Raw genomic sequence first — 287,609 nt, 5'->3', positions numbered from 1 at the left:
TTTATTTATTCATGAAAGACACAGAGAGAGAGGCAGAGGCATAGGCAGAGGGAGAAGCAGGCTGCCTGTGGGGATGCCCATGTGTGACCCAATTTCAGGACCCTGGGATCATGACCTGAGCTGAAGACAGACACTCAACCACTGAGCCACCCGGGTGCCCCCAAAATCTTGTCCTCCTAAGTAAACATACCATTGTTGACTGTAAAAAACAAAAACTAGTTATTTTACCCAAAAAAATGAATTTGTTCAAGAATAGCAGAGAAATTGCAGTTGGAGACTTATAAGCTATGGCAAACCACAGGCAACTCCAGAGAACAAAAGAGAAACATTACTTTAGGGAAAAAGGGGAGAAAGTTGGGAGAGGCTGCTCTGAATGAAAAACTATTAGAGAAACCAGGAGTTCAGGGCAGTAATGACTTCTCATTGGCTGAACTGTGGCCAATTGTCTTATTGGCTGGGCTGCTACTGGGTGGAAAGAAAATCTTCCTTCCTCCTACCCAAGTAGTAGAGTGAGCTTTTTCTGCCTGGTAACTTGAAGTAATCTGCCAGGGAAAATTGGTGCATGAGAGCTCCCACTTCAGAGCTTCCCAAATCCATCCTAACTGAGGTTTTCCTTTAGTAAGTTTTATACCATCAGTGTTTTTGTATCACATCTAAATTAATAAATCTATACATATATTTTTTTATTATTTAACAATATTCATTGAAAAACTAGTAGGTGATAGACACTGTGCTAGGTGTTAGGTACAATTTTTTTTTTAAAGATTTTATTTTAAAAAATAAATAAAGATTTTATTTATTTATGAGAGACACACAGAGAGAGGCAGAGACACCGGCACAGGTAGAGAGAGAAGCAGGCTCCATGCGGGGACCCCGTGGAGGGACCCAAATTCAAGTCTCCAGGATCACACCCCAGGCTGAAGGCAATGCTAAACCTCTAAGCCACCCAGGCTGCCCCATCGGTACAATTTTAAATGCACATATGTGTTTAAAAAATAAAACAACCAAAATGTTCATTGAAAATGAGTCAAATTAGTTATGATGGTTGCCTAAAACAGAATATTGACACAGTCATGAAAGTTTTTTCTTGTAGAAGAAAATGTAATGACATGGAAACATTTTAAAGATACATTTTCAAATGGGAGAAGCAAATTACGCAGCAGCATATGCTGAGTGATGCACTTTAGAAATACATACGCAAAGATAAGTACATATGCGTAGAGCAAAGATTGCAAAGACATGCAATGAGTGTTAATAGTTCTAATCTGAGTGACAGATTATTTTTTGTTACCTTAAGTTATTTTTACTTGACAAATTTCATAAAATAAATGTTATTTTTCTAAAAAGTCCAGAAAAATTACTTTTAAAACTTGAATTCAATTGAAAAATCTTTTTTCTAAAGATACTATCTGTGACAATAAAAGTCTCACAGCAGGATGAAAAATGACAAAATCTACTGCTGATCCAAATGGATTTCTCTTTGAATATGGAATTTACAACGCTTTTGTCTCCTGAGGAAACAGACATTTTCAACAATGGAATGTCCAGTCTCCAGGTCTCTTTCTGCAACCTTCACCTTCCCAACTCCTCTCATATTTTTAAAAACTTGATTTCCCATTAGATTTACCCTTGGATCCCTGTGTTCCAAGCATACTGAGTATTGTCCACAATTTTGTCTGACATCCATGCTTGTAAATTGTAACTTTCCAAGAAAATTAAATGTCATGCACCCACACCCTATACCCATAGGCCACAGCTCATTTTCGGAGTTCTCCACCCCAAGGCTCTCTCAGTCCCATGAAGCTATTATTTTTTTTAAGATTTCATTTTTACTTATTCATGAGAGACACAGAAAGAGGCAGAAACAGGCAGAGGGAGAAGCAGGCTCACTGCAGGGAGCACAATGTGAGACTTGATCCCAGGGCCCTGGGATCACACCCTGAGCCAAAGGCGGATGCTTAACCTCTGAGCCACCCAGGCATGCCCAACGAAGCTATTATTAATGTTTCTGAGACTCATGAGAAGTGTTTCCTCTGCCGATTGTCCCTCCCTGGAAACCTCCTGCATTCTCTAGAGCTTTAAAAGCCTTCTCTCCTCTTACTGCAATACCCACATCCATGTAGGATGCCTTTTATCCAGCTGCAGCTATGCTTACCTTGATTTCCCCTAGAATATCATGTCAGTCCCTTAAACTGACATGACAATTTGGATAAAGGACCAACACCATCAAATCAAAACTCTTCGTATCAAAATTCTATGTTTAGAGGTTACCCCACCATAGAACTTAGAGGATTAACCAGTACTGAATCCCAAATCCTATGATGATCTATTCAGACTCACAATTATGCTTGCACGTTGAGGTTTTGGAGTGAGCCTGTTTTTGGTCTCATTTTCACTTTCTCATTTAATAAATGTTTATTGAGCACTTACTGTGGCTATATACTATGCTAGGCACTGGCCCTACATTGCTAAAGAACAATAAATAACAAAAAGTAGATGACGTCTCTGTTTTGCAGAATACATAATCTATTAAAGGAGATATGATGAATAAATTATCAAAATTGTTTTATCTATAATGCTAGTATAGCTAGTTGAATAATAAAACAAAATAGAAAAGGAATCTATTTAGATAGAGAAATAGAGGATGCTTATCTCTAAAGAGGTAGCGTTTGAGCCAAGACCTGAAATACAGAAAAGAATATTCTGTGACCAGGAGCTGTGCTGATGTTGGCCAGTGCACACATGGTCACCTGACATGCATTCTAATTGTCTGCACTCCATGCCAGATTGGAAGGCCTCTGCCCTTTTAAATGTAAAGATGTCATTTAATATCAATTCTGGACACAAGCATGGATGTCAGACAAAATTGCAGATAATACTCATTAAGCTTCAAGCATGAGCAAAAATCCTATAGCAAAAAACTAGTCAACATATTTGAGAAATTGAAAAGTAGCCATTAGGATGGATAAATCACGAGTGAGTGGGGGAATAAAGCTGAGGTAAGAAAATTTGCAGGGACAAGACCATGACAAAGAATAAAATTTTCTTCTGTGTTCAATAGGAAGCTATTAAAGAGTTTAAACTCAAGAAGATGGCACAGTATGATTTAAGGTTTGCAAAAGGTGCCTGTGGCTACCATATGAAGAATAAATTGGAGGTAGACCAGAAAACCATCAATTGATTGCAGTGTGTCTAATAGTTTGGCTGGGAATGCAGGAGAGAAGAGGTTGGCAGTGGAGGCGAGGACAAGTGAACATCTGGGATACAAACTATAGAACTTGCTCGTCTACATGCAGAAGACATGAGAGGAATCCTTTTTTCATCCACATTTCTGGCTTGAGGCACTCATGGAAGATGTTTCTTTTTACACACTAATTTGAAGGAGCCTGAAGACGGCTGCAAAGTTAGGAAGATGGGGCGAGAATGCAGTGTTTGATCTGTAATAAGTTAAATTTGAGGTGACCATGACATACATTCAAGAGCAGATAAAAAGCCAAGGTGAACTGTGACCCCTGGAGTCTCTACTTAACATTCTGTATATTCAATGGGGTCTGTCCTGTCTGTCTCAAGGGAGCATGAAGGATACCCAGCTCCGCATGAGCTCTAGATGGCACTCTCTACCATCATTCTTTTTGATTGATTGATTGATTTATAATTTAAATTCGATTAGCCAACATATAGTAAGTACATCATTAGTTTCAGATGCAGGGTTCAGTTATTCATCAGTTGCATATAAACACCATCCTTCTTTCCCCAAAAGTTGTTCTAATCAGGTGGTTTTCGTTTTTTGGAAAACGTCTTCATACATCTTCATTTTCTGGAGGACAGTTTCACTGCATAGAAATCTAGGTTGTGGTTGCATTTTCAGCAGTGAAGTGTTATTTTATTGTCTTCTAACATCCCCCATTCCTATTAGGAAGTTTTCATCAGATTTCCTATGATGTGCCTTCCTATGGTTTTATGTCTCTCCTTACAATTTAATTTTTGAATCAATGCATCAGTCATTTTTTCCACTTGGGAAGATTGTTCAGCCTTGAGCTCTTCCGACATTATTTCCACCTCACCTTTTCTACACCTGTCTTTTAAGATTCAAAATATACATATTAGAACTTTTGCTGCAGCCCTACGTCTCTTATAGCCTCTTACCTATTTTTCATCCTTTTTTCTACCTGCCTAGCTGTTTTTTCCAATTTATCTTCCAGTTTGCTAATTCTTTCTTTACCTGTGTATAATGTGATGTTAAACCATCCATTGAGTTATAGTTATTTATTTATTTATTTATTTATTATTTTTTATTTATTCCTTTTGTACGGTTTTTAGTTCTCAGAAAATTCAAAGCTGTTTTTCATAAAACTCCTTGTATAAAATTAAGATGGTTATTTAACTTTCTGTGCCTGGTAACTAAATTATCTGGAGCCATATGATCTGTTTCTGTTGTCTGTTGTGTCTTTTAATCTTGGCTTATCATATTGTCTTGTGTCCTTGTAAGCCTACCTATTCTTTTATTGTTTACCAGACATTTGAACCCTTGTATGTCAGTATATTCCTTGGGATATTATTTACCATTACTTCTTGCAAGCAACTAGGGACACCAGCAATTCTGGATTATTTGAAGACAATTTCACAGATGGAATTATTTGAAGCTGAAGTTGGGCTTCAGTGAATGCAAATTTATTTTGATTTATCAACACTTCTAAGATGCTTGAAGTCTCAATCCAAAGGATTTTGGGACCTCTGCATTTAATACATAATAAGTTCTAATTTTTATTCCCCTAGGTACCAGAGGCTATGAATGGCTCTATTCAGTTTCTCAAACACAGCACCACCTCTTCTGAAATTCACAGATTCCACTAAAAGAAGAAAATCCACCGATGTTCATCTCTGTAGACTTTCTCCTTTTCCCAGATTTTGGCTTTATTGTTTCTCACTGCTTTCATAATAGTGTTGTTCTGCCTTCTATACCATTTCTGATTTTCTATCCACTTGTTCTATCAGTTTTGAGTGGGGATCTATACACACATTCAACATATCTAAAATGTTTATTAGCATCCCCGAAGAAGGAAGCCTACACATATCTTTATATTAGGCTGCTTGAGGTTGTTGCACAATTTACTAGTAATCTGTTGTATTCCTTTTAAGTTTTTTGTCTTTTGTGTGTTTTATCTGGATAGTGTTATTGCTATGACTTCTAGTTCTCTAATCCCTTTTTTTTTTTTGCAGTGTTTAATTCCTCCAGTGAATTTTTCATCATAGAAATTCTATCTTTTGGGGCGCCTGGGTGGCTCAGCAGTTTAGCACCTGCCTTCAGCCCAGGGTGTGATCCTGGAGTCCCAGGATCGAGTCCCGCATCAGGCTCCCTGTATGGAGCCTTGATTCTTCCTCTGCTTGTGTCTCTGCCTCTCTTTCTGGGTCTCTCATGAATAAATAGAAAAATCTTTAAAAAAAAACAAAAACGAAATTCTATCTTTCATCTTAGACATTGTATTTCATTTCTATATGTTTGATTTCTGTCTTTTTTATATTCTTCATATCTCTACTTAATGTGATCATTTTTCTCTACCTTTTTGAACATATGGAATATGATTTAATAACTTTTGTTATCTTTATCTACTAATTCTATCATCTCTGTCATTCCTCTGTCTTTCTATGGATGGTCTTTTCTCCTTTCACTTTTTTATATACTTAGTAATTTTTTATTAGATGTTAATGATTGTGAATTTTATCTTGTTGCATGCTGGATGTTTTTGTATTCCTGTAAGTATTCTTGACCTTTATTTTGGGGTACAGTGAGGTTACTTGGAAATAGTTTGATTCTTTCAAGACTTGATATTCAGCTTTGTTATGTGAAATCAAAGCAATTCCTTGTCTAGGGCTAATTTTGTCTCACTATTGAAATAATATTTTCCCGGGTATTTGAAGGATACCAAATGAATTGTGAGGGTTTCCACTCTGGCTGGTGAGAACATCAACTATTCTTTAGGCCCCTTGGGCGGTCCAGAGAATATTCTGTGTATTCCTTTGGATTGAATATTTTCCCAGTGTTGGGTAAATACACAGATCAACAGTCAACTTAATATCTAAAAGGAACCTCTAAAGTGCTCCCAATTTCTCCCTATACATATCCCTCCCCTCTAGTATTCTAGACATAGCTGACTAGGTATATTCATCTCCCTAACTCTTTCATGAATCTAGAGAGACCTCTGGGCTCTGATTGAGTTTCTCTCCTCTGCATTGCAGCCTAGAAACTCTCCTCAGTCCAGAAAAATTGTCAGGCTCATCTCTCTTTCCCTCTACCCCCTTAGGGACCACTGTCTTGTGCTGCCTGGTTTCCAAAATCTGAAAACTATGTTTTCGTATATTTTGTCCAATTTCTTAGTTCTTTTAAGGCAGAAGGATAAATCTGATCTGTATTACTCCATCTTGACCAAAAGTGGAAGTCTTCACTATTTAGCTCTCCAATGAGCTCTCCAATGTATTTATGGATATGTTTTTAAGGAACTATTCTTTTTTTTTTAAACAATTTTTTTAATTTGTTTTTTATTTTTATTTTATGATAGTCACACACAGAGAGAGAGAGAGAGAGGCTGAGACACAGGCATAGGGAGAAGCAGGCTCCATGCACCGAGAGCCCGACATGGGATTCGATCCCCGGTCTCCAGGATCGCGCCCTGGGCCAAAGGCAGGCGCTAAACTGCTGAGCCACCCAGGGATCCCTTAAGGAACTATTCTAATTGTTTCCAGTGGGAAGGTTCACCCTGGCTCTAAAGTCCCCAGTTTCACTCACCATGAAACTGATCTTCCCTTGCTCTTCTTAAGTGTAACTCCCTGGTTTCTGCCATGGCTTAAACACGTTAATTCTCCTAAATTTACTTTTATCTATGTATTTCTTTCTGAGTTCTATAGTTAAGAATTTTATCAATCTCTTGGTCTTTCTCTCTCTGATAGCTCTCTTAGCTCATAGTATCTCTGAAAATGGCAACCTCATTTATCCTCTTAAACTCCCAACTTCTGATTTTTCCATAGTCTCACTTTTCCTTATACTATCAAACTAACTTTTAAACGTGTGGGATTTTTTTAGGGGGAGAGGAGAAGATGAAGAGGAGGAGAGAGAATCTTAAGCAGTCTCCATGCCCAGCATGGAGCCCAATACAGGGCTCAATCTCATAACCCTGAGGTCATAACCTGAGCCAAAATCAAGAGTCAAGCACTTAACTAAGCCACGCGGGCACCCCTGAACATATTTTATTAAAAGAATTTGTTACATCAATAATTTAACTTCTTTAGGTGACATACCTGATTTTTATCTACTTTTCCCTTTCATCCACTTCTATACCTCTATTATTATAAGTATTATCAACGCTGTAACCTGAATTACCATCAGAAAATCTAGGAAATCCCCTCATTCCCAATTCCATGACACCATACCCACAAATGGAGATCATCTGAATGAGAGAATAAAATTAACATTTTCCCGCTAATACCAGATAACAGTTTGAGAGCATCCCTTAATGCATAAATCAAGATTCCTCATTTGAGACTTCATATGATTTACAGTTATTGTCAAAGGTTTAGTTACCTATGTGATTCTTCTTCCCAATTACCAGTCCCATACTGCTTTGATAGCAGTCCCCTCAGTCTGCTAAATTCTTTCCTCAAATAATGGTTCTTGTATAATGCAAAAGAGAACCGTGAATTCAGTTCTGAACTAGCATTCTTCATAAATGCACATATCTACTAGCACAGTAAGACATGTATATTTATATCTGTGAGGATACTTAAAAAAAAAAGGTACACTGTAATCCATGTTGGAATTTTGGCTACTTATATTTCTATATCTTACTATATCCACTATATCTATATCCACTTTTTATATTTCTATATATTACTGGGTTAATCAAGACCACATTAGGGAAGTTTTTGTTTTGTTTTGTTTTGTTTTTACCTAATTACTAGACCTAAATAGTGTACCTCGACTCCTTTCCTGTGGGCACCACCTTGGTTGCTATTTTGCTTTATGAGAGATAGAGGGGGCCATCGGGTATTATCTTCTTGAAAGTGGAAGGAGATACCAAGTCATCTTACATTAGCCAAATTAGAGAAGAATTACAAAGAAAAACAATCCAAAGAGGGGAAATGGACTCAAGAAAAACAAGGGAGCAATCCCAAGTAGGAGGAATTTTTAACATCTTGATTTTCCCCCTCTGAAAGCATCAAGTCCTAACTCAAAGGCTCAGATGTGTCCCAAGCTCCTGTTGAGGCTTTCAGCTTTCAGTAAGAGAAGAAGGATAGATAGCCAATATACAGAAGTAACCATAAGTATAGATGAATGGGTATGTATGGAAAGTATGTTGCACACACACAGAAATAATATGTCGCCATAAAAAGGGATAAGATCTTCCCACATGCAACAACATAGATGAACCTAGAGGGTATTATGCAGAGTGAAATAAGTCTGACTTAGAAAGACAAATACCATATGGTTTCACTCATATGTGGAATCTAAATAATAATAAATGAAAAAACAAACAAAAAGCAGAATCAGACTTAGAAATACAGAGAACTGATGGTTGCCAGAAGGAAGGGAGTGGGAGGGATGAGCAAAATGGGTGAAAGGAAGTGAGAGATACAGGCTTTCAGTTATGGAATGGATTTAATTCACAGGAATAAAATCCACAGAATAGGGAATATAGTTGATGAAATTGTATGGTAGCCACACTGTAGTGAGCGTAGCATAATGTATGGAGGAGTCAAATCACTATGTTGTACACCCAAACCTAATGTCACATTGTATATCAACTATACTCAAATTAAACAAAAAAATTAAGAGAGAGAGGGAAGGTAGGACAGAGGAGAAAGCCTTGAGCTCCCCCTAATGCTACTAAGGGCAATAATTTTACCTGACTCTTCCCAATACTTAGGAAATCTTTCTGAGCCTTATTCCTTTTTCTCTCTTCTCTTCTTCTAAGACATGGAAGAGAGACAAGTAAGGTATAGTTTTCAGAAATATTCAAGAGACTCATTTATAGTCAAAGGGAAGAAAAGGAAAAAAGAAGAAAGAAAAGAATGGAAGGGAAAGAAAATAGAAATGGAAAGGAGAGGAAGAAAATAAATGGAAGAAAGAAGAAAAAAGGATAGAAGGATGGAAGAAAACTAACATCCCAGGAATACCAATAATGTCTCCCAAAGTGCAGTGGGGCTTTGCATACATTATGTGATTAATGCTCACTATAATCCTGTAAAGGAAGATTCTTTATCATTTCCACATCATAAAAGAGGGAATTGTGTCCTAGACAAAGAAAGTAATAATGATTTTGTTGATGCCTACTTTATGTTTTCCAAAGCCAGGCGGTGGCAGGAAGGTGGTGTAGGGTTCAGTGACTCCCAAAAAGGCATCTGGCCATTCAGGAACAGTGGTTGGATGGTAGGCCCTCAGAGGGAAAGCACAGAAGACCAGAAAAAGTTGGAGGCCCTGGGACAACTAAGAGAGAGGAGTGGAGAAATTGCAACTATAGCAAATGCGTGGACACTTTGTGTGCAGGGGCCAAAGATGTGCTCTGAGTCAGTAGGCAGATCCAGGGTATGACTGGGTGAGAGATTAAGTCAGAGGAACAAACTAAGTCTAGAGACACCTTTCCTTTCCCAGGGACCAACAGAACTAGAAGATCTCCAGGCTTAGACTAGAAATGGGAACTTGTAACAAATAGTTACATGAATGTAACAGATGAATGGATTGATTCATTCCATTAATATTTAGTGCAGCTATAGCAACATGGACTGGGCATTCCTATATAAAATGAGCTCTGGGAGTAATCTACCTAATTGGGAAATGAAATGAAGAAGGGCCTAAAATTCACTTTAATAAAACTTTAAGGCAAGTCAGAATTGTATAACATGAATCTGTATAAATCAAATTTCTTTATAATCTTTATCCCCAAATTCTTTCAGACTTGCAGTAAATTTGTTTCTGAATTTGCAGCAAACTAACTGAATTTCATCTCAGACATCTTTCTCCCTGACTCTTGATGGGAATTATTTGTATAAAATTTGAAATAATATCTAAAAGATTATTCCTTATAAAACTAAAAATTAAGGACTTTAGGGAAAAAGCCCATCCATTATACAATTAATTCTCCCTGTAGTCAAAAAAACTGCTAGAGTAGCTGAATGTGGGTCACTGATTCATATTTAAACTGATAATTAAAACCGTTAAGCTGATCCACTATGTATAAAAGAGTGCTGTGTTGATCATCAGTGAAATCTCAGAAAAACGTTCATATGTAATTGAAACATCCCAAGTAGAAGCCAGTCATCAACTTTCAGATTAAAAAAAAAAAAAAAAACCAACTTGGAGGTTTGTTTGAAACAAATCTGTAAAGTTAGAATGAACCTTTAAAAAAACAAAACAAAACAAAACAAAACTACTGATAGATAAATACTAGTCAAAAAGCTATCAGACAAAAAGCCAGCAAGGCAAGATGGTGACTCAGTGAATGGATATAAAGGAATTGGAGACCAGAGCTAGCATGGAAGACAAGTGAATGTGGAAATTAATCACCTAGCAAGAATTGGCTAGTGAGCATGAACCACAATATACAATTAAGGATGTTTCTATTTTTTTTATGAAATAAGCCCCGAAAAAGAAAGAAGGAAAGAAAGAAAGAGAAAGAAGAAAGAAAGAAAGAAAGAAAGAAAGAAAGAAAGAAAGAAAGAAAGAAAGAAAGAAAGAAAAGAAAGAAGGAAGGAAGGAAGGAAGGAAGGAAGGAAGGAAGGAAGGAAGGAAGGAAGGAAGAAAGAAAAAAGAAAGAAAGAAAGAAGAAGAAGAAAGAAAGAAAGAAAGAAAGAAAGAAAGAAAGAAAGAAAGAAAGAAAGAAAGAAAGAAAGAAAGAAAGAAATATCCCACCTATGTCCCTAGGGGCATTGCCAGCTGACTCCCCCTCCTATATCTAGATAGTTTTGTGAACTTAAGATAACAACACTTGTAGGTGCTGGAAACAAAGGATGCAAAGCAGGCTGAAGCAGATGGCAGCTTGTCAGCTCTAAAGATTCATCAAATGGAGTTTGAAAGAGTTGAGATTGAAAAGTAAAGTGTTTAGGTCTAGCTCCAGATGTGGGTATCTGTCTTACTGTTTGGGCTGCTACCACAAAATACCAGAGACTGGTGGCTTATACACATCAGAAATCTGTTTTTTATAGTTTTGGAGGTTGGAAGTCGCAGATCAGGGCACCCATGTGTTCTGGTTCTGGCAAAGGCTCTCTTCCAGATTGTGAACTTCTCACTGTGTCCTCACATGGTGGAAGACACAAGCTAGTTCTCCGGGGTATCTTTTATAGAAAGAACTACTTCCTTCATTGGTTTTCTTTTTTGTTTGTTTGCTTTCTCTTTTTTTCTTTTTTTTAGTTTCATCCAAGTTTTTATTTAAATTCCAGTTAGTTAACATATAGTATAATACTAGTTTCAGGTGTAGAATTTAGTGATAGGTCACTTATACACAACACCCACTGCTCATCACAAGTGACCTCCTTAATATCCATGGCCTGTTGAACACATCCTCCTACCCACCTCCCCTCCAGCAACCCTCAGTTTTTTCTCTATAGCTAAGAGTCTCTTATGGCTTGTCTCTCTCTCTTTTTATCCTCATGTCCATCTGTTTCGTTTCTTAAATTTCATGTATGAGTGAAATCATATGATATCTTTCGTTCTCTAACTGGCTTATTTCAACATATGAGTTCTGGAGAGACACAGATATTTAGACCATAGCGTCCCACCCCTAGACCCCCAAAACTCAAGTCCTTCTTACATATCATCAACTTAAAAGTCTAAATCCACAACCTAAATCAGATAGGGCTGAGATTCTAGCTATGAACCTGGAAAAATTATACAAGTTATGGGCTTCCAAAATACAATGTTGGGACAGGCATAGGATAAACATTCCCCTTCCAAAAGAGAAATAGAAAAGAAAAAATAAGTAACAGGTCCTAAGCAAGTTCAAACCTGAGGCTCACTGGGGTGGGGCTCAGGGCCCAGAGGCTTCCCTGGGCCCATTCCCATGGCTTTGCTGAGTGCAGCCCAGGCCATGGCTCGCACAAAATGGGATTACTTGGCTTTATTGGTCTAGGGTGACAGGGATGCTCTGTCCCCATGGCTCTACCAGCCATTGCCCTAGGGGTGGCTTTCTACAATAACTCCACTCCTGGGATGTCTCTCTGCTTGGATCATGAACTTGTGACTCCCAGAATCTTTATCCTTTGAAATGTAGAAGGAGGGAGCCAAAATGTCGCCCATTCAGCACCAGGCCCACCAGAAGTGTGCAAGGAGCATGGCATACTGAAATTTGGGGAGCAAAGCCCGAGATGTGGGGGCTGGGCAGCATAGCCGTCTCCTTAAAAGCATTCCAGGGGGCACCTGGATGGCTCAGCGGTTGAGCATCTGCCTTTGGCTCAGGTTGTGATCCCAGGTTCCTGGGATCGAGTCCTGCATCAGGCTTCCTGCAAGGAGCCTGCTTCTCCCTCTGCCTGTGTCTCTGCCTTTCTCTCTGTGTGTCTCTCATGAATAAATAAATAAATAATCTTAAAAAAAAAAAAAAAAAGGCATTCCATTCTCCAGGGCCCTTCATTCTAGGCCTGTGATGGAAGAGGCAACCCCTCCAAACTTCCCATGATCTCCAAAATGCCTGCATCAGGGTTACTGTTCCATGGTCTTGGACAGCATGTCCAGGCTGCCATTGAGACGGCAGACTCGTCTCCTCGAACACCAGTTTGGCCACATCCTTGTTTCCTTCCAAACACATTTTCTTATTTTTCATTTTTTACTTTTGGATAGGTGGAGGATTTCCTAAATTTTTCAGTTCTGCTTCTCTTCTGATTAACAATTCCACATTTAAGTCATTCCTCCTTTCTCATACTTTAAGCATTCAAAAGGAAAACAGGCTGCTTAGTGGACACTTTGCTTGAAATTCCTCAACCAAATATCCATTTCCATTGCTTGCAAGCTCTGACTTGCACAGAACACTAAGACACAAAACCCAATTCAGTCAGCTCTGTGCTTCATAACAAGGACCACCTTTCTTCAGTTTCCAATAACACATTCCCCATTTCTTGTTTGACACCTCATTAGAACACATTTCTACCAACATTCTGTTCACGATCACTTAGGTATTTCCTCAGAGGATTGAGGCTCTTTCTACAGCTCACCTCTTCCCCTGAGCCCTCAAAAGAGACAACTTTAATAGTCAGTTCTTGGAAATGTAGGCTTTTCTAGCATGCACCTCTCACAGGCCTCTTGCAGCCTCACCCCACTACCCAGTTCCAAAGCCTCGCCCATATTGTTAGGTATTTGTTACAACAGCACCCCACTCTTGGCACCAACTTTCTGTCTTAGTCTACTCAGGCTGATCAAACAAAATACCACAGACTGAGAGGCTTGTAAACAACAGGAATTTATTTCTGTTGTGAAGGCTGGAAGTCCAAGGTCAGGCTGGAAGCATGGTGGGGTTCCGGTGAAAGCCTGCTTCTGCATTGCAGACTCCCAGCTTCTCGCTGTGTCCTTACGTGGTACAGGGAATGAGCTAGCCCTCTGGAGCCTCATTTCTAAAAGCACTAATCCCATTTATGAGGTCTCTGCCTCATGCTCTAATCACCTCATAAAAGTCTGACTTTGTCATACCATCACCTCGGGCATTAGATTTTCAACCTATAAAATGTGGGGGACACAAACATTTAGACCATAGCAGTCTCTTCTGATATTACCCCCACCTCTTACCCTTAGATTTTATCAGCTTTTATCGCCATTGATGCTGGAAGAAACAAAACAATGGGTGGCCCTGTCAGTTAAGCATCTGACTCTTGGTTTCAGTTCAGGTCATGATGTCAGGGTCCTAGGCAGGCTCCTGGCCCAGGGCTTAGCAGCTTAGCACAGAGTCAGCTTGAGATTTTCTCTCTCCCTCTCCCTCTGCCCCACCCCCCATGCATGCACCCATGCATTCTCCCTCTCTCTCTCTAGAATAAATAAATAAATCTGAAAGAAAGAAAAAGAAAGAAGAAAGAAAGAAAGAAAGAAAGAAAGAAAGAAAGAAAGAAAGAAAGAAAGAGAAAGAAAGAAAGAAAGAAAGAAAGAAAGAAGAAAGAAGAAAGAAGAAAGAAAGAGCGAACAAGCAATGGAAAAAAATAAGAAGGTAAAGGGAGAAGTAGCATTTACTGAGGGCCTACCTGTATGACAAACACCCTACTTACTGCTTCATTCCATACCTTATAATGTTTGATTGTCAAAGTAACCCATTTGGTGGGTTCTGTTATCCCCGTTTCACACATAAGAAAATGAAGGCTCAGAGGTTACACACACCCCCAACCTTGCACAACTTACAAGGGGTAGAAAAATATTTTGGAGGCTCGATCTGTTCAAATCCAAAATCTAGCAGAGGCTACGTTATTTACAGAAGAAATCCTCTCAATGGAAATAGCATAAAGTCTCCCAGAGGAAAGGAGTGAGGGGGCCTTCTGTCTGGTGTCCTGATACAGGTTTCAACAAAGAACATCCCTCCTTGTGTACCATGGCTATTGTTCCTTTTATGCTAGTGAGAGTCAGTTTACACATATATGATGTTTCCAGAGAAAGCAAGAGGCACAAGTATATACACACAGTAAAATATCAGTGAGGATGACTCCCTGGAGAGATGAAGCAGGTATGAGCAAATACTCAGTGTTTTCACATTTGTGTGTGTTTTTGGAGCTGTGATTTATGATCAATCACAAATGATTATTCACAAGGGAAATGGTGTCTCTTTGAAAAATCGCTAGCAAGAGATTGATCTTAAAACATTGAGAAAATGCAATGAAATGGAAAATAAATGGTGAATAGAGACAAAACTGCTTTGATCCTTTGCCCTTTCATGAGAACATGGTAATAATTTGATGCTAACTTACAGATGACTTATCACCAACACCGTTTGCTATGTCTTGGTCTTGAATTCATTTTCCCTCTAAAGCTGAGGGCTAAAGATCACTTATAAAGAATAATTGCAAAAAATAAAAAACAAAGAATAATTGCAATCAATATATTCATGGATAGATATCAATTCAAAAACATTTCTTAGGAGCCCATAAACAACAATAAACATTTATTGGGCCTGTGTCACAGAAAAGAACGCAACACCTCATTGGGGAAATCTACTAAACATGATAAATTATAATTGAACCCATTTTTAACTGAATATTCATTAATATCTGAGCAAGAAATAAGAATAGATTCTCCAAGTATTCATCACTATTCCAGTAAGATGGATTCAATTGTCATTTGACTTTTTGGAAATGAAATGAGACTTTGTAGATTTTAATATGCAGGTATATATTGTGAATCTCCAAGAGCTAAACTTGTTAGAACATGAAGTCTTTTCTCACAAAATATTTTTATGAAAAATACTTTGAGAAATGATGGTGATGGAGAGAAAACAAACGTGGAAAAAAAAATTAAAAGTCCAATGTGGAATAAGATAAACATGTTAAAAGAAGTACAATCTGTCACTCTCAACACCCGGGTTATAACCCTCAAATCACAGAGGAACATAAAAAGAATAGCAACCAGTACAGCTTGCACAATCTTAGGGGATTTTCATGACCTTGCTATGCCAGCCATTATTATCCAAAGAAGCAGTGTGATAGCTTATAAAGCATTGGCTTTTACGAAGCCGTAAACATCCCAAGCCATCCCCCCTCATCACCATAGCAACCCTATCTCTAATTACCTAATTGTGTGAGCTCTGGTATAAGCAATCTCTTTTGTCCAAGTCTAGGTTTTGTCAGAACTATTGCTCAAGCACCCAGAACGAAAACAGCAAGGACCAGGAGCACCACCTGGTGGCCAGCACTATCTCCTGCGCACTCCCGGCCCAGCTCTGGGGTGCAATACAGGCTGTGAGAAGGACAAGATGTGCTCACTGCAAGTATCCTCCTGATATACAGGAAGAAATGCAGCATGATCGCCTAGAACGTGTACAGTAATAAGCTTCCATTCTTATTTAAGTGAAAACAAACCCAATGACAAATTCTTTAAACATAATAGGAAGCCAAGTCAGGAAATGGGAACTAGCCGGTGGAAATAGAATCACATTTGGTTTTCTGTGTTAATTTCTAGAAACAGAGGCTCCCCTTTCTGGAAAAGGACTCTTTTCTGAGATCGACTTTATTTTTGTTTTTTCCATTTGAAAGCAGTCATTGATTAACTGACCAGATTACAAAAATAATCATGGTAGATACCTTAGTTCATCCTTTTCATAAGCCTATTGATCTGGTCTTCCCTGTCGCCAGCATCTCCACCTTCTACAAAATGAGTGGTCTTTTTCTTCATTCCACCACGTGGAGAAGATCATTTGAAGGGCCATAAAAAGTTATTCGCTTCTTTGAAACGTTTTCCAATGGTATAGATCTCATGACTCAGATCCTCCATGCAGATGATGCCGTATTTACCAAGAGATCGGGGGATGAATGTGTGACCGGTCAGGGCAATTCGCTTCTTGTTGATCTTGCCATAACCACGCTTGTGGATCAATTCATTCGCTGACTTCAGGTTTGGGACCCCCCCCCCCCCGCCCATGCTATATATGGTTCCACAATCCTTAGCATGTTACCTGGAGCCTGTTGAGCTTAACAAAGGTGCCATTGAAGATCTGGCGAAGGCAAAGAAGCTGCAACACCTTTCAAACCTTTGGGCTCACACCACTGATACCTCTGATCCTGATGACAAATGCCAATTTGGGTTCTGCAGGCACATAGAAGTTGCCACCTTTTCTCGCCATCCTCGCCGTTCGAATCTCAGTCCTGTACATCTGCCTGTATTCCTTGTGGGAAGGCTGAGCTTTTTCATAGATAAGCTTCCTCCTTGCCTTTCGAAGCATCTTTTGTGCAAACTTTTTTCTCAGATGTTTGATCTTCAATTCTGCGAAATTCCTTTGCCTTTTCTTAAGGGTTTCTGGCATAGCAGGAACCTTCTTTTTCTTCTCTTCTGCGCCCTCCATGGTTCCAGCCGGAAAAGAGGACCTGAGATTGACTTTAAATGCATTCAATACTGTCAATGAGCAAAGGAGCAGATAAATACCTCGTTTACAATGAATGTTTTAGCTCAACGTAGTAAGAGAAAAAGCCAATGAAATGGAAAAGTTTTGGAGTTAACAATCGTGGAAGAGCTGTCTTGAGACACGCTAGAAGCTGAAAGCACTCTGAGCCGTCTCAGTCTTGTGAGCCCATAAATTTCCTTTGATGCTTAAACTTGTTAGAGATAAATTTCTATTACCTGTACCCCCAAAAAATGCATATTAACACGTACCACATTTTGTTTACTGTTTGTTCACTTTAAAAATTGTATTTTTCTTTTTCCCTGCATTCCAGGAGAACTTTTCAAGTGTGTATTACACTTAACTTAAATAATCTATTAATGGTGAGTTATTTGTTTTTCTGATACTAATACATGACTCAACTGTGGTATGCATTTTTATTTTTCTTCGAGGCTTCTCAGTATCATATGCATCTCCATAAATCTTTCTTTCTCCTCTTAATCTTTCTCTCATTAATCTTTTGTCTTTGATTTGGTCCATATCTTCTTGAATTTTATTGAAAGACGAAGCAAACACTAGGTAAAATTCACTTATTTCTCTGTGATAATAAATATTTCTCAAACAACTCCAAGCATGCATGTATAATGAATGCTATGAAAGCTGTATTTTGAACTTTTGTCTCTTTTCACAGCCTCAGATTGATTTTTCCCTATTTACACACCTTGAGCAAGGACAATTCTATCTTCTGGAATCACCTTCTCGATGTGCATCTCGTTTATGGCAATGCCTTATCACAGATCATAAGCTGGAAGACCAGCAGACAATAATCTACATGAACACTCAGTGATACAGCAGTCTAAGGTGACAAGACAAAATCCTTGGGGAGCCCCCAAGAAGCAGAATTACCTGTGTGCAGTTTCTTCTCCTTGTTTTGGTGAAATTACGGAGTGAAAGAGCAGCTTTCTCCATTAAATCTTATCTTTGATTTGACCTCACACCACAGTCCCCAGGTAGCTGTTCCTGGGCTTAACCTGGAGCCTCTATGGGTTTGGAAAGCCCCGAGGCCCCTCTGGCTTTCTGCCAGATAGATCACCACAGGGACCCTGGCCCTCCCAGTGCCTCCCCTGCTCTGCGTGTGTCCCAAGAGGCACATGGCTCCTGAGGCTCCTCAGCCGGCCATCACACGTATCCTTTGATCCTTCCAATTAGGGTGTGTCATAGGCAGAATTCTGGTCCATTCAGATGGACCTCAAGATCTCCATATCCTAGAAATGGGTTTCTTCAGCCAAACACTGATGTAAATGCTGCTGCAAAGGCAATTTATAGATGTTAAAATCCCAAATCAGTTGACCTTAAGACAGGAAGCCTGGGTGGCTCAGTGGTTGAGTGTCTGCCTTTGGCTCAGGTCATGATCCCAGGGTCATGGGATCGAGTTCCGTATCGGGCTCCCTGCAGGAGCCTGCTTCTCCCTCTGCCTATGTCTCTGCCTCTCCTGTGTCTTTCATGAATAAATAAATAAAATATTAAAAAAAAGAAAAGGTAGGAAGGCTATCCAGATATGCATAGTCTAACAACAGGAATCCTTTATTTTCTTTAATTTTACTTATTTCTTTATTTAATTTTATTTTTTTTCTTTACTTAATTTTAATTCCAGTATAGTTAACATACAGTGTTGTATTAGTTTCAGGTGTACTATCTGGTGATTCAGCAATTCCTTAGATTACTCAGTGCTCAAGATATGTGTACTCTTAATCTCCTTCACCTCTTTCATCCATCCCCCACCACTTCCCCTCTGGTAACCATCTATTTGTTCCCTCTAATTAAGAGTCTGTTTTTTGGTTTGTCTCTTTTTTTCTTTGTTCACTTGTTTTGCTCCTTAAATTCCACATATGAGTGAAATCATATGATATCTGTCTTTCTCTGAGTGACTTATTTCACTTAGCATTATACTCCCTAGCTCCATCCAAGTTGTTGCAAAAGGCAAGATTTCATTCCTTTTTATGGCTGAATAATATTCCACTGTATATATTATATACAGTGGGATATATACACTGTTTATATTATGTACAGTGGCCATACAGTGAATATATATATATATATATATATATATATATATACACAGTGGAATATATATAATATATAATATATACAGTGGAATATATATATATATATATATATATATATATATATATATACACACACACACACCACATCTTCTTTATTCATTCATCTATTGATGGACATTGGGCTGCTTCCATAATTTGGCTATTATAAATAATGTGTATCTTTTCAAATTAGTATTTCTGTATTCTTTGGGTAAATATTCAGTAGTGCAATTACTAGATCATAGGGTAGTTCTATATCCAGTTTTTTGAGGACCCTCCATACAGTTTTACACAGTGGCTGCACCAGTTTGCATTCCCACCAACAGTGCCCAAGGGTTCCTTTTTCTCCACATCCTCATTAACACCTGTTGTTTCTTGTGTTGTTGATTTTAGCCATTCTAACACGAGTGAGGTGAAAGTTCATGTAGTTTTGATTTGCATTCCCCTGATGAATAGGGATGTTGAACATCTCTTCATTTGTCTGTTAGCCCTCTGGATGCCTTCTTTGGAGAAATTTCTGTTCATGTCTTTTGCCCATTTTTTAGCTGGATTATTTGTTTGGGGGTATTGGTTTGTATCAGCTCTTTATACATTTTGGATACTGTCCTTTATCAGATATGTCATTTACAAATATATTCTCCTATTCAGTAGGTTGCCTTTTAGTTTTGTTGGCTGTTTCCTTTGCTGTGCAGAAACTTTTTATTTTGAGGTAATCCCAGTAGTTTATTTTTGCTTTTATTTTTCTTGCCTCAGGAGATATATCTAGAAAAATGTAGTTGCAGCCAATGTTAGAGATATTACTGTCTGTACATGCTCTGTTCTAGGATTTTTATGGTTTCAGGTCTCACATTTATCTCTTTAATCCAATTAGAGTTTATTTGTGTGTATGGTGAAAGAAAGTGGCCCAGTTTCATTTTTTTGCATGTAGCTGTCCACTTTTCCCAACACCATATGTTGCAGAGACTTTTTCCCGTTGTATATGCATTCCTCCTTTTTCGAAGATTAATTGACTATTAATTGTGGGTTTATTTCTGGGTTTTCTATTTTATTCCATTAATCTATGTGCCTATTTTTATACCAGTACCATACTGTTTTAATTAGTACCATTTTGTAATATAGCTTGAAATCTGGAATTGTGATTCTTCCAGCTTTGTTTTTCTTTATCAAGATTGCTTTGGCTATTTGGGATCTTTTGTGGTTCCTGGCAAATTTCAGGATAGTTTGTTCTAGATCTGCAAAAAATGCTGGTGGTGTTTTGACAGGGATTGCATTATATAGTATAGATATTTTAACAGTATTTGTTCTTCTAATCCATGAGTATGGAATGTCTTTCCATTTCTTTGTGTCATCTTGAATTTCTTTCATCAGTGTTTTATAGTTATCAGAGTACAGGTCTTCCATCTCCTTGGTTAAATTTATTCTTAGGTTTTGTATTATTTTTGGTACAACTATAAATGGGATTATTTTCTTAATTTCACTTTCTGCTACCTAATTATTAGTAAATAGAAATGCAACAGATTTCTGTATATTGGTTGTGTATCTTGCTATTTTACTAAATTCATTTATCAATTCTAGTAGTTTTTTGGTAGTATCTTTAGTGTTTTCTATATAGAGTATCATGTAATCTGCAAATAGTGAAAGATTTACTTCTTTATCAATTTGGATGCCTTTTATTCCTTTTTGTTGTCTGATTGCTGTGGCTAGGACTTCCAGTACTATGCTGAACAAAAGTGATGAGAAAAGACATCTTTTGTTGTTCCTGACCCTAGGAGAAAAGTTCTCAGTTTTTCACCATTGATTATGATGCTAGTTGTATGTATTTCATATATGGCCTTTATTATGTTGACATATGTTCCCTTTAAACCTACTTTGTTGGGATGCCTGGGTGGCTCTGCGGTTGAGCATCTGCCTTTGGCTCAGGGTGTGATCCTGGAGTCCAGGGATCAAGTCCCACATCAGGCTCCCTGCATGGAGCCTGCTTCTCCCTCTGCCTGTGTCTCTGCCTCTCTCTCTCTCTCTCTCTCTCTCTGTCTCTCATAAATAAATAAATAAATAAATAAATAAATAAATAAATAAATAAATAAATAAAATCTTTAAAATAAATAAATACATAGACCTACTTTATTGAGGGTTTTTTTTATCATGAATGGATGCTGTACTTTGTCAAATGCTTTTTGTCCATCTGTTGAAATGATCATTTGATTTTTATCTTGTCTCTTGCTGATGGGATATATCTTACTGATTGATTTGCAAATATTGAATCAATTGTGAATATGGGCCCATTTATTCTTTGCATCCCAGGAATACATCCCACCTGATCATGATGAATGATATTTTTAAATGTATTATTGGATTCACTTTGCTAATATTTTGTTGAAGATATTTGCATCTGTGTTCATCAGAGATATTGGCCTGAGGTTCTCTTTTTTTGTAGTGGCTTCACCTAGTTTGGTATCAGGGTAATACTGGCTTCATAGAGTGAATTTCCTTCCTCTTCTGTTTTTTAGAAGAGTTTGGAAAAAAAATAAGTATTAACTCTTTAAATGTTTGGTAGAATTCACCTGTGAATCTGTCTGGTCCTGTACTTTGATTTGTTGGGAGTTTTTTGTTTACTGGTTCAATTTATTGCTGGTAATTGGTCTCCAAATTTTCTATTTCTTTCTGACTCAGTTTTGGGAAGTTATGTTTCTAGACATTTATTTACTTCTTCTAAGCTGTCCAATTTGTTGGCATGTAATTTTTCATAATATTCTCTTAAAATCCTTTGTATTTCTCTAGTATGAGTTATTTCTACTCTTCATTTTTTATTTTGTCTATTTGAGTGTCCTCTCTCTCTCTCTCTCTCTCTTTTGATGAGTCTGGCTAAAGGTTTATCAATTTTGTTGATCTTGGCAAAGAAGGAGTTCCTGGTTTCACTGATCTGTTCTATTGTTTTTTGGGTTTTTTTTTTCAGTTTCTATTTTGTTTATTTCTGCTCTAATCTTTATTATTTCCACTGACTTTGGGTTTTGTTTGTTGTTCTTTTCTTACTCCTTTAGGTGAAAGATGAGGTTGTTTATTTGAAATTTTCTTGCTTCTTGAGGTAGGCCTGTATTGCTATAAACTCTCATAGAACAGCTTTTGCTGCATCCCAAAGATTTTGGATCATTGTATTTTCATTTTCTTTTGTTTCTATGTATTTTAAATTTTTTCTTTGATTCCTTGGTGGTCCATTTATCACTTAGCAGCATATTGTTTAACCTCCATATATTTGTGTTCTTTCCAGATACTTCCTTGTGGTTGGTTCCTAGATTCATAGTATTGTGGATTGAAAAAGTGTATGATTTTGATCTTTTTGAATTTGTTGAGACTTGTTTTGTGACATAATATGTGATCTATTCTGGAGAATGTATTTGCACTCGAGAAGAATGCGTGTTCTGCTGTTTTAGGATGGAATGTATCATTCAAAGACTTCAAAGACACTGTTTTCTTGGTTGATTTTCTGTTTGGATGGTCTATCCATTGATGGAAGTAGGGTGTTAAAATCCCTACTATTATTATATTACTATCTATTATTTCCTTTGTGTTTTTATTAACTGCTTTTAGCTCCTATGAGGTGTGCAAATATATTTACAATTGCTTTATCTTCTTATTGGAGTGTTCTTTTTATGATTATAAAGTTTTTCTCTCTCTCTATTGCTATAGTCTGTTTTAAAGTCTGTTTTGTACAGTATAAATATTGATACTCTGGCTTTCTTTTCATTTCTGTTTGCATGATAAAAGCTTTTCTATTCCTTCACTTTAGATCTGCAGGTGTCTCTAGGTCTGAAATGAGTCTCTTGTAGGCAACATAAAGATGAGTCTTACTTTTTTTAATTCATTCCTCCCAAAAGGGTGCTGTCTTTTGACTGGAGTATTTAGTCCATTTACATTTAAAGTAATTATTGATAAGTATGTACTTATTGCCACTTTGTTATTTGTTTTATGATTGTTTTTGTAGGTTGTCTCTATTCCTTTTCTCTTTTTCTTTTCTCTAATAGTTTGCTGGCTTTCTGTAGTGATAGACTTGGATTCCCTTCATTTTATTCTTTGCATACATATAACTGGTTTTTGATTTGTGGTTACCATTAGGTTTGTATATAACATCTTCTGCATATAGCAGTTTATATTAAGTTGATGGTCACCTAAGTTTGAACGCATCTTTTACTTCTGTCTCCACCACATTTTAGGTATATGGTGTCATACTTTACATTCTTTTATTTTGTGAATCCCTTGACTTATTTTTACAACTATATTTATTTTTACTGCCTTGTGTTTTCTACTTTTACTACTCCTATTTATGATCTTTCTTTTCTACTCAAAGAGTCCCCTTTAACAGTTGTTATAAGGCTGGCTCAGTGGTGATAATACCTTTAGCTTTTGTTTGTCTGGGAAACTATTTATCCTTTATTCTGAATGATAACCTTTCTGGATAGAGTATTCTTAACTAGAGTGATTTTTTTCTTTCAGCTCTTTGAGTGTTTATGGTACTTCTTTCTAGTCTACAAAATTTCTACTGAAACACCAGCTCTTAGCCTTAAGAGGTTTCCTTTGTATGTAACTGTTTTCTTTTTCTCTTGCTGCTTTTAAGATTTTCTCTTTATCACTACTTTTTGCCATTTTAATTACTATTTGTCTTGGTGTGAATCTCCTTGGGTTGATTTTGCTGGGGATTCTCTGCGGCTCCTACATCTGGATTTCTGCTTCCTTTCCTAGATTCAGGAAGTCTTCAGCTATTATTTTTCCAAATAAGTTTTCTGCCCCCTTTTTTTCTCTCTTCTTCTTCTGGGATCCCTATAATATGAATATTATTATTGGTATTGGTAGTGTCACTGAGTTTCCCTAAGTCTATTTTTATTTTTAATTTTTTTTCTCTCTCTTGTTCAGCTTGATTGCTTCCCATTACTCTGTCCTCCAAGTTACTGATCCATTCTTCTGCTCCCTCTAGTGTACTATTTATTCCATCTAGTGTATTTTTAATTTCAGTCATTGAGTTCTTCATCTTTGATTGGTTCTTTTTTATGTTTTTTATCTCCTTATTCAGGGTCTTACTACAGTCCTCCTCCCTTTTACCAAGTGAAATGAGTAACTTTATAATCACTGCTTTAAATTCCCTTGTATCTATTTCATTTAGGTCTCTTACTATGATTTTGTCCTATTCTTTCATTTGGGACATATTCTTCTGTCTCTTTATTTTGTCTAACTCATGGTGTCTGTTAGGAAAGTCAGCTATGTCTCCCACTATTGAAAGTAGTGGCCTTATGAAGAAGAGGTCCTGGAGGGCCTGCAGTGCACTGTCCCCCGTTCACCAGAATCTGGCACTTTAGGGAGGTCTCCTATTGTGTGTACTCTGCTATTGTGCCTGAGCCACTTTTGCCTTCAGCCCAGTCATCTACAATGGCTGTCTTTGCCTGTTGTGGGCAGGGTTTGGTGCCACTTTGCTGTTAGTGGGTCAGTTTGGAGCCACTTTGGACTTGAGTTTTCCAGGTGTTTGCCAGAGATGCAGTAGCACTAAACTGCAGGATGCTTTCTCTGTGATGTACCCTGAGAAGCTTTCATTGGTGAATGGGGCCTGTAGTCAGACCAGATGCCTGTCCCCAGCCCACTGCTGGGGCCACAGTCGGAATAGTATATGTAGTTATTTTCCCCTCTCCCTGGGGCAGGAGTCACTTTGGAGTGGTGCTTGACCCTCTCAGGGACCTGACACACTGCTAGGTTTCTGGCACTACTTTAAGTGGGCTCCAGCCAAGGGTGAACTGGAGGGGGCAGGTCCACTAGAGAACACAGGGGTAAGGCGTACAATCTTAGCAAGGTTTTCTTGGATCTGTTGTGGGAGGGGACTTGAACTTCAGACATGGCTGTAGAGGGCATGTCTGCAGGAAAACACAGGGGGCAGGCCGAGCTGTTATCAAGTTAAGTGGCAAGTGTAGCTTTGTTCTTGGTGAACAGCTCCTTTGTTCTTGGTGAAGTCTCCCGAAGATCCTTGCCCTTCTAATGAGGGTTCTGTGATTAATAAAATAATTCTGCCTCCTATATTCCTTAGGAGTTTTTCAAATGGCTGCTTCATGCTGTCTCCTCAAGGCTGTTTGTTCCCTTATCTCTCTAAGGGCAAGGACTCAGTGTTCTATCACCCTCCGGACTCTCCCAGAGCCAGGCTCACTGATTCTCAGTGTTCTAAGTGTTAAGCCCAACTGATTGTAGGAACTCAAGAAATTGGGCTCCTCTGGTTTTCAAAGCCAAATGTTCTGGGAATTTGTCTTTCTTTCTTTCTTTCTTTCTTTCTTTCTTTCTTTCATTTCTTTCTTTCTTTCTTTCTTTCGACTTTATTTATTTATTTGAAAGAAAGAGAAAGGAGGGGCAGAGGGGGAGGAAAAATCTGAAGTAGAATCTGTACTGAGTCCTGAGCCTGAAGTGGGCTTGATCCCATGACTGTGAGATCATGACCTGAGGCAAAACCAAGAGTCAGATGCTTAAACCACTGAGCCACCCAGGAACCTGGATTTGTCTTTCTACTGCAGGCTCCCCATACCTGGGATGCCAGTGTGAGGTCTGTTTTTTTTCCTTTCTCTCTGCTATCAGTGTCCTTCCCTCCCAAAAACAGTCCTGTGAGTTCATTTAGCTCCCAAATGCATATCCACCCCTTGATATGGCCTCTTCTCTACATTTAGCTGTAGAGAGTCTGTTCCGCCAGTCTTTGGGTCACTTTCTAGGTTATTTATACTGATGTGGGTGTTGTCTAGCTGTATCTGTGGGATGAGGTAAGCTTTGGATCCTCCTACTCTACCATCTTCCCCAGAAGTCCTCAACATGAACTCTTTAAAATAGAGGGTTTTCAAGCATAAGAAGGATTTTATGTGTCCTTTCCAGCTTGAAGATGGAAGGCACACATGAGAAGAATGTGAGTAGCCTGTAGAAACAGAGAACAGATCCCATATGCAACTAGCAAGGAGATGGAGACCTCAGATTTGCAACTAACAAGGAAATGGGGACTTCAGACCTACAGTCAGGAGGAATTGGATTTTGGCAACTTGAATAAGCTTAAAAGTGAATTCTTTTCCATAATCTTCAGCTAAGAGTCCAGCCTGGCCAACACCTTGATTTTAGCAGTGTGAGACCCTGAGCAGAGAACCCAGCAGAGGCCATTCTGACCCACAGAACTATGAGCTAATAAGTAGAAACTGTTTTAAGCTGCAAACTCCCCAAAGCAATTGAAAATGAACACACAAGTGTGTTAGCAGGTTTCTTCTAGGATCTCCTCTGCCCTCTTCCTGGAGTTCTGCAAATTTCTTATGAAAGGAGCTTCAACCCTCAGCATTGCCTTCAATCTGGTCCTATCAGCACTATAAGTAACAAAATTCCTTGAGATGGTATTTCTACTTTACAGATGAGGAGGAAAGCTCAGAAATACTAATTTGCACAGTATTATACAGCTACTTATTTTTAGAGCTAGGATTTTAATGCAAAGAAAAAGCTTATCTTTTTTCAACATTGCTAAGTTTCAGTGATATGTCTTTGCCTAAACTAGGAAAGTCAAACACATGGTAAGCTTTTCTCTACTTCCTTCTCCTGCACCCATGTCAAATATTTCCCATCTATCATAGTGCTCTTGGTCTCAGTCTAGATGGAGCTTCAGAATCCTTCTTAAAACAGAGGTCCAGAGGGGCATCTGGGTAGCTCAATCAGTTAAGAGTCTGCCTTTAGGTCGAGTCATGATCCTGGAGTTCTGGGATCCAGCCCTGCATCAGGCTCCCTGCTTAGCAAGGAGTCTGCTTCTCCTTCTGCCCCCCATCCTGCTCATGCTCTCTCAAATAAATAATAATAAATAAATAAATATCTTTTTAAAAACCCCAAAAAACAGAGGTCCAGAAACTAGGGTTAGTTCCAGTGATCGAAGTTAGTATAAAAATGAACACATTTTGTTCATGAATTGGAAAAATGTATATTGTTAAAATGTCCATACTATGCAAAGTGATCTATAGAGTCAATGCAACACCTATCAAAATTTTAATGGAATTCCTTACAGAAATGGAGTAAACAGCCCTAAAATTTGCACAGAACCATAAAAGATTCCAAAAAGCCAAAGAAATCTTGAAAAAAGAAGAACAAAACTAGAAGCATCAAACTTTCTGATTTCAAAATATAGTACAATGGCCCAAAATGGGCTGGTACTGGCATAAAAACAGGCATATTGACCAATAGAACAGAATAAAGAGCCCAGAAATAAAACCACACACATACAGCTAACTGATCTTTGATAAGAATGCTAAAAGCACAAAATGTGGAAAAGACAATCTCCTCAATATGTGGTCTTGGGAAAACTAGATAGCCCACAGAGAGAAGAATTAAATTGGAACCTTATTTCACATCATATACAAAAATCAACTCAAAATAAATTAAAAACTTAACTAAAACCAGAAACCATAAACTACTGAAACCATAAAGCTACTAAAAGAAAACACAGGGCGAAAGCTTCCTGATACTGGTCTGGGCGATGTTGTTTTGAACATGGCACCAAAAACACAGGCAACAAAAACAAAGATAGACAAATGGGATTGCATCAAAATAAAAACCTCTGCATAATAAGAAAACAAAGGCAACAAAGAAAATAAAGTTAAAAGGCAATCTACAGAATGGGAGAAAATATTTGAAAATTATACCTGATAAGGGGTTAACATTTAGAATATACAAGTACTCTTACAACTCAACAAAAACAACAAAACAAAAATCTTGATTTAAAAATGGGTAAAGGATTTAAGTACATTTCTCCAAAGATGATATCTAAATAGCCAAAAAAGCTTATGAAGAGATGGTTAACATCACTAATCATTAGCAAAATGAAAGTCAAAAACACAATGAGATATCATCTCACACCATTAGGATAATATAAATAATAATAATAATAATAATAATAATAATAATAATAAATGTTGGCAAGGATGTGGCGAAATTAGAATCCTTGTGCACCATTGATGGAATTATAAAATGGTGTGACCACTGTAAAAAAGAGTACAGTTTTTCAAAAAAGTAAAAACAGAATTACCATATGGTCTGGCAATCTCATTTCTGGGTTTTAACCAAAAGAATAGAAAGTAGGAGGATCCCTGGGTGGCTCAGCTGTTTAGTGCCTGCCTTTGGCCCAGGGCGTGATCCTGGAGTCCCGGGATCAAGTCCCACATCAGGCTCCCTGCATGGAGCCTGCTTCTCCCTCTGTGCCTCTCTCTCTCTCTCTCTCTCTCTCACGAATAAATAAATCAAATCTTAAAAAAAAAAAGGAATTGAAAGTAGGGTCTTAAAGAGGTAGTATCATACCCATGTTCATAGCCACATTATTCACAACAGCCAAGAGGGGCTGTCCAAAGGGCCACTGACATATGAGTGGATAAATAAAATGAGGTATACACACACCATGAAACATTATTCAACCTTAAAAAGAACGGAAATTCTGTCACATGCTATAAGCATAGATGAACCTTAAGAAAATTAAGCTAAATCAAATTAGCCACTCACAAAGGACAAACACTGTCCAATTCCACTTATATAAGTTATGTATAGTTGTCAGATTTATGGAAATAGAAAGTAGAATGGGGGTTACCAGGGGCTGGGAAGTGGAGGAAATGGGTACTTCTTGTCAGTGGGTGTGGAAGTTCCATTTTTCCAAATAAAGAAGTTCCAGAGATCTGTCGCTCAACACTATGAGGATACTTAATAGTACTGAACTGTACAATTAAAAATGGCTGTGATGATAAATTCTAGGTTGTGTGTATTTGCACAGTTAAAGGTTAACATTTTTTTTTAATCAGAGGGGAAAAAAGACACATTAAATATATACAGAAAAGCTGTTATTTAGAAACATAAAATCGTCTAAACACCTCAGCTAAAAGGTGGAAATAGTCAGATTGAGTAGAAAAATAGGACTCTGTTATGTTCTGCCTATGAGAATGCCGGTCCAGCTTTGTTTGGATTATCATTAGCATATGTCTGGTGTTTTGGGGGTTTTTTTACTTTAAACATTTTTGTCTTTATATTTATTTATTTTTATATAAATATATAAATATTTTTATTTATTTAGTCATGAGAGACATAGAGAGAGAGAGGCAGAGAGAGAAGCAGGATCCATGAAGGGAGCCTGACGTGGGACTCGATCCTAGGTCTCCAGGATCATGCCCTGGGCTGAAGGCAGCGCTAAACCACTGAGCCACCCAGGCTGCCCTGTCTTTATATTTAAAGTGTCTTGCTTGCAGGCAGCATACAGGATTAAGAAACAATAAATTGAAACTTTTCTAAAAATAACAAAGAAAATCAAACCACAGACCCAAGTAGCTCAGAGAACCTGAAGCACATAAAAAAATCCTGAAGGCAGCCAGGGACGAAAGATACATTCAGAGAAACAAAGATAAGAATAAAAGCAGACTTCTCATCAGAAAATATGCAAGTGGGAAGATGATGCTAGAGATTTTTCAAGACTGAAATATTTCCTGTCTTAGATGCAGACAGAATAGAAAAAAAAAGAGGCTAAACATGAACTGTGAACCAGTAATTGCAGAACAAGTAATTCCAGGTGTGAGAAAATACAGGAATAAAGAGGAAGCTTATAAGATCTAACGTTTTATTAAGTGCTTATTATATTTCCTGTACCATAATAAAGCCTCGGACACTATATCAGTAATTTCTCATGACTATGTGAAGTGTTATTACCTCCATCTTACAAATGAGGTATAGGTACCAGGATAATTGTCAGTCCTTCAAAAAACCAGAGAAGCTGTGTGTCCTGGTATTTCTGAGACCACATGCACCGTATTCCTGCCCTGTGGGCAAGGCAACAGTAGAAGCATCAAGAATCCTGGGGATCTGATAGGTGGGGATCAGAAGATAATGTTTGGCAAGATGTGAGCAAACAGGAAATTGCAGGAAGTAGGATAGGGAACACCAGAAATGAGAAGGCTGAGAACAGAGCTGGGGCAGGAAGAGATCCCTAAAGGGGCGGAGGTTTTGAGAGTCATGCTGCATTTCCTTTTACCTGCCATGCAGCTGAAAGGGTGCACTTTCTCAGGGGCTGCTCCAGGCTCTCTCAGCTCTCAATGAGCATTTCCTAAGCACCCACTGAGTGGATGACACTCTCAAATAATTTAATCAGAGGCAAACAAATTAAGGTAAAGGATTAAAAATAACATGAAACAGCAGAATTTTAAGTTCCAAAGGAAGAGCAGACTGTAAAAACCACAAAAGCTTTCTGGTAAGGTTGAGATTTGCACTGTTTCATAAAAGAAGAGCAAGACAGAGGCAAATCAGTGAAAAAAAAAAAAGTACATTCCAGGCAGGAGGGAAGGCCCAGAGTTGGAAATTCATATTTCATCATGAACATTATGCTGATAGGCAAAGGGACTTTGCAAAAAAGAAATATCAAAAGTTAAGATTGGAAAGATAAATGCCAGAATTTGTGAACTCTTGACTTTTGGTCTTTAGGGCAATACAAGGTGTTTCATTTTCCAACCATTTCCTATCTCTCCATCAGGGTCCCACAATCTGATGTCAGAGCTTTGACCTCATAATCCCATAATTCTACCGTCACATGCATGACAATGCCATGAAATCACCACGGAGGAAAGGAAGTAAGAAAACTAAAAGCACACTACCATGAGTGTTCAAATACTTTTCTTGAATTTTAGAAGTTGAAAAAAGCCAGATTAATATCCTGTTTGATTTGAGATATTCAAGGTTTATGAAACAAACTGACTAGAAATAGCCCATAACAAGGCATTGCCATGTTCTTAAAGTTTCCCATGTGGTTCAAGAGCCTTATAATCTACACCTTTCAATGAAACATATGGTTTATATGTGAAGAGATTCAATGACTTAAGGTGGTTTAGAATTGCTCAGCTATCCCTTCTGTCTCACTGAGACCAGAGCATTCCAAGTGGCTTTAGAAGATGTTTTTGCAAAAAATTAAAAATAAAAAATAAAAAAGAAGTTGTTTTTGCATAGATTCTAGGGACCCAAATAAAATTGTCAAGAAAAAAATGGTGAGTTCTCTGTTTCCTTCCCATGCGAAACTTAACCTGGAATCCCTAGTGTGCCTCATTTCAAGGTTCACAGAAACATCACCTTTGGGAATTCAGAGCATAACTTAGTTCATCTCATTATGGCTGTACAACAAAGCCCTAGTTCTTTAGCTTGTGAAAGGCAGAGCCGCAATGTTCTTTGGGTTTTAAAAGAATATAGATTCTACAGTGAAGCTGATTAGAATTCAAATCCTGGCTCTGCCACTTGGAAAGAACCTGGCTGTTATTTTCAGTCTCTAAGACCCTTAACTCCTTCTGTAATATGGGTCCAAAATGCCTGCCCTCTTAGTGTTACGTTGATGGATAAACCAAATGAGGTGAGGTAGACTAAGCACTAGCCATAGTGTAGGCCCATGGGATGCACGTCATATCCTCTTTCTCCTCCTGTTCCCAATGCAAAATTTAATTTTAAAATTATAAAATTTCCCTTGGGTATTTATTTAAAAAATAAGCCTGAAATTAAATAAATACCACATGTAACATTTCTAGAAACTGAGTCAAAAAGGCATTTAACATCTATTGCCATTAACCTGCAAAGAAGCCACAAAAATAGACCAAGGAAGAAAGTGTGAAGATCTCATTACAAATAAATTTAGAGACAGCTTTCTCCTTCCCTAAGGCAAAAATGTCTCATGATCTTAATTAAACTTTTCAAAATTCATCTTAACTCTTCCTTCCATTCCTTTGAAGTCTTTTCTGATTCAAGTTGTCTGGCTTTCTTCTCTCTTATCTATTATCTGGAGCATCTATTAAACATGCACAGGTACATATTCTGTGTATGTGTTAGTGTATATATGTGTCCCTCCCTCCCTCTTTTCCTTCCTCCAACTCCTGCTTCTTGCCTGAAAAAAATTATTTGAGCCCCTGGAAAAAAATTGTGATTATATTGCACTTCTATAGGAGTCCCTTCATTATTTTGCTGCCCACCGATTGATGTTCTGAAAATAGAACTGTGGGGTCATTGCCATGGCAGGCTGTGACTAGACTTCTTATCTTTACAGATTTTTAGATGGCTCTTAATTACCTGTAGAATAGGTACAAATTACTTCTTTTGACATTCAGGGTCCTTCCCACGTTCATCTTTTGCCAGTCCCATTGCATATGGCCTTCTGGACATTCTGGATAACACACTGTTCCTTAAACACACTAGCCTTCCAGAGAACACTCCTGTTAGTCGCACATACCCATTGCCTTTGTCCATGCTGTATGATCCTTGAAATGCCCTCTCCCCACACTGCTTCCAAACCTGGTGATTGTCTCCTTACAAGGATGCTTTGGTTCAAATGTCCTTAATTCTCACTTTCCCTGAGCTAATGACTCCGTCTCCTGTGCCTCCAGCAAACAACAATGAGAATTACCACCTGTGGCTTTAGTTGGTGGTGTGCAATTCTTCCCCAACAGAACATAGTTTTTATAGTTTTTTATTCATATCCATCACCCCAGTGCTTTCAGTGCATCATTACAATCTCAGGACATGGGGAGGACAAAAATTTTATGTAAATTTTACTAATGAAAACAGAAATTGTTTTATTTTTATTTTTTAACATTTTAAAAAGTAGGCCCCACACACAACATGGGACTTGAACTCATGACCCTAAGCTCAAGAGTTGTATGTATCTACTGACTGAGCCAGCCAGGCACCCCTGAAAACAGAAATTAAATTCAACATGATTAGATCCAATAGTTACTGATGGAAAAAAACAAACAAACAAAAACAGGATTTATTTCTCTTTTATATGTCTGGAGCAATTGGTGCCCATGATGTCAGGGATTCAGGCTCCTGCCACTCTGTCATGACCCCATGCATACCTTTTTTTCACCCCCCATTTTCGCCTCAGGATCAAATATAGTTGCACCAGCTCCAGCCATCCCACCCACATTCAATCCAGCAGGAGATAGGAAAGGGAAGAAAAAGGGCACACTTCTCCAATTAGAAATACTTCCTGGAGTGCTGTCTGGGTGGCTCAGTTGTTAATTGTCTCTTGGTTTGGGCTCAGGTTATGATCTTGGGGTCACGAAATCAAGCCCCACGTCTCCAGGTCCATGCTCAGTGTGGAGTCAGCTTGAGATTCTCTCTCTCCCTCTCTCTCTCTGCCTTTCCCCTACTGCTTGCACATGCTGCTCATTCTCTGTCTCTCTTTCTCTCAAACAAGAGAGAGAGAAATAAATAAATAAAATCTTTAAAAAACAATTCCTGGAAATCATATTACCATTTCAATTTCTTGGTCAGAAATTAGTAAACTGACACCTAGCAATAAGAGAGTTTGGGAAGTGCAGAATCTAATTATCTCAAGTTTCGTTATGCAAACTACACACATACTTATGAAACTGAATCCCTGCAACCGCAATGACTTATGATAATTTGAAGTTATGCTCAAGGCAAGTTAAAATGTGCAACACATTTAGCATTAATTACTCTACATTCATGCATACATTTGCACGTGTATTTATAGCTAAGACTTAAACTTAACCATGTATTGGGATTACTCCAATCACTGCTTCTGAGATTGCCTCTGTCTCCTTGTGGCAAAATTATTCCCCTAGCTTTGGTTGTTAAACAGGGCACCCCGTTACTCCCTGATGGAGTTAATGAAAAACGGCTCTAAGCATGGTATGTGACTTAATTGTAATCAAGAAATCCATTTAGTTATATTACTTAAAGAAATCGCATCTCAAAATCACCATACCCCAAGCCAAATCCTTCCCTTCCTCCCGTGCTCTCATCTTAATGATGGCACCACCATCTGCCCACCTGCTCAATCCAGAAACATGGAAATCTCTCTATATAGTCACTAAGTTCTGTTGATTCCTCCTGTTTCAAACCCTTCCTCCCTCTACTCCCTTACCACCATGTTCTTAGTGCAGGCTCTCACCCTGCCTGGTTTCCTCCTGTACTTGCTCCTGTACTTCTTCTGTACTGTCCCCATCAGACTCCTGCTTCTAGTCATAGCCCCTTCCTCACTGCTATCAGAATGACCTTCCAAATTACAAGTGTGTTGTTCTCTTGCCTTAAATCCTCCCTAAGAGTCACAGGAGCAAGCCCATACTGGTTAACTCCTACTCCTCCTGGCCACATGAAGAATCCTATCAATCCTTCTGGCTCCAGCTACTGGTAGTTCCCCTTATTACCATAAATCCTTGCTTTGGGGAGCCACTTGCCACTTCCAGAATGCCATGTGACATTCCCACCTTTGCACATGCTATTCTCTTGGTCCAGAAGGCTCTCTACTCCTTTTCGCATCTTTTTCTTCCCATTCTCTGCTGGCCTGACCTTTTCCTCGTTATCCTCCAAAAGCCAGCTCAGACATCATTCCTCTGTGTAACCTCTGCCCATCATCCTGCTCCCACTCCACTGAAGAGTAAGGCCTGCCCTCTGTTCCATTCTCAGGAAACATATGCTTTCATTATAGGACTTATCACAGTTTTTAAAAACTCTATCTCAGCTAGGTTGCAAGACATTTCAGAACAAGAATTTTAATTGTGTTTATACCTGTCCTCAGAATCTTGCACAAGACCTAACCCGTAATAGAATCTTAGTAGAATGGAAGACTAAAACATAAATTAGCATGTATTGTGTTTATGCCTGCATAATTTTGTGTGGTTGAAAATTATCTTTTTTTTTCTACTTAAAACTATATAAGAATGTTTTATTTCATAGGGACTGCTGAATCAAGCTCCCTATAATATTGTAAGTTTTAATAAGCATCTATTATTTAACTGTTCCCTACTTTTTAAAGTATTTCCCTATTCCTAGACATTTGTATTATTCTCATTTTTATATTTCACATTTTGATGAACATTAATGTTCATGAAACTTTGCATTTCAGAATACTTCTTTAGATTTTTAGAAAGAATACAACTAAGTCAATGCATATGGACTCTTTCTGGAGGGTATGGACATATTTAAGGGTCATGTTACATATTGCCAAATGGCTTGCTAAAATGGTTAAACCCATTTGGATTTACAAAAGCAGTATATGCAAGTGAGCATCACATCTTAAGGGCTATAAGCCAACTATAAAGCCCTTATAGCAGAAGGAAATAAATTTGAGGAATTTGGAAACAGCATGTGCAAGTAATTATTGGAGCTTCGCAGAGCTAGGTAAGAAGTAAGGGTAAACAGAAAATAGTTCTTCAAAGAGGGTACTTCTCTGAAAAGAAGTAAGAGTAGACATATTTCCAAATCATGAGGGACAATATTATGAGGAAGAAGAATCAGACTTTCTGTTTCATTTACAGAAAACACCAATAGAGTAGCACTAGCTACTATTTATTGAGCATTAGTTGTGTGCCAGGCACTGTGCTAAGCATTGTAACTATACTAGTTACTGATTCTTCATTTCGCAGGTAGACAAATAAGACTTCCAAAGGTTTAGTCATTACTAAGAGTCACAGAGGTAACTGATAGCAGATCTGGTATTCATAAATCCAGGTTGTACTGATTCTAAGACCATGTTTCTCACCATGACACCAGGACTTTACAAACTTTTCTGTCAAAGTAAGCCTAATGGTAGAGAAAAGTGAAAGCTGATCCCTGAGATATGTAGAATATAGTAGGTAGAGCTAACTCCCTATCATGTCCATATGTTCATATCATCATTCACATTGGCCAAAAGGAAGAAGTAACCCAGATGTCCACCAATGGATAAATGGATAAACAAAATGTGTTGTATTCATGCAATGGAATTCATACAATTCTTTAGAAGAAAGGAAATCCTGCCACATGTTACAATATGTGTCAAAGACATCATCCTACCTGAGATAAGCCAATCACATTGGATAAATTGGATAAATATTATCCAGTTCCACTTACATGCAGTATCTGAAGTAGTCCAACTCATAGCAACAGAATGTAGATGGTAGCTACCAGGGGCTGAGGGGAGGGGGAAGGGGAGCTATTTAATGGGTACAGAGTTTCAGTTTTGCAAGATGAAGAGTTTCTATAAATCTGTTTCACAGCAATGTGAATATACTTAACACTACTAAACTGTACCCTTAAAATGGTTAAAATGGTCAATTTTATATTATGTGCTTTTTACTGCAGTTTAAAAATCTAGGTACATTTTTATATTATATTTCATTTTTATATTTACCATAACAACATTGTCCCCCTAACTTTCCAATAAAAATGATCCTCTAGGAAGATGTGCAATTTAACTGTAGCTTTGCCTATCCCTGCACGTCACATGCCCAGTTTGAGAAGCACTGCTTGGCACTACACTTGCAAGGAATCCCAACTCCCTTTATTTATGCGAGGGTATGGACTATCATTTCTGTATCTTCATCCAGAGGAACAATTGGCTTTCATCTTTCTGGTTTTAATTCTATTGATTTCTTTGTATCTTTATGCTTTCTTTTTGACTACTTGGAGTTTAATTTGTTCTTCTCTTTCTAAATTCTTTTTTTAAGATTTTATTTATTTATTCATGAGAGACAGAGAAAGAGAGAGAGAGAGAGAGAGAGAGAGAATGGGACACAGGCAGAGGGAGAAGCAGGCATGGCCATGCAGGGAGTTCGAAGTGTGGGACTCCATTGGGGTCTCCAGGATCAGGCCCTGGGCTGAAGGCGGAGCTAAACTGCTGAGCCACCCAGGCTGCCCCTCTTTCTAAATTCTTAAGGTGGAATTTAGATCTTCTTTTTCTAACATAGGCATTTGGAGATATAAATTCCTGCCTAAGCATTTTTTATAGCTGCATCCTATAATTTTTAATATATTTTTGTTGTCATTCAGTTCAAAATATTTCAAATTTTCCTCGTGATTTAGGCTTTCATCCATGAGTTATTTTGGGCATGTTATCTAGTTCCTAAATATTTGGGGATTTTCACATATCTCTGTTGTTGTTTTCTACTTTAAATCTATCATCGTCAGAGAACTTATTTTGTATCATTTCCATCCTCTTAAATGTTTTGATACTTGATTTATGGCCTTGAGTATAGTCCTTCTCGATGAATTCCATGTGTACTTGGAAAAGAATGTACTTCTGTTATTGTTGGATATAATGTTTTAGTTGGTCAAGTTGGCCAACTGTTTTTCCTTTCAGTTCTATCAGGTTTTGTGCATTGTGAAGCTCTTGTTATTAAATGAATATATATTTAGAATTATTATTTTCTCTTGATAAACTGACTCCTTTGTTATTATATACTTTCTCCCCTTGTTCCTGGCAATAATCCTTTTTCTGAAATCTACTTTGTCTGATAGGAATGTGGCCACTCCAGCTGTCTTTTGATTGGTGCTTGCATCATATATCTTTATTCATCCTTTCCTTTCTATTTATATTTAAAGTGGGTTACTTGTGTCTGCAAACAGCTGCATCTTGGTTTTTTGTTCAATGTGACAGCCTATGCATTCTAATTGGAGTGTTTAGACCTTTTAAATTTAATGTAATTATCAATATAGTATAATTTGAAAGTTGTTAACGAGAGTAAATTCTGAGTTCTCATCACGAGGTTGATGTATCTATAGGAGATGATGGATGCTACTTAAATTTACTGTAATCATTTCTCAATATATGTAAATCATTATGCTGTACATGTTAACTTTTACAGTGCTGTATATAAATTATATCTCACTAAAAATGAAGACAATAGGTGAAAAAATTATTAGTGCAGTTAGATGTAAATATACCATCTTACTATTTGCTTTAAATTTGCCCCACTTGGTCTTTGTTTCTTTTTTCTTGTTTTGGGTTGGATTTTTTTTTTTTTTAATATTCCATTTTATCTTCAGTCTTGGTTTATTAGCTACGCCTCTCTGTTTTTCTGCTTCTCATCTTTCTTCTTGTTGGCATTTCTGTTTTCATTGTTGCTCTAAGACTTGCAATATACATCCTCAACTTACTTCAGTCTCTCATCAAACATCATACCACCTCACCTACAGCATAAAAACCTTACAACAGTATACCTTCACTTCCCACTTCCAATCTTTTGTGCCATCTTGTAATATATTTCACTTTCATAAAGCCCTCAATACATTGTCATTAATTTTGCTTTAAGCATTTTTAAATGAGAAAAAGTGTGTTTATATCTACCTACCTATTTATGATCCTTGATAACTCTTTAGTGCTTTACATAAATCTGATAGCATTCTTCTACCGCCCAAGGAAAGTTTATCATTTCTTTTAGTTCAGATCTACTGGTAATGAATTTTCTCTGATATTGATGATCTGAAAAAAGTCTTTACTTCACCTTCATTCTTAAAGGATACTTTTCATGCAGATATAATTTTAAATTGCCAGATTTTTTTCCTTTCAGAACTTTAAAGATTTTGCTCCATTATTTTATTAATTTGTTAGGGCTGCCATGCAAACTACCACAGACTGGTGGCTTAAACAACAGACATTTACTTGTTCCTACTTCTAGAGGCTAAAAGTCTAAGATCAAGGTGTTGGCCAGATTGGTTTCTTCTAAGGCTTCTCTCTTTGGCTCCCAGATGGCCACCTTCTTGCCATGTCTTCACATGGTCTTTTCTCTGTACATTTTTGTCCTTACCTCCTCTTCTTGTAAAGATACCAATCATATTGGATTAGGACCCAGCATATGATCTTATTTGATTACCTCTTTAAAGACCTATCTCAAAATAGAGTCACATTCTGAGGTGCTGGGGTTTAGGACTTCAACATAGGCACTTGGGGTGTGCACATTCAGCCTGTAACAATTATTTTTCTGACAAGAGTGTGCTAACACTCTTAGCTTTGATTCTCTGTATATCATGTCTTTTTTTTTTTTTTGCCCTGTTTTTAAGATTTTTCTCTTAATCACTTTTTTTAAAGATTTGTTTATTCATTTGAGGGAGAAAGAAAGAGTACAGAGGGGCACAAGGAGAGAGAGAGAGAGAGAGAAAACGAGAGAGAGAGAGAGAGAAACTCTAGCAGACTCTACACTGAGCACAAAGCCCAAAGGAGGGCTCTATCCCATGACCTGGAAATCATGACTGGAGCTGAAACCAAGAGTCAGAGACTTAACCAACTGCACCACCCAGGCGTCCCTCTCTTTGTCACTTTTTCTTCAACAATTTGGTTGCGATGTGTCTTGGTATGGTTTTTCTATGTTTATCCTTCTTGAAATTTGTTGGGATTTTTAAACCTGATGCTTATACTTTTTATGAAATCTTAGATATGCCAGCCATTATTTCTTGATCTATTTTTCTGTTCCTTTACCATCCCCAACATTCTCCTCTCGTTCTGAGACTCAAATTTTACATATGGTAAAGAATTTTATTTTAGTTCTTAATTTCTTTAGTCCTTATAATTCTATGCTTAGTTTTAGACAGTCTCTATTGCTTTGTCTTTAATTTCAAGTTTTTCTTCAATGTAGCTAACCAGCCATTAATGCTATCCAGTTTAATTTTTTTCCTATACTGTATTTTTAATTCTAGAAGTTGCATTTAGGTCTTTTTTTATATCTTCCATTTCTTCTTTGCTTTCCACTAGTTTCTTGAACATATGGAACATATTTCCAGAGATCTTAAAATCTTGGTTAATTCCATTATAGTTGTCATTTCGTATCTGCATCCATAGAGTTTTCTCCTGAATAAATGTTATATTATCTTACTTCTTTGTATGTCTAATAAGGTTTTGTTGAATGCCAGACATTTTGAATTCTACATTATTGGTCCTGGGTTTTGTTGGATTCCTTTAAATCAATTGGGACTTTGTTCTGGCATGCCTTTAATTTACTTGAAAGCAATATGATTCTTTCATGGCTTGCTTTTTAAAAAGATTTTATTTAATTGTTTGTTTCTTTATTTAGAGAGAGAAGGTGAGAAGGGGGCATTGGGGAGGGGAAGAGGAGGAAGCTCAAGCAGACTCTGTGCTCTGACACAAGGCTCCACCTCATGACCTTGGGATCATAACCTGAATGGAAATCTAGAGTTCAATGCTCAACTGACTGGGCCAGGCCACTCAGGGACTCCTAAAGACTTACTTTTAAGTGTTCTAAGAGTGGGTTCAAATTAGCTTTTGTCTCTGAGAAGGTGCTGAATGGGAAGAAGAATCAAGTCCCACGGCAGAGTGAATGAACAGGAATAGGACTCAGGAGACAGAAAAGAGCAAGAGGAATGAGCTAAATCAGGGAGCCAAGACCAGAGACCAGCAGACCTGAGAAATTGCATTCCTGCAAAAGTCAGCAAATATTTAAATTGGGTAGGGGTGGGAGGAAAGTTGTGTTTACATGTTAAACTGAGCTAGGTTCTGGGCTTAGATGATTATAACAGGTTTCTCATTTATATTCAGAAGTAGAATGCGATGTGGGACATTCTCTTGGTGCAGGCAAGCATCCTTGGTCTCCACCCACTTAAAGGAAATAACCTGCTCCTTTTGCTTACCAAAATTGCTGCTGAACATTTGCAAAATGCCCTCTAGGAGGCATTACTCCCTCCATTGAAAACCACTGTTTTGGGATTTCAGGATTTGAAATATGCTTCTTATTCAGCTCTTTCTTGGCCCCAATTCCTCATCTTGCCACAACACCAGGAGATTCCCAAGAGCCCTTTCCTTTGTATACTCTTCCTGGATGAAGAATTCATTCAGTTCTGTGGCAGCAGCTGCTTCCCAATGCTCGTGATTCCCAACTCAAATTTCCAGCTTTCCCTTCTTCTGTCTGCCTCTTCCTCTCTGTTTAAAGTCTGTTCATCCTTAAAGGCTCAGCTCAAGTGCTGTGCACTCCATGAAGACTTCTCCCTTCCTCTTGCCTTTGGAAATACTGCCTAAGGCTTAGTTCTTAATTGTACAGAATTCCTCAAACTGTAGTCATGATTGGCACCTAAAAATCTGGGAAATGGCTTTTTTTTTTTTTTTAAGTAAATGAGGATTTGAAGGCAACATCCTCAAAAAAATATTTTACTGAGCTTCGTCAATTATTTTCATTTACAAACACCCAATGTTTGTAATATACATTGTAATGTGCATTTTAACAAGCTTTCAGAGGGATTTTGTTATAAACTGAAAATTTAAGATCCGTGGCCTTGGTCATTTCATTTGCATCCCAACTGGTATGTAAACTCTTTGAATGTAGAAATCCTCTTTAATGGTTGGAAGCTAGCTCTATGCTGAGCACATAATTGGAGTTTTCAGTTTCCAATATCGGGCATTAAGGATTAGTGGGACCCAGGTGTCTTGTTGACAGATTTTAGTCTTCTGCATAATCTGGATCAGCCATACTCTTTGATATATGTAACTGATTATGTTTTCTGGGCCTTATATACAGTGCTTCAGTAAAATGCTCTATCAAAGAAGCTTCGGGACAAATAGACTGGCCTTTCTTTTAACCAGTTTGCTGCCCATAATCTCATCCTATGCAGAAATTCTGAAGCAGCCACTGCCTGGGACACAAAGAATAAAACTGGTTCTTGTTTTCAAGGAACTTCAAGTCTAATAGATGAGAGAGATAGGTAAACAAATAATTGCATAATAATCAAAGCATGTAAGAGGTACAGAAATATTGGTGGAGTCAGGAAACTAATATCTGAGTTGAATTTAAAAGAATGAGTAAGAATTAATATTCAACCAGGCAGGAAAGAGCAAGCCAAGCCAAGAGAACTGCCTTCGCAAAGGATAGACAGGTAATTAACAGGGTTTTATCAGAGAATGAATAGTAGGGCAACCCTGGTGGCACAGCGGTTTAGCGCCGCCTGCAGCCCAGGGAGTGATCCTGGAGACCCTGGATCGAGTCCCACATCAGGCCCTCTGCATGGAGCCTGTTTCTCCCTCTGCCTGTGTCTCTGCCTCTCTCTCTCTCTGTGTGTCTCTATGAATAAATAAATAAATAAAATATTTTAAAAAAAAGAGAGAGAATGAATAGTAGGTGCAAGAGTTTGATGAAAGAGAGTAGTGAGAATGAAGCTTCCTCCTGGCCTTGGGTTTTCTCATAGGAGATTCGAAACCCTGGTGGGGTATATTTGTGGGAATAGTCCCTTGAAGCCACTTTTTTTCTCCCTTTACTCAGAAGCAGACAGTTCCAGATGGCATGGCCCCAAGCATCTCACTTTTTCCAGCACAGCTTCCTCTAAAGCCCCTGGGGCTATACCTCTGGTCTCCACATTCACTGGAGAGCAATGACTTTCAAAGAGCTTTGATTGCCACCCCCAGGAAGGAAGAAATACATCTTATGCTGTGACCTAGAACACACATATGCAAATATAAAATTGAAGCACGATTTCTACAAAACAATATTTCCACTGTTGCCTGTGATCACTTTGATATTTTGTTTCCTAGTCTATTCTATTAAAAGAAATTAAGGCTGGGTGGCATCCACTAAGTTGATCTCACAACCCAATGAGCCATAACTGGCACTTTGAGAAACACTACCCTGGAACTCACATTTTAGTTTGGAAGTGTTGAGAAACAGCACAGTATGGTGGCTAAAGACTTAAAACTCTGGGAACAATGGCCCTTTTCACCTACTTATCTGTGTGGTCTTGAGCAAGTTACTTAATCTTTCTATACCTCAGTTTCTTTGTCTGCAAAATGAGATAAGAGTAGCTACTGGGTAGCATTGTTGTGAAGATTAAATTATAGATACAAATAAAGATATAGACATAGATATATACCCAGAAAATTGCCAGCCATCTACTAAGTGCTGATTAAGTGTTAGCCACCAATATCTTCCTCCTCTTCCTGCTCAGCATCATCATCAATGATGCTTCTTGTTATCCTATCCTAAAATGAAGAAGCCAAATGCAGCACCACTGGTGGGTGGGGGTGGGGACAATACCAAAAGTTTTATTTATAAAGCTGTACAAAATAATGCAGTGTGTGGGGGCAGGGTGGAGGCCCTACTCTTGCTGCTGTACCCCTGTTTCCAGGGGAGAAGAGGAGAGAGACTCCTTTTTTCCATTCATGGTTTAATATTCCAAATAAAGTGACTGCTGCGTCTGAAATGATCCCTCTGCTTGCGACTAACAAACATTTTATTTCCTCGCTCACTTTTGTGACCACCTAGAATCCCACACTTCCAATGTGCAGAGAACTTCCTTCTTACCACGCATGTTGGGGACCATTAGAATGTCTATCTTTAGAAGGCAAGATGGAATTTCTTTCCTCACCAATTCAGTGAACTCAATCCAGTAATGGACAACCCAAAGGGGGGGTTAAAAAAAAAAAAAAGAAAAGCAAAAGCAAACTTTTCAATTATGCCAAAGGCTGGCATGTTTCACCCACATCACTCAACACCTCTCAGATGTTCTGATGGTCAAACTAATGAACAAAAGGGGTATCTGCCACCTGATGGGTGGAAACCAAATTCAAGGAAATTCTGTCCATCACTCAAAGGACAAATTCAGGAAATAAAGAACAGGAGGCCAGGAGTAAATATTTCATTGGTCATGATGATCAAAAGATGATGGTTAATACACACACACTCAGACCTCATCCCACCTGTTGCAGGGCAGAAGCAACACCTCCAGGCCCCCCACCCTTTCCCTGGGCTCTCCTGCCACACCCTGCAGCCACTGCCCCACCCAGGACTCCACCCTTCACTTGGTGTGGCTACTGCCCCACGTGCAGCTTCCCTCAACACGGTGCCTGGACGTTCACTGTGAAGAAAAGCCAAGTACTTGACCTGAGTCTGCGGTGGGCAGGGTTGCAGTGTCCATGAGTCTTTCTCTATCTCCTTTCCTAAATTCTCTCCTTCTCTCCCCTCTCCCACCCCATCATTGTTCCCCAGAAACAAATAGGATGGCTTCACTGGTCAATTCTTTACATATACAAACACCAAAAGCAGAGGAAACACCCCTGGCCACCCCCCTCCCCCCAAACCCCAGTGCTGGGAGAGCAGCCGACAGCCGACGAGGCTGCCTCAGGAACTGCGGAGCTGCTGGAGCTGTCCGGCTGTTCTGGAAACTTCTTTGGCCTCTGGGCTTTACCTAGAGGCCTCTTCTTTCAGCTCCTTGTTTTTCCGCACCTCCTCCGCGTGCTTGTCCTGAGAAGGAAGGGAGTGAAAAGGGGAGGTCACATGGGCTTCCCTGGGAATAAAAGAAAGCCGAGGGACAAGAGAACCCAAAGTAAAGAATTGTCGTCACAGGAAGTGAAGAGCAAGGTCTGCAAAGATGTCCTGAGAAGGGGCAGAAGGTGGCAGGTGAGACTGGCAGGAGGCAGGTGAGCGAGCCGGCTGGTGTGGCCCCGGGGGAGCTCATGGACTGGGGCCAACCTCCCTTGGGGGGACCCACCTCACAGTGACCGCAGAGCCCACCAGCGTCTCCCTCCTTCACCTGGCCATCCTGGGCTTGCACTGAGTGCATGGCTTGACTTAATGTAAGGAGCAGCTCAGTGTAGCTACACCCAAGGAGCACAATGGAATGGACAGGCCTCATTACAAATGTCCCCTCCCACACACTTGCCACATGACCGCTGCTTTCAAGTGCAACTTTTTCAGTCCCTTGGTGAAAGATGAGGGCTCTTAAAGTATAAATTGAAGAATTTTTGGAAATGTCCCCCAACTCCAAAAAGTGGACTCTCTCACAAGTGGTGTGTGAGAACCCTCTTCATCTAACAATGTCATCAAGCCAAAAGATGGGATCTGACTTCAAAGACCCATCAGCTCTGTGACTTTGACCAATCACTTCACCAATTAGGCCTCAGCTCCCTGGTTTTTAAAGAGAGGGCTATGAACTGGAAGCTCTTTCTACCTCTAAAATTTTGTGATTTTAGTGTTCGCCTCTAGGGCACGTCATGGTCTGCTTTACATCATTGCTCATTGTGATCTGGCTGGGTCTTCTACTGGATGGTAACTTTCCTATAGGCAGGGAGCATGCCTTTTTCTTCTTGGTATTTTCTAATTCCTTCTACAGCACTTTGCACGCAGCAGGTGCTCAATAAATATTGTCTCTGCCAGACCCTGGCAATCATCCAGATAGCATCATTTCCAAATATCAAAAATCAGCCTGGAGTAAGCCCACAGAGGCAGTCCAGGAGCCCAGGATATACTTGAAACTATGAATCCATCCCTGAAAATGCTCTAGAACTTTCCACGGCCCTGGGAAAAGTGTGAGTCGTGGTGTGTCTAGGATAGTGGTTCTAAACCTTGCTATGTATCAGCATGACCTAGGATATTTGTTAAACTGCTAGGTTCTCAGGCACCATCCCTAGAAAGACAGTGTCAGTAGGCCAGTGGGGTCCAAGTGTCTGTAGTTTTAAACTTTATACCAGGTGAATCTAATGTAGATGGTCAGTGACCCAGGCAGGTACTGACACAGAAAGCACTGACTTGGGGCAGGGCAGAAGCCACACACCTGTCTCTTTTTCACCTCCTGCCTTCATCAGTGGCCAAGAGTGGATAGGGGTTATGATCCCAAAGGAGTGATGCTCACTCAGATTTTGACTCTGACATCTTGCTTCTTTGAGTCTTACCCCACCTCCATAGCTATTACTCCAGAGTGGGGACCTTCTCAATCTCTTCCCCTTGGAATCGACCTCCATTCAGCTGAGCTCTCTGGGAAGAACCCTAGATTTCTGGGCTCCCTTTCTTTGGTCTCCAATGGTCCTCTCTCTGACAAAAGGCCAACAGGATGATTGTGGGTTGGTCCCCCTGAAATAAGGGTTGAATGAGTCCCTTGGACTTATATAGCTAGAGAACTATTCCCAGATGCACTAGTTAGCAGCTTTGTGACCCTGGCCAAGTTATTTGACCTTCTCTGACATGGTTTCCCCATCGATCAAATAAGGATAACACTGTTCTGCTTACTTTATCAATTTGCTGTGAGGATAGGAATATGAAGAAGTAAAAGTGTTTTTCCATTTTTGAAATACCATATTGTGACTCTATCCTCAATTATTCCTTTTGGGTTTGGCCTGAGAGCCCATGTCCTATTTTATGGCAATCACAGATATTTTTTTTCCTTCAAGAGTTTGTTCCTAGCCATCCCTCAATAACTGGGGAAGATCGAAATGAGACCCAGATTACTTCCCTCCCATCTGTATACTTGGTGGAGGCCTTACTGCTCTTAGAAGGGTAGAATGTGAGAGCAGAAGGGCTTGCCACATGCCAGCCAGCTGCAGGGCCTATCCACAGATCTTTCTCCACAGATCCCCTGTGAAGAAGCCAATCTTTCTAGTAGCTCTTGTCAAGGGCCTGAGACTCTGGGTGGATGGGCAGGAAGGAGTGGGGACCACGCTGCTCACCATGGGACGAGGCCACCGATCGGGTCCCGAGAGTCACCGCGCAGCAGGCGGCTCCTGGAAATAAAACACAGAGCTGGAGCTCTCCCAGGAGCTGCAGGAGAAACTGGGGCAGCCTTGAGACTCAGGAAATGAGGCCAACGTGTTCTCAGCAGAACGGGCTGTTATTCTGCTGACACGTGGGACCAATCCTAGTCTCTCACGTTTCTCATATGTAGGTGACACCATTTGGTTTATTGACAAAAGGTAGAATATTGGAAAGACCCGTGACTCACTCAGTCCATATCAAGAGGTTTGGAGAGAATCATGTTTCCTGCTCAATGGTCAACTCAGCTTATCATGCCCTTGGCTTAGATCCAAGAGCCCAAGTCATCATCTTTCATTAAATCAAATCTGTCCATTCAAGGATGAAGCCAGGAATGTACAACTGCTTATTTGTCCTTACTCTCTCGCATTAGGCAGGCTTTCTCTAGAAGATAAGAGGTCTAATCTCCCTAAGACAATGAGAAATTTCAGTTGTGTAGCTGCGTGTAATATCCCCCAAGGAATTCCAAAGCTCAGCTCATGTTTCTTGCCTATGACTTCCTAAAACATCACTTGGGACTTTGTAAGGATCCAGCCTAATGGAAATACCCCCTTTTCTACCTGAGATTGTTTGCTACCTGAAATAATATGTAGGTCCTTTATACTTGCCATGAAAGGAAGAGAGTGTTCCGGGAGTCTCCTCTCTCACCAAGATCACTTACCTTCTCTTGCAGCCGTTCCAACATGGCAGCAAGGTGGGCCTCCCGGTTCTCCTTATTGGATTCCATCTTCTGAGCCAGTTTTTCCTTAGCCATCTTGATGAAGTTGTTGTTCTCCTCAATGGCTTTTTGGATCACTTCCCGCTCGTGTTCTCGTTTCTCTGCCAGGTGCTTCAGAAGCTCAGCTTCCTGGTACTAAGGAAGCACAAAGGGAGAAAGAGGCCCTTGGAAGAAAGCTCTACACCCAGAAGACACATCTCCCTGAACCTGGTCTCTGGCCCATTGGCAGGAGGGAAGGACACTTTCTAGATTCTCCCACTATTTCCTCAGTTGTTGTTTTTTTTTTTCTCATTGCCTTTATTCATTCCCTCTTTCCTTCATTTACAAATATTAAGTGACTATACATGTATCAAGCACTATCCTAGCAATTTGGGAAAGAAAAAAGTCTAGTAGAAGTAACACATATATTCATAACTCTAACCCAGCCTAGCATGTGACAAATGCCTTAAGAAGTAGAGAAGAAATGCTATAGAATTCAAGGGAGAAGAAGATTATTTTCTGCTTCAAAGATGAAAAGCTTACATAAAGATAGCATTGGAGTTGGACCATAAGAATCAATAAGAAACTCAGAGGGTATAGAAAGGGGTGGAAATATATTGTACCATGACCTTCTCCTTCTCCCAGTTAAGGAGCCCTTTCCTTATTTGCCAGGTCTTTCCATGAATCTTTAGTGTTTGTCAGTGTCTTCCTCTTGTTAGTGTGCATATTAGGCTACCTCTTGGACATATGTAATATAATGCCTTATCCCTCTAACCAAACTGTACTCTCCTAGAGACTCACTTCCTTGTTTCCCTCAATGGTGTCTCATTATCTACCCTGTAAATGGGAGGTGCTACCTAAATATTTGTAGGTTGGTGGTGACCTGACCCCAACTCAGGGCCACCTCCTATCTTCTCCAACTCCTTCCTGTAATGCTGAGTTGGAAGAAAGAAAGGGAGAGCACTTACCTTCCTTCGTTCCTCAGCTGCTTCTAGTTTCTTCTGGATCTCTTCCAGAGATGGGTCTCGCCGCCTGGGTAAGGAGGCATTGAACTCAGGAACCCCATCAAAGGAGGGTGGCTTCAGGATGACTTCAAAGGACTGGCCCGAGGTACATTTGTTCAGCTCGATGACTTCCATGTCAGAAATTACACACCAGTTCAGGTCCACTGTGTCTGCTGTGTAGAGAGCAGGAAAGGGGCTGCTCACCCCCTGTAGACTAGATTGGCACCCCAAAAGCATGCACACATGCACATATATATGGGAGATCTGGGGTCCCCAAGGCAAATCAATGACCAGTGTTCTGGGTTGGTCCTGAACCTGGCACCTAAGGTCAATGGGCTCCAATGGGGCTAAAGGGTTGGTAGCCACAGCAAGCACTCAAGCTCCAAGAATAGAGGTCCCAGGATTTGTGGTTTCTAATAATGGCTGTAGCAAATGCTTTTGCTTTTGCTTCTGCCACAAGACTCCTCCCATACTGGAGTTCTTGTTTAAATTGTCCTCATTGGTGGCCAACAGTGGTACATTTGCCCACCACCCACCACCCATCCACTCCTTGTCCCACTACCAATCTGATGGCTCAGCCTGTTGCCACCTCTCCCCTGCTCCCTCCTACCCTGCTCTCTTCTTTCTCTCCAGTCAGCACTGTCTTTCCGCTGGCTTTGATCTTTCCTCCTACACTGTCTCCCACACCAGCCTAGACAGAAAAAACAATCTCAGGTAACCCAAGCACTCCCATCTTTCATTTCCAGAACAAACCTGTCCCTTTCTTTTAATCCCTGGAGAATTAAGAGGTGACCTGTTCCCCATCCCTCCCTGAGCAGAACATGGCCATTCAGTGCTCCCTGCCATTGTCCTGGGACACCATCACAAGTCCCTGTCAGCACGGCCACATTTATTGGGTGGCTGCAGGTGGAAGTCTTCTCTCCACCTCTGGCCTCTCAGAGCATTCACAAAGGAGGCCTGTCAACTTGGAATCTAGTGACTTACACTGCATCTTCTCTTCTATTCTAGGTGTTTCCCAAGGGCAGAATCTGTCTGTTTCACCTCTGCATCCTCCAAAGCATCCATTTGTTAAATGAATGAAGAAAAGCTAAGATCAAGAGTGCTCTGCAGAACATCTGTCGCAGACTTTCAACTGCTATCTAGTCTCCCAGCTACAGTCCCACATCAGCCCTCACAAGCTACTTAGGCCCTTGGAAAAAGTTGTGGTGATTTTACTGGCTATGGGAAAGAAAATGTGACATGGGGAGAAGAGTTTAATGAAATTGGACAGGAGTGTGATACTCATGGATATGAGCCCAAGAAACCTCCCCAAGTTACTTTCCCAACAGTGGCCCTCACTTACCTTCATATTTATAGGATGATTTATTCAGGGGATCAGCTAGAAAACAGGAGCAGAACAAAGACACCAGTGGAAGCTCCTTCATCTTCTCTTTGTAGGCTGTAGAAACACCAGTAGGACAACACAGTGACCCCTTCTAGACTCAGAAGTCAGCCTTCATCTCAGTTTGGGTGCCTAGGCAGCCAGAGATGACCAGGCTCCACAGAGGCACCCAAACCACCCAGACCCACCCCTTGGCTGAGGATCCAGCCCCTTTGCTCTGAGCAGGTTGGTTTAGGTTTCCTGTGTGTGATTAGACCCACTTCTGTCCACCTTATTTAGAACCTGAGCCTTCCAGAGCACCTGCATGACCCCCTCCTCCTCAGCACATTGTTTCCCTGACTTAGGTACTTTTTAGTACCGAATACAAAATGCCTTCAGGTAAAGACCACAAGAAGTAATGGTTTTGCCCCAGCCTGGCACCCTGGACCTAGTTCTCTATTTCTTCACACTTGCCAGGATATTTCATTTACTTTGCTCCAAGATGCAGGAAATCCACACTCCATTTTATTCAAATTACTCAGCAGTGTTTCTCTGAAAGGTAAAGAAGCTCACCACCATCGCTCCAGTCTTGGCCCTCACTGAGTGGCAAGGTCAGGAGTGAGTCTTCTCTGACATTCCCAGCACAGTGGTCAAAGGGAGAAGTGCTGGTGTCCATGAGGGCTAGAGGAGGACCCCCCACACACACACCATCTAGCCTCTTTGTGTCAGAGAAGGATTGAAAGCCATGACATCACAGGTTAGAGCTGATATGGTGAAGTCTGGCCCCCACCTTCCCTGGCCCTGGCATGTGCTCCTGCCTGTACCCCCACCACCCTGGGGCCACTGCGCCTTGTTTTAAGCTCCACTATGCTCAGACTCTCTCTGTTCTCAGCTAAACCCAGCGCACTGCTTAGGCAGTCTCCTCCTCATTTCCTTTTACAAATTGAAAACATAATTAAGTGTAAAATAATACATGTGCATTGTAAAACCTTTTTAAAAACACACACAGATGAGTAAAAGGAAGAAACGCTCAATGGTGATCCCGCCCACTATCAAGTGATAACTTCTTTTAACCCTTGGGTGTACTCCCTGTCAGTCTTTTACCCTTCTCGGTGCCTATGTAAGTACACATATAATACCCTACGCTGTGGTGCCTCATCATATAAAGAGTTTATGTACGTACCAGCGAGGGTCATGTTTTCTGGAATGTGAAGGCTGAATCTGGTTGAAAGTCACAGAGTAGGTCTATCCCCAGCTCAGGATGCTGTCACAAATCTGAAAAAGAAAATATTTTACCACTGATAGGCTATTCACATAAGGAAGCTCTTTAAAGAACTAGAGAGTGAATCCCAGGAGGTTACCGGTCTGCTCCCACCTCCAGGAACTCTACACACCCACTCTCCCTTTTCTAAACACAGACCCCCTCCTCAACATCACCACAATCAAGTTCAGTTTCCATGAGATAATTTTTTTAATATTTTATTTATTTGAGAGAGAGAAAGAGAGAGAGAGAGAGAGAGAGAGAATGAGCAGGGGAAGAGCAAAGGGAGGAGCAGAGGGAGAGGGATAAGCAGATTCCTTACTGAGCAAGCAGCCCAGTGCAGGGCTCTAAGATCTTGACCCAAGCCAAAGGCAGATGTCCAACTGACTGAGCCACCCAGGTGCCTCTCCGTGCACTAATGATAGTTTCATAATTGGCTTTCTAGTCTCAAGCCCCCCTGAGCATCAGACATGGATTTCCCAAAACTGTATATGTCAAGAGGTGTTTAGTTTTCTCTCTGTGCAGCAAAGTGGCTGGTGCAAAGCAAAGGTTAGGATCCTAACTCAGAATCACTTGGGAAATTTTCAAAAATAACTGTGTCCTGAATTTCTCCTTATTCCCACCCCATCTCCCTGTCCAGCCTGTTCTATTATGGGATCAGAGGGAACTGGGCAGAGGATGTCAAAATATTACATTCAGATGGCCCCTCACTCACTACCCACCAAGAACCTCTGTCTTAAGCACTCCTTGACCCCATTTAAGATAACCCTGGACTATGAGAGAGACAAACATTATTATAGAATAATATCATCATAATGTGGTCGGTGCAGAGATGGAAATCAGCATGCAGGATTATTGTAGGAGCACAGAGATGGGGCTTCATACTCAACACAAGGCCCTGGGGAGCCATGGAAGGGGCTTCTGGTGTTAGCAGCACCTGAACTGAGTCTTAAATGATGAGTTGGAATTAAGCAGGGAGGTCACTGTGCTAAAGGAGCAGCACAAGCAAGGGTGGGGGTGGTGAAAAAGCTCTGTGTCTATGGTCGATGCTGGACCAGAGAGTATGAAAGAGGAGGGAAAGACGAAACAGTAGATGACAGGGCTCCACTTAAGGCTGCTAGCCAATGGAGTGAGGAGTAGCCTCACTCAAGTTGTCATCGTGGGGACCACGAGCCTTGGCCACTGTGGTGGTTAATTTTTGTGTCAACTTGACTAGGCTAATGCCCACAAAACTGGTGAACATTATTTCTGGATGTGCCTATAATGGTGCCTCGGGGATAGGTTAGCATTTGAGTGGATAAGCTGAGAAAAGATATCCCTCACCAATGTGGGTGGGCCTCACCCAATCTGTTGAAGGCCTTAATAGAACAAAAGATGGAGAAAGGATGAATCCACTCTATCTGTTTGAGATGGACATCCATCTTCTCTTGCCTTAAAACATGAGAGCTCTGGCTCTCTGGCCTTCAAACTTGGGCTGGAATTATGCCACCAGCTTTCCTGAGTCTCCAGCTTGCTGGTGACCGATTGTGGGATTTCTCAGCCTCCGTAACTGCATGAGCCAATCCATCATAATAAATCTCTTTCTATATGCATCCCGTTGGTTCTATTTTTCTAGAGAATGCTGACGAATACAGCCACCCTCAGTGGTCACTGTGCCAGCAGAGGGTGGCGTGAGCCAACAGCTTCACTGCCTGCATCTCACAAAGCAAAAGACTCTGAAACTGATGTAGAGCCCCTTTCCATCCTTAATAAGGTGTTTTCCTTCTGGCGACTGGGGTCTGTACTGGCTGGGGATGGGCAGGGGAACCAATGGGAGCAGGAGGCTCAGCTTTAGGACCGGACCAATGTGGAGTCAAACACAGACTTGATCTCACTAGTAAGCTGTCACTCACATGTCCAATTTGCTTTCTCCATCTTAATTCTGCACCAAGTTACACAAATTAAATGAGAAAAGCATATGTACAGCATCTAGCAAAAAAAGGAGGTATTTAATAAATGTGAGTTTTCTTTCCTGTATCTTTTCCGTCAGAGTAGCCACCAGCCTCCACACACCTGCTTCAGAGTCACTGTCTCTAGTCCTCACCAGCCCTGCAATTAAGTCTATAATCTCCATTTGCAGATAAGAGAACAGAGGCTCAGAGGGTTTATGTGGCTTACTCGGGGGTCATGAGGTTAGAGAGTTAAAAAAGCAGGGATTTGAAGCCAGGTCAACTGGTCTTACACTGCTATGTTCCCTGCAGAGCCTTCATGTTCTTTGGAGCCAGAAGCCCCTGCCAGGCACCACCCTCTTCACTATGCAGCACAATGGGCTTCTTTCCTTAGAGTCAGGCTGATCCTGACAGTACCAGTGGGTCCTTGGACAGGGTCTGGATGTCCCTGGTCACGAGGCTCCATTCCACACTCAGCTCATAACCAGGCTGATTGATAGGGTAACTGGCAGGGTGAGTGAGCCCTTGCCAGGAGAGGGAAGAGCATCAGATTTCACCTAGGTAAAAGAGGGTCCAAGTAAGGGAAGTGAGGCAGAAAAGGACACTCTTGAGAAAGAAGAGGAATCTTCTATAGGAGTAGGTACCTAGAATGAGGGACTGTGCCCCTCAGCCCGAGCTGGGAATGATAATTAAGGCCCTCTGCTCATGGAGCACAGATTACAACTCCTGTCACTGACATTATCCCAGTTAATCTTCCCGTGAGGCTGAGTTGACAAGACAGGCATCATCAGCTTCACTTTCAGATGAAGGATCTGGGGCTCAGAGAGGTTAAGACTCTTAGCTAAAGTCATACAGCTGCTTAGTAGTAGAGTTGGCTCTGACTTTTAAGCTCTTCCCTTGTGGCTAGGGGAGGGACTGGATGCTAGCTGCAGTCCAAGGTCCTGGGGACTCAGGGCATGTCAGTCTGGCCGGAAGATATGGTTTAACTAAACACATCAATAGGCACTTTCTCACTTCTGTGGAAGATATTGTGCTAGGAGTTGTAGGATGGTGAGGAACCAGGTAGAAAACATAGGTCAGAGAGGCCGAGAAGGAAGACCAGGGCAGGGAGCAGGAGACACTCCAAAGATGAGCAGTGGTATGCATAGCCAAGGGATTTGTAACTGAGAACTCTCTTTTCACAGGGCCAGAGTTCACATAATCAAAAATGTGTATTTATAGATTATCTACTATGTGACAAATGCTTTTATTTTAATTTTCTTAATAGCCTTACAATGTAAGGATTGTTGTCTCCATTTTATAGATGTGGAAATTGAGATTGAATATCAGAGAGGGTAAGTGACATTTCCAGGGCCACTCAGGTTAGTGGGTAGAATGGTGTCCCCCACTAAGATATGTCCTCATCCTAACTCCTATGACTTGGATATGTGACTTTATTTGGAAAGAGTTTCTGCAGATTTAATTAAGTTTAGGCCCTCAGGGTCAGATCATTCTGTATTATCTGGGTGGATTAAATATAATGACAAGACTCCTTAAAAGGAACACACAGTGAGCAGAGGCCATTTGACGAGGGAAGCAGAGATTGGATTCATGTAGACACAAGCCGAGGAGCACCTGGAGCCGCTGGCAGCTGGAAGAGGTATGAATGTTTCCTCCCCCAGTCTTTGGGAGAGTGTGAACCCTACTGATACCTTGATCTTGGATTTGTGAACACCAGAACTGTGAGAGAATTAATTTGTATTGTTTTGAGTCACTAAGTGAGTGGTCATTTGTTACAGCAGCTGCAGGAAACTAATACATGCATAAGTGATTGAGCCAAGGTTTAATCTCATGATTCTTCCACCTTATCTCAGCTACTAATGTTTTATATACAATTGATTTGTTCCTTAAGATAATCTGTATGTTTGTACTTATGGGTACACAGAGCCCTTATAAACCCTCAGCCATAGTCACATCATTTCTATTGCATTCAAGACCCAAAAGATGTTTCTACCCATGGGGCATTCTAAGAAAGAATGGAAGGGGACAGGAGGGATGTCATAGATTCTTCTAGAAGGCCAAGCAGTGAAGAGGGGTCCTAAGCCATTGGGTGGTGGCAGCCACAGCAGGGGCTCTGACTTTGTTCCTCATTAACATGGAGGACCAGAGTTGACTGGAGCCAGTCATTCCTGCCTTCCCAGCATCCAGCCTAGCTACATGAGGACTACAGGTTGTCTGGTGGGTTAGACACAGATTGGATGCACACCGCTTGGAAGATTTAGTTATGCTAATCCATGGCCTAGAGACCCTTCAGAATGGCTCTGAGGCCATCTGTTCTCCCATCTGAGAGCACCAATAGCTCAGGCCATTCTCCTGGGCATGTCCAATCAACCCAAAGGCCCACAAACCAGCCTCAGTCTGTAGGCCTTGTCCCTACAAGCTTCTCACAACACTGTGAAATCCATTAAATGACTTGGTGTCTTGGGTTACCTTGGGTTATGTTGTCAGGCCACAGCAAAATACCTACAATGCAGTGGGGCAACCAGGCCTGTCCTGTGACTACCAGAGAAGAGAGTTAAGGGATGTTTTTGCTCAAAGTCACAGAGGATAAAATGCCAGGAATTAAGGGAGGCAAAATGAAAATTAAGAAATAATAGAGGCCAGAGTAGACATGAGTCAGGCCCACCAGGAGGAATTGTATCTAAAACATCACATATCAGAGCACCATGAGTCAAAACTCTGTGCTGAGGCAACCTCTGGCCCTCCCAGAAACTCTTTGCATGGTTTCTGTTATGGCAGAGGCCAGTCCCAGGTTGCACCTGGGAAGACCAGGACTATATCCAGCCATAACAAAGATCAAAGCAGTCGCCAACTCAAAGTAGATGACTTACACTCATTCAGCCAATAGCCACAGAACCAGAGCCAACAACAGTGGCCTCCTGACTCTTGTCTAGTGCTCACTCCTAAGCACTTTTAATGGGTGGCAGACTGCTGGTCAAGAGGCAGGGCCTCCCTGGGCAGCCCAGGCAGTTATCAATCCAGCATATCAGGTGGTGAGAGGACTCAAGATTCAGATGACAAAGGCCAGAGTGTGCTGGGCTTATTTTGCAATTCACATTCTGGTGTGTAGACTGGATTAATTGGGGGAAGAGAGAGGGCCCACTGGGCTGCATGCAGGACTCACTAGGACCAACTAGTAGGATACCAATAGGAAGATAAGGAATCTCTAGACTAGGGAAAGCATTCGTACTTTATATTCTATTCAGTAGGAAGGCACTGCCATCTTTTGACTAAGAGGGAGAGCGGAAATTGTGATTCTAATGATAATAGCAAAAGGAAAACTACCACATCTTGAACACCTGCTTGGTACCAGAAAATTCAAGCCTTATCTCAATTTGTTCTTCGAGGTTATTTGTAAAGAGGAACTTGAAGCTCAGTAAAGTGAGGTTAATGACACAAAATCTACAGGTAGCAAGTGCAGAGCTGAGATATTCATTCTAAAGTCAATCTCCATCGTTAGCTGCTGCTCAGGCAAAAGATTCTTCTGGCAGCATCAGCATGGGAAAAAGATTAGGAGAGGAAGTTTGGAAGCCAGGACTAGGCACAAAGCAATGAGGACCCGCCTAAAACAAGTAACACTCTGGACTCTTTGCATCCCACCAAGTACTGTTATCCTGTTTGCAAACTGACCTATACATTTACTCCGGTTCCAGCATCTAACAGTCTATGTATAGAAAAACAAGTGATCACACATTTTTGTTGATGGATTGAACAATTAACATAATTAGTAGAAATAATTAATTAGCTATAGTCCAACCAGGAAGAGACCCAGGCCATAAAGAGATAAGATGCAGAATGATTATGTTTTGACTGGTGGTAGGACTGGGTGATAGAGGTCTAGAAATTAAGGCTTTTGACTAAAGGGGAGATCTCGTGTGGCACAGTGGGAGGAAAGATTCTAAAGTGAAGAGATCAGAGCCCCCAGTTTTTCCTAGAACATCAGAATGTCGGCAGTGGAGTGACGTGAACTGGTGATCACTAGCCAGAGGTTCTCAACTAGGGCAGCCTCACTCCCAGGAATATACATGGGACTCTTTGATGGTCACTAGACTAAGGGAGTACCAGGCCTTTAGTGGGCAGTGGCTGGGTAAACTAAACACTGTGAACTGCACATAACCATCCTACACAACCAACAACTGCCCCTTCCAAAGTGCCATTATGCTCCTCCCCGGGGACCCAGAGATCCTGAAGTCACACTGAGTTGATGGCTGAGATGGGACCAAGGTCCAAACCTTTGAATTCCAGTACCAGTACCCTTACCCTTACCCTTCATACTGATCCCTTCCCTCCTCCCACACACTAGAACACAGGGGAAAACCCACATGGGGCCACCTGAGCAGCAATGAAAAGATGGGGGTGTAGACGGACTTTTTACATGACAAGAAGTTGTGACCCATGTTCTTAGGCTTTCTGTAATGCAATTGATGACCAGGAACCCATAGAGAAGAGCACCAAGCTCGTTGATGCCACATGATCCTTTACTAGGTGCACACCTGATCTCCTTTACTAGGGCACATCTGACTGCCCACACTACCCAGGTGAGCTCATGTTTTATTTGTCACTGCAAGGAATGCCCAGATAAGGCTTTCAGGATGTGTCAAATCTCATGTGGACTATTTCTGAAGGATAAGAAGCTAATGCAGATCCAAGTGATTTGAATAGAGTGGTCCCTGGCAAGGATGTCCAGAGATGATAGAGAGACTCTGGCGTAGAATCAGGGCATGGACACAGTGAGTTCTGATCCAAGACTTCTAATCACGGGCAGTACAGAGAAGTGGCTCTTTACATTTGTACCAATTGTTAGTCCTGTTGAAGTTATGTATGTGCCTGAAATAAGCTGTACAAGCTACTTAAATGTTGTTGAAATCATATCTCTGCACAGTAACCCTGATTATTTTGTGCTGATCAGAAGACTTTGACTCAGGATGAACACCTACCATTTACTTTGACATGGATGGAACTGGAGGGTGTTATGCTGAGTGAAATAAGTCAGTCGGAGAAAGACAACCATCATATGGGTTCACTCATATGTGAAATATAAGAAATAGTGAAAGGGACCATAAGGGAAGGGGGGAAACTGAGTGGTGAAAAATTAGAAAGGAAGATCAAGCTATGAGAGACTCCTAATTCTGGGAAACAAACAAAGGTTTGCAGAAGGGGAGGTTGGTGGGGGGATGGGGTAACTGGGTGATGGGTATTAAGGAGGGCACATGACGGGATGAGGACTGGGTGTTATACTATATGCTGGCAAAGAGAATTTATTTTTTATTTATTTATTTATTTATTTTTGCAAATAAAATTTAAATAAAATATTTAAATAAAATTAGATTAAATTAAAATGAAGACATTGACTGAAAGCCATACATCTTATTTGGGTTAAAAAAAAAGAGATAAATTATTTTTTCATGAAGGTGGTTCATCCTTTCCAAAATATTTATTGAATATATAATTCTGTGCCAAGCCCTCAGCTGGGTTCTAAAATAACCGCAGGGGTTTTTGGTGATGAAAATGTGAAATAGGTCCCCAGGGTGAGAATTTGGAGCCTCTGAAAGTTTTGCAGATGCCCTATGGGTCTCTGGCAATTCTCCAGCAGTAAGATGGACCATGTTATAAAGGGAGAAGGAGTAGATATTAGAGCACAGGCCAAACCTGGACCAGTGAGACCCACAGAGGGCAAAGGGGCAAAGCACAAGAGTGTGTGATTAGCTGACTTTGTGGAACTGGCATTTGTCTGATCACCACCCCACTTAGGTTGCTTCTAAACGCTTCAAGAAGAGATGGTGGGAACCGTGGTCAGAAGCAACTTCCAGGTATCTAATGGGCTAAGAAATGCAGCTCCTGTTGTGTTTCTAGGAAATAAAGAAGAGTCACCTGTTGGCAAGCACAGAGCTCTGGAGGCCTAGGTCTAAGGAGCACCTCCTAGTTGTAACAGCTACATTGGGAGGCCAGTCAAAAAAGGAAAATTAAGTCAAGTCTAGAAAAATGGCAGTCCCAAATAATCTACAGTGATGGCACTTTCTGGCATGCTTTGGTTTTCCATTCAATATGTACAAAAGAATTGACATATTAGAAGCAAAATTCCAGGGCACAGACTTCCATTCAGGGTCACTGGATGGAGTGCAAGACATTGTGACCCAGTACGTTGAGAGATCCTGGACTCAGAGTACTTGGAAGCATCAGCATGTAGAACAAACTCTTGTAATCTGAGTCCTAATCACACCAATAGCAATATTTTGGAGTGCTTTATAGTTTACCAGGCGCTTTCAAGTGCATGTATGTGCACATACACCCTTTATATGTAATGTTTTCATTACAGACATATTGATATTCTATTTTGGAACACCTATGTGACAGAGAAAAGAAAGGAAATCCCTGTCATCTTGTTACTTTTTGCAGTTGGCATTTCCTTCTATTTTTTTTTCTTCCTAATGTCTATTATTTCTACCTAGTTGTAAATTGGAAATATATATATTTTATCATTACATTCTCTCCAAATCCTATAAAATAGGTACTATTATACCCATTCTCCTGATGATCAATTCAGGTAAGTGACTTGATTTGCTCAAAGTCATACAAGCAGAAAATGATAAAGATGGGACTTGAGCTAACATCTTCAAAGTTCCATCTTACATGTCCAAGGCCAAGTGTAAATATAAGTTGAATGGATGATTGCCTTCATGTGTATGAAGTGCGCACAAAGCCTTGCTCACCCCACACCTACCTCCAACCATGAGACAAGCAATAGATTTGTAGACATTGCCGGGGTCAAGCTCTCTGCCCATAGGTGGGAGGAGCTGTGATGATCTCTGGCATCTCCATTTCCTACCCTTTTCAGATGAAGAGACAAAGGGCCCAAAAGAGTCAGAGCCTTTCCTAAGTTTAAGTAGGAGGAGCAAAGCCAGGTTTCCAACCCACATTTAACTATGATCAAGGGAGATTCTCATCTTTCACAATATTATTCTTGTTTTCTTTATTCTTTCATTCTTCCCCAGTGCTTTGCAAGTTTTACATCTTATTTTTAATCTTCAAGTTAAAATCATTTATATTTATGTCTTATTACATTAAGAAGAAAACAACACCTAATGGTTTTCTTTGTGAAAGATGAGAGCTTTGTGCATAATTTTATTTCCTTGCACTACAAACCTTCTGATTTTGTCATAGTGATCTACGTTTTCAGTTCTGGATTATTATTATTGATTTCGTTCTTCAATTATTCATTCAACAAATATTTATTGAGAATCTACTATACATACTACTCAAGTTGCTAGGAAGTAATACAATGATAAATGTAATAGACATATTCCTTAGCTTTATGATATTTGACATTTGCATTCAGCTTTAAAATATGTTGATCATCATAATTAGACAAAGACTCGGGGTGCCTGGGTGGCTCAATCCGTTAAGCATCTGACTCTTGATTTCAACTCAGGTCATCTCAGGGTTGTGAGATCAAGACTGGTGTTGGGCTCTGCACTGGGCATGGAGGCTACTGAAGATTCTTCCTCTCCCTCTCCCTCTACCCCTGCCCCCCAACAAAAAAATTACTCTAATTTGTCTAATTAGGGATCCCTGGGTGGCTCAGTGATTTAGCTCCTGCCTTCAGCCCAGGGCATGATCCTGGAGTCCCCGGATCGAGTCCAGCATCAGGCTCCCTGCATGGAGCCTGCTTCTCCCTCCGCCTGTGTCTTTGCCTCTCTCTCTCTGTGTCTCTCATGAAAAAATAAAATCTTAAAATATAATAATAATAATTTGTCTAATTACCAAAAAATAATTAGACAAAGATACTAAATTCTAGTATTTTCTTTCTTTGTAACCACTATCAATACCATATATCTTTTGTCCCTGAGTTCTTTAGTTTGACAAAAACTTTTGGTCAGCTAGACTTCTTGGGGTAATATATTTTTTAAGAAGGATTCATGGGATCCTTACATATTTGTTTGGTGACAGATGCAGAAGACAGACAAAGCCATCCCAGGATCAATAATAGTCAAGTAAGTTATGTTAGTGCAGGCAGCTAACAGAATCTATCCTCCTATTCCCTCGTTGTCTGTTTCAACCTTGCCTTCTACCTGGCTCTCATTTCTGGGCACTGACATCCAAATGATCCACTGGAACTCTTTCACCCTACAGTCTGCACTCCGCTCCTTTCTCTAGATTCACATTCCCGGGTTTGTTCTCTGAACTCCTGAGTTGCTTACACCCTTCCATAAATGAGGCCCATCACTTCCAATCTGATCTGTCCTCTTACCTCCTACCATCTACCTCTGACAGGACTGTAAGGGAATGGACACACAGCGACAATCAGTTTTAGTAGAAAAGACCAGTGATTGCAGGGGACGGGAAGCATAGATGTGTACGGGGAAGCAGGAGTCGTGTACCTCTATCTGTGTATTTTCCTATCTTCCTAGTGGAACTAAAGATGTAAAGACCTGGAAACGCTTTTTAAAATATCAGGAGAGATTTTTTTTTTTTTTTTGTCCATACTGTTCCTCAAAGAAAAACAGAAAAAGCAACCTTTTTCCAGACTATCACATCTCTAAATATAGCAAATTCTAACTTAATTAGCAAATTAAATTATACATGAATAATGTTTATTGGCCAAGCCAAAAAAAAAAAAAAAAAGGAGGGCAGTGTAGAGTTTGGTTCTCTACAGAGCATTTATAAAAATTACATTCTGAATATTTTATAATTTCCCCCCAAATTTCTACCTCACTCCCCAAATAAATGTCTCATTTCTACCTGTCTATGATTTCAAAATCACTGGAATTCTGTGTCTCCAAATGATAGTTTCTGGGTAATTGAGAAATAATATAAAGTTATCAAATGGGGGACACCTGAGTGGTTCAGTGGTTAAGCATCTGCCTTCCACTCAGATCATGAGTCCAGGGTCCTGGGATCGAGCCCCACAACAGGTTCCCTGCTCAGTGGGAGTCAGCTTCTCCCTCTGCCTCTGCCTAATGCTCCCCCTGCTTATGCTCTCTCTCTTTCTCTCTCTCTGTGTACATAAATAAATAAATAAATATTTTTTTAAAAAGATATGTAAGGCATCTGGAGAAAGGCTTTTAAGAGTTCAGTAAAATTAAGCATTTCCCCCTTCTTTCTATATGGTTGGTTTAATTGAAACACTCTGTCCTCTCTTTCCTCCTCTCTTACCTGCCTTCTTTCCTGTCACACCTCACTCTCTGGATCTCAGTTTATCAATCTTTATTGCTCCACTTTAAATCTTATCAGTCAGCATACTCACATCCCAGAGGGCAAATGTGGCTTAAATGGCCTAGTAGGGAGAGGCAAGGCAGCCAACCTTGTTCGGCCCTGGGATTTCTTTTATTGAGCCAAAATGAAATCTAAATATTAAGCAAAAAAATGCAAGACACGCCTACCACCACACCAGCCAATAGAATTTCCATCAAAGCCTCTGCTCAGGAAGGACAATATTAGACCAGGCTTCTCAATTTTTGGTAGGTGCTTTAGAACGCAGTATCTCCCTAAAGAGACACAGTTTTCCATTTAACACAGCAAGTGGACTATGGACATTTATATATGGAACATGGTCATAGGGACCTGTTCGAACAAGACATATCTCCTTGCAGGAATTTTCGCAATGATATGGGTAAATCTTGAGGATATGATGCTAAGTGAAAGAAGCCAGTCATAAAAAGACAAATGCTACATGATTCTATTTATATAAGGTATGTAGAGCAGTCAAATTCATAGACACAGAAAGTAGAATGGGAGTTGCCAGGGGCTAGGGGGAGAGAGGAATAGAGTTAGTGTTCAACAGGGAGAGTTTCAGTTTGGAGAGATAAAAAAAAGTCATGAAGATGGATGGTGGTGATGGTTGCACATCAGTGTGAATGTAGTTAATACCACCGAACTGTACACTTTAAAATGGCTAAAATGGTAAATTTGGTGTTATGTGTATTTTACCACAATTAAAAATTTTAAATTTTTAAAAAGAAGTTCATAGTCTAGTAAGAGTCATCCATAGGCTTACAGTCGTAGAAAAGGTCATAAGGGTCACTCAGCCAATGTTTTTTTCTTACTGGGACTGACAGTAAAGAACTGCCTTTTATATCATGATCCAGTATGTACATGTCATAATACTGGCACACTCACACGCATCTAGTCACTGATCCACCTACATACACACACATAAATGCACATGTAACCAAAATACAAATATATAAATATATGTGTATTTATTTATAAATATAATAACATTTCTAAAATATGTTTAAAAATATAAACAATTTATATTTATAAATATTTACATAACTGAAAATACATAACTAAAAAAAAGTATAGGAAACACTCTACTAAATAAGATGTGTTTTGACTTTTTCCTACTCTATCCCATTTTATTTGAAAACAAAATAGCAATTAACTACCCATGAATTTGATTTCACAATCCACTAGTGGATCTCAATCTGCAGCTTGAAAAACACTAATCTAGACCCAGTCTCCAAAACAATGCAGAAATCTGTATAGCCACCCTGCTTGGTGGTCATCCAACTTCTGCTTGCACGCCTTCAGTGATGGGGAGCTCACTCCCTACAATGTTCTGTGGTGGATCCATCTAGCAATTAAAGATCCTTGTCTACTCCAAACCTGTTCCAGGGGTGGCCTGAGAGGAGCTGGGGGTCCGAAAAGGGCTGGGACCTGCTGACAGGTGCTTTGGTGCTGGTGGTTAAGTGGGTTTCAAGGAAGGTGAATAGCACAGTTCCTATTAGCAAGGTAGCATCTTAGGGTGGCTGAGGAGAGGGTGCTGGCTGGCCCCAGAGGACAGGGTAGGGTCTCTGGAGGCTCTAGCTTTGTTCGGTGGAGCTGCAAAACAGACCTTGCCCCTGTGCCTCCTCACCTCTCACTCCAGCACTATCATTATCTCCTCATCTGATGGATGATCTCATTCCCCCTGGCACCCTGACTCTGCCTGTGGGAGAGGTTTCCTCCCCCTGGAGGGGGGCTCAGCCTCAGTAGAGACAGATTCTCCCACGTTCCCTCTCAACCTACCAACCACCCTGCAGGACTCCAGCGGACCACCGCTGGCCATCCCTTCCCTGGGTGTCTCTCGGTCTTGAGATACAGGGGTACCCCTGCCCAGGCTGTCCGGACCTGGGCTGCCTCAACATTCCTGAGCCCCCCAAAGGGTTCAGGGGACCTGCCTTTTTTTCAGGACAATAGGACTCCTCCACACCTGACTGTGTCTTCCTGGGAGGAATGAGACAAAGACAGCATCGCCACGTGGGGACGGAGCTGGCCACTGGACAGTAAATCCCTGGTCCCCTGGATGAGAAGAGGGCAATGCCTAAACTCCTGGGGAGAGCGGTGGGCTGAGCACGGAGGGGCCACCAGCGGGGACCAGGGCGTGGCAGTGGTGGGTCCCCCGCAGTTCGAAGCCCCGCCAGCCTGCCAGCCCTGCCCAGGTAGGAACAGGTTGACCTCAGGGTGGGGCGGGGCGAGGGGAAGGTGGTGATCTCATTGTATCCTTAGAACCGGGGGCCCAAAGTAACCCAGTGCAGACAGAGGAAAAAGAAAAGGATGATACCCATGGGGAAGCGAGCCAAGAAAAACTGTGGCTGAGAAAGGGAATGTAAAACCCAGAGCAGCTGCTAGCTTGAAATTGGTCTGGGGGGCAGCGGCAGTTGGGGGGGCGCGGGGGGGGGGAGCCAGACTCTGCACAAAACCATTCTCCCTGAGTAACAGAACATTTTTATGCAGAAAGAACTCAGCATGGACATCCGACCCCGAAAGAAACCCTGGCAATTCCTGCCCGCCCTCTCTCTCCCAGAGATCTGGAATAGGACTGCCCGCAGCGCACCCCCCTGCCCTTTGGGGTAGCCCCATTCTTTTCACATCACCCCCATTTCCCCCCAGAATTTGGCAAAGTTTGATTGATTGAGTGAAACCAAAAGGCGACGCAAATGGTGCCAGACCCCTTGCTTCTCCTCTCTGTCGCTGCTAATATATATATATTTTTCCTTTTGCCCGAAAAGCCTCAGATCATTTGCATTCCATCGCCACTTACCTGCAGTCCCGTTTGAGCGTGCTGCTCCCTTCCTCACTCCCTCAATTAGTGGTACCCCGGGCTTCTCTCCCCATCAGCACGGCCGCTCGCTCTCCATGACATCACCTCCGAGGCCCGTGATTGGCCGACAGTGGGTTGCTTGGCAATTGGACAGTCTCCTCCGGCGGAGCAGGGATTGCCTGAGTGAGTAACTCTTCGCAGGCCGGGGAGTGGGAGATGATGTCAGACAATCAGCCTGCTTTCCATGCTGCCTGCCGAGCTGGGGGCCAGAGGGTGAGGGTGGGGATCCAGAAAGAAGGCGGGAGTGGTGCAGGAAGGTGGGGGTGAAGGCGCAGCTTGCCAGCTCAGCTGTCCAGCCAGGGAGAGCACCTTGAGAGGCGCGGGGATGGGGGGTGGGGGTGGGGGGGGGGAAGGATTTCCAGAATCTTGAGCTCTTTCAGATCTGGGGGTGGGAAAATATGGAATCCAGAGGAGAGATCAGAAAGAACAGATGAACCCTAAAAATAGCCTCTGGAGGGCTTGGTGCCTGTTTCCAGCTCTGTCAGAAGGGCTGGTGGGTTTGAGCAGTGACTCAGAAGGCAAGAAGGGGCTGCAGACACCCCAGGCCTTGGAGCTTGTGAGGGCGTGGCGTGCAGGTCCCAGGAGAGCACGGTGTCCCTCCACCTGGCTGTGATGTTGGCCACGCCTCTTCTGTGGCCACTGGACCAGCGCTGGGTCCTGGGGGGGGGGGCACTCCACCACACCCTGGGCCTTCCAGAGGGAAGAAGGCCATGACCCAAGCTGAGGAACACCACTACCCTGGTGACTCCTAAAACACCTGGGACCCTGAGGGGAGGGGATGGGTCATCCCTGTTGGCTTCCCTAGCTCCCTCAGGAAATAGAGGCAGGGAGCCCCTGATGTCACCTTCTTGGCCTGTCGGTCAGCCAGAAGTGGCAGGGCCAGGCAGCCTGTCAATTAAGACCCCCTTCTCTAGAATGCCTCACCCATCAAAGCCTCACTGAGCACTGAGCATGTTCTCCGTCTCCTCATTCCCATGGCAGTGCTCCACCACCCCACCTCACCTCACATTTGGGGGGGTTGGATTTCTTTTATTATGGTAACATACACATAACAGAAAACTTAGCACTTTAACCATCTCTCTGTATGACCTTCGATGGCATTAAGCACATCCACGATGATGCTGTGCAGCCCTCGGGGCCATCCATCTCCACAACCCTTTCATCTTCCCACATTGAAACTCTGTCCCCGTTAAACACTAACTCCCCTCTCTCCCTCCCACATGGCTCCTGGTGACCTCTAATCTATTTTCTATCCCAATGAATTTGCTTATCCTAGCATATTCATTACCTCATGTATTACCTCATGTAACTGGGATCATACAGTATTTGTCCTTTTGTTTCTGGCTTATTTCACTTAGCATCATGTCCTCAAGGCTCATCCATTGTAGCAGGTGTCAGGATGTCCTCCCCTCGCCCGTTTTTATGGAGTTGATGTTCCAACAGTCAATTCACTGACCAGCACCCTCCCTGCTGCTGATCGAGAACAGGCAAAAGTTGCCTTCATTCAGCCCATGCTTTTAAATCGTTTTTGAATCCAAGTGCACCAAAGAGCATTTGCACATCCCAGGTTTTTTTTTTTTTTTAAGATTTTATTTATTTATTCATGAAACACAAAGAGAGGAAGAGACATAGGCAGAGGGAGAAGCAAGCTCCCTGTGGGGAGCCGGATGTGGGGCTCCATCCCGGGACCCAGGAACCACACCCTGAGCCGAAGGCAGGCACTCAACAACTGAGCCATCCAGGCATCCCTGCACATCACAATTTGTGCATGTAGAAGCCATGCTGTGTACCCCCTCTGCAGGCGCGTTGGGGAGGAAGGAAGTAGGTTCTCAGGCCCTGGTAGGGACCTCACAGCTGGGACCCAGTGGTTGGTATCTCACTGCCCAATGCCCTATGCTGTTCTCCAGGGGCCCCATGTGGACTTACACCTCCAAACCCCCACTTCTCATCCGAATAGGAAAGCACCCATGAGGCTGCCCCACTCTGGCCAACCACACAGGGTGGGAGGCAGGGGTGGATGACCAGAATAACGAATGACCCCTGACAGCCTTTGGAGTTCACAGAGCTCGTTCCCACTGGTCCTGCAGTGTAACCTCAGCAGCGCTGCAAAGGAGTGAGAAGAAAACCCTTCTTCTGTAGGAACAACATGCTTATCATGCATGCCACGTGCCATGAACCCAGACCCTCAGGTCCCACGCTGGCCCATTTCAAAGGGAATCAGGAGTGCCTATGGCTATCTAAATGGTTGCCTGAATGTGCAGAGATAATAGAGGCCACATGCATGCCCAGGCTGGTATCAGGAATCCAAGCAAACCCGAACCATGTGGCTGCCTTTGCAGTCAAGGTTGCCTCTAGAGCTCCCCTCCCCCATCTTTTTCCTCCTCCCTCCCAGAGCTGAGAAGTCTGGAACTCCACAATCTGCTGCTCTGGAAAGGGGGGGTGGGGGGGAGGAGACAGTGAGTTGCCATGGTGATGGCAACCAATGAGAGATTCTCTGCTACGAGGGGAGGGGAGCACTCTGTCTGAGTCCCCTTTACTGACTAATAGGAGAGGGGGCTGGGACCAGCAGCATGAGGACAGGACATCACAACCTGAGGGCAGAGACCAAGGTGGGGGTAAAGGGAAATGCAGGAAACTGTCTTATTTCTAGAGTTATTTATCTACTATTTGAGTACTACGCTGTGGTGGACTAGATATATGTGTTTGTGTGGGTGGGCGTGGGTGTGTGATCAGTAAACCTCACTAAATCCCTGTGAGAAAGGGATTCGCCACCCCATTTATACAAGAAACAGAGTCAGAAAGTCAAGGTAACTTGCACACAGACTCCCATAAATCAGTGTGGCCTAGATTTGAATTGTTGGGACTTAATATTGGGAAGAGGGGGCTCCACCCTCCCAGCCTTACCATATGGGAGAGTCTCAGAACTTCCCCAAGATGGCATAAGGCAATCCAATGATGGAACAGAGAAAGAAATACAGTCCCAGTGCCCAGCATGGAGTCCAAAGGATAAAGAGTGAGGAGAGAAGTCCTCTCACAAGGTCAAAGCCAGCAGGTCAAGAGGGTCGGGTCACCATCAGGGAACAGATGGAGGGGAAGGAGGTGGGTGGTGTGTTGCTTACTCCTCAAAGTCCAAAGCTGCCGTGAGCTCCACAGAGGAAGGTGGGTGAGCAGAGGCCAAGCCCGGGCCTGCTGCACCGGCTGTGGGGGAGCCAGCTGCCTATGATCGGTCCATTGAAATGCAGCAGCTGGACATTTGTCCAAGGGATGTGGGGCCTGGAAGGAGCAGATCTATTGAGGAGGTTGCTCTGCTGATTGCCATTTTCCACAGCTCAGAGGACACTGTGGCAATGACACTCGGAGGATCGCATGAGGCCATTCGCTGGACCCACGTGCTGCTGGGCTACACTGCGGAACTCCATTCACTTAGTTCTTCCAAGGGTGGAAGCATGACTAAGGTGTGGGAACGGGGGCTCTGCTTCTTCCTATTGATGTTGAAGTGTAGAAAGGAGTAGCATCGTAGAGGATGGATTATCCAGAAGCCAGGCATGCAAGGGTGGTCCCTGTTCAACGACTTGACTCACCGATAAATCACACGTATGGCCCCTGGGACCCAGAGGACAGTGCCCAGGCCCCAGAAGAGCCCCACCTGTCACAGAGGTAGTTCTATTATAAGGGCCAGCTGCACAGTCACCTTGGGGACCCTCAACAAAGCTCTAGTCATTTCCCAAACTTCAGGAAATACAGTCTTCATCTTGCACAAGAGTTCAGAATATCTGATCACTGCATGTGTAGCCTGCTACACTCATAGCAACGCGATTTTTGAAAACTGTATATTGTAAATGAGCTTTTATTTTCTGTCTTTATTTTAGGGAGAGACTAACGTTAGGGAGCTTTCTTTTATAAAATTTATTGAAGTGAACACTTCCAGCTATTTACTTAAAACAGAAACATGTACTATATAATTTTTAAAACATTTTAAAAATGTGAGCAATGAGGCTCTTATGCTTCGTGCACTCTCGTGATGTCAATGGCTTAGATCTTTTTTTCACCCAACCAAAACACAAAACTTAGGCAATTCAAATTTCGGCAGTGCTGGACTGACGAAGCTGTTTATTTATTAGATTCGTCAACTAAATTGTAACCGTGGTTAACACTTAGAACAACAACATATGATGTTTATAACAACAACATCTATCAATGAGGACTCCAACCTGTAAGTCACTTAGAACAGTGCCTGGTGCAAAGTATGTGCTCAATAAATATTAGCTATTACTGTGGTTGAATTCCAAAGTAGGCAACTCATGAGTTTGCAAGCAACCGAAGCCTGTTTCAAACTTAACCAAACATGAGTATTTATCAAAACTGAACAGGCAATACACACACACACAAACACACCGCAGAGAATAGGCAGGACAAGCATCCTGCCCCCAGAGGAAGGCGCTGTGGTAGGGACTATTGCAGGGGACCCAAGCCAAATAGTCACCTTCAGGATGTGGGCAAAGATCCATGTGAGACAGCTCCCTCGTAGTGGCACAGTCCATCACCAAGGCTCAATTAAAGGGAGCAAGACAGTTCAAAACCTCCCAAAGAAACAATGTGATGCCTTAACTCCCTGGTTTCACCAGGCCCTTAAGGAGATAACAGAGATGAAAATGTGAAGAGAGAAGCTGCTCTTACTTGCCAAGGTCACGTTCACAGTTGGAGGGGACTTGGGCACCACAGTTATCCACAATGTTAAGTGAAGCTTCCAGCAAGGAGGATGCTGCAGGTGATCCTTTGCCAGTATTTGAACATCACCGTCAAGGAAGTGACAGTGACAAACTGACTGGCTTAGCCAGAGGTGGGGACAATGCCTCTGAATTAAAGAGGAATAATGTCACAGCAGTGGGAGTAGCTTTGCTGCAGACTCCTTTTGTGACTGGAGATGAAGCTGTTAATGGGAGTGTAAATGCCACTGAACATGTCATCATTCCCCGGATTGGATGTGCCCTTGCTTGTATCATCACAGAGTTCAATGTGAGAGAGCGAAACTTCTATAGGTTAAAGAAAATACAGAAGAAGAAAAAGATTCTCCAGGAAAAATCTGAGCAGGACGTGGCACAGCAGAAGGTAGCTGGAGAGGGGATGGAGCCCACTAATCTGCTGGCTGGAGAGAAGCGCAAAAATCTGTTCAGATAGTCTTTCCTGCTTTGTCTCATTCAGAAGCCCTTGCGTGGAGCATCTTAAGTCGGAGTCTAAGTTTGGTATGGGTGGCTCTTTATTGTTTGGTCTAGGAATTTCGCAGGTTGTAAAAATGTCCCCAGTGTCCATTTATGGGATTACCTTTGCACAACCATAATTCCACAATTTATCACAAAAGAGATTTGTAGAACCAACCGACCTGCCCAAGAACCTGTAGAATTTATTCTGTGCGAGTATTGCCCCAGTCCGTGTACTTCTGTGTTACAAATGATCTGCTTTCCAGGCACATTGAGGAGATTCCCCTTGAGAAACAGCAGTGGCCTCAGGGTGACACATGTTGGCCAACTATGGCTCACACACCCTGGCACCATTGTCTGAGACTATTGTCTGAGACCTTGTGTGACTGTGGCAGTGGCATCTCTCTCTGAAAGCCTGGGGGGGCATAGTCAGTTAAGCCTCGACTCTTGGTTTTGGCTCAGGTCACGATCTCAGGGTTGTGGGATCCAGTGCCACCACTCAGTAAGTCCACTTCAAGCATGGACTTGGGTGGCTCCTATGTCATCAGCAGGAAGGGCTCCCAGCTCAGCGGGGAGTCTGTTTGAGATGCTTTCCCTCCCCATCTGCCCCTTCCACCACTTGGGTGTACGTTCTCTCTCTCTTTCTCTCTCTTGCTTTCGCTCTCGCTGTCTCTCTAAAAATGAATAAATAAATATTTTTTAAATGAGTTCTTCCTCTTTTTTTTTTTACTTGTTGCTAAGAATAACAGTCACGTGCTTATGCTCAGATCTGCACATGGGATTGTCATCCAAAAAGATCTTTCTCTGCAGACATGAAGAAGTGGATAGCCTTCCTTCCCACCCACACCCTCACACCCCTCTTCATATATCAGTGTTTTACAGATAAGCTTAATGAGATGATTGTTGGAATTTGGGAGTAGTAATAAATACAGGATTGCCAAGGGAAAAAAAAAAAGAAAGAAAATGGGCAAAAGATATAAAGAGACATTTCATCAATGAGAATATACAGACAACAAATATACACCAAAAAAAAAAAGTTTAACATTATTAAGGATAAGGGAGATGCAACGTAAGGTCGCAATGAGATTAGAACAATTAAAATAAAAAATGGCAATATCGAATCTGGTGATGATGAAGAGAATCTGGAACTCTCATACATAGCTGGAGTGACTGTAAAATGGCATAGCCACTCCATAGTTTCTTGGAAAAAAAGAAAACCAACAACACACACACTCAACATACAACCCGTCAATTGCACTCCCCAGCATTCTTCCCAGAAAAATGGAAACATGTTCACACAAAATGGGTAGTACACAAATGCTCATAGCAGCTTTATTTGTAATAATTCCAAACTGTAAACAACCAAAGTGTCTCTGGAGAGGTGACTAGTTAAACGAATATAGTAGACCCATGCCCGGAATACTAGTCTGCAATAGCAGTGGATGGACGATTAATATATATAACAACTTGGGTGCATCCCAAAGAATTACACTAAGTTAAAAAAAAAAAAAAGTCAGCCTCAGGATGACTGGGTATCTCAGTAGTTGAGCGTCTGCCTTGGCTCAGGGCATAATCCCAGGTCGGGGGATCGAGTCCCACATTGGGCTTCCTGTGAGGAACCTGCTTCTCCGTCTTTCTATGTCTCTGCCTCTCTCTGTGTGTCTCTCACGAATAAATAAATCAATAGATCTTTTAAAAAATTCAGCTTCAAAAGGCCACAGATCGTGATTCCACTTGCAGAATATTCTCAAAATGACAAAGTTATAGAGGTGAAAAACAGATTGGTAGCTGCCAGGGATTAGGAACGGTAGGAAGAGGGGTGACTACACAGGGGTGGTAGTAAGAAGATGCTTATAGGATGGACTAGTTCTGTGTCTTGACTGCAGATCTACACATGTGGCAAAATGGCACACGTTATACCAACGTCAATTTCCTGATCTGATATTGTACTATAGTTACGTAAACTATAACCATGGGGGAAACAGTGAGGGGTCCATGGGACTTTTCTGGACTATCCTGGCAACTTTCTCCAGATCTAGAGTTATTTCAGTATTAAAAGATGGTTTGGGGGGTGGGGAGCTTTTTTGGTGTTTGTTTGTTTGTTTGTTTGTTTTAAGGCAGGAGGAGTGTCAGGCATATTTCACCAAACCCAAAGCAAAGAGTGCAACACTTCTCTAAAAAATCAAGAACCAGAGGGATCCCTGGGTGGCTCAGCAGTTTAGCACCTGCCTATGGCCCAGGGAGTAATCCTGGAGTCCCAGGATCAAGTCCCACATCAGGCTCCCTGCATGGAGCCTGCTTCTCCCTCTGCCTGTGTCTCTGCTTCTCTCTCCCTCTCTGTATCTCTCATGAATAAATAAATAAAATCTTCAAAAAAAAAAAAAACAGAAAAGCAATCACTAATCAGTTTCTGTGTCTCCCTGTTTCTCTGTGTCTTTGTCTCTCTCTCTCTCTGTCTCTCTCTGTTCTCTGCAAAGCCACTTCCTTCTTTTTTTTTTTCACTTCCTTCTTTGTAAAGTACTGTCTCCACTGCTTCATGCATGTGGCTGCTTCACAGCCATGAAGGAACCCGTTGCCTTCTGATGGAGCTGCTACCCTTTGCGGGTATCACTGGATACCTGACGAGGCCATGGCCGTTGCATGCTGACTCTTGCGACACTGGTTATCTGGTGGAGCCACTCTATGTCCTGCCCCTTGGGGCCATGGCCTTGTCCGGGGCCCTCCAGAACCACTCCTGGGGCGAGACTGGGAGGAACTGGCTGTGGGGGGTGAAAACCTTCTGAATGAAGCCAGCAGCCTCTGAGCTTGGATCTGGGCTTGCCTTGGGGACTGAGAAGCCCTGCACAGTGGATCTGTGTTGCTCTAAAGATCCTGTGAGGTTTCCCTGGCAGCATGGTGCCTGTAAGACCTCAATGCACAGCCCTGATTTAATTTAGGGAGACTTGATTTGCTCGAAGCCTTTTCTAGACAGCTTGTTAAACTGGACAGGCAGAGACAGGCCACATCTGTGCGGGCTTCATGTTCTTAGAAGGAGCCCTGAGGGCTGTGCCTGGGTTCTTCGTTGAGTGTGTTTCTCCCCAGGATGTGGAGGGCAGTGGAGATGGTCTGCTTTCCCTCATCAGCTGATGGAGCACCCCAGGTGTGCCTCCCGGCACCAGGCATCACCCCCGCTGCCCAGCCAGAGGACACAGCAGATCGACTTGGAAAAAGCCTCAAAGGATCAGGCCTCCCAGACACCCTTGGCGTGTCGCACGTGTCCTCCTTCCCAGTCCCAGGATCGCCCTGTTTCAAAATTGCTGCTCTGCATTGAGTTCTCCATGTGGGTCCCTGTGCGGCGTCAAGTGCTACCGCTCAGTAAGTCTACTTCAAGAGCGGACTTGGCTCCTGTGTCATCAGAGAAAGGGCTCCGGGGAGCGCAGAGGCATAAGTGGCCTGTCGCCCCTTCCGCTGTAAGCGGGAAGCCGCACCCTGGCTCATGTCTCCATGCACCTTACCGGGTCCCAGGAGCCAGGGCAGTCGGACATCCCTCCGTGTGGCCTCTCAAGCCTGCTGAAGCCTCAGCCTCGAGGTGAAAATTGTCCAAGGCCCAGAACACTGACACTAACCTCAGCAGGTCTTTCAGCCCCTGCTCCACTATGTTCCACTGGAATACTCCTCCCTGTCCCAGGACGGGGGATCCAGATGCTTTCCAAGCCCAGAGGGCCCACCTAGGTGCTGGGTGAATCTTTGCGTCCCCGGATGCCAGGCTGCATCTTCCCCCTACCGTCACCCCCCAGTCTTAGGGCTGCAGATTAACAGGAAACTCCTCCAAGTCACCTCAAGCATAAACAGGAAGTTCATTCAAGTTTATAGGAATTTCACATGGAAACCAACACAAAGGGCCAGCTGTGCTGGGACTGGAAACTGGAAGCCAGCAGCATCTGAGCAGCCTTCCCCCCTCCCTCCCTCCCTCCCCATCCCTCTCTATCTCTTTCCCTCCTTCCCTCCCTCCCCCTCCCTCCTCTTCTCTCCCTTCCTGTCCTCTCTCCCTCCCTCCCACCCCCTCCCTCTTCTTCTCTCCCTCCCTCCCTCCCCCTTCCTCCTCTTCTCACCTTCCCTGTCCTCTCTCCTCCCTCCCCCTCCCTCCTCTTCTCCCCCTCTCTGTCTCTCTCCCTCCCTCTCTCCCCCTCCCTCCTCTTCCCTCCCTCCCCCTCCCTCCTCTTCTCTCCCTCTCTGTCTCTCTCCCTCCCTCTCTCCCCCTCCCTCCTCTTCCCTCCCTCCCCCTCCCTCCTCTTCTCTCCCTCCCTGTCTCTCTCCTTTCCTCCCTCCCTCTTCTCTCCCTTTCTCCCTCCCTCTGTGCCTCCCCTCTCTGTATGTGGGTGTGCCTCTTGCCCCTAGCACCCATGCTTACTCTGGTCCACATCTGTCTACAAGGCTATTTCTTCCATCCCCATGACAGACTCTGCTTTCTAAGCACTGGCCATCCCATGTTTCTTAAGGCGAGAGACTGAGCCCCTCTTTCAATCCCAATTTCAAATATCCAGGCCAAAGAATCCATTTGGCCCAGTTTCAATCAGGTGTGTGTGTCTGATGTCAAGGACGGGCCAGGGGCTGGGTTGCATGGTATGAATCTGCATGGGTTCTGTTCTCAGAGGGTGGCATTGTGGAGAGCTGAGACATCCCACACGGGTACCCACCAGGTTGCCGACCAGTTATAAAATAGCAACATTGTGCTCACTGCAAAACTGTCTCTGAACAAAAAGCTAATTGCCAACTGCAGAACACTTACACTGGATTAGGCAAAAAATTTTTAAAAAGCTGGGGACAGGAGAATATTTGCTTTCTGCATATCTTGACCTAGCACTAAAGCTGTTTCTTCCCCCAGTATAAGACTCCCAGGGGCTGAACCCCTCAGAGAGATGCCTTCTGGGTGTCACAGCAAGGAGCTAATAGGTGTACCTCTAGTACAGGCTGTCAGAAGGGCTAGAGTCCGGCAGAGGTGATAGCAGTCAGGCACCCAGTTCTGCCTGTTGCATGCCTGTCTGTACATGGAAGGTGCTGGAATGAGGAGATGGAATCACTTCTGGGGTCATCCTGGCAGATTCCCTCCTGGCCCCACTCAGGAATACAGAGAGATGGAAGCTGGGAGGGTGTGGAGGCAACTAGTACCTCCCCTATGGAATTTAGGTTTAAAGGACGGAAGGGACTTGGAAGACTATAAAAAAGGCAGAAAAGGAAAAAAATACATACAGTCTTGCCACAATGACAAAAAGCCACGGTGAATTTCATTCATGTAGTTTAGAATCTGCTTCATGCTGCTCAATGTCTTCAAAAATATATTAGATCAATGAATAGTCCAAATTCAAGCAAAGTAATCTTGAAGATATATGAGCCCATGAAAAATCAATTTGTATCCAAATCCAAGGAAATTAGAAATGCCCATAAGCAGAATGCCAATAACATTTTTATATTCTAGCAAAATAAATAAGACATCAAAGGAAAATGGAACATAAAATGGAGGAGCAGGGATGGAGGAAGAGGACAGGGATTTTGAGCTAATCAGAAAATACAATCAGGAAGATTATATTTCGATGTGTTTACTTTCCAAAGAGAATAAATATTGGCTTGGAAACAACTCATATTTTACACTGACTTTCTTATTTTCTAGAAAGAAATTGGCTTTTTCTTATGTAGACAGATTTTTCTTGATTAAACTTGAATTGTCGTGTACAATTTCATTTCTATGAAGCTCTAGGAAAGATAAATCTCATCTGGAGGATAGAAAGCAGATCGGGGTTGCCTGGGGCAGGGCAGAGGTGGGGATTATCTGGGGGAAGGACAAGGGAACTTTGGGTGACAGAAATATTCCATACCTTGATTGTGGTAGTGACAGGTGTGGGTTTATGTATTTGTCAAAACCCACTGACCTTAAAATGAGTTTATTTTATTGTTGGTAAATCATACCTCAATAAATCTGATTAAACAACAACAACACTGTGTGGGAATGGCAAAAACAATTATTGTAAAGAACAGTATCTTGACCGAAGGTGGGGCACTGGTGGGTGTGTCCTCCTGCAATCCAGACAGGTGAGCCCCTTCTCTCTCCACAAAGGTAAGGAAGGACAGGGAGGGTCAAGAGAGACTGTCTAAAGGAGAAGGTGATGCGCTCTTGTTTGGATGAGGGACCAGGGTGGAGGGCAGGGGTAGGGAGGGCATTTCAGGTCAAGAGAACAGCATGGGTAGGGCACTGGCTTTCCTGAGTGGTGTATTCAGTGAACTATAATAGTAAAATCAAAACGCAGTTGAACAAACACAACTTGTAACAGGCAACTAATGCTCCTGGATGAAAACACCAGCCAATCTTGTGGCTTTGCTGCAGACTCTCTTCTCAGTTCCTAAAGCAGCCTTAATTCAACAATTAGTATGTCCCAGGGCACCCGGGGGGCTCAGTCAGTTAAATATCTGACTCTTGATCCCAGCTCAGGTCTTGATCTCAGGGTTGTGAGTTTAGGCCCTGCGTTGGGCTCCACGCTAGGTGTGGAACCTACTTTAAAAAAAAAAATTAGTATGTCTCACAAAGATTTCCAATTTTGTTAGAAGTTACCACTTCTGTCTCCCTCCATCCTGGGGGTGTTTGGGGCTGGGGTCAGCTCCTCTTCAGCACCCCGCCTTCCTTTCTTCCCCTCCTGCCAGAATGGGAGTGGGGCATGGGGGGAGAAGGATGTCTCAGTCATGGTGATGAACTGGTCTTCTCTGGGCCTTGCAGGTGTTCAGAGCTGACTTCTTCCTTTGGAGCACTCTGGAGGGCTCTTCAGAGAGCCCCCACCCCATTTCTGGCCTTTCTTGCTTGCAGCTCCCTTATAGTGGGTAGTTGGGTGGGTGCCTCTGTAACTGATTGCTCTAGCAGCTCCTGGGGAGAGGAGGTACACACCAGCTTCTCTGTGTTAGGGCCCTCTCCCCTCAAGGCGGCCCCTTTGGGTGGAATCGGAGACAAACTCCAGGAAGCTCATCACACTGGCCACATCAGGTGCTCAGGAGCTTCTCACATGCACTTTTTTCTGACAAGCCTGTGGGCTCAGGCTATTCCTGATGCAGCAACCTCTCTCCTCTGCCATCAGAGCTATCCACCAAGCGTGGACCCTCACAGTCTGACTTCTCAAGCATTACCAAGATGCCAGCCCACTGTAACCTCTGGCATCCAGTAGGAAGTGCTCCAGGTGTCCCCTAAGAAATTCCTGTCCTTGGTCTTGGGATAAGAGAAAGGCATGTCCTTCATTCTCCATGGTGGAAGCATGGAGCTGGAGGGATTGGGAGAGAGGGCGGAGCCCACAGCATCCCAACAAGGCTCCTCAAAGAAATCCTCCTTCTTTTTTTTTTATAATCAATTTTTTTATTGGAGTTCAATTTGCCAACATATAGCATAACACTCAGTGCTCATCCTGCCAAGTGCCCCACTCAGTGCCCATCAGAAATCCTCATTCTAACCTCAGTCCTACCCTTTGGTTTCTCAACTTCTCTTAAAGGTTAGAAGAAGGTGGTCAGCTGAGGGTGGCAAAACAAGGTATCAGTCCCCTTTATATAACTTGCATCTGGGTCTCACCTCCTCACCTTAACATGAAAGAGTGTTTGGCTCTATTTCCTTGGAATCTCAGCCTGAAACAACACCAGCAACATTGCTACATACCGATTCCTATGTGGCTTGGCTTCTCTGCTAGGTTCTTTTTTTTTTTTTAAGATTTTATTTATTTATTCATGAGAGACACAAAGGGAGAGAGAGGCAGAGACACAGGCAGAGGGAGAAGCAGGCTCCATGCAGGGAGCCCGAGGTGGGACTTGATCCTGGGACTCTAGGATCAGCCCTGGACCGAAGGCAGGCGCTAAACTGCTGAGCCACCCAGGGATTCCTTCTGCTAGGTTCTTGACGTAGATTATCTCATTTAATTTTCGGAATCAACCTATATGGCAGGAATAGCTATTATCATATTACAGATAAAGTAACTGAGTCTCAAGGAGATAACTAGCTTGACCAAGGTCACATCGCTATGTATAGAAGCCAGACGGCAATGAGCCAAGGTTTTCTGGCTCCAAGACTCTGTGCTACACCAAATGTTTTGTTTAGGTTAATATTATGAAAACAAAATCCATAAATCCAAAAGGCTTCAAGTAAGCTACAATCCAGACAGTGTAGGGAGTGACCTCCTTCTTCCTCTGGGCCACCCTCTCCTGCTTATCCTTCCTGTCCCCTCTATAGGACGCCCTCTGCCTCCCCCACCCCCCACTCCTCTCTGGCCTCAGACAGAATGTTGACACCAAAGTTCACAATGTATTTTACTGCCCTGTCTTTCCATTAGACTGTGAGCTTCTTGAGGGCAAGGACTGATGGACTTGTTATTCTCTGTGGATCTCACTGCCTAGGAGTCTCAAAAACTATGGGATTAAGGAATCCATGAATAAACCATGAACAAATGACAAGAAACGAACTGGCCTCAGAAATCCCGATCCTCATACAAGAACTTGGTCATAGCACTTGATGCAAGGGTTTTGTAGTGTTCTCTGGGAGGGAGAAAGGATGTGGGGATTCAAGCCTCCAGCCTGTAAAATGACAGGGTTGAGCCAGGTCACATCTAAGGCCCTTTGGCTATCATTGTGGCTCTTTTTTTAAAAGATTTTATTTGGTTATTTGAGGGGGGGGCGGAGAGGGACAAGCAGACTCCATGTTGATCACAGAGCCCAACACTGGGCTGGATCCCAGGACCCTGAGATCATGACCTGAGCTGAAATCAAGAGTCGGTCCTTTAGCCAACTGAGCCACCCAGGGGCTCCTCACTGTGGCTCTAAAGGAGCTCACAGAGAAGAAAAAGATAGTTCACTGTCTCTGTCTGCTCCCTTCTTTCCTTTGACTAAGTGGTACCTCTCAACAAAACACAGGTACAGGTATTAGGATAATCTGGCAGGATGTAAGCCCAGGATATACCAGAAACGTCCCAGGAAGAAGAAAGCCGAGGATAAATTTGGGGCACAGAGACAGTAGATGGCTTCATTCTAAGGCACCAGAAGCAAATTTGTACTACTTTGTGGGTTATGTGTTCAAGTTCTGAACAACTACCCTCCTGATGAACTGTTAAAATCTGTCATAATTTAAGGTGCCTTCATGGATAATGAGGAAGGCTATAGAAAAGTACACAGGAAAGTCCACCAGGCCAAAGGGAATAGGACCCAACTCAGAGGTCTTCCACAGGTCTTACTTCACCATTTCCCTAACAGAGCTCATCTAGAGATGAGCAGATCGGAAACCACTGTCAACACCATGTTTAATGTTTATAAAACATCACGAGCCACCTCTGGGCATTTACCTCAGCCTGAATTTCAGCTCCCCATTTTGGGCCTTCTTCAGCCTGTGGGCATGCACTCTCCACCTGGAGAGAGGCTTACTAGTAATGGGCACAGTGAATGTTGTCCCTGGGGGGAGGACTCAAGTCACAGAAAGCATGACATCATCCTGGCTGCTGAGACACTGAGGACTCCAATGATGCCCTCAGCTCCCCTGGGATGACTCCAAGGCCCATGAGTGGCTATAATTCTTTAAGTAATGAGCATCATGGCTGTGGAAGTCAAGCCATTATTGTCATTCTGTCCTCATACAGAGAATAACCTCACTGGGCTACGGGCTAGGGGAAAAGAAAAAGGAAAAATCTGTTCCCGATCATACCTTCACCCTCCTTTAAAACCTTCAGTGGCTCCCCAGCACCTACAAGAAAAAGTCCAAACCTCTCTGTGTGTCTCTAAGGCCTTCCATGCACAACACTCTCCCCTCTTGCACCACACACACACACACACACACACACATTGAACTCCTTTCAAGCTGTAACAAAATAGAGTTGGTTCCCCCAAAGATGCCACACCATTTCCAGCTACTCACCTTTGAATACACCAACCTTCCTCATGGGTGGGGTGACTTCCCACCGTCTCTCCGTCTGGCTAGCTCCTATTTATCTTTTTAAATCCCAGTACACTTGTCATCCCTTCTGGGAGGCTTCCTCTGACTCAGGAAATAGTGATTCTCACCCTGTGTTTCCCAAAGCACCTGATAGAGACAACTATTTAGAACAGCTAACATGAGAGCTGAATATGAATCAATACTTTTTTAAAGGGGAACCCAGAGGGAGAGTGGAATTCTTAAATTAGAGGAAGCATGTGGCACAATTTCAGATATGGAAGTATGAACATATTTACTTATTTTATCTTCACATTTGAAAGCATTATTTGCTTTTTACATTTGATTCTACAATCTACCTAATATATTTTTATAAATCATATGGGATTTTGACTGGGAATGTGTTGCATCTTTCGAACAATTGGGGGAGAATTGACATCTTAATATTGATTAAATATTACAATCCATGCACATGGTATATTTGCTATTTATTTAGATCTTCAATTTTCTTAAAATGCTTTTTTTAAATCACAAGGATTTATTTATTTTTTCAAGTTTCAAATGTTTTATACTTTTCTGTGTACAATCTTCAACATATTTTGTTATTTTTATTCCTCAATATTTAATTTTTCAATATGACTGAAATATCTTTTGTTGAAAATGTCTTTTGTGGGATTCCTGGATGGCTCAGTGGTTGAGCATCTGCCTTTGGCTCAAGGTGTGATTCCACAGTCCTAGGATCAAGCTCCACATCAGGCTCCCTGCATGGAGCCTGCTATTCCCTCTGCCTATGTCTCTGCCTCTCTCTGTGTGTCTTTCATGAATAAACAAATAAAATCTTTAAAAAAAGAGGAAAATGTCTTTTGCTTAACTTCATATTTTAGTTTCTTACCAGACTCATTTGTTAATAATTTATGTGTAAAATATTTTGATTTACCTACACAAATAATTGTACCACCTATAGATACTGAGTTGTATTTTTTTTCTTTTCAATCCTTATGCCTCTTATTTCTTTATCTTGCCTGTCCCATTGTCTAGAACCTCCAAAAAGATGCTGAATAGAAGTAGTAATTGTGGTCATCTTTGTCCTATTCCTAACTTCAAGAAAAAGGCTTTTAACATTTCATCATTAAGCATGTGTTTCCTCTAGGTTTTTGCATATACTCAATTATTAGATTAAAATTTTTTGTTTCTGTTCCCAGTTTTCAAAGAATTTTCTAATAAATGTCTGTTGAATTTTATCAGATGATTTTTCTGCCCTTCTGAGATGATCATACATTTTTTTCTCTTGTTAATGGGATGAAATAATTGATTCTGAAACTTTAAAAGCCAGGAATGAAATAAATTCCTGAAATAAACTTATAAATGAAATTGTTCTATAATTATCTTTCTTATAATATCCCTTTTAGGTGTTGATTTGTAATGTCAATTTCATAAAAGGAGTGGGGAGTGTTAGTTATCTTTTCCAGTAAACTAAAGATAGGGGGAAACTGGCTGCCTCAGTCAATGGCATGTGTGACTCTTGATCTTGGGGTTGTGAGTTCAAGCTGCACATTGGGTATAGAGATTACTTAAGTAAATAAAATAAATCTTAAAAAAGAAAACTGAAGACAGCTACTAAAACTACAAGAAGCATAAGTACTTTGCAAATTTCTAGAGGAAAAAAACGCAAAAAAAAATACACTTTATACAGCAAAATATGGGGAGAAAATAAAACAAAGAAATGTAAAACACATAAAGCAGGGTGTCAGTAAAAATAAATTTTAGACTTTTCTATTAAAAACAAATCTGAAAAGTCTCATTTTATTAATTTATTGCAGATATATCTTTTAAAAATGACACAGAAAGTTAAAACTAAAAGGATGAACCAGTATAAAGTGGACAAATGGACACAAAAATAAAATAGAGTAGCAATATTATGTCAGATAAAATATAATTCAACAGAAAGCATGAATAGTGTGCATTAGTTATCTAGTGAAAAATATTACTTCAAAACTTAAAATGACAAACATTTATTATCTGACACAGTCTCTGAGAGTCAGTAACCCAGGAGTGGCTTAGCTGGGTGGTTCTGGCTCTAGGTTTCTTGAGGGGTTGCAGGTAAGGCGTCAGCTGGGGCTGTGATCATCTGAAGGTTTGGCTGTGGCTGGAGGATCTACTTCCATGAATGTCCTGGAGAAACAGCAAAGCAAGTGACCCAAGAGAGGGAGAGGAACCAGGATGGAAGCTTCAGTGCTTTTATATTTTCCAAGGTTGCACAACATCATTTCTGCTTTATTTTATCATTTTAGAATTGAATTGCTGAGTCTGGCACACACTTAGGGGAATTAGATCCTTCCCTTCAAAAGAGGAGCATGAAAGAATTTATGAAACCTTTTTAAAATCCCTACCTAAAGCACAGAATATTTTTAAATGGTTATATATAAAACTACAAAGAAATCATCAACAGTTACAAACTGCAAAAATTATACAGGCCTCATTTTTTTTACTTCAAAGAATAAAAACAGCTTAAGTAATGTTTATAGTCAGATGACCACAAGACCTAAAATAAAAAACTTCCCAATAATGAAAAAGAAACATAAACATTCATACAAACACAGATATATAGTAAAATATAAAAATTACAAAATTTTAAATATCATAAAATATAAAATAATAAAGATTATAAAAATGAAGAAGCAGTAAAAACAGGGTATATCCATTGGAAGAAAGACAGTCTCTTCAATAAACGGTGCTGGGAAAATTGGACATCCACATGCAGAAGAATGAAACTAGACCACTCTCTTGCACCATACACAAAGATAAACTCAAAATGGATGAACGATCTAAATGTGAGACAAGATTCCATCAAAATCCTAGAGAAGAACACAGGCAACACCCTTTTTGAACTCGGCCATAGTAACTTCTTGCAAGATACATCCACGAAGGCAAAAGAAACAAAAGCAAAAATGAACTATTGGGACTTCATCAAGATAAGAAGCTTTTGCACAGCAAAGGATACAGTCAACAAAACTCAAAGACAACCTACAGAATGGGAGAAGATATTTGCAAATGACATATCAGATAAAGGGCTAGTTTCCAAGATCTATAAAGAACTTATTAAACTCAACAGCAAAGAAACAAACAATCCAATCATGAAATGGGCAAAAGACATGAACAGAAATCTCACAGAGGAAGACATAGACATGGCCAATATGCACATGAGAAAATGCTCTGCATCACTTGCCATCAGGGAAATACAAACCAAAACCACAATGAGATACCACCTCACACCAGTGAGAATGGGGAAAATTAACAAGGCAGGAAACAACAAATGTTGGAGAGGATGCGGAGAAAAGGGAACCCTCTTACACTGTTGGTGGGAATGTGAACTGGTGCAGCCACTGTGGAAAACTGTGTGGAGGTTCCTCAAACAGTTAAAAATATACCTGCCCTATGACCCAGCAATTGCACTGTTGGGGATTTACCCCAAAGATACAAATGCAATGAAACGCCGGGACACCTGCACCCCGATGTTTCTAGCAGCAATGGCCACTATAGCCAAACTGTGGAAGGAGCCTTGGTGTCCAACGAAAGATGAATGGATAAAGAAGATGTGGTTTATGTATACAATGGAATATTACTCAGCTATTAGAAATGACAAATACCCACCATTTGCTTCAACGTGGATGGAACTGGAGGGTATTATGCTGAGTGAAGTAAGCCAGTCGGAGAAGGACAAACATTATATGTTCTCATTCATTTGGGGAATATAAATAATAGTGAAAGGGAATATAAGGGAAGGGGGAAGAAATGTGTGGGAAATATCAGAAAGGGAGACAGAACGTAAAGACTGCTAACTCTGGAAAACGAACTAGGGGTGGTAGAAGGGGAGGAGGGCGGGGGGTGGGAGTGAATGGGTGACGGGCACTGGGGGTTATTCTGTATGTTAGTAAATTGAACACCAATAAAAAATAAATTAAAAAAAAACAGGGTATAAATTTAAGCTTGTTATGCCAATTGTTACAAATGGGCTAACCTTGCTTAATAAAAGGAAGCAACTTAAAGATTTGATAGTTATGTGTAAAGATGGTTACTGTCATATCATTTATAATAGAAAATATTAGAAATAACCTTAATTTTTTAAAATGATGTAAATAAATTATAAATTCCATACAATGGCTCTTGAAAAAGTGAGGTAACTCTTATGTGTTTGTTATATAAGATAAAATCTTCAAAATATATTTTTAAAAAGATGAAGATATTTATAGTCTGTGACGATTTTGTGGTTTAAAAAAAAAGATGTGTTTTTGTTATTTTAGTATATCTCTGGAAAGACCCATAATAAACCAGATAATAGTGCTTCTCTATGGAAAGAAGACGTAGATGTTTGGGACTGAGAGAAGAGGAAACCTAACTTGTACTGTCTTCCTTTTGAATTTTGCATTTATACCCAAGTGAATACTACTAATTTTTAAATTTTTGATAAAGAAATTTTAATACAATTTTATTTAAAACTTTAATTGAACTAAAATAATAAAAATTTAATGAAGAACAGATCAATTAAACTGAATTGACTAAGTATTCTATAAGATATTTTTTAAGTAGTCAAGGAATTGTCTCCAATAATGGCTCTGGTTCTGTAAACTTTCCAGGAACATACTACACAAAACTCTTCCACAGCACAGAAAAAAAATAGGAAAGTTGGCCAGATGCACTACAAAAGTACCTGAACACTGAAACAATAGCCTGTCAAAACAGCATAATAATAATACACCCACTATGTCCCTATGAAAAAAGAGTCAAGAAAATACTGTCAAGATGAAATTAGAGATCTTGCAAATGGATTAGAAAAAGACAAACATCCTGATATAAAAAATAGGGAAAGAAGACAGATAATTCAGAAAAGAAATATAAAAGGCCACTGAATACATGAAAACATGATGAAAAAAATAAAAAAAGAAAAACACGATCAACATCACTAATAATGAAGAAAATGAATAAAAAAAGATTCATGAGCTATCATTTTGTACTAGATTATCAAAGATGTAAGAGATTGGAAACATCCAAGTTTGTTTAGGGTATAAAGAACTGCAGTCTCATAGACTATTTACATTTCTGGAGAGCAGTCTGAGAACATGTATTTTAATGTTTGACACGGGAATTTCACTTCTAGGAATTTCTCCTTAAGCAATTCACTGGACAAGTGTCCTATAATACTTGTAGCTGCAGCATTTTCAATAGTGGCCTGGGCACTTTAAAAATAAATTATGATATATCCATACAATACAATTCCTTGCAGCCAGTAAAAATGATGGCATAGATCCATATACTGGTGTAATTAGAGATTTCCATTTAGTTGAAAAGTTTTTTTTAAAGATTTTATTTATTTATTCCTGAGACACACACACACACACACACACAGAGAGAGAGAGAGAGAGAGAGAGAGAGAGAGAGGCAGAGACACAGGCAGAGGGAGAAAACAGGTTCCATGCAGGGAGCCTGATGTGGGACTCGATCCCTGCTCTCCAAGATCATGCCCTGAAAGGCAGGCTCTAAACCACTGAGCCACCCAGGGATCCCCTAGTTGAAAAGTTTTGCAGTTATTAAATACTGTGCATTTGAAGACTATTTAATAACAAAAGTCTCACAGCAGGGGGATTTAAAAAGCCGCAAAGAAAACGTAGCGTGAGTTCATTTCTATAATATCCCACACTATTGAGTTTAAAAGTACAGGAAAGGATTACATCGAAATGTCTAAGAGGTGGTGGAATTTGGGGTCATTGTACAATTTTCTGAATAAACCTACGTACTTCTATACTTTAAAATATTGCATCTGCACCTTTAGCTGGAAAACCTGGCACTATCTGTTCTTTTATTTATTTATTTTTTTAAGATTTTATTTATTTATTTATTTATTTATTTATTTATTTATTTATTCATGAGAGACACAAAGAGACAGAGACAGAGGCAGAGGGAGGAGCAGGCTCATGCAGATTGATCCCAGGACCCAGGGATCAGGATCTGAGCCAAAGGCAGGCGCTCGACCCCTGAGCCGCGCAGGTGCCCCCGGCCCCACTGCTCTAACGGTGTAGCTCTAACTCCACTTCCTCACTCCCCAAGGCTGGCAAAGAGCAGCCCAATAAGAGGCACCGCTGTCTTCTGCGCGCTCCTAGGGTTAGGGAAGCGTTAATTAACTCCTTAAAGAACTCCTCAGGCCCGGAGGCTCAGCTGACTTGCGATTGGCTGATGATGACATCATGCCAGTAGCAGGAGCCAATAGCAGCGTCCTTGCTTGGGAAGTTTCCGAAGCCCCGGATGCCTCGACGAGGCCCTGGGTCCGCGGGGTGGTGGTTTGCGCCCGGCGCCGGCCCCGCCCTGCAGACCCGGACCTCCCTGCTCCGCGGTCGCGGGTGGGCGCGGGGCAGCCCTTTGCGGGGGTCTGACTTCACTTTTGCCTTTTTTCTTCTTTTCCTGGACGCCTCCTGCCTCTTCTTTCTCAGCAGGTGGCCCTGCATCCTGCGGAAAGCCATCCTGGATTCACCAGGAGTCGCTGCGGATGCTGCTGTTTGTCCCCACGTTGTCATCCATCCTCTGTCTGGGGATCGGGTCCAGCCTTTGTGCTCCCTTCTCTCTCGTCTGTTCGGGGTGCGCCCTCCTCCTGGCCTCACAGTCCTGCAAATAAAAAACCCTGCGTCGGGGACCCCAGTCACCACCTGATTGTCGCCTCTAACCGACTCTTTATTTTCTGAATGTCCCCCTTTTCTGATTTTAAGTGTAATGCTTTCTCTTTTTAGAAAAGAAAGGAGGAAGAGGAATGAGGGAGGAGGAGGAAGAAAGCAAAAGTCATATGTAAACACACCATCCACAGACACCCATTGTTCACAATATCAGGTATTTGTGTCAAAAATATGATAGACTTACAAATTTGGAATTGCATTGGTTCTAGTTTGCCTTTTTTTTTTTTTTTACCTTGGCTTTTGTTATGTAGCATTTCCTCATGTCCCAATATTGTGAGAGTGGGGGAGGGGGTACATTACTTGGCTGTTTTGTTTTTTAGTGGCTTCGTGGTATTCCAGCATTTGTATAACTTATTTCTATGCCCCTTCTTCTGTATATTGATTTCCAACTATTCCCTATTTTAAATAATGCTGTGATAAACAGGAGCCTTTCAACATAATTTTTTTGTGCCAATATCTGAATATCTCCTCGAGATGCAATCTTAGGGATATGATCACTTTAAAGATTTCTTTTGCTCCCAAATATTTTGATTAACCTATCTTGTTATTCCAAATTAAATTAAAATCGCGTTGTCTAATTTCAGAACCAAATCACAGGTATTTTTATTTATGATTGCTTCTTCAGTAAAGCTTTCCAGTTCTGTTTTAAAATTTAATTCAAAAAAAATAAATAAAATAAAATTTAATTCAAGAGGTCGTTTTTATATTTTAGTTGATTTCGTGAAATGGAAGATTTTTTTCGATCATATTTCCAAGGTGGGTAGTGCTGGCATGAAAAGGTGTTGGTTTTTATAAGGTAACATCATTTGGATTCACTTTACCACATCTCCTGGTCGTTCTGCTTTTAGTTGATTTTTCTTGGGTCTGTAGGGAATTATTACAAGCAGCAAACTTGCAGTGTACGCCCAACTACTTGTCATAGTTGTCGGTGTTTCTGTCGCTGTGAAATACCCTTTCAAAGCTCACTTTGTCCTTTTCCTCTGAATGTCTGCGTGCAATTATTGGTGCCAGCCTTGTTTTCTTCTTATTTGGATGTGTGGTTAGAAACCAGACTCCTTGCTACTGTGGTTCAATTTCTCAATTTTTATCTGAGAAGCATTTTTAATAAGCAGCTGATTGCAGTTTTAAAAACCTTATTTGCAAATCTTAATAGGAATGTATGTGTTGACTTAGCGACTGTTATATTGAATTTTATGGCTTCTTGTTCCCTTTGTTTTCACTTTTGCTGTGGGCACTATCTTTTTTTTCTTTCCTCTTTGTTCATGCTTTGGAAGGAAAATATGCTGTTTTAAAAGTCTCCTAGTGTTTCAGCAACCTTCCAGTATATACTTAATTCGATATAAAAGTGCAGAATGAAACATTATTTTTTAAACGATTTTATTTATTTGAGAGAGAAAATGAGCGAGAGAGAGAGTGAGAGAGAGAGAGAGAGAATGAGCAGGGTGGAGGGGAGCAGAAGAAGCAGACTCCCCACTGAGTAGGGAGCTGATGCTTGGGCTCTATTCCAGGACCCTGGGATCATGACCCGAGCAGAAGGCAGACACCTAACTGAGTCACCCAGGTGCCCCTGAAACATATTATTTTTTTAAGATTTTATTTATTTATGAGAGAGAGAGAGAGAGGCAGAGACACAGGCAGAGGGAGAAGCAGGCTCCATGCAGGGAGCCCGACGTGGGACTCTATCCTGGGTCTCCAGGATCACGCCCTGGGCTGAAGGCGGCGCTAAACCGCTGCGCCACCCAGGCTGCCCTGAAACATATTATTTTAATTGTGTTCTTTCCAACCCCTTTTCCTCATGCAAGGGTCTTTAAAAAACTTTACTTCTCTTAGCTCCAAATTTTCTGGATTTGGTGAATATAACCTGGAGTTATGTAATCAGATTATTGTTGTTAAATTGCACTTAACATTATATATCATCTCTTCCAGAAATAATTTTTGACATTTGCAACCTAATCCGTCTTCAACACAATTATATAATCAAGCGAGACAGGGTTTAGGGACGGTATATTTTTTGAATCCTTATGTTTTTGAAAATGTCTTTTTTTTTTTTTTTACTTTCACGTAACGTGTGTGGGTATAAAATTCTCAGACAATTCAGAATTTGCTCAAGATTCCATATACATTCCCCCATTGTCTTTTGGTAACACAGGCTGATTTTAATTCCTTTGTACATAACCCGCTGTTTGTTGTTGTTTTCCTTTGGTGTCATGGATATTAGGAGAGTTGATTTTATAGCCTGTAAATCAAGTATTTGCCATGAGTTTGTCCAGAATGTGATACACACTTTCAACCTCCAGTTATGCCAGTCATTTTATCATTTGTTCGGATTTTTTCCCTGTAATTCTTAAGTTGGATATCTATTTTGTCCTCCCTGTCTTTTTCTTCTTTCAAAAAAGAAAAAAGCAAAGTCCATCACCTCTATCTTCTGGCAGCGTTTCCAAGTCCGTCTTCTGCATTCTTTGCTCAGTTATACCCATGTTACAACTCTGATCTTCGCTGTCTCTTCTATTGGCTTCGGGTCTGCAGTTGGCTTCTCCGCTTTCCTGCAGTTCTGCACTCCCTCACTCTGTCCCTCTCCATGGTAGCTTGCTCCCCTCTTACTCCCTCTGCCCCCGTTGACACAGACAAGACTCCTTGTTGAGGATGCTAGAGATTCTTCTGGATGTAGCAGCTGGCCTTTTAAAGGAGTATGTGCTCCCGCAGAGTCAGGCTGATTCTCTTCCTTTGTTCTGTGGTATTTTCTCATGCTCCCTGTTGCTTTTAATCCATAAATTCATCCTCTGGAAGGTGGTATCTAACTAGACACATGGATTTCCTGGGCCCCACACAAGGTCCACTCAGGCGACAGCGTGTACACCACCGAGGGCCATTCTGATGGCCCGGCTCCCAGCACCTCCCAGCTTCCAGCAGGCACCAAAGTGGGGTGGCTCTGGTGTGTGCAGGTGGGATGTTCTGGGCTGACAGCTCTCCTGAGACTATGAAGAAATGGACTAATATGCACAAAAACACGGCGACGACTAAACTATAGACCTGTGTGCTCCCTCGTAGGGCTCCCTCTGCCCTGTCTTGTAGGGACACCTCCCTGGCCGCCGATGCTGCCACCAGTCCCCTGTGCTTTCCACCTTTTCTGGGCTGTGTGGTCACTAAGTGTGTATGGCAGGATGAAGGACAGAAGGACACAATACTTCTGGCAACTGCAAAGAACAGCTTGGGGACTGTAGAGGGCTAGAATATGTAAGGAAGATCCCTCAGTTAAAATAATGTCCTGATCCTGAACTGCAACTGGGAAAGTCATGATTTCCAGGTGAGGGGAATGGCTGGATCTCACAGCTTCAACTTTTGTTTCCCAAATTCACTTTCCCCTTAGGTACTGATTTGTTCCTTTATGCGTTTATTTACTCAACAAATCTTAGTAAGCTCCCCAGTCACTGCTGCGCTGTCACCCATGGCCCCGCAGCATGGTCTTCCTCCTTCAATTCCCACAGCTGAGACCAGCTTCACAAACAGCAAGAGAATAAAGCAAGGAGGAAAAAAAAAAAATTTGAGAATAAAGCAAGAGGGACTCAGAGGCATGACTTTGTAGCACCAACAGGACCACCTGCTTTGAACTCCAAAGTCTAACACCAGAACCTTCACAGTGTCTGGTCCTCGCAGTACAGATGGGGGAGAGATAGATGGAGAGACAAAGTAGCTTCTGAGGTCTCGTGGGTGGGTGTTTCAAGAGACACTCAGGGTGGGTGCTAAAAACCCCACTCCCCTGGCTTTGGAGTTAGGGGGCCTTCCTCCCAACCTCTGCCAACGGGTTGCTGATGATGTGAGTCTTCATCTTTTCTTCTGTCTTTGCTGATGCTGGGAGAAGCTCTGCCAGCTGCGGTGATTAAACTGTGGAGTTGGAGAATCACTTTACGTCTTCATGTAACAGGAGTTTCAGGGTCTTTCCACACTTGCTGGCTTCCTTCTACCTTCCACATGTTTCTTTGCGTCTGTCACACCATCTTCCCCTGGTCCTGCCTCTGGGTCTCTACCCGAGAAACCCGGGCCCCCCTCGGAAGGTGTGAGTGCTCCCTAGGCTGCTGCCCCTGCCCTCTCCTTTCATTCTAGACCCTCTCCATGTGAGAACTCGGGCCCCAGTAGCTTCCACCAGAGGCCTCTGCCCTGACTCTGGACTCCACTCCCGGTCTCCCATCCAGATCCTGAGCCAGAGCGCCCCGATGGCCGTCCCTGTGCTTCCACCCAGAGTCGTGCCGCACCACCCTGAACCTGGTGCTCCCCTGGCCCACTCCTCAACTCCTCTGGGACGACACTTCAGCAAGCCAGAAACTGCTGACCAGCACCCCTGACCCGCCTGACCCCCTGCCTTCCCCCCACCCCAATGCTGCCTGGCCGTCCTGCTCCTCCAGTATTTCTAATGCCCACTCCTCCTGACCCCATGGCTCCCCTTTCACAAACCGAACTGCCTCAGTTATGCCACATTTATTGCCGCACACCCCAGATATTTGGGAACATGGGGATGGCACCAGACCTGGGGTTGAGGTCTGGTTCTGCTACTCACTGGTCACATGCTCTGCGGACTGCCCAGCGTGCCTCCCTGGTGGTCAGGATTACCGGGAGAGGGCCTGTGTGAAATGTTCTGGAAGTAAACAGGTGAGCTTCACACCTGGGTACAGTGCTTGAAGGGCCCCTTCAGACAAGAGCTGAGACAAAGCAGGGAGGGAGCTGGGAAGCCTAATGGCTCAGTGGTTGAGCCTCTGCCTTTGGTTCAGGTCCTGATCCTGGGGTCTTGGGATCAGTTCCCCATTAGCCTCCCTGCAGGGAGCCTGCTTCTCCCTCTCCCTATTTCTGTATGTCTCATGAATAATTAAAGCCTTTTTCTTAAAAAAAAAGGGGGGGGGTGAGCCAAAGAGCAGGGGCGTTTGTTGAACCCACTGCACAGACCTTGCCTGGTGCGCGCACCACCTGCACCACCTCCAACCCCCGGATCCCCAGGGCTCCACGATGCTCCTCTCCCAGCCTGGGGGGTTGGGTCCCAGACAAGGGAGGGCGGAGCGTAGCTTGACTTCCCAGGCCCTCCACCTCAGATCTCCGTGCTGGGTCCGCATTGTTCCCAGACTGATTGTTTTCTGAAATACATTATGCAAATCCCAGCTAGCCCAGTATCCATAGAAACCAGAATCTTCCATCTTCCTCAGTCTGTTCCCTAACAAAACTAACCCACCCAAGTGACACCCACAAACGAGGACAAAGAGCGCCCAGAGCCGGGGAAGCCTCCCTCTGTGCCGGGGCCTCAGGCTTCGGTGATCCCTGAACCCCTCTTGCCCAGTCAGTCCTCCAGTCTTGGCCGGAGGAAGGAGAGGATGGCACAGGCCAATGCGACAGGCTGCATTTTCTGAGCCCCTGAAAGCAGATGTTGCAGTCGCCACCTCAGCTGGTCCTCTTTTGCCGGACCCAAACAGCTCTGCTGTCACTAAGATCACACAGTGGATGTGCATCTGTTGTTGACATCGTCTTTAATCGCGCACATATAAGCACACGAGCCATCTCTGGAACGGGACAATAGTTTTATTGTGCATGACTGATTATTATTTTTAGCAGCGATTTTTTCAAGACCTGCCCCCTCTCTAGAATAACCTTCATTACACTTCAAACATTATGACTCTAGTCTTCTTTCTCCAGACTCAAAACTTAGGCAGAGCTCCTAGTGCCACACCCAGGTCCTTAAATACTTCACTTGCAGCAGCAGATCCTACCACGTGCAGGACACTGGGCTTCTGCTAGTGACACAGATTGTGAATCACAGGACCTTAGAATCGGAAAAGGCCTTGGAAACAATTATGCAAGTGTCCCAGTTTCCCTTTTTATAGAAGACAACTTGAATGGCTTTCTCTAAAGTCTCACAGTTATTTAGTAGCAGAACCAGGTAAAACAACAGTATATGCCAGACCTACGTGTTTTAGACATTTGCTCCTGTAGTCCCGTAACCACCTTATGAGGTGGCTTATCTCCGTTTGTCCTAAGGTATCTTTTGTTTTAGTTTTTTATTTTTTTAAGTGACTGCTACACCCAATGCAGGGCTCAAACTCACAGCCCTGGCATCAAGAGTTGCATGCTCCCCTGACTGAGCCAGAAGGGCGCCCTTAAGGTATTTATTTTATAATCACAGGATAACGATAAGGCACTGAGAAGTCAAGTAACTGTCCCAAGGTCACACAGTAGATGAGTCAGGCTTTGAACCAGGTTGTCCAAACTCACATCCCAACCTTGTAACACTAGGCTATTTAGGTCTCTAGAGAACTTTGTGAGGCTTGAAATTTTAAAAATCTATGTTGCGGTCTCAGGCTTATCTTCTAATGTCAGGAGCAACTAAATTCAATAATGCTCCCTGTTTTATTTATTTATTAAAGATTTTATTCATTCATTCATGAGAGACACAGGCAGAGGGAGAAGTAGACTCCACGCAGAGAGCCCGATGTGGGACTCGATCCCGGGTCTCCGGGATCATGCCCTGGGCCAAAGACAGTGCTAAACCGCTGAGCCACCCGGGCTGCCTGTGTTCCCTGTTTTAAAACCCAGTGTGAAATATGTGAATGAAAAGAATGAAAAGCTAAATCCACTAGCTAAACTAATTGCACAAAAACATCCATGCCATACCTCCCACTTGAGGATAGGAAATTAATAATATCCTTTGAGAATTCTCCTCTTGGTTGGGTTGCTTAGGGATACTGACCTGGAGTATATGCTTTTTTTTTTTTTTTTAAGATTTTATTTATTTGCTCATGAGAGACACACAGAGAGAGGCAGAGACATAAGTAGAGGGAGAGGCTGGCTCTTTGCTGGGAGTCTGATGCAGGACTCAGTCCCAGAACTCCAGGATTACAACCTGAGCCAAAGGCAGATGCTCAACCACTGAGCCACCCAGGCGTCCCTGGAGCATATGCTCTTAAGTGACAGTGCATTGGGGGAACCAGAATATACTTGTGAACAGGATTTGTGCTCTGCATAAAGTTTTTCTGGAAGTATATCTTATTTTAATGATAATATGGATTGTCCACAGGAGGGGAGCTGAGTATGTGGGCATAAGTGGGAGACTGTTCTAAGTACCTTTTGTACCTTTGAAATTTATAGCCATGTAAATGGATTATCTACTCAAATAATACACACAAATTATAGACAAGATCCTATTGGTCTTTGTGTGTGTGTGTTGCATGTCTGTATGTATAACTCTAAACCCTATTTTTCTTGCTCACTACGAGATAACCATTTTCCCATGGTGTTGAAATTTTTCATATGCTTATATCCTCCTGTACATATAGATCCTTGCTAAAAAAAGAAAAAACCCAACTCATATAGATCCTTGCTAAAAAAAACAATTCAAGAAATTTGAACATGCCCAAGATCAAATTCTATTTTTCAATTTTCTTCGGGATTCATTAATGTGCCATCATTACGTTAACATTCAGAATCTCCCACTTCCTGAAGAATTGGCCAATGTGTATTAGGGCTGTACTATGTTTAGAATATACCATGTGTCATTTGAAACAAACAAACAAAAAAATGACTTCATTTGATCTCGACAGTCTGAGGTAGAAACCCTACTGCTCATTTTAGATGAGAGCACCGAGCACCATGGTTCAAAAGGTTCAGAAAGCTCAGAAATCATATGATTGGTACACCTGGATCCAGGAACCCGTCTTGTGGGTGCCAGACCACTTCCTCCTTACCAAAGATACTGCCCATTGTGTAGAGTTTTCCGGAACAGCTTTCCTGAACTCCAGTGTACACACTCAATGATCTTGGTTACGCCAACGTGGGGTGGCAGTCAGAGAAGCTCTGGGCAGGTCTCAGAAGGTAGCACTGAGCTCAGGACAACTAAAGGCAAATAAAGGAAGGCAACAGGCCCTGCAGGCTGAGGGAATGACAGAGAGCAGCCACTAGAGATGCACAAGTCCAATGGGGCTCAGGAAGGCTGAGCAGTCTGGTAGAGGGTGGTGGCAGAGTGGGCAGGAGCAGCCATGGAGGGCTCTCAAGATGTCACTCAAGAGAAGCTGGGAAAAGCCAGGATGGCACAGTTGCTCTGTGCCAGGACCCCTGGCACTGCCACTTTTCAAACCAAAGGGGTTGTGAGAGCCTTTCACTATTTCATCAACAAACAGCCAATCAAATTCTGCTGAGAGAAATTTCATCCTCCACTAGCAGAAGGGAGCAAGGAAAGAGAGGGTGGATGTGAACTTCAGTGTGGCCAAAACATAACTGGTGGCCAACAAGGGAGTGACAGGAAGCCAGGGAGATCAATGAGGAGACCTTCAGTTATCTCCTTTTGGTGTTTCTCAAGCATGCTTTCAGTGGCTGCTGTCATGAAGTGCTCGCTGTGGGACAGTGCTCACAGGCATGCTACATCAGACCTTTAAGAGGTGGGAATTATCCTCATTTTTACAGATGAGGACACAAGCTCAGGAAAGTAAAGAGTGCCCGGGGAGACACAGCATGTACATGGCAGGACCAACATAACCAGAATTGACAGTATAATAGGTGTTAAGGACATTCCAATCAAAACAGCCAGCTGAAAAACAAAAACAAAAAACCCAAAAAAACAAACCAAACCAGACCAAACCAAAAAATTAGCCAGCTGGATGAAGCCAGGCAGCAGGATGAAGATGTCCTAAGAAGCCTGGGCTGGCAGGACCCATGTTTTTGTGTAGCGGAGCAGGAACTGGACAACGGAAGGAGAGCTGGGTAATGACGAGCTCCAAACTCTGCCCTGGAGAAATGTAGGACTGCTAGGAGTGGGGTCATCACGGTGAGGTGTGACAATGAAGGACAGTGCTTCTGGCATCTACACATGGGATGGACTGAAGGTGGGAGAAGCTGGAAAAGGGGAGGCTGCCTTCAGCCTAGATGTAGTAATGAGGAGAAAACTGATGTTGGGATGGAAAAGAGTAGAAGGCAAGGGTAGGAGAGGGTTCCAAAAAAGAGGACACTTGTGCACCTGTCAACAGGTGAACTGCCCCATGCCTGAACCCAAATCCAAAAAACTGATTTATATACCTGGGCTTTTATATGCCTGGGCTTAAGGGCAGTGTCGAAAGGAAGATTCCTAGGATGCACAAGTAATGAGAGAAAAAATAAGACTTGACATCATCTAAGTTAAAAACTTTGGTTTCAAAGGCCGTCATCAAGAAAGTGAAAAGACAACCCACAGAATGGGAGAAAAAATTTGTAGATCACGTATCTGGTAAGGGACTCGTATTTAGAACATATAAAGAACTCTTACAACTCAATGATACAAGACAAGTAACCCAGTCAAAAAATGGGCAAAGGAGCTAAAGACAGTTCTCCTAAAAAGACATAAAAATGGTGAAGAAGCACATGAAAAGCTGCTCGACATCCTAGTCATCAGGGAAATGCAAATCAAAACCATAATGAGGTATCACTTCACCCCCATTAGGATGGCTAAGTTAAAAGACAGACAACAAGTGCTGACAAGGGTATGGAGTGAATGGAACCCTCATGCGCCTCTGAGAAGAGTACAGAATGGCATAGCTCCTTTGAAAAATAGTCGGGCAGTTCCTCCAAAGGTTAATGAGAGTTCATGCATGATCCGCCAAATCCACTCACAGAAATATACCCAAGAGAATGGAAAAACATATGTCCCCACAAAATATACATCCACACATTATTCATAATGGCAAAAAATAGAAACAATCTAAACATCCACTCGCTGAAGACCGGATAAATAAAGTATAGAATATCCACACAACAGCATATTATCTGATCATAAAAAGGGAATAATGTCATATTCATGCTACAACATAGATGAGCTTATGCTCACAAGAACACTGAAAGGAAAAGGTCAAAAGGAAAAGTGATTTTAGCTCAAATATCATTTTTATTTTTTAAAAAAGAGGCCTAGACTATCCAAATTATCCTATTCAAAAACCCCTTTCCAATAACCTAAGTTGGAAATAAAAAACATTTTAAAAATTTATTGTAACTAACAAAATAATTTCAGGTCAAGATGATCATAGAGATTATATTTGGTGAGCGAGATAAATAGAGAACGCACACTGGTGTCAGATGTGTTGACCACCAAAGTGCCTTGAGCTGCCACGTGCCTGGGTGCCTTCAGACAGGACCTGCAGATGCCCATGTGCCAATATTCCAATCCAGTCCCCTTTACCCAGTGGCATCTCCGACTGCGTCCCTCTCCATGGCCCCTCCCAATTGTACATGTCACGTTTATAACCACTTCATAGTTCTGAACTGTGCTTTTTTTTTTAAAAAAAATGTCCATTTCTGTGAACCTGGAGCAGAGGCAGGAGAATGTATATGAGCCCTCGGTCGGGAACATCCCCCTGGATTAGACCACCACCACCCCTACAGGACAGTATTTCCTTTCACCCTGCTGTTTCCTGGGACAGGACAAACTGACCATAAAGAACTCTCTGCAGGCATGTGTGGGGAAGAAAAGATGGAGGTGCAGGTCCATATGTAGGCAGGGCAGGGTGGGGGCAGAAGAAATTCAGATGAAAACACAAAAGGCAATAGAATGAGAATAAGCAGGTGGAGGCCAGCAAAGGCCAAGTGAGGTACACCTCCCATCCTCCTCCCTCCAGGCACCCCCAGTTCCTACCTCCTGAGTGAAAAGGATCCCTCTCCTTTCTCATTATTTTGTAAGAATGAATCAGAGCTGTTTCTTCCACAGCAACTACAGGACATAATTTTCCAGTCCTCCTATCTCACTAATAGATGAAGAAATTGAGGTCCATAGAAAGAACAGGTCTAAACTGTGATTTTTAAAATTGTGTTTTCTAAGTGAAATAGTCCAAGAAATGTAAATAGATAAATCAGAGCTGACCTGATGGGAAGCTTTGCCTCTGCCAGCAGGCTCCAGAGGGCTCTGTGGAGTAGTTTTAAAATACTGGTATTAAGTAACAGAAAGTTGAGCCTGGGCCCTATCCCAAAGTCACAGCAACAGTTCTGTATGAACCAGAATGTTCTTATTTTCTGTATTTTTGATGCTCTGGCATCTGGGGTCTCAGTGACCACGAGGAAACTGATCCTCCCAGGACTAGCCAATTTCCGAGAAAGCAAACTCCCCTGGGAGCATGCCATGCCTTCCATATGCAAACCAACTGACCCAGAGCTAAACCCCCAGTGGCTTCCTTTACCTGGCTCTCACATGCTGAGCCACGGTGCTCCTGCAGATCATCCTGTCCTGGCCATCTCTGACAACCAGGGGCAGCCCCTATGCTCCAGAGCTCACCAAAATGATTCAAACTAGCAGACCCCTAACCTGTCTACCCACAGCCCTGCCTCACCTGGCCCTGTCTCTACAGTCTCCTACCTGTGCTTCCCCAATTCCCTCTGCCTCCTAAGGAGCCCTCTGTGCTTCCCCAGGCAGCTGCTCTTCATGATGCTCCCCATGGCATGGCGGTGCCCTCCTCCTGGGAACTGTAAATAACAAACTCTTTCCTACTGCAGCCTCTCCTGATCTCAGAGAAAATAAAACCTACATTTTAAAACAGGCCATTCTAGAAGCAAACTTTATCCCTAGATATCTGGGAATTAGGATTTAGAAAATTCACATCCTGAAGGTGCCATGACTCTGGGAGTGAGGTATCTCCTGGATGATTTTCAAGTGCGAGTGAAGAAGGGATCAGAAATGAAGGAGGCAGCTCTCCTGGAGCCACAGGAAAAGGATAAGAGTGGTCAGCAGGAAGATCCTAGCAAAGAGGCAGATGGTTCAGAGGTTATTGAGGTAACATGACTTGAGGAAGGACAGAAAGAAAGCTGGACCATGACACAAGTCCCAGGCACTGTCCAGCAGGCCCCGGGCTGGCCTCAGCCATCTAGCTCCTCCTTGACTGTGATGCGCAGGGGGCAGATGCGCAAAGGTTCGGGGGGCCCGTCCCCCCGTGTACCCCCCAGGTAGAAGTAGGGCCGCACCTCCCCAAAGCGGGCGTGGAAGGTGTAGAGGTGGCAGTGGCTCTCGGCGTCATAGAAGGACAGCTCTCCCTCTTCACACTCCAGCTCCACGCGCAGGCGGCGAGGGATGGCCGGGACCAGAGGCGATGTGGCTGGGTCCGAGGTCACGCAGTGGTCCCCCTCCACCCCCTGCGTGCGGCACACGTACCAGAAGCCTGAGCGGGTGTCGTGGTAGCAGCTGTGCGAGTGGCCCTCGGCACCGGCGTCCTGGCGCAGCCGCACCACGCCCACCCGCCAGCTGGGCAGCCCCCCCAGGTCCACCTCCCAGGTATGGGAGCCCTGAGAGAAGACTCGGGAGCCCAGCAGGCAGGGCGCTGAGGAGAAGCGCTCTGGATTCTCCACCTGCACTCGGTAGCCGTGGTTGGTGACACTGGTGAGGTCATCAGACACAGAGAGCCAGCCGGCTGCTGTATTGGGATCGAAGCTGAAAGGCACTGCAAGCAGAGGCGAGAAGTGGGGGAATATCAGCAAACCTCACGTGCCGCCCTTCTGTCAAGCCAGCTGATGCCTCCATCCCTCCAAAGCGACTGACCAGGTCCCACCTGGGCTCAGGGGGCAGAGGGAGCTGTCAGGGCAGAGGGGATGTGTTACTGGCTGAACCGTGTCCCACCAAAAAGATGTTGACATCATAACTGCCAGGACCTCAGAAGGCAGGCTTATTTGGGAACAGGGTCATGGCAGATGTGCTTAAGATGAGATCAGACCTTAAACCAGTATGACTATTGTCTTTTAGCAAAAAAAGGACAAGAGACACAGATGCGGGAGGGGGGAAGGCCAGTTGATGACAGGGGCCGACATCACAGGGCTCCAGCTGCCCGCCAAGGACTGCCGGCAAACATCGGAGCTCGCAAGTGGCAAAGAAAGATCTCCCCAGATGATTCAGAGGGAGCGTGGCCCTGCTGACACCTTCATTTTAGACTTCTAGCCTCTGGAACTGTGAGCAAGTAGATCTGTCATGTGAAGGCATCCAGTCCCAATCTGCAGTCCTTTGTTACAGCAGCCATGGGAAACCATAGACACGGGGGTCCCGGATGCTCACATAACTGACGAGTTAGAGAAACACGTGACATTCCTCTGGGTCACTGCCCTTGTCCTCTTCTTAAAACCATGATGTCTCAGTCAGCTTGGGTTGCTACATAAAAATACCAAAGACCGAGTGGCTTAAACAGATGTGTCTTTCTCATAATTTTAGAGACTGAAGTCTGAGACTGGGGTGCAGTGCCACTGGGCTTTGGTGAAGCCACTTCCTGGCTTACAGATGGCTGCCACAAGAGGGAGAGAGGAAGAGGAAGCCAGATCTCTGGTGCCTCTCCTTATAAAGCCACTCATCCCATCATAAGGCTCCACACTCAGGACCTCATGTAACCCAAATCATCTGCCAAAGGCCCCACCTCCAAATGCTATCACATCAGAGGTCAGGGCTTCCACATACGAATTTAAGGGCACATAAACACTCAAATAGGTCGTTTCGTTACCCACGCAATAGAGAGGGCAGCTAGTTCCTCTTTCTGCAGAGGTGGCTGAGTGTCAGGACCCAAGAGGAAGGAGTTTTGCCAAGAGAGGTTTAAGCGGTGGGGCAAGGGGTGTGGAGGGCACCAAGGGACCTGTCTGACAGAGGCTGGGGAAGGTCTGACAGGGTGGGAAGCTGGAAGAGATGAAGTCAGCTGGCTCTCTGCCTGGCATGAAGTGCCTCCCCTTCCTGGAACCCCTGCCCACACCCCCCCACTCACCAGATTCTACAGACGTGACCATCTTCCTCCAGACGCGGTACTGTAGGGAGTCTAGATACTTGCAGATGTCAATGAGCATGCCAGGCTGGATGGGCTCGGGCTCCATGGTGCAGAAGAGGCTGGGAAAGGAGAAGTGGGCCTGGTGGGCAGGGCCAAAGCTGTGCATCCTGGCCTAACTGGGTCAGCTGAGAACAGCCAACAGGACTTATTTCTAACCACCCTATGCATCCCTGATGATCAGCCAGTGGCCAACTAGGCTGCTCCAAGCTCCTTGGCATCCAGTACACAGACTCCACCTGCCCCAGCGGGGATAAATATAAATAGGAGGTTCTCAGACACAGTCCCCATCCTTGTGGGCAGAAATCACACTTATACATCTGCTCATGGGATGTCTGAGTCAGAAGGGTCTTCTAGTCCCAATTCTCAAGGTTTCATTGGCCTTGGCCTGAAACACTTCCAGTGACAGGAAATTCACTATTCCCCTAAGCATTCCCATCCCCCATCCTTGTGCAGCTCTGACTGGGATATAGTTCATCACTGAACCAAAAGACATCAACACAAACCAGTGTGCCCTGAGACTCTCAGAGGGAGATGTTAACCAAGAAACAAGCCTCAATGTTAGGAGGACCCACTGAGAAATACAAGCTGTGTGCAGGATGACATATCCCTTCCCTGCACAGTGCATGATCATTTTCTACACACAGGAAAACAATACTTCACCAGTGCCAATTGAAGTGTCATGCCTTAAAAGAGGGCTCTCTCTACCTGGCCAGCCCCTGCCACTCCCTCTGTATGACACCCAGCTGGCATCATTACCTGCCTGGCCCTGGAGCCAACTACAGCTGGCACCCCTGGTATTTCTGCCTGCTTTTCCCCTCCCCTCCACCAGCCTCGGCAACTTACCGGCGTTTTCGGTTTTTGTGTTTCTAAAAGAGAAAAAAAAAAAAACAAAAACACAGAGACATAGACACAAGAAAAAACAAACAAAAAAACAAAAAGCATGTAAGCTTCTGATCTCAAAAGGAGGCCTACATCCCATGTTCATGGATCAGAAGACTTAATATTGCTAAGATGGCAATACTCCCCAAAGTGACCTGCAAATTCAACAAAATTCCCATCAAAATTCTAGCTGGCTTCTTTGCAGACATGACAAGTTGATCCGAAAATTCATATGGAAATTCAAGGGACCCAGAATAGTCAAAACAATTCTGGGCAAGAACAAAGTTGGTGGTTCCCATTTCCCAATTCCAAAACGTATTAAAAACAACAGTAGTCAAGATAGTGTGGTACTAGCATAAAGACAGACATAGATCAATGGACACGGAAGGTCAAGAAGTAAACCCTCATATTTACTGTCAATTAGTTTTCTACAGGGTGCCAAAACCATTCATTCGATGGAGAAAGAATAGTCTTCAGTAAATGGTGCTGGGACAACTGGATATCCACATGCAAAAGAGTAAACAAGGATTTCCACCTTGCACTAGATACAAAAATTTTAAAAATTAATTCAAAACTTTAAACAAGGAGCTAAGCCTATAAAATGCATGACCTTGGATTAGGCTATGGTTTCTTAGATATGACACCAAAAGTACAAGCAGGAAATAAAATGCAGATAAACTAGACTCCATCAATGTGAAAAGCTTCCATACTTCAAAGGAAGTTACCCAAAAAGTGAACAAATAACCCACAGAATGGGAGAAACTATCAATAAATCATATATCTGATAAAAGTCTAATATGCTTAATATAGAAAAACTCTTATAATTCAACAACAAAAAGACAAGCAACCCAATTTAAAAAATGGACACAAGACTTGAATGCACAGGTCCCCAAAGATATATAGATGGCCTGAAAAGATGCTCAACATCATTAGCCATCAGAGAAATGCAAATTAAGGTCACAATGAGAGACCATTTCACACCCTTGCAATGACTATTAGAAGAAAAATAAGAAAAGGTCAGTGTTGGCAAAGATGTGGGAAATTAGTCTTCACATACAGCTGATGAGAATACAAAGTCCATGTAGTTGCCTGGAAAGCAGTCTGGTAGCTCTTCAAATAGTTAAGTTACAAGTTACCATATGATTCCGTACATCTATTCCTAGGCACATAACCAAGAGAAATGAATACGAAAGTCTAGGGGATCCCTGGGTGGCTCAGCGGTTTAGTGCCTGCCTTTGGTCCTGGAGTCCCAGGATTGAGTCTCGGGTCGGGCTCCCGGCATGGAGCCTGCCTCTCCCTCTGCCTGTGTCTCTGCCTCTCTCTCGCTCTCTCTGTCTATAATAAATAAATAAATAAATAAATAAATAAATAATCTTTAAAAAAAAGGAAAGAAAACGTAAGTCTATACAATAATGTGCACATGAATATTTCCAGTCATGTCATTCATAATAGCTTAAAAGCAGAAGCCACCCCAATGTCTGTCAACTGAAGAATGGACACATAAAATGCAGTATATCCACACAATGCAGTATTATTCGGCCATCTCCTGATGCATCCTGCCACAGGATGTGGAGTGAAAGAAGCCAGTCACAAGAGGCTACATATTATACGACTCCATTTATGGAAATCATTTATGCAAGTGTCCAGACCAGGCAAATCTTTAGTGTTTGCTGAAGGCTGATGGCAGGGGCTGGGGTGGTGATAGCTAGAGGGTGTGAGGTTTTCTGTTTCTGCAGCTGATGGTGGTAATGGCTATACATCTCTGTGAACAGAGTAAAAAGCACCAAATTGTACATTTTAAAGGAGTAAATTATATAGTACGTGAATTCTATCTCAATAAAGCTGTTACATTAAAAAAAAAATTTCTGAAAGCACACTGGGTACTGGACCAAGACGACACTCCCAATATCCTAAACAGAAACAGCAAGGAATCTAGTTTTTAGAACCCACCAAATGATTTTGTCATTAGGGGCATTTTGGGGACAGGAGACATCATCGTTCAAAGCCCTATATCAGGCAGAGAACCCACAACAGTCCCTAGCTAGCATGTGACACCTGGCCTCAATGGAGGACATACCTGTCCCTTCTCAACCCACTCTCCAAAGTCTCCCCTTTCCAGATAGTTCGGCTGTTCTAAGTAGAGGAGATAGCTTGCTACCCTGACTGATTTCCAGCTACAGAAACATCTCCATAAAGACCCAGTGATTCATTGGAGGGGGAGAGGGAGAGGGAGGGCAGGAGGTGGGGGAGGGGGTATGTGAAAAAAAATTTTTTTAAATGGACTAAATATATATTTTTTAATGAGACAATGGAGTCATCCTCTTAAGGAAGCAATAGAGAATACCAAAACATCCTATTTAAATTTAAAAATTAAAATTAATTGTATAATTTTAGAATATTTCATTTTGTTTTCTTAATAAAATCCTATACTCCCCGTCTAATCATGAGAAAAACATCAGACAAATCCAGAGTGGAAAAACACTACAGGCTATCTGGCCAGCACACCTCAGGACTGCCAAGGTCATGAGAAACAGAGAAAGAATAAGAAACTGTCACAGACCAGAGGAGACTGAGAGACGGGACAACTAAATGCAATGTGGGTCCCTGGATTGGATCCTGGAGCAGAAAGTGGATATTAATGCAAAAACTGGTGAACTCCAAATAAGTCTAGAGTTGAGTTAATTATAATGCACCAAGGTCAAGTTTCTATGGGCAAATGTGCCACAAGGCAATATAAGGTGTTAATTAACAATGGGAGAAACCAGGAGGAGTAGTATACAGGGCACCCAGTACCACCTTTGCAACTTTTCCACCTTGTTTAAAAGGTACTCCATTGTATTAAGGAGAAGAGAGAGAAGAAAAGAGAGAGAAAGAGAGAGAGCGAGAGTGTAAGGGAGAAAAGAAGAGGGAGAAGGAAAAGAGAGTGAAGCAGAGAGAAGTGAAGAAGCCCTCAGGAACTCCGCTCTGATAAAAATCCCAGAGGAAAAAACCCTCTTGGATTTTCATCCATCACCTCTCCTGACAAGCAGAGCACCTCCTCTGGGGGCTCCTCTGGCCCAGCACCCCAACACTAAGGGAAGACTGGGTGGGCCGGGGCCACTGGTTTCCACTGGCTCCTGAACACCTGCTCCCTGTCCCTGAAGCCAGATGGCGAGCCCCTCACCATGAGAAAAGAAACATCATCCTCCTTCATCTCCACTTGCAGCCGCTCAATCTCACGGGCCAGAGCTTCTGTGTCTTCTGCCAGCTGCTTCATCTTCTCCTCCACCAGACGCTGCTTCTGCCTCGCCTCCTCGGCCATGGCATCCAGGATGGCTTGCTCCTCTACTCTCAGGAACTCACGAAGTTTGTCAAACTCCTGCCGGATTCGCCCTTCCAGCCAGGCGGCTTCCACCTACAACACAGGGCAGGACAGAGCCACGGAGGGTCAGGTTCGGAGGGAATCTCGTAGGCAGCACTTGACCTCAGAACTCTCAGGTTTCTAACAAAAGAGCTCCATTTTTAAAAAGAAACCATGGGTAGAACCTCAACAGATAAAATATGCAGTGTACTAGCACAAATTTGTAAGTTTAAATCACACAGCGTAATGAGGTCGTCTTGATAAATTAAAAAAATCAGATCAAATCTGCTTATAGAGAGCACCTGTCATCTGGATCTTTCTCAATACCATGTTCTGTATCTTGGTTCAGTGCACAAGAGCAAGGGAAATCCTGAATCACAGAAATGAGCTGTTGCAAATAATGACTTTTAAAAATTATTTGCCTTCTGACCTTAGGACTTCAAATCCGTCTGATCCAGAGGCTTACCAAAAGAGGACTAGGAAGTATTTATTTTAAAACTAAAGCATTCACAATATATCATAACTACAAAAGGCTTTAAAAAAGTTAAAAAAAAAAAAAAAGTTAAAACAGGGGCACCTGGGGCTCAGTCGGTTAAGGGTCTGCCTTCAGCTCAAGTCATGATCCCAAGGTGCTGGGATCGAGCCCCACATCGGGCTCCCTGCTCAGTGGGGAATCTGCTTCTCCTTCTCCCCACTTGTGCATTGTCACTCATTCTCTCTCTCTCAAATTTTTTTAAAAAGGTTTTAAAAAAAAAGTTAAAACAAAACCATAAATACACTCAAAGAAAAAGCAGAGAAATAGTTCTTGTCTTGGAATGAGACCTTTTGTAATAAAAAAAACAAGAAGCCTCAGAGAAAAATGAGACCATTGAACAGACATAAAAGAAGTTTTGAATTGCAGGAGTCTATTAATAAAGTTAAATACATAAATACAATTTCAAGAAGATCACTGGGAAAACAACTCAAAATTCGTGTTATAACAATTATTCTTCTTACATACAAAGCACTCTTATGAATCCACTAGGAGAAAAGGCAAATACTCCAAGAAAAAAAGCATGCGAGCTAGCATTCACAGAAGAAACACAAATGGCTTTATATTTGTAAAAAAGTGTATAAACTAACAGTCAAAGAACTACAAATGAGAAGGGATGGATGGCACTGTTGAAACGTCAGGCCTAAAAGACTGACCGTTCGTGGTGGGAAAGACAGTGAAATCTGGGATGATCTTTGTCCCACAGGAAGATAAAAAACAGCAGGCAGGAAAACCCTGCCAGTGCAAAAGTTAAGTCCAATCATCCTTCCTGCTGGCAATAAAGGAGTAAGCTTTGGGGTACCTGGGTGGCTCAGTGGTTGAGCGTCTGCCTCCAGCTCAGGTCATGATCCCTGGGTCCCGGGATCGAGTCCCACATCGGGCTCCCAGCAGGGAGCTTGCTTCTCCCTCTGCCTCTCTGTATCTCTCATGAATAAATAAATAAATACAATCTTTAAAAAATAAATAAATAAAGGGGTAAGCCTCAAAGCTTACTCACTTCCCTCATCTACCTGCACTGATTGGATCTAGGGGACAAGCATGAACACACGGGAATCCTGGAATCTTTACACCAGGCACATCAGAGGGCTACAGTATTTGGGACAGGCAGACAGGTGCTATCAACTGGACATACGGACATGACCCAGGCACTGCCACTGCAGTCCTGCACAAGGCCAGCCAGGTGAACGGGGCTGGCCACAAAAGGAACTCAAGTGACAGAAGTGAAGCTCCGATTCCATGGTGCCTGCAGGGAAAGAAACAACATGTGCTCTCGCCACGACAGGCCAGTCACTTCATGTCTGGACTAGAAGCTCAACATGTGCTATGGCTCTGACAAGATGACAAAATGATTCATTGGAGAAGTGAAAAAACGCCTCTCAAATCAGTTTTTTGGTCTGTAAGACATGAGAAATGGCGAAGGACATGCATTAACCTCAAGGGAACATTTAAAAACTTCCCAATAAGACAGAATTGTCTTTTTTTTTTTTTTTTTTTTTTTTATAGATGAGGGGGTTAGCTTAGAGTGGGTAATGGATGTGCCTGGAAAACAAGGCTTGGGTTTCAAAGTAGCTCTGCTTTGCAATTTCTACCCTGGCCATCCCAACATTTCACACTGGCACAGGTGGGTCTTAGCTGAGCAGTACTTAGTAGCAGTAGTCACCCAGGGAGTCAGAGAGCAAAGCTAGCACAACCGTCAGAAACCCAGCTGCCAATCCACACAAGACTCAGAGGAAGAGACCACACCAAGGTACAAACAATGAGAGTGGGGGAAAAAGGGAAGTCCATTCATTTATTCAATTTACAAACATTTATTGATCACCCATCATGTACCAAGAACTCTCAGATACTAGTGTAGCCTGCTTTCATTATATTCTACTGGGAGTCGATTAAAAAATAAATAACAAAAAGTTAATTGCAGGTAATGAAGTATTCTGAAGACACCAAAATGGGTGATACAAGAGCAAGTAAAGTGGAGGACTACTTGGGTAAGATGATCAGGGAATGCTTCTCCAAAGGGATGTCTGAGCTGAGATCTTAAGGACAAGCTTCTTCTTATGGGAGATCCAGGGAGAAGAGACTTAGTTCATTTGAGGGAAAGGAAGAAGGCCAATGTGGCTGGAACCAAGCATCGGAGGAGACGAAGCCGAGGCGCAGGTAGGGGTTGGATGAGGGCCTTGGAGGCCATGGTGAGGAGTCTGGATTATGAGGGTGATGAAGCCACTGGACAGTTTTAAGCAGAGGACTGATGCAATCAATGCATTTTTCTAAAAGATCAGTCTTCTCTGTGGAGATGGACTGCAGAACAAGAGTGGAAGCCTGGGGCCCAAGTAGGAGACCAGTTGAGAAACAATGGAGACATGGCCAAGATGGTGGGTGGTGATGGAAACAGAGCACTGTTGGGTGGACATGATGCATTTCGTAGTTAGAGAGGCCAGGACTGCTGATGGAGTGGACCCGGGGAATAAGAGGGAAAGCAGCCTGAGCAGCTGGATAGATGGTCAAGTGCAGCACGTCCTCAAGCTATTCTGAAACCATAGTGCAGATGGCTTAAGTAACTTTTCAAGGAGCTGCCAGGGCTGCTGGTATGGCCATGCCCAGCTATATAGAGAGGCCATAGTGTGGCAGTGACCTAGGATGTGACTATACGCTAGCCCCCACGGTTAGGGAAGGCTGAATCTGTGTCAACACCCACAGCCAGGGCCAGCCCACCCCGGCCTCCCCCACCACCATCTCCCCGCCCAGCTGGAGTACTCACCTGATTGTGCTTGGCAATGGCCTCGTAGGAGCGCCTCATGGCCCAGAAGGCCTTGGCTTTCTCCCGCAGTGCGTGCTCCATGTTCCTGCACTTGGCCTGCCGTGAGGAACAAGAAGGAGGAACATCAGAGCTGGAGACCAGGCAGGGGGAGGACATACTCCATTTGCAACTGGAGTCTCACTTCACTGTGGGTACAACTCAACCACATTTACTCAACCGGTCTGTCCATACATTGTAGCACATAGCCCTGGCTTTGAATCTGGTTGTTAGTCTAAAGCCCTCTCAGACACCTAAACGACCCCTTTGTTTTTTATACCTGGTACAGATGGGGAGACAGGGCCGAGGAAGTAAATGATCTGTTCCCTCTCAAGTTGGGCACAGTATGGCATAGGTCATCCCACTCAGGCCTAAAGCTGGTCCAGGCTGTCCATGAACCCCTGAGCTGTGTGTCAACTATATAAACAATGCACGCACAGGCTCCCTTTATGCCTTTCTAAATTGGACCGGCCTGCAGTCAGTAATGAACAGGTCTGATTATAGGGCGATCCAGTTATTTCTATAGGGCCTTATTTAAATGACATGTCTCCCACATCACCACCTTACTGCAATATTCCAATAGTGCATGGGCTATGCAAAATACTTTAATCAAATACTTTTGGCTTCATAGTTTTGTTTTGTTTTGTTTTTTAAACTTTACCATTATTGCTCTGATCTCCTTGGACTCCTTGAAGAACCATTACCAGGTTTAGCTTGGACTCCTACCTTTTGTGTTCAAGGCCTATCTGCTTCTCTCCATCTTTATCCTTTTCTCTCCTCATTCTGAGAAAGCCTACCAAGTGTGTCTTTGGAAAAATAGTAACAATTCTAATGGTGTTAATTATAAATTACTAGCATTTATTGAGCATTTACTATTTGCCAGGGAATGTGCTACTTATTTTACAAAATATGTCACTTCATTGTCACTTTATCCCTATTAGGTAAGTAATATCATTAGCTTCATTTTATACATTAAAAAACAACCACAACAACAAAACCAAAAGCACATAAAAAAGGAAGTGACTAGCCCAAGAGCCCACTGCTAGTATGTGGCAGGACAAGGATATGAACTTAGACAATGATGGTAGGCAGCCCCTAAGATGGCCCTGGGGATCCCTCCCTCCTATCAGATAGCAAAGTTTATTGCTTTAAGTTTCCAAATTTGAGGGCAATTTGTTATGCAGCAATAGATAATGCAGATCTGTCCTGAAAAGCCTCATCCATACATGGACCTGATTCAAATGATGAGATTTAGGAGCTGATGCTATAGTGGGGTAAGACATTTGGGAATCTTGGGAGGGGGTGAATGTATTCGGCATGCTGGGGGGACAGGAACCACTGGGGAACAGATGGCAAGCCTGAAGGAGGCAGCCTCTAAAATGGCCCCAGTGATCCCCACCTCTGGGGGTTCATGCCCTGGTGGAATCCGCTCCCCGTGGGCTGGACCTGGTGACTTGCTTCTATCCAGCAGAATGTGGCAAGAGCAAAGGGATATCACCTCTCAGGTGAGGTGCCTAAAAGCCTGTGCACGCCCCTACTGGCCTTCCACTGCTTGCCCACTTCGATGGAAGCCAGGTGCCACACTGGGATCCAGCCTATGGAGGGGCCCATGGGGCTAGGAACAGAGGATGGCCTCCAACCAGCAGCCCATGAGGACTGTCATCCTGCCAGCAGCCACATGAAGGAGGGAACTCGAGTGGCGATCTTGATCCCCTTGAACCTTCAAATAAGACGGCAGCATTGGGGGAGATGTGAGGCAGACACGCCCGGTTAAGTCATGCTCCGAGTCCTGACCTACAGGAACCATGAAATAATAGATATTTCTTCTTTTAAACCACGACTTTCGGAGGTGATCTGTCATGAGGCAATAACTAGGCTGTTTGCCTGCTCCAGACTATTAACTGCTGTACTGCAGAAAATGACGACTGATTTCATTTTTCTGCAGGTTTTCTCTTCTAATCATTTTGGCTATTTTTATGATGTTGAGAACAGATTTTTTTTGTTTCGTTTTCTGTAGAATAGTATCTCTAAGGTGCCTCCTCAATAGCAAAATAAAATCAGTATGACTATCTCACAAGACCAGAGAAATCTCATCCTCAATGTTTTGTGGGACAAGATGTTTTGTTACAAAGTCATATGAGAAAGTCCAAAACAATCCTGTGATTTGCCAAATAAGCATGGATGAGAGGAGTGAAGCCGCTGCCCTCACACATTACTCAGGGGTGTGCAGCCCAGCCCAGCCTTCTGCCTTCAACCTTGATGGCTTGGGTGTTACAGGTGGATGAAGATGGGAGGCGGGGTCAATAGGCCCTGTCCTTTCCCAAACTCCTGAAGCACTTGGAGAGTTCTGGTGTCCTACAACAAAGACCAACCCCAAAATGAGGTGTGAGTTGATGAGATCCACCAATGATTCTATTAGTGAGAAGCAGTTATTACTGTGCATGCACTATGCATTACGTACTAAAGTAAGTACTTAACAGATATCACGTTATTCAATTCTTACATTCTTGTAAGGCAGGCATTACATTCCTCTTTTACAGAGAGAAAATAAGGCCCAGAGGAGTTGAGTAACTTGCCAAAATTATACAGTTAGACTTCAGCAGACCTGGGATTTGTATTCAGAACTGTCCAACAATAAAGGCCATGTTCTTTTTTTTTCTTTTTTTTTAATTTATTTTTTATTGGTGTTCAATTCGTCAACATACAGATTAGCACCCAGTGCTCATCCCATCAAGTGCCCACCTCAGTGCCCACCACCCAGTCACCCCCACCCCCCCGCCCATCTCCCCTTCCACCACCCCTAGTTCGTTTCCCAGAGTTAGGCGTCTTTCATGTTCTGTCTCCCTTTCTGATATTTCCCACTCATTTTTTCTCCTTTCCCCTTTATTCCCTTTCACTATTTTTTATATTCCTCAAATGAATGAGACCATATGATGTTTGTCCTTCTCCGATTGACTTATTTCACTCAGCAGAATACCCTCCAGTTCCATCCACGTTGAAGCTAATGGTGGGTATTTGTCATTTCTAATGGCTGAGTAATATTCCATTGTATACATAAACCACATCTTTATCCATTCATCTTTCAATGGACAGTGAGGCTCCTTCCACAGTTTGGCTATTGTGGACATTGCTGCTAGAAACATCAGGGTGCAGGTGTCCTGGTGTTTCATTGCATCTGTATCTTTGGGGTAAATCCCCAGCAATGCAATTGCTGGGTCGTAGGGCAGATCTATTTTAACTCTGAGGAACCTCCACACAGTTTTTTTTCTTTTTTAAATTCGGTTCAACTTTTTTTTTTTTTTTAAAGATTCTATTTATTTATTTATTCATGAAAGACACAGAGAGAAAAAGAGGCAGAGACACAGGCAGAGAGAGAAGCAGGCTCCATGCAAGGAGCCCGATTTGGGACTTGATCCCGGGACTCCAGGATCACACCCTGGGCCAAAGGCAGGCGCTAAACCACTGAGCCACCCAGGGATTCCCATCCGCACAGTTTTCCAGAGTGGCTGGACCAGTTCACATTCCCACCAACAGTGCAAGAGGGTTCCCTTTTCTCCGCATCCTCTCCAACATTTGTGGTTACCTGCCTTGTTAATTTTCCCCATTCTCACTGGTGTGAGGTGGGATCTCATTGTGGTTTTGATTTGTATTTCCCTGATGGCAAGTGATGCAGAGCATTTTCTCATGTGCTTGTTGGCCATGTCTATGTCTTCCTCTGTGAGATTTCTGTTCATGTCTTTTGCCCATTTCATGATTGGATTGTTTGTTTCTTTGCTCTTGAGTTTAAGAAGTTCTTTATGGATCTTGGAAACTAGCCCTTTATCTGATACGTCATTTGCAAATATCTTCTCCCATTCTGTAGGTTGTCTTTTAGTTTTGTTGACTGTATCTAAAGGCCATGTTCTTAGCCACACTACACATCCTATCTCAGGGAGCTATTACTATGTTTGTCTGCCTGCCTTTTATGTTTCTGAATGTATCATCTTATTCCTGAATTTGTTGTCAGTTTTCTTTAGTTCTAGAAAATCAGTTTATAATTCTGTCAATACTTTGCCCAATTCCTTCAATAACCTAGCATGTTCATGAATTTTCCTCCCATAAATGGCAAACTAACACATTTTAAAAACTAGTGGATATTTCGGGCATCTGGGTGGTTCCATTGGTTAAGCATCCAACTCCTGATGTTTGGCTCAGGTCATGATCTCACAGTCCTGAGATGGAGATCCTTGTCAGGCTCTCAGCTCAGCAAGGAGTCTACTTGAGTTTTTCTCTCTCTCCTTCTGCCTCTCCTCAGGCTTGTGTGTGCATGCACTCTCTCCCTCTCTCTCAAAATAATTAAAATCTTAAAAAACAAAAACTAATGGATATTCCAAAACTGGAAACAAACCAAATGCCCATCAACAAGAGATGGATGAATAAATTATGGTATATTCGTATAACAGTAAACTACTCTGCAATAAAAAAGGAACTGCTGGCACATGTAACATGAGTACACCTGTGTGTGTATATAAATTTTGATGGAAAGAAGCCGGATACGAAAGAATAGATATGTATGTGTCATTCCATTTATGTGAAGCTCAAGAACAGGCAGCATGAATATTTTCTGACAAAAATCAGAAGGTGGTTGCTTCCTGGTGGACTGACTGGGAAGAGGAGAGCTCTCCAAGGTGAGAGAAGTGTTCTATAGTTCCTTTGGGGTGGCAAGTGTAAGGTGTGCGTGACACTCAGAACTCCTCAAACTCAATAGTTAAGATCTATGCATTTTATTAATATAAATTATACTTCAAAATTTTAGAAGCCTCTAAAATGAAAACTTCAGCAGTTTTAGCCTTTTCTTATCATTTACCAAGAGCGTTCCTTCCTCAGTGAAATCCCTTCAATTTCTCTCGGGTTTAATGAGTTGCTTTTTACCTTTTAATCTCTTTTTGTTGGCAAATTTGCTTTGGCATAAAACATAAATGTGCCTTAAATACACAGAAATGTGTCTTAAGTAGTTATAAACTGAACACCTCTGTAACCACGCCCAGGATGTGTCCCTTCTCAATCTTATTCCCTTTTTCCTTTTGAAGGAAGCAAAGATCCTAATTTGTATAACATTTCCTTGCTTTTCTTTATAGTTCTATCACCCATGTATGCATCCCTCATCTAAATAATATACTTTAGTTTTGCCTGGTTTTGAACTTTATATTGATGGAGCCATTCGGTATGCATTCTTTTGTGTGCTGTTTCCTTTTACCTTAATATTTAGGTTTGTAGGATTCAAATGTTATTGTATGTAAGTTTACTATTCATTGTTCAATTGTAGTCTGCACACCACAATCACTTCCCTATTCTGGTGTTCATGGACAGTTGGGTCATTTACAATCTTCAAGTAATATAAATAGCATGAACCTTCTTATAGACATCTCCTGGCACACGTGTACACTTGTCTCTGTGCAAAATATTTCTGGGGGCAGGAATGGGCCACAGGTGTATTTTCAACTTCAGTATATCATGACAAACTGTTTTCGAAAGCATTTGAACCAGTTTATACCACATAAGCGATGTTAAGAAAAAATGTTTATTTATCACTTGTATCTTTATTTTTAAATACCTGTTCAAATCTTTTGATCATTTTTCAATGGATGTGCCTGCCATTTTCCTACAGGTTTGTAGGAATTCATTATAAATGTGCAATGTATGTCTTTCATGGGTTATATGTATAAGTATGTTCTATTGTATCGCTTATATTTAATTTCAATATGGTCAAATTTATCAGTCTTTTCCTTTAGAATTAGGGCTCCTTGGTTTTGTTTTAAAAATACCTCCTCCCCTCCCAAACTGCTAAAAGAAACTCAAAAAACAAAACAAAACAAAAAACCCTCTATATCCTAGGATCAAAAAGATAATCTCCTATATTATTTATTTTAAGCTCATGGCTTTCCTTTCTCACTTAGGTCCTGCATGGATAACCTGGAGTTTATCCTGTGAGTGGTGTGAGCTGGGAGCTCCCTGCCTCACAACCATTATTTGGAGTACTAACATTCCCCACTAACATACAGGCCATCTCAACCATATATCAAACAGATCTATTTCCAGTTCTCTAGTTTGTTTCCCTGGCCCAACTGTTTGTCCTCTGCCAACATCACAGAGCCATTTCTGTGGCTGTAAAATAAACTAAGAGCTAAATGTCTCCAAAGAATGTTTTGGCATTCATTGGCCCTTTGAATTTTCATGCAAATATTAGAATCAGCTTGCCAAATTCCATGAAATATCACATTGGAATTTTGATTTGCATAGTACTGACTCTACAGATCAGTTTGGAGAAAACTGACACCTTTAAATACTGAGTCTTCTCATCTATGAACATAGTATATCTTGCCACTTACTGTTTGATGTCTCTCAATGAAATTATATATTTTTCTCTGCCAGATAGTTGCACTGTTACATTCATTGTTAGATACCCAATTTTTATACTATTGTAAATGTTTTTTTTTATTTTTGCTACTAATATAAAGAAATACAGTCAATTTTGGTTGTGTAAACAGCATTCTTCTAAACTCAGCTACATCCATAATTTATCTGTAATATCTTTTTGTTTTCTCTGCAACATAAATTTCTATGCAGATATATGCAATCATATTATTTGTGTATTACGCCAAGGTAGTTTCCCTCTTTCCTAACCTTATATATTTTACTTATGATTCCTGACTTACTTAATTAGCTAGGATCTTTAGTACAAAACTAAATACATTAGGCCATAATGGGCATTTCTGTTTTTTTTCTTGAACCCAATGAGAAAACTTTCGATGTTTTTTTTTTTTTAAGGATTTTATTTATATATTTATTCATGAGAGGCACAGAGAGAGGGAGGGAGAGGCAGAGACACAGGCAGAGGGAGAAGCAGGCTCCATGCAGGAAGCCTGATATGGGACTCGATCCCAGGTCTCCAGGATCAGGCCCTGGGCTGAAGGTGGCACTAACCGCTGATCACCAGGGCTGCCCGAAAACTTTCAATGTTTTACCATGAAATACGGTATCGGCTATTGTTTTTCAGTAGGTATCCTTAATCAGATTAGTGTAGTTTCCTTCTTTTCTAGTTTGCTAATTTTTTAAATCATATACTGAATTTCAACAAATGTATTTTCATCATCTATTGTCACATATTTAAATATGTGATATTAAATATTTAAACATGGTTAAATATTACCATATTTAAGTAGCACATAACTGGGTTGTTTCCCTATATGGCAACTTTTGTCATTCAACTGAAATACTTAACATAATTACTCAATACATTTGCTTTTAAACCTACCAACTTGTTCTGTGCTATTCGACCCACTTGTTCAGTTCTTCCTTTCCCTTTTTGGGGTTTTATTATGCATGTTTTATTCCACCTTTTCCCTTTCCATGCATTTAGTGATTAATCTAGGAAATACTGCATGTAAAAAGTGTAAATTCAAATGAATCTAAACAATACACTTTTCATGTTTGCTTTAGATATTCTGATTTTAAACATACTTGTAACCACTTGGACGGACCATTCAGGGACTGCATGTAGTCCAGAGTGCCCTGAATGAGCAGAAGCTGCTGGCTGACTAGAGGGAACTCTGGTGTGAAGCCTGTCAGGACAAATATGGATCATCACTGCCCTGGATGGAGCTAAATGGCCCATGACACATGTGGAGCATCGCCCAGACCCCAAGCCCAAAACACCAAATGAGCTCTGATTTTAGTTTCAAATTACCACACTCAGGATTACTTATTTATAAACATGCAAAACAGAGAGTTTTTATTTACACTAAAGGATTCTGAATGTGATTATATAGTCTACATTGTTTATTTTTAAAAATTACAATTTGATTCCTTAAGCAAAATTTTCCAATAGTATATTTAATACCCTAAGGATTTTACAAAATTGTTTTATCCAAAATGTCCATTAACACAAGTGCTACATGGTATAACAGTAAATGAGACAGGTGTAGATAAGAAAAATAATAAATATTATTTCCCAAGATTGTCATAGCACCCCTGCAGTACCTATCAAAGTGCTAGTCATGTCTGTAGTCAGGGCTATCCAGCCCAAGACAGGTTTTCTGTCCTCCAAGGCCCTACTACGTATGCTGTCACTTCTGACCAATTCCCGTCTGCACCACCACCCAACTATCTCAACATGGCCTTGAAAATTCAGCTCAGGCTCTTTTCACTTCCTCCAGAGAGGCATTTTTATCTCCCCAGTAGAGGTCAGGTGCTCTCACAGTTCTTAGGTACACCTCTATCGTCCCACTTAGTACCCTAGGTAATCAACTCACTTTCCAGGAAAGGCTTCAGGCTTCCAAGAAAGGGTAAGTCCTCTGGGCCAGCAGAATGGTGCCCAATGAACCTTTGCAGAAAGAATGGACGCTTGCCCTGCAAGGGTAGAAAGTGTCCTATCCATGCATCTCCCCAGGTCTCAGCAGAGTAGATGCTCAACTACCTAGCCACCCAATCAAGAAGTACATCAAACACCTGTGTTGTTTCCCCTATACCACACTGCCTCCTGGACTCAAAGTTAGGAGACCTGATTTATACCTTTGTCTTTGTTGTTAACCACTGGTGAGAACTCTGGCAAAAGCTTGCTCTCTCACTGGCTCGCAGTCAGGCTCCATACCTTAAAAATGAAGTTATGAAAGGTTCTACAGACTCTTAAACTTCACCGTAAAGATGAAGATGTAGTTTTCTGTTCATGCTTACCTAAGCCCATCACCAGGGTTTCCAGGATCGGCCTCTAACCATTTTTCCTACCTATTTCAAACATTTGTTTTTAGGCAAATTGACACAGCAGTGAAGAGCTCTGGCATTTGGCCTCCCAAGTTCAAATCCCCACTCCTCTGTTTAGTAGCATGTGATTCTGAGCAAATTCCTTCCTCATGTGAGCAAGAGAGAGGAGACTACCTAGCGTGCAGGATTGCTGTGAGGTTCCCACTGGTCCATCCACATAAAGTGCTTACAAGAGCACATCAGGCATGTTTTGGCTCTCACTACTATTAAATGCCACTTAGTGGTGGGTAATTTCTCTCTCCTACTGGTTATTCTCCAGTTTTCTTAAATGGATAGCATAAATGCATCCAAGACAACTTGATCTTGCCCAGGTCCCTTTCTTATCCAACTCCAACCCAGTCTCCTGTTCTCTCTTTCCTCCTTGGGGTTCAGGCCTCCTCCTGAAGCACGGGTCCAACATGATGCCTAGTGCCGGGGTCCCCTAACTCAGGAGCCTCAGTGAGCAGTGTTCAATAAGCTCCCACCCTGCCCCCTGGGCACATGCCTTATTAAGCAGGCAGTAAATGTCTTCCACACAACTTGGATGTAGTAGTACCCAGAACATAAGCAGGGGGATCCAGATGGGAGTGAGTTTGGGGAAAAGAAATGTCAGGGAGGTAGGGAGGAAAAACTTAAGGAAAACATGGAATATTCCTGAGGTAAGATTCAGCCAGACTGATTTTAAGAAGGGAACCTCAGATGGGGAATGGATTGGGGTTGGTACAGGAGGCTGGAGGGCAGAGATTGGCTCTCAAGTCACTCCACGTGAGGAAGGGGTCTGGACAAGGCAGTTCAAGGCCTGGGATTTGGCAGGTGTTCCAGGCAGCCTTGTCTTCAAGATGCGAGGCAGAGCAAACGCCAGACTGGGAGTCAGGAAATACAAGTTCTGATCCTAGATGTACCCTTCCCATTCCCCATCACCGCCATGAACTGCTGTATTTCTCCAAGTTTCTGCCTTCTCACTAGTGAAATGGAATCATCTCCCCACAGTGCTCCATGGCTCCGGGCTTATGTATTCGGGAATCTCCAAGTTTTCCAAGGAAGTTCTCAATTAGCGTTTTCATTCAATAATAACAACAACAACAAAAAAAAAACCCCTGAAACTAAGGTAAACCATTTCTGCATCACCTTGTAAACAGTGCTGACACACGCTTTCAGTTCCTCCAACTCTGGTGCCAGCATTTGTATTTGTTAACAACTTCCTTGACACCAATCTATACTACTTTCATTGTCTTGGTCTAATAAGCAAAGAATGGAAATTCACTTAATGTGTGAAGGAGGTGCTAGATCCAAATGAAGGCCAAGTGTATCACAGGAAAAGTTTTGGATGTTTAATGAAGGAAATTTAGGCTGCCAAATCAAATAATCACTTAGAAGACAGTAAAGGAGTCTCACAACTATTGCCAGACAAGCCTCATAGCCACCAAGAGCAATGCTTTCATTTAAGCAAAATAAAGTCTTGTGATGAGTACTTTAGACCTGAATTGATTTTAGTTTTGTTTGTGCTTAATCTCAACTTTTGTTGTTGCCTCTGTGTGCAACAAGAGGCATTTAAACTAGTTTAGTATTTATATGTATGGAATATGTTTTAAGATGCAGTGTTGGAACAGGTTCTCCTTTAAGAAGAATGGGTACATTATTCAAGGTTGAGAAACATGTGCTAGAAGATGTCCCTTCAAGCTCCAACATGCATTCCAGTGCTCTGGTTCAACCACTTTGTGCTCTGGTTTGGATATCTCAGCAGGTCCTTCCCATCAGTACTTAGGACAAAATCTCACATCTTTAACATAGCCTGATGCCCCTTGGGATCTGTCCGGGACACTCTCATTCCTTATCCAGACGTCTCTGGACTACTGCGTACCCTGCCCTTGGCCCTGCGCCCGCTGCTTACTGCCCCTCCCTTAGCCAACTCCTCCTGAGCCTTCTGGTCTCTGAAAATCACTTCCCACCAGACAAGAGTGGGCTTTCTTATTACAGCAGTCTATAAGCTCCTATACTGTCCTTCACAAGATGTCGGTCTGAAATTGTAAAACTAGTGGGATTATTATTTAGTGATGCCTATCTGACTCAAAGAAGCCAGGGGCTTCTCTACGGAACCTACAGTGCCACACACACACAGAAGGATAGTGGTTCCTATCCATTCAGGCCTCTTCAAAACCCACACATCGTCAGTTGCCCTCACAGCTACCAGAACAGAGAGCCAGGAGGGAAGGTTTTAACCGGGGACCAGAGAAGTTTCTCTCCAAGTCCATGGCCAGAGTAGGGGCTGAACAAGGTCCCAAGGAACTCTGTTGTACTCGCTCTGTGACTCTGGACAAGTTACTTAACCTGAGACATAGGGTCACTGTCTGTAAAATGGGGGAAGTAGTACCTACCTGTAGCAAGCTGAATAAAGATGTCCACACCCTAAAAGTTAGATTCAGTGACTGTATTATTTATATGACAAAAAGGGACTTTATAGATGTGATTACATTATGGATTTTAAGATGATTATCCTGGATTGTCTAGGTGAGCTCAATGTCATCAGAAGGTCCTTATAAGAGTAAGTCAGTAGAGTCCGTCAGAGAAGGCAATGGACAACAGAAACAGAAGTTGGAATGATGTGCTTTAAAGACAGAGGAAGGAGCTTCTAAAAGCTGGATAAAGCCTAGTCTCCAAAAGGCACATAGCCCTGCCAACACCTTGATTTTAGGACTTCTAACCTCACCTCCAGAACTCTGAGAAAATATGTCTGTGCCATGTCAAATTGACATGTTTGTGGCAATTTATGACAACAGCAACAGGAAACTAATATGCAACCACATCGGGTTTTTGTGAGGATTAAATTTGTTGATGTGTAAACACACAAAAGCACCTGGCACGCAGTAAGTGCTCAAAAAGTGCTGGATAGTACAATTACTCTTGCTGGCTAGTATGATGCCTCTTTTTGTCAAATTCCTCACATGATTGCCAAACTGATCTTTCTAAAGCATGTCTCCTCTCTTCCTAAAAGTCCCTATTTAAAAGCTTTTAAGGCCCCCCACGGCACAGGACGGAAGCCCCTCCGGCCTCGTCTCACCTCTCCAGCCTTCTCATACTGCTCTGTGCCCAGTCACGCAGAACTACAACTTGTCCATATACTGTCTGACGCCCCCTGCTATCCTACAAGCTCCATAGAGTGAGGGCTCCTCTTACTTCAGCAGCCTCAGCGCCCCTAATAGGTTCCAGAACACAACATAGCACATAGTTGTCTAACATGCTGAATGAGTTGCATCCTGCATCAGGCTGAGCACACTTAGCTTGCATTCTCCTTCAATCTTTTAGGACTAGACTCCCTGCCTCCTTGCATGTCGCCCTGGGTGCCCATCAATCTGACGGCATCATAACCCTGCTTAAAAAACCCTCCTACTGGGGATCCCTGGGTGGCTCAGTGGTTTAGCACCTGCCTTCAGCCCAGGGCATGATCCTGGAGTCCTGGGATCGAGTCCCACATCAGGTTTCCTGCATGGAGCCTGCTTCTCCCTCTGCCTGTGTCTCTGCCTCTCTCTCTCTCTCTCTCTCTCTTTCTGTCTCTCATGAATGAATGAATGAATGAATGAATAAGATTTAAAAGAAAAAAAAAATCTCCTACTGCTCCCTACAGTCTCTAGAATAAAGCCTGAGTCCAAGGCCTCATGGCTGCTTCTGCATTTCCAAATTCTTAGTGCCTAGAAAAGCAAGCCTCCCAGCTTCTGGACCTTTCATATGCTGCCGCCTCTGACTGAAATACCCTCCCTCAACCTCTTCACCTGGCTAACACCTCCTCATCCCTCAGACCTCTGCTTGAAGTTCCTTGAAGGTATGAATTGTTGTTTATCTCATGCCTTGCAGTATCCCTGGGACCTAGCAGCACAAGGCATCTGCTGAAGGAACATGAAGTTGTCATTAGACCATATGTGCTTCCTGACACCTGACTCGCTGATCTTAAATCCTGGATTAGCCAGGCCTGGGGGTTCTGCCTTAGTGCTCTTGGCCTTGACCCCTGCCCATCGTCCTGATCTGTACCTGTGCCAGCCCCATGGTGATTAGTCATGACTTGATCCATGGTGCGCCCCCCTACCTCGGTCCCAGCCCCCAGAACGCCCAGCACTTACTTTAGCTGTCCCAAACCAGGACCTGGCACTTCTGCCAGTGGGAATGGGGAAAAGCATTGTTGTGGACCACTGTTAAACAAATAAGGCAACAGGAGTTATAGGGTTATCCCTTTGGCAAGCTACTGTAGTAATCATGTAGTAAGCATATTGGTGGCATTCCCCTTCACCTGAACTCTGTCAAGATGTCCATGAAACTCTAACTTTAGATATTTCTTAAGAAAGGCATTAAAAAAAAAATATATGTCTGGAGACTAGGCATTAAGGGTTCTTGCAGTGCCTCCTTTTCAATACACTCAGCTTCCTACCAGCTGACCAGCGGGTCTGACCCAAGCATTAGTAGGTGAGGAAATAAATTAATGTTTCACATTCCATGCAATTTCTAGAAATAAAACAATACATAAATATAAAATAACAGAAAACGCCAGAGTACAATAGACATTTTCACAGAATTTTTGTTTCCACTGATACTTACATTTGGGTGTTCTGGATCACAATGGAAAAAAAAAAAAAAACATGGTCTAAAGTCAAAATTTTTGAAAACTCCCAAGTTGGCAAATCCTTATTTTCTGATCCCTTTTCCTTCGTATACCAAAGTATTCTCCACGTTACTTCGCCCTGTAAGTTGCTCACTTTATTATAGCCACAGGGGCTATAGACATCGGAGCGCTGGGAGTGACTCAGAGTAAGCCGGCGGGCCAAGGCCAAGAGCCTCTCCACTCCTGCACAATACATAGGGCCGGCCTGGGGAAGTACGTGACCTCTTTTGGGGAGATCTTAGGGCTCCGCATCCCTGGCCAGGTCTGGGATTCCCACACCTCTAAATGTGCGCAGCCCCAGGATTCTCGGGCGTGGCCCACACCTGTCCCCCTCAAGCGGCCGTGTCGCACCCTGCTGGCATGAAGGGCATTAAGGGTGCGCGGTCTCAGCCCTTCAGAAGCGGGTGGGGCCGTCTTGGGAGCATCGGGTAACCCGCTTCCACACTTCCTGCTTACGTTCTTTCTTCCCCCACCCCAAGCCCCCTGGGCCGACCCCTCTGCGGGGCGCTGAGGGTCCTGGCCGCGGGGGTCGGGGCGCGGAGGTCCAGGGCGGCCCCGGCTGCCACGTGCGCGCTCGGCCGCCTCCCGCGCTGCCGCTCTTACCCGAAAGTCGTGGGCGGTGTCTTTCACCGGCTGCACGCGGTGCCCCTGATGCCGGGGGTCGGCCTGGCACGAGCAGCACAGCAGCTCCTTGTCGTCGAGGCAGAAGAGGCTGAACTGGCCGCGGTGCGGGCGGCAGAGGCGCGGGGAGCGGGGGCCCGCCCAGCGCGCGCCCTCGGCCTCCTCGCGCAGCAGCTTCTCCACCAGGTTGTTGAGGGTGTGGTTGGTGCGCAGGTCGGCGAGGGCCGCGCGGTCCTTGCACACCGGGCAGGTGGGCGCCACCTGCACCTCCCAGCAGCGGGTCACGCACCCGCGGCAGAAGTTGTGGCCGCAGCGCAGAGTCACGGCGTCGCGGAAGGGGTCGTAGCAGACGGCGCAGAGCAGCTCCTCCTTGAAGGAGCGGGAAGGCCCGGGGGACACGGCGGGGCCCAGCTCCATAGCGGCGGCCCCCGGTCCCCAAGCCCGCAACTTTCGCTCCGGCCCCTCCCACCCGCCTGCAAGCTCCGGGACCCCGCGGTTAAGCGGAGCTCCGCCCCTTCCGCTCGGAGCGCTGAGCGACGGCGGCGCCGGCCAATCGCGCGGGGCGCGCTCTGGAGGCTCCGCCCCAGTTCCGCTCGGCGCGGGAAAGCCCGGAAGCGCGGGGTGGATCCCTGCGCTCTGCGGTCCCCGCCGGTCCCCGCCGGTCCGACCCGGTTTCGGGGGAAGGAAACTCCCCGTTTGTGCGGTAGGGCTTCCGTGTCACCGGAAACCTGTTTCCGACTTGAACTGCGCCGTGAAGTTCTGGAGCCTCCTCTTCAACCAGTCCCGGGAAATTTCATGCCCGCAGGTTGGACAAGGGCGACCCGTGCGCTTCGTGGCTGCGAAGCGGAGGCCGGGCCGTGAGGACCCGTGCCCCACCCTTGCTTTGGAGGCTCCCTGAGCTCGGCCGTCCTGGTCCTGCCCCCTGACCCCTGCCCCCTGCCCCCTGGGGCGAGGAGCAAACAGGTGAGAGGAGCGGCTCGCCGAGAGACCGCCCCAAAACCCCTTCCCCGTCCCGCGGCTGCACAAGGGGGCAGCGCTCAGTCCTTTCCGAAGCCGTTTCCTAGTGAGTAAAGCGGTGGTCGTGTCTCGTCTACGTGACGGGGGAAGGGGAGGGGCAGGGGGAGGGGGGTCCCGCCACGGACGCCCCGTTCAAACGGAGGAAGGGCCTGACGCAGGACCCGCGCCCGCCGCGCCCCAGCCCCCGGCCCCGGCGCCCCAGCCCTTCCCGGTGATGCCTCGCTGTGATCTCCCCGCAGGTACCCGGCCTCTGCCCTGATGCGTCCGCGTGCCCGGAGTCTGTTGGAAGACCGTTCTCCGTGTGTCATTCTTCCCTCTTTGAGCCCGGACTGCCTCTTTTTGGAATGCCTCCCTCCAGGCAAAGATCTTTTTTTTTTTTTTAATTCATTCATGAGACACACACACACACACACACACACACACGGAGAAGCAGGCTCCATGCAGGGAGCCCGACGTGGGACTGCCCCAGACTCCAGGATCACGCCCTGAGCCAAAGCGTTGGTTTGAGATCATTCGTCCTTTTTTTGTTTTTTTTTTTTTTAAGATTTTATTTATTCATGGGAGACACAGATATTTATACATAGAGAGAGAGAGAGAGGCAGAGGGAGAAGCAGGCTCCGTGCAGGGAGCCCAATGTGGGACTCGATCCCGGGTCTCCAGTCTCCAGGATTAGGCCCTGGGCTGAAGGCAGGCACCGAACCGCTGAGCCATCCAGGCATTCCCTCATTCGTCCTTTTTAATGCAGACATCACAGCTATCACAGCTATAAATTTCCTTCTGAGCCCTGCTTTTGCTCTTTCCCATAAGTTCTGGTATGTTTTGTTTTTGTTTTCATTCCTCTCAAAAGTATTTCCGTGTCAGGCTTTCTTGAGGACTTTTTCTATCAGTTTAATTATTTTTTAAAGATTTTATTTATTTATTCATGAGAGACACAGAGAGAGAGAGAGAGAGAGGCAGAGACACAGGCAGAGGGAGAAGCAGGCTCCATGCAGGGAGCCCGATGTGGGACTCGACGTGGGACTCGACGTGGGACTCGACGTGGGACTCGACCCCCGGACTCCAGGATCACACCCGGGGCTGAAGGCGGCGCTAAACCGCTGAGCCACCCAGGGATCCCCTGATCTGGCCGACCTAATCCCTGTGATGAAAGAATGAGTCTCCCTGACCTTCTAATTCCTCTTGTATGAGGCAGCCTGCCATGGCCCTCATCACTTCGGCTTCTGGGAATCGGGGCTCAGAAAAGTGGCCCCAAATAATTCTCGGATCGCCGTTGCCTGTTAGTATCGAGCTGCTTTGTCTCTGGTCCGGGAGTCTCCCCTACCAGCATTCTTGAACCTTTGACAGGCTACGGTGTCAATTTGCAAGCAGGCCAAAATCTCAGTCCTTTGACAGGTCTTGACAGTTGTCTTCCAGACTTTTCCTCAGAGCAGCCGCTCTGCCACAATGCCAGGGGGATGAACACCACCAGTTGCTGCCTCCTTCAGTGTTTCTCACACCAGGTTCACGGCCCTCCTGCATTACCTGGGAGCTTTCTAAAAGCGCAGATTCGTGGGCCCTTTGATCTACTTTTGACAGGCTCTCCAAGTGATATCCACGTACTGTAAAGCTTGCGCCCCCCCCCCCGCCCCCCCCCCAAAAAAAAGAAGCTTGCAGCCCACTGTTCTAGATCAGATCTGGAGTTAATAGAGGGACTCAAAACCTAGCCTTGGAGGCAGTGTCTGAAACGGCCACAAGATGGGGCTATTAACCCTGCACTCCAGGTACCTCCCTGGGAATCACGTTTTCTAGTTTCCTTTTCTGTCACTGAGTTCTTATCTGTGTATCCCAGTGCCCTGTCCATCTGTTTGCTATCTGTGTGTTTCATTATGTTCTTGCGTGGTTTTACCTGTTTGTTTTGTCATTGTTTTTCTCACACTCTTAAGTGGGGCCGCAAATCAAAACGGGTGAAAAGTAGAAATTAGGGCAGCCCAGGTGGCTCAGCGGCTTAGCGCCGCTTTCAGTCCGGGGCCTGATCCTGAAGTCCCAGGATAGAGTCCCACGTCCGGCTCCCTGCATGGAGCCTGCCTCTCCCTCTGCCTGTGTCTCTGTGTCTCTCATGAATGAATAAATAAAATCTTAAAAAAAAAAAAAAAGTAGAAATTAAATAGGTTTTATTTTCTTTAAGCACAATACAAAACTTAGCATTCAATGAGAACCAATGAGGTTCTCCAGGCTTTCTGGAAATCAGAAAGGACTTGGTTCTATTCCAAGCCCCACCATGAGCTGGAGGGATGACCCAGGGCACTTTTCTGACTTCCTCTTCCTCAACCATAAAAGGAAAGGTCCAGATAAATGCTCCAGTGGCTCAGTGCAGACACTCTGAACTTTTTTATCCTTTGCATAATTTTGGTATAAAGGGTGACTAATACCCAGAGACCAGAAAAGAGAAATCTTAGTGACTATAAACAATTTGTCACCAGCTTCTGTATCTTCTTTCAGTAGGAAGGAACTTTCCCAGAGGACCTTGCGGTTCAGGTCCTCTGTTATACCTACTAAATTAATGCAAAAGTCCACTGGCTGTCTCTGTCCTTTACCCCAGGCATTCTTGCTGGGCACTGCCACTTTCCTGACCCCTGCTATAACCATGAAAATGTATGTAAGGAATGACAACTATTCTTCAAATGTGTTAGAGAAAAAAATTCCTAGGAGAAAGATGGGTGAATTGTTTTTTTTTTTCTTTTTAAATCCGTAGACTAGAAAGTGACTCTTGCAAATAAAAGACAGATTAGATTAACAAGATTAGATTTTTAAGAGAAAATCAAGACCCAATTGTATGTTGCCTAAAAGGAGCCCGCTTTAAATATAAGCATACATATAAGTTAAAAGGATAGAAAAAGACGTACCATGTTAACAGGAGTCAAAGCTGGAGTGGCTCTGTTAATATCTGAAAAGTAGATTTCATATCAGAATATTACAGGGATAATATTATGTACAATGGTCGCTGAATGCAGCAGTTGCAGAGCTGGCAATTACAAAAGCCACTTCCAGAAATAGGCAACCAGAGATGCAGACATGATTGAACTTATTCAACAGAAATACCATGGAAGTCTTTGAGGATATTACTGTAGTCTGATGCTTGATATGGACACCATTGATGGCCTGGGACTTCTCTGAAGCCTGAACCTGGGGAAAAAAGGAAGAAAGGGGCTCTGATTTAGTTTGAATAATGCAAAGAGGACTTCTATAAGAAATAGTGTTCGTGTAAGCTATTAGGGATACAGCTAAGGTAGTAAATCACCTGCCTCTGGGTCAGATTTTGTTGAAGACTTCTTTTATTTGATCCACATATTTTTCCCCTCTGTATAATTTATCATTTATGACCTAAACTCTAACTTCTATTTTTTTTTGTTTCAAGTTTTTATTTAAATTCCAGTTAATGTATAGTGTAATATTGGTTTCAGGGGTAGAATGTGGTGGTTCATCACAACACCCATTTAGTCTGTCCCCCTGCCCACCTCCCCTCCGGCAACCCTCAGTTTGTTCTCTATAGGTAAGGGTCTGTTCTATGGTTTGCCTCTCTGTTTTGCCCCCCCGCCATGTTCACGTGTTTCGTTTCTTAAATTCTACATATGAATGAAATCATACGGTATTTGTCTTTCTCTGACTGACTTAATCTGCTTAGCATAATACACACTAGCTCCATCTACATCATTGCAAATGGCAAACTTTCATTCTTTTTACGGCTAATAGTGATATATATATCACTATTGGTATATATATAGGGGATCCCTGGGTGGCGCAGCGGTTTGGCGCCTGCCTTTGGCCCAGGGCGCGATCCTGGAGACCCGGGATCGAATCCCACATCGGTCTCCCGGTGCATGGAGCCTGCTTCTCCCTCTGCCTGTGTCTCTGCGCCTCTCTCTCTCTCTGTGACTATCATAAATAAATAAAAATTTAAAAAAAAAGATATATATATATCAACTTCTTCATTCATAATCAATGGACATTTGGTAAGCCTCAACTTTTAAAATGCAACTCAAAATGATTAAACAATAAGAGGATGGATAATCTTATATAACCGAATCTTATATAACTGAAAGTCTAGCAGTAAGAAGGCTATGTCCAACCCAAAGACAGTGAGACCCAGATTCTTTCCATCTTGAATGTCTGCCTATAGCTTCCTTTCGGTTGGAAAATTACTGCAACAGCTCCAGGCATCCTATCCTGATATCAGCCAATGTCCATAAATGGAATAGGGCCACTTCTCTCTAGTATGTCTCATTTTCAGAGCCAAGAAACCTTTTCTAAAACCCTTCAGAAGACTTCTCACATCTTGTTGGTCAGAACTGGGTCACACGCCCACCTCTGAATGCATCACTGGCAAGAAGAATATGACCACTATGGTTGCCTTGAACCAGTCAGGATTTACCTGAGTCACGGAAGTGGAGGGATGGTCACTGAGATGTATTTGAGACTTGGCTATGTATTATGAAAGAGGGGAAAATTGCCATTAGGTAGGTAACTTTAGGTTCAGGACAGTTGCAAACATTTGCAAATCAGGAGATTTCACATTAGTCAGATTTCTACCTTTGCTTTTTTTTTTCCCCCAGTTAAAAAGATTTAATTGTGCTAAAAGAAACATAAAATTTACCATCCTAAACATTTCTAAATGTACAGTCCAGTAATGGTAAGTATATTTTCATTGGTCTATAATCAGTACCCATAACCTTTCATCTTGCGAAACTGAAACACTTTACCTGTTAAACAGATCTTGTCCCATCCTTCCCCCAGCTCTTGGCAACCAACCAGACTACTTTCTGTCTCTATGAATTTGATTATTTTAGGTGCCTCATATAAATGGAATCATACAGCATTCGTCTTTTTGTTCTGGGTTATTTCACTTAGTATCACGTCCTCAAAGTCCATCCATGTTACAGCCTGTGTTAGATTCTCCTTCCTTCTTTAAAGCTGAATAATATTCCATTGTGTGGATAGAACACATTGTTTATCCATTCATCCATCCATGGACACTTGTGTTGCTCCTACCTTTGGCTCTTGTGAATAATGCTGCTATGAACATGAGTGCATAAACATCTCTTTGAAGCTCTGTTTTCAATTCTTTTGGATATAAGCCCAGAGGTGGAAGCTGTGAATCATAAAGGTAATTCTACTTCTACTGTTTTGAAGAACTGCCATACTATTTTGCATAGTAGCCGCACCATTTTACATCCTCACCAGTAGTGCAAATGGGTTCCAGTTGCCTCACATCTTGGCCTCCACTTATTCTTTTCTATTTATTGTAGGCATTCTATTGGATGTGATGCCGATTTTTAAATTAGATAATTTTTTGTTGTTGTATGAGTTTTTTCTACCTTTTGGGTATTAACCCCTTATCAGATATATAATTTGCAAATATTTCCTACCTTTCTGTAGGTTGCCTTTTCACTTTGTTGATTTTGATGCATAGAAATTATTTATTTTGATGTAGTCCGACTGATCTATTTCTACTTTTATTGCCTTTTGATGGCATATCCAAGAAACCATTGCCAAATCCAGTGTTATGAAGCTTTTTCTCTAATGTTTTCCTAAGGCTTTATAGTATTAAGTCTTACGAATAGGTCTTCAATCCATTTTGGATTAATTTTTTTTTAAGATTTATTTATTAGCATGCATGAGCAGGGCAGAGGGGGAGAGAGAGGGGAAACAGACTACCCACTGAGTAGAGAGCCCAGTGCTCCCCAGAACCCTGGGATCATGATGTGAGCCAAAACCAAGAATTGGACACTTAACCAGCTAAGCCACCCAGGAGCCCTTCCATTTTGAATTTCTACATATGGTATAAGGGAGGGGTCCCCTTTCACTCTTTTGCATGTGGATATCCAGTTTTCCTGGCACCATTTGTTGAAGATCATTGACTAGCCTTGGCATCCTTGTTGAAGATCATTCAACTCTATACACAAGAGTTTATTTGAGGAGTCTCTCTTCTCTTCCATTGGTCTTTATGTCTGTTTTCATGTCAGCACCACATGTTTTCATTATTATACTGTAATAAGTTTTGAAATCTAGAAGTGTGAGACCTCCAACTCTGTTCTTCTTTGTAAAGATCATTTGACCATCAGGGTCCCTTAAGATTCCTATAAATTTTAGGATGGATTTTTTTTTTTCTTGCATTAAATGTTGTTGGGATTTTTATAGAGATTGCACTAAATCTGTAGATCACTTTGGGTAGTATTGACATCTTCACAACAGTATCAGGTATTCCAATCCATAAACACAGACTATCTTTCCATTTATTTATGTCCTGTGATTTCCTTTAGCAATGTTTTGTAGTTTTCAGCATGCAAGTCTTTTGCCTCCTTCATGAGGCTCATTCCTAAGTATTTTCCTCTTTTGAATACTATGGTAAATAGAGTTATTAATCTCTTTCTGGACAGTTGATTGTCTCTTGCTTTTAGAAAAAGAAAGCTCTTGCTTCATTGCTACATTAAGCATCTTCTGCATGGCAGTAGACTTGAGCTGAATAGCAGGTGCTCCCTGTAGGAGGGACATTTGTTCTCCAGTTTGCCACAGACCCTATCCAGCTAACTTCCTTCCCTCATATTCCCTGCCTTGCTTCTGTAGACATTCAGGCCTTTCAACACCTTATATGGATGTCCCCAGTGAAGGCTACACACTGCTGCTACTCTGTGAAAGAGGTAGGGTGGTAAAATACTCTAGTACAGACAGGCAACAACTTGGTTCTTGACAAAATGAAACCTAAATGGATTTTCCATGTTCCTGAAATTTCTCTTTAAATACCCAATTATTTTATTGCAAATATTTTGAATAGACATTTTATAAATGTGTGATTTTTTTCCCCTCTAAAATATAGGATGCAGGACATAATTTAAACTTCCCTTCATGACTTACCAAAATAGACAATAATTGCTGTTCTGGGTAAAAAAGGGGCGCCCTCAGGACTTAAACAGGATGTAGGGTGGTTTCTCTCTGTTCTGTAAATGGCCACAGATGCCTATGTTTTAAGGGTCCTTGCATTTGCTAGGCACTTTATTATTATTTTTTTCTTTTTTAGACCTTCTTACTGCTAACAACCAATCTGCCTGTAGCAGCCTGCTCTCAATTCCACTTGATGCTTCCTAGTGTGGGCGAGGCACAGATAGCCATCCACATTTGTTAGAATTGCAGATGTCAATAATGGCAAGACAAGGCTCACTCACACAGTCATGCAGTTGCTTCAGAGCTTATCCATCAGCTGTGGGGACCTGGTGAGCTCACTCACAGATGGGAGTAAGGGATTGAAAGTCAAGAAGGCCAAAGTCATAGAAGTCATGTTGCTGACTCGAAATGGGCAGAGCAGCAGGGCAGGCTCTACTTCCACACGGGCACTCTGCAGGAGCACCTACAGCCCGCTGCCCTGCAGCCACCTTGGGGAGCTGTGGAAACTGCCTGGCCTCTGTGGCACTGAGGCTCTGCCTGTTGACTTTAAAAGGAAAATAAAATTCTCCTGACTTCTCCGTCTGCTCTCTCTCTCGGTTACCCAAAATTAATTTCTCAATGGATTTAATATGGTTTTATTTTTCCCCAAAGAGATTCACTTTAGATTATTTCCAGGAATACATTTCTTTTTCCTCTATGGAAAGATTTTATTTATTTTAACTTTTTCACTATGAACATTTTCAAACACAATATGAGAGGGAACAGCATACACAATATGAGAGCAAACACAGTATGAGAGGGAACCCCCACCTACACCAGTAATCAAATTTGCTATGTTGGTCTCCCTTCTCTCCTCCACATTTAGGGGGATGGGTGTGGTGGAGTATTTTAGGTAAAACCTTCCCCTCTCCCCTTTTTAAAAGTTGGCTCCACACCCAGCATGGGGCCCAACACAGGATTCCATCTCACCACTCTGAGATCATGACCTGAGCTAAGATCATGAGTCAGAGGCTCAACCAACAGCCACCCAGTCGCCCCAGTGATGGAGGATTTTAAATCAACTGTTATTTTTATTTCAGGAATACATTTTTAAAAGTTACAACAGGATGTAATGTCCTCCAGCTATGAGCCATGGCACTAGCAGGGAAATTTACATGTATTATTTCTAGTCCTTCTGACAACCCTGCAGCAAATTATTCCCATTTTATAGATGAGGAAATTGAGGTTCTGCCTTCATTTATAGACAAAAGAAGATAGGCTGAATGATACTGTATTAAGATACATTTGAAACTATGGTAACAAAAAAGCCCCAAATGCAACAACCTTAACAATTGAAGAGTTTCTTTCCTTCTCCTGTAAAAGTTCAAGTTGGCCCAGACCAGGTCTAGGACTAGCATTGTGGCGAATGGCACTAGAGACCCAGACTTCATTTCTCAACACCACAGACCAGGATGGCTGCTCCAGTTTCCATCATTCGGTGCCAGTGAAAAAGGAAATGGTAGAGGTTTGTCCATTCCCTTGATGGGCATGATCCTGAAGCTGCACACATAACTACCACTCACCAGCCATTGCCCAGAACTTAATCACATGGCCATACCTGCAAAGGAGACTGGGACATGCAATCTATGACCAACTAAAAATCAGGGATTCTTTTATAAGGGAATAAAGGACAACCAGCTGTGCCCTCATGGATAGAAATAGAGCCCTTTTGAAGTCAACAGTATGGTTTTGAGGTTTGGGTTTTTTTTTGGGGGGGGGGGTGGCCTCAACTGTGATCTAGCAAACCCTGTGGTACTTGGTTTAATTAGAGGTAGATACCCTTTGGTGATGAAGGATTTCTTTTACTTTGTCTTTGTGCCTATGACTGTTCATTCATTTTTTTGTTCAGAACACTTATTCTTTTAAAAGAACACTATTCGTACTATTCTTTTAAAATGAAATGTATTCTGGCTTTGTTTTTGTTTTTTATTAAAGTAGGCTCCATGTTCAGCATGGAGCCCAGCGTGAAGCTGGAACCCATGACCCTGAGATCATGACCTGAACCGAGATCCAAGAGTCAGATGCTTAACCAGCTGAGCCACCCAGGCACCCAAAAATGAAATGTATTCTAATAATAAATTTACATTATGTTATTTCATTTCATTATCAATAATAGAGAGACCGCAGTGACTTACCTTATGTGCCAATGATGAGTTTAGATTTAGCCCTGCTCTTTCCCACATGTGTGGCTGTGGACAAATTGTTTACCTTTTCCAAGCCTCCTTTTCCTTTCTACAAAATAAGAATACTGTAATCTACCTCAATGAATTGTTGTGAAGGCCTATTAGGTGATGGATGAAAGTTATAGTCACACAGTGAACACTTGACAGATTGTATCTGTATAGCAGATACGTATGTAATCTCTCCCCACTAAATGTGCCCTATTTAATTCCTATTATTATTATTATTCTAAGTAGACTCCACACCCAACATGGGGCTTGAACTCACAATCCTGAGATCAAGAGTCACATATTCTACCGACTGAGCCAGGCAGGTGCCCCTAATTCCTATTATTTCTAAAAATAAAATCATAGTGTCACCATAATAATAACAAATCATAATAATCACCATAGTATGTATATTTTCATACCTATCTTTTTAATTAAATTTTAATTATTTGTTCATGAGAGACACAGAGGCAGAGACACAGGCGGAAGGATCCATGCAGGGAACCCAATGTGGGACTCAATCCCGGGGCTCCAAGATCACGCCCCCAGACGAAAGGCAGGTGCTAAACCGCGGAACCACCCAGGGATTCCCTATTTTCATACCTATCAATTGGGGCATCATAATACCTTATGAAATAGGTAGAGCAGGTAGTCCTTATTCCTCTACTCTCCTCGGTTAGGAAGACAAGCTCAGAGATATGGATTCATTTGCCCAAGGTCACATCTTCCTTTTTGACTGGATCCCTCCTATGTGCATCTAAGCCTTCTCTACTGGCTTAGACAAAGTTTAGAACACACAATGATCCATAAGTAGAATTTTTAAAGAGCATTTACACAGAATTCTAGGCTCCTGGAAGCATTTCTGAGAAGTTTATTAAAAGGCCGGTAACAGGCTGACATGTGTGACCCTATCACCTTAACTTTTCATGATCAATCCTTGACAGGACATAGGGGAGACCTACAGACAGAGTATCCATCCCAGAGAGTTTCCCAAGGCTTTTATTCAAACAAAACAAAACAAAAAACCTGTTATCCTGCGATGCTAGGAGCTAGGTTTCGGAGCTTTAAAGAAACATCTCTGAAGAATTCATTCAACATCCTCTGGCATTTTTGAGTATCTGAGAACTTTTCTCAAATTAGGGCCTGGCGAGGTTGTAGTTTATGGATTTGGCCACATGGAGGCAGCATACACAAACTCACCTTTCCTTAAACCAGCTTGGATTAGTTGTGCTTCTTAGTTGCCACTGCCTCCAGCCCAATACAGACCCTCAGTAGGTAGTGCAAGTATCTAACCTTGAACTGCTCAACATTCACCTCCTCATTCCTGTGCACAAGAATACAGGAGGGCCCCCATTTCTCAAGGCCCTCTGACAATTTCCTTGTGCGTCAGTTGGTCCCTTAGTCCTCCGGGATACCTTGCCTGCTAACTTCATCAGTTTACCCATCACACTTGCCTTATCACGCCAAACCCTAGCCAAGTTTTCCCTGGACACCTTCTGACTGCTTTGCAGGTTGTCAGCATTACTTGGTACTGGGAACAGCATGAATAGGTAAATGGGATGGACAAGGAGGAGCTCCTGCAGTTGTGGCTATGAGCTCCTATCCAATGGGTTGTAAGTTGCCTTGGTTGGGATATGGGCCTCAGGCTCAGAGATTTTGATTGTCAGTTAACCTGCATTGGCATCCAGGTATCTGCATTTTATAAGCTACAAGTAGTTTGCTGGTCACACTTTGAGAAACATCAACTCTCCGGCTTTGTGGCCTTAGACAAGTAATCTAAGTCTTGATTTTCTTTTCAGAAAAATGGGGGAAATTCGATGAAATCATGTAAACCAAATGCTTTCTTAGCAATAGTGGTTGGCGTTTAGACATGTTCACCAAATACTGGATTTTTCTATTGTTTTCCTGGGGTGGCTGATCCACTGAGTTCAGGGTTAGTGAGTGAGGTAGTGTCAGGGAGGGCCATCGTGTCTGCTGGACTGTCATGTATGGCTGCACAACTCCAGGGGGCAGAGATCCTGTGAGATGAGATGTGAATAGCATGTTCTAGAACTGTGGGAGATCCCAATCCTTCACAGAACCCAGAATGAAGAAGTTTTGGGCAGGGGCTCTGGAGAGGAACTTTGAGGATGTGGGGCACATGGAGGACAAACCAGCTTTCTGACCTCATGCTAGGTCCAGTTCACCTCCTCCCACTCAGGGGAAAGTCTGGAATCTTTCTAGCGATAGGGGAAAAAAGGGTTTCTAAATGCCCTTGAATCACTGCCTTGAATTTCACTGTCCAGCTGGCCTGAGTAAAGAGGTGAACCAGCCTCTTTGTTTGGGCAGCGAAGTCAGCTGATACGGAGATGGGGCTGGGTAAAGGCTGCCCCGCTTCTGTGACAATTCTTGGGCAGCCATGCGGTCCTCCCTCTCACAGCACAAGCACCTGGATCAGTTCTTCCAAACCCCTGGTGACAGTCCCCCGATCTCCAGGGGAGAGACCTGGAGGGGCACAGGTGCTGAAATTATGGGAGCCAGGTAACAGTCTCCCGCTCTGAAACCTACCTGGAGGCTGGAGAGGAAACCCCAACCTCTAAGAGTGGCCTCCACAAGCCTGCAAGTGGAGTGGGAGGAGGGGGGAGGGGGGCAGCCATCGGGAGGGGTCAGCCGCTCCCAGGGCTCGCAGGGGCCGGAGACCCCTTCGGGGCTCCGGAGATGGGTCCCCAGGTGGGCACGTGCAGCCCAGGGAATTGGTGGCGGCGTCTATTTCAGGGTTTATGGTAAGAGGCTGGAGCAGGCACACGCTCAGCGCCACAGACAACACACCCCACCCTTTAAGGAAGTGAGGAGGAGAGCAGCAGGGGTGTGGTTAACCAGGAGGAGGAGAGGGGAAAACACAAACCTGTCAGCCCTGTTACTCAGCAGAGGCCTCCGGAGCGGCCGCGCACCCCTTACCTGCCGCCGCCCCGACCCACCTGTACCTGCCGCGGCGCAGCCGGCGCCTCACCTGGCCGACCGGGAGCCGGCGGAGTCGGCGCTTCCCTCCGTGTGAGTCCGCGCCCGCGATGCGGCCGGAGCGCCCAGCCACAAGTTGGGGGCGGCGGGGGGGCGGCGGGGGTCGGGGGTCGGGGGGCGGGGCGGGGGCGCTCCCGAGGCTGCGGGTACCTGCGCGGCGCGGGAGTTCCCGGGAGGGCAGCCCCGGGGGCGGCGGCGGGCGCACCCCGCGCTGGGCTCCAGGGCCTTCCCCAGGGCGCCGCACGTCGACTTGCGGAGTTAACTGGACGCTCTTTGTCCTGGTACCGTATTCCGGGTGGTGATGAGAAGGCTCGGACCCGCCACCCGCCACCCGCCACCCGCCACCCGCCACCCGCCTCTGGGGCTCAGGGCGCCCAGCAGGGCTTCCCCAGTCCGACTTCAGGTGCTTCCTCAGAGCCGCTGCCTGCGTCCCGCCCTGTCCCCTGTCCTCGTGCCCTTCGGCGCCCCCACCCTGGTCCCATTCCCAGCACACCCCACTGCCCTGGCACGGACTTCCTGCCCTCCTAGAGGGCATCTTCGAAATCAAGCCCGGACTGGAAGCCAGCAGGGCTCTGGGAGGGGCACAGAGGCGCAACTCCAGCGTGTGCGTGTGTGTGTGTGTGTGTGTGTGTGTGTGTGTGTGTGTGTTTGGGGGTTAAAGTTCCCACTGGCTGCTCACTGGCTCTTTGTGAAACTACCTTCCAGATTCCACGAAAGGGTTAAGTTCTGTGCTGCCTTCTCCTGCTGTCAGGCTGTGCGTGGGCAAAGCCTTGGGTGGGTGAACAGGGAACATATGGGTGATGTTCTGAGCCCACCGGGCCCCACCACCTGCCCTAACCCTCAGCCATCTGACACTGGCGTCTCCCCACACCCCAAACTTGGGGCCCAGTCCAATTAGGCTCCCTTACAGGGGCCAGAGGTGGGGAGAAGGGGGGCAGAGTTTGCACACAGAGGGGGCACGTGCCCGGAGGATTTGGAAGCTGAAGAGAAGTTTCCGCTGGCCTGTAGCTAGAACTGAGCCCCCAGGGACAGTCGGTAGGGCACCATCAGGTAAGGGGCATGAGGACACCTCTCCTGCCTTGGCTGCTCTCTCCTTACCGGAGTCCTGGCCAGGACGAGTGGTTGTGGACCCAAGCCCCAGCCTTTCACAACTCTGAGGGAGGGAGAGATGAAAAAGTGAGTAAGGATGGGAGGGAGGAAGGAAGTAGTTGCATTCAAGAGCTCCAGCTCTGCCTGGACAGTCTCTAGCCATCCGTTCATTCATTCGATAAGCATCTGCTGACTTCCTACCTGAGGCCACGTGCTGGTGCTGGGTGTGGGGGCCCAAGGGTGCCTGTGACCCACCCCCCCTCCCTGGAGAAGCGTGGTGGATGGTGAGTGAATGCAGCAGGCTGCGACGGGAGGGGGCAGGCTTCAGGGTACCGGGGAAGACTTCCTGGCAGAAGTGACGCCAAGCGGAGACTCGCAGGATCAATAGGAATCAGCCAGAGAGTGGGAGAGAGGGACGAAGACAGGCACCGAGCACAGCGGGTGCTAAGAGCTGAGGCCAGAAGCAGCATGACACATCCAGGAAACTGAAAGTAGCTCAGCATGTTTGGAGCATGTAGAGGGCAGGGGCGAGGTGAAGCTGGAGAGGTAAGTAGACACAGCTCCAGAAGGGCCTGCTCAGGCTGCCATGGCAACTCGGGTTGGAGCAACACTTGGGACCAAGAGCCAGGCAGGAGACTTCCCAGCATGCCTCTGACTCTGGGAGGAGGGGGGCGGTGTTTGCCAGATTTAGCGAATAAAAACGCAGGACACTCCGATTTGAATTTCAGATAAGCAATGAATATTTTTCAAGTATAAGTATAGCCCGTGCAATATTTGGGACATACTTATACTAAGACATGTATTGTTTATGTGAGATTCAAATTTAACGGGATATCTGGTATTTTATCCGGCAACACTCTTCTGGAAGGCAGGTCAAGATGCTACCATTCTGGGGAAAAAAAAAAAAAAAAAGATGCTACCATTCTGGGAAGTGAAGGATGAGCAGCGCCCAGGTGCCACGGGAACAGTCTCAGGGCATATTTATCTTGTAACCAATCCTCCTGCTTCCAGTGTGGGACTCCTTCACTGACTTAAAAGAAAAAAAAAAGCCTTGGTCTGCGTGTTTATCTACACAGCTGAAGGACTGTGATGCCTCAGAAAGAGATTGGGCTCTGGAGCCTGATGGACCTGGATTCAAGTCACAGCTTGGCCACTTGCCCACCGCGAGGCTCCATGTAAACCACTTAGTTCCTCAGAGCCCCCAGAATCTCTTTTCGGAAGGGGTACAGGAATACCTGTTTGTCCAGGTTGTTGAGAGCTCCGTGAGAATGTATGTAGATGTGGTGAGTGCTAAAGGAAAAGTGGCAGAGAGTAATTTTTCTGACACCTTCATGGGGGTGACCAACGCAGCATCCACAAAGTGCTTAAGGCTCATTGATTTCTGTTTCTCTTTATCGAGCACTCAAAGGTCCCGGGGATGTGGTAGGGGCCTTGCTTCTACTGAGAGAGTAGGTTAGCTCCAGAGCAGAGAGGGAGAGCCTGAATTGGCTGTTTGCTCCTTTGTTTCCCAGCTTTACCTCTCTCTTCGCATATGACCTGCTTCCAGGGGAGGAGATACCCTGCTCTCCTCTTGGAGGAGGGTGGGTGGGGGAGAGGTGGTGGCTCAGGGCAGAATTAACTGAAGGGAAATATGAATGAATTACAAGAGGGAATCCACATAAAACACCTAGCACAGCACCTGATGGAAACAAACGTGCTGTAAAATTTGGCTGCCATCATTCCCATTTTTATGAGTACCTTATTAGAAAAATAGACTCATTTCAAGGGTAGATGAAGTAGGGGTGTCTTGTGAACCATGTTTTGACTTTATCTTTTTAAGATTTTATTTATTTATTTATTTATTTATTTATTTATTTATTTATTATTTATTTATTATTTATTATTTATTTATTTATAGAAACAGAGAGAGACACACACAGAAAGAGAGACAGGCAGAGAGACAGGCAGAGGAAGAAGCAGGCTCCATGCAGGGAGCCTGACACGGGACTCAATCCTGGGTCTCCAGGATCACGCCCTGGACTGAAGGCGGCGCTAAACCGCTGAGCCACCAGGGCTGCCCCATGTTTTGACTTTAATGGGAGCATTTGTGAGAGCAAATTAGGGGACTCCTAAAAGGAAACCAGAGGGAGTTAAGAACTTGTTAAGAAAAAGAGGAAATGGAAATTGGTTTCCCCTTTGGGGAGACCATGAAGTTCAAAATGGTCCCTTTCCAATAGCTGAATCTCCCCATCCCCCTGCCCAGTGGTAAGTGCTTTGTCCCCAGCTCTTTAGAGCAGCATTTGCCAGTGTTTGGAGAGACTCTATGCCATGGGATAGTTATGGGTGTTCCATTGGTGAAATGTTCAGATGAGCAGGCTTTTGGAGCTTTCTCATGTGTATTTGTGTGGTCAACATCCTGCAGAAAAAGACTTCTGTATCCCTGGGTCTTCTAGCATTTTGTAAATTTGACTATAGACCCCTGGCAGGGGTCGGGGAGAAACCAATTATTGTCTCAAAGGAAATAGCATTTCATATCTAGTGACCGTTGATGTGGGTGGAATTTGAGACCAAGCAGGTCTTTCAGGGGACATTATTCATCCCATAACTCTAGCCAAGAGGGATCTAATTTATCCTATACTCAGCAGTGTCCAACTTACAGAGGATCTTCAGGGACTGAGTGCTTGTGTACAGCTGTCCCGGCATCATATATCCACCATGGACACCAACCCCTACCCATGTCAGCCAAAATCTTCCTACTGCACCTTATACTCCTTTCTCATTGTTCAGAAAAGCCTGGAAAGGGTATATCTCTTAGCGAGGGGCCTCCATGGTGATGGCAGTAGCTCCATGCGTCCTGAATACTGCTAAGGCAAACACAACTGGTGGTGAAGGAAAGGAAGGGAGGGAGCATACCGTGGGGTAGACCCCGAGTGGTAGATCCTAGATATCCCCCTGCGCTGGAGTCATGAGCTCTGGACCGTTTGGCCCTGACCTCCCAGAAGAATGGAGCTCTGAGGTAGTCACACATGCTTGACTGGGGATACCCAACTGTTGGCATGCTTAGGGCTGCAAGTATGGTAATTAAGAGAACTTCTTGCTGGCTCAGTGATTGAGGGTTTCTCTTAGACTCTGAGTTGGTTTAGGATAAAGTGGGGAGGAGTAAGGATGGGACAGTGGTCTGTAACCCTAACAGGGCCAGTAGTCTAGTGATCAAGTGCCAAAGCGTGGAGTTAGTCGCCCTAGGTTCCAACTCCAGTTCCCAGACTTACTGCTTGATGTCAGGCAAGTCACTTGGCCTTGTCTTCCTCATCCATAAGACAGTGGTGCTAGAGGAGGCAGGCACGCAGGCAGGGGGCCAGGGTGGCAGGCATGTACCAACCGGCATGGCCCTGTTTCAATATTTTAACATTCCAGATGGTCTTAAGCACTAGCTTCCTAATAGCCTCAACAGTACACAAAATTTCAGTCCTTCAACAGGCCCATGGTAGACATTGCATAAGTGTGTCTCTCCTCATCTTTATATTTTTACACGTAAGGTTAATCCGAGCTGATGCAGAAGCCCCTGAGGAAAAAGGCCATCTTCTGAGGGGCAGCATTCGACTCAGGGCTTCTCGAGCATGCTGTCTCGTTGACAGGCAGCACGTCTCCAGCACTAGGTGCTTCTTGCCCCGTGCTCCACCCCCAATTCACTGCACTGGATGAACAGCCAGGCCTAATGAGCTCTTTAGCTGAAGAGACTTTCTATGACTGCCCAGCAGACACTGGTCACTTAGGCTACGAGCCTTCACCAGCTGGTGGCTTCGTTTTCCAGGGTTCTTAGCACCCTAAACAAAGCTCTGAGCTGTGCGAGGGGGTGTGGGGGGGGAGGGGACCGCTCTTTGAGTCATTCTGCTGTTTCCCAAGGGATAATTATTACTCATGATGACAGTTTGATTAAGAGAGCAGGCTGGAGGCTGCAAATTCCAATGCCCTTTTTACCTAGACACAGCGGGTGGATGGGTGGGAATGCAGGATTTGTTTTGCAGGTAGGCTCCGGGTGGGCGGCAGGAAGGGACGCTCCTCTGGTTCCCAGCACCTTCTCCCCCTGCTCTTCCCTTTCCCCAGCCCTAAGGGAATTGCTGCTTTCATAAGGCAGCTGGGCAACGCGATTAGAACTGAGATCAACCACTGCCAACATCCACGGAAGGGCGATCCTTCCCCTTTTCTATCTCGACGACAAGTGCACTAACATTTTCTTCCTCTCCAATGCCCTTCTTGCCTTCTCTGTCTTGAAATCCACCAGCAAAGAATCTGGCCACATCACTCCCTATCCAGGGGGGCCCACAGGAACACACCACGCCCTCTGTTGAGAACTCAGCGCTGGGTTTAGTTGTTGACTCCCTTCTGGTTAGGCGGATCCTCCCAACAACTTTGAGGGCCTAGGACTGTTCCCTCCTTCCCTGTGCCCCTTCTTTCCCTGAGGATCTGCCCACTGCCCAGCTCTCTCAGACTCCCCCAGCTGTTGCATCCCTACTGGGATGCCCGAAGGCCCAGGAGACTCCTCCAAGTCCTGCTGGGAATTCTGTCCTGAGTTTGGGCTTTGCTCCTGGAGGATGAGGAGGGGCAGGGATCCATTAACCATCCCCGAGAGAACAGCCCCTCCTCTGGTCCTGGCCCCTGGAGCATCACATCTTTTCCTGGTTTCCAAATTATGCAGTTGGCCCCGCCTCCTACTTCCTCCCCAGCCTCAAGTGCATCTCCTTTTTTTTTTTTTTTTTTTAAGATTTTATTTATTCATTCATAAGAGACACAGAGAGAGAGAGAGAGAGAGAGAGAGAGAGGCAGAGACATAGGCAGAGGGAGAAGCAGGCTCCGTGCAGGGAGCCCGATGTGGGACTCAATCCCAGGTCTCCATGATCAGGCCCTGGGTGGAAGGCAGACTGTCAACCACTGAGCCACTGATGTGTCCCTCAAGCACATCTCCTATCCAGGGGCATTTGTGGTGGGACCTTAGCTCCTCTCCCTTGCTTAGGTTTCTACTTTCCTCCCTCCCCATTCCTGCTCCAGGCAGGTTCTCGGAGATCTGACACTCAGGTGCCTCAGAAGGTACCCTTGCTAGCAGCCAGTTACCTCCCTCCACTATTTGCAGAAACCTGGGAATCCCTCCATCCCTCCACCGATGTACAGTGACATGCATCTAGGCAGTGAGGTCCATCTAGGCAGTCCTAAGTGGCTGTGTGGGGTTTGAGTTCCCAAGCCCCCATTGCAGATAAGCTGGGGGCCTAGGTTAGTGAAAAGAGGATCAGGAGTCAGAAGACATCGCCCCAGTTTAGATTTTGCCACTCACTAGCTGTGTGACACTACAGGTACGTTGCCTGACTTTTCCAGACCTCATTTTTCTCACTTGAAAGTGAAGAAAAAGTATAGTATCCCTGGTGAGGTCCTTGAGAGAAATTCTTGACATGTATGAAAATGCCCCAGAAAGTACCTCAGACACTATTCCTGGAGAGATGAGTGTTTTGGGATTGGAGAGAGGTGGGTTTGAGCCTTGACTCGGTCACTTTCTACCCAGGTGACATGCCACACAGAGCCTTAGTTTTCTCATTTGTCACCTGTTCTAGAAATTTGTCTACTCTTTCTCCCCTCTTGACCTCCTTGACTCTCAGGGTCAGTCTTTCTTTACCTGTGAGGGACTTGATCTGTTCTCAGTAAGGTTATACCCGGGTCAGGGAAGTAATAAATAAAGATACGTAACTGTAAGATGAGATGGGGACCTGCAGTGCCATAAAAGACACACCCATAAGATGCGATGATGTCAGAGGATAGGGAGCTTATTTCTGTCTGGGGAGTCTAGGGATGCTTCCTGGAGGAAGTGGCATTTGGAAAAGCTCTTGAAAGGGCAGGTAGGGGATGGCCATGGAGACTTGGGATGGTGCTTGTGGTCAGAGAAGACTGTAAATAAAAGCGGGGAGGTAGGAAGGCCTAGTCTGAATGACTCATTTTGGGCGGAGCTGAGGGTGTCAAAGGACAATAAAGATAAGGGTAGAAAATAAGGTAAGTCATGAACCTGGCAGCTGAAGAGTTTGGACTTTATTCTGAAGACTTCAGAGAGCTGCCTAGAGTGAAGGGGCCCCTGGTCAAATTTGGGCAGTAGCGGGCTTGACATTTCAGGAGGAGCCGGTAAGACATGTTATAGCACTTCATGTCTTGAGTCTGGATAAATTATGTAATTCAGGATGATTTGGGGGGTCCTGGAGATATCTGATAACTAATTAACTGGGGACTTCTCCATCTCTATGTTGAAATTGGTCCTTAGTTGAATTGAAAAGATGTAGGGTGGGGGCGCCTGGGTAGCACCGTCGGTTAAGCATCTGACTCTTGGTTTCAGTGACTCGGGTCAAGCCCAGTGTGAGGCTCTGCACCGAACACAGAGTCTGCTTGAGATTCTCTCTCTCTCCCTCTGCCTCTCCCGCTCATGCTCTCTCTCTCCCTTTAAAATAAATAAATAAATCTAAAAAAAAAAAAAAAAAGTAGGGTTTATGGGAACATCAAATTATTTAGGTTAGATCCACAATTTGCCATTCTCCTTAATCCTCTCCTTCTTCCAAGTCCTTGATTCACGGATAAGCCCTTTCCCGCAGACTTCATCTTTGCTAGGTATGCGCTAAGTGCTAGCCTGTCTTCAGGCCTAATAACAACCTCTGTACGGCAGCCTCCTAGGGAATCAAGGAGCAACATGCACTTAGATCCGCTGCCCCCCATCCACCCTCATCAGTTCACCTGACTCCTGGGCTCTACCTCCAGCCACACCTTCCTCCCTTCAGCTCCTCCTACTTCCAAGAGTCTATATATAGGGCATTTCTACCCGAGTAATTCACCTTAAGCGCTATATGTCTCAGAAATCAAATACATCAGTTTTTCACACCAAACCATCTCTTCCTCCAGGCAACCCTCCCAATAATGCAGTTGTCATTCTCCTAGAACACCCAGGTCAGATACCTTGAAGTTCTCTTCCCCTTCTCCTCTCTGCTTTTCTCTGCTCATGTCTTATCTGTCACTAATCCTGGATGTACATGATCTGCTTGTTGGGTCCCATCAAATCTTTGTTCAAGTCCCATTTTCCCGCCCAAAGCCCTGTCCACCTTCCCCAACCTGACTTTCCCAGAGGCTCCATTCATGACCTGCCCCCCTGGGAAACCTGTTGCTCCCACCTCAGCCACAGGGCTTCTTTGCATCTTCTGATCTGCAGGAATTTATCAGCTCATCCCTAGGTGAAATTCTGGGGCAGGGAAGTGCTTTTCATTTTGTTCTCCTTCTTAACTGCCTCTGATTCCCAGGATAGGAGATCCTGTTTCCATCCTTCCCTACACACTGGTGCTTGGCTCAACCAACCAGGTGTCATCTTCCTCCTTCCCAGTGCTGGTATCACTACTACCTATTGCAACAGAGCAAGGACCGCATTCTTCCCAGGGGTCAGGATACACTCCTAGCCTCTTCTGAACATAGAGGCTTCCTAGAGCCCAGGGAGAGGACGTCCGGGATTTAGAGCAGGAGCTCAATAATCTCTATAAGCTACTCTTGTGTCTTTCTAATCCATGGATCCTTGCCTTTCCCTTCTCCTTTATCCTCTTGTGTGTTTAGTTCATCTAGGCCAGACTGTACGATGGGAGAAAGACAGGGTGTAGGGAAAAAGGTAGGTAGCCTTGATATAGGGGGAAATTGCTTTGGGAATATGGAAGAGAGATTTGCAAGGCAGAAGTTGCCAGTTTTTAGTAACCCAGACCTCGACCTAACTGTGCACAGGCATAGGGCTTGCCACGGTAACTGCACTCAGAGAGCTTTTGGGATCCTGCGGTCCCAAGATTTGAAAGCACTTAGTACACATTGGCTCCTTTATCTCCACAGAGAGTGGCCCTCCACTGGTATGAGTGTACCTCTGAGCCCTCTCCTTCTTTCTCTACCTGACTCTCTGGGTAGAAAACCCCTTCCAGCTCCTGTTTGCTAAACACTTAGCCTCCAACCTGTGTTCAATCCCAGGGAGAGGCATGAGGGAGAGCCCTGCTCTGGGCTGGAAAGAACTGGGTCTGGTCACTGACTGCTCTATCACTGTCCTGCTGCATGATCTTGGGTGAGTCACCTGGGTAAGCCTGCCCAAGTCCCAGGGTTTTTCATTTGTACATGCACTAAGGAGGTTTGGGGAATTGTTAACTAGTAGAGAGCTTTCTTCAAAATGGATCTCAGGCAAAAGCCCTATATTAAACCAGGTAAAAGTAGACTCTCTCGGGATGGAAACAGGGAGGCAGATGCCTGTGGGGCCCTCAACCCCTTACACAGGGCTCCCTGGGCCCTCCCTGTGTCTCCTGGGGCCTGGGTCTTCTTGAATCCTTTCTGGGCCTCTGGTGCTTGAGGTCCTGATTGTTTATGTGTTTGGGGGCCTAGAGAATGGGTCCAGATTCAAGTAGATTCCATAAAGAATGATCTCAAAATAAGGAATCCAGAGTGGGGTGTGGCATGTGTATGCGTTGGGGTAGCAGGGTACTGTGTACATGAACAGCCTGAGAGATGATGCCTAATTTCCCCCTCTGAGCAAATGTGCATAATTATGAGGAAAAAAGTATAGAATTATTACCCGAGCTCCAAGGAACCAAGGACACCCTGATATATTAGGAATGACCCATGAGGTTTTATAATCAGTTTTACAAACTTTTCATAGAAATTACTCAAAATTGAGCTCCATTTTAATTTAAATGAATGAGGCTGGAAGCTCTGTTGAGGTCAGAACCATGTCAGTACTAAGAGTCGGTGTTATATCCCAAGGACACAGATGGAGCCTTACATACCGCCAGCATTTGATACGTACAATGTGTGCCTGAAACTGACCATATGTGTGCCTCCCAATAAGGAGGATTGTTTAAAAAAAAAAAAAAAAAAAGCTGATGTGAATATGTAAATGTTTTAGGGTAATATTTAACATATTATTTTAGTGACATGTTTTAAATAACGTACTATATAAAATAATACATTAAATCAATATACTGTCTTTTCTCCAACTCCCCCTGTTACAAAACATTCAACACCTCATTCCAATCTTTGACATCAGTGTCCTTTTGCCACTGGAACCATACTCACATTCTAGCCTTTATCATTGTCCCTATCATTTATCTAGTCTAAAGAGAGTTGGCTGTTTCTTTTTAATCCAGAAAGTGTTTCTTTATTTTTCAATAGCAGCTTTCTTGAGACCTAATTCACGTACCATAAAATTCATCCTCTTAAAATGTACATTTGGGGGGTACCTGGGTGGCTCTGTGGGGAGCCTGCTTCTCCCTCTGCCTATGTCTCTGCCCCTCTCTCTGTGTGTCTCTCATGAATAAATAAATAAAATCTTTTTAAAAATTTAAAAATAAAATGTATATTTGGTGAATTTTGGTATATTCACAGACTTGTACAATGGATGCCACTGTCTAATTGCAAAACATTTTTTAAAAAGATTTTATTTATTAGAGAATGAAAGAGTGCATGAGCACATGTGAGCAGGGGTGAAGAGGGGTGGAGGGAGAGGAAGAAGCAGATTCCCCACTGAACAGCCCTTCATCATAGGGCTGGATCCCAGAACCCTGGGATCATGACCTGAGCCCAAGGCAGACACTTAACCAACTGAGCCACCCAGGCGCCCCTAATTGCAAAACATTTTTATTGCTCCATAAGAAAGCTCATACCATCAGCAGTCATTCCTTCTCTCTGCCCAGCCCCTGTAACCACTTACTCTGTTTTTATGAATTTATTCGGGACATTTTATATAAATGGAATTATGCAATATTGTGACATTTTTTGACTGGCTTCTTACACTTACCATCATGTTTTCAAGGTTCATCCAAGTTGTAGCATGTATGAGGACTTCATTCCTTTTTCATTGCCAAATAATATTCCAGTGCATGGATGTGCTGCATTTTGTTTATCCATTCATCAGTTGATAGACATCTACCTTGTCTCCATTTTTTGACCATTGTAAATAATGCTGCTGTGGAAAGTACATGTATAAGTTTTTGCGTGGGCATATGTTTTCATTTCTCTTAGTTATCTACCTAGGAGTGGAATTCTGGATCATGTGACTTATGTTTAACATTTTAAGGAACTGCCAAACTACTTTCCACGTTAGCTGTACCTTCTTGCTTTCCTGTCAGCTTTCTCCTGATTCTCATCAACACTTATCATTGTCTCTAATTTTGATTTTAGCTATTCTAGTGGATATAACGTGGTATCTCATTGTGGTTTTCATTTGTATTTCCCTAATGACTAATGGTGTTGAGCATCTTTTCATGTACATATTGGTTATTTGTATGCCTTCTTTGGAGAAAAGTTTAATCAAATCCTTTGGAAGGCTTTTGTTATAGATGTTCGCAATAAAAACATTTCATGTATTGCTTTAAAGAAGACCTTTTAAATGTTTTTGTTTTGTTTGGTTTTTAGTAACAGAATTCAGCACTGGTAATTGTGAGGATATACCCTCAAGAAGAGTTATTGAATCTATATTACAGTGCCATCTTTCCTTAAAAAAAAAAAATCTATTAGGTGGCCTTTGTAAGCCTTTTGGAGGCATTGATTGAGGTGGTATCAGGCTAAAACTTTTTCCCAAAGAGTATATTTTTGTTCAAAATAGGGTAACTAAGAGGGCAGCCCACACTATGAAAGATTCTGTAAGGACTAGAATATATCCTTCTTTTCTGACAGATAATTTGGGGAAAGGAGGAGCTTTGCCTTATATTCAAGCATATATGATATATAAAAATGTATGTATGTATGTATGGATGGATGGATGGATGAACAAATGGCTTTAGGAATGAATGAATAAACAGAAGAAGGACTGTAAGTTAGTGAGTCAATCACTTAAGCAGCCATACCAATCTGTCCGTCTTTATTCTTTCTTAATTCCTGCTGAGAAAACCAGCACTGGTCATTAATTTACACTACCAAGAACCATATATAAAATTATTGGAAAAAAAAAGTTTGCAGTTACAAGCTGGAAACAAGATACTGTATTTTCTGTTGCCTGGAATATCTTTATCAAGGGTCTTTAAAATGGGAGAACCTGAGTTCTGCCCAGTATCCTGGACGTGGTTTAGAAACCCAAAGATCATGTGGCATGACCACAAGATTTGATTCAAGGTTGTAAGTTGCTGGAGCAATACCTTTAGGGATGTGATTGTATACTCAGATTCCATCAGGCTTAGAGTCTACCACTCCCCTTTGATCAAGCATGAGGACTTCAGGGTTGCTGGTACCTCAGGCAAGGGCCCGTCACTGGAGGCTTTGCCTTTTCCATTCTCAGGGATGGAACACACCACAAACCACACTCCCCAGTGATTCACCAGCCAGTTCCACAGACAGAGACTGCCTCTTCCATTCTTCCCCTTTGGTCCCCTCTCAAGAAGACAGTGTGAGCTGGAAAAGAGTACTCTGGAGTTTAGGGTGAGAATAAGGCAAGGAAAGAGGAAGAATAGCATGTAAGAGAGCAAGAATGGAATGGAAGTTGTGACCAGACCTATGAAAAAGTGATGGAGACATGGGTGAAGGCTGAAGATGTGACTTTTAAAGACTCAGACCCTGGAGAGGGAAAAAGTGACAGATGATATTGCTCTTTAGAAAGACCTTCATGGGGGCACCTGTGTGGCACAGTCGATTGAGCATCGGATTCTTGGTTTTGGCTCAGGTCATGATTTCAGAGTTGTGAGATCAAGACCCATGTCAGGTTCCCTGCTCAGCAAGGGGTCTGCTTGTCCCTCTTCCTTTGCTCCTCCCCCTGCTCATGCTCTCTCTCTCTCTTTTTCTCAAATACGTAAATAAAATCAGAAAGAGAGAAAGAAAAAAAGAAAGAAAAGAAAAGAAGGAAGGAAGGAAGGAAGGAAGGAAGGAAGGAAGGAAGGAAGGAAGGAAGGAAGGAAAAGACAGAAAGAAAGACCCTCATGGTAGCCACAGAAGGGTGGGTTCCTACGATGTCTACTCTGGAGTGTGTGTGGTTGGAGTTGGGGGTTAGGAAGCAAGGGGCAGTGAAGGGTAAAGGGAGGTGTTGACAGATTGACATGGCCTGGAGTTCTTGCTGTAGGCTTGGGTGTCACATCTCCCCACACTGCTAGTGTCCAGAGAGGATGGTTGGAGGGCAGGCCCCCAGAATCAGCCCACTTCCTGCTTTCTTCTCCTTACTTCTCCATGCGGTGAGGAGAGGGAAGACAGAGAGGTGCTTGGCCAGATAAGCAGGAACCAGCTTGCCTTGGGGGTGGGAGGAGTCCAGAGGATGAGGTGATGCTCAGTCTACAGGAATGGGGAATCTGTGAAGGGGACGCCTACTTGGAAAGGAAGAGGGCAGACGAGCATCAGGTTTTGCCTGACGGTACAAAAAGGGTATTTCACAGGAACTATGAAGCATGTAGGATATTTAGGACTAGAAAAGTCTGGTGGAGGGAAAGGAACTGGGCATAGGACAGACACTCACATTCCACCTTCCCCAAGCACCCCTCCTCCAGAGTTCTTGGCTGTACCATCCGTGTATGCCAGGCACATGTTATCTTGAGATAAATTTATTTTTCACAAGTACATGCCTTGCTAATGGAATGGTAGAAGGCAGAGACCTTTTCTTGTGGTTCTTTGTCTCTTGATCCTATTCCAGCTAATGTCAGGATGTAAAACCTGTACTCAGTAAACATTTGTTCAGATCTGAGGAGGCTTTAGTGAAGAAAAAGTGCTCATTTAGAGATGGTCTTCAAAACCTGTGGGAATGAGGGGCATCAGAGGGATTCAAATAAACAAAATGCTCAAAATCTCATCAGCTGCTAAAAGACATGAGTGGGCAGAGGACTTCCTGATACCAGAATGAACACACTTTGGAAAACGTTCTAAGAGGAAGCAACCTAGATCCTCCATGGAGGCACAGAGTCGTGCCTCTCCAGCATCAGTGCCATCAGGATCACCCAGAAGGCTGAAAACACAGATTATGAGGCTCCAACTCTACAGTTTCTGATGCAGCACGCCTGGGGTGGGACCCAAGAATTTGCATTTTGGACAGTTTCACAGGCACTCAATGCTGCTGGCCCAGGGACAGCACTTTGACAACCGCTAGTATGAAGCCAATTCTATTACTTAGGGATGTGTATTAGCACCAGCTTCTGTCTGCAGCCAGAGTCAGGCAGCTATTTCCTCCTCTTTAGGTTTTGTTTTGCTTTGTTCTTAACATGACAAAAATGGTTTCATGCTCACCCTGGGGGAAATACGAATCATGTCTCCATGGACTCAATCTTGAAGCCCAACCTTTCATCTGCCCAAGGCTCCCTGAGAACTTGGCGGATTTTCCCAGCCTCTGGCTTTTTTTGGTGGTGTTCTCTCAGGACTGTCTCTCCTGAACTTCCCAAACTTACACCTCTCAGGCTCTAACCTGAGCACCACCCCTGCCAGGCCCTCAATCTGACTCTGATTGGATTTTCCTTCTGCCTCATTTTATTGTTAATTATATGTGTGTCTCTGCCTTCTTCAGTGCAGACTGCCATAACAGAGTACCATAGCTTGGGGGGCTTATACAACAGACATTTATTTTCCCACAGGTCTTGGAGGCTAGAATTCTTAGATCAGGGTGCCAGCATGGTCTATTTCTGCTGAGGACCCTCTTCCTGGCTTGTGGACTGTTGCCAACTTGCTACGTCCTCTCATGGCCTTTCCTCCGTGTGTGTGTGCAAGGAGAGAGAGAGAGAGAGCTCTGGTTGCTCTTCCTTTTTTCGTAAGGACACTAAGTCTATCAGGTCAGGGTCCACCATTATGATCTCATTTAACTTTAATTACTTCCCATAAGGACCATATGTCTAGACACCACAGGCTAGGGCTTCAACATGTGGATTATGGGGAGGGAGGGGTCACAAACATTCAGTTCATAACATCATCTTTCCCAATTAGACTATGAAAATCTTGGCAGTCACATGAGTCAGTGCCTGAATCCCCCCTCAGTGGGTATCGTGGAGGAGGTGTTCAATCAGTGTCTGCAGGATCACAGTGAAGGGCTGAAAAACAAACCAAAACGAACCAAGACCTGTTTCTTTGGCCCTTACTGGCCCCTGGTGCTTGAAATGTGTGTACAAAGGCCGAGGAGATGGAGAGGAGAAGGCATTTGCTGAACCCCGTCCATGGGATGCTGTGGCTGGGTGCCAGAGTTGTCGTGGGCTCATCAGCCTTGAAAATAATTTGATTACTAATCTCTATCACTCAGGGAACTACCACCCCCAGAGCTGTATTAAGAATGTTTTCCTCAGGCAAAAAATGTGCTGCCTTTGGAATCCAAGTCAGACACAGGAATTTCATTTTATGATTGATCCCCCTTCCTGCTCCTTCTTCTTCCTGCAAGTCTTCCACATTCCGTTCCTTCCAGATCTCTCAGTTGATGCACAGCCAGGCCCTTACTCTGCCCTCTCCAACACTCAAATAACTTCCAAAAGTAGTTTTTTTCCCCCAAGGTTGCCTTTTAGTTCTTGCTTTTAACCCCATCTCTGTCCAGTGAAGCCACCAGGCTGATGGTATTCTCATAGAAACCCTAAGGGACCCAGATAATCTCTGGGAACTCCTGTCCTCTGCTGTTTATAGCTATTTAATGACAAGGTCCCAGAATGTGCCTCAAACAGGTCACAACTTTATCTTCACAAACGTGCCGTTGATAACCGCTCTCCAACCTCTACCATATTCATTAATTGTGTTGCCTGCCTTCTGGGCTTCTTCTGTGTATGTGTGTGTGTATGTGTGTGTGTGTACCCTAAGGTTGGAGAGAGGACCCCAGGACTCAGTTCTTAACCCCACCTTTCACTTTCCAGGAAAATGGCAAGCACCTCAACTTACTTCTATGTGTGCCATCCCCCAACCCCTTATCCTTCCTTCACCGGCCCCTCTCCTCGCAGCACAAGCTTGGGCCTGATGGTTTTGCTCCTTTGACTATGGAGCAATCCAGTCTCCTGGTGGAGGCAGAGAAACATCCGGCCTGCACACAAACAATTCACCATCTATCAGCAGGCAGTGTTCATAATGGTTGGGAGCCAGCACTCAAACTCAAGGTGTGGCTCCTTACTTCCCAACCACGTGGTCTCCAGCACATTCTTAACCCCTCTGATCCTCAGCATCCCCACGTCCAAATGGCAATAACAGTAGGGCTCTTCTTAAAGTGATACTGCAAAGATTACAAAGAGACCATATATTTATGTATATAAAGCTCTTCGCGTTGGTGTGTCGCACGAAATGAGCACTCGATACATTCACTGGATATTATCAGGGCAGCAGTGTGTGTTAACTGCAGTTTCAGGCGGGGCCCCTGCCCCTTGTCTTGCAGTGAGGCCTGGCGGAGACTCCTCTCCACAGCCTGTGGCAGGTGGCCCAAGGTCCTGTGCCAGGCTCTCTGCCAGGCCGGTTTCTAGGGTCACTTCCTTGTGCTTCTCGCCACCTTCATGCTGCAGATCTTGTTCGGTCACATCACACCACGCTGCAGAACTCTGCTCCTTCACCTATTACCCCGAGTAGTCTAACCACACAGAACATTTATAGCAGAATTAGAGGGAGGAAGATGAGTGTTATGAAGAGTATCATTCTACTCTTTCTCTGGTCCCTCCCCCATCCTCCTTTCCGTCCCTCCCCCCTTCCTTTTCCAGAGCAATGAATAAATAAATACCTGCCCGGAGCCTCAACCCCTAATTGCAGTGATTTAGTGGAGTATTATCTGGGTTTATTGGGGCCGCTATAACAAAAGACTATGGACTGGGTGATTTATAAAAAACGGCTGTTTATTCCTCATAATTCCAGAGACTGGAAGTCCAAGATCAAGGCACCAGCAGATTCAGTGTCTGGTGAGGACTCACTACCTGGTTCATGGGCAGTCTTCTCTGGCTGTGTCCTCACATGGTAGAAGGAGTGAGGGAACTTGGTGGTGGGGGGGGTTCTTTCATAAGGGTGTTAACCCTATTCATAAGCTCCACTGTCCAGACTTAATCACCTCCTAAGGGCCCACCTCCTGAAACCATCCCCTTGGGGGTTAGGATTTCAACATATGAATTTGGGGAGAACACAAACATTCACACCACAGCAGACATATTCCTAAACAAATACAATTTTCTTCCTGGAGGAATTCTTTTACCCTCTCCTAAGGGAAGAGAAACCTCATCATCTTTGACATATGTTTAAGGAAAGAGGCTACCTCCTTGGGACAGGATTGCCTGGGCTGATATCTGGGTAACCCTGAAAGTGAACAGCGTGGTGAAAGTGGGGAGCTGCCCTCCACTGAGTGGACAGTGTGGCTGTTCCACACGAGGGTTTTAATGGCCTGGAAAACAAGATCTGCTGGGAAGAGAAGCCTGTTTCCCTGCGAAGGCAAACTGAGCCTGGGCTGGGTTTTTACTGCTTATGAGGGAAGCTGTTGCTTTCCAAACTGTAGACCTGACCTCCTGCCAGTGGGGTGTAAGCACTGATTCGACCAGGAGAGGTGGACATATTGCACACAGTTGATTCAGCCACAAAAAAAACAAGCAGAACCTATGACAGGGTTGATACAAATGTGGGAAGATGAGTCAAGTGAAAACACATCTTTTTGTGGAGGAGACCAGGAGCTCCTGAGCCCAGGGGTACGGTGAGGGTTCTGGGCTCTGTGGCCAAGTTTGAGAACCAGGGGAGGCTCATACCAATGGCTGCAACGTGACCAATCTGTCATGCACCAAAGGTATCCAAACTCCCCGGTCCCCCAAATGAGGCTCACTTCTCACACCTTTGCCTGGAGAGCTCTGTGTTCCCACTCAAATGTTCTTTGTTCCCTCTGGCCCCTTCACATTTTTGTTCTTCCTTTGAAACCCTCCTCAGCTTTCAGGGTGCCACCTCCGTGAGGCCTTCCTGATAGGCTCTTGCCTGTGGCCAGGGTAAGTGGGCTGTTCTCCCTGTTCTCCCGGCACAGCGCCTTGGGTGATGGTGGCCACCCTCCTCCTTCCAACTCCCAGTGGGCCCTGTGAGATCACCTTCACTGACCTCAGCTTGGAAGGTCTCTGGCCTGCAGGAAATTCTCCATATTATCTTTAAAAATCCATTAAGCATGCCATTAGGGGCAGTTCACTGCAATCCAGAAGCAAAGGTGGACCTGATTCAGCTACAAGTCTGGCTGCTCAAGACCCCAGCAGGTGTTAGGTGTAGTTTGCGTTTCCCATTCGCAGGTGGAGGAAGAGAGAGCCCAAGAAAGAGGTTCCACGGATCCATATTTTTACTCGATTCTCATAGAACGACTTGCTCTCTGCTCACCTTGCTGCTTGAGTAATGGAAGAGAGAATGAGGAGTCTCCCTGGGTCACAGAAAAGTGGAACTTCCCAAAGGACCAGACCTGCCTCCATGAACACAGAATGGCTTGGGAAAGGAGCAAGTGGACGGATAGCTCAAGTGACCTAGTCCAAACCCCATCTTATAGAGAAAGGTCTTCTTTTCTTTGGACACCTGTGAATAGTATCTCATACAGAGAACTCATCAGTGTTGGCAAACTGTTATTGCTAGAAGGTTCTTCCTTTCACTGAGCTGAGTTCTGAGAGAGGCACCACCTACCTATTATTTTCTGATCCAGGCTCAACATGAAGAGCAGTTTTCCCTCTACCTTGCATGGTTTCCAGATGCCCTGCCCTCCTGGCTCTCTACCTCTGCATCAGTGATTTTGTCACCATTTTAAAACGTTTACAGCCAGCAGTAGACACGGCACTCCACAAGAAACAAACCCCCTTCACTGCGATCCCTACTCTCTTCATCACCGTGGACATCTCTCCCTTCTATCTTTTGTTGAGAAATATTTTGCTAATTACACTTAATATGTAAAACCACTACAAATGCCTTTAAGCTTGAATTCTTCTGCCTGGCTTTCATGGTGCCAGGAGTCCTCTGCGTTTTGTCTCTGGTCTCCTCCCCCAGCCTTGCTTCTCATCATTCTTGTGTTAGTCAGCTCGGGCTACTGTAACAAATAGCACCGACTGGGTGGTTTCAACAACAGACACTGATTTTTCTCACAGTTCTGGAGGCTGGAAGTCGAAGACCAAAGTGTTGACGAGGTTGGTTTCTTCGAAGGCCTCTCTCCTTGGCTTGGAGATGATCCTCTTCTCCCTGTGTCCTCACATGGTCTGTTCATGTCTGTGCTCATTCCCTCTCTTTATTAGGACACCAGTCATTCTGGAGTGGGGTGCACCCTAATAACCTTACTTTATGTGTCTCCCAGCACAGTCCCATCCTGAGGTACTGGGGGTTAGGACATCAGCATATGAATTTGGGGGGGAATACAATTCAGCCCCATAACAGTCTACTTTACCTTCATGTAGCTAAGCTGATCTTACCTCTTCTTCTCAGAACACACCCTTTATTTTCATCTCTCATGCCTTTGTTCCCGCTGCTGCTTCTCTCCTGGCTTCCCCTCCTTCTCTTTCGAGGTCATTCTTCCAGGAAGCCTTCATGCCAAGTGGTTGTCCAGTCCAGTTTAGACACCCACAGGGATGGGGAATTTCCTTTCTCCTGAACCAGCCCACTCTGCTTGCTTCAGTAACATTCCACCATAGCAATGTGGACCTAGAAAAGGCCTCAGGTTTCACACACACCAAAGGTGTTTTTCCTTTCATTTCAGATAAAATGATCTCCAGATAAATAAAATTATCTCTAGATAAAATGAGCACGGAGTAACATCTGGGGAAAAAAAGCTTGAAATATCCCGGAAGTTGAAAACTAGGGAAACTAGCTGCCTGAAACCTGTGTACTCTGAGGTACTCTTCTTGGGGAACAGTGTTAAACAGAACTTGGTTCTCTTCAAATATTGTGAATACTTAGATGTTTCCTCCCTTGTTCCCCACAATTCAGGAGTATTGCAATCTCCTCCTTGTTCCCTCTGCAAGACAGGGCTCTTCTGAACCTCACCTGCCGAGATCTCTCAGTCAAAACAAAATCAACGAGCCTACTTTCCTTTCCACTCCACTCTACAGCTCTTCCCCAGCATGCACACCCTCCACCACACACACCTCCTAGAGCTTCAGCCTTGTACATCAGCTTAATGCTGTTGCTTAGCAACCAGTAAGGGAAGTGTGATCACACCTCCCAGCACTGTCCATGGAGCACTGCAGACAATACAAACAGTTCCCTGGCTTCTCTCTGCAACTGAGGAAGGTAACTGTCAGAGGTGGCCAGCATTATGCTCCAGAGATTGGCTCATCATCCGGGGGCCCAAATTGGTTGCTGCGTAGCTTTTACTTGGCATTGGGTAATGTCTTTGTGGGGGTGGCTGGGTAGGTGGTTCTTGAAGGGCCGGATCTCTCTGCTTGCACTTGTTCTCAGGATGCCTGTGATGCAGGCAGGGCAGCTTGCAGAATCCTCTCTGCTCCCACGCAGCCCTGCCCTGCACCAAGCCTGCATCCCCCCAGCCACCAAGCTCCCTGCATTCTCTTCCATTTAGAAGTTGTTCTTCAGTGTTCTGGCACTGTCCTGCCCACCTCTCCCTACTTAGCCCTCTTGTTCTTTCAGTCCCTGGACCCTCTGCCTCTCAGATGCTCCTCTCTGGGACTAGACAACCCCAGCTCCTCAGATTGACCATGTCTCTGCCCCATCTCTGTCCCTTCCATTCCTTCCATCCCAGCCACGGACCATTGGGTCAGATGCCACACAAGTGGACTGAGGACCATCTTCTGCTCTCAATTGGTGTCCTGATCAGAAACTGGATGATTATGACTTGGAATCCCTGGGTGTCATGGAAAATGAAACGGTAGAGGAGGCAAGAGAGTATGTAGTCTGAAGACATATATTCCAGATCCCCTTCCCTTTTTTGTCATTATGGGATTTAGGTCAAGTTTTTTCAACCTAAGTGTTTGTTTCCTACAGGGATTGGAATATTGGCTTCACCGGGCTAATATGGCAATTACATGAAGTAACGAATAGAAGGAACCCAGTGAGATGTGTAGTATGTAGTTGGAGCACTGTAAGAGCCTTCTAGGTCTATGGTCTTCATTCTTCCTTTGGGACCTGCTTCTTCCTTGGGTGAAAACCAGTATGCCCATTAGATTCTGAAGAGGCAGTGGCATGCAATGACAAGAATGCTAGGCACTCAGTATCTCTGATCTTGGGTCCTACACTCGACAACCCTGAAGCTTCTTATGTTCATCTGTATAATGGAGCTAAGAGCACCTGTTTTGTCTAATGCACAGAATTACAGTAAAGCTCAAAGGAGAAAATATGTGTCAGTATCTTACACATTTCAAGATGTTTTACAAATTATAGAATAAGGATTATCTTGGACAAAACTGGTTCTATTTCTTCTCCTATAAAATGAAGGAGTTAGACTCCAGAATGTCTAAAACCCCCTTGACATCCTAAAATTGTAACAAACTGAGGCCTGACAGTCACTTGCCCTCCAAAGGCTTCATTGGACAGACTGGAATCCTTTTTCAGAGAGAGAGTATGTGTCTTGTGACTATAAGAATACATTGCCATAATACTTCCATTCCCTTATCCCTGGGGCCCCATGACCAAGATGGCTGCTCATCACCTAGTCAAAACCTCAGCCCAGGAATGTTCTAGAGGTTTCTTCTAGTTCTGGCTTGGGAATGTATATAGCTCTGTTCTTTTAATAAGGAAAACAAATGAGTCAAAACCTGCCCAAGGCGTGATAGAGGTACTGGGGAAGCAATCACTGGTGTAGGTGTTTGAAGTTTATGTCATGGATACTTCCATGATGGTTATGTGTTTAGTAGTGGCCTGGAAAAGATCTGAATTTGCAAACAGAGGATAGCTGAAACAAGAGATATTAGAGTGTGTAACATCAGGAATTTACAAGTAAGCCAAATGGAAGTATGACCAACAAATAGAATTTGGATATTGCTGAAATCCTAAAGGTTAGGAATTTCACAAAGGATGAACAGACATTTAAGGCACATTAGCATGGCCTTCAGTGAGACTCCTCCAGGCCATTATAGGCTCTCCTTATAAAGGGAATGCCAACAGGAAAGATGGGTGTTGCTGGCAGCTCTCAAAGCTCTGGCTTTGCTCAGAAGATCTATTTCTGAGCCCTTTGGGGAGGGAATGGGGACCTTCACTCAGGGACTTTGCTGTTACCCATCCTCCAATCACTGGAGTTCAAAGGAAAGATGAATAGAGTCTTCTATTATCTATTAAGGAGTTGGGAATTCCTGCTTCATAATAAAGTTGCGAAAGGTCAGATATAAGACAAGTGTCAGTGGTTAAGCTCATCATCAATAACTTCTTAAAAATATAGGTATCTGGTGGAGAAGCACTGGGGAGACAGATATGATCTATGGTATGTCTGGACCCATTGAGTAATTAGTCATAGAATGGGGAGATCGTTATGCCAGAAGGACCTTGGCAGTCACCCAGTCTAACCGCTTTGTTAACAAATGAGAAACATGTTAACATGTTAACAGTGGCTGATTTGGGTTTGTGGAAATGCGGGTGATTGTTATTTTCTTGATTGTTTCTTTCACTTTTCAAATAAAAATGTAGACATAAGAAAATGAAAAGGTGACTAGCCTGAGGTCTTGTAGCCCTGTAGCGGCAGAACTTGACTTGCTCCCAAATCCATTGACTTTTTGTCCTCTGCCTGTCCTGGGGCATTGCTTCTGAGGCTAGGATTAGGTTTCTGAAAAGATCTTTTGCAATAAGAATGCAAATCATGCTGTTTATCAGTCTTCACCATTTAAAATTTAACTTTAAATTATCAGTATTTTACAATTACCAGGATAATTTCATGAACAATTTTCTCTCAATTAAACCTAGACTTATTCTATGGGGAATGTTAAAAATAAAATGTCAATTGTAAGTAAATCTCTCAAAACACACCTGATTCTACAGAGTTAAAACCGCCCGCTGAAGAATAATGTGAAAATGGAACCTCTGTTTGATTTTCTTAACCCACATCCCACGTAGCCCATCCACTGGAGGAAAGAGAAATGCTGTTAATGGAGTGGTAAAAGCAGTGTGAATGCCATCCCCCGCAGAGGCTCCTGTGTACAGCTTTTGTTCTTGTGGTCTCTTCAATAAATATGACTCAGTATGCTGTTTGGGGCCCACTTCCCCTGGGCAGGGAGCTGACAGCAGTGCTCTGCTGTGCCCATCATGGGTGACTCAGGGGGCCTGCTTGGGGCCCCACTGGTCCAGCTGCCTGCCTCCCCCTGGCTGACCACGCTCCCTCTGCTCAGCACTGAGATTCCTGACCCTTCCCAGCTTGCAACATGCTCACCAATTAATATGGGTGGAGGCTTCCCACTGCCCCATTCTTTTTTAAAAAGTGCCATACACTAATCTTGACAAACTGCCAAAGTGTTTTTTCTCCCACCTACTCATCAATGGAGTCTGTGGTCTCCAGCATATGCATGAAACACAGAAGGCCAAGTAAAGGTCAGAATGTGTTCCTGTGTACAACAAAAACAAAAGACAGGAGAGGCCTCTCCTCCTCTAAATGCTTGTTAGAGCAAGAATATTGTATACTTCGTGTGTATAGGGGATGGATCATCTGGGCCAGCCCACACTTGTGAATTGGTTTTGGCTTAAACAACAAGATAAGAACTTTAACTTATTTGGATACACATTATTTTGATGCACATTATTCAAAGAGATAGTAAAATGCCCCCAGCATTTTCTATAACAAGAATAACAGAAAGTATTGAATAAGAAGAATTGGGTCTCTTTCCCCACAGTCACCTCAAGGAGATAGAGAAGCAGAGAACTGCATGCTCATGGGATTATCAATCTAGACTCAAGATTAAGTGGGATTTAATTCCAAAATATACTTATTTAGCACTAGAGAAGAGGCCTAGAGGTCTATAGCACAAATTTGCTATAGGCTACATGTCAGTGGGGTCATTGATGTTGGAGGCTGTGTTCTATAAGATGCAGAAGATAAATGCAATGGGGCAGGTGGAGGGAGAGCCACCACATCAGGCCAGTGAGTTACCCTTAGTCTGGAGGATGGCATGCCCTGTCCAAGAAAGTAGTGTCTTTGCCACAACACCTCAGATGCAGTGCCTGTTGCTTGCCAATCCGCTGTAGGATTTTTCTCCCTCATTCTCTTTTCATCTCATGAGATAGGAAGGACCCAGTTTGGCCTAGTTGTACACGTTGACCTATGCTCACGAGTAACAGAGCTTCTAACTCATTCACTCACAAGTGCTCTCTCTCCCTCATTTTCCCTCCCGTTCCCACTGCTATAGGGATACACACACACACACACACACACACACACACACCCCTACACACACTCATGTGTGCGTGCAATCATACTTTGGTTACCACAATACATCCCTGTATCTACCCTATGATGGCAGATCAGACTAAGACCAATGCTGGAACAAATGAGGCACCTTAGTGATAGGATTGTTCTGGGGGACAGGAGGCTCCTGGGGGGTGGGAGGTGGACATGATTTCCCACTGTTCATCTGCCTAAGGATGAATGGGAGCACCCACTCATTAAAACTTCAGTCACTTAGACCTGACTAAGAGTGGCTTTGGAAGATGTTTCTCCAGAGCAGAGAAATAAAGAGCATCAGCAGAAAAGAGCCTACTATTGAGAATGAAATCAAGAGAGGAAAGTGTCACCCTTTTTGTCAATGACAGAAAGCCAAATAGGGGATACACTGGCTCACATACCCATACTGAGTAAGATTGGGAAGCAGCTCAACTCAGGAACAAATGGAACTGGGATCTTAGACATGGCCAACTGTCCCCGGGTCTTCCCTTCCGTCTTTCTGGTCCTCACTGCATATTGACTTCATTCTTCCAAAACAACTTCTGCAAAACGCAGGGAACATAGGTGTTGATTGCTTCCAGGCTCTCACCTACAGCCTTCTTACCACAGGACAAAGCGTGTTTCCCTAGGCTAATGTTTAAAAAATGCCCCCAAACTCAGATTCATTTGGCTAAGACCATATGTCTATTTCTGGACCCATCCCCCCCAACCCAGGCCAAGAAGGTGGGATGCCATGTTTGCCCCAGCTTGAGTAATATGTTCCATGCTGTGGTCCAGAGCAGGGGGAAAAGGTAGAAGAGGTGGTCTACCACAATGGGCAGTCCCCACTAGAATGACTCAGTTGCTGTGGAAGAAGGAGTAGTTCCCTGCAAAGACAGCGAGTGAAATTCTCTGAAGAGGAGGAGTAGGAGTTGCAGGCAGACCAAACCATCAAGGGCCCCTGCTTACCATTTGCAAGCTTTGGTCCTGTAGCAGCTTGTGCTCTGTGGCTAGCAGGTGTGCCTGTTGGGAGGACTGTTAAACTTGAGAAAAAGAGGGAAATGGTGGCATCTGCAGTGCTTGGAAATTGATGAGGCATAATTATGTTATGGCTAGAACTAAATAAAACTTTGCAGAAAGAGCAAGCGGCAAGGTCATGAATTACACATCAATAAATCATTTCCATACTGCTGGACTGTTTGATAACAGTTAATATGTGAAAGAGATAACTGAGCTTGACTTCCTGGTCATGCTGTCCTGCTTATAGGATTTAACAGACCAGTTCATGGGTTGTTGGTTGTTCTTTCTTTCCTGGGCTGAGACGCCATGTCAACATCAGTGGCAATCTTCCCACAGAATCATCCCTGATTTTCAAGAATGGTATTTTTATTGAACTGCATGTGCCTACAATCGAAAGCCTGCCTTGCCGTTTTGTCTTGAGTGAATGGTGTTCTTAGGGTAAATGCCTATATTTTTATTCTCCCTCTTAACTCTTCAGGTGATACGTTTGTTCAAAAAGCATTTCAGTCCTTTAATACTTGGCAGGTGGGTGCCCAATAATGGCCTTTCAGAGATATATCTGTCTTCATCCAAAAATCTGTGGCTATTAACTTACAGGGTGAAGGAGACGTTGTAGATGCGATTAAGGTAAGGGTCTTGAGAGAGGGAGATATGCCAGATTATCTGGGAAAGTGGTGTGGCAACAGAAGGAAAAGTGACAAGAGAAGCAGAAGTCAGAGAGACAGAGAGAGAGTTAAATATTCTGCTGACTTTAAAGATGGAAGAAGAGACCAGGAGCTCATGAATGCAAAAAGCTTCTAGAAGCTGGAAAAGACAAGGAAAAGGATTCTCTAGAGAGTCCAGAAAGAACACAGCCCCGCTGGTACCTTAATTTCAGTCCTTCTGATCTCCTGAACTATATGATACATTTGTGTTGTTTTAAGCCACTCAGTTCTGTGGTCATTTGTCACAGCAGCAGTAAGAAACTAGTACAGCCACCTTTCTGGAAAGCAACTTGGCAGCATGTACTGAGAAATATCAAAGATCTTATGCCTTTTAACTCAGTCATTCTACTTCTAGGACTGTCTCTTATGACACAATCAGATATTCAGAAATGTCCTTACATATGAAGATGCCCATTACAGTATTATCTCTAATAGCAAAATCTTGGAAGTACCTGAGGGCCCTCCTGGTGGCATTATCTTTATTATGGTTAAAACAGTGCTTGAGTTAGAAATATGGTCCACCAGGCGATGACCATCCTCCTTTATGACATTGCTTCAGGAATGTGTTGTAATCACAGAGAGGGATGGCCTGCTTTAGAAAATGAGGATGGTTGTGAAGAAAGAAAAGACAGGGCCACCTGGGTGGCTGGGGGGGGGGGGGTTAAGCATCTGCTCAGGTCATGACCCTGAGGTCCTGGGATCAAGTCCCATAACGAGCTCCCTGCTCAGTGGGGAATATCCTTCTCTCTCTGCCTCTCACCCCACTCATGCTCCCTCTCTCTCTCTCTCTCTCTAAAATAAATACATAAAATCTTAAGAAAAAAGAAAGAAAGAAAGAAAGAAAGAAAGAAAGAAAGAAAGAAAGAAACCAACCATGGGACTGATTCGATGTTGCCTCTTAAGCATACTGATCCTGAGCCAGAGCTGAGGATACAGAGGCAAAGGACACATCAGGGATTATGGAGAGATGTCAGAGCCTGCCCCAGGAGATGGTTATCAACACAAAAACTTCTCAGAAAAGGTGATGTTCCATTTAAAACTTGAAGGACCAGTAGAAGTGAGCCATGGCTGAAAAGCCAATTCCTGGAGTGCAATTGTTTCCCCAGTCTGGGCAGGCACATCACTGAAAGTGGAGATAGAGCCTGGCTGTTCACCAGGAATTCTGAAGGGTCTAGCCACCCTCTTGTGAAAGAGCTACAACCAACAGCCAGAAACTGGAAACAACCCAGCATCCTCCACTGGGAACTGGTATATCCATACAATGAAATATTACTCAGCATTGAAAAGGAATAGACTGTGGGTGGATGGATCTCAAGGGCATTGTGGTTCAGGAAAAAAGTCAGTCTCAAATCCTTCCATTTATTAAGTAACATTCTTAAAATTATAGAGATGAGGGACACATAAGTAGTTGCAGAGATGGGGGCAAGTGTGACCATCAAGGGGGTTCTTTCATTGTGATGAAAACTATTCTGTGTCTTGGATGTGGAGGTAGTTATGCAACCATATATATGAGATAAGATGGCATGGGACTACACACACACACACACACACACACACACACACACACACCCATGTTAAAGGTAGTGAAAATGGAATTAGGTCTGTCGTCTCATCACAGTATTATAGCAATGTCAGTTTCCTGCACCACTACGGGAAGATGGGTCAAGAGTACAGGCACTCTGTGTGCCATTTTCGCAACTTCCTATGAGTTTATAATTATTTCAAAATAAAAAGTTAAAATCGCAACAGAAAAAAACTCCTCCATCTGATGACACTTTTTTGTCCCCAAGAATTGTTTCACCACCCAATAGTTTCAGGTCAATTTCAATTGGTGTTTAAATATCTCAGTTGCCCCCTGCATTCTAGACACCTGCTAATGACCATGCAGTATAGGGAAGTGATGGTAGTCCCTGATGTCAGAGGATTCTCCCCCAAATCTCCAGTGCTTTGGGCCACCTGGGCCTGCCTTCTCCCTCAGCGACCATCAGGAACATTTCTTCTCAACCACCAGCCTGTGAGGAAATTGTGCTTGCGAGACAACCTGGATATGTTGTGGGAACCTGGCTTTCTTCTCTCTCCTTTGTCAACTCTAGATAAGGAAGGGGCACTGGCCAGTGAACAGGCTGGAGAAAGGAGGAGCCTTTATTGGAGGGGAGCTTTGGGTGGAGTGAAGAGACTCCAAGATTAAGGGTGATGGTGGAGTAGGTGCTTTGGCGCGATGGGAATGGCACAGGCCGGGAGTATCTGAATTCAGTCACTTAGTCAGCAGATGTCTTTGGGTTGCTGTAACAAAAATGCCAGACACATGGCTTAAACAACAGACATTTATCTCTCACAGTTCTGGAGGCTGGAAATCCAAGAACAAGGTGCCAGCAGATTCTACATCTGGGGAAAGGTTTCTTCCTGGTTCATAGACTGTCATCTTTGGCTGCATCCTCACTTGGTGGAAGGGGTGCTCTCTGGGGTCTTGTCTCTAAGAATGCTAACTTCGTTCATGAGGGTTCCACCTTCATGACCTGATCACCTCCCAAAGGCCTCACCTCATAATACCTCCATGTTGGGGGTTAAGATTTCAACATACAAATTGGAGGAGGGTGGAACTCAAACATTCAGTCTATAGCAGTGGGCATTTATCAAGTGTCTAATCTATGCTAGTCCCTAGTTTCACAGACCGAGAGGACAGGGAGAAAAACAGTCCCTGACTTCACGGAGATTACCTTGGATGGTCTGAGTTCATTCGCTATTGCTCACTAGTCTTGTGACCTCTGGAAAATTCCTAAATGTCTTTGACTTTTAGGTTCTTTTCTGTAAATTACAGTTACTATTCCAACCTCTTTGGATTTCCGTGAGGTTGCATAAGATGGTGCGTAAGTGCCTAGCACAAGGTCTTAAATGTAGTGGGTGTTGAGTTTTTCCATTAGTTCTCCCTGTCCTCCCTCTTTACCCGCCTCTATATAGATGGCTTACAGCCATCTGAGTCCCACCAGGGCCGCACAGGGCTGTAGGCATAGCTCAGTCTCGAAGGTTCTGTTGAATTGAATGCACTCTACAATTCTGTAGTGTGCAGGCCCAAGTGAAGTTGGGAAATAGAAACTTCTTTTTTTTTACTTCCGTTAATATTTTGCTTTATATTTTGAATTCTTTGCATTTTGGTTACTTATTATTATATCTTCTTGGCCAATTTATCCCTTTTAAAGTCAATTCCCTATAATCATGTTTTTATTTTATTTTTTTTCAAATTGAGTTTGTTGCCTTAGATCTCTGCATCAACTCTCTCCTCATTTAGTGATTGTCTGGCTGATACTTTTCTACCCCCTTATTTTCAACTTTTCTATGTCTTAATGTTTTAGGTTTGTCTTTTATGAACTACAGAGAGCTCGATTTTCAAAAAAATTGAGCCTGAGATCCTTTGTCTTTTAACAGTCAATTCAAGCTTTTTAAAATTTATTAAGACCTCTTTATTTATTAAGACATTTCTGCTATATTATTTCATATTTGCCTTTTTTCCTACCTTATTGCTTCTCAGGAGATTGACTGTGTTTCTTTTATTTCCTTCTTTTCGCCCTCCTGAGAAGTTATATATTACAATTCTATTATTTTAATTATTTTGCTCATTTTTGGCACATGACTTGAAAATCTCCCATGGTCAATATTGTTGCTCTTCTGTCTAAGTGGAAAGACCTTATGAGGCTCTGACCGTAATCTTTTTCCTTCTGTTTTCCAAACTACTGTTAGCTCGTGTTTTCATGTTACCAACTTTTCAACATTCTCCTCCCCCATGTACCCATGAGGATCATTAACTTGGACTTCTCATAATATTTTTTTCTCTATTTGAATATTTCAGATATACTTCCTGTAGTCCTGGATTTTTCTTTTTTTCCTTTTTTAAAAAATTTTTATTTATTTATTCATGAGAGACACAGAGAGAGGCAGAGACATAGGCAGAGGGCGAAGCAGGCTCCCTGTGGGGATCCTGATGTGGGACTCCATCCTAGGACCCCGCAATCATGACCTGAGCCAAAGGCAGACTGTCAACCACTGAACCAACCAGGTGCCCTAGTCCTGCATTTTTCTATTAACTTCAGTTCTTGATTGTCTAGTCTATAATTTCCATCTGCTGAGCTTCCCTCAGTGATGATTGCCTACCTGAGTGGTTTATCATTTTGAATTGTGTGTGTGTGTACATGAGGGGGGGAAGGGGGTCCCCTGTACTTCTTCTGATTAAGCAAGTGTTATGCGGAGTTGTGCTTTTTCAGAGGAAAAATCTGAATCACTTGTTACCACTTCTGGATTTGTTTTTATTTTAATTGCTAGGGTTACGCTTCCCATCCCACATATGTAGAATGGCACAGGTTTAGGTTTTTAATTTCTTTCTTTTTTTAAACTGGGCCCTGGTGGACGTCAAGCTTTCTCACCTCCGAAGGCTGGTGAGCAGTGTTTCTGGTGCCCTTCTCATAATCACATCATCAAGGCAGCTGTTCATTCTCTGTGCTGAGTCCCTGCTTCTTGAGGATCTGCAGCTGGATGACACTACCCACGCATGCATCAACCCACAGCCCCAGCTCCCAAGGTGTCCATAACCTTAATTTCCACTCAGTGCTCTAGATGTGAGACCCCTCTCTTTTCTAATACCTGCAAATTTCCTCTTTCCAGCTCTGGTGTAATTGCAATTATTTTTGTTACGACTTACCCAGCATTTCTAGACGTTTGGAGTGGGATGGGCCTCAGCCACATTAGGTCAATTTCTCACTGTTACTATAAACCACACGTTTCCACACAGGTGGAAGATCACTTTTATTTTATCAATCAGCCAATGTCATCGAGTCGGCTAGATTCTAGGGTGAGAATCTCACAGTGCTGAGTAAAGAAACTCCATCTTCCCTGCCCTCCCAGAACTTAGCATCCAAAGAGAGAGACCAACTTGTGTCCAGTGGTCTAATGAATAAACGTAAATTTGCAATTCTGGCAAATGCTGCTAAGGAAAGGCACACTGTTGTAAGGCGGTAGATGCTTCAAGCAGGGCCTAACTCAGCCATCAGTAAGGAAAGAAGAAGTCAAGATATCACGAAAACCAGAGGACAGCCTAAAGGAGGAGCTCATTACCAGGGGCAGGGTTGTCCCCAGGACTCTCCCTAACCCCCACCATTGCTGTATGAGCCTGATGACCTGGGAGCCAACTTTCTTCCTGACCGAGTGGCAGGAGCTCAGGGTGATTAAACCTATAGGTACAGGCTACAGAGGCAGGGGTAAATGTGGGGGTGGGTGTCAGGGGCAGGATTTCCCCTGGCTGGATGCCCTAAAGCGCTATGCACTATGAAGAAAAAAAAAGGATGTGAAAAACTTGTGTGAAGACCATTGCACCTGGTATATTTTGACTAGCAGGAAGGAGGGACAAAAAGGTCAGAACTGTATTTCTTTTGCCCTCTGGGTCTAGAGAGGGGAATTTCTTCTTCCAGATGATAATCAGGAAGAAAGGGCCCCTCATTATTCTCTAAATACAACTTTTGGTCATTCAAATAGTCAGTGGAGTGATGAAGGGAAAGGTGATGAGGATTTGGCTTTTTAAAGGAAAAGAACCCTGGGCTGGGAGATGCAGGGCGCTAGCTCTCTCTCTGACTGCCTGGTGGGACCTTGCATAAGGGGCATCTGCTCTGGAAAATTAGAAGGTTGCTCTAAGGGAGCTGGAAGGACCCTTCTATCTCTGGGATCCAAGATGGGCTCCCCAGGGGGCATGGGGTGCTCATGAGGGCCCAGCTGCCCTGTTTTTCCAGGGTTCCCAAAGAGCTACAGCTCTGCAGCGCCTCTATACTCAGCTACCCTGGGCTTCGGAGGAGCCTCCCGCTCACCTCCCCACCCCTTACTTCCTGCCACTGATAACACCCACGATCCAACACCCTCCCTCGGGAATCTTTCTCCTCCTCACATCCATCTCCACAGCCAGCTCTGCCCAGTTGTGGCAAGAAAATGCAATCTCTGCTCACAAAACAAGAAGTTGAGTATGCATCTTTTTGTGTTTTTGGTGTTCACTCGCCTGCCAGGATCAGGGTGGAGGGGAGGAGATGCCCAGATCTCCCTTTGGAACTTCCTTTTATGGATACGAATTGCTATCCAATCCGTGGTAGGCCTGTTCTAATCCAGGTCAGGCCCCGAATCTCCTAGAATCTCCTATCCATTCGTTGACCGGTTCATCATCCCTGAGGCAGGGCCAGTGGGAGTGGAAAAGGTAGAGCCTGTGGCAGTGCTGGGAGCCTGTAATTCCCAGGGGCTCGTCCCTCCTCCCCTCTCCCTCCCTCCTCCGGGCCAACCTGATCTCTCCTCTCCACTTCCTGGGCGTGATTCACCCTCCGGCTCCCTGTCAGTATGGCAGGTATGTGTCATTTCCTTATGCTGGTGAGACCTAGACTTCCAGAGCTCCTCCTCCTGCCCTGCGATTGCTCTAAGTCAGATTGAAAAAGCACCGAAACCCTGAAGCCCACCTCACCATCCTATTAGGGATTTATTGATGGGATGCATTTATCACCCTCGAGGGAGGCTTTCTGTGTATTCACTTAGGAATTTGGGAGGAGCTGGGGCCTTAGACTGTCCATTTCATCCTGTTTACTGCCACCCCTCCCCTGCCCCCCAAAACTGTTCTGCTCTCGCCTCACCTTCCCCCCATCAATGCTTCCATGAGATGCTTTGGCCTTACAGGTCACCCCTTTGCAGCAGCCTGCCCCTTCCTGGGGAGACCGGTGGGTGGAAGCTGAGCCCTGGGATTGGGCAGGAGGGCCCCACATCGTGAGGCCGTCGCTGCCATCCAGGTCAGGGCTTCTCTGTCAGACCAGAACGAGAGCCAGTGGCAGGCAGAGCTATTTGCATGTGAAATCTAGAACCACTAGATGGAAATGAGGTTCAGTAAATGTTGGCATGTCACTGCTGTGCCAGCACTGACCCACTTCTTTGTGACAGAGCACACCCACGATGCCCACATGGCCAGAGTTTGGCTGGGAATCCTTGTTATATCAGCTCTCAAGGCAGCTCATCCAAGGAGATCACTCCTGGTCCCTTCGTGGTGGAAAATGAGAGAAAGTACAGAGTATCCCTCTGGCCCTGAGAGAAGAGTCTCCCTATTGGGGTAGGGACTGGGAGAAGAGACAGCTCATTCCATCAGGCCATGGTACTTCTGTGGTCTTGGATGCCACTCTGAGGGCACCATCTTCAACCAGTGGGACGGACCTTGCTAAAAGTCTCAAGGGGATTGAGGGATCTGAAGATCTTCTCTTGGGAGAACTATTTGAAGAACTGAGTAGTTTAGAGTAAAGAAAACCAGAAGGAGCAGAGAAGCAGTTTCTCACGCTGATGGGCTCTTAGGTGAAAGAGAGATGTGTTTTGTAACATGTGTGTCCAGAAGGCAGTCCCAGGAAGTCACAGAGAAGTGTATTTGGGCTGAATATAAAAGAAGGCCTTCTTATCATTGGAGCTCTGAGCAATGGAACAGGCTGCTAGCATTTTGAGACAGCAAGTGCCTTATTACTAGAAGAATCCAGGGGAAAGGTGGCCGAGAGGGCCTCTCCTGCAGAGCACTGAAGTCTGGACCACCTGGCCTCTGACGGCTCTTCCCACACAAACTAAGCCTGTGGAGTTTCTGATTCCCAGCTAACGCTGCCCTCTCTCCTAACTCCACGATGCTCCCGGAGCACACCTTCATCTTTCTCATCACAGACCCTCCCTGAGCAAGACAGAGGTGAGCTCTGTGCCTGGAGTGGACTGTGTGATGGCTTTTGGCAGAAGCCCCAAAGGGACCCCTGGCTGGCCCAGTCAGAAGAGTGTGCTGACTCTTGATCTTGGGGTTGTGAGTTCAAGCCCCTTGTTGGATGTAGAGATTACTTAAAAAGAAAATCTTTAAAAATAAAAAAAGAAGCAGCCCCAGAAAGGTCTACCACGTGCTGAGCTGGTACAGCCACTAAGGAAAGTGTTTCTGTTACATGTTTCTGTGGATTCTTAATGGTCATCTCACCCACCCCCGGTCCTGTGGGTCAAGATTACTCTCCCTCGTGCTGCAGAGGAGGAAGTAAGGAAATAACCAGACCACTGCAGGGCTAAGATTAGGCCTGGAGCCTGCCTTCCTGTTCCCGGCCATGGAGTGCCTGGGTGCCTTCAAGCTGAATCCTTCAGGCAACTCAAACAGCTGCCCATCGTTGTCCCATTTTACAGAGAAAGAAGCAAAGGCTCAGAATACCTGGAACTGATGCTGGCTGGCCAGGTCCGAGGACCCACAGGGGTTCCCGCAGAACCAGCCAAGAGGATCCCTGGGTGTGCTGTGCACAGGATAGAAATTAAATGCGAGCCAGCAGGAGGTGAAGGCAGAGTTGGCTGAAAGGAGAGAGAGCGCTGGGACAGAGTGTCTGGGAGACTCAGAAAGAAAAGGAGGGAGTCTCGTCTTTGTTCAGGGTCTGGGGTTTTTCTTGAGGATTGCAGGCTGGTGTACATGCTCTCTCAGGCATCCAGAACCAGTTAGAACAAGGACAAGGGCTCAGGTGCCCTTGGAGCCTGGGCATCTTGGTGTTGAGATGTCTAGTACCAGTGGTCTGGAATATGCCTATGATCGCTTCCTCTGATCATTCTCCCCTGATCCTTCCTTAGATGATATCCATCCTAGAGAAATCATTAGCTCCTTACAAGGAGTTATTGCTCTCCCTTACAAGGATGACGTATACCATTTACATCATGAGGCATGTATAAAGTGGGGGTGCGGTCCTAGAATGAAGAGAAGCAGGAAAAGGAGCCCAAAGCAGATTTTTATGGAGTCCTTCATTTCCTTCTCTTGAGTACTGTGTTCTGTGATGCTCTAGTAAGGGACAGAGCTATGTCATACCTCCTCCACCAGGAGCAAGGGACATCCCACAGGCATGCAAGGAGGGGGCCCCATGTCCCCACAGAGCGTGTGTGCTGGGGGACTGGACCGGGGCCATTCGATTCCATACTCCTGGGTGAATGACGGCCAACTCCTTATATTCTAGTCCCATGCTAAATACATACTCAGGTGAAAAGTGCATTAAAGGTATTTTCCTGGGAACCCGGGTGGCTCAGTGGTTGAGCGTCTGCCTTTGGCTCAGGGCGTGGTCCCTGGGTCCTGGGATTGAGTCCCACATCAGGCTTCCGCATGGAGCCTGCTTCCCCCTCTGCCTGTGTCTCTGCCTCTCTCTCTCTCTGTCTCTCATGAATAAATAAAAAAAATCTTAAAAAAAAAAAGGTATTTTCCCAGTTTACAAGGAGCCTACGGTCCAAAAGAGTGAGCATAGCATGCTTACAATAGGCAAGGAAGGAAAGCTTTATGACACAGATGCACCTGGAAGTGGGCTTTGCAAAAAGGAGCCTTAGATAGGCAGACATAGGGGGACATGGAGATGAGAGTCATTACATTCTGTGCCTCAGGCACCAAACAGAACTGCACCCATAGATTCTTGAGCTCCTATTAAGCAAGCATGATTAGCCCTCCCACTTTCTCTACCCATCCGGGGATGGGCCCAATCCCAAATAGAACTTTCCAGCCCAACTTTTTAATCCTCCTACTTGATGAAGAGCCTCACCAGGCTCCAGTTGACTGGAGAAGGTTGTAGGTGACATGGGATCCCCCTCCAGCGGCTACCAATTCCTGTGGATTCTATCTCAGACATCTCCCTTTGTCTCCTCTTTATTTTTTTTTATTTATTTTTTAAAATTTTATTTATTCATGAGAGACACAGACAGAGAGGCAGAGACATAGGCAGAGGGAGAAGCAGGCTTCCTGTGGAGAACCCGATGCAGGACTCCATCCCAGGAGCCCAGGATCACGACCTGAGCAGAAGGCAGACGTTCAACCACTGAGCCACCCAGACGCCCCTATCTCCCCTTTATTGTAACCTCCTATCCTGGGCAAGACTTCACTTCACTTTTTACCTGTTTGCCCACGTTCCCTCTCAATTTTGCTGAGACACTCCCTGCCCACCTCCCCCTTACAAACCTATCCAAACATCCGTGCTGCCCTCCCCAATCAGATGAGGGTACTCCTTTCTCTCCGACTGCTCCCATGTGTGTAATTTGATTTGTGCCTCTCCTGTGGCACTCACCACACTCTGCCCTGTGGAATTCATCTATGGACGCATCTGCCTGTCCAACTAGGTCCTTACGTTCCTGCCTCAGACTTTGCTCACCTTTGGATTCTTTGTCCTGTCTGCCCAGTTGGCGGTACTCACTGATGTTTGTTGACTGATAATGATCACTGTCCTTGTACCTCAGCCTCAGGCTGAGGGAGGACAGAAGGAGACCCTGGAAAAGTAGCTGACATAACTTAACCCGAGGCGGGCGTGATGAAGCACATGCTTTCTATGGGGGGAAGAAAAAAAAAACAATTTCGAAAGAAGAGGGACCTGCCAAAGCCCTGGCTGCTTTTCCCCACAATCTGAAAAAGTCCTATATGTTTCCGTGAAAGATGGTGTGGTGTGCTGGTTAAGGAAGTACTGGTTGATGACAGATGTGCCATTTCCTAACTCTGACATTGAGAGAGTTATGTTAACTTCTGTATGCCTTAGTTCCCTCATGTGTAGCATGGCAGGAGAATAATAGGACTGACCTTTCTGTTTTGTTTTGAGAATTAAGTTAGTCTTTGTGGCTAGTACATTAAAAAGTCCTGAGAGATGTCTATTATTGTATTGTATTGTATTGTATAAGATATTATTTATTTGAGAGACAGAGAGAGTACAGGAAGAGGGAGAGAGAGAAGCAGACTACCTGCTGAGCAGGGAGCCTGATGTGGGGCTCCATCCCAGGACCCCAGGATCATGACCTGAGTCGAAGGCAGACACTTAACCAACTGAGTCACCCAGGTGCCCTAGATGTCTATTATTTTAAAGTTATCATTACTAAAAGCCTACGTCTCCTAGAAGGCAAAAAGCACACATCTGAAAATTAGGGAGGCAGGAAATGCCCCTCATAATGGGGATCGTTGGGCCAAATGGTTGGAAATCTACTTTCTGTCAAAGGCCACAAAATGACCCCCTGGAGGACTAAGATACGGGATACAGAAATGAAAGACTGCAGAGTCCAGAGAGAAGGACTCCATTCCAAACAACCACCCCAAACATGCCTTATGTTTTTATAGTATTCTCCGTTGATACTGCCCCAGGAATATGAGAACTCTGGCCATCACCCCTGGCAACACCTACCACATCTCTTCTTTATGCTGCCTCATTCCAAACATTCCAACGAAGCTTCTCAGATGCTTTTTCAAATAAGACAGTGACCCACCTGACATTCCACTTCCTACAATCTGCGATCTGCGGGAAATATGAAACCCAAAGAGGCAGGTCAAGACTAGGAACTTGAGTCTTAAGGATTATCCAAATCATATTCTAGAAGATCTCCGGGTACTCTATTCCATCCCTGACCCTAGAATTAGTGCAGCCTCCCTGAGGACAGGCACCCTCTCAGCGCCTCCCACCCCCTTAAATCTCTCCATCTGCCACAATCTGAATGTGTACCCCCCCCTACAAATTCATATGCTGAAATCCTGCCTCCCAAGGTGATGGTGTTAGGAGGTGGGAGCCTTTGAAAGGTTATTAGGTCACAAAAACAAAGCCCTAATGAATGAGACCAGTGCTCTTATGAAAGAGACCCTAGTGGGCTCCCCTCCCTCACAGAGGACACAAGAAGGAAACTGTACCCTGGAAGAGGGCCCTCATCTGACCTTTCCGGCACCCCAATCTCAGACCCCTAGCCTTTAGACTGTGAGAAAGAAGTGTCTATTATGTATAAGCCACCTAGCCAATGTATTTTGTAATAACAGCCCTACCATCTCAAGTGTTCTCGGGGCAGGTCCACCTGCCCCCTGGGGGAGAGGCTGTTTACGTTTTTCCAGGGCTTTGGACTAATTCCCATCCCTCCTCCTTCCTAGCACCGCAATGTTTTCTGCTAATCTAGTTTGTTTCATAGTAAAAGGTACAGTCTCAGCAGGCAATATCCAGCTTCTAGATTTGGGTGCTCCGGGTCTTGAGGCGGCAGGCCAGCCTTTGCCTGGTTAAGTTGAGGAAGTCTTTCTACTGCCTAGACCGGGGCCTGCCAGAAATCCTACAGGGTTCATTCATTGTAGGCCAAGTTCAGGGCAGGCAGAGACTTCTAACCTCCTGCATTTCTCCCTCTGTTACCTAATCTCACTCCTGAGGAGACAGTTCCTGAGCAGGGGGTTCCTCTGCAGGTCATCCTTTGCAATATGCAAATAGCTTTGACTGAGTCTGTATCCCCGAGGGTGGCAGGAAGTCCCATTTGAAACTTCTGAGCATGTACAACAGAGGCTGGGAAGTGGTCCTGCCAGTTTGGGTCCTGCCAGTTTGGGTCCATCAGGGGGTCTTTTTTGTTCATGGTGTGTGTGTGTGTGTGTGTGTGTGTGTGTGTGTGTGTGTGTGTGGAGAAGAGAGGAGAGGATGTTGCCGGGCAGGAAGTGAGCTCAGGGACTGTGCCAAGGGGACTGGGTTGCTACTTTTAGTAACACTGGGTGCACAGAAGAGGGAAGGCGAGGCTAGATGGCAGCTTACTGGCATTTGAATCCTCAGTTCAAAGGGGTAGAAGTTCCCTGAAAACAAGATTGGAAGCCCTCTGGATTAAAAAAGAAGGAATATCAAAATAAGGTGACAAATATCATGATGTATTTTAAATATTTTCACCAGCTAATAATTTTAAACACACATACACAGAGTGTCTTCATGAATGGACTCATTTGGAAATAACATCAGGGGCCCTTTATCCTGTGTGCCTGAGCCCAAAGGCCCTTGTAGGCCTTGGGAGTGACCCAGGCTTCTCTGAGAGACTCTGTCAGAAGCATAGGGAGGCTGATGGGGGACCTATAATTCTGACCTGTTAGAGAGTCCAGAGCATGTGTCCTGGAAGGCAGAGATGGTAAGGGGCTGAAAGAATCAACCATGTGAGTGTCTGGGCTTGTCCAGGTGTCCCTTCTCAACCAGATATCCAGCTAGGCAGAGACACTTGCCCCTGCAACGAGCATACAAGGCATTGGTGGGGAATCTCTCAGCAGGGTCTTGTTGACTTCTCATGTGGAGCTGGGGGACTAAAGCAGGTCCTGCTGAATGGGACATGGTGGATTCAGGCTCAGGTTGGGCCTCCCCAGTGGGTGGGATTGGCCTTTCTGTGGATCCAAACCCATACTGTTCTTGTTACTGGGTGTAGGGAGCTGGAGACCATCATCTCATACTGGTGGTTTTCATGAGGACTGATGCCTATGTTGGCTTGTTTCCAAGGGAGATAAGGAATGGGAACAGCTTTTCCCCCAAACGACTGATCTCTCTGCTTCCCTCCCACTGAGCCCTCTTCTCAGCTGGGCTTTACCCTTAGCCACTCATCCTTGGCCTGCCATGCTTCATTCCGTGGGAGCCCCCCATCCCTGACACCTAACCAAGTTCCTCTGGATGATTTTCCATCTGCTTATCCCCTTACCTTGCCCATTGGCTATAAACCCCCAGCTGGCCCTGCTACATCCAGAGATGAGGTTAAACTCCCTCCCCTATTGCAATAGTACTGGATAAAGTCTGCCTCCTGGCTTAACTTTATCTGGTGCATTTTTTTTTCTTTGTGACTGCACCTGCATTCACACAAACTGTTAACGCAGCATGCTTCACAAACACTGGTTCTGTTGGGTTGTCTCATTATCTCTCCTGTACACTGAAAGGCTGCTGGGAAAGGCTACTCAGGTCTGAGGAGAAGAAAGCCATTTGTCAGACCCGGCCATGGAACCTGCTTCAGGGAAGAGCTGAACGTTGTCACTGAGGCTGCAAGTGACTGAGGGGCCATGCTCTACTCTGCAGCCAGCCAGCTCCGTATTATGTCCTGGGGACTCTAGAAAGACCCACCAACTGCCTCAGGCTGGGAAGATGGAGGAAGGGAACTGGCAGGGCGAGAGGAGAAAGGCCCCCAGGAGTGTCTCCCTTCTAGGCTCTTCTCTGCTCCTGTCCCTTGGCAAGGGCTGTTCTAACCTTGGTTCCTGCAGAAGCACTCTCTGTCATTAGAGGCGGTTCTCAGCATATCTATTTTGGAGCTGCAGCTGGTTGCTTCTCAGAATAAACAGAGCTGTGATATTGGGATAAAAGAAGAAAGGAATATCTTCTCTTTATGCCCGCCCTCTTCTCAATGTTTTCCAACCTCCACTTCCCTCTTCTAGAAGGCCTTGCCCTGAGGCCCTTCCCCTTCACTCCCTGACCAGTGGCTCCCCTGCTGCCATCTTGTAATCATGAGATCCCCCCGTCACCAAGCACATAGGGGCCCCTGTTCTGGCCGGTCCCTGTGCTAGGCTCAGGGGCTCCAGGGCCTTCAAAGAACTCAATGTCAAGCAACACAGAGTTCATGTATTAAGGATTTGCATCAGAGAATGTAAGAGCTGGTCTAGCCCCAAGTGAGGGTTTGGATGGAGCAACCAAGATCCGCACTGGAGGAAGTGCTCTGCTTGGGGTCTCAGAGCTCCTGGCAGGTAAGGAAGGAGCTAAAACATTTTGACTATGCAGCTTTCCTCGCACCTTTACTATGTCATGACCAGAATGGTCGTATTGTACGACAATCACTGAAATGGGAGCCTGATGCTTCAAGGACAGAAAGAGAAATCAGACTATTGTTTGTTTTAGACAAAACAGATGTGTATTTTTGGACTGAAATGGCTTCCGTGTGGGAGCAAGGCAATCAGGGATGTTTTCCAGATACTTGGGTGTGGGAGGGTCTGGTCATTAAGGAGCAGATGAAGAGACTTGTGTATGTGGCCCCATTCGACGTCAAGCTACTAATGGTCCCTCATTTTGCCTTCCACCCCAAGTGGGTTCCCATGATTGCCCACATGATTGTTTTGGTCTCTTTGGAACCCTTCCTTCACTGCTTTTATCTGTCAACCTGCTGTGTGGTTTGACCCACATGGGGTTACAGAGGCAGGGTGTAAGGAGGTAGTAGTCTGCAATTTGTGCACGTTTCCTCAGAAAGTTCTTTCCATTGGGGCCAAGAGCCGTCAGCTTCACGTCTGTTATACTGACCTCTCAGCCTATGTGCGGGACCAGCCGGTTTCCCCTGTTACCTGAAGCAGCTCTGAGGAAAACGGGGTGAACCAAGATGGCTGTAGTGGGTTTCCTCTCTTGCTTTTGTCTTTATTTTTAAAGATGAAGCTGTGGCTAGACTCTCAAATTAGTCTTTAAAAACCTCAGTGAACGGCTTGGTAGCAGAGCTGCCAGTGTGGGGGTGGGTGACCTGTTACCTAATTCTGTCTTTGGGAGACTATTTAGGACCAGGAAGGAGCTCTGCTCTGGACATCTCTGCTGGGTGAGAGAGCTGGAGGTATGAGTGTCAAGGTCAGGCAATGGAGAGGGTCCTGGCTCTTCCATGTGCAGCAGAAAGGGGCAGAGGACCAAGAAGGGGAGTTTCAAACTGAAGTGAACTTAGGCTTGTGGCCCAACTCCATTTCTTACTCCTGTGACCTTGGGCTGCTGATTTAGTTAGTGCCTTTGAGATTCCATTTCCTCACGTGTAATAAGGGGATATTAATAGTACCTATTTTTAAAAAAATAATCAATTCCTTAAATCAATGCATAATTTATTGAGCAGCTCCTCCTTGTGAGTACTGGTCCTGGGTCAAGCTACAGTGGTGGGAAGGCCTCTGTCCTCATGACACTCATGTCTTCTGTCTGGTCTCATGTCTGGTAAGGGTACAGGGTCTTATGTTGACTATAAGAGAAAAAAAAGTATGTATATATAAATTCTTATAAATACATATTTATAAATCTATATAAATATATAAACATCATAAATATTTATAAATATATAAAAATATATTACTTTATATATGTATTTATTAATATATATGTTTATGTTGTATAGATGTTTACATTCTTATATATTTATAAATTTATATATGTTTTATAGATATAATATATAAAAGCATATATATTTATATATTACTGTATAATATATAAATATTTGTATGTAATATATAAATAAATATATTTTATGTTTATATTTATAAATATATTTTATATATTTATAAAATTTATGTTAATTTATACATATACATAAATTCTTTTTCTTTTATTTAAAGATTTTATTTGTTTGAGAGAGGGAGAGCAGAGCAAGAGAGAGGGAGAGAACAAGTTGGAGTGAGGGGCACAGGGTGAGGGACAAGCAGAACACCCCATTTAGCAGAGACCCCAATACTGGGCTCAATCCCAGGACCTTGAGATCATGACCTGAGCTGAAGGCAGACATTTAACAGAATGAGCCACCCAAGTACTCCTGTAAACTCTTACAGATATGTAACTTAACACCATGCTTGAAACACCAAAAGTGCTTGATAAATGGTAGTTATTGTATTCAACACTGGAAATATGATCTAAATGGTCAGGCAGAGAACAAGAAAAAGTGTTTTCATTTGATATAATGTTTAGTTTCTTCCTCAAATTTATAGCTCTCCTTTGGTTAAGGAGAGTGTGTTAGTCTCCCAAAGAAATAGAACCAATAGTATATATGGATCCACAACAGCAAGCTGGAGACCCACGAGAGCCCATGGGAGAGTTTCAGGATGAAGGCCAACAGGCCCAAAACAGGAAGAGCTCAAGTTTTAATCTGAGTTCAAGAGGGAGGGAACTGTCAATGCCACTCTTGAGAGGGTGTCAGGCAAGAACAGTTCTCTCATGTTCAGAAGAAGGTGAGCCTTTTTGTTCTAGTAGACCTTCCCCTGATTGGATGAGGCCCACCTACATTAAAGAGAGCAATCTGCTCCACTCAGTGTACTGATTCAAATATTAATCTAATCCAAAACACCTAGAAACACCCAGAATAATCTTTGACCTAATATGGATACCCCATAACCCAACCTAAGTGATACATAAAATTAACCAGCACAAGGAGCCATAGTCAGAGAATGCCAGAACTGAGAAAGCCCTTGGTGGTTGGGGTGGGTAGTTGAGCAACCACCCTGTCCCTAAGGGAAGAGTAATCCTGGCTGGGGTTGGCACTTGTGACGAGATGCAAACTATTTGTCCCAGGGCTCAAGGCATTCCAAAGACATGTTTTTGTTAGTTTATACTATGTTTTGTAGATTTATGACAACATTTAAAGAGTTCACATTAAAAATTTGAATGTCTAGCTTCTCAGGAAATAAGTGGGCATGTGGGGATCAGGTGTCCACTCTCACATGGAAACTATCAGCAGAGGCACCATGAATAGTAGTAGGAAAACTCCATCACCTCCAACTAGGGAGTAGTCAAGCTGTTGGAGGAATTAGCCTTGGGTGAGTGTCTGGAAGAGGACCAGCAGCTCCATGTACCTATCATGTTTTATAAGTTTGTACCAACATTTAAAAATTAGAGATTTCCCATTCAAAATCTCATGAAAAACTGGAAGTGGTCACATGGAGGTGAGGCATCCTTTTAGATCAGGGTCCTATCTTCTCCTTCAAGTCTGACCCTCAGAGATGGGCCTTAAAATGTGATCAATCTTCCAGAGCCATGGAATCATGAAAAGCCTGATTCTCACTTTCTGGGGCACAAGAAAGGAGCTGAGGTATTTAGACAGGAGAAGAAATGCTCTAAGGGAACCAAGAACTGCTTTGAAATAGCTGAAGGGTTGTCATATTGAACTGGGATTGAGTTCATTCTGAATGTCCCCAGAGGCTAGAGTCCAACCAGAGACCAACAGCTGGAGGAAGTCAGGTTTGTGGTGAGCACAATGCAGACTTCTCTAGCTCCTTAGAAGTAGAAAAGCCTAGTGCATAAGACAGTAAGGCCCCATGGCTGAGGGGGTCATGAGAACTAAGAGAGGCATTCCATTGTCAGACTGCAAGTTGACTGGGTCAGAGGTTCCAAACCTTTTTTTTTTGGGTGGTACACAGAGACAATGAAAATGTTTGTACATCACACTGGGAGATAGACAGAAGGAGATGTGACCCCAGAAGAGGTTGCTCAGGGGCCGAGAGGTAAAGGACATGGTAGGCCTGATTTGAGGAGATGCAGGATTTGTGTTAAGAAGGATTTATTTGAAGGTGGGCACTTGACGGGATGAGCACTGGCTGTTATTCTATATGTTGGCAAATTGAACACCGATAAATTTATTTAAAAAAAGAAGGATTTGTTTGATAAGACACACAGACACAGAAATGATTCATGAAAGAAGTTTATACTCACAAGCCCCAAGAAACAGGAGGCAGAGTGTGCCAAGCAGGACCACATAGAGAAGCTCCAGTGTAGGTCAGGAAGCCCAGGGAGAGGGACAAAATGTGGCCAAGAGCTTCTAGTGTGGTTTCCTTGGGAAGGGATGTTGAAACAGGGAAGGCAGGTCTAGAATTAGCCAGTTGGGATCATTTGGCAGGCTCTGGGGCACAGAGGCTGTCCCTAGTAGTCTGGTACCTGGCTCTGGGGTGGTTAGAGCAGGTGGTGGGTAGCCCAAAGAGTGAGACTCCAAAAAAAAGGAGGTGATCGGGGGTTCTGGGGGCTCAGATTGGTTGGTTTACATATGAAAGTCATGCTCTCCAGTCCCTCCAGGGTCACCAGCAAGGCCCCACAGGTCAAAGTGCTAAGCATAGAAACTAGAAAACATGGTTATGACAGGGCCCTGCCCAGATGTCCTGAGGGGGATCCATTTCTCCAGGTGCGCCAGGAAGATGTCTCCGTGGCCATCCAGCCCCAAGATGCTATGGTCAGCACATCTGGCCAGAAGCAACCTGAGAGTCCAGCCTTTCTCTCTCACTGTACAGGAGGGACTCTAGGCTCAAAGAGGTGAAGTGACTTGGTCGCAGTCTCGGGGTTAGTTGAGAGTGACTGTCCTATGAGGGGAAAGGGGTTGGAAGGAACACACAGAGTCTTCATTGTGAGCGTCCAGGACAGTATGACATGGACTAGGAAGTGCCTCTAGCCTGCAGCACTGGGGTTCCCAGGGCAGTGGGACTGGATGAGCAGTGTAGGCCCTGCCAGGACAGCTCTCCCGGTTCCCCCCATCCTGCCCTGGATGCGCAAACAACACTTAGAGCCAGAAACAGCCTGGGGGAGGAAACCTCACCTATGTCCCAGATGCCCAAGCACCTGACTTGAGCAGCTCATTTCCCTCCCTGGCATCAGCCTCATCGACTGTGATGCATTCGTTCTCAACCTGAAGTATAACATCCTTCCTGTTAAAATAAGGATTCCCATTCCATTGTCCCCACCCCCGACCATTTATTCTGATGAGTAGATCTTGAGTAGGCCTCCTGTATTTGCATACCCCTGAGAAGCACCGGGGTTTGGAAACCACCAGACCAGGTGATCTCCTAGACCCCCCTCCAACATTAAATCCTATACCATTCTGATCCTCTGGCCTGGTCCCTGCAGAGGGATGATGAGCACTGCACCAGGAAGGCAGTGGAGTAAAAATGACTTCTCAGAGTTTACAGCTACCAGGTAGGGGAGATGTGGGAACTAGAACCCAGATCTCCTGCCTATGTCAGGCTGCTCAAGCTGTGCTCACAAGATACCACAGCCTCGGTGACTTAAACAGCAGACCTTTATTTCTTGCTGTTCTGGAAGCTGGAAGTTCAAGATCAAGGTGTCAACAGGGTGGGTTTCTCGCGAGGCCTCTCTCTTGGCTTGCGGATGGTGGTCTTCTCACTGTGTCCTCACACAGTCCTTTCTCTGTTTGCAGCTGACGTTTCTTTGTGAGTCCAGGTCTCTTCTTTTTATAAGGACACCAGATTGAATTAGGGCCCACCCTAATGGCCTCATTTTACCTTAATCACCTCCTTAAAGGCCCTATCTCCAAATGCAGTCAGTTCTGAGGTCCTGGGGATTAGGACTTGAACATGCAAAGCCTGGAAGCCTGCCTGGTGGAGCTGTGTTCTTTGCTCTGTGTCATGTACACCTCCCCTCATGGGTCTCCTTTCCCCCACTCTAAGTGACACACTTGGCACTGCTCCCCACTTTCAGTGAACCCTACACCTACCAAGTGTACCATGTCCATCTGTGTCTGGTGCAGTCTTCTGCCCATGTGACCTGTTTGTTTCCAGCAGGGCCATGGGCCAGGGCAGCAAGCAGGGCAGCCCATGCTCTGGGTTCTTCATTGCCCTCACCTGGCACACAGCCATGTGCAATTAGACACTTGATGATGGCGATACTGATGGTGATGTTGACAACCAAGAATAGAACCCAAGAGTGGGAGGTTAGTCTGCTCAGCTGGTGCTGTGGGGACCAAGGGGGCTGTGGTTGCCAGCTCGGCGCAGGGATGAGCAGGGACCAGGATTCAGAGTAGACTGAGTGACCAGTCTAGATGAGGAGCCACATCTATGATTGCAAGACTAGGGGAGAGCATGTTGGGGGATGTACCTTCAAAGCCTATATGCAGCTCTAAAGTCCTAAGAACCTAAGACTAGACCCAGAGAGAGGGGAGCTTCAGGGCCAGGTAGGCCTAGGCAGGCCGAGGGAGGCTTGACTGCCCCCCACCCAGTGCCCCTGTTGGAAGACTGAGTAGCCTCTGGAGATGTCCAGTTGCCATCACTGATGGCAGCCTAGTTCATCCAAACTGACTAATATGGGTTCCTTGAAGTTGGCATTAAAACATGTGTGAACAGCAGGTGGTCTCCTGGTATGGAATGATCTAGGAACACCCCATCCCACCTCAAATTATCATGTTTCTCTGCAGTCTAGTGTTTAGAACCAGGACTGGCTGTGCAAAGCAGGGGTGAGGGGGTTGCAGCTCATGCCTGGCAGCTCCGGAGGCAGGACTAGCACCTGCCAACAGCAGTTGTAGAAAGACTCCTTTTTACCACATCATAGGAAGAGACTCTCTGATACTAAAAATGGTCCAGAAATGGAACAAATGAGTTGTCTTTGATAAGAACAAGTCCCTGTCGTTGAAATGTTTGTGTAGACGCTCGAAGCAACCAGAGGAGCACAGACAATTTGTGACCATGACCAACACTTGACGCTAGGGTTTCAAAGTTTGCCAGGTGTTGTCATGTACGTTATTTTTGTTAATCTTCATAGCAGTTCTAGGGAGGATAGTATTAACACATCCAACTTTTGTGAGTGAGCTCTCTGAGGTTAGGTTGGTTATGGGATTTATCCCAGATGTGTGGATTGGGCAGGATAGCCCTGGAAGATGTGCTTCTTCTACTCCTAGTGTGGCACAAACTTGCCCCTTCTAGAAGTCTCCTTTGGCTGCCAGTTGAGAGGCCTCAGTTCCAATCCTTCTTCTGTATCCTGTTGACTGTGAACCTTCACCTTTTCTGAGCCAGCGTCCCCTGCCCTATGAAGGGGCAGTACCACCTCCAGAGAGAAGAGGGAGGAGGCAGGGTAAGTGCTTTGTGAACTGCCACTTGCTACTGCATGTGAGGGAAGATTGTCTACTTGAGGCCCCCATTGAAAGTGGACGCCCTGTCTACATTCTGGGCAGGCAAGCGTTAGGCTCAGGTTGGAAGAAGCCTCTCCCAAGACGGCAGTCCATGGTGGACAGGGTGAGGTAAAGATCAGAGAGGTATTAAGTGTGGGTGTGGAAGGTTCTAGAGAACGGAGGCCTCCTCCTCTGTGTACCTCTGTACCTGACTGGTGTCCTCTGCTTGGTCAGTCTGCAAGGGACCACTTGGACTCTTGGCACCTGCCAGGGGATTTACTCTGGGTAACAGTGCTACCAACAAAGACTTCAGCCCTGTGTTTGTACCCTTCAGGGGGCCCCTGCCCTGTTCCCCACAATCAAGAGTTCAGCTCTGTGTCTTTGGGGAAGTCACTAAACATTTCTGGCCTCATCTATAAAACAAAAGACATAAAAAAAAAATAAAAAAAAGAACACAAAAAACCCCAGATCGTTTATAAGCCCCTTCAGCCTTTGACTTTCACCAGTGATGAGCTTGTCATTTCTGTTGCCTTGTTTTCTCTGATAATATCTCTGATAATATTATCTTTGATAATATCTCTGATAATATCTCCTTTTTTTTTTTTTTTTTTTCCTGAGCTTCTAATTTCTCCTCCAACAACCCAGGGGCTTTGTGTGGCCAATGATTTTAGACCCCAGAATTTCAGATCCAAGCAGGTACTTTGGGAAGCAGCTATTCTGGTCCTGCCAGCTTTACCTTGCTATTCAGGGCCTCCTGAAAAGTGTTTTGGGGATTCTGCAAACATTGAAGCATTTTCTGCCAGACAATGCAGAGTTAAACCACCTCAGGAAGGAGGCTATCACGTTTAGCAGTTTGAAATATTCATGCTCAAGACTGTGTTGGAAACACATTCCTATCCCCTCATCTCTTCACTTTCTCTGATGAGAAACCTGAGGTCCCCACAGGTGAGGGGACTTGGTCAAGTTATTAAAGGATCATTCTGGCATTGAAGTTGAGTGTGATTCAAAAGGGTTAAATATTATCGTCTTTGTGTGTGTGCACATAAGGAATGAGACCCAGCTGTGGACACAGGGCCCTCCCGCCTCAACCCTGTGGGAAGGGAAGGGCCCCAGCGCTCCCTCCCCCTCCCCTCAGCCCCTCACCCCCTCCCTGTCCTCTGACACTGAGCACTTTCTGGGTTCTGCTGCGCTCTCTCCCTCCTGCCTCAAGCCTGTGGTAAAGCTGTGGAGAAATGGGTTGCTGTTCTTTTTTCTGACTTCCTGTATGCTTCGGAAACCTCAATGAAATAAGATTCAAGGCAGAAAGGGCTGAAGACTGTTAGATCAAACACAGACTCATCCCCAACATGGCGGCCAACCAGATTCATGACTCCTACAGGCCCAGAACCCCAGATCGAGGCTCCCCGCTCCCCACCAGGCTGCCAGGGAACGCCCTTGGCCCGAAGTAGGTGGCGGGCACCTCATTCTTTTCAGGTGTGGCTCAAATAGATCTGTTCAGGTAGCCAAAGTGACTTTTGAGAACTATGCATCATTGAGGCCAAATCAGTTTAAAAGGAAAACTTAATTACCTTTCTAGTACAGCTCATTTATTTTCTCTATGTCTCTCTTTCTGCATACAACCCAGTTTCAGCCATGGCAGCGTATCTGTGTAGCAGGTGTGCATGCGTATACTCTTCAGAGTTATTAGACTACTTGGGTTGCCTATGCCTGAGTGGTCTCCTTATCAATTACCTTTCAGGGCAGACAAGAATCAATTTATGAGGACAGCTCTGTGCCTCAGTGACAAGGCAGCAGAGCTATGGGGAAATGCCCTGCATTGCTTTTTTCTTTTTCTATTCCTTTTTTTTTTTTTTTTTTTTTGATGGCACATTGCTGAGCTCATAAACCTCCATTCTCAGGGCCTCCTACTCAAACAATGCCCCTCAGTGGAGCCTACAGGTCAGCTCTCCTCACCCCCCCCCCACAGCCTGGCCACCTGGCTGAGTTTCTAAGCTTGACTTCAGGTGCATGAAACCTTTCCCTCCATAGCTCTTTTAAAAGGATCACAGTAAGGATGCCTGAGTGACTCAGTGCTTGAGTATCTGCCTTTAACTCAGGGCATGATGAGATCCTGGGATTGAGTCCCTCACTGGGCTTCCCACAGGGAGCCTGCTTCTCCCTCTGCCTGTGTCTCTGCCTCTCTCCCTGTGTCTCTCATGAATAAACAAATAAATCTTAAAAAAGGGTCACGATAATTTTGCCTTCCTTCAGGCTCAGAAAATTTGGGCTTGGGTTTTCCCTTCATGTTTTATTTTGTTTTTTTTTTCTAGCTGGGGAAGAGAAAGATCCTCCTCCAGTTGGAGTACTGGCTGGGAAGGTAGCAGGAGAAGGGGCTCTAGGCTAGGGGTTTCCTGCCACTATGCTCAGCATTCTCAACCATGGCTAGAGCTCTAAAATACCAGAGGTCCCCCCGCAATTTTTTGAGCTCTGAATAACTGAAACCACCTGTTTTTTTTCCCTTTCTGTCCATTTCCCAATAATGGACTTGGGTAACAACAAGAGAATGAAACAGAAACCACTACTGTGCTCTGTCTGAAATGGGAGCCTCAGAAACACCCAGGACAGTCCTGTTTTGAGAACCGATCGTGGGACGCCTGGATGGCTCAGTGGTTGAGCATCTGCTTTCATCTCAAGGCGAGATCCACTGTCCTGGGATCGAGTCTCCCATTGGGCTCCCCATGAGGAGTCTGCTTCTCCCTCTGCCTGTGTCTCTGCCTGTCTCTCTGTGTCTCTCATGAATAAATAAATAAAATCTTTAAAAAAGAGAAAGAGGGAGAACTGATCGTAACTCTGTGTGACCTGTCCTGGTAGTGAGAGGCCCACAGCCAGGAAATCAAGAGACCTTGGCCCCAGCTGAGAGTCCTCCCATGTCAGCCTTTTTGAGACTCCATTCTCTCCAGTGAGACAAGGGCCAAACCAGCTTTCTCCACCTGCCCTCCTCACCCCTGCTGTCCACAGGTGGCTGGACCCAGCCCCAGAGGTCTCCACTTACTTGGGTGGGACCGAGCCTTGTAATATATCCATCTATTTATGTCTCCATGGTTACAGAACAATTATTCAGATACTTGCTAAAGTGGTAAGACAGACTTTAAGAGGACTACAACAATGGGGTTTTGCAGTAGGGGAAAGAAATAGAAAACAAGGAGAAGTAGGGATTTATAGCCAAGGAGCAGGGTAGGGGATCAGTGGATGGAAAATTGCAATGAGTGTAGGTTAATTCTTCTCTAAATGGACCTAATAAAATTGCTGCTGAAGGCAGGCCAGGGTAATCAGGTATTACCAGGGGGATGGGGATGGAAGGGTTAAGAAATTTGATCAGATATTAAAATGATCCACTGTAGAAGGTGGGGAGTTCTGGCGAGGCCCACCTAGCAGGATTCTTGCTAAAGATGGGCTCCATGAGGATAGACATGGAAGCCGAAGCTTAGGCCTAGTCGAGCCGAGGACTCAAAGGAGCCTTCCTGAAATTTGGTCAAGGAGAGAGTCTTTGTCAATATATATACTGATCCATGTGCGCACAGCCAGAGTGAGGAAGCCATGGGACCAGGCGCTGTTTGAGACCATGTCTCAGGTCCAACAGTCCATCCTTTACACAATTAGAATCTAGAGCCTCAGGGGACGCCTGGGTGGCTCAGTGGTTGAGTGTCTACTTTTGGCTCAGGTCATGATCCTGGGGTCCTGGGATCGAGTCCCTCATTGACTCCTCGCAAGGAGCCTGCTTCTCCCTCTGCCTATGTCTCTGCCTCTCTATGTCTCTCATGAATAAATAAATAAAATCTTAAAAAAAAATCTAGAGCCCCTAAGGACAGTACCCTGGGGGTGTCTGTGGGCTAAGCAGGCCTCCTTCATGGGCAGCCTGGGACCCTGCAGCAGGGTGTGGGGGCAAAGAGCCTGCACCCAGTGCCCCTTGGGACTCCATCTGAGCCACAGCTCTGCTCTCTGCTGTGTGGACTTCAGGAAGTCACTCCATTCAGCCTCACCTCCCTCATCCCTGGGATGAATGATAACCATACCTACCTTTCAGGTGTGTGTTAGGATGCTTGTTATGCATGTGAGGTGTTGGCCCAGGGTCAGTCTAGGAAGTGCTGTGAGTTCTCTGAAGGGAGCCTCTTGGTGAGAGTGCAGAGCTGGAGGAAGGAAGAGGACACACGCTCAGGGTCTCAGGGCGCAGCTGGGCAAGGCTTCCAGCAAGACTACTCTCTTAAAGGATTGTCTGCAGCTAGAGAAAACTCTCTGTAAAACTGGGGTTCTCTTGGCAGATTATATTGACATTTCACTCTACACGATTCACCCCAATCCTGACTGTAGAAAGGACCCAGGAGTCTGGATTTCCAGGGCCTGTTTGCTCTCTTGTCTAGCTTTGGGGCCAGAGGATTGGCCACTCTCTGGGCTACATGCAGAGCGCAGAAAGGAGGACTGTGTCACACAGGGAAGTCGGAGTGGACAATGGAGAGAGGACTGGCTTCCAGTTTTTAATATATTTAACCTATTTAACAGAAAAAGAGCTGAAGATCTTTTATCTCTTTGTCCTTCTAAATATAAATGTACTTTGGGGCACCTGGGTGGCCCAGTTGGTTAAGCGTCTGCCTTTGGCTCAGGTCATGATCCCAGGGTCCTGGGATCAAGCCGCACATGGCACTCAGCTCCCTGCTCTTTGGAGTGCCTGCTTCTCCCTCTCCCTCTGCCTGCTGCTACCCCGGCTGTGCTCTCTCTCTCTCTCTCTCTCTCTGTCAAATAAATAAATAAAATCTTTAAATGTAGATGCATTTTTCTGTCATTATGACCAGTATATAAGTTTCATTCCCTGTCACTGCATATTTTTATACAAATATTTTCATGTATTTCTACTGCTTATATTTTAATCATAGAGTTTATCATTATCGATAGTGCCTAGAATACCCTGTACCCCAAGCAGTGCCCTGAGGATTTTGTTCTGATTTTACTATCTTACTGCTATAAATAGTACAGATATGAACATCTTTGTGCAAATGACCCATGCTTTCCCCCTTTAGATATATGGGTTGCATTTCCCAAAGTTGGGAGACCAGGTCTATACATGTGAGTTGCTTTATAATTAACCAGCTTGCCTCCAGAAACCCAGTTTTGAATCAACAGGTAATTGTACCCATTTCATTTCAAGGCCATAAACATAAGATTTTATTATTTTTCTCTTGGTATCTTGGCTTATTTAGTAGATTTGTAGTGGTACCTCAGAGTTCTCATTAGCATTTTTAACTCCTGAGGATTTTTTCCATCTATTTTTAATTTCCTCAAGTCTTTTCACACACAAGTGGCATCCTGTTTGCTTGACAGGGCACCTAAATTGCTGTTTTATCCAATTCACATTAAAACGATAGCTGACTGCTGCAATGTACAGACGGGGGCCATCGTCGTGTTTAACGGTTTTGCTATCTGTTTACATAAAGCAAATTTGTGTACTGGATTTGTGAAGAGGAGCAGATTGGGGTTGGCAGGTGGAGAAGCTTTTTCAAAAGGATGCTTTGGCTGTTTTCAAGGTAATAGATGAGGGAGACAATTGTTAGTACTGGGTTTGTCCTTTCTGGCTGAAAAAAAAAAGTGCTCAATTTTTTTTTTTTTACTGTCAATTACTATTATCAATTTTTAACCTGTTTATTAAATGTGTCCTAAGAGATAACTTAAAAATAAAAGTTGACATCGCCAACATTATTACACATATTAATATATCAAAGGTTGCATGGCTAGGAACTGATGAGCTAACATAAAAGTTTTTGTTTGAGCAGAATAGTAGGGCCACACAGAAAAGCAGTGTTCATCTAAGCTATCCTGTCCAGCACAGAAATAACCTGGATGTGTGCAAAGCCCAGAGGGGTGGGTTCACTGATGGAATTTGAACTGTAGGCACAAACTTGCATTTGTTGGGTTAAAATGGGAAATCTGAGTTCTGATCCTGCCTCTGCCACTTAAGAAAGGTGAGCCTAGACAAGCTGCTCAGTTGCTTTTTCTCATCCTCCAAATGGGAGTGACTTCTGCTTTGGGAGATACCAGAAAGATAGCAAAAGTGCAATACTCTGGAAAGTATATGATCGACACATGTAAAGAGGATCGACACATCCTCTTCCTTCCCGTCTGTCTGTTGCACTTTTTAAAGATTTTATTTATTCATAAGAGACACACAGAGAGGGCAGAGACATAGACAGAGGGAAAGGCAGGCTCCCTGTGGGGAGTCCAATGTGGGACTCGATTCCCAGGACCCTGGGATCACAACCTGAGCGGAAGTTGAGTGAGTGGTTGTGACTCAACCACTAAGCCACCCAGGAGCCCCTGTTGCACTTTTTAAAATCCTTGACTTGGATGAAAGAGTTGGGTCCATCTTTTGCATGGCAGCCCAGCAACCATTTGGAACCAGCATCCTGTCCTCACTCCACAGGACTCCACTCTCCCTTCTCTTCTGTGTCACATGACAGAGTCCTCAGGCTCCCAGGGCTCTGAATGTCCTCCCCCTAGAATGTGGCCTCTCAAACCTCGGGATCCCTGGGCCAGTAGTGTTGTTGATGTGTGCAGAGCCCCAGAGAAATCCACTGTCCTTTTGGGATTTTCTAGTAACCCCAAAACTGCACTGATCTTTTTTGCAGCCGTTTCATAGTGACTAGCAATGAGTTCACAGATGGCCTAACCCACCATTTTTGTTTAACGCATACTGTTGCTAAACCACATCTTCCTCATCCCAGATTGGGGAAGATTTTTTATTTTTTTAATCTATGTGAGGAACTTCACATTTATCTCATTTAACCAGTTGTGTTTTGTTACCCATGGCATGTCTTACCAACCTGTGCAGATTTCAGGGGTCCTCCGTGGCCTGTGATTAAAGTCACAGTCTCTCCCAATCCTGTGCTTAACCCAGAGCTTCTTGTCTGATTACCATAAGCTCTTTAATGCCAAATTAAAAGGTGTGAACAAGGACCAATTAAAATAGCAATCAGTCCCCAAGTGAATATAGATGCTCCATCAGCAGTCGATGGAGAAACCACCTGACTGCTTGTGAATTCACCTGCTTGTCATCTGCTCTCCTCATTAACCTCTCAAGAAAATGGGGAAGAACTTAATAAAATACCCAACTGAAGCCCTGATTCGTCACGGTACCAAATTTCCCTGCTCAACAGCTAACTCTGTCATGCACACAGATGGGGAAACGAGATTAGCTGGCGTCAAAGGCTGGGAGAAAAGGAAAAAGTTGAGATCATGACTCAAAGTGGAGAAGCTGGAAAAGAATTTAGTTTGGGGTTAGAGATGACAAGAATGTGGTTTTGAAAATTACAACCTTTAGGAGAGGGGAGAGTAACAGAGGCTCCTTGGAGGGAGAAGCACATCTTAAAACCTCATGCTTCTGCGCACATGTACATTGCTGTCTTGAAGTGCCAGGTGGGCTCTCTCTCTCTCTCTCTCTCTCTCTCGAATAAATAAAAAAATAAAATTTAAGTGCCAGGTGGGGAGATTGCAGGACCGGATGTGGAGGGTCAAGGGTCAGGTTGGAGGCAGGCTGGAGGCAAGTCCTCCGAGATATGACTCTGAAATGAGCCCCACCGCCCCTGCCCAACCACCTGTTCAGGCAGATGCCAGAACCAGCTCTCACAAGCTGACAGCACCTATTTTTCCCCAAATCTACTTTGGGCAAAGTCCCACTGGCAGCTTGAAGTCAGCCATGGAAGCATTTACACCAGTGAAGTTGGCAAAGGCTACAAATCAGGTTCGCCTTTCCCCTGCCTTACCAGCTGTGTACCAGGGACCAGGGCTTCATCACCAGAACTGCCCGCTGCCTCCCAGCGCACACCTGTGCTTCATCCTGTTGCCAGGATTATACCTTTTAAATGACAATCTGCTTCTCCACCATCTTGACTCATTTCCCAACACCCGTCAGCACCCTCCTTGCCAGCCTTATGTCACGTCACGTGATTTCTGATCTTGCTCTGTCACATTTTCCTGAGATCCCAGGGATCATAAGCAAATGCTCCTCCGTGCTCCTCAAGCGCCAAGTGTGGACCCCTATTAGACCTCATATGCTGTGGCTATTTTCTGTTCATCTTTTTTCTCTTTATTGGATTATGAGCCTCTGCGGGACAGGGACCCTCTTCTTGCTTCTGTTTATCTGCATATCTCTGGAGTCTGGCAAGCCTCCTAAAACATAGGAAGGCAGAAAGGTGGGGAGGAAAAGGGAAGAATAGGAGAAGGGAGGGAGGAAGGGGGAAGGGAGGAGGAGAGACAAAAGCAGGCCAGCCAAGATCACTCATGAATTGGCAAATAAGGAGCAAGGTGCAGGTGATTTTATCAAGGTTTGGGGGAGCAGTGGAGCTGAGAGGTCACACAGGAGGTAAGAAGAACCCGCCTAGGAACATCTGGGTATCTCAGTGGTTGAGCGTTTGCCTTCGGCTCAGGGCATGATCCAGGGGTCCTGGGATCAAGTCCCACATTGGGCTCCCTGCAGGGAGCCTGCTTCTCCCTCTGCCTATGTCTCTGCCTCTCTCTGTGTCTCTCATGAATAAATAAATAAAATCTTAGAAAGTAAAGAAAAATCTGCCTAGCTCGAGGAATCCAAGTCCTTGAACTAGCAAGAAGAATAGGAAAACAAAGGGCAGGGTAATGCATCTCTGCTGCTCTCTGTCTGCCCCTCTGACAGCCAGTCCCACATCAGCTGGCCTCCGGGTTGGTAGGTGCTGGCTACAGAATGATCCTGAGTGGGTGATGTGTGTGGGGGTGGCAAGCTGAAAACGTGGTCGAGTCTCAATAAATGCTTTTTGAATTGCATTGAATTATAGCTGAGGATAATCACAACCTTTCTGGTTCCTTCCTTCCAGAGTTAATGGGGAGGGATGCTTGGAACGAAGGGAAGGGATTAACCAAGTGATGGATTGTGCAGACCTGGAGCAGGCACCACGCTGGCCTCCTGGGAACTGGGGGCTGAAAGGGCTTGGGCTCAGGGGGTGGGTGGGCGGGAAGGAGGGAGGGTTTGCATTGCGTGTCTCCAGCAGGGGCCAGCTTGCCCAGAAACGCAGGCCTGGCTCCCTGAGACAGCAAGGTCACTGCCAATTAGTTAAGTGGCTGCTCTCAGCAGGCCTTTGCAGAGGAAAGGCATGTGTTCCCCATTTCGTTGATGTAGAAACAGCGAGAGGAAGTGACTCAGAGACAGAGTGGAAATAAAGTGTGTCTCGTGACATTCTGGCTTCTGTTAGATCCCAAGGGCTTGTATTGTGACAGTCTCTCCTGAGGCTTCCCTTCATGCTTCTGAGGTGTTCTCAGGACAGAGGATGGCCCTATATGTGTACAGAGAGTGGGAGGTAGGGGTGAGCTTTCCAGGTGGGCAGGTGGATGGAGGAAGTTGGGTGTTGGTGCAAAGGCAGCATCAGAGCAGTTGAGATGGAAGGAGCTGATCCCGGATTCACTGGGCCAGTCTCATGTTTGGCAAGTAGGGACTGGTATTGAGTTTCTGATTCTTTCTTCGGTCAAGTCACAGGCATTTAAAAAAGAAAATACACATGCCAGGGAGTTTGCAGAAGTAATCTCTGATGCTCCAGAAAATTCTGCAGGATAGGTAATGTTAACCTGAACCCCCAAGAGAGGAAACTGAAGCTTAGCAAGGTGACTTTGTCTGAATCACTCAAACAGGCAGTGGCAGAGGCTTTAAGACCACTGTATTGCCTGACTGAAGTGCAAAATGGCATGGCAGCCCGAGGACATGAGTTTTTTGTTTGTTTGTTTTTAAGATTTTATTTATTTAGTCATGAGAGACACACAGAAAGAGGTAGAGACATAGGCAGAGGGAGAAGCAGGCTCCCTACTGGGAGCCCGATGGGGGACTCGATCCCACAACCCCGGGATCACATCCTGAGCCAAAGGAAGATGCTCAACCACTGAGCCACCCAGGTGCCCCAGGACACAAGTTTTAAACCCAGGTTTGATGAGTCAGGTGAGCAGATGAGCGCACCTTCTCTCTGACAGTAGGCCACCTCTCTGACTAATGGTCCCATCCCGTGTTCCCTCAGATCCTGGCCAGAACTTGCAGTCCTTGAGACAGTGCATTTTATGCTTAGGTTTCCAGCATCTGTGTTCACATCTGATTCTCTGAGAGGTCAAGCTTCAGTGTCATTTGCCAAAGACTGTCATTGTCACTTGATAAACAAATGAGCATTGGAAAACCAACAAGGGTAGAAAGACGTAATGTTAGAAAAAAAAAGCCTGCCCTTCAAAAAGAATACATGGAGCTTTATGATAAATTCTCTATATTGTCCTTATTTTTCCCATTTCTCCACGGTCACTGGAAAACATCAGAGGCCCTCATCCACCTACTGACTGCTGTTTGGGAACTCTGACCCATCCGACCTGTTGTCTTGAGACCTCAGAGCCAGTTGCTGGCAAAGCTGGTACCCCCTAAGCATGATGGCAGGACATGACACCAACCCTCTAGTCTTTGGCATTTAATATGGAAACTTGGCCTCTCAGAGAATCAGATGTGAGAATGGATGCTGGGAGTCCTGAAAGTCAAATTCACTATCTTGAGGATTAGAAGTTCTGCCCATGATCTGAGGGAGCATGAAGAGGGGACCATTAGTCAGGAATGTGGGATGATGTCAGGGAGAAGGCACACATATCTGATTCACCTGACCCTGAGATTAAAACTCATGTCCTAAAAAAAAAATAAAAAATAAAAATAAAACTCATGTCCTTGGGGTTTCCTCGCCATGCAATCTGGGGTATTACTCACAATGGACTTCAGGGTGAGGCAACATGCTAGCCTTATGTCTCTGCCACTTACCAGCTGTGTGATCTGGACACAGTCTAGACACAGTCACACAATCTCAACTAGTTCTGAGATTCCCTTTTTGGGGGTATAAGGCTAACATAACCTATCCTGCAGAATTTTCTGGAGAATTAGAGATTACTTACACAGTACCTGACACACAATATGTGTTCAATAAAGACACAACATTACCCTACAATGGCTTGAAGTGTTAAGGTTTATTTTTCTGTGATATTGATGCCTCTGACCTTGTCATCTTCTCCTGCTGGGAACACAGTCCTGGGCCCAGTGGTAACCCCAGAGGATCTAAAGGGGCTTAATCCTGCTTCAGGACCCCTTCCTTTCAGCAGGTGAATGTCTTGCCATTCAGGAAGAGTGTCATTTATTTTCTTCCTGAAGACTTTTGGGACTCAGAGATTATACAGCCTTCCTGGCTACCCTTTCCAGATTTTGGCTGAGACATTCTTACAGCCAATCAAAACTTTTCCTGTTTTAATTTAAGCCTATTTCCTTATGTTTGTTGTTCTTTGACTAGGACTTGGACAGATCCGAGTTGAAGGGGAGCTGGAGCCCACGATGGCTCAGAGCCAGGGTTTCCGCTGGTGCAATGGGACTTTCTCTCCTCTGACACTGCTCACGGGGCCTGGGGCAGGCTGGGATGCTGGGAGGGACTGCCAGGTTGTGCATCCACATCTGGACTGGATAAAGGAGCAGCACTTTGGTTCACAAATTAAGAGTCAGAGGATTTAGGGATCATCAAAATAATAGAGACAAGCAAGTGATGAGAAACTCAAGTAATTAGGCAAAATCTGGAGATATAGAAGACAAGTTCTGTTGTCAGAAACAGGAGCTAGAGTCATCAGATTGTTCTCATATCTTCTCAACTCTGTGTTCAGTAACATGTGCTGGTGGCTTGAAATTAGCCATAATGGAAGTATTTACACCACAGAAATCGACAACTGCTGCAAATCTGACCTTTCTTTTTTTCTTTTTTCTTTTATTTATTTTATTTTTAATTTAATTTATTTATTTATTTATTTATTTATTTATTTATTTTTTTTTTTTTTTTTTTTTTTGTCCCTGGGGAGCCATTGGCAGGGGGAACAAGATATGGGGAATATAGATAGTCAGACAAGATTTTGGAAAATAGGCAAGTGATAACAATGATGATAAAGCCTTCTGTTTGTGCTCAGCCTTATTGCTTATAATGTATTTTCGCTTATGTTTTTGCACTTCGTCCTCACAAACCTTCTATAAGGAAAATAGGGCAGGTAGCATTGCCCCATTTTATAGGTGAGGAAAATGAGGCCAAGAAAGGTTAAGTAGCTGGCCCAAGGTTTTAGCGCTAGCCAGAAAATGAGCTAGCTAGCTCTCACTGTGACAGTGAGAGAAGTCTGTCCGTCAGGTCAAGGGCTAAGTTCTCCAATTCCCCAAAGACAAGTGGCTGCGGCGTTCCTCACACACCTTTTAGTTACTCTGCCCCAGAGAGTTTTGGAGGATCCTTTAGCAGTCCATTGCAGATCAGTGCTGACAGGTGGGAGTTTGAGGTGCCCTTGAGGAAGTTGCCAGTGTCAGTGGAGATGTGGCACCACCTTTCTGGACCCTGGTCCTTTAACCAAACATATTGAGTCCTGCACCCAGGAACTCTCATGACTGAGTCCTAGCTTGGGGAAGGTAATGCTCCTTAAGCCAGAGGACCTCAGGATTCTTCACAGGCTGGGGATAGTCAGTGCCAAGTTGACACATTCCTCCTTGCATGGAGTCTGTGCCAACCTCAGTAGTATCAAGAGATAGTGCCTTCTTCAAAGGCAGATGGGAAAGTGGGAAAAACTTTGCACTTGAATTCAAATCTGCTCTGGGATCCAAGTTTGCTACTCAACAGGCAGGAATCCTTGACCAGATGGCTTCAACTTTGTTACATTTTCTCATCTGTATAATGGACACCCTCTTCCCTGCCCATCTCCAAGGGTGGGTGGTGCTACAAAGCACTTACACTTCTGGAATATATAGCCAGAGGTTACTACTGCAAAGGGTTAAAGACAGACCTGTGGGACTTACCTCAGGCTGAAGGTAGAAGGACATCTGGACACCTAGGTGGCACAGTTGGTTAAGCATCTGACTCTTGGTTTTGGTTCATGTCGTGAGCTTAGAGTCATGAGATCAAGTCCTGTGTTTGGCTCCGCACTCAGCATGGAGTCTGCTTAAGATTCTCTCTCTCTCTCCCTTGACTCCTACCCCTCCAGCCACTCCAACTCCCATGCAAGCTCTGTTTCTGTCTCTCTCTCTCTCTCTAAAGTAAATTAATAAATCTTAAAAAAAAATAGTAGATCCTGAGCAACCAAATGATTTTGCAAAGTTCCTACATGGGCTGGACACTGCCCAGTCTGGGTAAGAAGGGATCAATGATCCCGTTGTGGCTTCTCATCATTACATTTTTTTTTTCTTAACAGACTTTATTTATTGGCCGAGTTTTATGTTCACAGCAAAATTGAGGGGAAGGTACAGAGATTTCCCATACACCCTTGTCCACGATCATGCACGGCCTCCCCCACTGAGGACATCTCCCACCATAGTACACGTAGTAGTAGTAGCAGATGTAGTACATCTATTATAACAGATGAACCTACATTTCATATCACTATCACACAGAGTCCATAGTTTATGTGAGGTTCACTCTTGGTGTTACACACTCCATGAGTTTGGATAAAAGTATAATGCTATCTATCTATCAGTTTAACATCCCACAGAGAGTATTTGCAGTGACCTACGTATCCCCTATGCTCCGTCTGTTCATCTCTTCTTTCCCCCTAACCCCTGGAAACCACGATATTTCTACTGCTTCTGTAGTTTTGTCTTTTTCAGAATGTCATATAATTGGAATCATCAAGTGTGTAGCCTTTTCAGATTGGCTTCTTTCAGTTAGATATGTTTAGATTTCCTCCCTATCATTTCATGGCTTGATAGAGCATATCTTTTTAGCACTGAATAATATTCCATCGTCTGGATGTACCACAGATTATTTACCCATTCACCTACTGAAGGACATCTTGGTTGCTTCTAAGTTTTGGTATTATGAATAAAGCTGCTATAAACATCCATGTGTAGGTTTTTGTGTGGACATAAGTTTTCAACTCCTTTGGGTAAATACTAAGGAGCACTATTGCTGGATCGTATGGTAAGAATATGTTTAGTTTTGTAAGAAACCATCCAACTGTTTTCCAAAGTTTGCACCAACAATAAATGAGAGTTCCTCTTGCTCCATGTCCTTATCACATGCTCACATCCTCTTGCCTGCTCGAATTGAAAAGCACCACGTTTCATTGCACCACTGGCTAAAGCTGCTAAAAGCACTGTGGGGGTCTGATCCCTTTCTACCTGCCAGACTTTGCCCTGGCCTGTCCCTGGCAAAGATTTCTCACTAACCTGCTCTATCTCTGCTCTTTCTTCTGCCTGTCAGAAAGGGCTTATGGCATCACTCTTAACTTCAGCCAGTGGCATGCGTAATATGTAAAAATGGGGGGCTTATGGGCCGCACCAGGTCTTTTGACTTTTACTGACATGTTATTTCTACTTAACTCTTGTCTTTCAACCTCTTCTCCAGGGCTTCAGGGAGTCCCTGGCGTGTCTGCCATGTGCTCACTGGCATTAGCACCCTTTGGATGAGAACGCTGTCTGGGCTGGGGGCATCTCCTGAGTGGCATCCCATCCCCTTCATTGTGGATGCCCAGAAGCCATGTTGTGTAACCTGCAGATGTGGACAGAGCCCTTCTTCCCAGCACTGAGTCCACGCCTCCACTGGTCAACATGACAGCATTGATTGTGTCCCTGGTTTCCAAATGGCCTTTGGAACATAGGCCCTTTGACTTCCATCTGGCACATGAGGGTGGATGCCATGCTCCACTCCATTTCCTTCCTGCCCCAACACCTGGTTTACAAAACTGCATCATGAAGTCCCTGCCTGAAAACTAGTTTATACAAAGAGATCCCAGGGGTCATGGGGCTCCTGGCTCAATAGACAGACACAGCAGTTCCTGAATCGGAGATCAATTACATGTATGTCTGGAACTGTGTGTGTGTGTGTGTGTGTGTGTGTGCACCTTTCTCTACAACCAGAGTGTATGCTTTTTAGGGGCAAGACACCCTTCCCTCATCTTTACATCCTAGAGCAGATCTGTCATTTTCCCATCTAATACCCTTTGGGCCTTGACTAATCCTCCTCCTTACTAATACCTACCAGCATCTGCATCTTTGTGCCTGAGGACTTTCTCTGGCTCCCATGTCTGATTGGCCTTTGTATAAAACTGGCTGGAAATGCTGCAAATGATGACTGTAAGAGGAGGTGTATAGATGCCCCCGAGCCCCCCTGCCCACCCTGTCCTGGGTGGAATGGCTCCTCAGCACTGCCTGGGTCCCAGCAGGTTGGCCCTACAGCTGCCCAAGTAATAACTCTATTGATAACCCTCCTCTGGCTATCTTCTCTTCCCTGTCACTCATTTCCCCCCCTCCCTCAGTGGGATTCCTGGGATTGCTGCTCAAGCTACTTCCTCTGGACTCGAGGGTATAGGGAAACTGAGATACACGCTCAGCACATAGCAGAGTATTGGCACACAGGACATGTTCAGTTGATATTTTATTGAAAAACATGGCACAGATACTTCTAGAACATATATATTGGCCTCCAAAATAAAGTAGACTGGTTATTCTTTTCTCCACCTGTCTTGTCCCAAATTCTGGACTCGGAGTGGTGTACTGTCCCCATTGTCTACCTGCCCCTGATGGAAGGGGCATGCCCTGTTCCTTCCCTGGTCCTCACAACATCTCATTCGTGCCCTCATAGTACCACTGGCTGTTTAAAAGGAACAACTCAGGGCACCTGGGTGGCTCAGTTGGTTAAGTGTCTGCCTTTGGCTCGGGTCATGATCCCAGGGTCCTGGGATCAAGCCCCACAATTGGGCTCCCTGCTCAGTGGGGAGCCTGTTTCTCCCTCTCCCTCTGCCGCTCCCCTTACTTATACTCCCTCTCTCTCTCTCTCTCTCTCTCTCTCTGTCAAATAAATAAATAAAATCTTAAAAGAATAGACATAAATAAAAGGAACAACTTCCTGAAGCAAATGACTGTCTCCATCTTCCTTTCTAGGGTCTAGCACAGTGTGACAAGTGAACATAACTTTGCTTCTGCTTCTGAAATATTTGCCTCTACATTTGTGTTTTCACCTTGCTAGCTCCATCCTTTTGCCCTCAACTCTTGGTCTAATATTGTGCCCCTAGAGTCACAGCCTCTTATTAGAAGGGAGTGGATTCAGCATGAGAACTAAGGTTAGCCTGGAAAGGTGGCTAAATGTTAGAAAAATCTTTGAAAACTTAAAAATACCATTGCCAGGCCTCCCCACAGGCCAACTCAGTGGCCATCTCTGGGCACAGGACCTGGATTTAGGTTTTCTTAAAAGCTTCCCAGGGGATCCTAATGTGGACCCAAGGTTGATACCACGCATCATCAGATAAACCTTCCTATTGTTTCCTTGGGGCACCCCGCTTTAGACCAGTGCAGAGTAAACCCCATGGGGTTGTGTTGGATTAAGAAGTCGAGTCCCCATTTTGTGGGGACTCCAGGAAAACCGAAGACTCTTGGGATTCTGATAGTCTAGTAGAGTGCCATCCAAACTCATCCAAACTGGGCTGAGTGTTCTAGGGGGGCCCTGCCCAACTCTCTCCCACCTGGCAGAAAGACCTCCTGAATTGGGCTGTGGGAGTGCTGGTCCTCTTGAATTCTCCTGTGTGCTGGATAATGGGTTGTATGATGAGTTCCCGTGGGCCTGAGGCTGCCTCTCCAGAAGGTTCGGGCTGGCAGCTGCCGGTGGGGGCAGACCACACCATCAGCTGATGGACCAGCCCCCCACATGGGCCCTTTCCTGTCTTGCTCATTCCAGCTCCCTCCAAGCCATCCATTCTCTACTTCTGCTTCCTCTCTTGTCCCTGTTTCTTTCCTGCTATTTTCTAGTGTCTAACTCTTTGCTTTCTCTGCTCAGCTGTGCCTTGGAACCATGCTGCGGCCGCCTCCTCTCACAGCTGCCTCTGAAAAGTGTGGGCCTCTTGCCTTGCAGCCTGGTGTGGGAGGAGAAATGTGATGGAGAGCGGGGGGGCTTCTAGAAGAGAGAGCTCACAGCCTGGGAGCTCGAGGGCCTGGGTTCATACCCGGATGTTTATACGAACTGCTCCTTTGTGTTTCAGCTTCCCCAAGTGCATAAAGCTGGATGCCTTTCAGGGGAGTTTTTGAGAATGGGGGGATGTGTGGTTTGCTAGGTCCTGGCACTTGGTGGGTGCTGTCCCTGGGGCATGAGGCATGTGGGCCTCCTCGGACTCATTTCAGGGCTGTCCCTCTGCTGTCTCCACAGGACTGCGATGTGCCGGTCCTAGCTGCGGCCTGAGAGGATGTCTGGGGTGTCCGAGCCCCTGAGCCGAGTGAAGGTGGGCACCTTACGTCATCCCCAAGGCCCCCCAGAGTCCATGGTGGTGGTGCCAGTAGATGTGGAGAAGGAAGACGTGCGGATCCTCAAGGTCTGCTTCTATAGCAACAGCTTCAACCCTGGGAAGAACTTTAAGCTGGTTAAATGCACTGTGCACACCGAGATCCAGGTGAGTGTGGCAGGCAGGACCTGCTCTCTCCATTTGTCTGTCACCCTCTCCTTCCTGGGCAGCTGAGCAGTCCCCCATCAGCCTAGCAGGATCCCCTCTATCTGCTCCCTGGGCTGGCATCACGTGGAGAGACGTTCTCAGCCTACAGCACCATGTCTCCTCTCCAGGGCTTGACAACCAACCTCATGGTAGGGGAAGGGTGGGGGAAGATTTTAGAGCCTTCTTTTGAACCCCAGGTGATTTGCCTTGTCTTCAACTTGTTTCAACTCGTTAGAGATTTATGACATTTGAAGCTCTGCAAGGGATGTAAGAGTTTTCACCCTCAAGGAGTGTACACTTTGATAGAATTGAAATTAAAGATAAACAGAAGTGACTGCATTGAAAATAGAGCAAAAATGTTGTAAGACATGTGCTCAGCACTTAGAGAAGGGAGGTTGGAGGATGATAATGAATGAGAGATGCCCTAGACCAGGTGGATGGTTGCCAGGCTCTTTATGAGGCAGTACTTTCTTTTGGCTCATTCTCATCCAGGGCCATGGAATCTGTTTTGTGGGTTTGGGTGCCCACCATCATCACAACACCTAGAAACCAGGAAGCCAGTTCACCTCAAACAAATGTATAAGAACTTGTCACTAAAAGCAGAATTACAATACACTGATAGATTTTTTTTTAATTATTTCTTTGAGGGAGAGAGAGGAAGTGTGCACATGCATGCACACAGGTTATTGGGGGGACAGAGACAAAGGAGGAAACAGACTCTCCACTGAGCAGGGAGCCCAACATGGAGCTCAATCCCAGGACCCTGAGATCATGACCCAAGCCAAAGGCAGATGCTTAACCAATGTCTTCTGCCCCTATACTGATCGATTTTAACACTTGCATTTATTGAACAATTACTGTATACAGCTTAGATTTACTCCTCAGCACACATTACCTCATTGAATCCTCCCAACAACCCCATGAGATAGAGACAACAAGGATATCCTTTTCCTACAGCCCAGAGTATCCCTTTCTGATGATGTCAAAGAAAGCCAAACTGGTTTTCAAAAAGTCGCTTGATGGATTTGTCATTTGAACAAAGGAAGTAGAGGACTTTTGGGAAAACTATCAATGTTTGGGAAAGCTGGATGAACTGTTTCCAATCTCTTCATCACTGATCCTTCCCCTGTCCCAAAAGCCAGTATCCCTCAAACTCAGTGAGTGTCTCTCCTAGCGATGCGGGCAGCAGCCTTTCCACCTGTCCAACTATCTCCATAGTTGCCTTCCATCCATTACAGCACATGCCATGCTTCAATACACCAGAGCAGAATGTAATTGATTAGTCATTGCCTTGGCCAGTTATCACAATTGATCACAGTTTAGTTACTCCCTCTCTTTCCAATCATTGATTTTATTAGAGTCTCATTTGCTCACGTTATGGTTCCAGACATGTAGGTAGAGTTGTGTCCTGAGGGTAAGCTCTGGGCACCTTCTTCCTCCCTTCCAGGGAAATGTTTTCATATCTTCTTAGCTGTCTACTTCTTGAAGCTTCCTTTGGGTATATCGTCTTCGCAGATAGCCAATGCCATCCACTGTGGGTTTTACTAGTTTAATTTTCAGAAGTTAACCTGCTTTCCAAGTCTAGAGCCATTTCCCTGCCCTTTTATGCTAAAAGCTTGAGAGCATCTGGTTGGCCCAGATTGGGACTTGCTCTACAGAATTACAGTGAAAAGGGACCATAAAAGGTAGGTACTTTCCAAGAGGAGGGAGCAGGAACAAAAGCACGGGGGGGCTGCTAAACAGTGCATAGTTTGGTTGGGGTAATGAGTAATATTTAGAAAAGTGTCAAAGTCAAGATCAGAAAGGATAGTCAATGGTGGATAAAAGCAGACCTAAAAAAATAAATAAATAAATAAAAATAAAAGCAGACCTAGAATGTTAGGCTGAGAAATTTGGACATGAACAGGCACTTGGGAGAAACAAAGTTTTTAAGCAGGAGAATGGTTTTTCTGGAGCTGATGACTTGCTGAGTGCATAAGCGGAAAAAAAAAAATACGGTGGGCCCTACAGAAAGGGCAATGAGACCCAAGCTTAAGAGGAGTGGCTAGTACCCAAGGCATTATCTGCACGTAAGAACAAAGGTGAAGAAGTACAAAGAAAGAAATGATAGCCTCTAGGAATTTATGTCTGAACCTTTGATTTTCCTACTTCTCATCTGTCATGCAGGCAAACAGCCATGGCTTTCAAGCCACCTAGACCTTGAGCCAGATACTGCTCCACCCTTATTGATTATATGACTGTAGGACCAAAACTTAACCAACATGGCTTTGGTCTCCTCACTTGGGGATTATGCCCATGCTTGGCTGTGTTGTAAGGTTTAGATGAGAAACATCTGGCTTATCGTAGGAGCTAGACCATTGAAAGCTACTGATTGCGTGAATATTGGGTCATCCCCCCACCTCAGGAATCTCTAAGAATTTTTCCTTGCTCATAGAATTAAGTTCAACTTGTCTTCTTTTAGTATTTATCTACTTATCTGTCCTATTTTCAAACAGAGAAGTAAGATGATGAGATTGATGTTTTCAAATAGTATATAGTGTCCTCCAAGATGGTAAGAAGTATCTCCAGGATAATGGGTTTTAGGGTTAAAGGAGTTTGGGAAATCCTTCATTAAACAATTCCAAACAGACCTTTTGTGACAGGACTTCTCAGAACCTTAAATATGCTGATATGCATGGTGGATCACTAAGAAAGAGCCAAAGAGGGGATGTTTTCTGAACTAAACCATTTCTTATTTCCCTGAGAAACCCATCTTTTAAGGACGCCTGGATGGCTCAGTGGTTGAGTGTCTGCCTTTGGCTCAGGGTGTGATCCTGGGATCTGGGATCTGGGATCGAGTCCTGCATCGGGCTCCCTGCATGGAGCCTGCTTCTCCCTCTGCCTGTGTCTCTGCCTCTCTCTTTGTGTGTCTCTCATGAATAAATAAATAAGTCAAGAAAGAAAGAAAGAAAGAAAGAAAGAAAGAAAGAAAGAAAGAAAGCCATCTTTTAAAGGGTGGACCACCAGTTCTCTGGAAAATCATTTAGGAATCTGTTTTCCCTAAACTCTGACAGCAGAACAGAAAGGGCAGAAGAGAGGAAAGCCTGGAGACAGGAGATGGATTAGGGAGCTGTGGCCATAGTGCAGGCGGGAAATGATGAGGGCCTGAACTAAGGGAGTGGCATTGGAACAAAGACAAGTCAACACATCTGAGTGCATCTAAGGAGGCAGAGTTAAGAGAATTTGATGATTAACTGGAGGTAGGGAGGGAGAGAAAGGAAGGAGACAAGAATGACTCAAACTTTTGCTTGGGTAACTGAATGGGTTTTGGGGCCGTTCATTGAGATACCAACAGAGACAGGAAGGGCGTTCTGATATTTCAGCTTTACATGGGTTGTGTTTGAAGTGTTTATGAAACACCCCTGTGTAGGCACATGAGCCTGGAGCTCAGGAGGGAGGGAGGATTCAGAGAGAAGGATTTGGGAGTCATTATGGAATGGGTACCATGTGAATGGATGGGATGACCCACAGAAGGGTGAGTAGAGCAAGTGAAAAGGAGTTGCAATTTGGAAATCGTGGGAAAGTGACTTCTAAGAGGCTGGTCGAGAAAAAGGGGCAGGTGAAGGAAAAAAAAAAGAGTTATCTAGGGAAAGATTAAAAAAAAACAAGAGAGCAGGCAGGCAACATATAGGCAGAGGAAACTTTGAGGAAAGAGTGGTTAGCAGTGTCAGATCCTCAAAAAGGTCAAGTGAGATAAGGCTAAAAATAGGTTCATTGGCTTCAGAAACCAGTGACATGATCTTTCGCTGGGCAATTTCAATGGTAAGATGGGGGGCAGAAGCCATTGTAAAGTTGGCTGGAGAGTGGAGATAGCAAATATAACCAATTTTCAGAGAACTTTTGATCATAAAGGGAAGGAAAGAGGAACAGTGGTGGTGGCAGAGGGAACAGCATAGGATGTATTGGCAGAGGACAGGAGACACAAAAATGAGGAAGAGGAAAGTGTCAAGAATGACACCTCAAAGGTCCTGAAGTGAGAAGGTACGTGGCAGGTTTGAGGCTAACAGATGCCCATGGCTCCTTTTTAAACTATGCTACAGATTTTTGGCTTCATCCTATCTTTTGTGGGAAGCCAGTGACATTGTTTAAAAATATGAATGACATGAGATTGCATTTTTAAAAGATCACTTGATTTACATAGTAGGAAATAGATTGGAAAAAGGCAAGAATGGTTGAAAGGAGATGTTAGGTGGCTGTTGCAGTGATCCAGATAAGAGATGATGGTAACTTAGATTATGAGTGGAGCCATGACAGTAATGATGATGATGATGATCTTAGTGATATGTTGAGGATGATGGTGGTGGCAGTATGATGGTGGGATAGTAGTGATGGTAGTGTTGATGATGATGGTGGTGATGGTATTGGTGGTGATGGTGGCGGCGATGGTGAGGATTGATGATGATGATGGTGACGAGGATGATTATGGTGGTGGTGGCAGTGGTAATGATAGCAGCTAGCCCCTTTGAAAGCACATCATATGTATTATCTTATTGATTTCTCAAAAGAACTCTATGAAGCACATACTATATGATCTCCATTTTGTACATAAGGAAACAAGGTACAGAGTAGTGCAGCAAATTACTAGTATGTGGTGGAGGCTGTCTTCAAACCCAGTCACCCCACCTCTGGAGGAGTGCCTGCACTCTTAACCACTATGATCCACGGAAAGAAGTGATTATAATCCAGAGAATTTAAGAGATGTAAATGAAGGTTTTGCTGATGGACAGGAGATGCAGGAATGAAGAAGAAGGTGGTGGCGAGAATGGCAGCCCTGGTTCAGGTGAAGAGGATCCCTCTCCCTAAGACAAAGAATATTTGAGGAAAAACTGGACGAGGGGCAGTTCACAAGTTCAGTTTTGGACCTGTCAAGTGCAGTTGAGATGCTCTAACATTTTCACATGATAATGTGGAGTAGACTTTTTGATACACGATTCTGAAGGAGAGAACGGGGCTGGAGATGGACATTTGAGTGTTGTCAGCCTCTGGGTGGTGGTTGGAGCCATGGCTATGGGTGAGATTATTAATGAAAGAGTCCTGAATGATGTCGTGATCCATTCTACAAATATTTGTGGAGTACCCCATGTACCTGACACCATGTTGGTATGGCCTGGAGGTATCATCATACTCCAAAACGGATGCGCTTGCTGCTTTCATGGGGCTTCCAGGCCAAAGGTGAGCTTGACATTGACTCACAGTAATGAATGAAACTTTAAGAAGCATGTGCTCTGACAGGAAGAAAGAAGGTCTGTGAGAGTGTAAAATACACTACTTTGAGCTAAATGTCAAGGAACAGCTTTGCTCTTCAGGGCCCATTTATGGACTCTGTGTCTAGCTGCACACAGACTCGGACTCGGCTTCCTTGCCTGGGACTCTTGGGCAGTGGTTCCTCCCACCCTCTGCTCCTGACTTCTTCCTGCACCCTCCTTCCCTAGCAGACCTTTGCGCTTTGATGAGTTTTTCTACTTTCAACTCCTACTTCTTTTGCCATCCTCCCCGTGCTCAGCCAGCCAAGCACTTGTCTTTCTACAAGAACACATCTGAAGTGATGACACCCCCACTTAGCTGTGTCTGATCCAGTAGAAGCAATGGAGAATCGCCTTGGCACAGTCCAAGGGGTAGCATCTCTCCCAAACATAGTTACTCCATGTGTACTTGCTGATTTCATGCTTTTCTTCCTATTCTCAACTGCTTTCCACGAGAATGCAATAAACTCATGAGGTTTTCTCCAGGCTGTGAAAAGTTTTGCAGATAAGGACTGGCCCTTGTGCCTAGGATCCAACAGAAACCGGACAGGTGTTGAAGGGAACTGAGCAAGTGGCGGATGAGAAATGTATTTTGCTCTTGTTGATTTTCCATTTCCCCTTTGTCTGATAGTCATAGGAAACTGTGTTTGTTTGGGAGCTCTGAATCTCTGTTGCAAGTGGAGGCTTCTATCATTATATACTTCTCTAACATGCTAATTTGCTTGTCTGGGAAAGAGGTTAAGATAGCACTTTGTAAACAACTAGCAGAGTGCCACCCAGACGTGCCCACACAGGGCGTCTCTCTTTGACGCTTAGTAGCTTCTCCTTCATTCTCCTTCTCCCCACCCTCCTCTCTTTCTCCTGCTCTCCCCCTCCCTTCCCCTTTCTCCTTCCCCTCCTCTGCTCTCCCACTGTCTTCTGTGTAGTGTCAGACAGGCCTGGTTTACACACACTGCTAAAGATGATTATGAGCGGTGCCCCTGCCAATCTCAAGAGCATCATGATGCGGAGGGTAAATTTACACGGTCACCTACTTCTAAGTGCCACATTCACTCCTCTCTTTGCCTGGCGTGCTGACTTGCTGACTCAGTGTTTTCTTTCTCTGGCTGACATTGGCTGACCCACTCTCTGCATGGGCCTGTCCGTTCATGAGGGGGCCTGTGTGTCTCAAGCAGAAAAGTAAGCACTTCTCTGTGATAGGGTGTGGTACGAGAGTGCTGGGGGTGGGCGGCACATCCAAAATCCTCTTCCTTGGCTGGCCTCTATCATGCTGGAAAGCCATGTTCAAGATCCATCCTTGTTTTGTCCTGAAGCATCCCCTCTACTAAGAATCCACATTGACATCCCCAGGAAGGACAGAGCCTGAACCAACCTTTGCCCTTTGCACCTGGTCCAGCTGCATCCCGTCCCTCAAAGCAAGGCCTCTGGGCTGCAGGGTTGGCTTGTGGTGCCTCTTCTCTGATGTGTGAGCAAGGTAGAGTTTGGCCTGCCCTGCACACGCTTGTCCTCACCGACCTCTCCTATAAATCCAGTGGTCATTGTATGTACAATACCTTCAAGAATATTCCCAGAAAGGTACATTTCAGATATTGGGACCTAATGTCCCTATATCTGTTAGTTTCAAGTTTAAGCCTATCACTTAACCCAGACACAGGGTGCTATGGACTGAATGTCTGTGCACCGCCCCCCAACAAATTCATATGTTGAAGCTCTCATCCCTGGCATGATGGTATTAGGAGGTGAGACCTTGGGGAGGTAATTAGGTTTAGATGAAGTCATGAAGGTGAGGCCCCAGGATGAGGTTAATGTCCTTTCAAGACAAGGAGGAGACCAGAGTTTTGCTGGCCCTGTGAGGACTCCATGAGAAAGCAACCATCTGTGAACCAGGAAGAGCTCTCACCAGGAACTAAATCTACTGGCACCTTGATCTTGGTCTCCCAGCCTTTAGGACTGTGAGACATAAACGTGTGTGGTCTGTGGCTTTCTGTTACACCAGCCCGAACTGACTACAACATGGAGCCAACAGCTCTATGCCATCAGAGGAGGTGTCTTCAGCCAGAACTTCACAGTCTCTGGTTCTTTGTTTCTAGAACTATCCCTGCTGTCCTCCCTCACATATCTCTAGGGGCGAGACCAAGGTTGAGAATGCAAGAGGAAGAGAAGGCATGATTACCTGTCCTGGGAACTTGCTGTTTCTCAAAGAAAGGTTGCCCTAAGAAGAAGACACCAAGCCACCCAAGGCTAGCCTGCCATATGTGGGGACGGTCTCTGAAAACCTGAGAGGAAAGAGTTCAGCCAGGAGGCCACAAATCATTACCAAAGAGACACTCACAGTGATTTTTTAAAAAAGATTAAAAAAAAAAAAGGCAAGTGTACAAGCACCTCCTCCTTTCTGCACCCCCTCCCCATTTCCTGTGCGCCCTACCCCGCCGGCCCACCCACCCACAGCCGCCTGCAGAGGCGAGCGCCAGGCAAGGGCGCAGAGCTCTGAGCCTCTCTGTATTTATCTGTATGCCTACATTCATTATATCGACAAATTAGCAGGCAGGTGCCTGTGCGTACGTTTCTATTTTTAATCTGGCGGTTGCGTTGCTCAATGTCCCTGCTAGAGAGAGGCTTTTGTCACGTCAAAATGAATGCTCTCGGAGTGATAAGTAATGCTAACTTTTATTATTTTGTTCTGAAATCACTTTTTAAAAATTATCCCCAAGATGTGTTAAGAATTGGGGACTTACAGTGCTTTTGTGTTTGTTTCCTGGGGCTGCGGTAACAAATTACCACACATCCCAGGGGCTTGAAACAACAGAAATGTGTTCTCTCACTGGTCCTGGAGGCCGGAAGCCCCATATCAAAGGGTTGGCAGGACTTAGAATCATCCCGTGTCCCTTGGAGCTGCTGGGGCTCCAAGATTCCTTGGTGAGGGGCTGCCGGACTCCAGGGTTGGAATCTGTCTTCATGACCCCTGCTTTCCTCTCCATGTGCCTCTCATCTGTGTGTCTTTTAGAAGGACACTTGTCCTTGAATTTTTGAGCCATCTAAAGAATCTAGAATGATCTCATCTTGAGATCCTTAAGTACATCTGCAGAGACCCTTTTTCCAAATGAGGTTACATTCACAGGTTCTGGGGGGTTGAGCACGGACATTTCTTTTGGGGATCATCATTCAACCCTTTGCAGCCATAGGTTAGGATCACGGTGTCCATCACTGGTACCCCATTCCGGTGTACACAGACCCATATGTACAGCATGCAGATGAGTGTGAGCACTTTGCACACACATGCTTACCCTCACTGAAGTGAGTGAGGCTAGTTGTTGGGAAATGACCCCAGAACATGGGCTCATGCCACTTTTCCCCACTGCTCCCCCGATCTTCAGTCCCTGGGTGGCCTGTGGCCTGCTTGTGCCCTGGTAGGATATCTCCTGTGACATCGTCAGGCTATGTGGCGCCACAGGCTGGTCCCTTGACTAGATCTCATCCAGTCACAAAGCTTGAAATTGGTGACCAAATTTGTAGCGCTAGCTCCATGACCCCGTCTCATGACTCCAGCTCACATGTCTACCTGCCTGCTTGCTGTCTCCACTGGACATATGATGTCTACGTGGAGGATCACACTCATAATCCCCTCCTCAAACTCTGCTTCTCTTCCAGGCTTTCCCAGCTCTTGTAACTGCAGCTCTGTTCTCTCAGTGATCATGTCTCAGGCTGTAGACCTCAGAGTCATTCTTGAATTCTTTCTGTCTCTCACACTCTGTATTTAGCCCATCAGGAAATCCTGTCAACCCTGCCAACAAAACATACCCAGATTCTGACCACTTCCTTCTCACCACCTGTCACCTGGATGCACTTGCCTCCTAACTGCTTGTGCTTGTAGCCTGCTATGGTTCATTTTGCAAGTGGTGACTGTGGTGAATCTTTAAAACATCAGTCAGCTAAAGATATATATTTGAGGTATAGGTTAAAGCATATTTCACTGCTCTCCTTTATTTTTTTCCCACGGCTCTCTTTTAAGGATTTATTTACTTATTTTTGAGAGAGAGTCTGTGTGGGAAAGGACAGAGGGAATAGGAGAGAGAGAATCTCAAGCAGACTCCCACTGACTGCGAAGCCCCATAAAGGGATGGATCTCACAACCCTGAGATCATAACCTGAGCCAAAATCATGAGTCCAGTGCTTAACCAACTGAGCCACCTAGGCGCCCCTCACCACTCTCCTTTAAACTCTCCAATGGCTACCTGTCTCATTCAAAATAAAATCCAAAGTTCTTACCTTGGCCTTCAATGGATGTTGGCAAGCAGTGGCCTACAGACCAAATATGACCCACCATCCATTTTTGTAAATAAAGTTATATTGGGACACGACTGCACTCGCTGCTTACATATTGTCTACAGCTGATTTTGAGCAGAGTTCAGTAGTTGCTATAGAGACCACAGAGCCTTCAACCTAAAATATTTATAACCTAGACCTTTATAGAAAAAGTTTGCCAAGCCCTGGCCTGGCTCTCTCTGACCTTTCCTCCCATCACTTTTCCCAGGTCTCTCCACCTCAGCCCACCCGCTTCTTTAGAGTTGCTCAAATGCACCAAGCACACAGGGGCTGCACACCTTGGGAACTCCATATGATAATGGTTTCTTTGCCTGGAAGGCTCTGGGCCCACAAGGCCACCCAGCTCCCCCTTACTTCCTTTGACGGTCATTCAAATGCCCCTTTATCAGAGAGGACTTTGCTGGCCATCTCCATGTGAAATAGCAGCCCCCTCTCATTCTGGTACCTATATCTGCTTTGTTTGTCTTCTTAGCGTTTAGTAGAACCTGAGATATTATTATATATATTTTAGGTTTTTTTCATTTTTAAATTTTATAAATACATAAATACATACATACATACATACACATATGTATACATACATACATACATACATACATACGCAGAAAGAGAGGCAGAGGCATGCAGGCTCTTTGCTGGGCGCCCAATGCGAGATGTAGTCCCAGACCCAGGATCACACCCTGAGCCAAAAGGCAGATGCTCAACCACTGAGCCACACATGCATCCCTGGTTTTTGTTTAATACCACCCCCCAGTAGAAAATAAGCTCCAGGAGAGAGGGACTGGTCCCCCTACCCCAAATTGCTGAATTAATTAATGAGTAGTTGTTTAACAATGAATGGATTGATGGATGGATGATAGATTCTGGTTATAAAGCCAACAGAGATTTACTGGCTAGAATTCTGTGTCTCAATTCCGAATTCCATCAGGAAAGAGAAAACGCTTCTGATTGATCTGGTGTCTACAGAGGGCAATGTCTTCAGTCTGTAGCAGTAAATGCCCAAGAGGTGCTGTAAATAGGGCTGGTGGATTGGTTCATAGAACCACTACCATGGTCTTCTTAGATGAGGCAGACAATCTGAGTCACCAGAGAGCTTTTAAATACCAGTTTTCCAAGTCCCATCCCAAATTCTCTGAATTAGAATTTCGGGGTACTGGGACTGGTTGTTGCCTGAGAGCATTCACCTCTGCCATTTCCCCTATCCAGATTTGGCCAGCTGAATAGTGACTGCCTCCTGTCCATCTCTAAATGGAGGCGGCCTCTTAGAGAGCAGGGGCTGCATCTTATTCACCATTATGTCCCCTGTGCCTACAGAGAGCCTCACACAAGGTAGATGTTTGTGGAATGAATGAATGAACAAACAAATGAAATAATGCCTGAAAAGTACTCAAATGAGATCGGTAATCTTTCAGGTCACTTGATGTAAAGACCACATAGGAAGTTGACCAGAAGGAAGATTGGCATTCATAAATAATAATGTGTAGGAGGGGTGATAGAGTTTCAGCTGGCTTAAAGTAGAATTCTCTGTATCACATTGGGCAAGTCTCTTGACCTCATGGGTCTCACTTTCCTCCCTTAAAAACAGAGTCAATGGGGAGCCTGGGTGGCTCAGTAGGTTAAGCATCTGCCTTCCGCTCAGGTCACCATCCCAGGGTCCTGGGATTGAGTCTGGCATCGCTCTCTGCTTCTCCTTCTACCCCTCCCCCATCCTGCTCGTGTTCTCTTTCAAATAAATAAATAAAATCTTTTTAAAAAATAATAAAAGAATACAAATAAAAAGAGAGTCAAATTAGGTGACCTGTAAATTTACTTAAGATTCCAAAGTTCCAGCCTAAGATTTATGAGCTTAATAAACATTTGAATGTTGGAGTATCCGTATAATTGGAGATTATATTTTTGTGCCTACCTCAATGAGGTCTGCTTTCTAGGATCTAGAAGGCAAAATATCTGTTTAATTTCAGTTTCATCAGGAGCTGAATGAATTTTGGTCATTCTTCTTCTGTCTGGCTATGTGGAATTTACTGTCTAGCCAGCATTTTAATTTTAGAGTTTTATATTTTACAAGGAGTTTATTCACTCCTTCAAAGCTGATCCTGTACATAAGGTATGAAGTCTCCACTTGATAGCACATGAGCCAAGCACGTGAGCATAAACTATGGCATTTGTCTCAAGCTGGAAGATGGTGTCTGCTTCTACCATTTAAGTATGATTTTGTTATGCCTACTCTGCACAACCAAGTTTATTATAACAGCTGAACTAAAACATTTATTTTGGAAGATATTTTTTTACAACTATAAAATGAATTTATGAGAGATATACATGAAAGGAAAGCTATAGACCAGCATCTCTCATGAACATAGATGCAAACATCTTCAACAAAATGTTAGCAGATGGAATCCAACAATTTATAAGATGAATGCGTGTTCATCCAGTATTAATAATAGCTTTCTATTTAGCACTGCTGTGTACAGGCACTATGCTAAACTCTTCACTTGTATCACCTCATTTAATCCTCATGAGAACTCCAGGAGATCGGAAAATGTTTACATTTTACAAATGAGGAAACTGGAGCAGAGAAATTATTTGTCCAAAATCACAAAGTGATCAGAAATGAAACAGTTTCTGATTCCTGAGGCCATCCTCTGATACTGTGTGGTATACAAAAGTTCAAACACAGGAAACCTAGAAGAATAAAAACATATGTATGGATATGCACTACCCCAAGACAGCACTGTTCACGTTTTGATGTATTTCATTCTGGATTTGTTTGTTTCAGTTTCTAGCCACTGTCCTTCTTTGTATATGGTTTTGTATCCTATACCTCCCATTTATTACAAGAGAAGCATTTTCCAAAACTTTTCCAAGCTCTTTAAAACTGTGTGGCCCTCCCATTATTTCTGGGGCCGTTTCAAACTTTTAATTGGCTACTTGCTGTGGGGATTTTGCTATTTAAAACATTTCTACAGTGAGTTTCTTAGTATACAGGATATTTCTGTATTTTGAGTCATTCCTTCAATTTATTCTCTGTCCTTGTCTGGGTGGCTTAAACAACTGGAAATTTATTTCACATGGTTCTGGAGGCTGGAAGTTCAAGATTGTGGTTGGGTTCTTTGAGGGCTCTCTTTCAGACTTGCGGAGGGCCACTTTCTTGCTGTGTACTTACATGGCAGACAGATATCTCACCTCTCTCTCTTTTCACTTTTAAGGGCACTAATCTTATTCATGAAGGTTTTGCCTTCAAGACCGAATTACCTCCCAAAGTTTCCACCTCCAGATACCATCCCACTGGGGATTAGGGCTTCAACATATAGATTTGGAGGTGATAAAACCATAGCATCCATAGAATGCTTCGAGACAAAGAACTAAGTCGAAGATATGAACACTTCTCCATTTCTCAGTATACCACATATATTCCTTTGATATCTGTCTTTGTACTGGGGACAAGAACTCCTCCAGGCAGGGACTTTGTCCTGTTCACTGCTATACTCACATATAACCACAGCACCTGGAAAGGGACCTAATATGTGGCACCAGATTAATGAGTAATTGTTGAATGCATGGGTCAGAATCCCTGAGAGGCTTTCTTATATAATGTTTTCTCCTTGCAGAAGAAAATAAATATTGATGAGTCAAGCAGTTCTCCTTGGGGAGCTGTCCTACACCTCCTGGGTGGTGGCCTTTGGAACTATTCAGGAGCCTCCTTTTTGGATTGTCATATTGTCATCATCATTGTCAGGATGACTAGACCAAGGGGCAAGACATTCATTGGTGACAGCCATGGGTGATGAATGGTTCCACACAACCAAGAATCGTCCGGACCCAAGTGCCAGCTGTGCCCATTGAGATTCACGGATGTGAGCTATAGAGCATTATAGTGAAATGAATGCCCAGGACCCATCACCCTGTGTGAGAAATAAAATTTCACCAATCACGTTGAAGTGACCCACAAGATGCCACACAAACAAATCATAAAATCATTCCTTGAAGAGGTATATTATTAGGAGGGGGACCTTTTCAAAGAAGTGTGTGAAGTCCACTTGGTACTTTCCTGTAACGATCTTCACTCCTCCCAAACCTCAGCTGGGCATCAAAAGCCCTCCCTCGTGGTTTATTAGTAAATCCAAACACTTGACAGAACAGTCTCTTTTTTTTTTTTTCCACAGAATATTTTTATTTCTCAGAGGCATCTCTTATGTTTTGTTCAAGTCGTTTAAAGAGAATACCTCTTGTTGCCTTTTTGACCTGCTTTTTGTACTTCCTCAGAGCTTTACTTCCTGACTCTACACGTAGCTGACAAGAGAAAAGGAAGGAGCCTGTTGTAGTGAGCCCTTGCCATGGGAACAGAAAACCCTTCACGGTTTTCTTGCTCCAAGCAGAAGGAAATCATTTTTATCTGCATTATTTCTTCTCAGCCAACTTCTTCATGGCCATGACCTGACATCCTACAAGGCTCATTTATCACACTTCAGCCTCCTGCTGCTGCTAATACTGGCTTCAGCTTGGAAACAGTATCAGATCCCTTTTCCAGAATTGACTTTCCTCAATCACCTGTGCTCCTTATTCAGAGCTCAATGGCTCTTGGAATCCTGGCAACCATGGCTTGCTTCTCTTCCCTTAGCCACTATCATGGGAGTGGGTCTCTGAAGATGTCAGGTTCCACTCAGGCAGAGAGAGTCTGAGGAGCCTCTGGCCGAGGCCCCCTTGTACTCCACTTCAGGCTCTCAAATTTATATCTCAGTTACAGATTTCTTGAATTAATTAATCCAGAAATGGCTTGTCCCTTCTGATCCCATGCCTCTCCCTTCTCCTTTGCCTGCCCATCACGATAATGATCACCATCTATTGAGACCTACTCTGTGCCAACCACTGTGCTAAGCTCTTTGTGTATCTGTAATCCACATAAGCTGACCAGCTTGCTTTTTCCTTGAGGCCAGTCTCAGTACTGTGTCATATCCCAAATAGTATCAGTCTATCATCTAAAAAGAATTAATTGAAAATCAATTTAAAATGTTATTCTCTTTAGGAGGAAAATATCATTGGGGTTGCACTTTCAAGATAGCAAAATTTCTTAAAATTCTCATAATTATTTCTTAATAACTATTTGGGTTGGCTGCTGTCCAGAAACATCTTCGCTTTCATTTTCAAATTCCTAAATTCGGGCCCATGCAATCTCTTCTCTTTCTCCCCTCTATGGTTCTTTTCTAAATCTATTCTTTTTCTTTCTTCAGTCATTCTTTGTTTCTTTCATTGTAAGTCAAATCCAACTGGATTGAGACCTCTCCACTTTTACCCTCCCCATCACTAAGTTAATGGTCCAGAGGTGCAAGAGTTGGATGGTGCACAGAAACCCCTTAGAAGATAAAAGAGGGGACAGTTAACATCCTTATAATTTAATATCTGCTCTTTTTATTTACAACACATGCTATTTGATCTAATCCTGCCCAAAAATCCACAATGGAAGGGGTATTTTCCCATTTTACAGATAAAGAAACAAGGTTAGGTGACCTGGCCAAGACCACACAGCCATGGCCAGATCCAGTAGATGCCAAAGCCTGTGATGGTGTTGATCACAGCACTCCTGATCTCTTGAATATTTTTGACCATGGTATACTGTCCTTTTACCCCCAAGTTGTTATCCAGAGAAGCTGGCTCCTACTCATTTACTCATCAATTCTTTCTTCAAATATCTGTGCCGAGCACTGGGCTCCAAGTAGGGGATGATATTGCATGTCAGATTTGGCTTCTGACCTTGACTTGAAAGGCTGGAAAGGCCAACATGGACAAATGTCTTAGTTATAACTAGTAAATGTCTGTGTCAGTGTCTTAGGACTGCCATAACAAAGTACCACAAGTGTGGTAACTTAAAACATCATTGTTTCACAGTTTCAGAGGCTAGAAGTCCAAGATCAAGGTGTCGGCAAAGCCATGTTCCCTCTGAAATTTGTAGGAGAAAGATTCTTCATTGCCTCTTTTTAGTTTCTAGTGGTTTGCTGGCCCTATTTTGGCATTCCTTGGCCCATAGATATATCACCCAAATCCTCCACCTTCGTGTGGCACCTTCTTCCTGTGTGCATGCCTCCCTCTATGTTCAAATTTCCCCTTCTTATAGGGACACCAGTCATATAGGATTAGGATCCATCCTAATGACCTCACTTTAACTTAATTCGTCTGTAGAGACCCTATTTCCAAATAAGGTCACATTCTAAGGGACTAGAGGTTAGGATTTCAACATATCTTTTGGGGGACACACAATTCAACCCATAACAGTACCTTACTAAATGTGTGTGCACAATTCTTGGGACCCAAGACAGGAAACAAACCCTATCAATGCAAGTCAGGGAAGACCTCACAGTGCTGACTGGCCCCAAAAGCTCACCAGGAGGAGAGCACAGAGAGAGGGGTGCCAGTGTCCTCCGGGTAGGAAGAGTATGCTGTGCTTGGAGAGGGAGGCCGGAACTGACAGCATACCACGGGTGAGAGTGGGAGATGAAACTTTCATGCCTCAAGCTAAAGAGTTTGCATCCTATCCTAGCACACAGCAAATGAGAGCCAATATGGTTTTCAACAAAAGTCATCCATTTAAGTTTGCCCTCAATCTCAAAGTGGAGCCTTTATAAATAGAATTTAAGCAGGATGTTTTTTTCAAACTACGGCTTTAATTTATTAAAACTGTAAATTCAGTCATCTAAAAAGAGGAGGGTTGTGCCTTCCTTAGGAGTGCCTTGGGTGGCTCAGTCAATTAAGCATCTCGCTTTGGCACAGCTCATGATTTCAGGGTCCTGGGATCGAGCCCCCTGTTGGGCTCCCTGTTCATTGAGGAGTCTGCTTCTCCCTTTCCCTCTGCCCCTCCCCCCCACTCATATGCTCTCTCTCTCTCAAATAAATAAATAAAATCTTAAAAAAAAAAAAAAAAAGAGGAACATTATGCCTTCCTTAGGAACAGAGTAAGAAGAATGAGTGAGATCAAGCCAGAAAAGCCATTTGAAGGCCAGTGCCCCAGGTGGGGTCCCACGAAGCAGATGCTGCACTGTGGGGTTGCACTCAGGAGGCACGTCAGGGGGTACTCTTATAAAACCCCCCTGGGGGTAGTGACCAAAACTGGATTGGGCAGAGAGAGAGGGTGGGCTGTGATATGGCCACACCACGGGGAGCTCCAGGGTTCCGATGAAAAACCAGGGCCTTTAAGTCCCCGGATACAGGCTGCCCCCAGTAAGGGCTGTGACCCTAGACAAGCCGTGGGCAATTCTAATGGGGGCGGAGGGAGAGGGGGTGGCAGGCTGTCAACTCAGTTGTTTCTAAAAACCCAGCCACTAGCATGAAGATATTTAATAAGTTCAAACAACAACAACAACAACAACAACAACAAAATTAGGTGTTTTGTTTAAAAAAAATAAGTGAACCTGAGAAAATCATGAGACTACTAAAGAAGTGATAAAATCGTGACTGAGATATAAAAATAGACCTTTAGATCAAAGGGACAGAAAAAGACACAAGAAGCAGCCCAACACATATAACGACTAATGTTAGACACCCTTGTGAAAACAAGTTAACTTTAAGCCATATCTCACGCTGTATACAAAAATCTATCTCAGATGGGGGAAAAAAATGTGACTGAGTACCAATAAAGCAGAGAGAAAGTGGCCTGAGCACTTAATTGCTTGGGTGACCTTTCTCTTTGGGGAAATAAATGATCCTGGGCGCAGGACAAGCATTCATTCCTGTCCCTTCTTTGTTTCTGACTTAGGAGAGGAAATGCCAGAGACAGAGAGGCAGAGGTGGTTTGGGGTCTTCATGCTCTTTGATAAAGCAAATAGTCAGTGTTAGGCAAGTCTGAAGAAACGCCACAGAAATCCCACTGCATGCAAGAAGGTGTGAGCCAGGGGCAGTCTGAGAGCTTGTTTTTCAGTAACCCCCAAATGGGCAGAGGTAACGGTTTCCCTATAGCAAAAAATAAAATAAAATAAAAAATACATCCAGGGCTCTTCTAAATAACAAGTGATAAAATTAGGACAGCTTTTTTTTTTTTTTTTCTGTATTACATTTGGCAATTTAGTGACTAGATAAATATCTTAAACTGTTGTTCCTAAAAAGTGATTTAGTAATAGAGAAAGAAGTACTAAAAAAAAAAAAAAAAAAAAAAAGAGAAAGAAGTACTGAGTCATTAATGACCATTTATGAGCCATGGGCCGAGGGCTGGTTTGGCTGCTCCCACCATTCGCTTGAGAAGTTGTGTGACTAGCAGAGGAGAGGCAGTCAAGTGAGGGGGGCAGGGCTGATATAAGAGCTCTCACCTTCAAGTTCCTCTTCCTTTAAACTGATTTAAAGAATCGCCCCCACTCTGGGCCCCCTCAAGTCAAGCCACTTTCTTCCTCCTACCCTAAATAGAAGTTCCTTGGTGTGAGGGGTTGCTCTCTGTGTAGGTACTGAGGCTCCCCACAGCGCTTTGTGAAATGAGTGCATCATAGGGAGTTGCTGATGGTTTGAGGGAAGGAAGTGTTCTGTGCCTTCATACAACAAGGGTAGTGAACAGCAAGGAGACTGGCTCCAGGAGCTTGTCATCCTACGAAAGTGTGGGTCACAACCTGGTTTGTGTGGGTCACAACCTGGTTTGTGTGACTCCAAAGTGCTCTGTGTCACCCTTGGTGGACAGCCTTGTTTCTCCCCACCTAAGCCTGAAGGATTTGCACACCTTGCAGTGCAGTTCCTGACATATTGCAATTCTGGAGCTAGCACAGACATTGCAGGTTGAGAGCAAAGTCCCCCACCAGCCCCTCCTCCAAACCCAGTCACAAGCTCCAGGCTTCCCAGACCAACTGGCTACCAATTTGGGGGTTCCTACTACTCACTTCCGAAAGTTCATTAATTTGCTAGAATGACTCGCAGAGCTCAGGAAAGTGCTATACCACTGATTACAATTATATTGTAAAAGATGCAAATCAGGACCAGCTAAATGAAGAGATACTTGGGATGGAGTGCAAGAGGGCCCCAAACATGAAGTTTCTTCATTCTTAGGACACATCACCCTCTGGGCATGTCAATGTGCATCACAAACTAGGAAGCTCACCTGAACCGGTGCTTTTATTGAGGTTTCGTTGTGTAGGCATGATTGATCAGTTGATGGATTGATTGGTTGAACCATTGGTGATGTAATTTGACTTCCCAGCTCTCTGCCTGTACCTGAAAGATAGGCTGCTGATATCATGTGGCTCCAAGTTCCCAGCCTCTGATCACATGGTTGGTCCTTCCAGCAAAGTGGACCCCCATCCTGAGACTTTAGAGTCCCACCATGACTCACCTTGTTAGCATAAACTCAGGTATGATCCATGAGCCTCACCATGAACAACAAAGTCACTAACACTTAGGAAATCCCAAGGATTCAGAGGCTCCCACCCAGAAACAAGGACAAAGACCAGCCAAATTCTTTACTATATAGCTACTTTCATTAGCAACCAGTGAGGTGATAGTGGTGGTAGATGGAGGTGCCCATCTCCAGGAGCTTCAGGTTTGCTTCTCTGGGAAGAATGCTGCTCCCATAGGAACCTGCCAGCACCAGGCAGTCTCCCAAATCACGCACTTTACGTTTAGAAAACACCCAACTTCTTCCTTACTGCAAGATGGAATCTCTCTTCCCTATGAAAATCTGTCGGACAGAGTCTCAAATGAATTTCTATCCCAAGGACCTAAAATTACCCCCACCATCCTTACAACAGAAATTGGGTGCTTTTTAGAAAGAAACCTAGGAAAATGTCCCCTCAAGCTGTACCCTAGAGAGTTTCCTCCACCACAGAGCAAAGAGTGGGATTCAGTCCCACCTCTCTCAGAGACTCAGAGTGGAAGAGAAGAGGCCAGGCCTTGTCTGGCCTGATAGAAATCTTACTCATTCATTTGATATGGTACCTTTACTTCTCATGTGCCTGGGCATCTCCCTCACCAGAACCTCTCTATTTATTTTGAAATTATTTTAAACTTATAAAAATGTTGAAAGAACAGTACAAAGAATTCCCAAAGTGCCTCCACTCCGATTCCCCAGTAGTTGTGTAGCCAGCGCTCAGAGGTGCAAGAGCACCTGGTCCCGCAGACCCCACACAGACCAGGCTTGGCCACTCACCTCCACAAAATTCAAAGACAGAGAAACAAGTGGTGGTGAAACAAGAAGGGGATTTATTTCAGTGAGGCCAACACTGGGAGACAATAGACTAGTGTCTCAAAGACTGCCTCCAAAGTGCTGAAAATACTTCCAGGTTGATGTAAGGAAAATGTGGGGCAAGGTCAGCAGGTAAGGTCAGATAAATCACTGTCTTGGGGTCAGCTCAGGGCAGGTCCTATTGGTTGAGGGGGTAGTTTCCATTCCCATCACAGGATGCTTTGCCCATAGGGTCTTTTGCCTGAGTTAAGAGATAAGCTGGGGGGGGAGGGGAGAGAAGGAGGGGAGAGATCAGCTAGAAAAAAGGACTTAATTAGAGTATTTGAGGCTAAAAAGAAGATAGTGAAGTCCTCTTTCAGTTCAGATCTATCAATGCCATATTTAGTAGCTCTGTCTCTGTACACATGCTCGCACACACGTCCATTGTCGTTATTCTTTTTCTGATTTATTTGAAAGTAAGTTGCAGCAACACCACCCCATCAAGCAAAATACTCCAGTGTTTTTTGGGGTTTTTTTTTGTTTGTTTGTTTGTTTTTTGGGTTTTTTTTTTTCTTAAATACTACAGTGTTTATTCCCTCACAAAGACACTCTCCTACAGACCTAGCCTGCAGCCATCAAAGGAGAAAGCCCAAACTGCTATAACACTATCTCGGAACTGGAATATCCATTCAGATTTTACCAACTGTCCTTCCAGTGTCTGTTTTTTCTATCTGGCCCAGGAGCACACATTCCATTGAGTCACCATGTCTCTGTGGTCTCCTCCAGTGTAGAAGAGTTCCTCAGTCTGAAAGGCTGCAGGCCTTTTCAAGGAGATGGTGAAAAGGGAACCCTCTTACACTGTTTGTGGGAAAGCAAACTGGTACAGCCACTCTGGAAAAAACAGTGCAGAGCTTCCCCAAAAAGTTAAAAATAGAGCTACCCTATGATCCAGCAATTCCACTTCTGGGTATTTATCAGAAGAAAATGAAAACACTAATTCAAAGAGATATATTCATCCTTGTGTTCATGGCAGCGTTGTTTACAATAGCCAAGTTATGGAAGCAATCCAAGTGTCCATCCACAGATGAATGGATAAAGAAGATGTGGTATATACACAGTGGAGTATCACTCAGCCATAAAAAATGGAATATTATCATTTGCAATGATGTGGATGGAGCTAGAGAGTATTATAGTAAGTGAAATAAGTCAGACAAAGACAAATACTGTACGGTTTCGCTCTTATGTACAATCTAACAAATGAACAGAAAAATAAAACACAACAAAAAGCCAAGCTTATAGATACGGAGAACAGATAGATGATTGCCAGAGGGGAGATGTGGTAGGGAGTGCGCAAAATGGCCAAAGGGGATCAAAAGGTACAAACTTCCATTTATAAAATAAATAAGCCATAGGATGTAAGGTACAGCATGGTGACTATAGTCATAATACGATGTTGTATATTTGAAAGTCACTACGAGATTAAATCTTAAAAGTTCTCGTCACAAGAAAAAAATGTTTGATGATGTGCAGTGATGTATGGTAACTAGATTTATTGTAGTGATCATTTCTCAGTGTAAACAAACACTGAATCATGTTATATCCTGAAACTAATATAATGCTATGTTAATTATACCTTAATTTTTTTAAAAAGGTAACAGTTACCAAAAAAAAAAAAAAAGAATACAGACCTTTTATTCTATAGGTCTCTGGAGAGATTCCTCACCCTGGGTTGTATAACTAGACTTGGCCAAGAACTCTTGGCAAGAATATTTCGGAAATAATGCTGTGCTCTGCTTGGTGCATCAAGGTGGGAGGCATGGCTTTGTTTACCTGTTCCATGACTGATGATGTTAATTAACCTTGATGACCTGATCATTTATACACACATATGTATATCATATATACACACACACAGACATATATATGACTAGAATCTGAGGGAAGATATGCTGAGACTATGTCAATATCCTATTCATCATCAGATCTCCACCCTCCAGCTTTATCATCCATTGATGAATCACGCCTGAACCAACCAACACTGAGTTTGTTGCCAAATTTTGGTTTCCCGTTTCCATTCTTTCTTCTACTACATTTACTAGTTGGCATTCTACCGTAACGAAGAATATTCCTTTCTGTCTCATTTGTTTATTTGTCTATCTCAGATTCTGTTTTATTCAACGGGATGTAATCCATTATATATGTACTGTAATCCATTATGTGTGTGTGTGTTATTTTTAATTTTTTTAATTTTTTTACTACTTTTTAGATTTAAATTCAGTTAATTAACAAATAGAGTGTTACTAGTTTCAGAGGTAGATTTTAGTGATTCATCAGTCTTATATAACATCTAGTGCTCATTATATCAAGTGCCTTCCTTAATGTCCATCACCTAGTTATCCCATCTTCCCACCACCCTCCCCTCCAGCAACCCTCAGTTTGTTCCCTATGTATTTCTATCACTATATATTTTTATACTTAAGTGTCCCAGATCTGTCTTATGCCAGCCCCTTTAGGCTAATACTGTTTCTTTGTTATATATCCCAACATTCTCTGAATACTTCCCTTTTTTCTAGGACAAAAAGATATTCTTGTACTTTCTTTGCCCCAGCCCTGGAATCAGCCATTTGTCTAAGGATCCCTGGATTTATTTATTTATTTATTTATTTATTTATTTATTTATTTATGAGAAAGAGAGAGAGAGAGAGAGAGAGAGAAAGCACGCAGAGGGATGGAGCATGCTCCCTACTGAGCATGGAACCCAAAAGTGTGGCTTTATCTCACCAACCCTGAGATCATGACCTGAGCCAAGATTAAGAGTCAGATGTTTAACCAACTGAGCCAGCCAGGAGCACACCCCCTCACCTGCCCCTCCCGCCACCCTGTCCCAGTCCTTTTAGTGGAGAAAGGTATTTGGAAACTAAGACCCAGTGTTTGGTATACAATGACCATCTGGATGCCATTGACCTCAGGCTCTTTCAGTACACATAGGGCTCTCAGTGGCACATGCTCACAACTCCTGTGTGCTCCTGGGCTCCCACGCCTTCTCCCTCTTCAGCCCTGTAAAACCTTGAGTACTCACCAATACTTCCAATTCTAATCCCTCACCTAAGGATCCACTCTAGCTTTCTCCTCTCCATATTTTGAGTATGTTCTCCATCATCAAGAAGCTCATTTCCCATTATCTTTAATATATTTACTCTTTTGCTGGATCCCCCTGTAGGTAAACTTTGTCTTCACCTCTCTAGCATCTCTGCTCCTGGCCCCACCTCCTCCTTTGCTCTGTTCCTGGCTTTGCAGCCACTGCCAATCCCTCAGCCTCCCACCTTTGGCCTTGGCCATACCACATACTCCAAGAGGAGGGAAAAGTAAAAGAGACAAAAAGGTAGAAGAGGACAGCAGGGTTTGTTTGTTTGTTTTTCCAAAGCTTTCTTTGTTTTTACAAAAGCACAAAAATTTCCACTGGAGCTCTAAAGGTAGCTCTCTGCCTCCTAACCCTCTTCTATTTGCAGAAAATATGGGTTTATTCATTTATTTTATTTTTTTTATTCATTTGTTTGATGTTATTCATTTTTTCACCATTTTATACAGAGATTTCAAAAATAGTGGAATCCCTTAGCTGGACTGATCTTCCTCCAGATAACAATGATAAAATCTGGACAAAATAACAAGGAAATGATCTTGAAAGCCTGGGACAGTAATCATAACCAGCAGAAACTAGAGGGAAATCTGCTCTTGAGAGCAGAACTGTAAGGAATGAGATTTGCAAATTTCTGGCGTTTTGCCTGAGGGCGCTTTCCAATCTGAGAGGGGTGGGAAGGGCAGAAAGCTGCAGCCTCACTTGGCTTGAGGCATCAAAGGATAGAATTTAGGGTTGATTGAGCAGCCAAAATATTGAGGAAAATCCTGGAGAAGAGGGACCCCCCCCATGGAGTGAACCCCAAAATAGAAAATTAGTTTTAATTTTTTTTAATTTTCAGAAGCATCAAAATACATAAGCTATTTAGGAGTAAAGTTACAAAAGATTGCAAAACTACATACTGAAAAAATGCAAAACACTGCTGAGAAAAATTAAAGAAGAGTAAAATTAAGTGGAGATATATATTTGCAGATTAGAAGACTCCAAGCTACTAAGATGTCAATGCTACCCCCCGCTAAGCTATTGATTTCACACAATCTCAGTCATGATTCAGCAGGCATTTTATTTATTTTTTTAAGATTTTATTTACTTATTCATGAGAGACACAGAGAGAGAGAGAGAACCAGACAGAGAAGCAAGCTCCGTGCAAGGAGCCCGATGTGGGATTCGATCCCAGGACTCCAGGATCATGCCCTGGGCAGAAGGCAGGCGTTTAACCCCTGAGCCACCCAGGAATCCCCTCAGCAGGCATTTTAAATAGAAAGTGACAAGTGATTCAAAAATGTATATGGAAATGCAGAGACCTAGAATAACACAATAATCTTGGAGAGGAGATGGTAAAAGGTTTATACTATTTGACATCAAGATCTCCTCTAAAGCTACAATAATGCAGACAGTATGGTACTGACAGAGTATAAACAAAGATCAATAGATCTGAAGTGAGAGTCTAGGACTAAATCTAAACTTACTAGCCAGTTGATTTTGACAAAGGCAGCAAAACGATTCAATTGGAAAATGAAATTCAACAACCACTGCTGAACAACCATAGATCTTTATGAGAAAGAAAAAGAATAAATGTTGACCCCTACCTCACACCATACAGAAAAATTAATTCAAGATGGTTCACAGACCTAAAAGAAAAGTTAAAACTATAAAGTTTATAAAAGAAAATAGGAAAATATCTTCATGATATGGAGGCGGGCAAAGGTTTCTTAGACACAATGCAGAAAGCACTGACCATAAAAAAAAATTTTGATAAGTAAGGCTTTACCAAAAGAAACTGACAAGGAACTCACTAATAGGCACAGTGCAGACCTGGAGAAAATATTTTTAAAACACATAGAAAGTACTTTTATCTAGAATGTATAAGGATCACCTACAGCCCAATAATAAAAAGACAGCACAGAAAAATGGACAAAGGAGTGGAACAAATACTTCACAAAGGAAGATACATGAATGGCCAGATGAAAACATGCTCAATATCATTAGTCATCAGAGAGATGCAAATTAAAAGCACAATTAGATACTATACATAACCCTTAAAAAGACATAATACCAAATGTTGGTATGGATGTAGCATAATGGACATCTCATATATCACAGTGGAAATGTACAATGGAATGGTCTTAGCAGTTTCTTATAAAGTTAAACATACATCTACCTTTGACACAATAATTTCCACTCCTAGATATTTGTCCAAAGGAAATGACAACATTTGTACACAAGAAGACCTGTCCATTAATGTTCATAGTACTTTTATTCACAGTAGCAAAAAATAAGAATTAACCCGGGTATCTAGAAACAGGGGAATGAATTATATATACTAAATGTTTCCATTTATATGAAGTTCTAGAACAGGCAAAACTAGGCAAAAAAGGGGTGAAAACGTAGTTGCCTGGAGTTGGGGTGGGCATGGACATTAGGGTTGACTGAGGAGGAGTATAAGGAAACTTTCTGGCTATCTTGAAAAGTTCTGTATCTTAATTATTGGCATGCAGATTACACACAAACTGTATAGCTAAAATGTCTGCATCTTAATGTCTATAAGTTTTACCTTAAAAGAACTGTAAAAAATGGTAATAGTTGAATTGCGGTTGTGGGGGGCGGGGGGTGTTGTCAGTGGTAGAATGAATGAAGCAAGAATGGTTGAGTGTTCATAATTGTTGAATATGGGTGATGTGTACATCGGGATTTATTATACTCTTTCCTTTGACTTCAGTGTACTTCATTCATATTTAAAATTTTCAGTAATTACAGGGATTCTAGTCCTGGAGAAATTAGACATAAGCCAGTAAGTTTCATTTGGGGCAGGGAAGTCTCTCCATTTAAAAACATCAGAGGCTGGGACTCCAGGTGGAGCTCAGAAGTGACAAGGGTATTTTGGATAATATAATCATATGAGTGGACAGAGCAGTACAGAGGGTCGGGGCAGGAGAAATGGGTGGAAATAATGACAAAATGGTCAGCTTCACAACCATGAAGCTCTCCCTCTTGTCTGTGTCTGTCTTGCTGTTGGTCCCATTGGTCACAGCCTTCTTCCCCATCCCAAGACCACAGTTCTGATCCCTGCACTGATTTGTTACAACGGTTAATGTGTGCGTTCTGTGCCTCAGTTTCCCCATCTGTCTCACAGACCAAGAGTTGACTGCTCTGATGGACATTTGTTTCCCTAAGGGAGAAGGGACTTTTTAGGGTTAGTGTCTTTTAGTTTTACTGCTGCATGGAGTTGAAGAGGGCTGGCAGGAGGCAGAGCTGGATCAATGCATGTGGGTTGCCCAGCCAGCCCAGTAATTTGGTATTCCTTTAAAACAGTACCATTTAAGTATGAGTTTAACATTTTATTAGTGAAAATAAGAAGAGTTTAAAAAATTTGCCTTTGATGGTACTTTCTGCTCCATTGAGAGTGGGCTCAATTCACCAGTCATGTGTGTAACCATCTAAGAAACCTGAATTAAACTGAAACTGATGTGATTTCAGAACTAGGCGGGACCTTATGGATGGATTTCCAGGCAGCTGCCCAGTGGACCTCTTCTTGACCCAGCTCTGGCTCAAGGCCAGGAAACTATGGCGTCAGGCTCTGGGCAGGCCGACTTCTGATCAACAAGAAAGCAGGAATTGGAGGGTTCTTAATTTCTTGTTAACACTTAATTTCCTGTGGCCATGCTTCTTATGTGGAAACTGCACCACTTAATTCCATTAATGTGAATCTCATCCTTCTGCCTTGCCTAGCTACAGCACCCCGCAAAGCAGCTTGGCCTAGTAGAAATCCTCAGAGTCCACTGGCCCCAGGTTTAAAACCCCAGCTTACTTCCATAAGCTGTGTAACCTACATTAGTCTGGTCATCAGAGCCAAAAGGGGGTGTAACACCTACTTCCCTGTGTTGTATGGATCCATGAAATAATGTATGCAAGATGCCTGGAGTGCCTACTACAGACCCTTGGTAATGCTGGTTAAATTGGAAACCATTCAGAGGGTGTTTTTACATGGCCAATGCTCCATAATTATTAATCAGTTTAGTTGGGGTGGGCTGCAGAAGACTCTGCTCTTTGCCTTGCTGCATTTGCTCCTACTCTCTCCTCTCACAGTTTCTCGGTCTCATTTTACCAAATTATTCATTCATCAAATCCAGCCCACTGTGCACTAAGCCTTGCGCTAAGTGCTAGAGAACCAGAGATAAATGAAAGGTTAAGATGGAACCCTATCCTAGAGAATCATATTCCAGGGGCTGTGTGAGGACCGTGGCAGCCTAGAAGGGGGCACCCCTGAATTGTGTCTCTCTGTTCTCCTCCCCAGGAGGTCATTGCCTCCATCCTGCTGAGCGGACGGATCGGGCCCAACATCCAGCTGGCTGAGTGCTATGGGCTGAGGCTGAAGCACATGAAGTCGGATGAGATCCATTGGTTGCACCCGCAGATGACAGTGGGTGAGGTGCAGGACAAGTACGAGTGTCTGCATGTGGAAGCCGAGTGGAGGTAGGAGAAGAGCCCTGGGCTCTTGAATGGGGGGAGATGAGTATGGAGTGGGGAGGCCCTAGGAAGTCCATCTTTGGAGCACTTCCCAACCCCTGAGAATCTTCTAGAAAATCTGAGTGGCATTTAGGCTTAGTCTTCTTACAGCATCCAATGCATGTATTGGCCAAGGCCTAACATGGGCTCACAGCACACCCCCTTCCCTGGGCAGATATCAGGAACATCCCTAGACAGGATGTTCTTGGTGTTATGGAGAAGGAGGAAGAGTAGGGCAGGGAGGATAGAGAAGCCAAGTCAAGGGCTCATCTGCAAACCTAAGGAAAGCAATTGCCACGATAAAGGAAGAGTTGGAGAGTCAGGACTAGTGTTGCCTACTACCTGCTGGCCACCCCTCTGTCCTCCATGGTCCTCCACAGTCCTCCACCTGACCACAGACGAGGGAAAGAGGAAGCAGGTCCTGAATGGGTGCCCATGGGCCTCATGGGCAGACCCTTACATGACCAGCTTCCCTGTGTCAACCAGAGAATCTGAACTTCCTATCCCAGGTATGATCTTCAAATCCGCTACTTGCCAGAGGACTTCATGGAAAGCCTAAAAGAAGACAGGACAACGCTACTGTATTTTTACCAACAGGTAGAAGTATTTTATCTTCTTGTCCCCAGGGTTTTATTACTCATCCTCTCCTGAGGAGATAGAAAGACAGAGCCCAGATTTTGGAGGTCCCAGTCTAGGAAACTTCTCTTTGGGGACATACATGCCTTGGTCCCTTGGTCAGGGGTTCCAACCCTGGTTCTCTCATGGCTAATTGAGTGCTGGCTCACCCCACCCAAATGCACAGGTCCTTTTGGACTTTGCTGGTGGCTCTTTACTGCCCAGGAGACCTGGTGGTGAGCAGATAGAGCAGGTCCAAAGAGGAGTGGTAGTCTTAGCAAACAGACTCTGACACACCTGGCTCCTAGCCCAGCTCTGCCACCTACTAACCCCATATCCTCCTAGGCTTAATTTACCTGCCTGAAGCTGTTTCCTGTTTCAAAAGATGGAGATGATAATAATAACGTTTACTTTATAGGGTTGTTATGAGGACCAAATGGTATCATTAGCTGGGTGCTGGTGAACCTCCTCTCCGAAGAAAAGAATCTCTGATTTATAGCACGTGCCAATTTCCATGGTGTAAATATTTCCCTACTATGGCATTTTTTAAGCTACCAGTATGATATCATACGGCTTGCAAAACTACAGAAAATTTAATAACTGGCTTTCATGAGCTGTTTGGAGCTGCTGTCACCTGCCACCGGCTGTACTGCCGTTAGCATGCCTAGCACAGGACATGGCACCGTGAGTGCTGAGGACACGTGAGTCTGCTGCCACTATCATCTGTCTGGTCTCTGCTCCCTCCTGGTTTGCTGGACACAAAGCCAGACTTTGATTGTAGAATGGATGACATCTGCCACTACTTACGAACAAGACTGAATAAACGATTGGCTCATCCCCAAATTCCAGTTTCTTTATCTCTAAAGTGAAGAGTGGAGAGGATAATCTGAGCTCTAGCCTCATAAAGCCATGAGAGAATGTGTCTGAAAGTGCCTCCAAAAACCTGAAGGCCTTGGCTTGTGGAGGCATGATTCTAGAGGACTCTAGAAGGAGGCAGAGGCAGAGCAGAGGGGAGTCTCCCTCCCTGCTCTTCATCTGCTACATGTTTGTGTATGGTGGGGTATGGGAGACAGAGACAGTTCAGTGCTTCAGGATTGGGTTCAAAGCACCCCCCATCTTCCTGGGCCTCTGTTCAGGGACATAGGGAAGGAGGGCATGACTCTCAACCTTGGCCTTTCTCTCCACCAGCTACGGAATGACTACATGCAACGCTATGCCAGCAAGGTCAGCGAGGGCATGGCCCTGCAGCTAGGCTGTCTGGAGCTCAGGTATGTGGACTTGAGGCCCCTCCAGGGACTAGAGTTCTTGGCCAGCTCAGAATTGCTTCCAGGGTGGGAAACAAGAGTAAGTATGTGGGGGAGGTGGGGGGAACAATGGATGAATGATGACTAGAAGGTAAGGTGCTCACCAATTGGTCCTTAGAATAGAAAGGCCAGTCCTATCTCTGGTCAGTGTCCCCCACTGCTCTTGCCTCTAGGCTGCCTGCTTCTTCCATCTATCCACCATTCAAGTGATTCAGTAAATGTTTCTTTGAGCCCTAGGCAAGGTCCTGGGAGATATTTGAATGTTGGGTCTTCATCCTTGTTGTTCACTGCTATGTCCTCAGCTGCAATAGGCACCGATAAAAATTCATAGAATTAGAAAGTCTTGCAGAGCTTCCCTCAAACTTCTGGGTCTGGGAGGTGACAGGTGTGTCCACGGTTGCTTATAATACAAGGCAGAATGAAACATGTGCCAAACTCACACACTTCTAGAAGCCCTTAATCCTTCCTGAAGAATCAGGAAGAGGGGATCTGAACGTCTCAGGAAGGAGGATACATCCCTTTGGGAGATGATGGGGGGAGCTGGGAGTGAAAGACAGTTCATTCCGGACTCAGGGATCAGTGGAAAGAAAAGAACAGACTGGACGGTAGTGGGAGTAAGCAAAGGAGGACCAGATTGCGGAAGACTTTGAATGACAGTCTAAGAAATAGGCCTTATTCTTGGTCGTGGAAGCATTCGGGGTGGAGGAGGGTGGCGTGGTCAAAGCTGTGCCTAGCACTTTCTCGACCAGAGTACTTTTCAGTTTCACCATTTGTCATATCCATCATTTCTTTCATCAGTAAAATGGGAATGATGATAATAGTAGTGACCCTATAGGATTATTATAAGGAACAAATGAGCTAATGTATTTAAAGTACTTATAGTGATAGGAACAGAATATTTAGTAATTATTTATTGCTTGTATTGTTTGTATGACTTTTTTTTCTTTACCCTTACATGACTTTTTTTCTTTACCTTTATTCATTATTTATTTATTTTAATAGACCTTTTTTTTAAGGATAGTTTTAAATTCAAAGCAAAATTGAGAGGAAAGTATAGAAGTTTCCCATATGCCACCTGCCCTACACTGTGCGATCTCCCCACTATCTATCAGCACTCCCACCAGCATGGTACATTTGTTACAATCAATGAACCTACATCAATACATGATTATTACCCAAAGTCCATAGTTTACATTGGGGCTTATTCTTGATGTTGTGTATTCTATGGGTTTTGATAAGGCTATGCCGTCATGTAGCCCCCATTGCAGTGTCACATAGAATAGCTTCACCACCCTAAATCCTCTCTTCCCTATCTGCTCATTACCCCTACAACCTCTGGCAACTACTCACATTTTTACTATCACCATATTTTGCCTTTTTCAGAACACCATATACTTGGAATCATACCTAATTAATTTTTTATTGATTTCTTGGAAGTCCTTTGTAAATGCCAAATACTTAATTTATATTTCCCCCTCTAAATTAAAATGTGAAGTTCTTGGGCCACATGCTAGCAGTTTTTTTTTTAAGATTGATTTATTTATTCATGAAAGACACACACACACACACAGAGAAGCAGAGACATAGGCAGAGGGAAAAGCAGGCTCCTCACGGGGAGCCTGAAGCAGGACTCGATCCCAAACCCTAGGATCATGACCTGAGCGAAGGCAGTCACTCAACCACTGAGCCACCCAGGCATTCCTTTTTTTTTTTTTTTTTTTAAGATTCACATGCTAGAAGTTAATACCTTCCCAGTGTGAGGAACCACGCAGCTTCCCCTTCACCTGAGACACCCAGGACCACTGCCCCCTCCCAGCAGAGCCTCTGAACACTCTGACCTAAAAGCTCAGAGTGAAAGTGTACACTAATAGTGGTTAAATAGTAACTGGTAATAAGTAAAGATTCAAGAAAGAACACTCAGCTTGCTTCAAAAGGCATTTTGTCTCATAGTTAATTTATAAATGTTGATAATGAGCAACTTATTCTATTGCTTTTTAGAAGAAAAACAGAGCCAACTGGATTTTACATAGATGCTTCTTTACTTTCTGCTGGTTTTACCTGGGCATCAGTTATGGGCCTGTGCCTGCCCATGCCTAGCTTTCCACCAAGTGTTAGCTAGTCAGAATGGCAGACCTAGGCTTCACAGAACCAGCCAAACACCAGGGCCTCTCTAGAAGGTGCAGCCTTATTCAATGATGGCACTGGGGCAGGTTGGAGACTATTGGGTGTTCACTGACAGCAGCTGAGATGGGACTCAGCACAGAAGACTGTGATGCCCAGTCTCTGGGGACACTGGTACATACGATAAGCAATGGTGACTGGTCCTCTCAGTCATCCCAAAGATGTTCCACTGCTCCAAATGTTAGAGACACACAGATCATGACACATCAAGTGATTGGGTACCTTTGTCAAAAGCAACATGGTAACTGATCTTCAAGGGCAACCAGTGATAGAGGGAGTGGTTGGATTGCAGGAGATGGAAATGACCTAAGTGCGCTCCCGAGTTTCCTAGGTTTTTTTTTTTTTTTTAGATTTATTTATTTATTCCAGAGGCAGAGAGAGAGAGAGAGAGAGGAGGGGCAGAGGGAGAGAGAATTTTTTAAGCAAATTCCACACTGAGCATGGAGCCCGACACAGGGCTAGATCCCCCAACCCTGAGATCACAACCTGAGCCAGACACAAACTAACTGCACCACCCAGGTGCCCCGAAGCTTCCCTTTTCTAAGAAAACATTTTTCCATGTACCAACACCTCCATCATTCTAACATTGCTATTATTTTTCATGTACTTTAATTCCTCACTGTTCATTTCAAAATTTATTTCCCCTTCCATTTAGCTAATCCCAATTTTTTTAAACTAAGGCTTATTTAAATATTCTCATCCTCAGAACTCCTTCATCCATCCCCAGTCTCAAAGCTTATTCATTCACTCAATTGCCATAAGCCAGGAGGGATGTTAAGAGACCGCTGTCATTGGGGGTTGGGAAGCAGATCCCACTGTGTGGCGTACTCTTCTCGTTCCCTTTTCAACCTGGTAAACTCTTTATTCTGCATCTTTAGAAAGTTTTCTGAGCCAATGTTGCCTGCTAGCCCTCTGTGTTCATAGAAAACCTCAGAGGATGCCTGTGAAGCGTCCATGACAAGCACCATAGTGGCCATAGGTTCTTCCCACTGAGCCAGCCCAAGGGTCTTTCCATCTTGAAGTCTCCCTTTCCTCATGCTCACCCCACCTTCCCTACCCTGTATGGATCTGCTGTACCTATGCTTCACTCTGTCAGGCAGCCATTGGCTGGCATGCACTAGATTGTGAAATCCTATCAAATCCTTGAAGTCGGCATTGGCATCTCATACTCCTGGCACAGAATGAGAGTGCAGTATTTATTTGAATGAATGGATGATGCTGAAAGATCTAAAATCCTCTTTCCTGATGGGCACTTGCCAACATTTATTCTTTTAGAATTAAGTAAGTGCGTACAGCAAGCCAATTTGTTCAGTTCCCTAGGAGGACATTTTGCAGCTCCCGCAAGCCAGCGGGAATTGCTGGAGGCCATGTTGTCTGTAATCAACACACCACAGGCATGCTCTTGAGGTTTTCTGTGAACCTGGGGGGCAAGCAGGTAACACTGGATTAGAAAAAAAAAGCTTTCTAAAGCTGCCATGATTGGCCATGTGAAAATTTGGGATCTTAAGCACTTTCAGGTAGAAGTAGGAGGAGAAGGACCATCCATCCAGGGGAGAATCCTGGGTCGGCTCCTCATGTCCTACAAGTGAATATCATCCCTGCTGACCTGTTGTTTGGTTTCCAGAATGCAGGCCTGCCTTCATCAGCTCCCATGCTCCTCCAGGATCTGCTATCTCACTCTGTCAGACACCCGCTAGAGAGAAGTGGGTCAAGGAAGAGCATTCCTCCCAGATTCCTGAGTTCTCTCCTTGGATCAAAGTCCCAGGGTTTCTCCATCTCAGCAAAGGGACATTTGGGGCTGGATAATTCTTTGGTTGGGGGACCATCCTGTGAATTGTAGGATATTTAACAGCAGCCCTGGGCTCTGCACACTAGATGCTGGTGGGACCATCTTCCTCCTAACCAGATGTAACAACTAAAGATTTCCAGAAACTGCCAAATATTTCCAGGCAGGAGTGGGAGGTATAAAATTGCCTCTGCTCCGAGAACCACTGAACTGGACCATTATGGGGCCGTATACTCAAGCTACTAAATGCTAGGCCTTCCAACAATCAGTATTGGCTGCCTTGGGTCATTCATTTTCAGAGGCCACAAATAGAACTGCCATCTTCTTCCTCTGCCCTAAAACTGAGCAGTCCCAGAACTGGGCCTCCCAAAGCACAGAGCTGGAGTCCTTCCTAGGAATGAAATCTGTGGGTTTTCTTTTTCCTCGTAATTTTGTAAATGTCAAAAATTTTTTAATATTCTCCCTTCCACTGGCTACCACATTTGGAAGGGTTAAGGAGCTTCAGGCCAATGTGTGGCATTGGGTGACCCCAGTCTAACAGTCTTGTTCTCCAAACATCAACCTATTCATGATTTTTCTCTCTGCAGGCGGTTCTTCAAGGACATGCCTCACAATGCACTTGACAAAAAGTCCAACTTTGAGCTCCTGGAGTAAGTTCTGACACTGGCCCTTGCCTTTCCCATCCTTCTTTGTGTTCTGCTTTTCCTACTCAATCCCTACCTCATTTACCTCAAGACCAGAGCCAGGCAGGACCCATCTCCTTGGTCCTCAAGCCATCTTGCCTCTTCCTCATTAGCCTGAAGTCCTAGGTTGGGGATGAGGAGGCAAGGATCAAATGTCACTCCCCCCCACCCATTCTTTCAGGAAGGAAGTGGGACTGGACCTATTTTTCCCAAAGCAGATGCAGGAGAACTTAAAGGTAAGGAAACCACTGGGCAAGGAGCCCAGAGAGACCCCCTTTGTGCTGGCCTCCTGGACTGGAGCTAATGGCATTGGGCTGGGGATCCTTGGGAAAGCCAGGGCATCTGTGCTGTCTTGGACAATCTGGGCATTGCATGATTAAAAACATCTAGCAGGCCCTTTCTGTGGCTAGCAATTAGGAAACCTGGCTCCATTTCCACATCGGAGGCCAATTAGCTTTGTGGCCTGGGGATGCTACTTTCCATACTTCCCTACCAGGGCTATGGTGAGCCTCCCTTGAGATAGTAGGTGGGTGCTTTAGGTAAGAGATGGCTGCTGCTCTCATGGCGAAGGCCTGAGGACCATCCGCTGGCAGCAGAGTGGCTCTGATGAGATGAAAGAAGGAATCTGAGCTTGGAGCAGGGCCCACTCACCAGTGACCATCCCCCTCCAGCCCAAGCAGTTCCGGAAGATGATCCAGCAGACGTTCCAGCAGTATGCGTCGCTCAGGGAGGAGGAGTGCGTCATGAAGTTCTTCAACACCCTCGCAGGCTTTGCCAACATCGACCAGGAGACCTATCGCTGTGAACTCATTGTAATGACCGTCATCTTTATTCTCTCCCTGACCTGAATTCCAGGCCTCTTGGGGAATGGGCCCAGGAGGCCAATGTGGGGGGCCAAGAAGGGGTGTGGTTGCTCATAGCAGCCCACAAAGCAAAGATCCTCGGGCAGCTGGGCCTCACCAGCATACCCTCCAATGCCAACTAATGTTAATCTACTTGCCTGAGGAAGGGAACTGAAATCCGGGCTAGAGATCTTGGAGGTGGGCAGAGTAGGCAGGGTTTTGGGAGGAGGGTAATCTGTCTGGCAGGGCTTTAAGACTGAAGGAGCTGGAGGGCCCAGGAGACAGTGACCTGTGTCTAACTTAGTGAGCTTGTTTTGAAATTTCTGAAATATGAGGGAGACTGAACTGAACCAACAGTCCTCTCTCTCCTTTTATTCCAGCAAGGATGGAACATTACTGTGGACCTAGTCATCGGCCCTAAGGGCATCCGCCAGCTGACAAGTCAAGATGCAAAGGTAGAGACACCGGGGGTGGGGAGGGGTGGGCAGAGACTGCACCTGGCCTTGAAGACTAGAAGGCTAAGCAGTCTTCCCCTCTCTGCTGCCTTCTGCCTTGTCCTGCTTATCAGTTGTTCATGCCCCTTACTGAGAACAGAGAGGCCCTTGGTATGAGTAGCCATAGAGAAAGTGTTTGGAGCATGGGGCAGATGGTTCTTTATTTCCCTTTGACTATTAACCCCTGCACAGAGGCTGGGGGGTAGGGATGGTTTGGCAGGAAGAGAAGACAGAAGGACAGTATCATTGCTCTTCTGGCTCAGATAAGAGAGTTACTCGTGCAATGGCAAGATGGGGCGATCATTCCCCTGGAAGTCAAAAGACCTGGGCTCTATCACCAATGTGGCGTATGATCTTGGGCAAGTCTTAGCTCTTTAAACTCCTCTTCTGCAAAGTGAGGAGCTTAGACTAGATGATCCTTTCAGTCTTAATTGTCTTTGGTTCTCTCTTCATCGCACTGAAAGGCTCTCAGGTCTTCCTTGCAACCCCTCCCCCAAGACTGACCAATCTTCACGGCCTCACCCCTGGAGCGGGATAGGCTGAAAGGCCCCCTTCTTTCTCACAGCCCACCTGCCTGGCCGAATTCAAGCAGATCAAGTCCATCAGGTGCCTCCCTCTGGAGGAGGGCCAGGCAATACTGCAGCTGGGTATTGAAGGCGCCCCCCAGGTGAGCATCTCTGGGCACCTGGAAGCTCTGGAACGAGGGCATGCAACTGCAGGGCAGGATTTCTTGCTTAGGCCCTCCTGGCTTCTGGGATCTTGCTAAGAAAACTGCACCTATTTCTCAGACAAGATACCAGGTTGACAATAAAATTATAAGGGAAATGTATCAGGAAGCCAAGCTATCTAAATAAAAATGTTGAGAAACAAGTAGGGGGAGTTTTTAGGGCGCATGAAGTGACCAGAAATCAAAGTACCAATCAGAGGTCTAACTCTGAAAAAGTGAATGATGCCTCAGTAACAGGACCTCTGGGGACCTGGGCTTTTTGTGGGTGGAAAAATCGGAGAGAACTCAGACTGGAGACTGATTGTCTACCTCCCCTTTCATCAGTCCGTCCTGCCCACTCCGAGTTTCTGCTCTTACCTATTGAGCACCTACTAGGTACAAGGCATTGTGCTCTGCACTCAGAGACCAAAATGAGTCTTAGCTCAAAGTGGCCTTCCAGGGTTTAGGGCAACCGGCGGGGAGGGGTGACAAGTGCGCCCCCTGGTGGCTGTGGGGAATGCACGCCCAGCCCCAGGAGAGGTGCCGATGGGTTCCCAGGCAGGGGATGGGTGGCATCGTCTGCTCCTTCTTCCAGTCCTGGGGGACAGACTCTAGCCACGGCTCTCGGGTCTCATCCTTGGCTGGTCTCTTCTCTGCAGTCCTTGTCCATCAAAACCTCCTCTCTGGCAGAGGCCGAGAACATGGCTGACCTGGTGGACGGTTACTGCCGGCTGCAGGGGGAGCACAAAGGCTCTCTCATCATTCATCCCAAGAAAGGTGAGTTTCCACTTAAAGGCAAACTGACCCAATGGGCAGATGTGGCACAAGGCCCCAGAGGCAGAGCAGGGGAAAGCTAACCCATTGAGCCATATGTGAACCAAGAGGCTCTGGAAGGGTGAGGAGGGGCTCCCCAAGCCCTGCCCGATGCTCCCTGTGGCCCCATCCTGGGTCCTAGCTGTGGGCCCTGGCGAAAGGCAGAGTGGGGGTTGGCTTCTGGAGCAGAGGTGTTTGTAGCCCATGGAAGAGCAAAGCTCATGCTAGAACACAACTGGTCCCTCCTGTGTAGATGTGTCTATTTTGGGATGGCATCAGGAGGCAGGGGTCCGAGTTGGAACATGTGGGTGGTGGCAGAAAGAAACTTGAGAATTTCTTCTACTAAGAGGACTCGAATTCAGGCTAGCTTCCACTCCGACTTTCAGAGGCTACAGAATGGCGGGAAGGGGTCCCCCTGTGTTGGCTCCTAGGAGCAGTGAGGTCAGCCATCCACCCAGGACCCTGTGTCCCTGGCTCCAGCTCCCCCTCTTTCTGCCCTCTCCCCAGATGGTGAGAAGCGGAACAGCCTGCCCCAGATCCCCATGCTGTGAGTACAACAGGAAGGCAGGGGACAAGCCTGTGCTCAGCCGTGGATTCCGGTTGCCTACGCCCCAGGGGAGAACACTGGAACCCCGGCATTTCACGAGCAGCAATTTCTCACCAGTAGATTTCACCCCATGAATTCCTGCAAGGGTATTCCCGTGTCCCGATGCTGTCTGCAGCATCTTAGGGAGAATTGCTGCTGTCCCCTCTTCCCTGCCCACTGACAGCCTGGGCCATGCTCCAGGACAGGCTGCTCCTCCAGGCAGGCAGGGGACACTGTGCCGCTGGCCTCCAGGAGGGGCGGGGAGGGGGGGCGGCAGGAGACCCAAGCTGCCCGGGGTGGGGGCACATTGCCAGGCCCTGAGTTCACCAGGCTCCTGCCCTCTCATCTCATCCTACAGAAACCTGGAGGCGCAGCGGCCCCACCTGTCAGAGAGCTGCAGCATAGGTAAGCCTGCCCATCTGCAGTCCTCTGCCTGAGTCCAGAGTCTCTCTTCTCCCTGCTTTTGTGACATTGTCAAGGATTCCCCCAAAGCTACAGAAAAACAAACTTCCCCTATAACTTCCCAGTGACAGCTCCAAATGTCACTAATCATAATAGCCAAGACATATTCAACAGTTAATACGTGGCACCATGTGTGTCTTAGCTGGGGCTGCCTGAGGGGCTTTAACAACAGACATGTGTTTCTCAGAGCTCTAGAGACCGGAAGTCCAAGATCAAGGTGGCAACATGGTTAGGTCCTGGTGAGGACTGTCTTCCCAGCATGCAGACGGCCACCTTCTCTGTGTCCACACGTGGTGGATAGATGGAGAGCTCTGGTTTCTCTTTTTCTTATCAGGGCACTAATCTCACCTTGGAGGCACCATACTCCCAACCTCATCCAAACCTAATTGCCCCTAAAAGGCCCCATCTCCAAATACCTTCACACTGGGGGTTGGGATTTCAACGTAGGAACTTGGGGGAGATACAAACATTCATTCCCTAGCAGTGTTAACTGTATTAGGTGTTATTTTATTTGATCCTTATGAAAGTTCCTGGAAACACTCATTTCACAGAAAGAAAAACTGAGATTAGGGAAGACTAACTAACTTGCCCTAAATGATACAACCAGGCAGTAGTGAGCAGGGATTCAAATCAAGGCACCCTAGGCTCTGTGTCCACACCAAAACCTGGGACAGAAACGCCAGTTCTTGCCTGGTTCCCATCCTTCCCCTCCCCAGGATGTCAACCTTGGTTTTGCTGGCCTGCACGTGGGGGCCACATGCCTGGTTCCTGGAGGTGCCTGCTGAGGGCATCTCACCCATAGGATGTTCTCTTTCTGTCATTCCAGAATCAGACATCTATGCAGAGATTCCCGATGAGACCCTTCGAAGGCCTGGAGGTAGATCTCTAGCTCCACCACAATGGCCACAGCCAGAGCCCAATGAAGTGACATTGTGGGGATGCCCATGACACCATGGGGGGACTTTCTTTCCTTTCTTCATCCTCTCCCATGTGTGCCTCAGACAGGGACAAACCTAAGTGAACCACCTTTGATTTGAAAGCTGAGATCATTCTTTTATCCCCACATTATGGACCTTTTGTGTGTCTGTGATGTATGCTGGGATCCTAAGAGTGTGGATATGGGACCCAACCTTCAGAGGAAACAGGGTAATGGTTTGTCCCCAAGTTGGAGACAATGGAACTTTCTAGAACCCATTTTCCAGGCCAACTCCTGGAATCTAGCTGAGATTTTGTTGAGGAGTCTGGTGATACCTGGACAAATAGGGAGCAGAGCCTGGTGCTGGGGCCTGCAAATACTCAGATTCCTGGGGGCACCAGTGGTTTCCGTGCTCTGAAACTGTCTCTCTCTCCATCTGCCCAGGCCCGCAGTATGGTGTCACACGGGAAGATGTGGTCCTGAATCGGATTCTTGGTGAAGGCTTTTTTGGGGAGGTCTATGAAGGTGTCTACACAAATCACGTGAGTTCCAGACTCTTTGAGGACATTCCTCTCCTGCTTTTCCATAGAACAAAAGGGGAGCTCGTATATTCTGGGGTTGGAGCAGCCACCATGATACATGGCTCTTCATCCACTTGGCATTTGCAGTATTTATGAAATACCAGAGAGTGATAGAAGCAAGAGTCATTTCCCAGAAGGATAGCAAGCCTAGAGAGCAAAATGGAGGCAGGACCTGGGTAAAGGTTGGCTGAATCTTGGAAGGCAAGGACATGGGGAAATATGAGAAAATGTAGCTCTGAGAAAAGGAAGAGCAAGTTCTGGGGGAGGAGGTAATTTTGAGGCCATCAATAGGGCAGGAGCAAAGAAAAGAAGTAGCAAAAATGTAAAAGCCAACAATAAAAAGAGAGAAAGAGACCAGGACACTGCATCTGATGGCTTTGCACACACTCCACACATGCCACTAAAGATGGGCAGAGCACAGGGCCTTAGCCTCAGTGCCCTGATCTGGACGGCCAGAGGCTTGAGTCTCAAGGGTTCCTTCTGGGCCTGACATACCCTGATCAAGAAGCAATGAAGTCAGGGCACCTGGGTGGCTCAGTCAGTTAAGCATCTGCCTTCAACTCAGGTCATGATCTCAGGGTCCTGGGATCAAGCCCCACATCAGGCTCTCTGCTCAGCGAAGGAGCCTGCTTCTCCCTCTGCCCCAGCCCCCTTGTGTTCTCTATCACCCAGCACTCTTACACTTTCTCTCTCAAATAAATAAATACAATCTTAAAAAAAAAAAAAGAAAAAGAAAGAAGCAGGAGTCGGAGAGGAGTGGGAAAAGACAGTGGAGGGCAGATGGAGGAAGGGGAGGAACGTGCCTTGCAGAGACCAAGACACCCAGATATTGTCTGTTAACTGTCACCAAAGCCTGTGGGATGACCTGGCAATGCTGGGGAGGAGACACTTTCATTTGAGCACTGGGCTGGCCCAAGGGACTCTGAACAGACTTTCGTTACAGAAAGGGGAGAAAATCAATGTAGCTGTAAAGACCTGCAAGAAGGACTGCACTCTGGACAACAAGGAGAAGTTCCTGAGTGAGGCAGGTGGGTGTCCCCTGGGAAGTGACGCAGCCCCCATATGAGTGGGAAAAGACCCTTGAGACTACACGGATCTCCAAGAAGGGAGAGGGACCTGAAACCCGGGATAGAGAGGGTGTGAACAGCTCAGGGACCTCCGTGGGGAGGAGGGGTTTCACTCCCCATTTCTCCCAGTTGGGACAGGCCAGAGTGTTTCTCACAATGGACCTTAGAGCCATTCTGGTCCATCCCTCCTTCCCCCAATTTCAGTGATCATGAAGAATCTCGACCACCCGCATATTGTGAAACTGATCGGCATCATTGAAGAGGAGCCCACCTGGATCATCATGGAATTGTATCCCTACGGTGAGGTGAGCTGGAGGTGGCCGAAGCGGAACCCTGTGATGACAGCTAGGCCACAGCTGAGCAGGACTTCGGGTGGGATGCATTTAGAGCATGGGCCCTTAACTCCCAGCTTCCTGCCCTCTGTATTTGGCTGAAACAACTGGTTTGTAGAAGAAATTTCTGAAACATCTTGCCAACTTGGGTTTGCCAGGGAAGGGCTTGGTGGCGAAGACCCCTGCTGAGGCTGTGCCGGGGTCTTGATGGCATCTTTCACCTTCCTACAGCTGGGCCACTACCTGGAGAGGAACAAGAACTCCCTGAAGGTGCTCACCCTCGTCCTGTACTCATTGCAGATTTGCAAGGCCATGGCCTACCTGGAGAACATCAACTGTGTCCACAGGTGGGGATGGGAGGAAGCTTGGTTCCTCCACCTGACCATAGAGAGGTTGTGGTGCTGCAGGCCTCGGAGTGGCACAGACAAGCGTTGAGACCCCATCTTTGGTCTCGCCTAATGTGACACCTGGAGCACCGGCTAGGGACCCACTGTCCCATCTGAAAAGTGGAATTGCCATATGTCCCTCAGCATTGTTATTAAGAATAAATCTAAGGTGCCAGGCAACTGATTGTAACTCTGTGCAATCTAGCCTGCTTTCCTATGGGGCCTAGGAAATTGCTTGCTCTCCTCAGGCTCACCCATTTGATGGCACATGGCCCAGGTTGGGGGATTGGACTGAGGCAGTGCAGGGAGGATCCTGGGGTCTGGGCCCTTCCCAGCCTGAGGAGCTGGCCCCCCACTGGTCCTCAGCACCCCTGAGCTGCCGAGTCCTATCCTCCCTCCGGCTATGGAGTGGGCCCCTTCTCCACCTGGCTTTGTTCCCATCCCCTGAAAGAAGATTCCAGCCCCAAAAGATGTGATCCTCTGGAGGAGACAAAGGGGGGGTGCTCCCAGACAATTGGGGTGAGCAGGTGAATTCTTCAATCCAACACCATGGACATGGGATATGTGGCCTTGTGGGTGATACTATGCTAAGCAATGTGTGGGAATATAAAAATTCATTCATTCAGTCCATTCACTCATTCAACACATATGGAACTTCTACCCTGTGCTTTCAGGCACTGTCCTCAGCTCTGGGATAAAGTTGTAATCAAAACAGACCAAAAATCCCTTTCCTTGTGGAGCTTCCCTTATCTAGCACGAGGGTAAAATTCAAGATGTAACTGATCCTGAGGTGAAGGTGGCGGGATCACAGATCTGTTTCCTTTGGTTGGGTGAAGTTGTCATGCTTTGAAGTCAGCTTTTCAGTAATAAAGACAAATGATAGAAAGTGGAGCCTGCCTGTGAGAAGTGAGCAGATGAACCTGGGGTTAGAAATGATGCCAGGAACATGAGGTAAATGAGTCAGTGAGTTAGCTCTGGAGTTGGGCTGCCTGGAATGACCCCTTCCCCACCCCACCCTGGGAACCTACTGAGCAAGTTCCTTCAGCTCTCTGTATCCCCATCTCCTCTTCTGTGCGGGGTGGGAGGGGGTGGTCCTGAGGGGTCTCTTTGTCACAACGCAGGGTGTGTATAGCATTTGGGTGGTCCTGACTGTCCCGTGCTCCATGGAGGGTATCTGTGAGCCGTTGTTCTTAGCCATGACAAAAGCCTACAGTCCAACAGAGTTGCAGAAGCAGGGGAAAAGCAGGAAAGTTGGTGGGGCCCTCCCTTGAAAGTCAGCAGGGTACAGCATCCCTGGCAGAGGGGAGGAAACGGCCAACAGGGCAGGTGTGTGGAGCAGGTCCTGGGAGCCTGAACTAGGCTTCATACTGGGGCCACGTGAGAAGGGGTGATGGGAGATAAAGTTCACCAGGGACGTAGAAGGAGGTGGTGATGGGGCCTCGTGCGTGGTGGGACCTGGACGGTCAGCCCAGCCTCCCGCCTGAGCGCAGCTTCAGCAAGATGACTTGATGGGTCGGCAGAGCGCTGAGCAATAAAAGCAGCTCCATTCTGCTCTGGAAGCTGGGACCCTGGCCAGTACTCTCCTCCTTTATCTCTCTGTCCATCTGTCCGTCAGAATGAAACATTCTGAACCTTCACGTCTCTCTCCCAGGGACATCGCCGTCCGAAACATCCTGGTGGCCTCCACTGAGTGTGTGAAGCTGGGCGACTTTGGCCTTTCCCGGTACATTGAGGATGAGGAGTACTACAAAGGTGAGGGATGTTTGGCTCCTGCCTTGTCCCTGGAGGGGTCGCTGTAGGCCCACCCTACCCTACCCCCCAAAAAAAAGAAAGAAGGAAATGCACAAGCCCAGGCCGAGGGTCTCTGGAGAATAAGCTGTATTTCTGAATCATTCTGGATCTTTCTTCACTAAATAACCTCTGTAAATCTCTTTGCCCCTGCAAAGCCTCTGTGACTCGTCTTCCCATCAAGTGGATGTCCCCTGAGTCCATCAACTTCCGCCGCTTTACGACAGCCAGTGATGTCTGGATGTTCGGTGAGTGGAATTTCAGAGGAGTATGGGAAAGAGTTCTGATTCTCCCCTCCATGACCAGGCTAAGAGGGGGCACAGGGGGAAGGGGTCTGGACCCCCACCCTCGGGTTGCCAGGGTTCTGTTTTGCTATAGCCACTGAGAAGTCCCAGAAGTGGGGGAGCTAGTGGTGGGTTGGGAACGACAAACACTAAGAGCCTGCCTGGGCAGTGTTGGTTAATTTTCCTGGAAAAGTCTCCTGAGGTGAGTGTACTCTCCACCAACCAGTCCTGGGGCTGACTTGGGGACCCCCCCAGAGGGGATCAGACTCTAAAGACCAAACTCTGAGGTTTGTTCTGAAAAGGAGGTCTAGGGATAGGTGAGAACAAGACCAGGTGATAGGTGGACAACCCCTAGCAGAACACACAGCCACATCCACTTTCCCTCTTCGTTCTCCACAGTCAGCTCAATAAAAGCTCATGATTATTATTCCCATTTTCCAGATAAGGAAACTGAGGCTCAGGCCGGCCAGGGGCTTGTGTTGGCAGCAAGTATGGGTGCTAGGCTGCAAACCCCAGCTTTTCCATAGGGTCTTCACTCCCTCTTAAGAGAAGGCACTGGTGGTCCCAACAATATGCCTTTAACCGCTCTCTCCTCCTTGTTCCATGAAACTTAATAGCTCCATGTAGAAGGGTTCTAGGGAGGGGAGCCTTAGTTCACTTGCAGATGCAGGTGACTGGTCTCTCAGTGAACCACCACTGTGACCCCAGGGATGCTAGAGGGGGATGCTAGAGGGGGATGCTAGGGAACTTGGATGTCCCTGGCAGGGACTGTGTGCTAATTGCCATGGTTTTTCCTGAGGAGGGTGGACTGGCCTCTCCAGGCACGAGTCCTGCCCAGTGCGGGTCCTGAGCCCTCTCTTCCTGCCTTCAGCTGTATGCATGTGGGAGATCCTGAGCTTTGGCAAGCAACCCTTCTTCTGGCTGGAGAACAAGGATGTCATTGGGGTGCTCGAGAAAGGGGACCGGCTGCCCAAGCCCGACCTCTGCCCACCTGTTCTCTACACCCTTATGACTCGCTGCTGGGACTACGACCCCAGTGAGAGGCCACGCTTCACTGAGCTCGTGTGCAACCTCAGGTGACCATGGAGGAGGGGTGGGGGCTGCAGGCACAGGAACTCTAGAAAACAAGTCTCCTCTTCAGCTGCTCTTAGAAGCTCACAACAAATGTACTTCCCTAAACAAGAGGTAGTTGGTGTCCTCATGGCCACCTTACAGATGAGAGGAATCAGGTTCAGAGCTGTAGCAGTGATGGATGGGGCTGGGACTTGTACCAGGACCTCCCCTCTGAGCAGCACAGAGCCATGTGTCCAAGTGGAATTGGCTGGTCCTCCCAGCAGAACCATGGTGCCGTACATGTCACAGAGGCTCAGCAGCTCTGCCAGAGGACAGGGGATCGGAACCGACTTCGCGGTCAGATTGGAACTCACAGAGGTAGCCTGGCTAAGCCTCACCATCTTTTTGTTTTGTTTTGTTTTTTTATTAAAGATTTACTCATTTATTTATGATAGAGAGAGAGAGAGAGAGAGAGAGGCAGAGACACAGGAGGAGGGAGAAGCAGGCTCCATGCTGGGAGCCTGACACGAGACTCAATCCCGGGACTCCAGGATCGCGCCCTGGGCCAAAGGCAGGCGCTAAACTGCTGAGCCACCCAGGGATCCCCTAAGCCTCACCATCTTGATATCTCTCAGCCTTGAGCACAAGATGTTGCTCCTAGTGTGTGCTCCAAAAATATTTTTTTAGGATTGAGCACAAAGTCTAAACTAGACTTTCACTGACATGCCTGTGCTCTTTGCAGAGATTTGAGGGGTGCCTTACAGGAGGCCCAGCTAGGGCGTAGGACCTGCAGCACCCTTGTCCCTCTCTGCCTTTGATTGTTTCTCCCAGGTAGCAAGGAAGGGAGTGATTGATTTTTGACCATTAAGACAGTGACCCTGGGGGTTGCCTCTCCCCTCTGAATGGAGCATGGACAGCCTGAAGGTCTGGTTTTTCACCCAAGAGCCATTATTCTCCGTGTATTAGGAGGTTCCTGGTGAAGGGTCAGAGTATCTTAGAGGGTCTCCCTATTTGCATCCCAACAGCTCCTCCTTGGGTGGTCTGACTACCCCCCTCACTCCCCCACCCGCATCCTTTAGGGCAGGGATCAGCAAACTTTTTCTGTAAAGACCCAGATAGTTAATATTTTGGGCTTTGCAAGCCATATGGTCTGTGTTAAAACAACTCAACTCTGCCATGATAGCTCAAAAGCAGTCATAGACAATTCATAAATCAATGAGTGTAGCTGGGTTTCAGTAAAACTATTTGGGGGCACAGAAATTTGAATTTTATGTAATGTTCACATGTTGTGAGATTTCTTCTCTTTATTTTTTTCATTCGTTAAAAAATATAAAAAATATTCTTAGTTTGGGGCCATACAAAAATAGATGGAGGGTTGGATTTGGCCTGTAGGCAAAAGTTTGCTGACCTCTGCATTAGGGGATCTAGTGCTTAATTAATGTTAAAACCAGTGACCTTGAACACTGCAGTCAATGGGTTGGCATTTTTTTTAGAGAAAGAAAAGAGCCCCTGGCAACTGCTTTGCAGGGAGACACCCCAAGGGAGAAGCTGGAGCAGTGGAATGACACCTAATTTGCTTGTTGGGGCCAGGGGTTCCAACACAGCCTGCAAGGCCCCCAGCTTAAAAGACCTCTCTGTACTTGTCTATGCCTTGGTTGACACCCCTGATCAATTCTAGTTTCATCTTTTGGTTCTTCATAAGGGAAATTTGAGAAGCCAGAGGGTTCCAGGAAAAGTATTTGAAAGATGTAATTTGAAAGGGCCAAACCTCTGGGGTGATGAGGGTAAGAGGGGGACCTTAATTCATTCTGGGGAACTATGAGGAGTTGTGACAGGTGCTTCTCCGTGGGCTGGGAAGCATGCCCCTTTAGAGGAGCCAGGCCAGCCCCCACCATGGATGGAGTTAGGAGCAGGCTTTCTGGTGTAATTGGAAGGCTATCCAAAGACGCCAAAGACCCCAGGATACCTCCCTTATGCTATATCCTGGCAATCCTCCATTAGAGAAAGGATTTGACGAGTATTTCCCAATCTTGTGGGCATAAGAGGGGCCCTTTTAATGTCAAATTTTGAAAATTCCTCCCTGCAACAATAGTTACATTTTCAGAATTTATTGATTGGCAAAATGCATTAAGTTACACAATGAATTTTTTATATAATGGGCAGTATAATACAGGTACACTTGAAAATACAATGCGAATATTACATACTCAGTAGCACATAATACTTGGTCTACAGATGATGCTTGGTATATATATGGACATGTGAATTCAGGGACCTCATATAATCATTCCAGAGTCCTCTAGGGTCTGTGATTCCAAGGCTAGGAAACACTGGATTGAGTAAGAAAGGCAAGAAGTGTGCACAAAGCTAACCCGGGAGTTGAATTCACAGCCATTTCTCATTAGTACACACCAGGAATGTGTTGGTGGGTGGTTTAACAAAAAAATAGGAGATGTAGAACACAGGTCTTGGTCATGAAGTTGGCTGGGATATCAGAAATCTGTACAGGACGTTGGTGCCAAATAGCAGGCACAGGAAGGCAAGATGTGTGGGAAAGTGGGCAGGAAACACATTAACTGCCTTGTTGGACTGGCTCTCCAAAGACGTTTTATCCACCATATATCCATTCCTGTGATTCTCCTAACTTTACTGTGGGAGAAGCAGCTCAGGGTCCATCTTCCAGCATTCTCAGAGGAGTCTCCCCAAGCCACTCTGCTGAGGAGACAAAATGGGATTCTGCAATCCTTCTTTGGGCCTATCGAGGCTTCAGAGCAAGAAGTGCAGAAAAGAATCCCCAAGAGCATCTTTAACTTTGTTCCTCTTTATCTGACCTGACTCCTTGGCAGTGACATTTATCAGATGGAGAAGGACATTGCTATAGAGCAGGAGAGGAATGCTCGCTACCGACCTCCCAAAATCTTGGAGCCCACAGCCTACCAGGAACCCCCACCTAAGGTAAACCAAGCCTGGACTCTTGGATCCCGTAAATTAAGCATAGCTGGGTCTCCATCTAGCCCACTCCTGGCCTAACTATATACCTCCTCTCTCTTCCTCCAGCATAGGCAGGATGTGCTCCTATGGTCCTCTTGGCCCTCAACGCCTCTGTCTATAAGCACTAAATTCAGCACCCATTACATGGATGTCCTGGCAGGTGTGATCTGAGTCCCCAATGAGAGCAGACCCCTTGGAGGGCAGCTAGGGCAGAGAATCACCCTGGAAACTCTTCCCTTGAGGGGCTGGAGCACTTTTCTTTCTGGTGTTTTTAGATGTCCCTGAGAGCACATGAATGGGGAATATTCCCAGGTCCCTTATGTTCAGTTTCCATGTCCACAGCCTCCTTGACATCCTCTGGGCTCACAATCCAGTGCCCTGCTACCATGCCATTAAGTGGATGGATTTTTTTTTAAAGATTTTATTTATTCATGAGAGACACACAGAGAGAGAGAGACAGAGACAGAGACAGATACACAGGCAGAGGGAGAAGCAGGTTCCGTGCAGGGAACTCGATGCAGGACTTGATCCCAGGACTCCAGGATCATGCCCTGGGCTGAAGGCAGGTGCCAAACCACTGAGATACCCAGGGATCCCCAAGTGGATGGACTTTTAGGGATCATGTCTGTATTAGTCAGCTCAGGCTGCTATAACAAAATACTGCAGACTGAGTATGGAGGCTGGAAAGTCCAAGATCAAGGTGTTGGCAGATTGATTGTCTGGTAAGGACACTCTTCTTGGCTTGTACATGGCCACCTTCTCACTGTGTCTTCACACAGCAAACAAAGCAAGAGCTCTGCTGTCTCTTTTTTTTTTTTTAGATATTTTTTAAAAATTTATTTATTCACAAGAGACACAGAGAGAGAGGCAGAGACGTAGGCAGAGGGAGAAGCAGGCTCCCCGCAGGGATCCCAAGACCTCGGGATCACACCCTGAGCCAAAGGTAGAGGTTCAACCACCGAACTACCCAGGCGTCCCTCTGCTGCTCTTCTTATAAGGACACTAATCCCATCATGAGGGCCCCACCCTCATGACCTCATCTAACCCTGATTATCACCCAAAGGTCCCCCCTCTATATACCATCACACTAAGGGTTGGGGCTTCAACATATGAATCTCGGGGGCGGGGGGGAGAACACAAATATTCATTCCATAACAAAGTCCTATGTGGTCCAAAGTCTTTTTTCACTGTCCCCTTTTGCTTGGCTTACTGTGATCCTTCCGCAGTAAAGACCCAGCTCAGTTTGCATCTCCTCCCTGAGCCCTCAGTGATATGTTACCTCTGAAAGTCTATGGCTTTTGACAGCTGATTTGATGGGTGTTCCCATATCTAAAGAGGTTACACACCAGAGATCGGTAAACTCTTCAATTAGTGATGGCCCCTGGGAGGGCAGAGAGACTGGCTTCTTTATATCTAACCATCACTCAGCACATAATGGGTACTCAGTACATGAATGCAAATGATTTTAAAAATAACTTTGCCTCTCATCTCTCCTCCATTCTGAATAAACCTTGACCTGTGTCCAACCTGATATTCCCCTTGGCAAGCTCTGCTCATTCAAGGAGAGAGGCACAGACTGACTCATTTCTGTGTTTTCTTTCCAGCCCAGCCGGCCTAAGTACAGACTCCCTCCACAAACCAACCTCTTGGCTCCCAAGCTACAGTTCCAGGTAAACATGTAACCAGAGGGCTGGGAAAGTTTGGGGCCATTCCTCGTCTCGGACCTTCCTAAAATTCCATTCTTGTGCCTTTGGTGACTAATAATTGCCTGTTTGGGTTAAGGAGATGGATTGACTGCATTGACTCTTCTTGATACCCACAAGAGAATTTGAAGTGAGAGTGTCCAGATAAAAAGAATCAAAATACAATTCTAGTAGGCTGTCCTCAGCTAAGACTTGCCTTAAGCTCAGTCCATCTGTCCATAGTATTTGTTGCTCCATGTCCCTGCCTATAGCTACTTCTCTATGCCCAAGGCCACCCTGGCCCCTTCCTTGAGCAGAGCTTTCTGAGAAGGAATTTCAAGCAGTTGGGGACAGTTGATGTTCCTCAGAAAATGGAATTGCTCCCTGGGGCTCCCCACGGAGGCTCTGGGCAGAATCCAGTGGCCAGAAGCTGAGAGTAAGTTTCCGTCTGTGCTTTCCTCATCCCTCCATCATCACCAATCATGGGATCTTCCCAAGCTGTTGGTCCCTGTCTGAGAATGTCTCTGTCTTGTGTCTCTGTCCAGCATCTCAGTCACAGGGAGCCAATGCCCATCTCTTTTCTTCTCTTACATCTCTCAACTCACAATCACTGTCTAACAATGGAGCATCTCAACCAATAGAAACGATGTCTGTTTATCTAGTACTCCTTACAGAATGGTGGTGTCCCACGGTCATATATTTCTCAAGAAAATGCTCCAGTACCAAAACAATGCTAAAAACTAATAGATAAATCCTTGTGTGAAGAAAAAAAACCTTGATACAGAAGATAGAAGCAATATTCCTAAAAAGAATCATATCTTTCTGTGATGCTTAACATAGTGATTAAATACAAACACACAAACATTTCTGTGGGCTAATCATATCTGTCAGTTTGTGACATGCTTATAAAATAAAACTCCTTCTGAAGAGTCCTGAAGGATGAGGCATGGACTCAGTAGGTCAGTGACATATGTAGACCCCATTGTATGCAGACTGTCATGGTATTTGACTGTCAGATGAATAAGAGGCCACAGTGGCTGCACTAACTCCTAGCCAAGAGCTGTGTGTGCTGCCCTGCATGTCTCCCAAACAGGACCAACGAAATGCCCACACCACATTCTTTGTTAATTCCTGAAGAGCAAGTCCTGTGTCTCCTGTGGTGCCCATTATTGTTTCTTTGTGCTCATGTTTGTAGCAGCTAATTGTTCACCTTCTTGCCTTGTCCCTGTGCTGGTGCTTCTTTGCTTCTCCTGAATAGGTCCCTGAGGGTCTGTGTGCCAGCTCACCTACGCTCACCAGCCCTATGGAGTATCCATCTCCTGTAAACTCGCTGCATACCCCACCTCTCCACCGGCACAATGTCTTCAAGCGCCACAGCATGCGGGTAAGAGGGCTCTGCATGCTGGTTCCTAGCCCGAACTCAAGAGACTGCTAGAGGGAGGTGTCTGGGACACTAGGAAGCCCACATCCTCTGGCTCAGGAGGTACCCTCCATGTCTTAATGCACCAAACAGCCCACCAAGGGGCTCTGTAATTCCCTCCTTTGCAAACACATTGGAAGCTGGGGGTCAAGCCAGGCTCTTCTCCCAAGGACACCAGATGAACCTGGACCTGCCCCATATTCTGATGCTGTGTCTCAGGGCCCTTTCCTCAGCCCTGGGGGGTAGTGCAGTGTCTTGTGGGCAGAGGGCAACCAAGCCTGATGGTGCCAGAGAATAAAAGATCCTGAAGGCTCTGTCCGGTTCTGCCCTTCCTACCTGATTGCTTCAATCGCTGAATCTCTCCTCAGTCAAAAGATAGGTTTCCTTGTGGCTGCACTTCTGCTGCTTTTGTAAAAGTTGATGTTGTATGGGAAGGAGCTTGGGGGTTAGTGTGGAGCTAAGCCACCCCCTTCCCAGTCACGTCTTTGTGTAACTGTCAGTGAGGCCCTGAGTAATTCGTGGACTGGTTTCTAATTGTCAAGTCTTTTTTTTTTTTTTAAAGGCAGAATTACTTGTAAAAGAGATACTACTTGTCACTTCTCAGCACCCATCTTCTCCTTCAATGGAGCTATGGTCAGCTACATGAATATTTGATTTATTTTACTGAATGGAGTCTTGGTATGTGACAAAACAAACCAAATGCATTTATTTTAGTTCTAACTCCGTATACATGCATGATATTTCAGGCTCAGTATACATGACAAAGTTTTTAGAAAAACTGCATATTTATTATAATACATATATAACATATTATTATACATATAATACATATATAACTGCATATTTATTATAATACATTTGAAAAATATAGGAAAGTTATGTTGATACATTCTGTACCATTATTTTTAATTTAGAAAAAATTTAAAATGCATAAGGTAACTTAGAATTCTAGGCAGCAAGATCTATTGTGGACTAAATATTCCCCTGACCTAGCTAATTTTCCTCTTTTAAATTAACTTAACCAATTTATATCTTAGCATATACTTAACAATAATAAAACTGCATTTTTAAGTATGCACTATAATTTAGGCAATGTTCAGTTCCTCCACCTTCCTGTCGTTGACTCCATTCATAATTGAGTTTTAGTGAGTTTTGCTTTAAAATGTGCCCTTTTAGATAAAAGGTATTTTGTACGTTTCCGGGGTGCCACTGCCTTTGTCTAATCTCTGCTTCACCATAAGGACTTTGTTCAGTCCCATAAAGACATACTGTGCAGCAGGAAAAAAAAAAGACCTTTTGTGTCAGAGATTTAGAAGTACTTGCCGTAAGGGAGGTCTGCCTAAAAGAATATAATGAATGTTTCTTTAAGTAAACAACAACAAAAAAGTAAAAACATAAAATCCATTTTATGATATCCATCAGAAAGACTGAGAGAACTTTTTTCAGGTAGAAAGAATGCTGGAAAGGTATAATAGGCTTCCTGCAAAGCATCTGAAAGCATTTAGCAAAAATCAGAGATGGTTTCCACACAAAAACAATTTTTCTACTGACTGACTCTCTTGTCTGACGCATCTGGGAATCTTGCATTCCACACAAGAGTCAGGATGGCAGCAATCTCCCTCTTGAAGACCTCACAATTGAGGTTTAAAATAATACTAAAATTCAAGGACTACTTTGGGCAGGAATGCTTTTGCCAGGCACTGTCCTAGGTGCTGAAGGGAGAACAGGGCGGGTGGGGGGAGGTTCTGCTCTCAGTGAGCTTCCAGCAGCCAGAAGGAATAGGGCAGGTGCACACCTATCTGTAATGCAAACATAAAGCTGTGAGTGGCACACAGAGGTAATGCACAGGTACAGTGGTAGTTCAGATGAAGAACAGCTCTTTCCAGCTTCTTTTGTTCAGCTGGGCCTCGAAGGATGGGGAAGATTTGGACAGGAAGAAACTGGGGTGTAAGGGATAAAAGAAGCAGAGACATCAGTAGGAACCAAGACTGAGTGATGGGAAGCCACAGGGCAAGTGCAGGAGCTGTTTGGCTAGAACACAGGAGGATGCATTTGGAGGTAGAAATAAGGCTGGCAAGATGGGAAGGGGTAGTCAAATTATGCAAGAAGCCACAGCTTGCAATAATCATTTTAGGACACCACAAGCACCTGATTCCTTTTAAAAAGTGACCAGCAACATAATTATCCATTGCCTGATAAGAGTATCTGAGGTACCTTGTAGACAAGCCCTAAAGTAATCAATTTTTTAAGAACATTATTTTCTCTTGAGTTGTATTATGAAATTGTAAGACATAGGAAAACATTTTCCAATCCATGTTGAAATATTTGGTGAGATGGTGATCAGACCTAGGGCATCCTAGACAGTTGAATAGTGGGAATTTTGCTTTAACACTTACAAAACTATACAGTGTTTTCTTGAGTCTACTGACTTCCTCCACCAGTATTTAGTCTTTCTTAGTCTAATCTAGTCTCACCTGGAGATTCCTAGCTCAGTATTCAGAATATTTGACACTTAGTTCCCGTGTGTCGCTAGTTGTCAATAGCCTGGGGTAGCCATACTACTGTGTTTGTAAGTATCGAAATTTAACTACAGATATTTATAACCTTCAAATACTCTCATTTTGGAGCATCAGGCTCTGTGAAATAAATCCTACTTATTTTATCAATTCTGTGATTGTAAAATACTCTTACATCCTGAAACTCATTTTCTTAAAATAACTCAGTAGCCTTCAGCTGAGATGATCTTGCCTCCGAGGGGACATTTGGAGATGTCTGGAGGCATTTTATTACAGCTGGAGAGATGCTAAAGGCATCTAATGTGTGCACTTGCTGCTGAGCATACTACGACTTACAGGAAATCTTCTCCAATAAAGAATTATCTGGCCCCACATGTTAATGGTGCTGAGGTTGAGAAACCCAGTCTAACTGTTGCTTACTTCACCCTATGAGAACAGGGACACTGCATATTTTACCATTACTGCCCTCCTAGCACCCAGCCCTATGCCTGCCACATGGTAGCTCTTTAATAAGTGTTGAGTAGAGTAACAAAGAATATTGCAGCAAGAAATCTAACTTGCGGGGGGATGTATTGTTAGAAATTGAGAGCCCTGATTGAAGCTCAGTGAGCACTAGGAGAAACAGACCAATATAACTAATTTGAAACTGTGTTGTTATATTCCAGTGTGTTTTAAACAGTTTGGTGAGGAAATCTTTTTTAGAGGCTTGGCAGAGATTATGACTTGCTAAAGTAGATAGAGAATAATTTTTAGCATTCTATGCACTATGCAAGTGACTTGTATGTAAAATGGCCACTTTAAAAGCAAAGATCTAAAGAGGCTGCTGGTTTGGGTGTCATAGAAAGGTCCTGCCCCTGACAAAGGCCATCCTGGGCTTTATGCAACCAAAAGAACAATAATAGCACTCATGAGTCCAGGAGGCCAAGGCGATCGTGTGCAGCAGAAAAGTTTGAAGGGATGGAGCAGATGATGATATAAATGAACTCTGGGGAGGACTAGAGGAAAAGAAGTAGTAAGAAAACATGTAACAATGGAAAATTACTCAGCCATTAGAAATGACAAATACCCACCATTTGCTTCAACGTGGATGAAACTGGAGGGTATTATGCTGCGTGAAGTAAGTCAATCAGAGAAAGACAAACATTATATGTTCTCATTCATTTGGGGAATATAAATAATAGTGAAAGGGAATATATGGGAAGGGAGAAGAAATGTGTGGGAAATATCAGAAAGGGAGACAGAACATAAAGACTCCTAACTCTGGGGGACGAACTAGGGGTGGTGGAAGGGGAGGAGGGCGGGGGTGGGGGTGACTGAGTGACGGGCACTGAGGGGGGAACTTGACGGGATGAGCACTGGGTGCTATTCTGTATGTTGGCCAATTGAACACCAATAAAAAATAAATTTATTATAAAAAAAAGAAAACATGTAACACCTTCTGTTTAAGAACTCGCAGGTAAAACTATAGTTCCAATACCCTATAAATGAGTTAAAGGAGGTTAATAAAGTTAGATTAATAAAGTTAGGGAGTTACTGCACATCCATAGATCCATTATTTAAGTCTCGTTCATTACTTTCTCTTAGTTCATGCATTTCTTTTAGCCTTTGGTTAAATAACCCAAGTTCTTAGCTTAATGAAGAGTATATTGTCATAAAAAGGCACAATCACATGGGTGTGCATACTGTCACTCCTTCCCTCAGCCTGCATTCCTCTGTGGACACCTTTTTGGGACTGCACAATGGTGAGGTTAGAGGTAGCACCACAGCCCTTCAAAGCTCCCAGACCCCTTGCCACGGTGTTCAGATGGCCATAAGGACCCAAGGCTTCCAGGAGGGCTGGCTTTGCATTTTGAAATTTATTAAGTGATAGCAACCATGACAAATGCCAACTGAGAAAATAATATTAGGGCAGTAATTTGAAAATGCAGTTGTATGAGCAGATCATGTAATTGCTTAACTACAGTGCATATTCAAAGCTGTGCTCTTGGGTTTGACAGTACACAGCAACACAGCCAGATGCTCAGGGTTGACAGACCCAACAACTGTCTGCATATACGACTGTGGATTTACGAACAATCTTACAAGAAAAGAAGCAGCTGGTGAGGCCAAGGCTCGTGGCTCGCACAGGCTCTTCAGAGGACTGCCCTTTCTGGGTCTGAGCACTGGACTCATTGTGTCCTCTCCTCTCTCCCTGCTGTCCTCTCAGGAGGAGGACTTCATCCGACCCAGCAGCCGAGAAGAAGCTCAGCAGCTATGGGAGGCCGAGAGGCTCAAGATGAGACAGATCCTGGACAAGCAGCAGAAGCAGATGGTGGAAGATTACCAGTGGCTGAGGCAGGAGGAGAAATCCTTGGTGAGCAGCCACTGAGCCTGGGTGGGAGGGGACTCCACTCCCTGCAGTGCTGCCGAACACATTTTGATAAAAAATGCTTGAATGGGAGAGATGTCTGCACAACTACATGCATTTGTGTCTTCTTGCCTCTTCCACTGAAGAGAGCGGATGCTCCCATGCATCTTTAGGGTTTTCAGTTCTAGAATCCTAAGTCATTTGCTTTTATTTCCTCCTATGCAGGACCCCATGTTGTACATGAACGATAAGTCCCCACTGGTAAGTCACCAGGAGATGTCTCTGGCTTAAAGTGAAGGCCTGGGAAGGCATTGGAGACAGCAGGACCCCAGCCCCAGGCCCCCTGCCTGCCCATCCTTGCCTTTGGCCTCTCACTCTGGGAGCTTGACTTCTCCCTTTCCTTTGATCTCCATGAAGCTCTCAAGCTCCATACCTGGCTCCTCAGCTCCCACTTGATCTACACCCACAGGGCATCCTCCCTCTGCCACAGGGCCCTTCAGCCCTGAGATAGGAGCTCCCCGGTGTCCCCCTGACCTCTGACCTCTGAGTCAAGGGTGTGGGGAACAGGTCAAGGAGGGGAGGGGGCTGTCCCCAGAGCTGCATTGGTGACATGTTCTCTTTCCTCCCTTCCAGACCCCAGAGAAGGAGGCTGGCTACAGTAAGTGTTCACGCCCTTCCTTTTGGAGGGAGCTTCTCCCTGACATCCTGTGCGGAGCCACCATCCGTGCTCGATGCCCGTTGCAGGGAGCTGCACAGTCTGTCTGTCATCTTAAGACACTCTGCCTGTTTCAGTTCAGAGCGTGCAGAGAGGGCCCTTTTGGGAATTGAGATTTACCCTCTGCTCCATCTACCACCCCCACCCTCTCCCTACCTCAGCCCGCTCTTGTCTCTCCCTCTTGCCGGGGTCCTCAGCCCTCACTTCAGTGGATCTCCTCTTGCATTTATTTGGAGGTCTTGACAGTTCTTCCTTCCTCTCTCCCCCCTCACTCGGTTGGAGGCACTTTGTGGGGGACAGTAGCTCTGCCTGCCTTTCCCAACTGATGCCTATCTTCCCTAAGCCCCAGGGGATGGAAGAGAGAGGGAGGGGCAGCTGAGGCCACAGGGTCTTTCCAGAAGCTTCTGCTGGAGGAGGAGCAAGAAGAGCCAGCAGTGAGCCAGGCTCATCATAAGCATCATCCTAGGGAGGGTGAGGCTGATGATGGTGATGATGATGATGATGTCAATGATAACAATGACAGCAACCAATGACAATGACAGTAGTCACAGGAAACCTAACACTAGCCAAGCACAGGCCCACGTTGCTTGCAAATGTCAGCTCTACCCTCACAGCAACTCCATCAGATGCGTACAATGAATCATTGTGTCCATTTTACAAAGGACATGAAACCAAGGTTCAGAAAGGTGAAGCAACTTATCCAAAGTCACACAGCTAGTAATAGTAGAGCTCTGATTTGAGCCCAGGCAGTCTGGCTCCAGGATCCCGTCTGAGCTAACCCTCAGATTTAACAGAAGAAAAGTAAGGGCCAGGAGTGTAAATGAGCCGCCTCGGGTCACACAGCTATCTGGTGGCAAAAGGAAGAGTAAAACCAGTTTTCTGGCTTCCATTCCAGCTCACTCTCCCAGCACCTACACAGGGTTCAGACGTGTCTTTGCTTTTCAAAGTGTGGGGTGAATAACTTGGTTCCTTTTCTGTTTCACTTCCTCAACCCCCAAATGCTCAAAGTAGACCATTAGGGATTCCTCACAAACCTACCCTATTAGCTGCTTTAATCACCAGGGCAGGGGCTCCATGGCCACCTACCAATTCATAGAGTGAAGTTTCTTCCCCATGAATGTCAAGGCCAGAGTGTGTGCTCAGGGGCCAGTGTGCACCCAGCAGAACCTGGAACAACTGCTATAATCATTCCGTCTCTACTGCAACTTTGGCTCCTTCTTTCTATCAAATGGATCCCAGTGCTTGACTATGGGAGCACCAGGGAGACCAGAGGTTATTTTCCCAGCCACCTTCCTGGAAACACCTTTCACCTTGGTTTCCCTGGGTCTCCCGGTAGCAGAGGAGAGGGGGTTAGCTTGGTTATCAGCAGGTATGAAGGGAAGGGCCAGGGTGCCAAGACCTCCCCCCACACTCACTCTCCCTCCCCCTTGCAGCGGAGTTCACGGGTCCCCCACAGAAGCCACCACGGCTGGGCGCGCAGGTATGTGTTGGCTGTGCCAAAGTTGGTAATGAATTTGAATCAGGGCTCCGCAAGACACAAGGCCACAGGCTGTGAAGACTTCAGAGGCCCTCAGAAATAATCTAGTCCTACATCCTCATTATGTAGCTGAGGCCCAGAGAGAAGATGGACCTTATCTAAGACCACACAGTGAATTCATGGAAAAGCAAGGGAAAGCCTAGTATCCTTGTCTCTTGTGCCCCCTCCCTGACCCCTGAGGCCAGCTCATTGACTCAGCCCTGGGAGCCGGAAGTGTGGACCCCCTTCCTCTCTCAAGTTGTCCGCTTGGCTTTCTGCACCCATACTGTTCTGACTATAGCCTGGGACCAGGTACTGGTTTTCCTTACTCTGGAACAGTGGTTGTGAGCCTTGGTTACCCATTAGAATCTTCCAAGGAACTTTGAAAACCACCTGGCTCCCAAACCCAGGTGATGGCTTAGTTGGTCCGATGTGACACCAGCCACCAGTACTTTTTTAAGACTCCCTGGTAGACTCTAATCTGAGAACCACTGCTCTGAAAGCAGAAGGGAGGGATGCACTCCCAGGACAGGGCACTATTATGTCGGAGAAGAGTCTTTTCAGATTGGACTGATGGCTCTGTTGGCACCAACAGTGCCTGCCCATAAAAGAATAGCAGCATCCCCCAGACTCATGACCTACCTCTCTGGCCACTTGATTTCGCCCCCAGTCCATCCAGCCCACAGCCAACCTGGACCGGACCGATGACCTGGTGTACCTCAATGTCATGGAGCTAGTGCGGGCTGTGCTGGATCTCAAGAATGAGCTCTGCCAGCTGCCTCCTGAAGGCTACGTGGTGGTGGTGAAGGTGAGAGCCATCGACGGGGCTGGTGGAAGTGGCTCATTCTGGCCCTGGGTGGAGGTGGGGTGGCACTGAGCTTCCTTGTCTGCCCAGCTGGTGCCTGTCCCAGAAGGACCCCCTTTAGTGTGAAGTGGTCTGAGGGAATTTAGTGCCAGGTAGTCTTGGAGGGCAGGTACCATCCCAGGAGGGCTCTTCTCCAGGGACACATGGCTTTCTCAAAAACCAAGAGATGATAACCACCCTACCCCTTTCTCACACAGAACGTGGGCCTGACCCTGCGGAAGCTCATTGGGAGTGTGGATGATCTCCTGCCCTCCTTGCCGTCATCCTCTCGGACAGAGGTGGGTGTCCTCATCCCAGACAGTGTCATCAGTTGTCACTTCTCCCCTTCCCCTGCCCCAGCTGTGCTTCACACAGGAGACTCCGAAGGCCCACATGGGCAGCCTCATTTCTGTCTGCCCAGCCTTCCACAAGTGGGCCTGCACAAAAATCTGAGCAGGACTGAGAGGGGGCTGAGTCGGTGCCTGGGGACCTGACCAGCCTCCTAGGGGGAATTTCCCAGTCTAGGTCTTAGAGAGTTGCAGTGATTTCATAATGCATGAGAGTGTGCAAGGAAAAACAGACCTTCCCTTTCCCTTTCCCTTCTCCCGTCCTGTGACCCTTTATCTAATCACCTGCCACGCTAAGGCTAAAGTGAATGGATCGTCAAAATAGCAATTAAGGTTTCCTCGGTTGATCATTTAAATAATTTCCCTTTTTAAAGTGAGAAACAATTACTGAAAACTGAAATGAAAGTCTTGGTGCTCTGCACTGAGATGTCACCTGTGGTGGACAGAATAACAGCCCCCTGGCAGACGCCCACGGCCTGATCCCCAGGACCAGTGACTAGGTTACCATGCATGACAAATGGGGCTCTGCAGGTGTGATTAAGGATCTTGAGATGGGGAGATTATGCTGCATTATCCAAGTGGGTACGATGTAGGCACAAGGGTTCTAGTGTAAGAGAATAACAGAAGCAGACATCCTATAAGAGTCAGACAAGGAGATGGGATGACAGAAGCAGAGATTGCAATAATGCCCCTGCTGGAAGGATCCACAAGCCAAGGAAGGCAGTAGCCCTTGGAAGCTGGCAAAGGCAGGGAAAAGATTCTCCCCTAGAGCCTGTAGAAGGACCATAGCCCAGCTGTCCCCTTGACGTTAGCCCCATAGGACCCATTCCAGCCTTCTGGTCTCCAGGAGTGTAAGAGACTAATCTGTGTTGTTTGGAGCCACCCCACTTGTCATGGGAGGCTCTGAACACAGTTGAATGCTGACAATAGCGCCTCTGAACCTGTGTTGGTTGTCTGCCTGGAAACCAGCCGTGGAAGTAGAAGAACCCGATGCCCCCTGCCAGGCTGTGTGAGCCACCATCTCCCATTGGTCAGCAGTATAGCCTAGGTGATGGCTGCTGTCCCCATAATCTGTGACTGTTCAAGACAAGGTCATGCAGGAGGGCTTCAGCATTTCCCAGCCCCTCTCTGGGTGGCAGCAGCAGCCTGTAGAGGAGCCCCAGCTGGAGCTGTCCCTTCTGATGTGAGATGTCATTACCCTCCATATGATAGCTCTGTCATTCACTCGGTAAATATCTCAAGTGCCAAGGATGTGCTCAGCAGTGTGCTAGGCTTGGGGATATGGTGGCAAACAAAACCCTACAGCTCAAGCCCTGGTCCCTGATCTCTTGATTTGAAGGTAGACAGCCAAGAGACGAATGCGTTCACTTGTGCCCTGATCACTCACCCTAACCTTGGGCCAACACGAGGGATGCAACAGTGAAGGGATGGTCTGTGAGGCTGCATCAAACTGAGCTAGCACGGGGTGGGCTGGGATCCGGAGCTCTGCAATGTTTGTCCTTGCTGACCTGGCACCAGCCCACTGAGGCCTTAGACTCAGCCCAAGCCTGGATCAGACCTGTCACCCAGAGAACTTCTGACTGCCGCAGCCAATACCAGAGGGGACACTTGCATGGCTTCCCCATCCTCCAGGCTTAAACTTTGCAGCCCCTCAGACTCCAGCCTCTCCCATGTGCTTTTCTTACAGATTGAGGGGACCCAGAAACTGCTCAACAAGGATCTAGCAGAGCTCATCAATAAGATGCGCCTCGCCCAGCAAAATGCCGTGACCTCCCTGAGCGAGGAGTGCAAGCGGCAGATGCTCACAGCCTCCCACACCCTGGCCGTGGACGCCAAAAACCTGCTCGATGCCGTAGACCAGGCCAAAGTTCTGGCCAATCTGGCCCACCCGCCTGCAGAGTGAGGGAGGGTGGGCGCCACCTGCCTGCGTCTTCTACCCCTGCCTGTAGTGTTACCTCCCCTGCGCCCCGGCCCCTGCCTTGCCTTTGGTCATGTGGGTCTTCTCAGGGGGAAGGCAGAGGGGAGTCCTTCTTCCCTTGCCACTTTGCACGACCCCCTCTCCCCACCCCAATCCCCAGACTGTGCTGCTCAGGCTGCAGCTGGACCGAGGGGACTCAGGGCTCTAGATGCCAGGGGGTGACAAAGAGGGCTCAGAGGGAGCACGGCTGCCGCTGGCCACTCCCTCCTCACACCCGCCTGCCCCCCTGGGGTGGGGGTAGGGGTGTCACACTGGTGCCCCTAGTGGCCACGATGGCTTTCCGCATAGACATGGCACGCCTATTGGAGCCAAGCCATTCCTTCTTCTTCCGCCCACGGAGGTCCCCTGATGCACAGAGGAGCTGGGGAGGGGCTTTCCTTTGGGGGTGGGCGGCTGGCGAGATGAGGGACGGGCCTGGCTTTCTTGTACAGTGTATATTGGAATTTATTTAATGTGAGTGTGGTCTGGGCTGACAGCCGTGTGCCCCCCTGAGGGGGGACCTGGGACACAGTCCAAGAACAAGCTATTGGGAGTCCGGGCACAGGACGCTGTGTTGTCAACACGCCAAGCGTCGGGGAGAAGGGGAGAGACGAGGCCAAAACAGGACTTGGACCACAATCTACTCTCTTCCCCGTGCCCTTTCTCTCTCTCTCCTTGACCTTGCCCCTTCCTTCTCTCCCTCTTTTCTTACTTCTCCTCTTCTCCGCCCTCCTTTCCCACCTGCCTCACTCCTCCCTCCCTTGTGTTTGTGCAAAACACTCTTTTACCTTCTTTCTATTTGACTTGTGGATGAATTAAAATTGTACTATTTGCTTTGTGGTTTGATTGTTTTGTTGGCTTGACCTGTTCTTTGTAGGGGAGGGGACAGTGACCTTGGGCCACCACCCTGGAAGAGATCGATTGTACCCTGTTGGGCACAGATCAAGAGCCGATGCCAGGCTCAAGCACAGAGGGGTGTGTGGTGACACAGGGGCAGTAGGGACAAGTGTGTGCTCCAGCCCCTTCATCCCTGCACCTGACCAAAGGGTGACTTTCCAGTGGGGACCCAGGGCAGACCCTCCAGGTCCACATGAGGAATGCCAATGGCACCCTCTCAGCTGGCATGCAAACATCTGGGGCTCCAGCAGGGCTTGAATGGTGTGGGGATGCTAAAGAAGGATCCCACAGCTGAATGAGCACCGGCCTCAGCTTTATTTCATCTCTTTACTCACATGCAAGGGGGATGGGAGATGGAATAGCATGAGGGAACATCGCTGCACCAGGAGATAAGGTCTGGGAGAGCTAGGATGGGGAAGGGAAGCTGGGAGGAGCTGTGGGGGAGACAGAAACCACATGAGTCACCATGTGGGGGTCTTGGGAAGAACTGAGGACTGGGAGTCTGGGCCAGGCGTTGCAGGTTTCATCTGTGTCTGTCAGGGAGGGTCGAGTGGGGTACCCCAAAGGCTAAAGGGAAACTGGAAGTTCGCCCTACTCAGCTTCCTATCCAGGGTCCCCATACTATCTGGAGAGCCGATGTCTGCATTTATTAGCTGCTGAGGTTCTGTCCTCAGAGGGCTGGACAGGCAGGGGTGAGGCCTGATCCCCGGGCAGGAGCTTCTCCTGCCTCCAGCATGTGGCTGAGGGCTGTGCATTGCTGGATTCCAAGGTGCAAGGAATCCAGGGCTGTACAGAGCAGCTCAGAAGCCATCACAGGACTTCAGGAAGGACCAGGAGGCCAGGCTGGAAGGGAAGCAGTCCTACAGCTTCTGCATTTACACAGCAGTCAAGGTGCAAAACCATCCAGTTGCTTCTTTTCATTCACTCTGTGCAAACATCACACACATGTTTGTGCTGGCCACCACCTGCCCTATGGACCGGAGGGAGGAGCAAGCTGCAAACTTGAGTTGAGTCAAGGATGGCCCTGGGTATCTTCCTGGTTTGTCAATGTGCATTCAAGGACAGATGGCAGGGACTGCAGCATGGCCAAACCTTTTGGGACCGGCTGGCGCTGAGCCAGTTTGCAGAAGGGAACGTGAGAGAAAGCCAGGACTTCAAACGAGCTTCCAGAAGGGTGGGATGGCCCAACTACCTGCATCCAACCACACATTCCTCCGCCGTGCAGGTCTGACATGTGCCTCTACCCCATGTGGCCCTGCTTACCCCTTTCTTTCTTTCCAGGAGAGTCTTTACCATTGTTAGACCCTCAGGATTAGACTCTGAACTTTATTCTATGTGGTTTGAAGACACCCTAGCCTGCCTTTCCAAACTCCTCCCACGGCTCCCACACAGGAGCCCTAGCTCCCTAGCCCTAGCCTGTTCTCCTAGACACCTCAGGCTCATTCCTGAATGCAAAATGTTGGTCACAGGCCTTCTACCCCCTGGGGCACCCTCTCTTCTCTCCCCCCATACACCCATTTTTGAGGTCCTCTACCCCCTGGATCGTCCTGCTTGCTCCTCCTGTTACTCAGTGTCTTTATTGGCCCCTGCAGGAGAATCCTACAGGGCTTCATATTGTCACCATCATATCGAAACCTTCTGCAGAGCAAGTTCCTTATTTCTTCATTCCTCAGCACCTAAAACAGGGCTCTGTGCCCAGCAGATTCTCTGCATGCAGTACAATAACGTCAAGTGAATTAATTGACCCAAGGAGTCTTCGATGACTAGGCCAGTGTAGGGACTCCACAGAGAAGCACCTGCAGTCAGATGGCGTTGACCCCATAGGCGTACTCTGAAGGAGGCAGTGGTTACAGATGTCAGTAGTGCCACCTTTGGGTCAAAGCAAGGAACAGGAAATCAGATCATTCCAGCCAGGAACGGAGGAAGAAAGAGTCCAACGGTCCCCAGGAAGCAGACGATAATAAACAACCAGAGGAATATCCTATCAATGACCATGGCCACATACTTCCAGTCTTCCTTCACCTGCAAGTAGAAATGGGCTCACAGTGACAGAGGCCCATTGCGAAAGGGGAAGCATCCCACCTGGGCACAGCCTCTGGGGGCAGCAGTGGCCGCACTGAAACCTTGGGAAGCTAAGGTTGTCTCAAGACTCAAACAAGCCTCTCCTAATGAACTCTGCCCTATTTCACCCTTATGACATGACCCAGAGCCTTTCCAAAGACTTTCAAGTTCCAGCTACAGGGGGCTAAGGTTCTAGAAGCACCAAGGGGCATGGACCTTCCCAGGTGGTCTGCAGTGATTTAAACTCAACTCTTGGCAGGGGCACCTGGGTGGCTTAGTCAGTTCAGTGTCTGCCTTTAGGGCTCAGGTCATGATCTCAGGGTCCTGGAATCAAGCCCTGCGACTGGCTCCCTGCTCAGTGGGGAATCAGCTTCTTTCTCCCTCTCCCTCTACCCTACTATTGCTCTCTTTCACATTCTCTCTCTTTGCCAAATAAACAAAATCTTTTATAAAAATTTAAAAAATAGACAACACCCAGCAGTTACAAAATGGTGAAGACTTTGCCCCCATTAGCCTCCCTTCCCAATCCCACACCCATTCCAGGAGATAGAGAGGAGGAGGTAGGTGAGGGTAGATGTGGCCCAAGGAAGGTTGGGACAGTCAAGGGGGGTTGGTGTGCTTTGTGGAATTTGGGCTTACAGCCCAAGCAAGCAGGTCTGGATTCTTACCTGCCCCCAGATTAGATATAATGATTTTTTTATCCACTCAACAAGGCCACCCGCTAATAACCATCTGGCCTTCCATCCTTCCCTAGGTGGATAAGAAGACATCTGTGATCCTAAGCAGTGACCTGCTGACCTAATAATACCAGGCACAGGAGGCACCAGGCGGTGGGGGGGAGAGGTCACCAGGTACAACCAAAGTTCCCCAGGGTTTGTGGATGAATAGTGAATTCCACAAAATGCCCAGAGCCCAGAAACAAATAGGATTGGGGGGAAACCATCAGGACAAAGGAGGAAGGATGCGGAAGCAGCAGCATGATTTATCTGATTTATCATTGGACAATAGTCCCTCCGCCTCCCTCTGTCCCCTTCCCCACCACCTATAGGGCAATGGTGATAAGGATGGCACGGGGACTTTCAGCACCCGAAATCCCTCCCTCTCTGGCTTGCTGTTCTCCAGTTAGCCTTAGCTGGGCATTCTGGGCCGCTAGTCTGTCACCTGCCAGCTAGACTTTATCACAGTTTAGTCCAGACTCCCAAGGGCCACAACTGAGGGAAACAGGTCCTCATGGAGAGGAGACTAGATGGTCTACACTATCACCTTGGGATGAGAGGTGGTCACCAAGAGGAAGAGCCCCTCTCCTGGCCCCAACTCACTGAAGAGTCAGCATCCTCAGATCGCAGGTGATCAGCAATGTAGTGCACACCTTCCAGAGCCTTCTGTATGCGAGGTGACAGCAGAAGCCCACCCTCCTGCAGCTGGGCTTCCGCCCTGGGACCTGAGGCCCTTTGGTGCAGACCGCCATGGCTGCAGAGGGCACCCACGGCCGGGGATGAATGAGCCGCCCACACCCATCTGTCTTCCTCTTCCTCCTCCCCTTCCTCGTCCCTCTCCTCCGCATCCACGTTGGTCTCCAGCCAGTGATAAGAGGAGCTGGGCTTCAGATCCGGGGCGTCGTGGGGCTCCAAGGGGGGCAAGGGCCGGTTCATCAGAAGCCACCGGGGCACACAGCCCAGAAAAGCCACCCGCACCCAGCGGGGCATAGTGTGGGTGCTGGGAGAGCGGTGGTGGACGTTGAGGACAAAGACCGTGATGACGATGGAGAGCGTGACGAAGATCATGGTGAAGAGCAGGTACTCGCCGATGAGCGGGATGACCAGGGAGGTGGAGGGGATGATGTCGGTGATGAGCAGGAGGAAGACGGTGAGCGAGAGCAGCACGGAGATGCAGAGCGTGATCTTCTCGCCGCAGTCCGAGGGCAGGTAGAAGACGAGCACGGTGAGGCAGGAGATGAGCAGGCAGGGGATGATGAGGTTGATGGTGTAGAAGAGGGGCAGGCGCCGGATGACAAAGTAGTAGGTGACGTCGGGGTAGATCTCAGCACAGCAGTCATACTTCTTGGTGTTGTAAGTGCCGGTGGCGTTGACGATGGCCCACTCGCCGCTCTCCCAGTAGTCCTTCAGGTCCACCATCTGCTCCATCTGCTCCAGGTCGATCTTGGCCTTGTCATAGGTCCAGGAGCCGAACTTCATCTTGCAGTTCTGCTGGTCGAAGGGGAAGAAGGTGACGTCGATGCTGCAGGAGCTCTTGTAGATGGCGGGGGGCACCCAGTGCACGGTGCCCGTGGAGAAGAGGTGGGCCTTGGTCATGTGGGTCACGGCAAACTCCCCATCTGCACTGGGGAGAGGAGAGGAGCTGGGGGAGCCGGCACAGCCCACCTGCCCACCCACACCAGGCTGCTCCAGACGGCCAGCTGCAGGGGACCCCCAGTAACAGAGCCGGGCCCGGCCAGGTTGATTTACTCAAAGGTATGAGGCTCTCCCGGCACACACACATCTAGAGCTGCCCGAGTTGTCTTTCAAATGCTATCTTTCAAAGCAGGGATTTTGAAGAATATAGGAAAATACCAAGAATTCAAAAAACCATCACTATTAACATTCTGATGTTATATATATCATACGTATTTGATCAACACACAGATCATGTATATAATTTTTTACATATTTATAAATGCATGTGACATGTAGTCTTATGGCCTGTTTGTATTCATTTAATATTTTAGGGTGATTATATTTTCTCCCCCCAGCAGATAGTGAGCCAGGCCCTCATCTGCAGAGGGTGTCACATCTTTCCCACCTGGGACCCTTAGTTGCTCAGAAGAGACCTAACACCTTTGCTGGTGAAGGGAGATACCTCCTTGGCTCCATCCACTTACTGGGCATTTCTGCACCCAGCCTCATCCCCTAGGGCCTGGGCAGGAGCTGTGGGGGATGGAATGGGAGACCCAGGCCTGCCCTCAAAGAACCATGAGGAAATGCGATGTAGTCCCAAATGCCTGTAACACAAGGGAGGCAGGCAGTCTGGCAACAGTAGCACAGCGGCAATCCAAGTACTCCCCAAAACCCATTGAGGGTGGGGCGGGGTGGTGGGGGTGGACCTCCCTTTTGGCTGGAGTGAGCAGGGTCACCTGAGGGTTGCCAGTAGGATTGGTGGTGAGATGGAGTGGAGAGCCTACTAGTGCAGAGCAGCGGAGGGAACAGAGCAGAAAGGACTCACAGTGTGTCCTTGGGCTGGGGCAGGTGCAGGGCATAAGAAGGGGTGGTGGGAGATGACACTGTGGCTTCATAGGACTAGGCATCCAAGAGCCCACCAGGGCTCTGGGAACACTGGAAGGACAGTGACCATTCCATGGGGCTTGCCGAGAGCCTGAGTCCGATTCCCTGGGGAGGTGGTGCTGTGGGCTCCACGCCTTAGTGTTTAAGGGCACAATTCCTTAAAGGCAAGGGAACCCGAAGAATACAGGGGAAGATAGGCTCTTTCCCATGGAGAAATCCCAGGCTAGAGATTGGGAAATGGGAAACTTTAAAAGAGAAGGTTGGAAACAGGAAACTTGGTGGACAGTAAGAAACGGGTCAGTGTAGAAGCTGAATTTTTTTTTTTTTGCCACCACACAGAATTACCACTAGATGGCAACAGGTACCCCATTTCGAGGAAAGAAAGGTGCAATTTCCTCGACCCTCCCTGTTTAGCCTAGAGTGGACAGTCTGGATAGAGGAAACCCTTCTTTAAATGTCTGCAAGAATTGGTTTTGGACTTTCATCCTATCAAAAGAATGTCCTGTTTTAATCAGGGAACACTGGTCGAAGCTTTCTGGACAATCTCAAACTTCAGGTCATATCTGATGCTGGGACTTTGCTCCTGATTTCTCCCAGACACAAAGGGAACAGGAACTAGAAGGATCCTGGGTGCTAGTCCAGGGGTCTGTTAGTCCAGCGACAGGAGCCAACACCAGGCTTAGACCTTCTGGTAATCTGTGCTGAATGTGTGCTTGTGGACATGGCTCAGGGCAAAGGGCTTTGAGTCTCACCAGGATTGGGTGGTGTGAAGGGGTCCTTGTATTCCCCTTTGACCTATCTGAAGATTCCGGAACTCCAAAGTGGATCTGTCTCCCTTTATCTTATTGTTTAAAGATAGCTCTTCCAAATTCGGGTCAAATGAATTGAGAAGGCCCAGACTACATAGGTCTCTTGGCAGGATAGCTTCCAACAACATTGAAAATGCTGTCTTGTGCTAACATTTTCAAAGGACTGGGGCCGGGGTAGGGGACTTCACAACATACAATGTTATTATCCAGAATTATTTGATCACACGACTGCTTTTCACACCTATTCATATCTTGGAGAACTGGTGCTCCTTAGAACCCCAGGTCAGAAAACACTGTTAGACAAGCATAACATAAAAGCCAAACATCTTTTAAGTTCTGATTTTTAAACGAACAATTACCTGACACCAAACACACAAATGAAAGACTAGATCTCTATATCTTCTTTTTAAAAATATTGTGCTGTTGGTGTTCACCGGGACTCTCTTTCCACTCCCCTGCCTTTTATTAGCTTCTCATCATTATGTTCAAAGATGGCTCATTTTTGGTCTTGAATGCGAGGAAGCTATAAATAATATGAGTTTAAAAAACATACCCATACCAAGTGAGTTTGCTCCCTTGAGGCTGTCCTCCCTCCCCCTGGGGTGGCGGTTTACCTGCTCCAACAGGACTGCCATCCTGCAAACTGCCAACGCTTAGGCAGTGTTTCCAGAGCCTGCACCAGCCACATTTTTCAGATATTACTCAGTGTTGGCAAATCGTGTGCCGGGAGTACAGTACCGTGCACTAATTCAGAGTGGGTACTCAGTAAATTTTGGTGTATGAGTGAAAGCACAAAACAAAAGAAAGAAAGGAATCAAGAGGAGAGGTGGAGGGGGTGAGGATGAGCAATGAAGGAGTTGAGAGGGAGGCAAGGAAGCGAGACACAAGGGGGCACCTCCCCGGTCCGACCCAGCCCAGCTTCGCTCTACCCACCCCTCCCAGGGGCCTCCTGGACCCGGGGCTTCCTACTTGTTATAGAGGACAATGTCAGGGATCCAGATCATCTCCGAAGGGACCCGGAGGGATGTGATGTTGCCAAAATCGGCCGGGTTCCAGTGCAATTTGTAGTCAGTCCACTCCTGTGCGTGGGGAGGGGAGTCGTGTCAGAACCGGTCCTTGGGGTACACCTAAGGCCGCCTGGGGACCCCCTGGCAGCGGCTTTGGGAGCACCCCAAGTGCCTCCCCTAATCACATGGAAGAGAAAGGGCTGTGAGGCCGAGACTGGGCTCTGAGCTGGAGATTGGGAGTCCAGCCTGTGAGAACCAACCCCCTGCTTTTCCCCAACTCTAATACTCAGAATCCTGGACACGCCTGGACCACAGGTCATCCTAGCCCCACCTCTGGTCCTTGTTCTGCTGCCCTAGTGGGATGACCCCAGATAACCACCTCATCCACTTGTAGAACAAGGTTTTTTAGTGCCTTACAGTTTACAAAGGATTTCTTACACCCTCTGTCTAGGAAGAGCCTCCATGGGAGAGCTGGGGAGGGATGGTGAACAGGGGAGTATTTCCCCATTTTAACGGGTAAAGAAACTGAGGACAGAGAAGCGAAAGCATCCCCTCCCGGGTTATGCAACTGAGACTGGGGAGTCCACAATGACTTCCAAACTGTGCTCCAGAGAGCCCCCTGGGAGGCCCAGCAGGGAGGGGATATTCTGGGTCCTAGGCTTGCTGCCAGCTGCTGGTCCAAGTGAATCCTTCTCAAAACCAGGTATGTATTATTATAATGTTCCTCTTTGGCATTAACACAAGTGGTGATCAATGTGGATTTGCCTATGTATTTATTTAATGCCACTGTAAGCTCCATGAAGCCAGGGACAGCAGCTGGTTCAATTCTGGCACCCTAGCACCACGCCCCGGGTAAATGCTCAGTCAGTGTGTAGCTGAGCAATGAAAACAATTCCTCCTTCCTCTAACAGAGTCTGGTTCTATTTCTGGGAGGGCTTCCCACATCCTTTCTGGACCTGAAAGAAACAACCAGAAGATAATGATTGGGGTCAACGCAAAAGGCTGTCCTTTGCTCCCAGGGGCTTTTCACAATTAAAATAGTAGCTACTACGTTTATGAACCCACTCCTTTTGTTACAGGCTCTTATAGATGATTCTTTCTAATCTGCACAACAATCCCACGGGTTAGGGTGAGGAAAGTGATGTATGGAGGGTACGCTGCTAGTAAGTGGCAGCACTGGTATTTGAATCCTGGCCTCCCTGACTCCAAGCCTGACCTCATTCCAGGGGCCATTTTGCTTGTGTACATCTTCACTAAAATAGTGCAACGATACACTCTAGTAAAGGTAAATCCCCTGCATGATGCCTTTTCCAGTCTAAGGATAGTAGTGTAACGTTTACACAAAGTATCAACCTGGTAGGAATCCAGGAAGGAGTGAAGGGAAATAGGAGCATTTTCAGGAAGCAGGTACATGAGAACAAAAGCACTGGTCTAGCTCAGTGGTTCCCAAGCTTCAAGCACACAAGTCCCAGTTTGATACTTTTTGCCAATACGTGTGCTCTACCTGTGTCATCACGTACTTGGTATTTTCCTTTAAGTTGGCTCACTCTTTTTAAAATTACATAAATTTTGAAATTTGACATCACTGACCTAAACTAGAACATCAGGAGCATTTGAAAATATCCGCTAAAACATGAATAGAAGACTATTACAAAAAGATTAGCAAAGCAAGTAATACCATCTCACGAAACACTGCCATCGGTGCCCAAACCATACTTGGGAAGACACCGGTCTTGGAGCAGTATTGGCCGCTCACCTGTAGGGGAAGTCTTAGGTGCATAGAGGAGCCAGGGTTGCAAAATAAGGAAGGTTTAAAAAGTTTGTAAAATTGTCAAGACTTCTCAGGACGTGGATGAACAATTATGAGATTGGTCTTCATAAATGCATCCTCCTCCCTCTAGTCCATCATCTGTCAAGCTTTCAGACTCAATCACCATTTGGAGGGTATCTACACCTGTGGGTTACTGTCATTGACAATGGGTTGCCAACGCAGGCAACAGATTATACTGTTCCCATTTAAAAGATGAGGAAATGAGACCGTGATAGGTTAAGTGACTTGCATCACAGGGTAGGCAGAGGCAGTGCTGGTTGGCATGACTCCTTCTCCGGGGCTCCTTCCTCTGCTCCCCAACCCAACCCTGAAGGCCAAGGTGACCTGCTTGTGGGGACAGTTATGGCAAGCCAGGTTCTAGGTCTGGCCCCTGCACTGAAGGACTGTGTGGCTTCCCAAGTCCCTTACTGCTAGGGCCTCAATTTGTACATCTGTAAAGATGGGCCATGAACCCCCTTGCAGCTGCAAGGGGAACAGTGTCAGGGGGTCCCGTCCACATGTCTCACCTAAGCATTCCATTGTAAGCTAAATGGCCAGTAGAGAGCCCTGGGGCCAGGGAAAGTAAGGTGTTCATTCAAAAGACTCAAAATAGAGATGTCAATAAAAATTTTGACCATTGTGGTTTTCTGAGTGCCAACCTCTGAGATAGGAGATGGTCAGGTTATCAGTGGGGCAGGAAGAGGGAGTAGTGGGGGAAAAGTAGGCAGAGGGCTAGTTCCTCTTTCTCATGTTCCCCCACCACCTCTACTTCTGGGCCTGGGGAGGGGCTGGGCAGAGCATGAGGGGGTAAAGTGGGAAGGAATATATTCAGGCTGTAATATAGCCTATGCCCCCAACAATAGTACATCAAAAAGGAATACATTCTTTGCCAGAAGTGATGCTGGGCCTGGAGGCAGCTTCCAGACCTTAAGAAACCAGCAGTTTCATTTCCTGTCTCTTGGGACCCTTGCTCTGGGGTCCCTGACCCTCCAGGGGAGGCATCCAACTGTGTGTTGGAGAGAACTCATGAAGGGACTCAGTATGCCTCAAGAGGGTGAAGGGGCCAAGTGGGCCCAGCTTCCAGACATCCCTGCTAAGGAATGGACATGAGTGAAGCTATCTTAGATCCTCCAGAGCACACCAGCCAAAGGTTAAATAGCACCAAATAACACCACTAATTGCCATGCAATGTGGAGAAGGCATCCAAACTCCTGGCCACAAAACTATGAGAGTTGACAATGTTGCTTTAGGCCATTACGTTTCAGGGTAGTTTTTAGGCAGCATAGACATGGAACACCCAGCATTCTCCTGCAGAAGGAGTCTGGGGTTCCAAGTTGAGCACACCGGGGCTCCCCCTTTTCTAGCTGAACTGTACCCTGCTTCAGGCTTTCCTCAGCTGTAAGATGGGCAGAATGAAACCTCCCAGGGGTTTTCAGTGACTACTCAGAATGAGCAGATCTGCAAACACAATAGCCAGCATACAGGAAATGCCTCTCCCCAAAAGGGGATGACTAGGTTGTAGGTGATATTCTCAGGTGCTGGACTCACAGTCTCGCGGTACTGCCCCTATGAGAAGCAGTCTGCAATCCGCCGGCTTTGGGAATGTCCCAAGTGGCAACGCTTACTTGAAACATGAATCCAGAATCCCACTGTTTGTGAGACAGTTCCTGGGAGTGTCTGGGGTCAGTGGACTCCCACCCCTCCTCTTGCCTCAACCAGGGAAGATGCTCTCACCTGCTTTAGCCAGACGTTGGTGGTCATCATCTGGTTCTTCTCATCCTGATCAGTAGAGAGATTAAGAACAACATTGTGATGGAGCCAGCCCCCACCCCTAACAATGTAGAGTGGGCTGGGCTGATGCAGGGCCCCTACTCACCAGAAGAACCTCTTACATGACACCCCACGCCCAGCCCAGCCTGCCACCCTCTTCTGACACTGCCACACTTACTCGAATTCTTCAGGATCACAGGGGCCCCTTGGATCCTCAGGGTTCATGTCAAATAGAACACACAGAGCTCCTAGACAGCCCACTGCTGCCAATCAAGGCCCTGCCAGGGGGGCTGCAGGGCTGGGAGAGTGGGAAGGAGGAGAAATGAAGCTGGGAAGGGAGGGAAGAAGGACTGGGGCTGATCCCAAGGGGGTGAAGCACGGGGGGGACAGGCGCACCACATCAATGAGTTGGGCAATAGACAGCCCAAAGCGCACGATCACCACATCCGAGGTGTTGGGCACTGGCCGCGCCCAGCGGTTGTAACCCTTAAAGAGGTGTTTGAAGAGGCGGTCCTCAGCTTGGGTATGGGAGGCTCGCTGTGCTGACCCTGTGAACAGGAAGGAAGAGTGGGGTCTCTGGGAGTCCATGGTGGTGGGTGCTCTGGTCCCTCTCCCACCAAATCAGAACCACTCAATCTCAGTGTCCTCATCTGTAAAATTGGGGACACTATCCAGAACCTATCTCAAAACACTGTTGAGGATTGAATATAAGAGTGTATAATGGAGCTTAATGAAGCAAGCAGTGCACGCTTAGAGCTCAAGAAATGGCCGTTACTCTGTGACTATTAGATATGAGGGCAAGGAAGTAAGTGCTAGAGAGGAAGGAAGAGGCAGTGGAGTGGAGAGGACGCCAGACCTGGAGAAAAGATGCAGCCTTGAACTGAGGAGCCCCAAGGGACAGCAGTATGGGGGAGATACTTGGTCAGTATGGGGTGAGCATCAGACAGAAGGGCTTCATGCATCTCAGTGAGCCTTTCATTCCCATCCACTTGTCAATGAACCACTGGCTAATGCCAACCACAAAATCCTCTGCCACTTCAGGCATCTCCCCCATTTTTGCTCAAACCACTGGCTTTTGCTCCTTCTTATCAACCGGGCCAAGTGTCCCAAAATTGATGAATCACTCAAGACCATTTTCACCATGTTTTGCAAACGGTTTCACCCTGCGTGCTTCTGCTGCCTGAGCAAGCCAAGGTGACTGCGCTAAAACCCAGAAAAACACATGAACAATAGTTGCCATGTATCGAGTGCCTACTGCATCCCAGGTGCTAGTCACAGACTTTCATTTCATGTGCTCCCCACAACAGCCCGGGCAGGTTCACACTCTGCAGACGAGCAACACTGAAGCTGGCGGACGTTCAAGGTGACGCGCCCAGAGCTGTGAGCATCCAGTCACCTTCTCACTGCAGAATGAGCTACTGGAAGTTCCTTGGCAGTTGCTGTGAGCCCACCTGCAGGAGTCTCCTCCATGCTGCATGGGAGCCCACAGGTGTGACGTGATGTCCTAGTGATGACACCCACTCACCTGCTGGGATCAGAAGGAGCCACCACAGACCAAGCTGTGTCATGGATAGGACTGCAGAGTGGGAGGAGCCCATGGCTTCAGTGGCCCGGGGTCTGGCTTCCCCTGGACATCAGAAGGAGGGCAGGCTGGGGCTTTGCTGTGGGTTGAGGCTTGGACCTGCTTCCCTAGTAAGGCTTCCAGGTGCTGACACAGCAGAGCTCCCACTGGATTCTGCACAGCTCCTCTCACTGTGGAACCTGAACAAGCCATAGAAAGGGTCTTAGGGTCATGCCATGGAGAGGGACTCAGGTCGTTTGTTTCTCACACGTCACAGAGCTATGAAAGGGGAGCCAACAGGCCTCCCAGGAGTTGAGGGCTTTGGGCTCTCCCTGGCTTAACTGAGCAACTAACATCTTCCTCGTCCTCTGGCATCAACCAGCTACTGTGCCCTCAGATAAGCCCTGACCCACTGGACAGAGGGGGTACAAGCTGAGAATGAAGTCCCCATTGTTCTGGACTCGGAGCTGCATTTCTAAAACAGAGATGACCATACTGCAAAGGATGGTCAGTAGAAGACTTCAGGCGCTATTCACAATAGCCCAAATTGGAAGCACCCAAATGCCAGTCAGCTGATGAGCAAACACACAACTGATGGTATGTTCATACAATGGAAGCCTGGGTCATAAAAAGGAATAAAGTGTTGACACCTGCTATAGCGTGGATGAACCTTGAAAACATGCAAAGTGAAAGATGCCAAAAACATAAAAACCACACATTATATGATTCAATGTATATGAAATATTTGAAATAGATCAATCTGCGGAGGCAGAGAGCAGATTAGCAGTTGCAGGGGCTGGGTTGGGGGGAGGGAGAAGAGGGATCACTGATACAGGGTTTCTTTTTGGGGTGATCAAAATGTTCTGCAGTGATAAAGTGGTGTCCATTGTACAACTCTGTGAATATACTAAAATTCTCCAAAATGTCCATTTTCAAAGGATGAATTTTATAGTAACGTGAACTGTACCTCAAAAGAGTTATTATTAAAAAATGAATACCTTCTGGATTAATAAAAAAATTAGCCAACTTTCTTTAGACAGTAGGGACAATGACAAAGGCCAGAATGTGGATATGGTTCTTGTGGTGAGAATAACACTAATGTCAAAGGTTGGAGCGAGTGTTCAATGTTTTGTAACAGGGGGAGTTGGAGAAAAGCCACATTTTTAAGTTAATGTATTAATACATATAGTAGGTGATTTATAACATCTGTTAATAGAAAAAAAACATTAAATATTACCCTAAAAAGTTTACATATTCAAATTAGCACTTTTTTCTTTTTAACAACACTTCTTATTGGCAGAGTGGGGATGTCTCAGGTTCAGGTACACCTTGCATGTATCAAATGCAGACTCTGTGTCCGGCACCAGCCATGTCCTCAGGACCGGGCGCTGACTCTCAATACAGATGATGGGCATGGGCTTTCTTTTTGGATGATGAGAATATTCTGGAACTAGATAGCAGTGATGTTTGCACATTTTGAATGTCACTAACGGTAAATTTTTAGGTCATGCATATTTTACCACAATTTGAAAAGAAAAAAGAATATGAGTGAGAGGGATTTTAAAATGTAATCTCCAACTGTGTGAGGGGAATCTGAATTATTATTAGTGGAGGAGTCACGAAACCTCTTCTATCTGCTTCCTTCACATCCGCCAGCACACTCTGTCCCTAGTCTTAGAGCAGCAATTCCATCACTGGTGTTCCATCTCTCCTCCAACCTGTCACACCACCCCAGCTGCCCTCCCGGAGTTTGTGAATGTGGCTCTGAGTCCTGACTCAGGGCTTGGACAGGGCACTCAAACCCTCTGGAGTTTTGTCTTATCTATGGTTAAGGATAGACACTCTCTGCCCTGCCTACTCCTGAGGACGGGTGCAGGGAGGGAACAAATGGGATCGTGCCCACTACAGCTCCTGAGAACTGCAGGGGCCTGGGTAGGGGAAGTGGTGGCTGCTACAGTTATTGGGGCCCAAAGACCCCATGGCCTCGTGCATTGGTGGTTTGAGCCCAACTAGAGGAAGAGGGGGTGTGGGAGGGGTTCCATGTGAATTTCAGCATGTTGGAATTACTTATTTTAATAGGCTTTTCCAGGGTGTGTTTGGGAAGAAAGGCCATCCTGAGTTGATTTTCTCAGGTTTCAACTCAAAGACTCATGAGAAATTGACAATTACATTGATTTCTGGTGCCTTTCAGGAGAATCTGGCCCCTGACCGCCAGCCACCCTCACCCTCAGTGCCACATCACACCTCACGCTTGGACCACATTTCCTTGCTTGGGGGCTCCTACCTCACTCAGGGGTTCTGCATTTCTTCCCAGCCCCCCCAAAACCCCAAAGGGCAGGTGGAAAAGGCTGGTAGTCCCCAGTGGCTTCTCTGGGGACTAGAAAGAACAGTCCACAGCTCTCCCAGGGGGCCCTCCAGGGGCACACGGGGGGTGGGGGGCGGAGCAGGGGATCCTGGCAATGAGAAGCTTCCTCCATAGATTTGCTGTCTCAATACAAACTCCCTCTAGAGCTGCTTCTGTCCAAACCACAAATTCTGGAGCCTAATTATTAGGAGCTCTCTAATGGGAGTGAGGCTTTATATGTACGTGAACTAACATCTCCCTGCGCATCACACATGTGCATGAGGTCTGTGTGCTGCCTTTGCTTCTCTAGCTCCCGAGGCACACATGGGCTGTGGCGACTGGGTCTGGGGGCTCATACCCTTGCAGGTACAGAGACTGCCTCCTGGGGGCTTCCTAAAGCAGACTCAAGGAGAAACAAGCACAGCTAATTTATTTCCGGAGAAAGCTATTATTACCAGTACTATAGACTGAATGTTCGCAGTCCCCTCTGCCAGTAAATTCATATCCTGAAACCCTACTCCCTGATGTGATGGTATTAGGAGGTGGGGCTTTGGGAGGTAATCGGGTCTTGAGGGTGGAGCCCTCATGAATGGGATCAGTGTTCTTATCAAAGAGACCCCAGAAGGCTTCCTCCTTGCTTCTACCATGTGAGGACAGGGAGAAAGCATTGTCTCTGAACCAGGAAGTAAGTAGGCTCCTATCAAACACCGAATCTGCCAGCACCTTGGTCTTAGACTCTCCAGCCTCCAGAGTGGTAAGAAATGAATGTCTGTTGTTTATAAGCCACCCAATCTGTGCTATTTTTTATTATAGCAGCCCCAGTGGACAAAGACAACCTAACTGCTCTTTTCCAATCCTTTTTTCTGTGTATATACAGATCACCTGTGTTATATCCGGGTGTGGACATTAGAGGCAATTCTTACTTCTTTTTGACACTTTGCTATATTTTCCAAACTTCGTACCATAAGCATGTACTAGCTACTAAATATTATTATAAAGTATTTTTAATTGAGTGGTGACATCTGCTGGTGTCTTATGTGCCTCCCTCCATCTCACAGTGGGAATGAGGGAAGTGGCTCTCATCCCCCAAATATGTGTAGATTGAAGATTCCATTCTTCTAGCACTGAGTGTTGTAAATAAGTGATGAATCACTGAATTCTACTCCAGAAATGAATACCGCACTGTATGTTAACTACCTAAAATTTCAATTAAAAAGCTTTTTTTTAAAAAGGACTCCTTTTCTCCATCTGCATGGAGTGCAAGTCATCAAAGTCACTGTGAAAAAGGTGGAAGCAACCCAAATACCCATTGGTGGACAAGTGGATAAATGAATGTGTTGTATACATACAGTGAAGTATTATTTAAACTTAAAAAGGAAAAAATCTAATATGTCTATGGACATAGCTGAACCTTAAAGACAGTATGCTAAGTGAAATAAGCCAAATAATAAATAATAATAAACCAAAGTGCAAATATTATGCTTCACTTATTTGACTACCTAAGAGTAGTCAAATGGATAAAACAGAATAGTGGCTGCCAAAGGCTGGGAAGAGGTAAGGAGTGGGGAGATAGTGTTTAATGGGGTCAGAATTTTGGTTGGGGAAAGTGCAAAGCTCTGGAGATGGATGGAAGTGATGGCTGCACAATTAAGTGAAGATTCTTCATGTCACTAAACAGTACAATTAAAAATGGTTAAAAGAGTAAATTACGTATATTCTGCTACAATAAAAAATGACTTGAGAAAAAAATAGGTAATAAATACTCAAAACTCATCCCCCCCCCCCCCGCCCAAAAAAAAAGTCAGCTGTGTTCCTGGGAATCACCTTAGGGCTGAGACAAAAAGGAGAACAGAAAATAGATCCTAGCACTGAATTCCTCACATGGGCTCCAAAGTGGAGACAAAAGTTGACAGGGGCTTGGGAAGAGAAGCAGAAGTCACTACTGTGAGCTCTTTGTGGATGGGGACTGTGTCTCATTCACCTGTTATCTCAGCCTCAAGTACGGACCTTATAATAACAGGGGTTTGCTTTATGGGTTCTAGGTATGTAGGGTCACCCATGAATGTTACGCAGGAGTGAAAGAGGGTTCTAGAAGAATCTATGAAGGATACCCAGGCTTATGGCTTAGTTTAGGGAGCAAGATGACATTGAATACTTGTTCCCATAATCTGATTATTTATGCTTTCATTCATCTTTCCACTTCCTCTTCCATTATAGGGCCAATAATATGCCAGGCATTAGGCTCAAAGAATTGAGAACATGTGGCCTTGAGGGAGACACAGTAGACAAGAAAGGATGGAAGAAGAATTCTAATCTGCTCATCCACCCCTGCTATGAGGCATGACTTTATTCATTTAGTCCCATTGGTTTCAAAGCCATGCAGAGACATCCCAAGTTCCAGAGGTGTCCCGGGCTTTTTACAACTCCTCACACTGGGAAGCTCTTCCTTGAATTTGATGTTGTATAAGCACCCGAGAGATGCTTGAGTTGAGTTGATTTTGGAGATAGATCCTGGTGTTGACAACAGAGACAAATTTCATTAATACCCAGGGGAAGGTGCAGAACAGGTGGGTTTTTGCAGGGGTTTTTTGTGGGTTTTTTTTTTTTTAACCTTTCTACATTCATTCAAAACCTGACAATCACAGGACTCCTTTTCTGGTTCCTTTTCTCTCTTTCATTCTCTACCCGGGATGACACAGGAATCTCACGTGTCCCATGCCTCCCTAATTGACCTGAGATGTCAGTGACTAATTATTACCTGACACCATCTCCATCATCTAGAAGTTTCATTTGCTTGTTAAAATGAAGAGGAGCTATAAAATTCAATTGTTCCTCTACACCAGGACATATCCTGAAGATTCACTGCTTTGAGTTAGCTGTGACAGAACAAGAAGGGCAAGTGCAGGGAAAGAGGATGCCAGGGTCCCCTTTGATGATAACGCCCAAATCTTCTTAAGAAAACTTGCACTTTGTAGTTTTAAGGTTTACAAGGTATTTTCACACTTTTGATCTCATTTGAGCCTTATATCACCCCAGAAGGGTAAGTGGAAGAGATTTTTTTTATCTCTTTCACATATGTAAAAGAAATACTAATGCTAAGAAAAGATTTGATCAGGAATGTATGGTTCAAAATCGACACAGTTGGGATTCAAACTCAAGTCTTCAGCTTCCAAACTATAATATGCTGAACTTTTACCCAGCGCCACCAACTAGAAGGGCAATTTGTATGGGCAACTTGGTCCATACTTCCATGTGTTCTATAGATCCTGGCACTATTGACTGCCCTGCTAAGCCACTATCAGTACTGAGGTTGGTGGCAGATGAGTGGTGAGAAGAGAAAGCTGTGCCACCCCAAAGCCGTGTTTGCCTGGATCCAGGGTTCTAGGAATTTCCTCTCCATGCAGATTCACTCCCTCCTCCTTCTAACCCATATCATGGCCACAAATCCCAAGGCTATGACTTGTTTCACCTCTCAGTCAAGTGCACTAAATAAAAGATTTTTTCCCCCAAGCATGCTGAAATTGCATCATAAAAGAACCAACCAGAGATGTGCTGGGCCTCTGTAAGAATGTGCAAATGGAAGTCAATCGAGGGGGCACCTGGGTGGCTCAGTGGTTAAGAGTCTGCCTCTGGCTCAGGGTGTAATGCTGGGGTCCTGAGACCAAGTCCTGCATCAGTCTCTCCGCAGAGAGCCTGCTTTTCCCTCTGCCTATGTCTCTGCCTCTCTCTGTGTGTCTCTCATGAATAAATAAATAAAATCTTAAAAAAGAATAAAAGTCCATTGATTCTAGAGGATGTATTCCTACAAGATGCCTCAAATTTGCCTCCTTTGTAATTAGCCCACAACGGTAATTTCATTACTTTGTCACTGGAAACCACAGGAGAAATTATCCCGGGTAATTGACAGTAATTAGAGTTACCTTCCACCTGAGAAAGATATTAAAAGAGAAAGAACCTGGGACCCTTTGATCCTTTAAGCTGCTGGATTGCAGGTTTGGGGGAGAGGATGGCTGTGGGGTGATGTCCCTGTCTGTAAAGTGGGTGAATGCGATGCACATGGAAACCTACCCCAAAGACACTGTATTTAAGGGCTCAGACACCAACATCCCCACTATTGCTGCTGACACACTTGGATGACCAGATCACCCTCCACCCCCACGCCGACCTCCTGAGTCCTGGTTCCGTAAGTCAAGGTAATTTGGCTTCTTTGTCCATCTTCCTACTGCAGCTGATTTTCACCTTTCCACCCACCAGGCCATGTTCTATTATTTTTACAAGCATCACCTTCTCCAGAAAGCCTGCTTAGATCCTGCCAGCCCGTCTCTGCCATCCAGCACCCTGTCCCCCACTCCCCCATATGAGGGTCCCAACTCTGTCCCAACTGTCAATATCCTAAAGAAGTCTCTTGATAAGAGGAAATGATACTGTTTCTTCTTCCAAATAATTTCATTCCAGGTGCTTAGGAGAGAGAGAACATATTTCTAGCTTGTATATCTGCTCTGCTCAATAAATTGATCAATCACAGAAGCTTAACACCTCAAGGTCATATGGAATCTTAAAGGTCATCTGGATTAGCACATCAGCCGATGTAGGAATCCTCTCCAACAAATTTCAGCCTCAGAAAACCCCAGCAATGAAGAACTTGCTACCTCCCAAGTCAGTATATACTATTGATGTCTGTTAGTCTTTATTAAAGAATATAGAATGTTTATTTCATGAATAAATAAATGAAGGAATAGTAGTAATAAAGACATAGAAGCAGACTTAATATAGAAAAGCCACTAGCTCCTGAGACTGAGCTACCATCAGTGGAAGGAGTTGAGCATCACTAGGCTCTGAACAGCCCTGGCAGGGATAATCAGAAGATGAAATTTTTTCTATGAGCAGGTGACTTCCAGCACTCTGACATACTCCCCTCCTAAAGTACCCAGAAGCCACCAATCTGCTAGTATCCCCTTGATCTCTCCCCCCACACACAATGTTCCCACCCCCCATCCCCTGACACAAGCTTTGAGAGCACCTTTCTTACCTGTGGCCACAGAAGAAGAGAGGTCTTTGAAAGAACACAGAACCAGCCTGGTTTGGAAATCCTGGTCAGTCAACAAAAGTACCCCCCAAATAGAAAGGCAGGTGCAAAGCAGAGCTCGGTGACTTCATTTTGTGGTCCAACAGATGCTGGAGCAGGACACTCCTTGGCAGATGAGGGTGACCTGACTCTGAGAGTCGAGTAGCCTTCCTGGAGAGGGCTGCACAAGCTCTGCAGACAGGTCACTTTGCCTGGGGCTCCCAGCTCTGTCATTCAGAGAGGCTTCATGCAGGTGCTACAGAGGAGGGTGTCATGGTGAGCCTGGCACAAAGGCTTCTGCAAGTGAAAGCCAAGCCAGTCCACAAGAGGGACTGCTGGCTTGGCAAGCACACAGACTCATGCTCTCATTCTCTCTCTCTCTCTCTCTCTCCCTCCCCGTCTCTCTTTCCGTGTGTCTCTCTCTCTCTCTCTCTCTCTAACACACACACACACACACACACACTCACACACACACACCCTCTCTGGAGGGGAGGAGGAGCCTGTGACTATTCAGTCTGTGTCCAGTAGGGACAGACAACAGATTTGCTTTCCCTCTGTCCAGTTATTAAGGTGCTTTTTTCTTTGCTCTGAAGGATTGTGTGCTCTGGGATCATTGCCTGGACCCCCTGACCTCAAAGTGGGGGATCTCCTGGGTCCTGGGTCTGTGTATCAAGAGAGCAGTATAATTTCAAGTAGAATAAGACTGAAGACAGAGTCCCGAGTCAGCCAGCCTATGGATCTCTCCTTCCTTTTCTCCTCTGGAGGAAAACCTCTCTCCCCCAGCCAGCTGTCCGTAGGACCAACGGGACACTCATGCTGCCACCTGGTTTGGCTGCAGCTTGCCTGTCACCTCCTCAGCTTCCTTGCCAGTGAGTTTGCCTTTGGTTTCCCAGAGAAGCAACGTCATCCTCCAAACCGTAAACCGACCTCTTGCCTCCTGTCTCACCAGGAATCTTGTTCCTCTTCCCTGTACGGTGAAGTTTGGCCTCTGTGATCTTGATAGAATCCCTATCTACTAAATATCCCCAGGCTTTCTCTTATCTTCACCACTGCTCCTGCTTGATCCTTTTCCTCAGCCCATAAAAAAGCTCATTTTCCATCTTGAAAACACTCTTCGAGGTCTGCCCCCTATACCAAGCTACTTGTTTTCTCATCTCCCTTATTTTGTTAAAAGCAAAGGGCCCCAAGTATAACTGCCAAGGTTTGACGTCTGGCTTTGCTCCTTAAAAGCTGGGTGGTTTTTTGCACAGTGAAGGAAATCATCAACAAAAGGAAAAGGCATCCTACTAAATGAGAGAAGATATTTACAAATGATATATCTGTTAAGGGATCCAAGATATATAAAGAACTCAGAAAAAAAAACCCAGACCTCATAAATAATCTGATTAAAAATGGGCAGAAGAATCAAATAGAAATATTTTCAGAGAAGACATCTGAATGGCCAATAGACACATCAAAAGATGCTCAACACTGGGATCCCTGGGTGGCTCAGCAGTTTAGTGCTGCCTTCGGCCCAGGGTGTGATCCTGGAGACCCAGGGTGTGATCCTGGAGACCCAGGATCGAGTCCCACATTGGGCTCCCTGCATGGAGCCTGCTTCTCCCTCTGCCTGTGTCTCTGCCTCTCTCTCTCTTTCTCTTTGTGTCTCTCATGAATAAATAAATAAATAATCTTAAAAAAAAAAGATGTTCAATATCATTCATCATCAGGGAAATGCAAACCAAAACCACAAAGAGATACCACCTCACACCTGTCAGTATGGCTAGAATAAAAAAGACAAGAAATAACAAGTGTTGGCAAGGATATGGAGAAAAAGGAACTCTATGCACTGTTGGTAAGAATGTAAAGTGCAGCCACTGTGGAAGAGTATGGTGTTTCCCCAAAATATTAAAAATAGAAATACCCTACAACCTAGTAATTCTACTTCTGGGTATTTATGGGAAAAAATGAAAACACTAATTGGAGAAGATATATGCACCCCTATGCAGCATTATTTATAGTAGCTAGGAAATGGAAGCAATCTCAGTGTCCATTAGAGAAGGAATTGATAAAAAAAAAAAGATGAGATATATACATATGATGGAATATTACTCAGCCATAAAAAAAGAATGAAATCTCGACATTCACAACAACATAGATGGAGCTTGAGGGTATAATGATAAATGAAATAAGTCAGACAAAGATGAACACCGTATGATCTCACTTATACGTGGAATCTAAAAAACAAAACAGATGAACAAGCAAATAGAAAACCAAACAGAAACAGACTTATAAATACAGAAAAGAAACTGGTGGTTGACAGAGGGGTGGGGTGGGGGATGGGTCAAATAGGTGAAGGGCATTAAAAGGGATAAACTTCCAGTTATAAAATAAGTAAGTCACAGGGATGTAAAGTACCATAGGGCATATACTCAATCATTTTGTAATAACTTTATATGGTGACAGATGGTAACTACACTTATTGTGGTATTTTGTAATGTATATAATTGTCAAATTATTATGTGGTACACCTAAAACCAATATAACATTATGTGTCAATTATACTTCAAAAAAAGCTGTGTAGTTTTGGGTAGGTTTCTAGAGCTTTCTGTGCCTCAGTTTTCTGGTAAAAGGAAGATGTGACTACTGGTTCCTACTACACAGGCTTGTTGTGGGGAGTGAATGAGTTAGCATAAAGGACTAGAACAGTGAAATTATACATTATATATATGTGTAAGTATGTGTGTATAAATATACATGTGTATTTACATATACGCATATGATTGCTAGTATTATCTTCTGAGAAAATTAAAAGACATTAAATACAAAAGAATTCACTAAACACCTATATTCTCACTATCCAAAATTAACAAATGTTAATATTTCACCATATGTACTTTCATATTGAGGGGTGTATGTATGTGTGTGTGTAAGGAAGGAAATAACCATAGCTCACATCAAATAGGGTTCTTGGCTGTAAGTAATAAAAACCTGTTAATTAATTTAAGCAGAATCAGATTTTATTAAATGACAATGGGTAGTTCAAAGAAGCACTTAGAAAGCTGGAGAACCCGCTTAGGGCATAGGTGAGGAACTAGGAACTATTGGAACATCTGCCAGACCAGCCAAAATCACAAGCCATTAACCTGCACGATAGGCCCTGCTGTTGTAGAACTGGATGGAAAACCTTGCAACATCTATTACTGGTACTGCTGTCACTGCTGTCCCTGGAAACCAACCATTCCTGCTGCTGCCAGAATTAATTCTCCTCTATCCCTGCTTCCTTGTGTCACTAGCCCCCAATACAAAGGTCGGGACAGATGCATCTGATTAAGCATGTGCCCATGAATGAGGTGCAAGGAAGGTTGAGGAAGTAGGAATCCAGTGTTTTGAGCTCCTTGGAGAAAGTGGGCTCTGTGACCTTCAAGATGGGAACATTTCCAAAATATCTGAAATGAGTTTAAATGCTAAAAAGCTCCCCCAAATCCAGCTTTTGGGCTCCTAACATAACGCACACCCAATTTGCCATAATTACACCTTGGAAAAAAATGCTTACATGTAACTGTTCTAAAAGTTGTCCCTGGAATTTGTTTTGATTCAGTTTGGCATGACGTGTAGACTCAGGAATGATTGTCATAAAGGAAGAAGTTAATACTTACAGGTCCTTAGAAATAAAAACCACAGTGTGCCATGCAAGCCACACAGGGAGACACCAGGGCCAGCCAGGGGTCAGAGAAGCCTAAAGAGAGAGCATTTCCCAGAGTATTTATTAGAGTTTCTTCAAGAGAGGCAAGGCAGGCCAGAGTGAGCAGCTTACAGTTGGATAGTGGGAGGCTGTGGGTATAGGGACAGTCTCTAGTTGTCCAGTATCTGGCTGTGGGGTTCTTTTGTACAGGGGAGTGTTGGTTGGCTTGGTGTGTGAGAGACAAAGGAAGTGATTGGGGATGTTGACTCAGGGTTGGTTAGAGAGTTTGTACAATTTTTTTTAAGATTTTATTTATTTATTCATGAGAGACAGAGAGAGAGAAGCAGAGACACAAATAGAGGAAGAAACACGCTCTTCGCAGGGAACCCGATGCAGGACTTGATCCCAGACCCAGGATCATGCCCTGAGCCGAAGGCAGACTCTCAACCATGGAGCCACCCAGGAGTCCCTGTAATATGATTTTTGTACCTCCATGAAAACTGGATCCCAGAGATGATGCAAACACTGTGGCCATTAGTTTGGCCCTGTGAGTAATAGTTGCCAACTAGACAAACACAGAATCTAAGAAAACACATATAGTACACTAACTAACATCAGGCAGCCATTCCTCACAGACAAAAAGTGCTCGTTCTAATCCCATATCTCTAGGCTCATCAGTTACTCCATCCAGCTCGGTATCTAGCCTCTCTGTGCAATGCCCATCCTTGCTCTCATCCTGACACAATGTCATCTGGAAATTCTGTTTCCTATAGAGTAAATCATAAAGTTCATCAAAAGTATACTGTGTATAAAGTAATGGGGTGGGCAGAAAATAAAATAAATTAACCAAGTAAGGAAGAAAATGTTGGCTGGTACCACCCTCACTGTTATAAAAGATCATTAGGTTAGAGCTGGTGTTTATAGCTATCCCCTTCACCCATTCTCCAGAAGAAGCATCTAGTCCATAAAAGAAAAACTGCTGCCCTCTCCATTGTGGAAGGATTTCAATGTAATTGGCTTGCCACCAAGTGACTAATTTAAGCCTCTGGATGTGAGCACCCTATCTAGAGCTCAGGATTTGGCACTGCTGCTGGGGAGCTGGGCATTTGGCAATGGCAGCAGTAGGGATCACATCAGGAATGGCATCTATAGCTAGAGTCACCTAATCAAGTTACAATGAAAAATTGACATTCTTTAAGACCCATCCATCTTAGGTAAAGTTTGGTGGTAATCAAAGGTCCCTGCATGATTATGGTCTTTGGTGGTGGTTCTAACCCTTGTGATTCTCCCAGAGATATGCAATGGATTTTATTTAGGAGGCTTCTTTGTTTAGGAGGCTTCTTCTTGATTCTTCCTCTCAAGACTAACAATGATGTGTTATGTACTGAGAAGTTTCCTTAACTCAAGTATCATCACCCAAGGTCCAAACCACTTCCCATGGCCCCTGTAATCAAGATGACAGTCCTCCCACACCAATGTATTTCTCAGGGCCTTGGAGGAGTGTCTCAAGAGTTCTCTTACATTAGGCAGAAGGTGGAGTATCGTACATAGAAAATTCCATTCCAACATTTCTATTTCCCAAGTGTTCCCTTCCTCTATACTAATTTCTGGTGTCTTCTAGTAACTTTGCATGGGCTACCATTGAACAAACTGTGAATACCACTCTGTGATGGTTAATCTTTTTTTTAATTTATTTATCTGAGAGACAATATCTAAGATAAACATTTATCTGAGACAGCATGAGTTGAGGTGTGCAGAGGCAGAGGGAGAAGCAGATTCCCTGCTGAGCAGGGAGCCCAACTCAGCGCTTGATATGAGGACCCTGAGATTATGACCTAAACCAAAGGCAGACACTTAACCAACTGAGCCACCTAGGCACCCCTGTGATGATTAATTTTATGTGTCAACTTGGCTAGATTAAGGGATGCCCACATAGCTGCTAAAACATTCTTTCTGGGCATGTCTCTGAGGGTGTCTCTGGAAGAGATTAGCATTTGAATCAGTAGATGAAGTCAAGAGGATCGCCTTCCCCAATGTAGTTGAGCACCATCCAATCTGTTGAGGGCCTGAATCAAACAAAAAGGTGGAAGAAGGGTAATCCGTTTTATCTGCTTGAGCTGGAACCTCCATTTTTCTCCTGCCTTTAGACACCAATTTTCAGACTCAGACCAGGACTTACACCACTGGCTCTTATCCCCTATTCTCAGGCCTTCAGACTCTGAACTCTTGTTGTATTTCCCTGGAGAGCTCTGACATACACATTCCCAGCTGTTTAAACTTGTAGACTACACCAAAATTTCTAAGAAGTATACCCCCATCAGTCTGCCAAATCTTATTTCAACTTCCTCTTCTTGGTCTAGTACCTTGACAATCTACATTTTTTTTTTAAAGCTTTTATTTATTTACTTGAGAGAAAGAGCATTAACAGGGTGAGGGATAGAGGAGAAGCAGACTCCCCACTGAGCAGGAAGCCCTATATGGAGCTCAATCTCAGAACACTGGGAGGATGACCTGAAGCCAAAGGCAGACGCTTGACCTACTCAGCCACCCAAGCACCCTTGACAATCCATTTTTGTGCATGACCACCAACTTGCAGACATCAATGAGCAGAATCTTGTAGATTTGGGGTGTGTCTGTGTCTTCTCCCAGGATTGTCTCTGGAATCTGTCTGCTGGGACATGTGGAGACCTAACCCTGATTCGAGTCTAGAGGTAATGAGAGGGTTAGGGTGGAGCATGAAGAAAGTTGGCTTACCTGGCTCATGATAAATCCTTCAGGCGAGGCTGTTGTAGGATTTTAG

At 44.9% G+C, this 287,609-nt stretch overlaps 5 protein-coding genes, 3 long non-coding RNA genes and 2 pseudogenes across 16 annotated transcripts; 4 read left to right on the top strand and 6 right to left on the bottom strand.

Annotated features, from left to right (window-relative positions):
- Window positions 1-16,156: 16,156 nt before the first annotated feature.
- Window positions 16,157-17,006, bottom strand: LOC144296506 (large ribosomal subunit protein uL30 pseudogene; annotated as a pseudogene).
- A 26,520-nt stretch (window positions 17,007-43,526) lies between these two features.
- Window positions 43,527-64,892, bottom strand: STMN4 (stathmin 4). 4 transcript variants are annotated; one of them, XM_077868759.1, is made up of 8 exons: window positions 64,734-64,892; window positions 50,664-50,755; window positions 49,463-49,558; window positions 48,731-48,811; window positions 48,085-48,293; window positions 47,081-47,272; window positions 46,338-46,391; window positions 43,527-44,139 (listed from the first exon to the last, which is right to left on the bottom strand). In XM_077868759.1, the coding sequence occupies exons 2-7, from the start codon at window positions 50,674-50,676 to the stop codon at window positions 46,371-46,373; spliced, it is 612 nt and encodes a 203-aa protein (XP_077724885.1). In that variant the 5' UTR covers window positions 50,677-50,755; window positions 64,734-64,892; the 3' UTR covers window positions 43,527-44,139; window positions 46,338-46,370. The 4 variants fall into 4 exon arrangements, with proteins under 4 accessions (XP_077724885.1, XP_077724884.1, XP_077724887.1 ...); XM_077868758.1 differs by lacking the exon at window positions 46,338-46,391 and having other exon boundaries at window positions 64,734-64,891; XM_077868761.1 differs by lacking the exon at window positions 48,731-48,811 and having other exon boundaries at window positions 64,734-64,891.
- A 2,378-nt stretch (window positions 64,893-67,270) lies between these two features.
- Window positions 67,271-70,693, top strand: LOC144296001 (V-type proton ATPase subunit D pseudogene; annotated as a pseudogene). The gene is made up of 2 exons (XR_013363139.1): window positions 67,271-67,402; window positions 68,122-70,693. The product of XR_013363139.1 is annotated as a V-type proton ATPase subunit D pseudogene (transcript).
- A 15,478-nt stretch (window positions 70,694-86,171) lies between these two features.
- On the top strand, window positions 86,172-115,731 carry LOC144296000 (uncharacterized). 2 transcript variants are annotated; one of them, XR_013363138.1, is made up of 3 exons: window positions 86,181-86,531; window positions 86,681-86,777; window positions 115,417-115,731. It is a non-coding gene; the product is annotated as an uncharacterized LOC144296000 (long non-coding RNA). The 2 variants fall into 2 exon arrangements; XR_013363137.1 differs by lacking the exon at window positions 115,417-115,731 and having other exon boundaries at window positions 86,172-86,531; window positions 86,681-87,314.
- On the bottom strand, window positions 92,165-122,490 carry TRIM35 (tripartite motif containing 35). The gene is made up of 6 exons (XM_077868756.1): window positions 121,967-122,490; window positions 107,902-107,997; window positions 104,438-104,668; window positions 101,239-101,261; window positions 100,336-100,454; window positions 92,165-99,039 (listed from the first exon to the last, which is right to left on the bottom strand). Exons 1-6 carry the CDS (start codon window positions 122,399-122,401, stop codon window positions 98,462-98,464), a joined length of 1,482 nt encoding a protein of 493 aa, XP_077724882.1. The 5' UTR covers window positions 122,402-122,490; the 3' UTR covers window positions 92,165-98,461.
- A 27-nt stretch (window positions 122,491-122,517) lies between these two features.
- Window positions 122,518-130,494, top strand: LOC144295999 (uncharacterized). Of its 2 annotated transcripts, XR_013363136.1 has the most exons (3): window positions 122,569-123,047; window positions 123,241-123,359; window positions 130,053-130,494. It is a non-coding gene; the product is annotated as an uncharacterized LOC144295999 (long non-coding RNA). The 2 variants fall into 2 exon arrangements; XR_013363135.1 differs by having other exon boundaries at window positions 122,518-123,047; window positions 123,241-130,494.
- Window positions 130,495-134,929: 4,435 nt separating this feature from the next.
- Window positions 134,930-261,377, top strand: PTK2B (protein tyrosine kinase 2 beta). Of its 3 annotated transcripts, none has more exons than XM_077868753.1 (31): window positions 134,932-135,153; window positions 199,680-199,920; window positions 227,118-227,296; window positions 227,839-227,926; window positions 229,133-229,212; window positions 233,803-233,865; window positions 234,080-234,134; window positions 234,570-234,710; window positions 235,121-235,195; window positions 235,800-235,901; window positions 236,600-236,717; window positions 237,261-237,300; window positions 237,698-237,744; window positions 238,628-238,678; window positions 239,162-239,259; window positions 240,242-240,326; window positions 240,570-240,670; window positions 240,929-241,044; window positions 242,735-242,835; window positions 243,030-243,119; window positions 244,027-244,231; window positions 247,055-247,163; window positions 248,804-248,869; window positions 250,140-250,265; window positions 255,024-255,170; window positions 255,390-255,425; window positions 255,798-255,822; window positions 257,313-257,359; window positions 258,066-258,203; window positions 258,458-258,538; window positions 260,274-261,377. In XM_077868753.1, exons 2-31 carry the CDS (start codon window positions 199,717-199,719, stop codon window positions 260,487-260,489), a joined length of 3,030 nt encoding a protein of 1,009 aa, XP_077724879.1. In that variant the 5' UTR covers window positions 134,932-135,153; window positions 199,680-199,716; the 3' UTR covers window positions 260,490-261,377. The 3 variants fall into 3 exon arrangements, with proteins under 3 accessions (XP_077724881.1, XP_077724879.1, XP_077724880.1); XM_077868754.1 differs by lacking the exon at window positions 134,932-135,153 and adding an exon at window positions 136,607-136,755; XM_077868755.1 differs by lacking the exon at window positions 250,140-250,265 and having other exon boundaries at window positions 134,930-135,153.
- Window positions 159,757-161,631, bottom strand: LOC144295996 (uncharacterized). Its single transcript, XR_013363134.1, has 3 exons — window positions 161,583-161,631; window positions 160,376-160,449; window positions 159,757-159,969 (listed from the first exon to the last, which is right to left on the bottom strand). It is a non-coding gene; the product is annotated as an uncharacterized LOC144295996 (long non-coding RNA).
- Window positions 261,378-261,769: 392 nt separating the features above from the next.
- On the bottom strand, window positions 261,770-265,828 carry CHRNA2 (cholinergic receptor nicotinic alpha 2 subunit). The gene is made up of 2 exons (XM_077869660.1): window positions 264,821-265,828; window positions 261,770-263,462 (listed from the first exon to the last, which is right to left on the bottom strand). The coding sequence occupies exons 1-2, from the start codon at window positions 265,811-265,813 to the stop codon at window positions 263,337-263,339; spliced, it is 1,119 nt and encodes a 372-aa protein (XP_077725786.1). The 5' UTR covers window positions 265,814-265,828; the 3' UTR covers window positions 261,770-263,336.
- Window positions 265,829-268,553: 2,725 nt separating this feature from the next.
- LOC144296399 (neuronal acetylcholine receptor subunit alpha-2-like) lies at window positions 268,554-273,645 on the bottom strand. Its single transcript, XM_077869633.1, has 4 exons — window positions 273,627-273,645; window positions 272,575-272,723; window positions 272,140-272,184; window positions 268,554-268,667 (listed from the first exon to the last, which is right to left on the bottom strand). Exons 1-4 carry the CDS (start codon window positions 273,643-273,645, stop codon window positions 268,554-268,556), a joined length of 327 nt encoding a protein of 108 aa, XP_077725759.1.
- Window positions 273,646-287,609: the final 13,964 nt, after the last annotated feature.

This window comes from Canis aureus, chromosome 24 (assembly GCF_053574225.1).
Source record: "Canis aureus isolate CA01 chromosome 24, VMU_Caureus_v.1.0, whole genome shotgun sequence".
In the NCBI taxonomy this organism is placed as follows: Eukaryota; Metazoa; Chordata; class Mammalia; order Carnivora; family Canidae; genus Canis; species Canis aureus.
This window is presented reverse-complemented; position numbering and strand designations above follow the sequence as displayed.

Excerpts from the sequence above, each read along its gene's own strand:
- STMN4 (XM_077868758.1), bottom strand. Across the intron at positions 48,812-49,462 it reads ATCATCCTATAAATATGAAG|GCTGGTGTGGGAGACAGTGT; the intron begins GTAAGTGAGGGC and ends TTTTCTGTCTAG. Across the intron at positions 47,273-48,084 it reads CAGCTGAGGAACGAAGGAAG|TACCAGGAAGCTGAGCTTCT; the intron begins GTAAGTGCTCTC and ends GTGCTTCCTTAG.
- TRIM35 (XM_077868756.1), bottom strand. The coding sequence starts at position 122,401 with ATGGAGCTGGGCCCCGCCGTGTCCCCCGGGCCTTCCCGCTCCTTCAAG. Across the intron at positions 104,669-107,901 it reads CCATTGCCAAGCACAATCAG|GTGGAAGCCGCCTGGCTGGA; the intron begins GTGAGTACTCCA and ends CCTGTGTTGTAG. Across the intron at positions 101,262-104,437 it reads ATGATGTTTCTTTTCTCATG|AAACACAAAAACCGAAAACG; the intron begins GTGAGGGGCTCG and ends TTTCTCTTTTAG.
- PTK2B (XM_077868753.1), top strand. The coding sequence starts at position 199,717 with ATGTCTGGGGTGTCCGAGCCCCTGAGCCGAGTGAAGGTGGGCACCTTA. Across the intron at positions 234,135-234,569 it reads AGATGCAGGAGAACTTAAAG|CCCAAGCAGTTCCGGAAGAT; the intron begins GTAAGGAAACCA and ends ATCCCCCTCCAG. Across the intron at positions 257,360-258,065 it reads CACCACGGCTGGGCGCGCAG|TCCATCCAGCCCACAGCCAA; the intron begins GTATGTGTTGGC and ends TTTCGCCCCCAG.
- CHRNA2 (XM_077869660.1), bottom strand. The coding sequence starts at position 265,813 with ATGACCAAGGCCCACCTCTTCTCCACGGGCACCGTGCACTGGGTGCCC. Across the intron at positions 263,463-264,820 it reads CTGAGGATGCTGACTCTTCA|GTGAAGGAAGACTGGAAGTA; the intron begins GTGAGTTGGGGC and ends TTCTACTTGCAG.
- LOC144296399 (XM_077869633.1), bottom strand. Across the intron at positions 272,185-272,574 it reads CTATTGCCCAACTCATTGAT|GATGAGAAGAACCAGATGAT; the intron begins GTGGTGCGCCTG and ends TCTACTGATCAG. Across the intron at positions 268,668-272,139 it reads CCAACGTCTGGCTAAAGCAG|GAGTGGACTGACTACAAATT; the intron begins GTGAGAGCATCT and ends CCCCACGCACAG.